Source organism: Seriola aureovittata, chromosome 4, assembly GCF_021018895.1.
Source record: "Seriola aureovittata isolate HTS-2021-v1 ecotype China chromosome 4, ASM2101889v1, whole genome shotgun sequence".
Taxonomy (NCBI): domain Eukaryota; kingdom Metazoa; phylum Chordata; class Actinopteri; order Carangiformes; family Carangidae; genus Seriola; species Seriola aureovittata.
Genome location: NC_079367.1, coordinates 24,400,593 through 24,665,908, shown reverse-complemented (window position 1 = coordinate 24,665,908; position 265,316 = coordinate 24,400,593). Strand labels below are relative to the sequence as shown.

The window sequence follows — 265,316 nt, the reverse complement described above, 5'->3', positions numbered from 1 at the left end:
AGCTATCCGTAGAGTGACGAGTGTTCACTGCCCTCTAGCGGCCACAGTGAGGAACTAAGACATTACTCAAGTAGCGGCCATGCACACGATAATGTACTGACACTTCCGACAAAAACATTCAAAATACGGTTACCAAATTTAAGCAATCGGTTTAAATAGTTTTTTGGTCATTATTTCTGTCCTCTTGTATGCTTTATCAACTGTTTAATATGAATATTAAAATGTTTGTAGAGTTCTTTTTAAAAATAGCTAAGTGTTACTGTACTTGAATTGGAAACTGTTCGGTAGTTTTAATATTTATTTATTCATTTGAAAGTTAAAACTGTCAGTTAAATAAAGGCCCAGAGACGTAAAAACAAAACCCCAAAAAACACATCAAAGAATATAGAGAAGGATTGATAATTGTCAATTAACGTATATCCATGTGGTTATATTACACATTGATTTGTTGAGTGCAGCTGCACGTCTTAAATCCAAAATAACAGTTTTCTCTGGGTGACAGGTCTGGAATAAAACTTTATAGATATGTATTTTGTGCAGTGCAGAATAAAAATGATTAACACAGAAATAATAAAAACATTTTAATCGACGCAGTACCCCGATGCACCTGGCGCACACACCCATACCTATGGCACACGGCTGCATCTGCAAAGATTCTTCTGAGATTTATTGGATTGTTATTTTTTATTCATTGTATGTTGTTGTTTGCATTTTACAATTGTTCTACCTGGAAATGATGCGCAAGTTCTCAGAAACCGGTGTGGCTGGACTTCACAGCAACTGGCATCCCTGTTGAGATTATTGGAGTTGCATATGGACGGTAAGGATTTTTTTATGCCTTACTGTACTATAACGTTTTTAGGACTTTTTATGCCACACTGTACTGTGGGGTATTATGACTTTTAAATGCTTACTATACTATGACATTTTTATGACTTTTTATGCCATACTATGAAGTGACGTTTTTATACCTTACTATAGTATGTTGTATTCCTGATTTTTTTATACCTTACTATGCTATGACTTTATTATGCCTTCCTATACTATGTCGTATTTATGACTTTTTATGGCATATTATACTGTGACGTTTTTATACCTTGCTATACTATGAGGTTTTTTTTAGAGACTTTTTATGCCTTAATGTATTATGTCGTTTTTATGACGTTTTATGCCTTACTATTCTACGACGTCTTTAAATAGTACTATCATATCGGCAAATGTAAAATTGGCAGGGAAGTAGACTGGTTACAAGAACCTCTCATTCCATAGATCGTGGGTTCGGATCCAAGTTGGGGCCTTTTCTGTGTGAAGTTTGCAAGATCTCTCTGTGCCTGCATGGTTACCTTCCAGAAACCCTACCTGTACTATGATGTTATTGGACAATTTTATACCTTACTATACTATGAGGTTTTTATGCCTTACTATACTATGGTTTTTTTTTACATTTTTTGCCTTACGATATTATGATGTTGTTTGACGATTTTATGCCTTGCTATACTACGATGTTTTTTGAAATACTCTGCCTTACTATACTATGATGTTTTTTTGCCTTACTATACTATGACTTTTTATTTGCCTTACTATACTATGAAATTTTTTGACACTGTTTGCCTTACTATACTATGACGTTTTTTGAGGTTTTTATGCCTTACTATACAATGACGTTTTTTGACACCGTTTGCCTTACTATACTATGACTTTTTTGATGGTTTTATGCCTTACTATACTATGATGTTTTTTGACTCCGTTTGCCTTACTATACTATGATGTTTTTTGGCGTTTTTATGTCTTACTATTCTATGACATTTTTTGACATTATTTGCCTTATTATTTGCCCTATGACGTTTTATTTGCCTTACTAAACTATGACGTTTTTTGACATTTTTTACCTCACTATACTATGACGGTTTTTTACATTATTTGCCTTACTATACTATGATGTTTTTTGACGTTTTTATGCGTTACTAAACTATGACTTTTTTTGACACCGTTTGCTTTAGGTTTTAATTCCTTACTTTACAATATATGTGCCTTACTATACTATGACTTTTTTGACATTTATTGCATTACTATACTATGACGTTTTATTTGCCTTACTATATTATGATGTTTTCTGACTTTTTTTATCTCACTAAACTATGATGTTTTTTGACACCGTCTGCCTTACTATGACGTTTTTTGAGGTTTTTATGCGTTACTATACTATTACCTTTTTTGACATTATTTGACTGACATTTTATTTGCCTTACTATACTATGACGTTTTTTGACACCGTTTGACTTACTATACTATGACGTTCTTTGATGATTTTATGCCTTACTATACTATGACGTATTTTGACATTATTTTCCTTACTATACTATGAAGTTTTTTGAGGTTTTTATGCCTTACTATACTATGATGTTTTATGTCTTACTATACTATGATGTTTTTTGATGTTTTTATTCCTTACTATACTATGACGTTTTTTGAGGTTTGTAAGCCTTACTATACTACGATGTTTTTTTTAACACCGTTTGCCTTACTATATTATGATATTTGTTGAGGTTTTTAAGCCTCACTATACTATGACATTTTTTGACATTATTTGCCTTACTATACTATGACGTTTTTTGAGGTTTTTATGCCTTACTATACTATGATGTTTTTTGACATTATTTGCCTTATTATACTATGACGTTTTTTGAGGTTTTTATGCCATACTATACTATGACGTTTTTTGAGGTTTTTATGCCTTACTATACTATGACGTTTTTTGTCATTATTTGACTTACTATACTATGACGTTTTTTGAGATTTTTATGCCTTACTATACTATGACGTTTTTTGACATTATTTGCCTTACTATACTATGATGTTTTTTGACATTATTTGCCTTATTATACTATGACGTTTTTTGAGGTTTTTATGCCTTAATTTAATATGATGTTTTTTGACATTATTTGCCTTACTATACTATGACGTTTTTTGAGGTTTTTATGCCTTACTATACTATGACGTTTTTTGAGGTTTTTATGCCTTACTATACTATGACATTTTTTGTCATTATTTGACTTACTATACTATGACGTTTTTTGAGGTTTTTATGCCTTACTATATTATGACGTTTTTTGTCATTATTTGCCTTACTATACTATGATGTTTTTTGACATTATTTGCCTTACTATACTATGACGTTTTTTGAGGTTTTAATGCCTTAATTTACTATGATGTTTTTTGACATTATTTGCCTTACTATACTATGACGTTTTTTGAGGTTTTTATGCCTTACTATACTATGACGTTTTTTGACATTATTTGGCTTACTATACTATGAAGTTTTTTGACATTATTTGCCTTACTATACTATGACGTTTTTTTAGGTTTTAATGCCTTACTTTACTATGACGTTTTTTGACACTGTTTGCCTTACTATACTATGACGTTTTTTGAGGTTTTTATGCCTTACTATACTATGATGGTTTTTGACATTTATTGCCTTACTTTACTATGATAGTTTATTTGCCTTACTATACTATGAAGTTTTTTGACATTATTTGCCTTACTATACTATGACGTTTTTTGAGGTTTTAATGCCTTACTTTACTATGATGTTTTTTGACATTATTTGCCTTATTATACCATGACGTTTTTTGAGGTTTTAATGCCTTACTATACTATGACGTTTTTTGGCATTATTTGCCTTACTATACTATGACGTTTTTTGAGGTTTTTATGCCTTACTATACTATGACGTTTTTTGAGATTATTTGCCTTACTATACTATGACGTTTTTTGACATTATTTGCCTTACTATACTATGACGTTTTTTGAGGTTTTTATGCCTTACTATACTATGACGTTTTTTGACATTATTTGCCTTATTATACTATGACGTTTTTTGAGGTTTTTATGCCTTACTATACTATGACGTTTTTTGACATTATTTTCCTTACTATACTATGACGTTTTTTGAGGTTTTTATGCCTTACTATACTATGACGTTTTTTGACATTATTTGCCTTACTATACTATGATGTTTTTTGACACTGTTTGCCTTACTATACTATGACGTTTTTTGAGGTTTTTATGCCTTACTATACTATGACGTCTTTTGACATTATTTGCCTTACTATACTATGACGTTTTTTGAGGTTTTTATGCCTTACTATACTATGACGTTTTTTGAGGTTTTAATGCCTTACTTTACTATGATGTTTTTTGACATTATTTGCCTTACTATACTATGACGTTTTTTGAGGTTTTTATGCCTTACTATACTATGACGTTTTTTGACATTATTTGCCTTACTATACTATGACGTTTTTTGAGGTTTTTATGCCTTACTATACTATGACGTTTTTTGACATTATTTTCCTTACTATACTATGACGTTTTTTTTTAGGTTTTTATCCCTTACTATACTATGACGTTTTTTGACATTATTTGCCTTACTATACTATGATGTTTTTTGACACCATTTGCCTTACTATATTATGACGTTTTTTTTTAGGTTTTTATCCCTTACTATACTATGACGTTTTTTGACATTATTTGCCTTACTATACTATGATGTTTTTTGATGTTTTTTGACACCATTTGCCTTACTATATTATGACGTTTTTTTTTAGGTTTTTATCCCTTACTATACTATGACGTTTTTTGACATTATTTGCCTTACTATACTATGACGTTTTTTGAGGTTTTTATGCCTTACTATACTATGACGTTTTTTGACATTATTTGCCTTACTATACTATGACGTTTTTTGAGGTTTTTAAGCCTTACTATACTATGATGTTTTTTTGACACCGTTTGCCTTACTATATTATGCTATTCGTTGAGGTTTTTATGCCTTACTATACTATGACGTTTTTTGACACCGTTTGCCTTACTATACTATGACGTTTTTTGAGGTTTTTATGCCTTACTATACTATGACGTTTTTTGAGATTATTTGCCTTACTATACTATGACGTTTTTTGACATTATTTGCCTTACTATACTATGACGTTTTTTGAGGTTTTTATGCCTTACTATACTATGACGTTTTTTGACATTATTTGCCTTATTACACTATGACGTTTTTTGAGGTTTTTATGCCTTACTATACTATGACGTTTTTTGACATTATTTTCCTTACTATACTATGACGTTTTTTGAGGTTTTTATGCCTTACTATACTATGACGTTTTTTGACATTATTTGCCTTACTATACTATGATGTTTTTTGACACTGTTTGCCTTACTATACTATGACGTTTTTTGAGGTTTTTATGCCTTACTATACTATGACGTTTTTTGACATTATTTGCCTTACTATACTATGACGTTTTTTGAGGTTTTTATGCCTTACTATACTATGACGTTTTTTGACATTATTTTCCTTACTATACTATGACGTTTTTTGAGGTTTTTATGCCTTACTATACTATGACGTTTTTTGACATTATTTGCCTTACTATACTATGACGTTTTTTGACATTATTTTCCTTACTATACTATGACGTTTTTTTAGGTTTTAATGCCTTACTTTACTATGATGTTTTTTGACACTGTTTGCCTTACTATACTATGACGTTTTTTTAGGTTTTTATGCCTTACAATACTATGATGGTTTTTGACATTTATTGCCTTACTTTACTATGATGTTTTTTGACATTATTTGCCTTACTATACTATGACGTTTTTTGACATTATTTGCCTTACTATACTATGACGTTTTTTGACGTTTTTAAGCCTTACTATACTATGACGTTTTTTGAGGTTTTAATGCCTTACTATACTATGACGTTTTTTGACATTATTTGCCTTACTATACTATGACGTTTTTTGAGGTTTTTTGCCTTACTATACTATGACGTTTTTTGACATTATTTGCCTTACTATACTATGACGTTTTTTGAGGTTTTTATGCCTTACTATACTATGACGTTTTTTGACATTATTTGCCTTACTATACTATGACGTTTTTTGAGGTTTTTAAGCCTTACTATACTATGACGTTTTTTGACGTTTTTTGACATTTTTTGCCTTACTATATTATGCTATTCGTTGAGGTTTTTATGCCTTACTATACTATGACGTTTTTTGACACCGTTTGCCTTACTATATTATGCTATTCGTTGAGGTTTTTATGCCTTACTATACTATGACGTTTTTTGACATTATTTGCCTTACTATACTATGACGTTTTTTGAGGTTTTTATGCCTTACTATACTATGACGTTTTTTGACATTATTTGCCTTACTATACTATGACGTTTTTTGAGGTTTTTATGCCTTACTATACTATGACGTTTTTTGACGTTTTTAAGCCTTACTATACTATGACGTTTTTTGAGGTTTTTATGCCTTACTATACTATGACGTTTTTTGACATTATTTGCCTTATTACACTATGACGTTTTTTGAGGTTTTTATGCCTTACTATACTATGACGTTTTTTGACATTATTTTCCTTACTATACTATGACGTTTTTTGAGGTTTTTATGCCTTACTATACTATGACGTTTTTTGACATTATTTGCCTTACTATACTATGATGTTTTTTGACACTGTTTGCCTTACTATACTATGACGTTTTTTGAGGTTTTTATGCCTTACTATACTATGACGTTTTTTGACATTATTTGCCTTACTATACTATGACGTTTTTTGAGGTTTTTATGCCTTACTATACTATGACGTTTTTTGACATTATTTTCCTTACTATACTATGACGTTTTTTGAGGTTTTTATGCCTTACTATACTATGACGTTTTTTGACATTATTTGCCTTACTATACTATGAAGTTTTTTGACATTATTTGCCTTACTATACTATGACGTTTTTTTAGGTTTTAATGCCTTACTTTACTATGAAGTTTTTTGACACTGTTTGCCTTACTATACTATGACGTTTTTTTAGGTTTTAATGCCTTACTATACTATGATGGTTTTTGACATTTATTGCCTTACTTTATTATGATAGTTTATTTGCCTTACTATACTATGACATTTTTTGACATTATTTGCCTTACTATACTATGACGTTTTTTGACGTTTTTAAGCCTTACTATACTATGACGTTTTTTGAGGTTTTAATGCCTTACTTTACTATGATGTTTTTTGACACCATTTGCCTTACTATATTATGACGTTTTTTTAGGTTTTTATGCCTTACTATACTATGACGTTTTTTGACATTATTTGCCTTACTATAATATGACGTTTTTTGAGGTTTTTATGCCTTACTATACTATGACGTTTTTTGACATTATTTTCCTTACTATACTATGACGTTTTTTGAGGTTTTTATGCCTTACTATACTATGACGTTTTTTGACATTATTTGCCTTACTATACTATGACGTTTTTTGACATTATTTGCCTTACTATACTATGATGTTTTTTGACACTGTTTGCCTTACTATACTATGACGTTTTTTTAGGTTTTTATGCCTTACTATACTATGATGGTTTTTGACATTTATTGCCTTACTTTACTATGATAGTTTATTTGCCTTACTATACTATGACTTTTTTTGGTGTTTTTATGCCTTACTACACTACCACTTTTTATGCTTGATTATGCTATGACGTCTTTAAATACTACTATCATTGCAGCAAATATTAAATTGGCAGAGTGGAAGAGTGGTCCGAAGTGATACCTCTCATTGCATAGATTGTGAGTTCGAGTCCGGATTGGGGCCTTCTCTGTGTGTAGTTTATAAGATTTCTCAATGCTGGCATGATTACCCTCTAGAAACCCTACCTATACTATGATGTTATTTGTATACGCAATTTTATGCCTTACTATACAATGATAATTTTTGACATTTTTTGCCTTACTATACTATGACGTTTTTTATGCCTTACTATACTATGATGTTTTTTGATGTTTTTATGCCTTACTATACTATGACGTTTTTTTAGGTTTTTATGCCTTACTATACTGTGACGTTTTTTGAGGTTTTTATGCCTTACTATACTATGACGTTTTTTGACGTTTTTAAGCCTTACTATACTATGACGTTTTTTGAGGTTTTAATGCCTTACTTTACTACGATGTTTTTTGACATTATTTGCCTTACTATACTATGACGTTTTTTGAGGTTTTAATGCCTTACTTTACTATGATGTTTTTTGACACTGTTTGCCTTACTATACTATGACGTTTTTTTAGGTTTTTATGCCTTACTATACTATGATGGTTTTTGACATTTATTGCCTTACTTTACTATGATAGTTTATTTGCCTTACTATACTATGACGTTTTTTGACGTTTTTAAGCCTTACTATACTATGACGTTTTTTGAGGTTTTAATGCCTTACTTTACTATGATGTTTTTTGACACCATTTGCCTTACTATATTATTACGTTTTTTGAGGTTTTTATGCCTTACTATACTATGACGTTTTTTGACGTTTTTAAGCCTTACTTTACTATGATGTTTTTTGAGGTTTTAATGCCTTACTATACTATGATGTTTTATGTCTTACTATACTTTGATGTTTTTTGATGTTTTTATGCCTTACTATACTATGACGTTTTTTGAGGTTTTTAAGCCTTACTATACTATGACGTTTTTTGACATTATTTGCCTTGTTATACTATGACGTTTTTTGAGGTTTTTATGCCTTACTATACTATGACGTTTTTTGAGGTTTTTAAGCTTTACTATACTATGATGTTTTTTGACATTATTTGCCTTACTATACTATGACGTTTTTTGAGGTTTTAATGCCTTACTATACTATGACGTTTTTTTGAGGTTTTAATGCCTTGCTTTACTATGATGTTTTTTGACACTGTTTGCCTTACTATACTATGACGTTTTTTGAGGTTTTTATGCCTTACTATACTATGACGTTTTTGATATTATTTGCCTTACTATACTATGACGTTTTTTGAGGTTTTTATGCCTTACTATACTATGACGTTTTTTGACATTATTTTCCTTACTATACTATGGCATTTTTTGAGATTATTTGCCTTACTATACTATGACGTTTTTTGACGTTTTTAAGCCTTACTTTACTATGATGTTTTTTGACATTATTTGCCTTACTATACTATGACGTTTTTTGAGGTTTTAATGCCTTACTATACTATGATGTTTTATGTCTTACTATACTTTGATGTTTTTTGATGTTTTTATGCCTTACTATACTATGACGTTTTTTGAGGTTTGTAAGCCTTACTATACTATGACGTTTTTTGAGGTTTTTAAGCCTTACTATATTATGACGTTTTTTGACATTATTTGCCTTGTTATACTATGACGTTTTTTGAGGTTTTTATGCCTTACTATACTATGATGTTTTTTGAGGTTTTTAAGCCTTACTATACTATGATGTTTTTTGACATTATTTGCCTTACTATACTATGACGTTTTTTTGAGGTTTTAATGCCTTGCTTTACTATGATGTTTTTTGACACTGTTTGCCTTACTATACTATGGCATTTTTTGAGATTATTTGCCTTACTATACTATGACGTTTTTTGACGTTTTTATGCCTTACTTTACTATGATGTTTTTTGACATTATTTGCCTTACTATACTATGACGTTTTTTGAGGTTTTAATGCCTTACTATACTATGATGATTTATGTCTTACTATACTTTGATGTTTTTTGATGTTTTTATGCCTTACTATACTATGACGTTTTTTGAGGTTTTTAAGCCTCACTATACTATGGAATTATTTGCCTTACTATATTATGATGTTTTTTTTTAGATTTTATGCCTTACTATACTATGACGTTTTTTGAGGTTTTTATGCCTTACTATACTATGATGTTTTTTGAGGTTTTTATGCCTTACTATACTTTGATGTTTTTTGATGTTTTTATGCCTTACTATACTATGACGTTTTTTGAGGTTTGTAAGCCTTACTATATTATGATGTTTTTTTTTAGATTTTATGCCTTACTATACTATGACGTTTTTTGAGGTTTTTATGCCTTACTATACTATGACGTTTTTTGACATTATTTGCCTTACTGTACTATGACGTTTTTTGAGGTTTTTATGCCTTACTATACTATGACGTTTTTTTTATGTTTTTATGCCTTACTATACTATGACGTTTTTTGACATTATTTGCCTTACTATACTATGACGTTTTTTGAGGTTTTTTGCCTTACTATACTATGACGTTTTTTGAGGTTTTTATGCCTTACTATACTATGACGTTTTTTGACATTATTTGCCTTACTATACTATGACGTTTTTTGATGTTTTTATGCCTTACTATACTATGACGTTTTTTGAGGTTTTTATGCCTTACTATACTATGACGTTTTTTGACATTATTTTCCTTACTATACTATGACATTTTTTGAGGTTTTTATGCCTTACTATACTATGACGTTTTTTGACATTATTTTCCTTACTATACTATGACATTTTTTGAGGTTTTTATGCCTTACTATACTATGTTGTTTTTTGACACCGTTTGCCTTACTATACTATGACGTTTTTTGAGGTTTTTACGCCTTACTATACTATGATGTTTTATGTCTTACTATAGTATGATGATTTTTGAGGTTTATATGCCTTACTATACTATGTTGTTTTTTGACACCGTTTGCCTTACTTTAATATGACGTTTTTTGAGGTTTTTAAGCCTTACTATACTATGATGTTTTTTGAAATTATTTGCCTTATTATACTATGAGGTTTTTTGAGGTTTTTATGCCTTACTATACTATGACGTTTTTTGTCATTATTTGACTTACTATATTATGATGTTTTTTGAGGTTTTTACGCCTTACTATATTATGACGTTTTTTGAGGTTTTTAAGCCTTACTATACTATGATGTTTTATGTCTTACTATACTATGATGTTTTTTGATGTTTTTATGCCTTACTATACTATGACGTTTTTTGAGGTTTGTAAGCCTTACTATACTATGATGTTTTTTTGACATTATTTGCCTTACTATACTATGATGTTTTTTGACATTATTTGCCTTACTATACTATGACGCTTTTTGAGGTTTTAATGCCTTACTTTACTATGATGTTTTTTGACACTGTTTGCCTTACTATACTATGACGTTTTTTGAGGTTTTTATGCCTGACTATACTATGTTTTTTTTTGACACCGTTGGCCTTACTATACTATGACGTTTTTTTAGGTTTTTAAGCCTTACTATACTATGATGTTTTATGTCTTACTATACTATGATGTTTTTTGATGTTTTTATGCCTTATTATACTATGACGTTTTTTGAAGTTCTTAAGCCTTACTATACTATGATGTTTTTTTGACACCATTTGCCTTACTATATTATGATATCCGTTGAGGTTTTTAAGCCTCACTATACTATGGAATTATTTGCCTTACTATATTATGACGTTTTTTGAGGTTTTTAAGCCTTACTATACTATGATGTTTTATGTCTTACTATACTATGATGTTTTTTGATGTTTTTATGCCTTACTATACTATGACGTTTTTTGAGGTTTGTAAGCCTTACTATACTATGATGTTCTTTTGACATTATTTGCCTTACTATACTATGATGTTTTTTGACATTATTTGCCTTACTATACTATGACGTTTTTTGAGGTTTTAATGCCTTACTTTACTATGATGTTTTTTGACACTGTTTGCCTTACTATACTATGACGTTTTTTGAGGTTTTTATGCCTTACTATACTATGTTGTTTTTTGACACCGTTGGCCTTACTATACTATGACGTTTTTTTAGGTTTTTAAGCCTTACTATACTATGATGTTTTATGTCTTACTATACTATGATGTTTTTTGATGTTTTTATGCCTTATCATACTATGACGTTTTTTGAAGTTCTTAAGCCTTACTATACTATGATGTTTTTTTGACACCATTTGCCTTACTATATTATGATATCCGTTGAGGTTTTTAAGCCTCACTATACTATGGAATTATTTGCCTTACTATACTATGACGCTTTTTGAGGTTTTAATGCCTTACTTTACTATGATGTTTTTTGACACTGTTTGCCTTACTATACTATGACCTTTTTTGAGGTTTTTATGCCTTACTATACTATGACGTTTTTTGACATTATTTTCCTTATTATAATATTACTTTTTTTTTAGGTTTCTATGTCTTACTATACTATGACGTTTTTTGTCATTATTTGACTTACTATACTATGATGTTTTTTGAGGTTTTTATGCCTTACTATACTATGACGTTTTTTGAGGTTTTCAAGCCTTACTATGATGTTTTCATGCCTTACTATGATGTTTTCATGCCTTACTGCATTATTGAAAATTTCTGCCTTACTATAACGTGTTTTTATGCCCTACTATACTACAACGTTTTTTCAAATAATTTGCCTTACTTTACTATGATGTTTTTTTGCCTTACTATACTATAATCCTTTTTGACACCATTTGTCTTACTATACCATGACGTTTTTATGCCTTACTATACTATGACGTTTTTTGAGGTTTTTATATCTTACTAAACTTTGACGTTTTTACACCTTACTATACTATGACGTTGTTTAATATTTTTTGCCTTACTATACTATCACGTTTTATACATGATTATGCTATGATGTCTTTAATGTGTATATCATAGCAGCAAACATTAACTTGTCAGAGTAGTAGGGTGGTTAGTAGTGTTACCTCTCATCAAGGTTGTGGGTTCAAATTCTGGTTGGGTCATTTTCTGTGCAAAGTTTGCATGGTTACCCTTCAGAAACCCTATATGTACTATGACATTACTGGACTTTGATTTTTTTCCATTTTTTGCCTTACTGTACTACTTGTTTTTTTTCACATTTTTTGCCTTACTATACTATGATGTTTTTTCAACATCAAAAAACATCATGGTATAGTAAGGAAAAAAATTGCAAAAAACATCATAGTGCAGTAAGGCAAAAAAACGTCATGGTATAGTAAGGCAAATGGTGTCATAAATCGTCATAGTATAGGAAGGCCAAAAAATGTCACAGTTTGCCTTACTATACCATGATGTTTTTATGCCTTACTATACTATGACTTTTTTTGACAATTTTTGCCTTACAATACTATGTTTTTTTTTACTTTTTTAAGCCTTAATATACTATGACTTTTTTTTTACATTTTTATGCGTTACTATACTATGATGTCTTTTTTGCCTTACTATACTATTTTTTTTTTACATTTTTATGCTTTATAATACTATGACATTTTTGCCTTACTATACTATGTTTTTTGACATCGTTTGCCTTACTATACATGACGTTATTATGCTTTACTATTGTATGAAGTTTTTTTATGTTTTATTTGTCTTACTATATTATTACGTTTTCATGCCTTACTATACTATGATATTTTTTAAAATTTTTTGCCTTACTATACTATGACGTTTTCATCACTTACTATAGTATTACATTTTTTTGCAATACTATACTATGACGTTTTTTGTTTTTATGCCTTATTATAGTATGGGATTTTCATGACTTACTATACTAAAACTTTTTATGCCTTACTATACTATGACTTTTTTATGGAGTGGCATGATGGTGCACTGGTTAGAACTGTTTTCTCACAGTGAGAAGGTTCTGCCTTCGAATCCCGGGCCTGTGGTCATGTATAAGTGTATATACATATAAGTTATGAGCATTCAAATAACATCTTTTAGTATATTCTTCATTTTTTTTAAGTTCAAGTTTAACTTCACTATCATAAGATGAGGGGCTTACTGTAAGGAAGCATCACCTATGTTTGGAATAGAAAAATTATATCATACTACAATAACTGGATTATAGTAAAACAATATAAACCACAGAGGATTATTTCTGTCTTTGCTTTACATTTCAAACCAAAGTATGTAAGAAAAAAAAACAAAAAAACAAAAGCAAGACTTTATTCAAATCAATTTTATTAATTGCATGTATTATAATGTTTCATTACTATCCCAATAATTATTAAATATCACATGAAAAAAAATAATGGTTACATTATTTATATTTCATCAAAAACTACCACAGATCAAAAAGCTTAAACAATAAGTAAGAAAACATTTGTTGTGGCAAGATTCTCTGTGTGCATGGTAGCAAAACTTCTGAAGGTAAATACCATATCATGCTAAATAGTAGATGGAGATTTAGGAACTTAACTTGGATTGCCAAGATGAACTTGAAAGCAACACAGCAATGTTTTCTTTTCACAGTGTGAATTTGGTATTTTATCCTATAGGACAGCACTACAGTTTGAATGAGACAGACCACAATAACAGTGACTGCAACGAAAAGCAGTTTCTTGGACAATATACCAGGAACAAAATATGCTGAGTACTAAGGACAGAACACAAATTCCTTTCACAGTAAATACAATATAAATCAATACAGTATACTTGGATAACAAACATTATGAGTTTATAAAATTCCATTTTATCATTATTTACAAATGTTATCCCTTCCACCTACATACATAACCTTTATAATTTGAGTTTTGGGTCGGTTTTTAGCCATCTGTGACCCAAATTCATGAGTGACTGCCCAGAATCTCGTCCAAATTTATGTCTTTCATCCAGTCATCATTCCCAGAGCCAGACTTGAGCAGAGAGTCTATAAAGTCTGAGTCTGTGTTGATCCCGGGAACTGTGTTGTCTCCCTCGGGCAGGAAGTCAAAGGTCAGGCGGTTGGCTCTGTTATTCTGGTAGCTGCTAGAACTGGGACTGGGCTCAGCAAAGCTGCCCGCTGGTACCCTCTGTTCAGGAGAGGCCTGGTTAAGGTTTCCCACTGCTGATGGAGAGCCCATCATTGGCTGGCTTGGTCTTGGGCCTGTGTCCCTTATCGATGGGTTAAGAGGGAGCATCCCGATGTCTGGTGCTACCTGGTTTGGTGGGCCGATGTGCCTCTGTTGGTACGGGTGGTTTGGCATGTCCAGCTGCGCACCCTGTGACTGCAGTGGGTTTGGTAGCCGCCTAACACCAAGTCCAGTTGTCACTTGCTTGTTGGCTGCGCCCCAGCCCATGTTGACATTTGTCATCAAGCCTCCGAGACCCTGTCCTGGCACCCCTGAGGAATGCAGGTCAGCTGTCGTTCTCGGATGTTGTACACCTGCTACATTGTTCATCCCAAAGGAACCTCCTTGTGTGTTTGGTCCCAGGAATTTAGGTTTATTTTGATTTAGTCCAATTCTATTCTGAGTGTTATGCTGCTGGAACTGGGTGATACAAGGACTCGGATGACAGTCCGCCCCAATACCAAACCGGCGGTCTGATGGTGACGGACTTATCTTTGAACCAGACCCACTTGGGAGGTGACAAGACATGGACTGTAGGTCATTCTCTGGGCCATTGCTGGAAGACTGAGAGGAGTTCTGACCTAAAGAGATACCAAGGGAATATGATTATAATTATGGTTCACTTGTAAGCATTTAAATCATTTCTGTCTTATCACAAATGTACAGTACCTGTGAAAATGTTTCCTTGCTGAAGTCCCACCATACTTCTTGACTGCTTATAATCAGGTGGCGGTCTCGTGAGATGACGACTGAACTGATCATGTGCATTGTCTTTGTCCTTCAAAGGAAAGGCAAAGTTGTGAGTACTAATTATGTGATTAATCATTTGTAACAAACTCTCACAAAGTGAAAACAGTAAAATGTAATTGTAGCTTACTGAATTGTTGATGGTGTGCTGCTGTTGGTTAAGCTGTCTCTGCATGGACTGAGTTTTGGCTGGGCCTTTCTGCTGGCTGTTGGGTGCTGGGGGCCGTGGCTGCGACTGGCCTGACATGACTCCTAAGCTTCCATTAGTGGGCAGCCTTGGACCAGGGGGAACACCCTGAGAAGAAGACACACATGATGGTTTTACATTAGTGTCGGTGGTGGTACTTTTTAATTTTTAAATAAGTCTTTTTACCTCTTGTCTGCTAAGTGCCTGGAGATGGGAGCTAAGTGCTGTGAAAGCTGTTGTCGGAAAACACAGAACCAAAACAGTGCAATAATAACAGTTGACCACTAGAGGGCAAAATTCTACAAGGCATAGATCTGTGTCAAAGATGCTATTCAACCTCCAGAATGTGGTCAAGGCTACTCCCTCTGCAGATGAAAAAGGAAGACTTGGAGAGAGGATTTTTTTTTTTGGAGGGGGGAGTCGAGCCCTCCTCAAGGCCTGCTTCTCCCTTGATAATTGTGTCTAAAGAGAGTGGAAAGAATCCCTGAGACAGCAGGAAATGTGTGCCGATGGGGAGTTAAGCGCCAGCACCATGACTACCTCCATTTAATAAGCTCTCCTTTACTGATCACTGTGTTGTGTTTGGCAAGGCGGCATTCCATCCTCTAGAAACCCATTTGGCTCCTGACACTATCATTCTGATTAAAACGTTGTAGTCGGCAGCACTCAAATGAAATTGAGACATCCAAACTAGCTTTTTATTTGAAATCTTGTCCTGAATGTATGCTTTTGCGAACAAGCTTTCACCATCATAGGTGCTTGAGATGTTATACGTCCTTGTAATTCATATCTTTTTGGCTTTTTTAGGCAGCTGTCCGGGCCATCTAAGCACTCCAAGTAAAACCTGTCTTACTTGTGGACACAAGGACACTCTCACTATGCCCGAGCTTCTACAAAGTGCAAGCATTTGTCATGAAAGAGGTTAATGTGCACCAAATCCAAGTCAACACGCGCTGTGTATACAGTGTCAGTCATTGTGTTGACTTAAAATATTTCCCAGGGTGAAATGGATTAAATCCAACAGTGCATTTAGCAGAAGCTATTACTTAGAGGACAGATTTTTCACAGAGGACGAATCTCTACAGGGTGGTGACTTTGTGGTCCCAAAAGAAAAACAGAAAGAAAAGAGAGGGAAGTTAGTGTGTGTGCGCATATATATGTGTGTGTGTGTGTGTGTGTGTGTGTGTGTGTGTGTGAGTGAGAGAATGATAATGAATGGGGCTGAAATATGGAGAACTAACGAGACCGGATTAGAGAATGAGGGAAGTTGAAACTCATCAGGAGTCACAAGCCATTTCACATGAGCTAATATTCGCCTTCTCTGCCTGAGTTCAACCCACACAGCAAACCAAGCATGGCAATGAGGTTACACAGGGACTAAAACATCAAAACAGCGGTTTCTGTTACTCTAGAAAGCAGAGTCACTGGCTTTGATTCACTGTATCCAGTTAGCAAGACTGTGAGAAACTGTGGCCATCACAGATATTTTCCCCACAGAGGTACCCTGGAGTGGGCTCGTTCCATCTTTATTGTAAGACAAACCCATTGAGGGGTGTTTTAGCATGTACAACTGAGTAATCCTCTCTGTCACCCTGATGTGTCATAAAGCTGTTTTCCATGTTTTTTCCCCCTCTCATTCTTCACAAGCTTGTTGTAAATGAATACCACATGTGGCTCGGGCCTCAGAGAAGGAGCAGAGTGATTTAGTCTCCCATCCTGCGGCAGTGCAGGCAGCTGACAGTGATCCAGGCCCAGCCTTGCCGGCTCTCACACTGCACTTCCTCCAGTCTGGACTCGGGACGCTGTCCCTGGGGAGCGCCTCGGCATCTGGACTTGGCCGCAGCTCCCTTTCCCAGGAAACAAGTACTCCCTTCACAGCACTGCCGGAGTGACCTGGTAGGCTCAACCCCCGTGGCCCAGTTCTTCTCCTAACTGAGGGATGTGGTGCCACAAGAGCATCAACAAAAGTTGAGGAGTCATTATTTACTGCAGGAAAACCTTTATCTTTATTTGCAGTTATAATTTGGGTTTCTGATTTTTTTAGAACAAAGTCTACTTTATTCTTCAGAAGTATAAGCTCTTGTGTAGTGTTTAAATGAAAATCTATATTAGCTGAAGCTAATCACTGAGGTGATGAAATTACTGCTAAATCCCTGTCTTCACTTGTTCTAAAGGTGTCGTCTTAGGCTGAGTCACTCTTGCCAAATGTAAATATAAATGTTTAGATATAATTAAAAAATATGCAAATTCACTACATGGAGACTGAAAGTCAAGTATACAAAAAGTTAAACTGTTTTTGTTTTTTTTACTCTGCTTCATCAGAGTCATTAGATGCTTAAAATTATAGAACTAAATTAAAAAAAAATTAAAAATTAATTGTTTTCTACATTAACTTAAAAGATGTGTGAATAGCTAAAAAAAACAACCTCTGTATTTCCTTGAAGTTGCCCACTCTGGACCTGCATGGATTGCCGTCTATGGCATTTAGTTTCCAGAAAATTCCATACAGATTTTTTATGCTTTCTGCTGAAAATTCAGCAGAAATTAGGAATCAATTTTATTTCAGACATCATAAAAAACATGTCTTTATTTTTCTGATTTTTTTTTTTCGCTTTTTAGCTTAAATGCACAACATAGGCAGGCTACACTACTGATGTGACCAGCAGCACAAAACCATGTCCTTGAAGTAGCACTGCCCACCAACCACAGTAACTCAGGCTCCATAATGCATTAGTGTCCTCTAGTGTACAGTACGCTGCACGAGAATGTAATTCTACTTTTTTTTGTGTGTGTGTGACCTCGCACTTAGAGAATTACAGAGCGGTGCATTTGAATTTTGACACGTTTGACTCTGCAACTGATTATTAAACTTCATGAAGCTTCAAACAAGCACCAAAGCTCGCATCTCTGGCTGTTTTAAAAAGGTCTTCAGCTTCACTCAGTGGGAGGAAGCCCGCTGCTAGTCGCTGGTGTTACACAGGGGATCAGGGAACTCTTTCAGGACCTTTATTTTTCTGGCATTACTAATTCAAGTCACTGTGGGAAGAGACTCCACTCTTTTTCCTCCTCTCTGTGAGCTGTCCCTTCCTCATTAGTTAGACTTTTAACCCTGTCCATGCTGACTACAAAAGGCAAACACCATTATCAGCCTTTTTAAGCACTTGTTCTAAAACTGTAAGGTGGCTTTTATTTCTTCCCTGTAATTCCTACACTATCATAACCCGAGCTTCATGCTTGCATATTTTATTTGCTCAAACTTACAGCACGTTAAAGCACAATGTCCTTGGGAAAGTTATCTCACCAAATCTTTACCCCTTCTGAACTTGAACACAGCTTCATGTCCTCAGCATTTTAAAGACTAGAGGTGACTGAGCTTTTACTTTCAGGAGATCTGGGCTTTGGAAAAGTTTGCTTTTTTAATAATTTATCAAAATCCATTGAAGGCTTTTTCATTATTTGATATTCGGCCTCTCAATACTATTATTTTTAATTATGTACCACATTTTTACTGCTTATAATTTTATAGTTTTTAATGTGCTACATTATGTTTAGACCCACAGAATTATTATTATCATTCATTATCACTAATGCTAATAGTAACACTAATACTAATGCAAATTCTGACATGACCAGTAATTTTACTTAAAAGCTAGCTTAAAAAAAAATGTAAATGTTTATATAAAAAATATTTGAGATGGTGTGAAATGTGGTCATTTGGAGCCCTGAGAAATGTTTGTTCCTGATTTCAGATCATTCACCAATTTTAAAGATTTTTAAAATCTATTTCTGCCTCACACATTAATAGAGAGCTGGTGATCATGACAGTATTTTATTGCGACTTCAAAAGGTGTTTAAAAATGAATGTGCACAACCACATGTTCTGTTTAGAGTGTAAATGGCTCTCTGGCATAGTGGTAAAACTGGTTCTGTTACACCCATGCCCGATGATGTGTTTGTCATCCTATCTTGTTTACTTCCATGTCTGTACAATTCCCTCCCTCTCTCTCCCTCCTCCCACCCTTTCCCAGTCACTCAAGCACTTCCCTTGATCTGTAGAGGTTACGAGTGCTCTCTTGTGCGGCTTGCATTATCATTTCACACAAAGACAGCTACAGATACTGTTAGTGCAAAAATGAAAGAGGGGACGGTCTAAATCTCCCCAATCATAACAAATCAGTGATTCAACCTCCGGCACCAGGCTAAGCAGATTACTGTCATTTTCCACCACTTGTCCCTTGTAGCTAACAACCTCCAATTAGCAAATCCCGCTGTGCATATCTGTGCCCTGACGGGGAGCCACCATGACAAGCAGAGAAATTAGAAGTCCTGCATGTTAATCTACCATGCTCTGGCAATCTGTGTCATCGTCAAAACACTTTCAGGGGAAATACATATTCAACAGCAAAGACACAGACAGCAGCTAGAACAATGACAAGAAAGTCCCAAAACAAACAGCGATGCATTGTTGCTGTTTCAGACAGCAGGTTGGCTGCTGCAAGCAAAGTGAGGAAACCGACTGATGAGGAAGACTAAAGTGAGTGAGTTTGACTGTGCTGTGTATCATGTTACTTTACTTTCAGCAGAGGAAATGACAACTTATGCCATTATCTATTTCCTATATACAGTGCTATAAAAGACACAAGCCAATTATTCACCATCTGCTACAAAATAAAAAATAAAAAAAACATTTGGATAAACTAACAGAAAATGTGCCCTCGGTTTCATACACTGGTTGTAATTATGCATATTTACATTTAAGTCATTGTTATTGCCATTAATTAAAACACATACTTCATAATTTCATGGCGTTAAGTGTGTTGTGTGTATGTTATTACATATGATAGTACAAGCACATGTTTTTGTGTGAATGTATGTATGTGTGTGTGTATATACAGTATATATGTATTTATACATAATTAGCCTATACATACAAAAATATAATTATCTCATGAAGACCCTAGTTGGTTTTTTGGTGTTGTAAGGTGATTTTAATGCTTACAGTGAACTTTGATTCCACACTCCTCTATAGTTGCATGTAAAAGAAAAACAGACCGTGATCAAAATTGCTCAGTCATCAAACTAAGCACAAGGTCATTTTGTTTTAATTTGTAAAAGGTTTGGAGAGTCAAGGTTTTCACCTCATAACATGTGAAAAGATTTTGAGCAGAGCCCTTACCTGTCGCTGTTGTGACAGCTTGAACGGCAGGCCAGCAGGAACAGACTTGGGTTGCAGACAAAGCGCTCCTGACGTGGAGATCTGTTGGTTCTGGAAATGGAGAGCTGAATGCGGCTGATTCTGGCCCGTCGAAGGGGACTGTTGCTGCTGGGCTGAACTCTTGTTCACTGAGCTTGCCATGATAGGCATCGGCTGACTGGCAGAATGGGGCGCTTTGGGGCTGAAGTGCAACGTGGGCTTGGTGCTGAGAACCTTCATGTCCAAATGATGGGAGCCACTGTGGCCGTTTGACTTGAAGAGGCAGTTGTTGATCCCTTTACTCTGGGCGCTGATCCTCTGCTGGCTAAGCGGGGCTGAACTGGAGACCTTGTCCTGGGGGAAGGTGCTGGTGGAGGAGTGGGTGCTCATAGCGGGAGCCCAGCTGGTCAATCCCACAGGTGGTGGTTGGTGGTGGTGATGGAGCAGAGAGCTCGGCTGCTGCTGGTTTGCTGCCATCTGCTTCAGCTGCTCTGCGTGAGATATTTCTGGCCAGCAGGGCATAGCTCTGGGGTGTCCTGCCTGAGTGTTAGCTTTCTGTGACGTGGTGGTAGAAGAGGTGCTGGTCAATGTGAAAGAGGGCCCTGCTGAGGCTGGCCGAAGCTGTGGCGAGCCACCGTGAACCTGGCCAAAATCTGGGGAGTGCTCCGTCTTGATCGGCTTCTCCATCGGGGAACACAGACTCGCAGCTGCGCCTGCTGAGTTTGGCCGACCTAGATCCAAACCGAATGTATCATCCTGCTTCAGTATCTTCTCAAACTCCAGGTCATTCAGTGGGGGCACTGTCTTTGTCAGCTCATCAAACAGATCCTGGAGATCTGGGTCAATCTGACCCCCACCTTCATCTTTAAAGTCAAAAATCATCTCTGTGTTATGCTGGCCACAAGACTGGACCTCCATGGGCTCTTTTTTCATTTCTTTCAGGGTCATGTTGAATATGTCTGACCCCACTCCATGGGGCATCATGTAATTCTTCCGCTGCATGCCCATGCTTGAGGACCCTTGAAGAGAGTGAGACTGGGTGAGGTTATGGTTGCAAGGCCCATGTCCCAGACCACCAGTATCCACACGGACCCTCTTAAAGTCTGATCCAGAGAAACCACAGGAGAGCCCATTCTGCTTTGGTATGTGTCCTGGTGCATGTCCCTCGATCTTCCTTCGCAAAGATCCTTGAAGCTGCAAAAGACAACAGAACTGAATTTTAGAATCAATTATGAAACAGAGAAAAAGCCTTCACCTCACCTTCAGTTCATTAATTTATTGTTTACTGGGTTTAGACAGTCTCATAAGATGTTAATTATTACAAAGCTGTCTTGTGAGCCAATTTAAATCTTGGCGATAGTTCTGGTCTGGATGCATTCAATCCTACATCCAGCTCAAAGTATCACCATGTAAATTGATGAAATTTCACAATTTGCTCCAAGGCCTATAGATTCTGCACCAACTTGTGAATTTAGGAAGATTACCTTTATTAATAGACAGTGTTTTCATTCAGTAGAACAAGTTTTGATTTTACAACAGTGATGATCTCAAATCCTTTATTCTTGTTTAAGGCACCCTGTCACATCAGTTTGAAAAAAGAAACATGCAGATACATTCGGATAAGACAGCTTAAAATATATAATTTCATTTAACCACTTGCAGTGCAATACCGAAATGAAGGAAACGCTGCTGCAGCACTTAGAAAATTGTTTTTATATTATGTAGTTTGAGCGCAGTGGATAGGCTGAGAAGATAGTTAGGAATCTGATACAGTCGACAGACCTCAGAGAGAAGAATAGGGCCTTTGTCTGTTTCCCTCATTTGCATACATTATATTTTCGTCCATTGTGCTTCGTTAGATAGCAGAGTTTCTCCTTTGTGGCTTAGATTCTGCTTAACATGCTGGTGCAGATATCCGACTTCCTTTTGTCCTATCCCCATGTCTTCATTTAAGGTACTAAGCACATAGCCATGACTCACAACTCTAACCACTCAGTATCACCCCATAAAACTGAAGCATTAAAAACCCTAACCAAAAAGCTCATGTTAACACAGCAAAACCTGGATTATTTATATTTTCAGGTATAGCTGTCATTGTCAAGTCAATAAAATAATGCAGTTTCTTTCTTCATGTGAGCTTTTCAGTCAACTCACTGAGAGAGAAATTGTCTATGCAGTGGCAGTCTCAGGCACAGTGTTGTATACACATAAAAATGACTGATTATCTGACCATCTCTTAATGTGGTGCCTGCATGGAAACAAAATGGCTCTGATTATACACCAACCTGATCACAGGAGAGGAGTATCAGTGTGTTGCATATTTCACTGTGGGAACAAATTTGAGTCATTTCCACCTGCTGGCACACATTGCATTAAGATGATTCATAGCCTGAGGGTTTGGAGTGAATCCTGTAGTTCACTACATTTCTACTCTGTTCATGTCTGTATTACTTGTGCTAATGCGCTTAACAATTGTTCAGAGCTATATCCTCACATGTTAATCAAGGCACAAATATCTCCGTGACTCACCAAGCCTGCTATATTCTAGCTAATAAGCGGATGGATGATGATGATTATGTCAATGGTGTTGTGCTAAGAAGGAGAGGGATACTGAAATTATCTATTATGTCCAGATGATTATACTAGTGGGTTTGCATTTAGCTTAGAAAGTACAAGCTGTTATACTTAACAACTAGTGCAGACCGTTTTCCAAAGCATGACTGCAAATAGACAGATTCATTTCCATTCGGTTTATTTTAGCACAGTAGGTAAATCAACTAGCAGACATTTGAAACTTGCATGAGCTCTGTGATAACGACCAGTGTGACAGTAGAAGAAAAACCCACAGACAAAAGGAGAGCTTGGGTACCTGAGACTAATGTCAAAGTAAATTTTGGCCAACAATATGTTGTTACTGTGTAGTATTGCAGCTGTAGGCAGAATACACTTCCAAAACACTGGTTGATGGTACACTTACAGACACCCTGCCATCTGAAACTTAAGTCAGTTGAACAGAAACTACAGAGGAAGAAATCTTTTCCGCTGATGTAATGACTGCCTGGTTGGATGATGCCAAGTTAATACAGAAAATCACAGAGACATACGGTTTTAACTTGGAAATCGTCCATAAGTTCATCTACAGTATGTTTCATTTACCACCCCCCTTTTGCCATCTTCACTGAGATCCAACCTATTAAACGTTGAGCCTCTACAGATACCCTTGGACATCCGTTTTTGTCCAAAAAACAGATTAAAACAGGCCTTCTAGTGTGTGCAGCTCATGCCCACTTTCTCTCTCGATTCAGAGGGCTCTTTCTGGAGAAGACAGACAGGAGTACTCCTCATGGTTCAAGGCACTGTCTGAGAAAACACATCATGAATAATGGAGAGGACTGTGGATGTGTTGCAAAAAGCCACTGTCAGACAGGGTTGCCTCACTACTGCCTCTGTGCCATTTAAAAATGGACTATGTTCAAGAGTAGTTCTTAGTTCATAACTGAAAGCAGAAGCTTCTCAAGACATTTTGCAGTTGAGATTTTGTCAAGGTCAGATCACACGTGCATCCTCATATTATCTTCATTTGCATAAAATAACAAATATCCAAGCGCTTTTTTTTCTTTACATTTCCAACAAATAAAGTATCATCCTGTTCACTCAGCACTCAGAAGTAGTGGCCTCCTAGCTGGCCTGAAATCCTCATGACAGATCTCCAAGTGATCTGAAAATAGATTTTTTGATTAACATTTAATGAGCTTAGAAGCTCTGAATCACTTTGAAAGTGACTCCTGCAGCATGAGAGGCTCAAACATATGTATTATATACCGATCATCTTAGAGATGAAAGCGTAAGTGGAAAATTTAATTCACGCACCGCCAACGTCTATGTTAGTAGTGAGCAGAGTGATCGTTTAGGGATTTTACTAATACAAAACCAAGGCTGACAAAATAATTTGTTTTTACCAGAAGTTCTTACAGCTACAATAAACAAAAAGGACACAATACTCACAATGTTTCAAGGATTTTAACAAGGTGTAACTGTACTTCACTTGACCAACTAGTGGACAAAAATTAGTCTGAAAATTATTAATTATTTTCAATGCTGCTTACTGATGCCCTTTGACTGTGGCAGTGAGGAACCTGACCTTGGCCCCGTCAACAGGGGCTATCTATTCCTGGGAGCTGGGAGGCTGGTAGCTTGTGTGTCATGGAGAGCAGTGTGGTGATGCTGAGCACTGTGGATGGGGCTCCGGGTGAGCCATAACAGGGGCGAAACACCAGGCCTCCTGCTACCATCTGTCAGACCAGTGGCACAGCCCTCAGAGCCATGCGTGCTTCAAGGGTATAGGTTTGAAAGTGTTCGAAGGTTTTGTGCCTGTGCATGTGTTTGAGTATGAAAGCGCGGCTCAACAAAAGCTTGAGCTCGCCAGCCTTTAATCTATTCACCAGAGTCCTGAAACATGTTGCAATCCGCTCCTGCAAGAGTTAGAAACCTTCCTCTCGGCATTTGACATGGAAAAAACAGCCCCAAAATAAAGGAATAAATACGACTATTGTGTTCCTAGGGAGACATAATATTTATGCGGTTCTGCAGGTTACATACTGTTGCAAGAGGGGATTTCAGCACGTTTATTGCCAGATAAGAAACAAGAGCCCTCAGACCAGTGCCAATGATCAGCTGTCATACAAAACTCAGATATCTGCTTGCAGAATGCTGACAAAGTGTGGAGGGCTCAGTTTAATTATAGGGTTTCCACTAGCTGTCTAAAGCAGTAAGCCATGATACTATATCCAGAGAAACTGAATCGAACATCCTGGATAACTTGAAAATGTTAATAATTTAAAGGAAGGTAGGGAAGCTGGGGCTGAGACTGCTGCAATACAGTATGTACATTCACAAGACAATTCATAGTTTCAGTCAAATCAGGTCCAATTCTGCTTTGTCTACACTCTAAACTGTTTTCATTTTTATTCTATGTTATTTTATTTTCGTTACTGAGCCATAGCTTGTTTTCATTTAGCATAGTTAAGGTCACAGCAAGGTGTGCACAATGTTCCAGGCTAAGCATATTGCTCCCAACAGTACTGACAATGCTGACAATTTTGCATGTTTGGTTTGAGTTTAAACAGACTTGTTTTTAAGCCACATATACATTCAATGTAAAGAAAATATGTGCATAGCTTTTAAGAATAAAGGAAATGATGTTACTTTGAGGGCTGAACTGAGGCAGCAACAATCAATTATAACTGAATTTATATCTAAAAAATATGCCACAACAGCATATGTGCTGTGTTTTTTATGACAATCCAGCACTAAATATATACATATCTATTGAAGCAAGGTTTAGAAGAAAAATTAGTCTCTTTTAGCATTATAAAAAAATTAAAAATTCAAGACGTTTTGGTGGCTTACAAAATGATAACATCAGTAGGCTTAATCCTTTTTACATGTAGTAAATTATAACATTATGTCTCAAAATGGAACAACAAAAGAAACATATTTAATCTGTTTCTATAGGGCATGTGCCATAAGGCTGCACAGGGATGTGAGCACAGGTTCATAGTGTACTTTCCTAATCAGGCTGGCGCGTGTTGGGACGAAGCAGCACACTGCAGAGGTGGGCTACTTTCGGCTCATCAGCACTTTGCATCCCCACACTTCCTGACACAGTTGTATTAGATTGAAGCTGCCCTCCAGAGAGCAGGCAGGAGAGAAGGATGAGCAGCAGCAGCAGGAAAAAAAAAAAAAAAGAAAAAAAAAAAAGAGAGGCAGCTTTGTGGCAGCCTCTGGGAAATGGGAAGAGATGATAAGAGCTCCTTTGAAGAGAAATCATCCATTATGTTTACTGAAGGCAGATTTTTTAACAGTTGCTGTAGCTCAGCTCCAACATTCCATAGAGAAACTTGCTATTTTAACAAAAGGCAGCCTGCGCACAAAAAAAATCCTGTCGGAGACATTTCCCATTCAAATATCAGCTCTCCATTACCCAAATGCACAGATTAAAGCCAGTATTCCAATCAGCCCTTGCTTTGGCATGTCCTTTCTCCAGAATCAAACAGATGAGTTTAATATGATATGCCCAAGGCAAGAGGAGGCAGGAGGAAGCTGCTCCAAAAATACGCATGGACCCAAGAAGAAAATATGTGGGGCCCCTTAAAAAAAAAAAAGTAACAAGCAATGCTGGTATCTCTGCAATCACCGGTCACTGCACACCCATTACAATGATGAGAGACCTTAATTGAGGGAGAGTGGACGAGGTATATAAAACTGCTCTTGGATAGTTAGAGTCATTGGTCAAGCTCATTTTTAATACAACTGTATTACATCCCTTTTAATTATCTACAACACTAATTATTCCTGCCCCGGCCAGGTAGTTTGAATGACTTATTGTAGATAATATTGAGTATATTGCCCTGTGAGGTACAAAGAGTTCAAGAGCTGGTTTTCCTGGACCACAGATTCCCAGGATAGCAGGACAACAGTGAAGCGTTGCTAGGAACTGTGTGAGTGTGTGTTTGGTAGGAGGGAGGGGTGGGGGGTGGGGGTGGGGGTGTGTGTGGAGGGGGACTCTGTCAAGGCATCACGGCAGCACCAGCTAGGCCACGCCACTGCAGACGTACCACAGGTCACCAACATCGCAGTGACAAGCTGTCACATCACATCACCCATGGCCATGTGGCTCACAGAGCTCCTGACACTGCTGTCGCCTCTCATCTACATGTCATTCTTTAACCACAGAGACATTTGCTGAGGAGGGCTGAGGGCTCCCCGGACTCAGGATCAAATCCCGTGCCGCACGCACCACTGTGGCTTCCAGAGCGAAAGGGATCCCTTTGATAAATGATTTAAAGCTGGAAACTACAAGTTCGCTGCCCATAACACACTGAAAAATCATTTACAGATTTTAACTGCAACAGCCACTCACCACAGCATCATTTTTCCTATGAGACAACTGCCACCTTTGTCCTCACTTAGTCATTGTAAAAGAGAGAAAGGCTATGGGCAGGAGGAGATCCCACCATTTAACAAGCCCAGAGCTAGTTACAGATAACCATACAGGGTTTTTCTTGTCCACAACATATAGGCTAAGCTGTAGCTCAGAGGGGTTCATTTAGTGGCAACACATTCTCATTGGTCCAACACTCTTAAGCTGTGGAAACACCCTCTATCAGCTATTGCCATTCCACTCCACATCTAAAGTGTTACAAACTGAACACCAAAAATGACAGGACATGATGTATCTACCATGATGACATGTTTCCTTCACTTGGTGTATGTGCACTGCCTGCTTAAGTGTGAGAGGCAGGAGGTAAGAAACAATTTTCAGGCTGGGAAACTGCTTGAGGGTGTGGGAGGGTTAACATAAATCAAGACATTAAAAGGATTCTTACCAGGAAAGTCTCAGGAATAAGAAATGAGCAATCCTTGCAGACACCAGAGGTCACTGTGAGCATGGAAAGATTAGAGAAAAATCCTCAACTTAACAATCCTGGATGCACTTTAATGATTTGTTATTTAGTACATTAGAGAAGGTAAAGCAGGATAATAGCAGCACTGACACCTGGGTCTTAAAGCAGCCTGGAGCTATATGACATTGGTTAACATATCACTAACTCTAGGTTCCATGGATTCTTTTGTTTAACTATCACATTACACAAAAAAGTCATGAATGCAGAGGTGAAACTAAGACACAGAAACGTGGCCACGAGATAGATGAGCCGATAATTTTCACTCCACTGAAAACAAATCCCTTGTTAAACACATCTAAGGCTTTCCAAGGATGTTTGTACCCTTAAAAGGCCATTGCCATACAACCGCAAGTACCTTTTCCCAGCAACTGTCAAACACAAGGCCTGCCTCCGGTCATGCCACAGGAAAAGGCCCATAAGCAGGGAACAAGTTCCCTTCCTGTTTTCAAAGACGATTCCTATGGCATGCAGAGCCGTTTCCTGCTTGCTAGGCTCATTTCACCATCTCAAACATCTGGCTGCTCTTCAGCATGCAGCTGCAGAACGATGAAAGCCAACAGTGCCAGTGCAGAGTTGAGCAAAACAGTCCTGAGCCATTCCAGTCATATCTCTGGCGACTACAAAGAAAGCCATCATTTAGCTTCACTAGCTTATGTAAGGCATCCTGATAGTGTGCATTATTGAGGATCTGCAGTAACTACTGATGAGATAATCTTTTAAATTGTACCATATTTTATACTTAAGACCTGTTTATGTCTTATCATTCATTTGGATTGTGAATTCCTTGATGCTCCCTTTCAAATGTAGAGACTGCATTTCCAAATCAGGAAACAATATTAGTCAATATCTGATAGGATTGCAAAGTACTCTTCAGTAACATTGCTGTGGCGATTTCCCACTGAAACAAGGATCCATTTTATATCCCATGGGAAACCTGGGCTGAGTGGTTAATGCTGTGCTAATGCTGCTTCATTCAGCCAGGTTTTGATAAGCCTCATGCTTTTAGAGAGGGGAAACACATTTAGTGTTTTAAACCGCTTCAATGGAGAAAGCTCGGAAAAATCCACTAGTTGAAAATGGTGTACTTGTTGAGTTCTGTCATCTCTCTCAGCTTTCACTTAAATTACACACATACGCATTAGGACAGGCGAGCAGTCACACTAATCTGCACTCATCCTCTGAAACAATCCTCGGCTAGTTGGGTTTGAAAAGGGACTGCTGCAGCCAGAAAGTAAGAAGAAAAAATAAATGAGTGGGAAGCTTTGTTTGACTCCCACTCCTATCAGTTCTGACATTCCAAATAAGGCCTGTGTGGACCAGCGCGAGCAGAGACGGACACAGAAAACACTGCAGAGCTCTCACCGACTCCAACCAAGGAAAAGTGTGTGTGTGTGTGTGTGTGTGTGTGTGTGTGTGTGTTTGTGTGCGCGTCTGTGTGTGTGTGTGTGGGGGGGGCATTGGGGGATCATGGAACAGAAAATATGTGACCTCTAAAAATTTATCATCGGCCTGACATTTCCCAGAAGGACAAAAACAAAACACCACATGATACTGATATATATCTTAGATATTAGTTAGATATCATCATCCCTGAAAAACAAACAATTCAGGTCAATTCAATTCAAAATTGTTCGCCTTGATTCTGGACAGCTGCGTTCTAAGCTACAACTGGTTTTCACACTGTTGAGACTGGTGAAAAGCCTTTGGTTTGACTTTGCCACAAAAAACATGAAACCCATGGGAATCATCTGGTAGAGCACTAAATTAATAGCTACGCTAGACAATTTTGCACACTGCTGGCTCCAAATGTTGGAAGGAGGCAACCGTCTGATTTGAACCTAGATACCAAGAAATCATGAAACATGCTGCCAGTTTACTGCAGATGTTATATTCATCTTTACAAACCCAGGCCAGTCTGATTAAACCTTTCAAGGGAGCTGAATTTCTCGCAAATGAGAATCCATCTTGCATCTTGCGAGCGGCGGCGGTTCAGACCAATCAGCGTCTTATGAGGGAGGAACTACTGTTAGATACGCGAAGTGACTGTCATTTTCCTTATGAAGACGGTAAGAGTCATCTACTGACATGCTAAGTAACTTTCAGAGCTCCGCAGACTGCGGCTTGTTGTTGTGTTGCGTTTCCTCTTTAGTGCTCTCCTATTACGTCATATGACAGACAGATGGTTCACCCAATCACCTGCCAAGTATTTTTTTGAAAGCGCCTGCCAGTTTCCAATGAATCCTTCCCAGATGGTTCTGTGTAACAAACCATCTGGCATCAGGTTAGTCTGTGATCGTTATATTAAAAAAAACAAAATAACAAAATGGACAAATGAGGGAAAACATTGACCAACACCGAGTTCATGCTTGTTGCTGTTTGAGTTTTTATTTCTCTCTTTATGTTATATTAATCAATATTTTTCATATTAACATTGAATCAGATTATAATAATGTGAAAGCACTTGCCCTTACAGTGTTTCCCATATATACATTTTGCAGCAGCAGACCACAGCTGCAGAGTTATTGCCGCAGCTGCAATATCATGAAGTCGCAATTACACGACTCTGCAGAGGGCTTTTAATTTGAAACGACAGATAAAGTGGAGACATGTGGCAACATCTGGCTGAGGCAAGAGGGTGAGAAAGAGAAATAAGAGGAAAAAAAGAGGAGAAGAGAGAAAAAGGTAGATTTTAACTTGCTATCATTAGGTTAGATTGATTTTTTATTACGTATTGATATTCACTCCAACCACCACCCAGGTACAACAAAACCCTTTATAGTCTGGCTGGTCATCGGGCATACTGAGACATATCCTGGTGGGCTGTCACATCGGTGGGCCAGGAGACCATCAAAAAAACCCATAAAGTTTTTACTGGCCCTGTTGTGTCAGTCTCTCTACCAATACCCAACAATTCAAGTTTTTATTTGTCACTTCCTGTGCACACAGATAGATACCATCTGAACTGCATTTAACATTCTGTGTAGGGGCAACAAGACACTCTTCTCTATGGCTGCCCCATTTTCTAATTTAGGTTAACAAGGGTAGTTTTCATGTAAAACTATCATCTATAATAAAAAATAAGACATTTCATTCCAAGGGTTGCCTAAATTGCCTTCGCATAGAGCCCTGCAGGTACTGAGCTCACAACTGTCTGGGCCAGTGATGGCTCTCACAGTGGCAGGGAGAGTTCAAGGTTGCAGCAGAGCTTATGTCTCTGAGCAAGTCTGTGCATGTTGGCAGCTCTTGTGTGTGTCTAAGTGGGCCTTGTGAACCAACGCTTTAGGTCTTTTTACATGTCGCAGCTGGTGAGAGAGAGAGACACGGTGCGCTCTCAGGTAATCTGTCCAAGTGGAAAAAAACAACTTTCCCATAACGTGATTATTGAAATTCATTCAAAGTTAGGAGAAACACAAAGCAACTGTCATGATCTCAAGCTGATTAAGAGGATTTTTGCTCAATAGACAGATGTGGAAAAAAAAAAAAAAAAAAAAAGGATCTCCCAATCTCATCCCAAAATAGTTCATAGCAGATAAAAGCAGGTCCTCTGTACCTACAGTGGCATCTGGTCAAATAAACATCTAGTCCGTTGCTTGGAAATAGGCTAACTGTTCTTGATAGGGAACATTTTGTTAGCGGTTTAAAGTCCATGTTCCAATTCTACTACCACCAAACATATACCCTATCCTCTTTCCTAAATTATTTATACCTGATTATATTAAATTTAAAAAGGATTATGAAAAATAAAACTCAACTTCTAGTCTACTTCAATTTAGAACAAATTACTAAACTGTCAAGTTCCTTGTATTATGGATGCCTTATATTATACAACCACATGGTAAGTGAAGTCTCAAAATTCAGCAAAGAAAACTGCTCAGATGAGGGACTCACAGCCATGTGGCTATCGTCACAGCATCTGCTGAAGAGGGAAGCGCAGAACCTGGCCAGGCTCCCTCTGCCCATTCTGTAGGAATGGGCTGTGGAACAACAATAACCTAACCAGAAGGAGGCTGTCATATGGCAGATAAACCACCAGATCGCAGTGATAGTAGAAGTCGGAGAAATTGCAGTAGGAATAAAAATACGAGTTAATCAATCTCTTGCTTCCAGTCTAACTCTCCATAAGTTCCCCAGCGAACATAGGGTTGTTACTGGAGGCTGAGCAAAACTGAAAGTTTTCTTCATTAAAAAGTAAATATGTTGGAGAAATGTGAATAGCATTAGGTCTATCTACAAGTCATTCCTCATCTTGCTTGTGACACAATAACAAAAACCTGTGGCAATGCTGCAGTTTAGTTTAAAATGCAGCATTGTGTGAGGTTACCCCCTGTATGCTGTTGGCAGAAATGTCATTCAAACAAAAGCGACATCTACCTTTATTGCCAATGTGATGAGATTCAGGACATCACATTGTACATTATGCTGCTGTCACATTGAATTACACCCTGTTGGGTCAAGGCTGTGTACATGGACATATCTGCATTTCCATCCCAGGATATGATATTTGGTCTGGGTGGAAGAGATTATCCTGCCTGCTTGCGTGGATTTCACAGCTCAACTGGCAAGGCGTCCCTTCACTAGCTAGACAGCTGTTTTTTTCCCCCCTCGCTTTGACTACTTCAGGCAAAACAGATGAGCCTGGTGATTCAAACTCAGCCAAGGCAGCATAATAAAAGGGGAAAATTCCTTCTTACCAAGGAAATTAATTCACTGGGAATGACAATGAGGACAAACGCTGATAGTCAGTATTTTTAATCAGTGCTTAAATTGTTGTTCTGGTATAATGTACTAACTCTTGGAATAAGTATTAGACTAAAAACATTTAAATACCATATGTTCTGTAGGCCAGTGGCCCACTTAATTGACCATTTATGGACCACTTGTTCAATTATGTAAAATAAATGGTTAAAAATCTAAGGTGAACAAATGCAGGTAACTTTTACTGTAACATGGACAAACAGTGTGGAAAGCACACAAACTCAAGCATGTCAGTCAATGGCAACTACCTGTAGTCTGAGATGAGTTCCAAGATGAATTTTAAACTTCTCTGGTTTGTATTTGACGTTTTGATATCCACAAGAACATATATTTTTGGTTTTAAGAACCAAAAACCATCTCAATGTAGTTTTACATCATCTCTCTCAGGCTTCTCTCTGGAGCTCTAGCAACAACTGGTTAATCTGTTGTAAACTGGCTGACTTTTTTCTGAGTGATTAAATAGAAATATAGCAGATTTCAGGTAAACACTCAGAGAAACCAAATCCTGCAAGGTTGGGTGGTTGGTCTGGGTGGGCCGGGCTCGGTGAGTGGCTGAGAGTAGTGGCTGTTTTGTTGTAACATCACAAAGTTACAGGAAGTCCTGACGGCTCGTTTTAAGGCTCAGTTTCTGAATACAGGCCATGTGCATTTCTCCGCTTTGATACTTTCACAGTATGAATATAGAACCTATTCTGCTTTACAATCAAAAATGACATCAAAATCTCTCTTTATACAATATGGAACCTTTAAATTTCAGTAAAAACTAAATAAAATCATATAAATTCACATCAAACTCGGGGCCTACAGTCTCAAATTCATATCTAGTGCTAAAACTGAAGTCCAAGATATCGACAACCAAAATGTATCACAGTATTTGCATGTAACTTTTATTACCGTTTACGGAAAATATCCTACAGTACATGACAGAAACTGTTTCTGCTCTTCAAGGAGATACTGCACCCAACTAGGGTGAAGTGAAGGAGGACATGAAATTAGGGAAGTGTGAGCCTCAATTAATTTATCACATTTGACCATGCCTGTGTGTAGCTGAACCACAGAACACCATGCTGTTAGTTTATGGCATAAAAAAGGCTGGCTTTGTTGCCGGATGTGGGAAAAACATCCAATAGACTCTAAAAAAAGCACAGGAAGGAAACTGGGGGTGGGGTGGCAGTGAGTAGCAATGGGGGTGTGGTGGTGGAGAGTGGGAGTGAGAAAGGAATGTTCTCTTCACTCTCTCTTTCTCCTTCTTGTTATCATGCACACGCACACATAATAACCCCACTTTCTCACTAACAGCTATGAAAAGAATGCAGCATCACGGCTTTTCTCGGTAAGCAGGGCAGCAGGAAAATGAGCCTTTACTTGCTTAATGATTGTTTGCCATCTCAATTAAAAAGAACAAGTCAGCCAAAACAATCAAATTTGAATGAGCCCCCGTTACAGAGACCATTCAAACAATAGCACTGATCACATTTTTTCATTTTACTCCTCTTAGTGAATTCTGTTTAGTACGGTCTTATGAGCTGCATTGGAGAAACTGAGAAAGTGGAAAACCGATGGAGAAGAGCTGAATAATTAATTGATTAATGATCATTGGGTGGTAGCACTTGACCTAACACATGTTTTCCCTCCTCATGCCAGATATAGTCTGATATGACTGTAAGTTTGTTTTAAGGGTCCTCTTCACTAGCACAGGGTTAAATCAGATTGTATTCTGGTGTAGACAACTCGTGCTGGGTGGAAAGGCCAACAAGCGGAAAACACACATGATCTGGTCTTGACATAACTTTGCTACATTTAGACGTGCCATTTTAAATGCATACATATTTACGTTATTTGGATTTACTCCACAAGCCACAGTTAGACATTGTTCCCATGTAGTTCCAGGATTCACCCCCCTTGTTTGCTGAAAGACTCAGTCTCATCTTCTGGGAAGCAACATTTACCACCTGGCTTTACCAGATGGCTTAAACATACTTTGCACTTTTTGAGAGCGGAGAAAAAGAGATAAAAACTTTAAGGGGCACAAACAACAATTTAGGAGAATTAGGAATCCTTTCTATAAAACCATGAGAGTGTGCAAAGACTTCTCAGGAAGAAGGTGAAAATAAAAGGCCCTTATTAAGACAGTAGGTTTCATTTTCACTTACTTTAAGCTGAAAGTGCACTTAATAACCACAGAAACCTCTGTAGCACATTATGCAATCCAGTACAAAAAGTCAAACTGCATCCTCAAAAAAAAAAAACAACTCTGACAAAGTGTCAACAACCATAAAACAAAGCAGAAAAAGAAAGTACTTAGTACTACTATATAGCATGGGTTTCAATTTTTCTGGTTACTCAGTGTACTTACACAAATGGCCCAACAGTTACATATGTTTACACAACTTAAACAATTTGGCTGACAAGGAAAAAAAAAAAGAAAAAAAAAACCTACAGGGAAATATATCCTCCCATCAACCAAACAGGCAAGACTCTGTTCCTGTCTGCTACATGATTTCAGTCAGAGGCTCCATATTCCTGCTCATTACCTCTTCATGTAATCCCGTCATGGTAGGGAAACAGATTTCTCTCACTTGTCACGCAAACAAGCAGAAACAGCATGTACGATGTAAAACATGATGCATGTTTAATTATTATTATTATTATTATCAGCTGTTTGTGGACATCTCCCTTTTCTGAACTTTTTGTGATAAACAAAGTTGCAGCATGTGAATGTTTTTAAGAGAAATTTCGCCTCATTTCAATAAGAGGAACTGCTGTTGTTGGCCAAGCAAAAACCAGCCTTTAACTAGACATTTTTGGTAACATCAACAAAAGGTTATTACTTTTAACTGGAGCACTGGTATATTTGAAATCAAAATCATTTGATAATAATTGATTAAACCAGTTTCCAATGTATGCCATACTCGGTACAAGCTGAAATTAGTCTAAAATAGCCACCAAGCCATGCAGCACCTCTGTCACTGTTGGCCTGCTTCCTGTAAAAAGCAGATTGTAGATGATTCGACAGGGCGGATAGAGACCAGAGATCCTCCCCTGGTTTCACCTCCTGTGTGTGCTGTCGATGCAACAGCAGTGTCTGTGTGCCTCTAGGCAAGGTGGAGAGAGAGCAGGCGCCAGAGCATAGCTCAGCACCGTGACACCTCACCACAGCAGAGCACTAACACAAACATTCCAGCTGCCACTTCTCAACCTTATTGGCAGAGCTGAGGCAAGAAACAAGACCATCTATGTTCCTACTGTAGACCTGAATCTTAGGCTCTGGACAGGCTGGTCTAGCAGTCTGAAACATATGAGTTAGGATTTGACAGTTGAGAAATTCTGAAGGCAGAAACAGCACCAGTATCTATATTTTCTAATGAAGCAGCTGCAAACCAGCCAAATATTGTTTTTGATATTTAGCTACTTCAAATCTGACCATGATGTCCATGACCAAAAATGACAAGGATTTAGAGGGTTTGATTTAAACCCGTCTCATGTTCAGTTCACTTGTTTTTCTTGTCCAGCTATGTTATTACATTTCCAGATAAATCCATCTTCACTGCCAACTGTCCAAAACTATGAAGAAAGATCCAAGTTGTACTAAACCAGATTCATCCTTTAAGGTCTCCAGTGAAATCCAAACTGATTCTATTGTTTAAATCAGCTGGTAGCCCCATTAGACAGGGCGAGGGACTACTGACTTCTATGAAATTCTGCCACACTGCACATGAATGATTTAACTAGTCAGCTGTCTAATATGAAAAATAAAAACATTCAAGCTATATCTAATTGCTGTGGTCAGGCCTGTTTCCGTAAAGTTGACAACACTGGAAGGATCTGATGATATTTCCTGAAATACCAACATTGGCTCAGGGTGTTGGTTTAACTCTAATTCAGATGCTCATCTTATCAATGGGGCAGAATTCACCTTGTGTGCTTTGCCAGATATTGTTATTGTCACTGGTGAGACAGAGAGAAGGATATGCTTATTTCTTCTTCTTCAAAAAAGAAAGGAAAAAAAAAAAAAGGAAGATGAAGAAAAGGAGATGTCAAGGACTAGAGACAGAAAGAAAAAAAAAATAGTAATGTAAACTTGTGCTGAATTTGCTATTAGTTCCTGACATTCATTTCTAAAACAATGTCAGCAACATTTCAGAAATGCAAACACTGTCTATATCAAGCAGGCTTGTGACTTTCACCTTTCATATATTTCACATCTATTATATTCCCGAAGGACAACTGTAGCAAAGAACAGAACATTAGAACGATGCAAATGGGGTTGAACTATGACTTAGACCCCAGAGCACAGGAGCGGGAGGGAGAGAGAGGACAGGAGAAGAAAAAGTGAATGCTTGTGCCTCTTTTCAGCACTCCGCAACTTTGGAGCCTGGGAACTTCAGCAGCTTGGCCGGGCTCTGAGAAATATCCTGAGCTGTAATGTAAACATGTCTGAACTCTGATCTAGCATGGCCCTACCACCCCCCCACCCACCCCCTTCCCTCCCGGTTTAACCCAGCATTCTGTTCAAGGGGTTTGCCAGTGACATCAGGAGCCCACTTTCTCATTTCCTGAGCGGGGTAATGACCCTGGGGAGAATGGGCTGTTTGAAGTCCTGCAAATAAAGCTGCTTTGCTATGAACCCAATTGTTCCTCAGCAGAGGAGCGAGATGGCTGATTTAATTCATGGTTTGAATGGTTTTGTCTGATAAATAGATCTTGTTGTGGACTTATAAAGACTTATGAGGCTGAAGTAAAGAATTTCGGCAAAAGGTGAGGACCGAGACATTGTGTGAACACGGTAACAGATAAGTGGACATCCACACCCAGTTCTCCAGTGGCAACTGTGATAATCTGATCTGTTTACAACATCAGCTACACAAGTCCAGGAAACTCTGACATATCAGGTGGCTGATAGTCAGATAACTGTGGGAGCAGTTATAGATAAGCTGCTGTTTATCTCGGCACACAACTGCTCTAATTTGGCTCGAAAACAAACCCTCACCGTTGTCAAGTTGGTGCACAATATGAAACAATCCCAAACCAAACCACATCAATAACACAGAGTTAAAACAATGTCTATTTTCTAGGCCTTGTCCTCTTGTAAACAAGGCAACAAAGTGCTGCTACTTGTATTATGTTTTGTTTTGCATGCAATTTGTCCCCTCAATATACCTTCCATGCACGGCACATAAAATACACCTGAACATGTTTGTTCCCACAGGGTTCCAGTTTCAGCGCTGGGTAGCAAAGCACTTGTGGAAAGACACTCCAAGGCACTACTCTCCCCCTCCCCCTCCCCTCCCCTTCTGTCTTTTTCCCTCACACACAATCCTGCCCTCTCTTCAATTAAGTCAAGCAGGAAAAACCTGACAAACCTCAAAGAGCTCTCTCAGCAGAAGAAATCGCATCAGGCATGAACGGATACCTCTACTAGGCCCCTCTGAAGATAGAGATGTACACAGACATGGTCCTCTCCTTTTCCTTTTTTCACATATATTTGAATGTCTAAATTCAAGATGATGACAAGCCATGAAATAACATGTTTCCTCAGTCAAATGGGTTTAATAAATACAATGAACACTAATGCAGGCTTATTAGTCCTCCTAAAATTCCCCATTGACAGCAGTGGCACAGATGATATTTTTTGTGTCCTTAGGTCCACATAATGCTTGAAAATTCAAACAAAGTGCTGGCAACAACGGGAAGCATGCTGAAAGCACAAATCAACAACAAAGGGATACAGTGGGGACTCTCTAATCCAAACCCCTTGGGAATGGAGGTATTTCAACCGAGTGAAATGTTCACTTGGATGAAACACTGAATACTGGGGTAATTCATATTCAAAACATGAAACAAGTATCTACGCATATTCACAAGAGTCTACTGCAGAATCTAATTTCCAGTTGGAGGACGAACAAGGAAATTTAGAACAATTGAGCACCATTTTTGGATTTCTTTTTTAAATTTAATTTTAGGTGAACTGATCAGATTACAGGTTAGAGTTTTAGATAAAAAATAATGTCGTAGACAAAACCAAGGCCACAACTAATTGACTGCAAAATGTCAGAAAAAACAAAACAATCATGCTTATCACAGTTTCCCAGACCACATGGTATTCAAATAACAATAACATTAAATAGAGAAAAGCAGCAAATTCTCACCCTAGAGAAGATGACACCAACACATTAGGCATTTTTGCTTGATATGTGGCTTCAAACAATTAGCAAAATCGGCCTTTGATTGATTTTCTGATCAACTACATTTCAGCCTTAGACATATCACATCATAATTGTTTTTTCTTATCATGTGAGAAGAAACAAACAGATATACACGACCTGCAAATTATTAGCACACTGAGTATAAATGATCAGATTGGACACACAGAAACAACAAAGCCCGGCACCACCGGGGAAGAGGTGTTGCAAGGTTGATGTTGATCATGTATTCTCTACAATATTAGCATGGTATCTGAAGGTAAAGGCTCTGCCAGAGAAAGCATGCAGGCCACAGCCAAGGACAGCAACCAGACATCTACAGAGGAAAGGCTTTTTAACCCAGTGCGGGCAGCGGTTCCAGCACAACTACAGGTTAAATTTACCCTGAAGCCCACGCTGTTGTATATCTCACACGGCAGCTGAGCAGACCCGGCCCACCTGGACTGTGAGAGGCCTGTGTTCCTCTGAGCATGTATCCACTTATATTGTATCATCCCTTGAAGACTGAGGATGAGATGGGTCTACTACATGATTTCAGCAGCACTCTTCAAAGACAGATACAGCCTTCCCATAGGCTGCTGAATAAAACATGAGGCGTGTGCAGCAGGGTGGGATGTGTGTGTGTGTGTGTGTGTGTGTGTGTGTGTGTGTGTGTGTGTGTGTGTGTGTGTGTGTGTGTGTCTGATGGGTGGTTCAGTGTGTTGGAGTGGGGGAGTGGGAAGAAGGAGGGGAGATGAGGGGGGTTCTTAAAACACCACTACTGTATAACAGATGATCCATGAATGCCTTTGATTTGACACACGTCCTCACTGCCCTGCTGCGTGTCTGGAAACTTCCGTCGTCCTTGAGTCATATGTTCTTCTTTGTTTTTTCTTATTTTACTTGTTTGTTTGTTTTTTTTTTTTGTTGTTGGTTTTTTCTGTGTGTTTTTGGAACTTGTTAACAAAATCTAAATTAGTCCAGAAAAGAATGAAAGTGTCCTCGTTTCAGGAGAAGGCAAATACAAATCTTGCCAGGTACAGAGATGTCCCAGATTCACAGAGCACTATTTCCAACACGCTGCTGCATGGCACCACATTTGCTGAGCCTTGTCTTTTTTTTTCATTTTTTTTTTTTTTTTAAAGAAATTATACTGGATTTCCTTTTTCCCCTCCACCGACATAACATTGGACTTATCAAAATGGTGACTGTTAGTTTTATTAGCTACCTTCCAAAGGTGTCAGATTATAGTGTAAAACCAGCACGACTGGACATCTCAACAAAGGAAATGAATATGATCCAACTCTTTCCACCTCTCAGATTTTCCATAAGCAAATTTTAAAGCCTTAAAAATAGAAAAAAAAAGCAAATACATGGCCTTGATAGATGATAACAGAGTTCACACAAAAGGGAGTATGAAAAGAACACTACTTGAGCCAAACAGGGAAGTTTTTATGAATTACTATTAAATGCTCATCTGTAATCCCACCTGCTTTGCTGCCAATACACCTGTGTCACATTTTTATTGACATTTTTACTATTCTCCTTCACTGACTGATAGAACCTACTCATGGAAGCTCATGTAAACTCAGCAAAAGCTCATGGAAGCTTTTACTGTAAATCTGTTGGCCTTAACAGCCAGTGTCTCATAGGTCTTTTCTGGGAAAAATCCACTGGTGCACAGGAAGTGATGCATATTTTCTGGCATTAACAACATTGTTTAGAGCCGGGTAGTCAGTGGAGCAGCCAGCATGGTTGGACTGACAAAGAAAAGAGAGCCACGAAGAAAAAAAAAAAATCCACAGATACTTGATCTCCTTGAGGTGGAGAGAAGCAGCACTACAGCAACTGCTTAGGTCTAAAGACATCCTCAAAATCAAAAAGCAGAATCTCTTGGACCACACACACACACACACACACACACACACACACACACACACTCTCTCTCTCTCTCTCTCCTTTGACATACTCGGACCTCATCATACTATAACTAATGATTTGTTGGAGAGCCTGACTTTTAATATCATGACATTGGATGAATTTAAAACAGTTTACAAGTCTGAAAATACAGTCTATATAATAACATCTTTAGTAAATGTTGTCATTAACTGAAAGGGATTGAAAAATAAAGCTCCTCTGAGAAATACCAGTCATCAGTGAACTTTTGATAAAAAAATTTGGCGTCTGGGTTGGCTACCAGAAGAAAAGCTTGTTGGAGCTTGTACCCTGCTCTCCCTTGAGGACATAGCAATCATGATCACAAAATTTATGTGTAGCTAAGCTGTTTAGAACACATGTACGCTGATGTTATCATAAAACTATGTTTACTGGGGAATAGAGACATTCATTTCATGCACGATTTAGCCAGAAGATGATACAGTAGCTATTAACGAAGTCAGAATCAACATACTGTCCAAACAAATGTCCTACAGAGGCAGTAATTTCCTGGAAACTGACAAGCCACAGCATTAGCTTTGTGTGTGTGATATTAACCTACCATTTCCCTCTTCCTTATAGACAAGCTGTGCTTACGTAGATCTAGTTGGTGCTCAAAATTTATGAACTGGCCATGGATATGACTGTTGAATGTCCAGAACATAATGTCACGTAGCCCCAACCTTTACGGCGCAAGTCAGTAAATCTGGCTGATGTGTATCAGAAAAAAAGCCAGCGAAATGCAACAGAGACCCCTTTCTGTTTATGTGGTGTCAATCAGAGGACACAACACAGAAATGTATACATGGAGAAGTCATAATATCCACTTTAGAAACATAAGCATGTTACTGCCAGAAATTAATCAGGAAGTATTTGAATAAATGAGTATAAAAAGAACTTTTCAATTCGAAAACATCATTAAACTTCAATCATTCTCCATAACATATTTTACTCTGGTGCCTGTGGGTATCATTTTGTTAAATAAAAGCTATGAATAGGTCAATAAATATTTAAATCTGTCAAGCTAACAAGTTTATAACAGTTGTATAAAGTAGCATTATATTCTCAGCCACTTATTGTGGTGCACTGTGGTTACTGTCAATAAACACCCCTCTGAGTTAATAGTTTTTTTTAAACTATCACAATAACTAAACATTAGCTGAAAACAGAACACTATCAAATGTTTTACATTCTAAATGTAATAAAATAAAAACATTTAATAATAGAGGAGATTTTGAACACATATTCAACACCAGAAGATGCACTATACATTAACAGAATTGGATTGTGGCTGTGTTTAAACCATATCTTGGAATGATGACTAATCCCAAATAGAAGAAGGAGATTAACAGATGGCTTTACTACAGTATATGGAGGCCCATTTTAATGTCTTTTAATCAGAGCACTATGAGATGCTCAACTCATCTCACAGCTAAGGTCCACACAATGAGACAAGCTTAATCACATCAGGCTTTACAGTGTAGCCACGCTGTCAATAAACAGCACCCGCAGCAATTCCATTCCTCGCTAAAGGGGACTTAATGTAATTCAGCATTCACATCAACTGACAGCCAGCTATCCTGAAAAGAAAAACTTCAGCCTTCCCATGACAACATGGAAGTGATCTGTGGGCTGAACATGGATCCTTTTTGCATCCACAGGGTTGGGTAAAGCTGTGGGCTTCACCGTGGGTGGCCCCCATGGACCTGGGCTAATTGTTTCACATCACAGCCGAGCCAGGCTGAAATCAGACCACCGGCAGCTCTGATTCAGGCGGTTCAACAGCCAAACAGGGTATGCCAGGAAACACTTACACTGCACACACCCCGCCCCGCACTCACACACATGCACACACTCTTCATCCATCATACATGACCACAAGAGAGCACAAGGAATTTATTTTTCTCCATGCTATTTGAGTAGGCTGTCAATCCACTGGTCAGCTGGAAGTTGCAGTTACCTCAGTGATGGTGAATTAAGGAGGTCAGCACTCGTGTCATGTCGGTTCAACAAAGTGAAATATAAAAGATGTCAAACATTTTGCATTTGAGCTTTCATGTGTGTGACAACTTTTTTTATAGTATATAAATATAAACTTTTAATCCTGCAATGCAGCGATTCCCAGCCTTTTGGCTCTCGACCCCAATAACTTCCAAGGAAAAAAAAAAAAGGCTAAATTAGAGCAAAGTCTGAAAAAATAAACCAAATTTTTTGTAGCAGAATGTTTTTTCTTTTTCTTTTTTGCTTTCCTCTTAATCATCTTGCAACAACTCAGATTTATCTTGTGACCTTGTGTGGGGGGTCCTGACCCCAAGTTGGGGACATGTTATGTGTCATCAAAAGTGCAACCGAGATGCCAATTTTTTTATTATTTGCCCAAGATGCTACAATAGTGTCAGATTAAGATGTGAAGCTTAAGAGTATCTTGGCACTGTGCCTTTATTGGGAGGTTTTACAGTAGAGAGTGACAGGAAACATAGGGAGAGAGAGGAGGATGACAAAGTTCTTAGGACGGCGTCGAACTGGGGACGTTGCAGCTGCGCAGTTTGAGTTTCAGAGCACTACGATGACAAAAACTAAAACTAAAAAGAGCTGCTGCCATGTTGATGGCACACAGAGTCACGAGTGGGAAAACATAACAAGCAAACACAACAGAATACAGAGCACATGCTGCTCTAGGCCTATAGTTCCCAGATCTGTCACTACAACAAGACTGGGAAATAACAAAATCCTCCCAGTGCACACAGGACTGTTAATCACCAGGCATCCCTCGCCTACTGCTTTTTCAAGGCCTGTTTGACTTTAAGTAAACACGTGCAGGAAATGTATTCAGTGGCTCTAAACATTTATATGGGGGCCTTGTGCTTCAAACAGCTTCATGGCCAGCACATCTTTCAAGAAGGTGCTTAGTGAGCCATTTGTTAAACGCATGATAATAGGGCATGACAATGCATGACATGCTACATGCAGCAAGGCTATATCAGGCTTATGTTTGTTAAGCTTTTATTTTCTGTACTCACTATCTGTATCGTTGATCGACGATGTAATATGGTTGCTGGCTCCTGATCTGATGAAACTGAATGTCTGTACATTGTAATACAGGGCTAATGTTTTGTAAGCTCTACTCTGTGACCTATTTCTGTGATGAATGCATTTTCCGATACAGGTATGAAGAGAAAGATTGAAAAACTGGTTGTGAATAAACATAATCTAAAATATGAATATCCGAAAGCTTTCGATGAGTTCATGCTAGCATTAAGGAAAATCACTTTATGAGTGGTTGGATAAGTAAGCTCTCATCTCTTCTTCTTTCCCATTTCTCCAATTTCATCTAAGAGAATATCCTTTGTTAATCTGGTCTCAATGAGCACCGTTGTTAAGTGCTGCTCACTCCGCGCTCCCAGCCGGTCATAATCCATTGTGTTGTTTGCCCCTCACTTGGTGTACATTTCCATCGCAAATTCCAATGTGAACAGTCAATAACATGCACAGATGTGGCCATTGTAGAAGCCTTACTTTTTAATTCAAAAGAATGTAGTATGGTGAATTACAGCTGCACCCCAGGAAATATTTGAAACAAAAGTTTAACTGTCTTTAGAGCCAGAAATGATACAAAAATATATCTTTTAAATATTTGCTTGCAAGAGTTTTTCCACACTTTACACATTTTGAATAAATTCAAGAAAGAACTCTCTGCAGCACAAATGCTGGATACATGCCATATAAATGCACTAAAGGGGATTTCTGCAATTTCTGCTGTTCTGCTTCAACCAATCATCGTGAGCTGCAAAGAACATATTAACCTCAGGGTTGATATAAACATGTACGCCAGGACTTCATTTCCTCCACACCATCTTGCTGCACTCATCAGTTTTGTGTAGAACACTCTACTCCAGAGTCAACATCAGTTGAAAATGAAACAGTACATGATAATGATGTTCCCTGACCTCTTTTAGACAGTCAGTCTAATCCATTGTGTTGTTGAGTCTTGCCTCCCATCATGTTCCACAGCTGTACTGTACCTAACAGCATGAAAACTAAATATGTTAAAAGCTAGAAAGCTAAGTGCACTTTAAGTTAGCGCTATATGGAAAATGTACTTTTCTTGTACGCTAATGTCTTGATTAATGAGCCAATACAGTTGCTTGACATGTAGTAGGCCTATCCTGTGCCCGATTCCTATAATGACAATAAATGAACTGACAATCATCACTGCCCTTTTATGGCTATACTGGAAAAAAATATTACATTGTTTATTTTTCCATCCAGCATCTCAAGCAAATCTAGTGCAGGAACATCTGCAAGTTTTCACCCTTTTGACATCATATTGAAACACTGCTTGGGAAATAATTCATAGCCTAGCTGCCGAACTCCCTCATGCCCAATGAAAGAAAACAACAAAATAAATCTGACATCTCACTGGCTGTGCCCTTACCAGATGCGATACAGGAAGTCAGTCCTATCAGCACCAGCAGGCACACAGAAAGCCCTGCTGCGTTTCACAGTAAAGTTTCCCTATACCCTGCGTTCTTTGTGAGGCTCTGCTGTTGAAGGAGAGCATGCAAACTACATGATCCTTTATTCTCAATGTAGCTTACTTCACTCTGAGGATTGAATTACAGGATCTCTCAGAGATAAAAAAAAAACCAAAAAGCCCTCATGTTAAAAACGCTTTGAGAAACACTTTTCAATGACACGCAGCATCCTCTTGATATTTTGCTGATTAATGTCACGAATAAAGGAAGCTGAATTATTTGTACTGCAAAATGTGGTAACAGTGCATAATAAATGGGTTAAACAAGCCACAGAATGTGTTGCATCAATCTGTTTGGATCAGTCGCACAGTAGAAGTTGTTGACACGGTTTGCAGTAAATGTAAAACATCGCCATGACCCATTGACCCCAAAACCATTTCCTCTAAATGAATTGCTTTGCAAACAAGCTTTGTGATCCTGCATCATCCCATCTATTTCAAGGCTCCCTTTAATCAGCAAAATCAGGAACCTAGCGTTTATTACTGTTGTTTTAAAACATTCCCTGCATGTGGTGCCATTTGGTCTGGGTTTGGTTATGTCCAGTAAGGCTGGACAAGGCCTCAACTGTTTGTTCATCAAGTCACAGCAGAGTGATGTTGGAGTAGTATGTGTAGAGACATTAATTGATAGATTATCACTGAAGTAACTGCAGCTGTCAGCTGAGCAGCAGATTGACACATCCAAGTACCATGCAGAAAAAAAAAAATGCTTGTAATCTCTCCTGGTCTGAGTTTTGTTCTCATCATCACCACAACTTTTGCCATAATTACTGGTGACAATACTGATTATTCATCATCATCACCAAATGACCCCAACCACAGAACAAAACTCACCGCTATACGTGTGGAAAGCTTCTGCTCGCCCTCCGAGCCCTTCTGCTCCCCGTTGGACCTGCTGTACTCTGGAGGTTGCTGGTTCGATCCACCACGACTGCCCTTTGCCTTTCGGTTCCCAGGCCCTTGGTGGACAATGTTGAGCAGGTGAAGCGTACTCTCGTGCTCCCGGTCAGAGCTCTCGGCCTGACCCCTCTGGTAGCGGTTCTCGCAGGTGGAGTGGTGCCTCCTGCACAGCTCTATGCGGGCGCGCAAACGCTCCACTATGGCGTTGTGCAGCTGTGGCACCGCTGAGCCTCTGGAGGTGGCCACCACCGGCCCGTTCCCGACCCCACCGGGCATAGCTCCTAAACCGACACCCAACATGGGTACGAATGCCCCTGGAGCAGACTGAGGTGTCGCTTCTCCCATGCCCGCAGGTCCCTGACAAGTTTATAGAGACTGAGGTCCACTGAGCTTTTAATGGACCACAGCACGGGCATGGAAGAAAACAATAGGTATGGACTCGGCTATGATCCCATGTGGAAAAGAGAAATAGCCTACTAGACTGTACGAACAAACTCACAAGAGAGAAAGACGATGTAGCCTATGGTATTTGTTGACAGATACTTTGCACAACGATCTCGTCAAACTGAGAAATGTTATAACGATGTTCAAGATTAAAAAAAAAACACTTGCCTGTAAAGTGAGATACGGTCAGTATAAACTCATCCTATGTTCCACAGGGGCATTGAAAAGTCCCAATGTTACAGAATTTTATTAGTGGTTTCTTCCTCAAGGGTCGCACTGTGTCAGCTTATAATTAAAACTGAAATGATTTACCAACATGAAAGGCTCATGGATTCACAGCTGGGATGAATCCGCTCTTGCTTAACGACTCGACCTCTGCTCACAGATAAATTAGCTACATTCACTATGAATCCCTCACTTCAGTTTCACCGATGGGTAGCCTATATCGATGGCACATAATCAGCTTACTTTATCTCTAATGTGCCACACTTATTAAACAGAAAAAAAAAGAAAACAGTACGGCTGCCAACAATCAATTCAAAGTAAGCGACTGGTCGCCAAAATAGGAGAACCTACAAACACACGAAACCCACTAAACTTCAAGACTCACGGCATTTTTGTTAGGAAATTAGTCCTTTCTCTCTCTGTCTTTCTCTTTCCATCCGGATAAGAGGGATCTGGTTGCAAATTACAAGTCAAAAACCACGCAGTCGAAACGCGAGGAGCCGTTGCATAAACCGATTGAGATCCGTCTCAAATAGTCCATTGACAATCGTTTGTCCGTGTGGTGCACCGAAGCAATAGCGGAGCCACTATACACAGAACCTCATTGTATGAACATTCCTCTTTTGACATGACACACTCGCATGAATGTGGCTGGGTCCAAATGCACACTCTAGTGGAGTGAGGGGTGAACTGTCCTGCCAGGCCTGGACCGTGACAGGAGAGGGGAAAGATTTCACTAATGTTTTTAAATGTGACACTGATGTTTGCATTAGTGTCATATTTATTGGGAGTAGCTGATGAAGTGTAGTGGCAGATATAGTAACAGCCTGTGGTCAAACATCTTGTGATGGTGTTTGAGATCTCTTAATAAAACTCACTGACGGTGGTGTTAGAAATCTCTGTGGTGTATCAATTACTACTAAATGTTTCAGATGTTCTATACTCTACTACAAGGTGTCTGACAGTAATATCACAGCAATTAAATACAATATAACTGAACAAGTTCAATTACTCACACCTAAAGGCCTATAAAATATTTTTTTTATATTATATAAATATATTTTGCTTGTAGTAAAGTATTAACTTGTAAGACTTCACAACTCGACCTATAGGCCTATATCACATCTTCACGCAAAGGAATAAACAATAAAACTGCAAATATAATAATGCCAAGTTGCAATGAGTTTGCATGTCAGTTAACCTCCACTGGCCCTCTGGTCGGCAAAATCAAATTACACATATTAATCCACTGAGCACTCACTCAGGTATTTACAATGAAAGAACAAATATAATTCATACTTACACATTCATGATCGCACACAACTTCCTATACAGCCAGAAAGATTACTTTTATCCCAATCATTGCCCACTCATCGCCCTCTCTGGAGTGGACAAGCAGACAAATCTAAGCAAGCCACTAAATGAATTAAACACTTAAAGCAGCTGATTGGCTGCTGACTTGATCCTATACATACTGTCCAACTGAGGTCTCATTTTGTGGGAACTGAGAGAGGCTGCTGTGCATGAAATCTATATGAACTTCAAACCTTCACAACTCTCTTTAAATGTCTGGCTAATACAGAAGCTGACTGCCTACTTAATGTACACATCAACGCTGTGAGGGACCGAGCTGGAAGGCATAAGGAGTCACAGGTGTATTTTGAAAAAACAAGGGTTTTATTTTACCCAAATGAGACAAATTATTTTACAAAAACAGCAAAACGCCCTGGGCCCCTAAAAGAGGTCAAATTAACAGAACTAAACACAGGCTGCGAGAGCAAAGTTACAACAAACCAACTTATCTAACAGAACTTAACTGACCTAACAGACAAAGAACAAAAGGAAACATATATACTGGTTGATCAGACCAGCTGTACACACAAAGGGGGTAACATAAACACTAACACCTTCACTAACAAATAAACAAAACACTACAGTTAGTCTGTAGACTGAAATACATTTCCTATAGATTCTAAAAAAGAAAAATATCCTAATGCCAAACTTAAATCTAAAGAATTGACAATAATCAATCTAAATAACCCCAGTCCCCCCGTGATGTGGCAGGCACTTGGTTCAGTCTTAATGAGCACTTCCTCTACTTAAGACTCCTGCTTCCTGAGGCCCGACCTGGCCAGATGACCCCAGCAGCAGAGGAAAGGGAAAACCCCAGCACCGCTAAAACAGAATTAGAACAACTTAAGAGAAGTTTACATAAATAAACATACATGTTACATATAAAAAAGTTAACTAAATGTGTGTGCTAAAAATAGAACTCATGCCTTTCTAACAAATACTAAATAAACAATAGGTATGTTGTATGAAGTAAAGAACTATGTTTCATCATTTATGTGTTTGTGTATGTGCAGTAGGGGTATAAACAGACAATAGAGTCTAAAATAAAAAAAAAGGCATCGGTGCATGGGGGTTACCGACACTTGCTGCTGTGTGGCTGCAGTTATTTCCACCACAAACACCTTAAAATGTGAGAAAAGTCTAGGCTACGAAGAACCTTGCAAATTAAAACAAGGGTAAAGTGAATTCAGTTGGTTTTGCTTCTTTTCTCAAGTTGATTCAGTGTAACAGACACACTTTGACTCATTCACCACTTGATAATTTAAGTTTAGGGTCGTAGGTGGCTGCAAACTTCATCGTCAGAGTAGATGAAGACTTGCACTAGATGCCAGTGCACTAAAAGGTTTAGGCTACAACCACAGACAGGCAAACACACTGACACAGAAACAGGACGCATGTTTTTGTAAAGTAGAAGGAAACTGAAGAACTCGGAGGAAAACCACAAAAACATAAGAACATGTCCACACTGAAAAAAGCCCACAGAGAAATCAGTCCTCTGGGACACTGACTTGCCTCGCTGGCTTTTTAATAATGATAATGATGATAATGATGATAATAATGATAACAATAGAGTCATTGAGGGTTCAGCATCCTGCCCTAGGCTGCTTTGACATGGGAAGAAAGATTGGCTATTGTCATCACAAACTTGTTGACTCTGCAGTTATAACACAATCTCTTACCACACTCAGACCACCTTCTGACCTGGAAATGGGACCTAGACCCACCTGTCGGACATCAGAATCATTAGCATGGCCTTCTTGGTTACTATTAGTCTGTCGGACATGAGTTTATCATTACCACGAACACATGGGGATGACAACAGATTATTTAAATTCATAATTTACAGCAATACCCCTGTAGAACACTCTGCTGGTAGATAACTGAATAAAAATGTATGTTTTAGTCCTTTAAACTACAAGTTCAATAATAATTTGGCAGCAGAAATCACATCATGCTTTATGGGTTCATGAAGTCCAGTGGGGATTTAACTACAAAAATTATAGTAAGGCATGACAGCACAAGATATTACTGCTTTTGTCAGTAAAATAAAATAAGACCCTCTACAATGTAGAAATGCATGTTATAAATAAATGAAGAATTTTGCTGAATTTCATCAGAGCCAGTGGATCTTAAATTGTCATACAGAGAAATACAGACGAACTTGTGTAACATTTGCAAATGCTTGCAGCCATACAAATACATTTCTGGATGGACGTCCCCGTGCATCATTTTAATGAGTTAATATTGTGAAGAAACAGATTTTTTTCCCCCTGCTATTCATACCAGGAGCAGCCCAGTACATGTGTGGTCAATAATGGCCAGTGTCTGACTAGACAGTAGTATCAGTATCACTGTCATCTGTAAGAAAGGAGGTTCATTCTGCAAGAGATGAGTAATGAATTATTTTTCTTCATTGCACATTTTATTTCCTACCTTCTTCTCTTAGTCAGTAAGTCAACTAATATGTCCTTAAGGTTTTGATTTGACTAAGAAATGTTTAGACGATTAGTCATTTTTACTCTTAACAGAAAATTATGTACTAGTCATTGGTCATTGCTGGAAAATGATAATAATACCTTGAAGCACAATTGATTTAATAGGTAGACTAGTGGAGAAACAAATCCTTACTTTTACTTGTATTTCAGTAAAAAACAACATTATTAATGTGCAATTTCCAGCAATAAAATTTTTATGGTTTTGGAATGAAAGGAATCTTCAGTGTACAGGCATGAAAAGTGGCTAATGTATATTGCAGTATATATCCAGCTTTCAAAAACCCATGTGTGGAATACTTGACTAAAGTAACAGTAGCTTGTCATCTCATAAACACCAACGGATGCAGCTGCTGTCCTACTCAACAGGGGGCAGCAGACATCAAACTTCTACATGTTACAGCACCAATTGAAAATCTGCGGGGGAGAGATGAGTCGAGGTACCATTGCTGTCAAAAAAAAAAAAAAAAAGGATTTAAAGAGGAACTTTCACATCAAACTTTCACTTCTTGATTTATTCTATGTCCACAGTTTAAGTCTACCATAATACAGGAATAACAAAATCTTGTATTCTTGTGAATCCCAAGTTAACTGTACCACATTACCATCACACTGGCATTATTTGTCATATTGCTTCACAAAATCAAGACAGTTTGCATACATCAGTGTTAGTAGAGAGACGGTTTCCTTGTTTGGTTGTTGTTTTTTTCCTTTTTACAACTATCAACTCCAAAACACACAATAAATTAATAAATTAAAACACGAGCAATCTGCAAATGCTTTACAGTAGTAGCAATAAAAGTGGTTAAAAAATGAATTCTCTACTAGTACAGTACGTCAACCCAGTGACAGTCTGACAGTAGATCTGAGCAGTGTTTTCAGTGTCGCCCAGTCAGGCTGTCATTTAACATACTACAATTCACAATCTACCACAACACATACACAGCTCTCTGCTTACAACGGGTCTCTCTAGATAATAAATTACACATCCATTTCACTTCAGAGACTGACAGGGAGACAGGCTTTTCTTCAGTCTTTTCTTTCCTCTTTTCGCTCATTCTGAATCACAGTTGGCCCAGGAAGGGCTTTGCAAGTGCAACTCAAACTGCCAGCCTCCCCATTTCATGTATAGATCATAAAAATGGGAATTTAAAAAGGAATAAAATACACGTCGTAACAAACTTAGCTTAATGTAGCCTGACCCCGTTCTTCTTGAGTATCACTTGCTTACACGAATCAGTAAAAAATAATGATAAAAAGAATACAAAAAGCAGTAAAAATGGTAGAAAAACATTAGGAAGTAAATCTTAATGAATTAATCATTAATACCATCTAGCACTGTATGGCCACACTATTCATATTAGGTTCAAACAGGGATTCACCCTTCAGTGGTTCCAGCCCACAGTGAAATACTGGACTTAAGTTGAGAAACTGATCATTCAGTTGTCCTAAATACAATATGGCTCTTCCTTGAATAATATGGTAAATAATTAAATTTCTTCAAGGCAAAAATTTACAGTCTAAACTGAAATGAAAACATAAGGCAAATTAAACAAATAGAAGAGTTTATGAAATTAAGAAAACATTCTTTGCTCAACTATTTTTAAGTGACTACGATCACTGGCAAATCTTCATTGTGGCAGGTTATCTTTGCAAGAATAGCACAACATTACATTACTGTGGTGCACTTTTTGTCTCAGACAAGTGCATCAAACAGTCGACAAGATGTGCCGCAAATATGTCATTCTATTAATAATTTACATAGAGGAAACAATTACTCTTCAGAGACGTAGCTGTAGTGTGTGGCGTATCAAAGACCTCAGACATAAACCAGTGAATGGCAGAATTCTGGAAAACATAAATATGCTATTCTCCTTCTACTTAGCTTGTATTTATGGTCTTGGGAAAGAGAGAGAGAGAGAGAGAGAGAGAGAGAGAGAGAGAGAGAGAGAGGGAGAGAGAGAGGGTATCTGAACTGCTTTATTTTTACTTCCTCCGACTCAGTAATTTTCTTGGTCAGTGCACATTTAAAATGAAATGTATTAGAATATTACCTGAAGTGAATTAGCCACTGAAGTCAAACCTACAAAGACACAAGATACGTCTTCATGTTCGTCTTGTTTTCTTCATTCTGTACATTTGGACGTTACAGACTTTTTGTACCTGCATTGAAATAATTGGCCTGCCATCCAGCCTGACAGCTTTTTAAATATGGTTTGGGCTCATACTTAATTGAAACTGAGGCAACAGTCATGCACAGTTATCATTAGGGATTCTGACACAGGCCTTTGTATCGCTGTATCCCCCCCCCCCCCCCCTTACCAGACATGCACTGCTAAGCTGAAATGATTGCCTGCAGTGAAAATAATCTCCTTGCTGCTTCTGCAAGACTCAGCACAAATGATAGATTGAAGTGAAAAGAGAGAGTCTGCCTGCATGCCAAAATTGGAGTGCATCTTGGCATTCCTGAGACCACTAAGCATACTCTTACAGTATATTAAAATGGTTATCGACCAGTTAGCCTCTGCTACTGTGTTAAATGGCAGCAATTGGGTAAATTATCTACTTGATGCAAAAAAAAAAAAAAAGAAATGATAGACTGTTGCAGAGGAGGTGGGCGGGACAGCTTTGATGAAATACTTGCAATTTCTAAAGGATGGATTGATAAGTAAGGATGATATTTTTCATACACATTATCAATTGTCCATACACTGTTATAACAGTCTGCATGAAGAGCTTTGGCAGGGCGCTTCACCTATATAGCCTGATATCCTGCATGTTAGCAGTGCACTGCAGTAGTAATCATCACAGAGAACAGGCATAGGATAGGTTATGGCTTTTTGTCCAAACATTTCAGTCTTAAACAAGCCCAACCAGTATTCATAGTAATGATAGGAGCATGACACTGGAGATGCTTGACTTAAGATTGGAATCTTGTTTTGTTTTGTTTTTTTGTCTTTTTTTTTTTTTGTACAAGGTCAGTGTCAGGACTTGACCCCTTTGGCAGGTTCAGTAGACTGCCGCACATCGGTCCACTCCTGCATGGTGCTTTGCAGTGCTTGGGTCTTCTCCTTGTCGACTTGCACATAGTCCACCTTCTCATCAGAGGTCACAGAGGATGTAGAGGGCTGTGGAATGATAAATAAGGCAGGAGTGAGATTTTGGCCTGAGTCGTGGACTGAACTGTGGTAGAAATAAGAACAAATGTTGTCAAAGAGGCTATTTGTAAGTTTTCTCTGTCGTCAAACACGGTTTCTTGCCAGGAGCGGCTGGTGGTGATTGTTGCTTGACAAAAGCTCTGGTCATTGTTGTCTTTATAATACAAGTGGTTATAATAAGCCCTCTGAGCAGTGCTACATCTTCAGGGCAGATTGGAGGTGCTGAGTGAGTCACTATTGGGAAGGGACAAGATTGGCTGAGGCTAGCTGGTTAGTGCGCTTCAGTTCAGGAGAAGAAAAGAAGTGATAGAGATAAGATTTAAAATTGTAATTGCTTTCCACTGCTGGAGACAGCTCTTGGTGAGTAAAGGAATGAAGTCTGATGCTGAACTCGCACATTTCTTCTAGACTGGTAAGTAAACAGCTGTTAATGCTAATGCTGGCTGTCTAGCAATAACACAACTTACAAAATAGCTCCTTTAAGTCTACAAAATCGTTTTGTTTACTTTTCTGTGTGGGCTGGGCGACCCAGGCTGGAAATCCAGTGCTAGGTAGTCCACGTTGCCACACTTCCTTGGGGCCGGGCTGCTGGTGCCACTCACGGCAGGAGAGGTAGACGCTGGGTTCTGCTAATGGGGACAGGAGGGAGGTGTTACTCACACAGGGTGCAGTGAGTTAGTGTAGCATGCAAACAAGTGGATCATTAAAACAAAGAACACAATGTGCTCTCCTGATCTCCCCTCCAGCTATTGGGACTTACCATAGCCACATAATTCTCCTCACTGTCTGCAGAGTCGGTGCTGGTGATGCTTTGTGTAGAGATGGGTCGACAATGCTGGGAGGACATGGAGTTCATAGCAGGCCTGAAGCACAGCAGACAAGACTCAGAGTGTTTCTACCTTCTGACCTCAGGCAGAAACAAAATACAGCACCAGTCTGTACCATCAAATTGTGTGTGTGTGTGTGTGTGTGTGTGTGTGTGTGTTTGTGTGTGTGTGTGTATGTGAGAAAGAGTGGCCTTGGGTAACCTAGCTTGAATGACTGATATGAGACTCACATGGGCCGTATCCAGGACATGGTGACCGGGCTCTTAAATGGCAGCTCATCAATGATCCCATTGTTCTTCAAATCAAGAGGTGTTGGCTTCGCTGAGGAAAACAAGAGCAGAGACTGTCAACAAAAATCATTGTCTTTGTAATACAATTAACAATGCAGACTTTAGAGCAGATTCAAAGCCAAAAACAGTGATTAAGAAAATTAAAATCCACGCTATTAAATCTGTGAAAACTTTGCTGCCAAAAACTCACATTTCCTGTTAGGTTTGAGGTTGCGGTTGATGGGTGGTGGTGTAACATCACTGAGACGACTGGGCCTGTGACACAGGGAGGCGCTGCTCCCCTTACGGGCAGGTAATGTTGCAGAGAATCCTGGGAAATCAAAGTGATGTGGCCCAGGGCTCATAGGAATGTAGATATTCTTAGGACTGTCAGCCTGGGCAGCGCTGAGTGGCGAGGAGCCAGGATTCATGGGCACATAGTTGTCATCTGAGTTGCCGCTGTCTGAGCGAGTCAGAGGGGCTTTCGTTCTCTGGTGTTAAAAGACACAGAGGACACATGACTCTCTCAAACTCTCTGGGCTCGATCTTACAGGAAAAGTGCAGCACTCGACTGGAGCAGATAAAGTAGAAAAATGCATTTTTTCTCTGTGCAGTTTACGTTTTGGCACTGACAGCGTCTATCTGAGGAGGGAGTGCGGTAAAAGGGAGACTTTGACTCACCAGGTAGGAGCTGAACCCATCATTGACAGACTCCACGGACTGGCCTGAGCTGTTGAAATGGATGGGACGGTGATGGCTGTTAGTTTCAAAGGAGGAGCCTGTGGAGAGACGCAGGGAGAGAAATCAATATTTACCACTGCCATAAAGTCTAAAAGGAAAAAAACTTCTCCTCAAGTGAAACAGTGCGATGCCAAGCCTACATGAGTCAGATATTGTACAGCAATCACTGCAATAGAGGCAGATTTAGACAAAAATGTTTGACATTTCAAGGCGTAAACTCGTGTTTCTAATGAAACAAACAGAACAAGAGTGACATTTAATTAAATGCTTCGCTGGGTTATAATTGGTCTTTTCAGCACAGGTGTGTGAACAGCCTGTAGCCTCACTAACAAGGGTCGCGGGTCAATTCTTGCCTCTGGCTATGCGAGGCCTGAGCATGGACTTTGCAAAGCAGAGAACATAGCATACTAAGAGGCTATGCATTGTGTCTGCAAGCGCTTTTTTTTTTATTGCTCATCAGCCTGGAACGAAACATTCTGGAGTAGGCTGTATGGCTTGAATTTCATTAGCGTCTCAACAGAACAGTGTCTGCTAGACTGGCCCCTTTGTCTCTGCTCAGCTGCTAGAGTTAAATCAGTAAAATGAGAGATAGAGGAAGAGTGGAAGAGCGAGAGTAAGAGGGGGAGGAAAAGGAAGCGCAAAGTCACTGCAATACCACAAGAGGATGGACTGATCAAGTCAGACTTGCATTTGAAAACAGGAAACAGGTGAAATGTGTGATTTCAAAAGATCTGTGTGAGTCAACTGTGGTCGTGTTTAAAGAAACAAGCGGCATTCAGAAGGAACTTATTAGGAAAGCAGTTAGAGCGCTAACTGTAGTCAGTGTACCTCTGTGCAGCCTGATGTTCTCAACAGCCGGCAGAGTATTCCTGCGTGGGATAACCGACACTGCAGACGTCACCTCTCCGTTCTGGCTTCCTACTGATTGGGGACTCCCCCACTGCCCCTCTGACCCCTGGCTAGGTTTAGGGGGCCTGGGAGGGGGAGCACAGGAGGACTCGGAGCTGGAGGGTGTCAAGGCATTGTGATTCTTATCAAATGTCCGGGGGATCTGGTAGAAGGAGCCAGGTGGCGTTGGAAGATCATAATTGTCAGGTGGACGCTCGTTGCTGTGCATGGTGGCGAGGGCATTGCAGGGAGTTTTGAAGGTGTAAACCTCCTCACTCTCCAGCTCAGGCTCCCCTAAACCACTGTGAGCCGGTGCCTCAGAGCTGTAACCGCGTGGAAGCACATAACAGGCCTCCTGGGATGAGTCATCATTCACTGGTAACTGGTGTTTTCCTGGTTTGGGCAGGCTGTAGAAGCCATGCAACTGAGCACCCATGCCATTTAGGCAGTGGGAAAAGCCATGGGACAGTTTCTGCACGGCAGAGTCGCTCCCCATAAACAGATTGCTTCGTGTGGCCTGGGAGAAACTGGCACTCCTGCAACATGGAGAAAGACATTAACATATTAAGTCTTTATTGTGCCCACTTTCCACAGTACATAAATGCTCCCTGTCTCACACCTCATCTCAAGCAATGGCAAAAAAAAAGGTTGAAAATCATCTTGTACAGTTGCATTTAATGCAATTTCAGCATAACTACCAAAGCAGCCACGAGATGGCACTGTAGCACTTCGGAGGAAACTTTACCCCTATAGGTCTCAGCATACAGTACATTTAAAAAACAGCACACCTCTGCATCACTGCTTGAGCACATCTGTGCAGCTACAGCATAAACATTCATTTTCAGTATTTCTATCATTTCCTTGAAAAGCTGATTTGTTTACATGTTTTCAGCATGTTGACAGGGAGAGGACATCCATGTTAAGAGGGAGAATGCTATGACTTTCCCACAGTTTGTCAGCCTCGGTTAGGCACCCTAGGGACATGCCTCATTTATTCTGGCTCCTTTGTAGGGCTTGACCTTGAGTGCCAACTACAGCAACCGTACAGCTTAGACATTTCTAGCCAGTTTGCTGAGCAATGGCCCATCTTAGTTGGCCCATGCAAAGATAAGATATCATCAATGAGTCATTTCTTATTGCCTATGCTAATGTCTCTTGAGATTTTATGCACATGTGTTAGCTACACTGCAGGCTTCTGATGGTTATGTTCAATCTTGATTTTAATTGTAACAATTTTAAAAGAATAATGCATCAAAGTAATACAATTAATATTGACATAGCATTTTGCTCTCTCTCATACATTCTTCTTTTTCTGTCTCCTCAGGATTTCCAATCATCAATCAATAATTCTTTTTTTCATCATTTGGCCTTCCATCACTGTGACTGAATGGGGGCTTTTTACATAGATTAATTCATACCATTGGTCATCAGACCAATTTTATTCTGACGTGAATCATACCCCGTCAGCAGATGGCTGTCTTAATTAGCAGGACCCACGGAGCAGAAGCTAGAGAGGGAGTGACAGAAATATCTGCATAAAGCTGATGAGATGGACTGCGAGGTTTGATTTCCTGGGTTTCAAAGGGGTCCAACACAGCAGATTTATGTGCAAATTGTGTGGCTGAGAGGGCAATTCTATCCTGGGTGAGTCAAAACCCATAGGAGTGATGAATTGCAGCCTCAACCTCATTGATCATCTACTGTGCCGGCTATCTACTGAATGGCATCATTATTAAAGCAGCCTTTTGATTCTTGGGAGTGGGCATTATGGCAACAGGAGGTGAGGTGAATGCTAATGGAAAACTCAGGAGTGCATTTAATGTAAACACTTGGTCCCTTTGTTCCCCCCGCTCAGCATATAGCCAAGATAGGCGTGCATGTCCGTGTACATGTACATACAGTTACTCAACAAGGATCCACGCTTTCTGACTTGGGGTTTTAGTGTTTTAAATGACTGATTGATGTTTGATGATTCTAGTCTGCTTTATGGTAAAATTGGATTTACAGCATTTTAACATTAATTTGATGAAATACCTATTTAATACACTGTATTAACCATGTGACCATCTTATCTTTGAATAAATATCACTCATCCACACTCAACCCCTACAGTACTTTTTTATTTTAAATAATAATAATAATTTTATTTTGTTTATGGATTTTATCAGGGTTCTGCCACACACATAGAAATGTACACACACGCACACACACTCACACACACACACACACACGCAGCAATTAGATCATTTTCCCCCTGTAACAGTAGTTCTAATCCTTAGGGGCTTCTAAGCTGAGGAAGCGCCATAAACCTGTATGTTGACCTGCATTAACGGATAACAGGAAACTGACACAGGACGCCCGAGGGTCGTGACCTTTACCGTGCACTCTCTGTCTTCCTGCTCATGCACTGGTGGAGGAGGAGGTAGTCCTGGGGCGCACTGTTGGACAAGGAACTGTGGTGTGTATGGCGCACAGGCACATCAAAGGTGAAGAGCACTGGCTGGCTGGAGTGGATGGGGGCAGAGGACTTGCGTTCTCCAGTCAGAGGGGCCATGGAGCTGGTGACATCTGCGCCACCAGAACGGGGCATATGGTGCAACCTTCCATCTGCAGACAGGAGAAATTGGAGTTATTGATTGTTTAACCCACAAAAGTTTTTTTTTTTTTTTTTCTACAAAACCCAGCTTGTCTTGAGAATGTAAAAGCAGTTCTCTGCAGACTGGACATGCTGTACAATCTTATGCTGCAGAAAGTAACAATCAGTCAAGTAATCATCCTTAAACATTTTCCATTTGTTGTCACAATCCTTGAAGTCAAAAGGCAGTGTGTAATTCATTTGAGGGGTTTAAGCCTTTGCATGACCTTGCCTTGCATGGAGTTTTGTATTCAGGAGCTTTCAGTCTGCTCTCTAATCAATAGAGAAGAGGGATCTGTCTCCAGGGAGGAGAGAAAACATTATCCTTCTGCTTTTTTGGGCTGCAGGGAGTGAGTGGTTCAAAAGCACATGATCCAACTTATCCTTTCTGACCAGGGTCACTGTGCTTTCCTTTGATTTTATTGAGCTGACCACTGTTTTGCACAGCGGGACTCTGAGAACAACATGGTCTTACAGTCTTATTGTTTTTGTGTGACATCCCTAATATCTACATTGAAAGACTACAGAAGAAAAAGAAAATCTAAGATGGGGATACTGCAAATAGACTGGGCAGGAGGCCAAAATGAGGAGGCGCATACTGAGCTGTAGGAGTAGAGAGTGGGCGGCCCACTGATCCATCGACCCATGGTGCTGTGTGCAACACTAGCTGATGGGAGAGAGGAAAAAAACTCATCTTCTGCTGAATCTAATCCCTCTCTTTCACTGTACAGTAAGTGCAAGGTTTTACATGAGCATATTATAGATTCAATGCAGCCCCAAATGATTATTCTTTTATCAGTTAATCTATCAATTATTTCTCTGTTTAAGCTACATGATGTCAAAACATGTGAAAAATGCTCAGCACAAAGAGATTAAGGTGATACATAGAAAACAGTGTGACAAACAGACCCAAAGATACTTACAAGGACATAACACTGAGGAAAACAGCAAATGTTCTCATTTTAGAGGCTAATGCCAGTGAATGTTTGGAATTTCCGCTGGATAAATGAGACCTAAATACTAAATTGATTATCAAAATTGGTAATTTTCTGCCAATCAGCAACTTCAGCTCTAATTTAAATCATATCTGAAAAATAACCTCCCACTTTTCACTTTTTACTAGCTGATGCACATGAATTTCCCTTATCCCACTTCTTCCTCCTCCTTAATCAGATCGTCACAAAGCATGCCATGGGTCAAACAGTCTTTTAAGAGGAGGACAATGTTGTGTGAGTCATGATGTGAGCTGACCATACAGAGGGACCACAGCCACTGAGAAAAACAAAAAAACACACACAGGCGTGGTGTGTGAGCATTTGTGTATGCATGTGGAGTGGTTGGAGGGCGGGGGATATTCTGGAGCCCTGTTAGCTAAATGAGGTCACATCCATGCCTGGGGGAGAAAGGCCTCTGCTGTGGGGTCTCCAGGCCAGTGGACATCAGTGAGATGCCCAGGCCCACAGCCACACAGGCAGGGACTCCCCCCCCAATGATCCTCAATTACACCATTGTTCTGAGTGATCCCACTCTCTATAGGCTGTTTAGGCATCATCTCCTTTCTCCACAAAAAGCTTTGTAAAAGCTTTCATCCAGTGCGGTGAGTACTAGGCCCACTAACATGGGTGGATATATTGATTTATTGTAGAAAGTCAGTTCCTCTGCCCTGCCAGAGTGGAGAGCTGCATGGAAAAACACAAGCAGGCCTGATGACTTCAAAAATTCTAAAGAAAAATATAATCTTATTAATTTTCATTGTGTGTGTCTGTGTGTTCACTAGAGAATTTTTTTTTTTTTTTTTTTCTGTGTGCCCTAAATAATTTTTGATTAACTGCCACACATGACATGTCAGAATCAGAACGAGATGAAAGACGACCGGTCCGGTCTGCTGATGGAGTAGCCTACATGGCTCATCACTGACACTAATGGGTCTGATGATGTATGTTACCGCTGGGAAGCAATTCCATCAAGTCAGTAGAACCACAACACAGAAACAGAGAAAAGAGCAGAAAATAAAAACACGGCAACTTTCCCCCTAGGTGCCTCCAGTAATATTCCCTCCACTGGCTAATGTACTGTGACACTCAATGTAAGGTGGTAAAATGTTTACTAACCAAAGTGAGAAGTGATTTATTATACTACATCTTACAAAGAAAAAGTAATAAAACTGAGAGGGACTGGCACAAGTAAAATAAAGGCCGATTATAGTTTGTTTGAGTTACAAGCTTGATGTCATTACCAGAAACAGCTTTTCCTACAACCAACCCGAAAGCTTGACATCAAAAAAGGCACTTGAAAGAGACAAAGAGTTCTTCCCACGACATTCCTCAGCTGGAAACAAACATCAGACCAGCAATGCATTAAAAGACCCTTTTGGTCAGTGAGCGACATATGGCTATTCTGGGTCAAAGACCTCCTAAGTTCATGAGCAATCTTCCAATTATATTCTATAATACATCACCTACTGTCTCATCTGCTCTGTGACCATAATCTAATAGAGGCTGGCTGCTGGTCTCAGGGGGCCAAAATTAGAACCCTGCTGGATCACTAAGCACAAGAACGTCTTTGTAGGGTGCTCATTTCCTCTCAGTCTGGCCAGAATTAGACGAGGACATATGATAATCTAATCTGAAATGAGATATAAAAATAGAAAATACCGCTGACCTATTGAATTGAGAGGATGGTGTGATGGAAGCATGAAGGAAGAGGAGTCATCTGAATTTTCTCAATACAGCAATTGCATGCTTTTCATCAGGATTGCAATCATTCCTTAAATACTCCATAAAAGATAATCATCTAAGGTGCATGCTGTCGACCTGCCTCCAATTTGAGTGCTAGAAAAAGTGCAATTTCCTTAAGAGATTGTACTCTTATGAATCCTCTGGGCTGAGACGGCGGCAATCACATCTGCAAATTAACCTCAGATATGTCAAGGGTCTGCAGCGTGGCCTGATGGTGGATGAGGTCATCTTGTGACACAAAGGTCACACATAGGTTTGAGCCCGGCAACCTATGCACAGCAACGAGTCCTGTCAAAGTGCCCTTGAAAAAGGCATCTACCTGTGTATGTCAGCGCTGATTCCAAGTATATGCATAAATTATATGTTTTCCTGGCTGGATCTGCTGGACTAGTGGCTCTTTAAAGCAACACCGTGTCCCAGGAGGCCACATAGTGGAGTCCATTTGCATGTGTGGTTAGAGGGGGTTGGGAGCTTTCAATGAGACTGACATAACCGGATAAAAGAGATGCTAGATGAAGCAGAGATGGGTTAGGTGGGCACTGAGGAGAGCCTTTAGCTCTGAAGGAGCATGGCGCTTCACAGGGAGAGGGAAAATGGCATCCTCGCTCTCCTGGTTAGTCTGAAGTGAACAAAGTGACATGGCTGTTTCATCCTCCCCTGGAAACAGCTCAGAAGAGTATTAAGCAGAGCAGACGCACAGGAGCATTCCCTGATCACATTATTCTCCTGTGCCTGCTCGCTCTACTGCATCATGTGAGCACCACCCATCGACCACATTGCGACATCAATTTGCCTCAAAACACTGAACTGATCAATCATCCAAAAGGCTCAGGGCTCGTCAGGGCCAGTGAATTACGGAGTTCGGCCAAATCTAAAACAGCAGCTCATTTTCAACGTTCTGACCTCATGTGCGCAAGGTGATGGGTGGATAAATACTGTAGCTGTGAAACAGTGGGAAGGACAAGAGATGGAGATGAAAAGTTGAGACAATTTGTGGCGTAGGTTGAGGATACTGAGATCGTTTCCATGGCATTCTGTCATGGGAAAAATGCAAGACTCACCTGGAAATGGCTGTGAAGCTGCCTGCAGCCAACCAAACCAAAAATAAAAGGATAATTTGCTCTGACAATAAGGTGCATTACAGGATGGGAAAAAAGCTTGTTCTGGAAACGCAGAAGTCACGATGAATGGAGAATGTGATACTTGTGTTTGCTCTACAATACACAGTGTAGTAATTCCCTCAGGATACTCCTCACAATAATTCCAATAAACTTAAGTGTGTTTCTTAAGGGTGAATACATTTGATTCTGGGCTGGATCTATTCCTGTGATTGCATTTATATGCAGCCTGGTCATCTGTTAACAGTGCTGGCTAAGCCACAGTTCAGCTGGCCTACAGGAAAACTTTGATCAGACCCAGGCTATCATTTTGGGAAGAGAAAAATCTCCATTGTGGTCATTTTGCATTTTAGTTTGATAGGTCTATGTAAATGTTGGGCTGAATCAAAAATTGGAAACAAACTGAACAAAAATGGAGAAAGTTCAGTTATTATCACTTTGTGTTGTACACTGTCCATCAAATGTCTGCTGGTAAATAATTTACAACACAGATCCAGTGATTCCAGTGATATTAAGTACTCCAATGAAGGCCTTTTTGGCAGATTGGAGTAAGAATCTTAAACCACTAAGATTGTAATTTTCTGTAATATTCTGTCAAGCTTTTCAAGGATGCACTGTAGAGATGCAGCCACGCTATAGATCCATAACCAGCTGCCCATGTTAAAGTCTTTGCATCTTAACGGTTACATAGATTATCTGTGCGCTCCTGTATGAAAGGAGGCAACTCTGCAGTTAAACTTTTATCTGTGCTAACGCTACGCTACCAATTACAGTGAATGTATTATAGCGTGACAGAAAGGGGGGGGGGGGCTATAGCTGCATGACAAGCAGCAGATCACACTCCAAATTGCTGATTACAAAATGAAGACAGGTATAAGCATCTACAGACAGCAGCTGAATGGCATATAAACATTTGGTCAAAGGAAAAGTTCCACTCCAAAATAGTCCATTTGCAGTTCTCATGTAACTGCAGGTTGGATGAAAGCCTCCATTTAGAGCGATTAGCTTTCCCACAGGCCGTTACTAAACCTATCATTTGAAGAATTGGGCTGACGCCAATGTAAAATGAAAAATTACTACACATACAACCAGAATTTATAAACCCAAATCCACAAGGATTATTACCCAGATAGATAGCAGAGACCAGAGAGTCGAGGATGAACAAGGACTGAGGGAAAAGAAAATGTAGAAAAACAGTTATTCTTGTACTAGGAAACGTGTATGTAGCATAAAAATAACTAAAAACACAGACTGAACTGCAATTTCGAGTTTCATTAGAAGACACTTTGATTTTACAGCATGCTTTTACTCACAAAAACATGGACTTTTTTTTTTTTTTTTTTTTTTTTTTTAAAAAAGGTTGGTTTCATAACATTGCGCAACTGCCTGAATGTTTTTGGTTTGTTGCATTCAGTGAAGTTCTTGTCTTGTCAAGGAAGGTTTATGTGTTGCCAGTACCAGTCACTTTTTAACTGACATTTCTCAGGCACAGCCACTGCTGAAGAGAAAAACAAACACTGACCACAGCTTTACTATCTTTCAAGCAGGTTCCTCTTTAATCATTGTCGGTAAGTCTAGACTGACACTGAGTAAAAATCTTTCCCTCTCTTTTGTAAGCAGGGGCAAATAGGGAAGTTTTTAGTAGATCACATTTTTTCCTCAACAGAAACGTTTTTATTATGTTGGAAACTGGCCACTGCAGTGAGATGGCGAGGCCGCGATCATCATGGAGCTGGTTACGTTCACGAAGACACATTTTTAAGCCACGCCGAGATCTGCAGCTGTAGTCAACAAGCCATCAATCTGGCTTCACAACTGGCTTTAATATGAACCCCCTGAGACAGATTTTGTTTGAATAAATGTAATCTCTTTTCAATGCCTCTGTGAGAAAAACTACTGAAACTGCTACTGGAAATGCTGACTTAGCAGTTATTCTTTTTTCCATTCCTCACCATCTTAAGTGCAACAGTTAAATTGAAAAATACTTTTTTTTTTTTCCAAAGGGACAGGCAGGGAAACAGAGAGAATGAAGAGGAGGGAAACAAAACAGAGTGGAAGCTGTCCAGCAAAAGATGGAACAAAAAGGCAAAAAAAAAGAGAAAAAAAGAAAAGAGGACTGCTGACAAGTAAAAACCTCATCCCTTCGTTGTGATTATCCTCGTCTCTGAGTTCAAACAGCCGGGAGAGAGCAGAACAAAGCCCATGATTGACGAGATGATGTTCCATTCATTAGATTGTGCTCGGGGGTGGGTCTCCCTGGGTGCAGACACACGCCACACACCCAGCCATCAGTATCTGATAACAACAGCGCTATCACCCACCAGCAGATTGTGAGAACTAGAAAAACATGTAAGCCAGTGCATACATGTGTAAGGCAATCAGATGTGCTATACTAATCCCCACTGCTCTTGAAACGTCTTGCTTTTGGTTGTCAGCATTGGTTCCAAATTTAGGTGAGTGACAAGCACAGCTGCACTCGCATAAGGAGTTAAAGAGATTTTTTTTTTAAAACAAAAAGTGAGACAAAAAGTGCATCACTGAACACTTTGCACTTCCTCAAACATCTCCATTCTGTCGGGGTTAACTTATTTTTACAGACGGAAATCTCAGCCCTCTGCTTTGATGATTTTGATGATGGGTGTGTGCACAGTGCACAAGTCTCTGGTTTCCAGCAATCCTTCAGATGCTGCCAGTGGTATAATGGGATGCACAGCAGTGGTAGGAACAGCAAACCATCCTCAGACAGCTCTGTGGCAGCAGAAACCTGACCTTCCAGTGCCATGGAGCCTCATTATTTCAACAAAAATCAATGCAGACAAAGGGCACTTTGGGAGGGGGAAAGGCAGACATGCATGTGCAGGGAGAGTAAGAAGCCAAAGGAGAGCTGATGTGTTTGTATTTATATAGCACATATGTATGTATGCGTATATTTTAAATGCATATATATCCAAAATTATTACACCAGTGGTGTGTTTTTTTAATTTCTTAATTTTAATAAAAAGGATTGGTATAAAACCAATTTTTTTGGAAATACTTCAAACGTAAGCACATAAAACGAAGTATCTGCATAACCACAAAAGCATGATCAAACATCTGAGAAATAAAACAATTTAAAATTAAATATCCAAACTTAAATATTAAAGCAGCATTTTAGGACACAAAATGATGAATACAAAAAAGAATTTGTACAAATATCACACACATTGATCTAAGAACTGGCAACAAAATGCATGCGTGAGGGAGTATGTGTGTGAGAAAGAGAAAGAGAAACAAATTGAGACATGGTGAAAGACAGAATGAGAGAGAAAGAGTGAGAGTTGCTTTCGGGAGTTGTGTAACAGTGAACTGTCATGTGCTGCCCTGTCTTTCCTCACAGTTCCCACAGGCAGCTCACCACTGGTGGCAGAGGCCAGATCTGACTTAACATAAGGTAACTTGAGATCAAGATGCTGACATACGTGACGCTGCTAAATATCTCAACAAAACCCTCTCAGAGAAACAAACACTTCGGCACTCCTTTTTCTATTGTGTAGCTAAGCCAAGTTAATGACGCTCATAATAATTTCAGACTTCCCATTGCAACTGCAGCTATATATGAACAACAAATATGACACGGTGTACAGTAGCCTATGTAACTGCATGGCTGCAGAGTGCTGCATGAATCTCAGACCACCAGGCTGATGTGTCTTGAGTATGGTTCACGCCTCCCGTCTGGCTTCAGCATTTATACACCTTATCATTGACAGGTGCTTTCTGCCAGCACGATTGGGCAACAGTACTTTTCAAATGTGCTAAGAATTTCCACATGGCCAGACTGTGTTGTTGAAAATGGAATTTGTTGCCACGTGATTCCCGTAACCAGGAAGCTTTCTTTTTTTTTTCCTCAAAAATAAACACTGCTTTGATAGATTCCTTTTTGGACAGCACCACTCACAACTAGTGCTGAGGAGTAGCGCTTAGTTACTTGATTATTTGATCATTTTAATATCCAGGACAAACTACCTACATCTTTCCTTGACTATAATGACTGATGGATTACTTCTGTTGGTACCTGGTTAGCTGTACTTTGTAGTGTAATACTTAGTACGGTGAGGGTTTAGATAGAGGCTACCATATGTGGTAGAGAGTGTAAAACCCTTTGGAGTTGCATAAATAAAAAACAGACTTTACGACAGCTATTTTGCATTATCGTAAAACAGGTAGCTTCAGATAAGCAGTCTGGGTAGTTTTCCAGTTGTGTTAAAATCACTAGCTAGATCTACACTAGGGCCAGTGTTGATGAAAACAGTTTCGAGGAGGTGAGTATTTATTTCCACCGGCACACTGACAACAACTTGATACTACACAAGGGAGCAGGCAGGACTTATTCAGAGGAAGATGAGATCTGCATTTAAGTCAACAGCTTATTCCATGGAAAAGCCTCTCATCCAATGTTGTTTTTTTACAAGGAGGGTAACATGTTGTGTAGACTGATCTTGAGATGTGTGTTTGTTTGTGAGTGTGTGTGGGTGTGGCAGTTAAAGATAGACAGAGAGAGAGAGAGACAGAGAGAGAGAGAGAGAGAGACAGAGAGAGAGAGAGAAGAAAATGGAAAGGACACCAGGAGGAAGAAGCACATCTTTGTAGCACTGCAGTCCACAAGTGAACAGACACACTCAGCTGGTGGGTCTATCATTGCAGAGCAGCAGTGGGTCAGCTCTGAATGGTCTTATTAACCACCTCGAGATCTATGGCTCCTTCTCTCAATAAATTTCTCTGCCTTTCCGCACACTATAAGACGTCGATAATGATGTAATAGGGAACCAGTGGTAAATTGAGCAGCTTTTCCCTGGAGCAACAGATATATGAAAGAATAACATCTACAATTGTTTCTACTGGATGTTTAGTTCACAATTCAAACATTCACACATGGAAAATTTGAGACTACTACTTAAGCGCTTGAGAATATTGAGTGATGAAAGATCAGGGGAGCTTTACATCTTCTATTTTTTTTTTTTAAGTAGTATGAGTTCAATAGAAATTTTCCCAAAAAACGCTTTCACGCCTGTCCAGAGCATTGAAACACTTGAAGGAGGAGTTAGTTTTGGTTTATAATGATAATCACTATCAGTCAGTGTTTCTCTGAAAATTACAGCCCTCTGGCACAAATAACGCCGGGAATGATTTTACATGAAAGAAGCAGCAAGTGGTTTTTCTGAGAATACGCTGGCACAGAGAGGGACGCTAACAATTTGTAACCTTCATTTACTAACACCCCCACTTCCCTGTTTTCACAGTTCCTGATAAAGTTTCTCAGAACCAGTGACTTCACATTTCACTGAAAAAAGATGAGAAACTGCTGTGATGATGTTTACACTTAAGGGAGCACAATCACTAATGCAGCTGTCATGACATAAACCCTCTGACTCCTCCAGTGCTCTCTCCCAGCCACACCCTGCTGGCTACTGCAGTTGATACAGTTTGAGATTCCTGACAGGACCTCGCTAATTACTGAACTTGGGACCAGGGGGATCCCCTCATGATGTGAACATTATTACACTCTCCACAGCTGTTTTTTTTTTTTTTTTGATTCCACACCTGGACATATTGCATGTTACAGATGATCAACCATGTGCACAAAGATTAACGTCCACCAGCTGCCAGATGGCGGGAAAAACAACAGCATGAGTGCAATCTGGATGGGCCGGAGTAAGAATATGAGAGGATCTTTTTCACCAACTTTGGTGGAACATACACTTTACTGGATATATGTGGTCAATTTCTCATTTATGGCAGAGAGAGACATTGATGCAACTGCTCAACCCTCATATATCATGACCTAAAATAACCCACACTATAAAAAGACCTTACTCACTGCTTTGAAGGAGAAGGGTTAAGAGGTGTCTTTCATTTTGAGTCCTCATTTTGTAGTAGCAGCTTTTTCTTTTTTTAACCGAAACAGATCATAGTTTCGGTGACTCAGGGAAATCTCTGAGTTGAAGGTGAAAAGACAGCTCTTTTCTGCTCCGCACAAAACAGGTTTTACACATGAATATTACTGCATAAAAACGCTATGATTAGCATGTCTTGTCTGATCTGGCACTTCTATCCGACTTGTCTTATGGTGCCACTAGTGGATTCATTTTTTTTTTCATTTTTTTTTTCATCTCTGGTAGCCCCAGAGGGAAACAAGCCAGTCTCATCCACAAAAGCTCTCGAACAGAAGCTGTGGCAAAAACACAAAGCTGAGCCTCTGTATTTGCTACTAACTCATAAAATGGCCAATATCCAGAATAAGAATCTCCATCACCGTGAATACAAGGCAGAGGCAGAGATGAGACCCTTCTTTAACAAAACAAACGAAGAGAAAAATCAATAGCACTCTCAGACACTGTGCCCATTTATTTGGCAGGGATGTTCCTATTCCACTCTCTCAAATAACAAAGACGGAAAAAAACACGATCTCCAGTGAGATCATGTGGCAAGACCTCTGCCGCTGAATTTTCATGAAAACTAAGATGCAAGCTGTTCCAAATAACAGTGGGAGACAAATAAAAGGCAAGTGTTACTGTGTTTTGTTTTGTACAGCATGCACAGCCTCGAAGATCAAAACACATTTGTATTAATTCAGTAAAGATACAGCATGTATGTATGTATATACTGTACATATTTCATTGTTTGTTTAGACCGTAAAATGTCAGAAAAATAGGGCAAAATGTGCATCACTCATTCTGAAAGCAAAAAGGCGATATCTTCAAATTGCTTGTTTTCTCTGTTAAACGACTTCTCTGATTTGTCAATTTTTGCTTGATTAAATACTTTGAATAATAAATAGATTATCACAATTTAATATAATATTATAAATAATAATATAATTTTCTGTTTATTGACTAATAATTTCAGTACTTCTTAATACTAGAAGTGTGATTCTCTTCTCATGTGCCAATTAACTGCTTGAAATTTTTAATTTAAGATAATAGTGAGAGCAGAGCAAATGCAATTTCTTTGCTAAATTGTAGGAAAAGATGGATAAAAACAAAAAAAATTCCCATTAGGTCACCTCAGCTCATTTGATATGTTTTTATGAGTTTTTGCCATTTATATATTGACACTTTGGCCCGATTAACAAATTACAAAACTACTAACGTGGGTAAATGTAGAAACGGAGATGGGGCAGAGATAAACAGAAACAGTGACAGTGAGTGTGATAGAGCAGCGAGAACAGGTCAAGGTTTCCTACCGTGGTTGTCATCTGACTGGTTGAATCCACACAGCTGGCAGATTGAGCGGACCCACTTGTTCATCTCTTCCTCGGTCTCAGCTACAAGATAAAAGGTGCGGTCAGAGGTCTTGATGTCAAACACAAAACTGTCCTGGAACTCCTTCCTCTTAAAGGTCAGGCCAGCGTCCACCTGCTCACAGCAGTGCAGGTCGATGACCCGGATGGGTTTCTTGGAGTGGTCGTTCTTGTAGTACTCAAGAACGTCAGGGTCTCCGCTCATGCGGCCGCTGCGAAGTATAAACCAGCGTTTCTTCCATGCCTGGGAAATGAGATGGAGAGGTAAGAAGATGACCACAGTACACCAAAAGAAAGTCCTCACCCTGAGAGCCAGTACACCCAAATCATGAGTGTGTTGATAGAGAATTCTAACCTTGTTTTTGAAATTTTAAATACATTTCTACCTATGCTTACATTTTAAATAATCAACTATTCAGTCTGATTTCTTACTGTGAGCAATGCAGAATGTTGCCGTGGCAACACAGTCAGCAGCTGGACCTCAGTTGTGGTGTTAACTGTTGATCCAACACACCTCAAAGAAACTAAAGTCTGCAAACTTGAGCAGGTTAGTGCGCTTTAGTACACATGCGGTTGTGTGTGGTTTCTGTGCGTGTTGAAGTCTGTGGGGGGGATGGCAGCAGGTGTTTACTCCCTCCACACGCATTTCCTGTGCTGATATCCCTCCATGAGCTCAGAGAGAAGCAAAGCTCCTCTGTGTCAACTTCATTACAAGACTCCAAGCTCCTCCCACTCCCACAACTGGTGAGTGACACAGGTTTGGTCCAACCAAAGTGTTCCTACATCTGCATCTGAGTGTGTCACTGGAGCTGGAGTTTCCTCTGAGAGTGTAAATAAACATCCCTTGTCATAGCTGCATGAAAGGCAGCAGAAGAATATGCTCCAACAATGCACGCAGTTATGATGCAAGACGGGGAAACATACAGAGTAACATGTTGATTTCACACCAATAGCACCTCTGTTGTATTTGTCAACTGGAAAAGCACAAAGGAAGAACAGTGGCCTTGATTGCAACAACTCCATACGTTTTCCCAGTGGCTGTCTTAAAGGGACTCTGTGTTCTCTGTGCTCAGAGACAAAAGAGGAAGATAGACCAGGAAGGGAAAGGGGGAGTAAGGGGGGGGGGGGGGGGGGCTTTTGGACATCTGCCAGTGATGCACTTCCGCCAGGCAATGTCTCTCACATGCAGGCTGCTGACACACAGGATCCTGCAGGCCCCCCTCTCTCTCCACTAACACAGACACTGTGAGGCTAACCGCCCCCCCCCCCCAACCTTTACAGATGCACAAACATATATGCTTCTCAGAGATGTATTCTGTTTTTGTCAGAGAGGTACTCCTAATGCCCTCTGGAAATATGCATGCTGAATTTTCCTATGAGCTATTAAAGGTTAAATTAATGGTTGCTGAACCATTTTGGTTTCAGCATTATGTGCATTGTGCATTCAGGCTATCTGACACATTGTCATCACACAGTCCTCTTTAATGTTGCACCTGCGCTTTTCCTACTATGACGAGTCAAAATGTCTGCTGTGAAAAAGGCCTCTCCAGAGCTTTTCTGACATTACACAAATCTCTAATATGCATTCTGCTCAGTGGTGTTTCTGCATCAATTAAATCAATCAGAGTGTGTGGTGCTGCAGGATGCCACTCTTCTTTTAGCCATGCTGGTTTTCACTGCTAATGCTAACTACAGGGAATCTCCTGAGAAAAATCCCTTATACTTTAATTGTGTTTAAATCTACGAATACAGGTTTTCCTGAATCTGGAGATGTACAGCCCTGCAGGACCTTTCCAGAAAAATGTAATCATTTCTTCATACATTAGTGGAGACTGTTTTTATTTGAGGTGAGGCAACCTGCCTCTGCTATCATACACTGTGGTAAATCCTCAGATGTGTCAAATGAAAAAACTTGGACCTGGGAACAGGTTGAAAAACTATTGGCGAACTATTTGTTAATGATTTATTGCTAAAATAAGGAATTCATTAACATGGTTCTGCAACTAGTGATTAAAATAGCAACTTGACATCATCAAAATGTCTTGTTAGGTCAAACTAACTGTACAAAAAACACAAAAAATAAAATATTCAATTAACAGTCGGAACAGTTTTGGCGTTTTGCATTATAATTTACAGAACACTATTTCTTTAAATATCTCACCAACCATATTATTTTGAAGAAGGTAATATGTTACATACAGTATGTTGAATGTAACATAATGATTCATTCACTAGATTTTGAGATTGTATCTATTGTTCCTTACGTAAAATGGTGAAGTATCATTTGACATGTTATCAGTTCTGTTTGTATTTTCCTCTGAGATGCCAACACAGCTACGAAGAGGCAGCGACATGTTTTCGTTTTTCCAGGAAGTGCAGATTTTGATCTTATCTTCTGCGTGTAGCCGAGGTGTTGTTGAGGTGCTGGGGTATAAGACTTTTTCATTTCATTCTCTGTCAGACTGATACACTGATAAAAGCTAGAGGCAGTGCGGCCTTAATGGTGTTGATAGTGGAGCCTCGCTCCTGTGAGCATCTTACCACTAACTCCAGTCTCAAGAGGCAGAAAAAAAAAAGGCAAGAAAAATAATAGGTTTAATCTGCACTATGATGAGTTCTGCAGGCGTGTGAAAACTATGTATGAGGTCATTTCTCAGTTTGGGAGGTTGTTATGAATGTTCACTAATGCAGATTACGCTGGTAAAGGGTGTGGGAAAACTAGACTTACTCAAGTTTCCATCTAAAAGGATTCAAGTGGACTGTGAACCTCCTTATTTCATAAAAACACAGTCATCACACTACTCCATAGAAACAGACACATAACACATCATACATTTTTTTTTTCTTTTTCCATGTCCACAAAGCTCTTTGGTTTAGTGCCATTACACCATTCAGAGAGAATTGCTATAACTCTTACAAACCCCATTTAAATATTATTGCCTTTTCTGGAAAGAGAGAGCATCAGTTAATTGAGACTTGGAGCACTGCCCAGTTTCAAGAGGTCAGTGTGACCCAGCTGGGTTATTCCTGGCATCCTTCAGCTGCGGCCAGCATATTAACCCAGGACAGCAACAGCTCTCAACCACGGAGGAAAGACAACTCATTTAGGAGGCCTTATCGTGCTAAAAATAGAATGAGTATTTCCACAGGAAAAGCAGTTGCTGCCTAATTCAAGAACAAAAATCATTTACAGCTTGGTTTCCCTCCGTCACACTTTCTGACAACCTCCTCACTGAAATCTCGCATGGAAAGTGAAGGAAAGTGCGTTCAGTTTCAAATCAGCTTTTTCAACAACACAACTGGCAGTGCGGCTTTTACCCTCTCTCGCTCTCATGCACTCTTTCAAATTTGAGCAAACTTCCCCGGCAAAGTAAATCATGGGGGAGGAGGACACAACAAAATGAACTAACCCACCCACCGCCTGTCCTACAGAGCATGTCTAAGCCCATCGATCACTGTCCAGGCGCTGGGAAGTGAGGGCTGAGGCTGTAAAACTAGGCTGAACTCTCCCAGCTCTCCAACTTTCCCCTCCCCCTCATGGCTTTGGTTTAAGCTACATCACTGTTCAAAAAAAAAAAAAAAAGAAAGAAAAAAAGAAAAGGGAGGGGGGGGCTCAGCCTAGACACACTGCCCTTGTTAACAACTGGACTGGACAGTCCACTGGACCACTGAGAGGGTCGTGAGCCAGGACGCTAGTCACACCCTCAAATAACACGATATCAAAGAGTTACGTTATTGTGGGGGGAAAATACTGCAAACCGCACGGGACGCAATGTTACCCTGATGTACTGGCATTTGTTCATCATGTTCTGCAGTCAATGTGCCTTCTTTCCACAGACAAGATCAAAGTCAAATAAAGGTCAAATCTAAGCAGAAAAAAGAGCAACATAACCGCACAAAGCACAAAACTATGCAGCCGCTGGAGAAGACAGTGAAGAAGACTTCCTAAGATTTCAGTTCTCAACTCATGTGAAGGTCTCAACTCTAGGCTGTAAAACAACAAAAAGGAATCGCCCGCCACCGCTTGAAGCTCTCCGAGATTCAGGGCAGCCACCCGTAGCTATGAACGCACATCGTATATCCCTTCAGTCTTATTCAATCATCCCATAAAAGCTCGATCTTACCTTGTTCCAACACATTTGTCCTGTGCTGATGGCAGCCAGCTACAGATGCAGAGAGAGTAGAGTGGGCTACAAAGGATAACACGACCGCATCTATTTTTGATGACTGGGAAGGAAAACATCTAATAACAATCTGCAAATAACAATCTTTTGAGCAAGTTTGCTTCTAAAAATGGGATCAAAACTAGTTTGTCTTGCCAATTCCTTTTGTTTCTTTGCATGTTGATAAGTACGCATGCTTTGCTCTATTTCTGGCAGTCGGCAAAACAATGATACTGTGGGAAAACAAACAATTTAATACAAAAGGTCTCGGTTCACAGAAATAAGTGGGATACAACCGTCTGGTATGTGCTGATAGTCCTCCACAGCTTTAAACCGCATTTTAGAAGATACACAGCAACAGCTGATAAGTCACACCAATCACTTACTGTATTTGCACGAGTCTAACACAACACTGTAAAAACAAGCCCTGTCTCACGTCTTTGAACCCAACTCATCACTGTGCTCTCCCACGAACCGGCTAATGAACTTTGAGATGGTTGCGGCCTAAACAATTATCCAAGGTGTGCCTTTTAAAGCAATAGAGCAATACATAGTGTGTGTGTATGTGTATGTGTGTGTGCGCAGTAGAAGGCTGTGTCAACAAACTTGCTGATAAGCATCAGTCAACATGTTTTTAAATGTGCATGAGCAAACATCCAAACTAAACACGTATGTTATCCAAGTTAAAAGGCTAGAATAGTCTTGTTTACCTCTTCTCCTATTAGAGCAGGGGAAGAGGAGACAGCAGGTTGTTGTCTTCTCTGCTTTACCTGCTGCTGCAGGACACACACACACACACACACACTGCACTACACTACACAGCTGCACAAACACCAGCACTGTGGGACAGCGGGCGAGCCGTGTGACCACCTCGATTGTGTACATTTTCTCATCTATGAGCAGCTTTTGTAAAGGTCGTGTGTTGTGGCAGAGCAATTTACCTCTCGCGACTCTGAAAGCTTGGCTGCAGTCGAACTGGACGCCTCAGGCAGCATGTCTCCGGTTTAATCTGAGCGACGGCACATCCGCGCTCGTGCTCTCACACACACACACCGACACTGTGATGAGACGGCATGAAAATTGCACTGGCGCTCGGCCATTACTGCTTAATTACAGTAAAAGGTGAGTTGAGAGTGATCCCATCAGTGTTCTGAGGGACGGGACTGAGCATGCAGAGAATTAAGAGGTAGGAGAAGTGGTCGGGCATTTCTTTAGTATCAAATTTCAGCCATTAAGGCCTCACCGCAGCCCGAGTTCAATGTGAACCTTCACACATCTGGAATCTCTATGTAAAATTGAAATATTTTAATCATTTATTTTATTTTGTAGGCAAAGGTCTTGTGAAGCTGCTTGTGTTATGAGCGATTCCAGAAGCAAAAACAACTGCTCATATGTTAGCATGACACATACTTTCGTTTCACTCACCCTGAATGCTCACTGGCTCTGAATAAGGACTAAAATAAAGCAGTCATCCCACATCTATTCTATGTGGGTGCTGTTTCCTAGCTTCTCAAAGTTATAGTGAAGAACAAAAGAGGAATATTCAGCACATCGGTGATTTCACGTATTGTCCCTTTCTTGTGGCTGAATGAGGCTTGAATTTCATCTTTCCGGAAAACTCCTCTCAACAAAAAAACATCAGTGAGGACCACTTTGCGATGCATGAATTAACAAGGTGGGACTGTTAATATAATGGCCACGATTGTATGAGTGAATGACTAAACACTGATTCTGGTTAATGTGCTGAGAAGGGACAAAGCTGGACGGACAATGACGACAGAAGCCTGATTATCTAGTCCTAATCAATAGCGGGTCACACGTCAGCCCACATTCCAGGAACAGATGGGAGTTTTAGCAACTGAGGGAATGCAGTCCAGTTACATTTGAGGAATATCGCCTGCACACACACACACACAAAAAAAAAAACACCTTTCAAATTTGTATTTTAATATTTTAGCTTTCATATTTTGAAGTGGTAATATTCTCCCTGAAAAATCATGAACAGAGCATGAAGAAAATGAAGATGCTTAACCCCTCATGCTCGACAGTCCACTGAAAATATGTTTGTCTTCTCCTCCGTCGTGTAGCTGTATGGGGTGTCATGTATCTGTATTTACCTATGTGACGCCGGTTTATGTAACAGTAAGCTTGAATAAACCGCAAATGGACGTGAGAGAGCGTGAGGAAGTTCCTTGAATATCCTACAGTTTACACAGAGTTCCACATCTCGGCTCTGAGCGAGATGTTAAGCAGACAGCTCTTCCAGACTAAGTTTATAATGCACGTTTCTGGAGCCTTTCCAATAAATTCAGGTCACAAACAAAACAGGAGTCCAACAGTGTGCCAACAATGTGGGGCCCATTTTTTTTTTTGCATTTTCAGCAGCTCCAGCCCATTATCTGTCTCAAGTGGTGAGGAGATCCAGATGCTCCTGGGTCGGACACGGCTCCGTCCCAACCGCGTACCCAGAGACGTAAACACGAAAAGATGTAAAACAGAGTTGCTGATAGTTTAAAACTATGTTTAAGTCCAACGGATGCATTAGAGCAGCGTCGCAATTTAAATGAAACTGCTCAGGTTTCCCAATAGTCAAAACACTGACCTTGAAAGGCCGGCAGCTGCAAGACATAACACATGCAGATAAGACCCAAACAGGCCCATAAATTCTTGTGTGTTAATAAAAAAGGTGGGAGGTTAGCCACGGAGCGCCAAGACAGACACGGTCCTCTGAAGGGTAGGAACACTTAACTCCTGATGTTTCCCTCATGTGGAACTGCCAAGTTCACATTCTCCTTTCAAACAAGACGCCAGCCTTGAAACCCTTTTAGTGCACGTACTGCAGAGCAGAATATGAATAGAGTCCACATGCAATGCCATCATGTGACTGTGATGGAGAGCTCCATTCTACAGGTGTGATGATGATAAAAAGGGATGCTGCATTTGGTACCCAGAGTCCTCATTCACTCACTTCACTGGGGCCAATGATCTGCGAAATCAGCAGCACATCCTATGAAAAACAACCTCTCAAAAGCTCTCGGTAAATATAATCAGCGTCAATTTGCAGTAGAACACTTCCATCATTAGGAAAATAAGTAATCTCTTGCCATGTCTCCGTATCAGCAAAAGGCCGGGCTTATTTAGAGTGAGCCCGCCCTGACAGTTTGACTAACGGGGAGCATTATCTTTAATCAGAACTCTTTGTGTCACTTCCCCTGCCTCAGCCATCTGCTGCAGCTCATACACGTCTGTAGGGGGGGCGTGCCGTGAGCCTCTCCTGGTCTCTCTCTGATTCATACGAAGGTGGGTTAGATGCAAAACGACAGATAAAACACAACAATAAAACGGTGGGGGACCAAATAGTAAAAACATTTACATTCAGGGCGGGAAATCTGACCTAGGCACCTTAATCTGCTGCACCATCACTCCAGCTCAAACGTCACAACGCCTTCGAGGCTACTCTCCTCACCCACCATTAAAGTCACCCACTGATGTTGCTTACGGGATATTGCATGTATGACATTGGTTCATATACACTGAAAATATATCATGTGGCTGGAGCACACCAGCACATACAGTCCCACACAGTCATTTTCATTAGTATTAGCATTTTTTTAAATGGTTCATTTTAATCAATCATTGATTACAAAAAAGAATATATTCAATGATCAATCATTTATTTAATTAACATTTTAATTAACATTTAATTAACATTTTAGGTTCAATATGCTGTCCTTTAATGATGAACACAAATATATTGTTTTTAAAGGCATTCAAATTTGACTTTTGTTTGTTCAGTCTTTATCATAATCAACCTCACAATTTCTTTGTCTTCTGCCTTAATGTACCAGGTGAGCTACGAGGGCGCCCGAATTATAATAATTATTACGAAAAGAGTAGAGAATGAGAGTGACAGTGACAGTCAGGGGAGAGAGAGAGAGAGAGAGAGAGAGGGGATGACATGCAGTAAAGGGTCCAGGCTGCTGCAATAAGGACTCTGGGGTACTGACAACCTTAAATTTAGGACAGAACAGTTTAAAAAATGTTAAAGCAGAAGTGATTTGTGAGATTGATTATGATATTGTCTTTTACAAAAGCATTTCTAAAATATGATCCATTTAGTCATCATTTAAATAGACATTAATGAAGTACAACTTATAAATGGCACATTTAATGAACATTTTGTCTTTTTTTTTTTTTTTTACAATTAAAATGATCACTCTTTAAATTACTGTCTAAGGCAACTTGCAATAAATTTATTAGAATTAATCACTGAAATATATTATAAAAATTCGGTCACACTTTATTTTGATAGTCCACCTACATAGAGTCTACAGAATATTCAACTGACAATTAGTGAATCATTTTAATGGTTAGGATGAAGTTGAGTGTAACAGCTAAATTGTTGAATCTCAACTAATAACCTAGTGTAATGTAAAACTCTCTGCAGGCGGACTATTCAAATGTGTTGCTAATAATTCAAGTAGGATGCTGCAGACTCCATAACTGCTCTAATCTTTATGAATTATCGGCTGAGCTAATATTGTTGCTGTGTTTTTGGCCATGTTGCACCATTCAGAAATTTCCTTCCTTTTTGTAACTTCACAAAAAAAAGAAGAAAAAGCTCTCACAATGTTCCCTGATGCAGTTTTCGTTTACACACATGACAGCATGGTAACTGGTGAAACCATTTTGATGCTAAACATAAGACATTCACTCTGTCGAGTTTGCAATAATAACACTGGAGTCAATGCTGCCTGTATGGAAGTCACAAATCACAAGTCGTATCGCAAGTCATGTGAAGCACCTTCTTCTCCTGAGTCACTTGCCATGTTGTCAGTGTTTCAACAAACACACGTCACTGCCTCCAGAGGAACTTCAGGTTTTCTGCAATATGTAGGAACTGAATGAATAAAATCCAAACTACTGAGACTTTTTGCTGAGACAAGTCATAATAGATGTGTTAAAATGATAACACAACACCTCTGGCATATCCGACCTTTTACCATCTGTATTTTGGGGGTTGTGAGCCTCCAACATGCCTATCAATGGGTACATTATGTCACCTGAAATCCTTGGAGTCACATGTCAGTAATCAGCATCGCCATCTGCTAATCTTTGATGTCATCGTACTATTTTGTCTCCGTGTATTCTAGTAAAGTCTGTATTTGCACACCGGCTGCATTACTCAGAGTTTATTCTTATCTGAGCTTCAGTTGTAACAAATTTCGGTTCCTACAGCTGAAGCGCAGTGACTCATTACTGTCTGGATTCTCAGAAGAAACAAATCACTGATCTCACCAGTGCTGATATGTAGCAGAGGGAGAGGTTAACAATCCAAAATTATATTCTAATTATTGACATTCACTCTCATCGGCTTGGCTACATGTATGGCGGTTTTATGAAAAAACGGACTTAAATATAACACTTGTTTTTTCCACTGCATCACTGCTTCTGATATCTAATGATATCTTTTGCTGCTATATAGCCCTAGGAAACGTATGTGTTTTGTAGCTGTTTTCAGTTTGACTTCTATAACCACCTCTACCACGACCTCAGGCAGGAGGCACTTTGTTTACACGTTTCCAACTCCTACAAACTATCACACCAGGGCAAAGTATTTCAAATGTAACGGAAAGAAAAACACATCTTATCAGCTTAATTCTAGCATAGTCACAGCTGTTAAGTGTTGCATTTATATATCAAATCAAGTCAAGTCAAATCCTATTTTATATTTAATGATGCACCTGCCACAGTATCCTTAGCTGGTTCAAACAAAGTGACTGTCCACTCCCAATTCACAAGAACAATGTGTGTCAGGCTCATGAGCAAGTTTCAATGCAAAGACGATTTTTCGGACACATTTTCAAGGGATGCGCACTAACAAAACTTTGGCTGATATGCAAAAGTGCATGCTCATTTTGGCCGGTACCATTCCACTGCAAATCTGCCATTCATGTCACGTTTTCCACCGTGTGCATCACCTGCGAATCGTCTGGTCTGTTTTTTTCTGAGGCTCATAGGTCCCTGAAAGCTTCCCTGGATTAGTCTGACTGTCACACTAATGTCACAATAAAATAAAATAAAATAAAAAGAGTCTTTATAATAATTAAAAGAGAAAATCTGTTCCCCTCAATTATCACAAAATAGTTCTGGATTGCAAAATAAATTCTATGTGAACTTTAATTGAAAAGGCAAATTATTTTCTCAGTTAAACGGGACCATTAGTAATGAATCAGATTTTTAAGCCTCATACATACAAACTGATAAATTGCGCACAAATTTATTTATTTTTTACATTCCCATTTTTTCCTTTTAATGGATTTATGTATCCTAACCATGTTTGTACTGTTGTCATTTCTATTTTTTTTTTTTTAGCTCTTACGTACAATACATTATAACTGTTACACAGATTATTTTCACAAACAATCCCTCTACAAACAGGCAAGTCCACATCTTTGTGAGGGGTAATCACAACCCTAATATGTAAAACACTATTTATGACACAGCAAGGCTAATTTTCATTTTTTATTTTGGTCCTGCTTAAAAAAACATTAACATGCTGCCAGAAGAAAATGTCCACCACCTAATGTTCTGCCTGCGAGGACACGTACAAACATCACTGCTTACAAATACGCTGTACTGAGGGAATAGCACATTCTCCTTTCAACATATTTACAATTATGTTATGGTTATAGCATTTGCAGATGGAGCTTAGTGTTGTTGTAATCAGCTGTGTTTCATTTACGAGTTAAAAGTAGGTTTATCTTGATTTTACTTCTAGTCTATGTGAGCTATAAAAAATGCATTTAGGAAAAAAATAATGAACATTTCATATGCTTTAATGGCCACCGTGATGATCTACAAAGGATTTAAGATGCCCTGCATATTTGTTTGATGTTATGTGTTACATAATACAGAAAATAATAAACAGGCTTGTGACTAGAAGGTTACCAGTGTGACTTTTTGGAAATGTGTCTGTTAAAGAGTAACAGTCTCCACTCCCTCACCATCTACTGTCACGGTGCATCTAAGCTGGACCCGGTCAAACAGAGGTGCTCTGGGGGCGTCAGAAAATGCCTGGAAGCTCTCAGGTGTCAGTAGCTGTTTTCAGTGAGTCGGTCAAAAAGAGCAAGTGTGCTCAGTCAACAACCACATAAATGCCAAAAAGGACAATTTGATGGTTGTCAATGACCTTTCCAGGTCCCACACAAGACAGAGAACTAAACCGGCACAGGCAGTCAACTAACTAATAATACTTCAATGCCTTTTTGCGTCATTCTCAGTTTTACGTCTTCGTATGCTGCCAAGCAGGAAGCCAAAAGGCATTTCTTCTGAGTCACGTCACGACTGCAAAGCCCATTTTCTTCAGAAGGCCAATCTAATGACAGTCATATGACATGTAAGCTTCAGCTAGCGGCATGATTCCTGTATATGACTTGGATCTAATCAGCAGTGCAGAAACTAGATTTCTCTTCCCGTAGAAGAAAAAAGAAAACATTATCCTTCAGCGTAACAATACTACACTACTACATTACAACACAATACTACATTTAGTTGGTTAGGCTTTTGATTAAGTAGAAGCACACACTTGGGTGGAGATGAAACAAACCATATACTGTATCTCTGATCTGTGGCCATTTTACTCTGCTGTTATAGTCAGACTAGCATCAAACTACAGCTTGTAGATGCCATATCAACTTTTTGTTTATCGTCTCACAAGTCCAATGTTTTCCAGAACTGTAATCATTTATGACGTCTGGATCAGCTAAAATAAAAATGGATTAATCCCAAAAGTTGTTGAGATCAGCTGTTTATGATCCATGTTGCTGTAGTCTGACTCATTTCTATTTTAAGCACTATTAAATGAAACCATCAGCCCTGTGATAGTGAGAGCTCAGCAAATAAGTACAGACATTCACAGTGCTGGTCCAAATCACAAGAGACTAGAATTAGTGCCTCGTGGCTGTATGTCTTCTGCCAACCAGACAATTTTTGGAGTTTACGTCCATGTCTGACCAGACCCACATAATATGTGTAGTAAAGACTTTGAAGGAATTTAATTAAAGGGATTAAGCAGTTTTTTTTGTTTTGTTTTTTTGGCAAAATTGAAGTTATAACATTGAGAGAAACAAAAAACAGAGTCAAATTCCTTGTGTGTGTTGACATGCTTGGCCAATGAAGCGGAGTCTGATAGAACACAATCCTTCAAATATGGATGTTTCTGCAAAGAAGCTACAAATTCTAAAACATAGATGCTTCACACACATCTTCAACCCGGTAGCACAGAAGATCTACACGATCACCACAGTTTCAAGCTGAGTATCCAAAATTACTGTCACCAGTTTAGTAACCAACCAAATGCGGAATACGGTCACAATCTCTCCCTCTGTTCCTGAGTTACAGCATTGAAATGTTGCCAGAAAAGTATTTTTTGCAGAACTTAATGTCATAATTTCCTCCTATCAGACATTTGAGTAAATTCTCTCATATTTAGCATTTTAATTCTTGAGTTATGGCCAAAAACATGTTTTGTGAGGGCAAAGTGACCTTGACCTTTGACCACCAAAATCCAATCATTTCATGTTTTAGTCCAAGTGAACGTCTGTGCCATTATTTGAAGAAATCCCCTCGAGGCGTTTCTGAGATATTGCATTCACAAGAATGAGATGGATAGACAGAAGGATGGACGGAGAACCTGAAAGCATAATGCCTCCAGCCATGGCTGTCGCTGCCGCAGAGGCACAACAAAAAAAATCTGTGGGATCTAATTTTCTTTCTGAATGGCACTATTTTAAGATCAGCTGATAGAGCCTTGATATGGAAATACATTTATATACTCACAGACCAATTGAATTTATTTCCCTGTCATGGGACCTCTGTCATAACACTTCCTGTAGGTACCATCCAAAGGAAGTCTGGCATCTGCTATTGGTGCAATAATTAAGTTTTGGACAGAAAACACACAGGCTACACCAGAGTTCATGGCACAGGACAGGATATTATGACAGAGGTTCAAACATGGCCGCCATGCAGTTTTACAATTAATCTGTAAAAGAAAGGATGTGGTTGGGGAACAAAAAGTTGAGAAAGTATAATGTTGTGACACTTGTGACTTTTATGAATTAATTTCCTATGAATGTTAAGACTGTCAATGCATATGAAAACAACAGCATACTAAGTTTAAAATCTACATAAATGTATCAAAAACTCTGATTAGAGATTAATATTCTGTTTCCATCTCAAATGTGAGAATACACTGGTTTAGGTTTTATACTGCTAACTGCACAGAACAAGCAATTTGAGGTCACCAAACTATAAAAGGCATTTTATACTTTTTTTCTGACATGTTTTACACTAAAGAATAATCAATTAATCAGGCTAAAAGAGATTTTTAACCTTTGCTGATTAAATAAAGTTAAATTAATCCAAAGATTAACCAGTGAAAATGATCATAGGTTGCTTTCTTGCGTCAATAACAAGGATCCCTTTAAGTGAACGTATCATATGATAATAAACTAATCTGACTTTGATACTGCAGTCACATAAACACCCCAGTTTTGTAGCTTGTGGGGAAAGGCCCATATGAGGGCCCACAGATAAAGTGGAACAAGGAAAATGTCTGTTTGAGCGCCGGGTGTCTGTCAAAGCAGGAACTGGGAGGCGTTCTCAGTTGACCTCTGAGGGCAAGGACTTCCCAAAGCCCCTCTGCAAAACAACAGTAGACCCGGCAGCTGACAGTGGGACGCAGGCTGCTGCTGCTGCTGCTCTGCTATGCCTGCCTTGAAAACTCACTCACTCCCCCCACCTCTCTTCCTCTCTGTCTCCTCTTGTGTACCATCCACGAGGGCAAGATGGTAAAGCCCCCTTTGAAAACCGGCAGTGGGAGAAAGCAGAAGCAGCAGCAGCAGAAGCAGCAGCGATCACCTCGCCGATATGATCTGTCTGGAATGTGGCAAAGCTTTACTGTATGTGAACAGACACGTTTGTGATGTCAGATACAACAACGGACAGGTGGGAGGGTTTAGCCAACAGTAGCTTGATCCCGACCTGAGAACAGGAATTAAATTGTTTACAGTATGACACGTCGCATGTATGATTCATATTGTGCATGCAAAGTAAGGTTCATGATTCATTTAGATGACTTGTTAAGCATACGTCAACATATGTCCACATTTGAGGGAACACGGAGGTGTACCCGTCACCTCTTCCTCACCAACTTTTTCCTATAACTTTATAAATGACCTTTTCTATCTATTACTACTTCCTTTGTCTACCACAAGTCAAGGAAGATTAACTACTGTCAACAACATTTTTTAACAGCACATTGACTTGACAGGTGATAGGTCGTTGGCTAAGCAGCAGCTACAAATAAAAGATGGTTTGCGGGTTAATGTAGCAGACATGATGAAGCATACTGTCTGACCACTGACTGATGAGTAAAATAACCTTAGCAGAACTATGCAAGAGGCACTGGGTAAGTGCTGGATTACTCAGTTGTTTTCATGTTCCTTCTGCTTATTCTGGACATTGTTCAAAAAAAGCAACCGAGGCCACTCCCACCTACCCTTAAAACACTGCCCACCTCTGGAGCCTCGATCAGCCCCCCGAGAAGAGATAAACTCCGACCAAGTGATTCATTTAGCAGCTCTCAGACAAAAGTGTGTGACTGTTTTCCTTGGGGGGAGATGCAGCGTGGGTAAAAAAAAAAAGTGATATATTTAATGCTGCTATCACATGTTTTTTGGGGGAGGGGCACAGAAAGTTTATGTCCATCATGTGTTTGAGCAGCAAGCAGCTGTTGCAGGAGAAGTGAGTCACTGCTACATTTGTAAACAGTTAGAATACATTTAACCAAGACTAGTCATGCTTGTTACGGAGCTTAGGCATGTTGTCTCCTGTTGTCACCACCAGTTGCATCCAGGCTTCAACTGCCACAAGTGTTTTGCTCCCTGACTTTGCATATCATTTGCATGCCAGAACTGCGGTGGTAGTACCAGTTTTACTCTCACCTAACCCTGCACTAGATTGTACGCTGCATTTAACACAATAAGCTGTGTCACATTTTCGGAAACTGTGTCTGTGGAGGGTTGGAGGAGACTTTTTTTTTTTTTTAATATAATGACCAATCATTTCACTAACTACTGATTTACTGGCTCAAGAAGGACTTCATGGTAGAAAGGGGTGGAATATTGACGGGGAATGTGTTGTTAAGGATTAAAACAGCCTTTCATTGTTGCAAATAATCTCCTAAAGGAGGCACAACAGTGAAAACTGTTGTAGCATTTCAGTTAGCACGTCTGTTAGAGCTCCAAAACAATACATTCCTCACACCTCCTCAGCTCATTCCAATACAATGACCAATCAAACTTGCTACCATGAGAAACACAGCACACCTTCAGGCTGGAATGTCAGAGAGTATGTGAGAATAGTATCTGAAAATATCCCTCTTCATTAGGACGTCAACGATGTCAGATGACAGCATATCTGGTGCGTAAATGGCCCCGATTGTCCCCAGCCTGACTTTAAGTGGAAGGAATTTCAGATGGACAGATTATCGCATTCACAAGTCTGCCTGTTCTGGACACTCCATCTCATGACACTGTTTTCTGGCTGAGGCTGAGTGTGTGCGCAGTTGTTTATAGGTTATTGCTCAGGGTGAGAAGCAGGGTGAGAAGGGCTGAGAGGGTGCTCCCTGCTCTCTTGCCTGAGGAAGGCCATTATGTTCGGTCCATTATGCCTTGTGAGGATTTTTTCTCTTGTTTATACAGTACTGCTATGAACAAAGCAAGTTTTTTCCTCTGTACCATTGCAGCTGCTGTTCCATACTGACCATGGTGGTCTCTATGTAAACATTAGCCAGCTTTAAGTGGAAGACAATGAGGAAATGACAGGACAAAAGGGGATGGGGTGGGGGGTGGTGGTGGTGGTTGGGGGGGGGGGGGGTGTACATTTGAAGACATTCAAGGATGGATTTCCAGATGAAACAGAGGGATGACATCATGGCAAAGTCAGCTAGTAGGAACATGGAGAGGCCTGGTAATGCAACACCATACATAAACAGTGGACAGCTGTATTTACAGGAGATTGTCTCATGGTTCTATCTGCCTCCATAAATCCTATTATCTGATTTGCCTCCATTCCCCTGCCCAGCACCCAGCAAGAGACTATAGCAGCTTTGGCTTATACAGCCTTATCGAGCCACTCAAGTGCTGTGCAGTTATCACTATTGTTGTGACACTGGTCAGCTTGGCCAACATAAAAACTGGTCCCATCAATGCTTGATTAGACATTACCTCATCATGATCGGATAAAGCAAAATGGCAGTTTGTGTGTGTCTGAGAGCTATTTAGCCAAAATTACAGACAGCTGTCGGGTATTACACAGGCTTACCTCTGTGTTGTCATGGGACCCCACAGTGTGTGCCCCCCTCCCATGTTTTCCTTTTCAAAACGTACATTTCTAGATTGACAAAAGGATTGACACAGTATTTCAGACTCAATAATAATCTGTGGTGCCTCCTGTGGGTCATTAAACAGAGGAGAGGTCCAGATGGCAGTTGGATGCACCTGCTACAACTGGCCTTTAAATATCTGACTTTCACACTCACTTATTTGAGATGCAGATGAATAAACCACAAAGAGCAGCAACTTGACAGAAGAGGAGAGCAGAGAAATTCGGTTTGTCCTGCACCGGTCAAACTCACAGAGAAACAAAGCGAAAGTGTAATCCACTTACATATCTCCTCAGTTTCTTCTCCGGCGGTGACTTTCTCAGCCAGCCTTGGAAGATGATTTCACCGCCGCTCATGTTTGTCACTGTCTGCTGTTTCCTCTTGCTCTACAACTACCGTCTGTCACTAGTACATGTCGGCTCCTGAAGGCTTGCCTGTTCAAAGTGCTGTCGGCGTTTGGCTCCCACTGGTGCAGTCTGCTCCCCCCATTTGATAAAAATTAGAGTAGTGCTAGTCGGAGATGTTGGCCGTCGCCCCTGGTGGTACAGGACGCAAAACCAGTTAGTGTGGGAGGGAGGGAAAAAAGGCGCAACTCGGCTCTTGGGGAATTACGCACGGCCAGCTGACGAGAAGCCGCGGGTAAAAACTCAACTGATGCAGGGTGAGGAAGTATCATAGGGTGTCTGCAGTTTGTTTTCCCAACTCATACCACGCCCACCGAGCAGAAAGAGGGATGGGCTGCGCTGGGATGAAACAGGATGGGAGAGCTGCTGCCACAAAGTAGCTCCAAGATCCCCAAAGAGTTTAAATAATGGAGGAACCGACCTGGATATATCATTTGTCTAATTTAACATAAAATAGTTGTTGATTAAAACAATCCTGTTTCATGTCATATACCGTAAAGTATGTGATTTCAAATTAAAATCAAACACGTGTTGTAAGCCTTACCAAATATAATAATATAATCAATTATAACTAACAGGGCAGATTTCTTTAAGATATTTCCTGTTGTTTGAAAAAGAATATTAAATTAATAAGAGTCAACAGCTGCTGTTATGAACTGAGTCAAATTTTCCCAGTCGGATGAAATGGGGAAAAAGCACCATCTTGTGGAAACTTGACTTGAAAGTTGCTCTGAAAAACCAACATTGTTTTAAATATGGACGTTGAAGAGGTTAGAGAGACATAACATGATGTAACTGAACACTTCCCTAAGAAGCCTCAAAAAATAAACAGTCTATGAATGAAATTTTCTATCATAGTGATCATGTCGTAGTAGGAAGGTCATGAATAACTGCACAAGGCTTATAATTAAATTTTGACAAAGAAAATGTATAATTTCAAATAACAACGATCATTGTTTTCATGTTACAGGTGCAAATAAATTTTAATGATATTTACACACCAATAAACCAACAAAAATTTACAACAATGTTGAAATTATTTGATGTGTGCCAGACAGAAAAAACAGACATCACTGGCTTAATAAATATTACTATGCTTGAACCGTGTTTTATAGAAGACAAGAATGGGAAAATCTAGGGAAAGGAGTAACATCTTTTATGTTGTCAATGCCCAGAATGCATTGCAAAAATCGCTCAAATCCCAGTCCAAAGCCACCATGAGGGACTGAGCCAAAACGTCTCAAATCCAGATACCTGTAAATAAATAAAAAATATCATTAGTACCCTGTCAGTATGTTAAGATTTTTCCTTTAAAATGTTGTTACTGTAAATGTGATTTTTTTTTTTTACCAGCTGTATGTCTCTTCTAATCCAACCCTGGAAAAATATAACACTTAACGTTAGTGCCTTTTATCAAAAACATAAACTCAAGACCTACAATAAATCCTCTCTAGCATCATTTTCATGTTTTAAAGAACAAAACTAACTTTTTTTTGCAGATTTTCTCTTCTGAACTGAGATAAATTCACCAGCACACTGGGCCGTCAGTCAGTTTTATCCACCACAGATTTGCCAACTGTTCCTTCTTGTCTAAAACTATGTACAACTGTCAGTAAAATCTGTGGTCACATCTTATTTACAATGTACAACTGAGACTTCACTGGTCAGCCCTCAGGACGCAGGTACAGGTCCCTGAGGTGCAGAGGGGCTAGTTTTAGGAAAAGCCAGGTACCCACAGCCCCTTTAGGCCTAAACATGATGGCTCGCTGAGCATCTGGTCCTTATGCTGTTCTCCCGTCAGTGTCATGGGCTCTGTGTCCTATTCTCATGTTGTTTTACCTGTTGCTGTTACACGCTGTTGTGTCGTATTTATGTATTTCTGACAGTCGCAGTTGTGTGCTAATTGTTGTACAGTGCTGTGGAAAAGAATTCCCCCCTCAGGGACAATAAAGTCTAACTAACTACAATATATTCATTATGTTAATTGTTCAATTATGTTCTTTTATATAAATATATAAATATGAATGTATTACAATATAAAAATCAAACGTATCCTGCACTTTTCCAAACACTGAATATGTGTAGTGAGTCAGGGGGCTTAAAAACCTGCTAACCCATCAGAAGAACTTACGGAAAAGATGTTGGGTGTGTTGTGGAAGGTTGTATAAAAAAAAAACACTTTGTCAACCAGCCACAGCAACACTTGTAAAATGCAGCAGCCACACCAGAGTGACACTACAGGGATTATTCTTGATCTCAATTAATTTAAAGCAACTAAGCAGACACTGACAACCGACTTCTAAATATATTAGCATGGGCCTGAAGTTCTTACTCTTCCAGGCGAGCTCGCAGCAGATCCAGCCTCTCCTCTCTCAGCGAGCCCCCACAGAGCTCTCCAACTCCTGGCACAAGAAGGTCCACTGCAGCTGCCTGCAAACAAACGACAGTCAGCTATCATATGCAAATCACTGCAATAACCCAACTGACAGTACAAGGAAACAACTGTGGTTAAATTATTGATTGACTCTGCGTTTTCCATCTTACTGTATGCTTAGGATGGTCCTGGTTGTCTCTTGCATAAAAAGGCTTAAGATCATAAGGATAATCAGTGACAAACACTGGAATGTTGCCACAATGTTTCACCAGGTACTTCTCATGTTCTGTCTGAAGGTCACAACCCCACTGTAGAAAAGAAGAGCTAAGGTCAACGAGGAGCTCTGAGTGTTAAGTTGCAAACATACGGTAGAGGTAGATATCAAGTCTGCTATTTCAAGGAGAAAATAAAATCAGCGCCACTTACATCTGTTGGGAAGGTAAATTTCTGAGAGCTGCGGTTTAGGATGTCTATAGCCTCACTGTAGGTAATCCTAAAAGTAGATCGAGACAGTGTCATTTGTTCAGAGCCTACAACATTTGACATTTTTATTTTTATATGCCACGTTTAGAAAACGAGAGACTCACACAGGGAATCTCCTCTTCATCATAGCATCTACAGTGTCCTTAGAGTATAAGGATGCAATAGGAAAAGAAATGTAAGTTGAGATAATGATGGAGTCAGATGAAGTTGTGGCTGGTTGGTATATAAGTGTCCTTCAGGACTCACCCTGTGTCCAGGAGTCACATGCTTGTGAAACAAAGCCACATCCTCCGCACAGTGAGCCAAGACATGCTCTGTGGCTGATCTGAACATGTCCTCCATGACCTAAGGAGTGGGCCCAGTTTAATAATTAAAGCGCTCCTGACCAACTGTGCACAAGGGCAACTTTAAAAGTCACATCAGGTAAGTGTAAATTTGTTCTTATATAGCATGCTAAAATGAATAGAACACTTTCAGAAATAGAAATCGATCTATTGTATGCACAGAAATATGCTGAGGGAAAAGCAGTAATATGTTAGCTAAAGTGCTGCATGGATCTATACCATAGAGCATTACTGTATTTGAGGACAATGACATGGTGTACCTTGGTGAGATCCTCCAAGGACTGTGTGAAGGAGACCTCGGCCTCCACCATGTAAAACTCAGCCAGATGGCGTCTGCTTTGGGAGTTCTCCGCACGAAATGTTGGCCCAAATGTGTAGACTCTAGAGAAAGCCCTGCAAGAGCATGAGTGACAAGGCATAATTAGAAATGCACTTCAGTGTATGTGCATGTGTCTCTCAGGCGGAACATACAAGAAGGATATGGGAATTTTAAAATTGTCACGAGAAAAGAACTATTCATATACTTTATCTCACCCTGACATCACTTCCAAATGAAGCTGACCGGACACAGTCAGGAAGGCTGGGACGGAGAAAAAGTTCTCACCCTCTTCATGCTCCGGGCCTGATGGCTGTGGTAAAGAACAATATCATTAATCCATAATTCATAATCAGAGCTTTGACTGACAATCACACACTGGAGTTGACACCACATACCGCACAGATCATCAACACATACACCTCAACTTTGATAACATTTGTAAACACATCTTTAGATACTTACCTCGACCTGAAAGAGCTCCCCCGCACCTTCACAGTCATTTGAGGTGATGATTGGAGTGTGAATCTGCACGAAGCCATTTTCCTGGAAAAATAAAAGAATAAACAAACAAATAAATAAATACATACAAAAGGCCTTACTCTGCATTCTGTGAGTGACTCCTCCACTGTTGTTCTCACCTTGAAATACGAGTGAATCGCTGTAGTGGCCTCACTTCGTACTCTCAACAGGGAACTAAAGGCATTTGTTCTACACCTGAGATGAGGAAACTGGCGAATGTACTCGAGGCCGTGTCTCTCTTTGATTTTAAAGGGAAAATCCTAAAAGGCAAAGCGACAATATTAAATGAGATTTCTGATATAACGATCACATAAAAAGTTATAACAGGGATGAGGTGTAATTTAATGCTTTTGTTTGAGACAACAATTGTCCTTACCACAGGGTTACATTCTCCGACTACATGGATTTGGTCTGCTTCCAGTTCAACTGTCTGTTTTTGGTTTGGACTTTTCTTAAGAATACCCGTGACTTCAACAGCACTACCAAAGGTGAGCAACCTTAATATGAAGAGAAAGAGTTAAAGATAGTCAGAGTATTTTATATATGTGCACCCCTCATACTTAAAAAAACAAGAACACTTACGGATCACACAGCTCTGAACCAGCGACAATCTGCAGTGACTGCAAAGAGCTCCCGTCATTCACATGGAGGAAGAGATTTGCCTTCTGAGGTCTGACAGAGCGAACCCATCCCTACATCAGTCAGACAAATCAAACTGCACTTAGTTGTTCCATCCAAAGACACAGAGATATTTTCTATCTGCTTGCATGTAATGTTCATAAACCAAGATGTTGGTAATTTAAGAATTTCACTCCTCGTTCTTTCTCAATAAAATGTCAGCTACATGCAGAAATTTGGTCACCACTGGGAAGATTACATATTTTATAGATTTTTGGAGTGAAAAAAAAAAAAGTAAATACGACGCCTGCAGCAAACAGACATTCAAAATGAGCCTTCAAATGCTGAGTGCAATCTTGAGCACAAATTTGGCCGGTGCTTATTAAGTTAGCACTTAGTCTCTTATGGCAGATATCAAAGCTTGCAAATGTTTTTGTGAGAGTCTTTCTATTCTTGATTTAGGAATTTTCACCCATTCTTTCTTCGGATCACTTTAAGTTCTGGGATATTTTAGGCCGTCTTGCACACACAGCATGTTTAAGATCTACCTGCAGATTTTCAGCGATGTGCACATGAGGGGGAATGTGAGACTGTTCCAAAAGCTTCAGCGTGTGATTCTTGAAGTAGTTGATGATGGACTCTGAGGTCTGCTTTGGGTCATTGTCCTGCTGAAGGAGCCAGCCTCTTTCTACACTGACTGACTTTATAATTAGTGAAATCCATTCTTCCCTCTATCTGTCAAGTGTTTTCTGTTTGTGAAGTTCATGAAAAAGTAACAGCGCATTAACACTTGAAGAAAGGCTAATTTTAAATGTTTGTTACAGTGGTTGTATTTACTTCTTTTGGATGCCCAAACGTTTGCATGGCTCTGCACACGGTGGTATCAGTATACAGTTACATTTGAAATCATTTGGAAAGTGTGAAGCATTAAGCATAGCATTGTCAAACAGGATAGCTAGCTCTCATATAAAGTATATGTGCAGGGTATAGTCCTTGTACAGTTCATGACTGGTTTAGGGTTAGGATTCTTATGATACTATAAGATGAGAGGAATTATTTTTTGCTCAAGGTAGTAGGCTGATTCTCAAAACTTAAATGTGGTAACGTTACGCTAAAATAGGCAGCATGTTACTGCAGCTATAGCACAAATGACGAGTGAACATTAAAAGATAAAAGTGGGGGTTGACGTTACCTGCACTTTAACATTTGTTCCCAACTCAGCACTTGAAAGAGCTTCAGATACTCTTAGCTTCGTTGGTGTCTTCTTACAATACTGTCGAATACTTGACAATATTCCCCGACAGACTGAAGCGGTTGGTGCAACAGAAAACGTTTTAGCTGCAGCCTGAAACATAGTGACAAACGCTGCTGCTTCCGACACAAAAAACACTAAAAGCACAACATGCTGCGACAACCCGAAGACCCTAAAAACAACACACGTTATAGTATTTTCAAGATGAATATAATTTTCCTCCTTCCTGACTTTCACGTTGTATCACTTCTCTAACAGTAACACTTCCTGTTTGGGTCTTTCACCATTCGCCCAATTCAGTCACATGGATTTCAATGAACCAATCAGATTTCGGCTTCTTACAGCAGTCTTTTTCATGATCCAGGGATATGTAGTTATTTTTTTAAAGAGCTTGAATACCACTTTAGACAGAGGTCTGAAGTTTTGATGCCACAATTTCTATTGCACTTATCACTTATTTTATGAATATACTATAAATATTTCTATTTTGTAATATTAAGTGTAGGCTAGAAAATATCTAAATGTGAGAACTGTCAAGAGTAGTATACAAATGTGATCATTTAAATCTGTTTGAGAGGAGAAAAAGAGAGAATTTGTGGGTTTTAAGAACTTTAGTCAGCTCTGATTCAACCATACATAAATAAATACAGAAAAAATACTTAAAACTAAAACTAAATTAAATATTTAAAACGCTGTTCTCTGCTCTGTAAAAAGCATCCAATATTTTAATGTTCACATAGTCACTGCCTATATCAACAGCGAGTATGTAGGGAATTAGTGGTAAGGCAAGCATTGTGTCTTGGTGTAAAAATGTAACAAATTTTCTAATGCATGCTAAATCCTCTCTTCGGGTCCACTGAGCAGAATATTTCATACAAAAGGCCATAGACAAGTTCATCTCTGCATACAGGGAGAAATGTTAAATATATTTCCAACACATGTTGAGTGATTCAGTAGTGTAATGAAGCAAGCAGAACAGCTATCACGACCACATGGAAATCTTCTTTAATCTTGCATGAGGTATCTGCCGTCAGCGTGGGGTCCATTTGCGCACAAACCTTGTTAATTCAATACCCACAACGACACTTGGTCTATTTCCACCATTTGCTGCTGGAGTAAATCAGATCATGCCAGCAATGTAATAAGATGCCATAGACAATTATTCACCTGGTCCCGCCTGTCAGCTTTGGAGCCCCTGGTCTGGCTCTGGCAGCAAACACAGAGCTGGGTGTCTCCACCTCCGGCTGCTTATGACACATCATCATTAAAGCCAACATGATGCATTTGAAAAGTCAGCAGGGTCATTGATATTAATTATCTCCAGCATGGTGGGAGCAATTATGCACATGTTCTCATCTTAATGGGGAGCAGAACGACTCTATTTTCTGATTCATTGACAAAGAGTGTAAAATATAATGTGAAATTTTGCAAAGGTCATGTATGTCTCTATGTTTCAATGTCTTTAGAGCAAAGTTGAAACATGGTGACAATCAGACCTAATGAAGCCACCAATCATGAGAAAGTTAACTTTAATTTGCTGCTGGGAGACAAACACTGATTTTACAACCAAAAATAAATGAATAAACAAAAAAAAAAATCCCTTCCAGGAATCGTATCAAAATAAATTGTATTTATTATTACAGCAATAAACTGCTGAAATCTGCTTCCCCTTCATCAGTTTCATCATGTGCAATATCTTCCTCTACCACAGGGTAGTGCTGTAGCTCCATGACACTTTCCACTCACCTTCCCCCACCGACTGGAGGTTTACCCCCAGTAGCCTCCAGTATGTTATTAATTTGCCGCTCCGGGGTCTGCTGAAATGGAAACAAGCTGGCATTGCCATGTTCTCTCTGCAGCTCTATCAACAATCATGCAAACGGACGAACGGCTGGCTCTCACTGGCAGCACAGCGCAACTGTGAATTCACGTTGCATCCAGAAGATGTTTTCTACGCGTCAATCGGGGGAATAGGAGAGGTTACAGAAACCGCATTGTTTAGTTATAACTTGAGTTGTAATAAAAAATTATTATCAGGCTTGACACATCCCGTGACAACACGCACGTGGGAGAGATGCGTCGCATGAAGGCTATTTATATTTCTACAGACACATCATCCCACACAAACCACAAGGCAATGTATGCAATGTAACAAGGTGAAAACGGTCTACTCTGCTGTCTGTAGCTGTAAAACTCTTACACACCCCAAGGTAAAACACCCTGGAGTAAAACGTTACCCTCCTGTTTAGACTCCACATGTAATAAATCAAGAGGAGTCAGATCATGGTATTCCTAATGGGAGGTACACAGCGCTCTGTTCTCTACAGGTGGAGGAGTTGTTTGGCAGTGGCCTGACAACCTTATTTGGGCTTAACAACTTGTTAGAATCAATACGCGATTAGTCAGCAAAACAACGGATTTTGCTGTAAAAGCTCGGATCTCAGGAGGATCACTGAACTTAGAGGGCAAGTGCATCCACTGCTCTCAGCTGTCTGCCCAATGACTGCAGCACCGAACCGCATCGACAGCACCCCACCCCACCGCACCCCACCAAGTTCACCAGCCTTCATCAGCCCCTCCAAATATTCTGCATTCTCAAATGGACGGCTGCATCGATTTTATGTAACATGGCTCGTTAAGTGCTGATTAGACCATTATAGTGATGTGATTTCAGGGAATGGGTTTGGGTGACACTCGGCCAAACACAAATCAAAAGGAACTAACAACCCTCAGTGAAAAAGATTTGGGCTGTTGCTCTGCCTCACCCACAACTCTCAAGTTACTACCAGAATACTGCGTGTGGATTCGGTTTATATCCGATGGAGAGAGTCTGCACTTCAGAGGAAAGATCCATTAACTGTGAGGGAATGATGATGTTCTGAGTAATCACTTTAGTCTATTTATAAAATCAAATGAGTTTGTTTATGCTAGTTTTGAAATGATTATTTGATTATAGTCAATCAACAGAAAATTTTATAGTTTTAATTTGAAAAAATAAAGACATGAAAAAACTACTGGTGTTTCTCAAATGTGAGGATTTCTTGCTTTCTCTGTATTATATTAATTTTGGGTTATATTTTGGTCTTTGGTGAGCGAGCTGGTGAGACAAAACAAAGAGCAATTTTCACTCTTTTAAAGCATTTTAGAGGCTCAATCCATCCTTTCATTTTAAAGCTAATTTAACAACAATGAAAATAATGATAAGCTGCTTTCCTAATTTGTGCTGTGAAAGTTGCAGAGCATCTGCTGAAAGCCATGCGAAGAGAACCCTGATGTCAAAATGTAAAATGAGGACAGCTTGACATCAGCTTTGACTTTCCCTCTCCTAGACAGACGAGAATAAATTAAACATATTTAAGAGAAGGTAATGGCGTTGTCCCCTTGAGGCTGTCTCCTTGGGGTACAGCTATACTGTAATTATCATATGCTTATCATTAGCCTTTTTTTTTTATTCAGCATCTTTTTACTCTGTGTGTACTGACTGAGGTGGATTGTACCGTGCTGCATGTTTTTCCTCACAAGCCACTTTAAACCTTTCATCACCTTGTTGTGATGGACAAAAAAGTTTTTCAGATCCGTATTTTAAATATCAATTGCTACCACTTTTATGTAATTTAGCTTGTGGATAAAGTTCCTCAAAGCGATCCTGCTGTTCTGTAGCATTTTGAAAAGAAAAAGGAAAAAAAATAAAAAGCCTTTTGCATTTCTGAAATTGCTGTTCCAGAATCTGAGTCAAACCTGGCAAATTCCTGTGGAGCTGAGCTGGAATCAACTCTCTGCACTCAAACCTCCATATAATTGACTCACTGGCTGAAGGTTGGTGAAGAAGAATAACATAGTTAAATCTCTGATTACACTATTGTTCTCAACAGCAATGTGTGTCACATTGCTGTTTCTTTTTGTGTGACTTCCAGTAATGCTTTTTATGAGATATTGTTGTCCCGACTCTGTGGAACTATCGAATCAGTAGCTACCCTATATTCATGTACGGTATGTATATTTTGGGAAGCAACAATCCTGCAGTAGTTAGGGTGGTGATTACTGTGCATCAGGTTAAAATATGTTTTGATTTTACTCATCACAACCTAAGATCCAAACATAGAAGACTGACAGATTTTGGGTATTTTCAGCTTTGCAATGAAAGGAAGTTCTCCTGATGTGCCGGAGGTGAAGGGCAAAGTCGTGCCATTAGGAACAGTAACAACATCACAGCTTCAACCTTTAAAAAAAAAAAAAAAAAAACAGTTTAGCACTTGAACTTTATCTTTTCTTTCACTGAAGGTAGTCAAAGACAAGACTCTTCTGAGATGGTTAAGAATAGATGATGAGAAATAGAAAAGCAGAGAGTTAATGTCAAAATATTGTATCTCATCACACGGTGTTATTCTCATCCGCGCACACACCGGCCACAGTCAAATGGAACGATTCATTCTCATCCACACTTAACAGCAGCATCGCCTCTCGGTGCCCGCTGTAGGAGGGGGCCCAGGCTCTTTGATTTAACTTCCAATAAGGATATATCTCCCTTATCCTCGTTTACAAGATCATTTGCACAAATGATCCCTAATGTTAAATCTCAATTGTGATGCAGGATTTCTAGTTTTATCCAGGTCACCCCGGATACAACTGGACTTTATTGTCTCACCTTGTAAAGGGTAAACAGCATGTGGGGATACTTACAGTACTTACCCAGCATTTGTTGCATATTTGTCTGACTACATTTTGCCATAATGAAATATTAAAATCAAACTAACTCTGTATTGAAAACACCTTGAAGTCTAAGAATTTTTTTTTTTATCTCATCCTTTTTCAGTCGGGGTCTAAAAATAAAATGAAAAAAAAAAAAGAAGAAAAAATCAGTACACTGGATAATTTTCTCATCAAACTTTGCTCATGTCGTATATTTTCAGGGAGGTTTTGAAAAGGAAATGCCTGCTGTGGGATTTTTTATGGGCTTTAGCACCACCTGAAGATTGTACAAGTCCTCTGGACATTTTTAGATGCCGAACATTGCTGCAGCCTGCTGTGAGGGTTCAGAGTTTATTTTATCTGTACCGCATACTGTACATGACTTATTACCTCCTCCAGAAAGGTTATGTTTTTGAATGTATCCATCCATCCATCTCAGGATGTTTGCTTGTCTGTCTGTCTCTTCGTCTGTGGTAGTAAAGTGTAGCCTATTTGTAAAAGTAGTGGCCAAACTGGAAAGACATTTTTTCGTGTGCTTTTATTATTCCAAGAAAAAGAAACTTATGTTGGTAGCCTCGTGACCAACTATTTCACAATCTGTACTATACAGCTGTCTGACATTAACAGCTAATTTTTCAGCCTTTCGGCCAAATGATGCTCTGCACTGAGAGCCTTCCAGTTCAGCAAGCGTTTGTTTAGAGGGGAAGACACAATATCCTATTTGAAGAATGCCATTAAAATGATGAACAATTCACTGACAGCAAACTACAAATGAGCAGTGAGAGCTGTTCTGTTCTATTTGTGTGGGAGCATTCCTCCACAGCCCTATCATTAATGTGTCCTTCCCCTGCTGATTTATTTCATTTACCTCCCCTGTTGATGCAGGAATGATCTGATGATACAGTAAGTGAATGATAACTGGTTTCATCCCTGATGGGGAAGCGTTACTGCGGTAGAACAAAAAAATAACTTATTATCCTTGACACACGATGCGGTTTTAATTGGGGGAACTTCAGCTGGTCCAGTTTGACATCGACTCTTCTGTAGGCAAGAATATCCGAGACATGTACTGTACATTTAATCAGAAAGGTCAGAGTGTTGAAGTAACTGGTGTGACACCCCTGGGGCAGGTACATGTCTTTTTCAAGGGCAGTTTGAAGAGTTAGATAATGTTCTACTGAGTTATAACACATCCATCTGTCCTTGCTGTGTCCTCCTGTCCTGCTCTGAAGATATCTGAAATGATTATATATTTTATTAGATCACATTAGAAAGAAGTCTCCTCTTCCTTTGCTTTCTTACTAAGGCAACAATCCCCCTCAGCAGAGGTTAGAAACTGCTGCCTCAGCAGACGTCCCACCATAAATCTATGACTAATTACTTTAGTTTATCAAGACGTACTGTACCAACTACCCTCCAATTAGCCAAACAATGAATGGTAATGTCTTGGTTGTCCATGTGGGCTTTTAAGTTGCTCTCACTCACTGTGTCAAACTGGAGATGTGAGTATTCAACCAAATTATTTTCTATTTTTCAGTGTATTTATGAAAACAAAGCCTGGGCGCATATGTTGTTATGTTAATCATAGAACAATTAAGACCTGCATGAACTATCCCTCAAAATTAAGGGGCTGTCTCTTCACACCCACACAACAGAGGAGGTGTGAATTTTGTGAAAGTAATAACAACACTAAAGCACACAGAAAAGAGACTATAAAAAAAACAAAACAAAACAAAAACCATTACATACAACATATCATTAAATGTAATGTTCAGGGATTTAATCATTTTAATGATTTGGTTCAGACCTAAATTTTTTTTTTTTTTTGGAGGGGGGGGGGTGTATCATTATCCATCTTCAGCTAATTAAGCTAGCCTTACTTTTTCCACAGGTATGATTGGTGGATCGTGATTGGACCAAAATATCGTGGTATAGCAACATGAGATTGCAAACATTTGTTTCACAGTTTCAGTCTCTGTGTCAAAAATCATTACACCGATTTTGTTGTGTTTTTTTTTTACAGCAAAATGCTATCCTCGAGCTGCATCTGATTGATTTATGCAGCCAGTTCCCATTCAAGCACCGTTGTTGTACAGCAACACAGAGACTGAAATATCAAAACAACAAAACACATGCAGTATAACGTGGGAGCTGGCACTGTAGCTGCACTGCTAACGAAACATTATGTCATGATGAAAAGAGCCGGCATCTTGTGTGTTCAACATACATTGTTTTGTGGTTGATCTCTTTCTAGGGCAAATTATATGAAATGCCCACTTTTTGTTTATCTATCCATGTGTTTCTCACTATATTTGCCTTTTTTTCCCGTCAGATTGTTAATATTCATAATTAAGGGGAAACAAAAAGCCGAAGCAGCTGTGGTAGCAGCTTACTCTTGAAAGTTGTTGTCTTCTTAAGGATTTCTTATGCAGATTTGATTGTTTCTGACAGAGTCCCCTTGTCCCAATAAAATCTGTTTTTGCTGCACTGGGACATCACTCATCAAAGTGAGAGCTGTTATGGATTTTCTGTTTTATGGCTTAAATGGAGACAGAAATCAGTGGTATTGCACAGCAGCGTCTTAGAAAGGTAAATAATGTTTTTCATGTCTAAAAGTGGAGTATAGTAGCCACAGCGAGGCTGGCGTTAGAGCTGAGGAGTGTACAGTAGAATTATAATCTAATTCTGCTCCACTGCATGCACATGTACTGGTCCGAGGTTTCTTGCCAATAAACAATGAATTTGCACATGTAGAACAACAGTGTAGAAAAACTCCACATAAGCCAGGAGGGATCATAGAAATCTGAGTCATCCAATAAAAAGGATTTTTGTATGTGTGTGTGTCTTTGTCTTCCTGTTTCAAATCTGAACGATGTTCAGCCTGTCACACAACAGCAGCATTCAAGCTTTTCTAAAGAAGATCTTTCAAATAGGAAGTGACTATGGAAACCTGAGGTTAAAAACATTTTTCTCCTGACAGCAATAATCACTGTGTTTTCATGCTTTGCCTGCAGTGTAGTGGTGTGTGTCAGGGAGTGTGTGCCTGCCTGCGGAAGAGGTGTTGGATGGGAGGTCAGCGATTTTATCAGTTCTACATTTAAAGAAAATTTGGTTAGGAAAAAATATGAAAGTGAAAAGGTGCTAAAAAATTCTCCACAACTTGAAAGCGTTTGGACTGGCAGGCTTATTTGTATGGGTAAATGAAATGAGAGGCCAGGCGTGTCGCAACCCAAATGCACAATGTGGAAATAAATTCCCCAAGGCTGATCTACATAATAGTATTCGTAATGGGCCCAAAGGTTCTGTAACCAAAATAATTCTGTCAGACTGACTACAGGCTTTGTGTTTCAAACTGCAAACACACAGCAGCAGATTCAAAAGAGGACAAAGGAAACAAAAGTCTCTGCTCGTCTTCTGTGCTCTTTATAAGAGAAGCATCATTCCCACTTAATCACATGGATTTCTATTTTCTAGGTATAAATGTAGAACAGTACCAACAACAGAGCATTTATCTAATCACCACCTCTGCTATTTACACATTTCTTGAGCTCAAAGAACTCAGAAGTACGTTTCCAAATGCAGGTCTATATGTATGGTCTAATATTTGTTTCATTCTTTCAAACTGACTGAATTTGATTTTGAGTTAGTACAACGTGTCCTTGGATGGTTGCACTGCAGGCCGTGTACAGTAGTTCACAACAGTGCTCAGGTTCATGACAAAGCAATTGTTGTCTGGCACTGGATAGACTATTTCTATGGAGTGCCAATGGCAATAAGAATATGCCTGTGGCCATAAGCACTTTGGGGATTTTGCCCTACCCCAATGGGGGCGGGGGGACTTCCTTTTTCTTTCCTCCTACATATTGTCTCTATCACACGGCTAAGGAAGGAATGGCATAAATTGCACATCCATAGTTTCGGTTATAAAGACAGGAAATGCAACAGATTCATGAAGTTCATAACGAAGTGAAGTTCAGTTAGGGTTATAGATTTTTTTATTTTGTCTGTGCACTTTGCTGAGTGTCACACATCCAGAACTTCCAACAGTGCAGCAGCTGAGTCAGGCTAGTGCAAAACGATCTCAGCTATTCCTTCACCAGAGGTTTGTGACTGATTGTCAGATCAGTTGTAGCCTTAAAGGCTTTAATCGCCTCAGCTGAACAACACATGAGACTCATTCTAACTAACAACACACCTTCCACAGTCTATAGGCAGGTATCAAAGGCTTTAAGCATGGGAGGTTTTGAACAACCAAACAACAATTTAACCTTTTGACCTAAAGAAAGCTGTCTAATTTAAAGAACACACAACCTTTCTACTGCTTTATGCATCTTTAATAAGGCCTGCTGCTAAATACTTTGCAGCATCTCAAGCCTATTAAATATGCATATGCTTTGTTTCAACCCTGACAACAGAGTATCTCCACTGAGGACGAACCCACCTTTATGGGTCAACTTTGCCTCCATCTATGATTAACGTTCTCTCTTTCTCACTTTTTGTTTTTCTTAATTGAAACTTTTTTTTTTTTTCAAAATGAATCTTTCCATGTCTTTGCTATTTATTACTGCTGCTGTGCGAGACAGTGAAGACAGCTGCTGACTGACCATGAGTGGTGCTCATGTCATAGACAGAAATCAATAACACCTATTTTTTCAGGAACATGAAGTGCTACATGATAAGCTGTCCTAAGACATTAAGCATTAACTAACCTTTCAGTCAACCTGAATGTTCGCAGACTCTTGGTTTAAATGGGTACTGATCCTTCGCTGTGAACAGATTTGACCTTAGGCATAATTAGGCTAATAAAAGCATTAGATATGCTGTCAATATGATTTGCATAATGTGCAAAGGCAGTTTCATTCCTGAATGCAAACAGTGTCCAAGTGACTTAAAAATGCTGCAGTGACATTTCTCTGGGTCCTTTGTTCACACCTGTCAGGGGAAATGTGATGGAAGACGGCAGCTGCAGCTGCGGCTTCTGCCTCCAGTGAGTCCACCAACATCACCAAGACCCTGCTGGACTCCGATACTCATCAACTGCACACACACACGCGCGCACAGTATGAATTTCGGAAAAAAGAAAGAAAAGAATTTCACCTTGTGCTGACAGGATTAATTTCTTACTGTGTCAATTCCAACATAATCCATAGAGATCAGAGTGAGAATCGAAAGTGAATTGTCATTTCTCAGTTACACAAGCTGAGGTAACCAAGGAGAAAATAATGAAAAACACACAACTGAGATGCATTCACATGAAAAGGCTTTTCAAAGACATGCAAATCAATTTCCTCACAATATCTATTTTTGTAATACTTCTAAAAAAGAGGTGAAAAACAAAACAAATCATGACCTCGTAGTTATCATCTTGCAGCTGCAGCGAATCTCGCCTCCAATAAGGAACTACAGGCTGTGAATTTGTGAGGCCAGCTTTGATGTGGCTCCACTTCACAGATTATTGATTATCTTGCTGATGTGTATCTCAGTGAAAATTACTTCAACACTGAAAGCCATGTAATGAGTCACTCTCACACTAGCACAGAGGTCAAAACTGTCAGGTTGTGTTGCTCTACAATGGGGGGAGAACGGGCTCTCTCACAGGGCTCTTAAGTCTCATTTTTGGAAAATAATGCCTCTCATATTACGAGCATGCAGCATTGTAATGCTTAAGGTGCTAGTAGTGCACATTTTCCATTTTCCCCTTGCAGGCCACTTCTGTGAGACGCAACACTGGCCTTTGTATGACCCATAGAAATATGACATTTGAAAACCATCACCTCTGTTTTATTTCTGAGGCTTTCACTTTACTGAGTGCCTCTGTTGCCGGTGTGTTTTGTCACCGTAGTGGGCATCCAAATGAGACCCAAACCTTGAGGAAAATTCAGCCTCACTTCTCTATGGCCAGTTGGTTTACCATTCCTTGCCCCATTAGCTTTTATGATTGGTCCACCATTTGCATAACTGGTAGAGAGGGGAATGTGGACTTGAATGATTAAAGACAGAATATGAGGCTGTCCTATCCATTCAGGCATATGGTGTTATCAGGCTACACAGCAGATGTGGACCATCATACCAACCAGTTACTGGTTTTTCGCTGTTGGGAAAACTTGAACAAGTGTAGCCGGTCTGCTTGGAGTTCTTAAAAACGGCAAAATTGTGGTGCAAGGTGGTGCCGCTTGTCAACAACATAGCTGATCTTCAGGGGGAAAAATCGCACCTGACTGTCATGTAATTACAGTACCTGAGATTGACAGTCAGAGGAAAACGAGAGACAGCAGGTGTTTCATTTTAGTGGTTATTTTCGGACTACGTACAGGATTCATTGGGGGAATGGATGGCTGGCCCTCAGCAGGGATCAACCTTTTGCTGATTTTCACAGCAAATACCTTTGCCAGTGTTTATCCAACACTCGGGCTCAGAATGTTCAAATTATCAGTTAGAGGAAACAGATGGAGTGTGAAAGCAATGTGAAGATATCTCTTCTCATCAGTCTCAGCACAGGTAATGGGAAATAGTTCATGCATGGTTTTTTTATAGAAAGGTCTTACCTTCCGTAGTAGTTGTGAAATTCACCACCAAAGCAGGATTTTCTTCTTTCCCTCTCACAAAAATATCTGGAAGGGGTTACTCAAATTTGAATGAAATGGTAGGTGTTAAGTGAATATGGGATCAAACTCAGAGTTCAGCTGCATGCAACACAAATGGTGTAGCTGTCAAAGAGTTCTGTCTCTGATTGAACTCTGAAACCAATTCCTGCAGACCCAGCTGACTGGAAACAGAAGAAAACAAACACACACAAGAGCAACAGAGTTGAAAATAATATTTCTATTAAAGGCACTATATGTAAGCTTTCTCTGCCGCCGAATGTGGTCTCTTGCCTGGAGCGGGTTGTGGTGATGGTCCTTTGCAAAGAACTTCAACCATCGTTGTGTTTAGAGGTTATAAAACGCCCTCTGAGCACTACTTCCTCAGGGCAGACGGGACGCTACAGTGACTCGCTATCCGAAAGTGACGAGACAGGCGGGCTGGGCCAAGACAAGCTGGTTAGCGTGCTAACTTCAGTAGAAGAAAAGAAGTGATAAAAAAAACAGAAGCAAAGAGTAAACCTTAGCGTTGCTTTCCACCACTGGAGACAGCTCTTGGTGAGTAGCTAGCATTGACTATGTAGCAATGTACCCATTTGAAAACAGGTCTTTGTGTCTTATATTAGTTGAAATAGGATCAAAAGATCACTTGTTATCTGTAGACTTCATGATTTGTTGCTTTAATCGATTAAAAGTGCAATTAGACAGATTTTCACTGCCCCAGGGCACAAATGACGGGCACATTTGTGAGGTTATAATACGGTCATTCATCAATACCAGTGATTCAGCCATTACTTTCAACACTTTGTGGCGCATACTGTTTTCTTCATCCTCTGCTCACATCTTCAGCCTCTCAGCGACGGAGCGTGGTGCTACATGTAACCTATCATCATCACAGGACATGTTTGTTCTGAAGGCAAAAAAGAAAAATACTGCAGTATTATACATTATGATTATAGTGTTTACCCAAGAATAATGAGTCATTTGAGTTCCATGAATTTGGTAACTTATTTGTGTCTTGCAAACATTTGGCTTCATTAATTATTTTAACGGGTGTCAACGCTGCATTGTTCCCAAAATAGGGCAAAAGTTTTACAGAATGTTTGTTATCAATCACATATAAAGTTTAAAATTCCCTCTTTCATCGTCAGAGTGCACTGTGGAGACTTTTTCTCTGCAACAGAAGTTGAGGTGAAATTATTATTATGATTCTACTGAAAGGCTACAGTCCTCAAGGCTAAAGGACATTTTTCCTCTCTGCAGCAGAATTCATCCTGCACAGACTCTCTGCTAGCAGGACTTTCTGTTCTCCTGCAAAGAAATCCTCTTTATCGGAGGCATGTGGGGCTCCGGGGCTCAGGCTGTCTCAGGGAAGATGAGAGCCACAGATTTGAAATTTACTTTGCAAAAAACTTGTGTAGTCAAAGTAGCTAGAGCAAACATTCTGGTGTGATCATTTCCTGTGACGCTCATCCGTCATGCAGAGAGCTCAGTGGTTTCCTCAGCTCACATTAATGCAAAGTGGAGAAGAACAAATGAGAGAGTGCGGTCTGCTTAGGTAAAGCAGGCCATCGTGCTTTTCTTCTGGGCACCGAGCTCAGCTCTGCCTGCAGTGAGTGTAAATGTTCCAGGCTCCCTTGCTGCCACCACATACTGGCAGTAACTCCCGCGCCACCCTGCCTGCTAACAGGATTAGCCCCTGAGCTCCACTTGTTTCAACAAAGTTATCAAGTTTAAAAACACAGTCTCCTGGTGGCTTTTGTAACATCAAAGGATTGTTCTTCAACTTTGACAGTTTAATTAATAGTCAAGTTTTGCAGTGTCCCTTGAGGCGTGCTTATCTTGTGAAAGTTGTTTACTATTTTTATTAATAGTCTGTATTTTATGTGCTCTGATCGACCACATGTTCACTCCATTTGAGAATCTAATAGATTAAAGATCTAAACAGGTGGCAGCGCATGTTTAACTTAATAAAGGCACATGGCGCAATATTACATTATCATATTGCATCAAATTAGCCACATTAAAATCTCATGAAATGTGACGTAGGGTGAGAATTAATGTGTATAACATAATGTACATGCAGATGAACAGGAAATATGTTCGTATTTAATAAGCAGTGTAATATAGATGTTAAAATCTGCACCATCAGTGTGGTAGTAAAGTGAATATAAGAGAATATACAGCATCTGAGGACATGTCTCATTTCAGTCTGAGATGCAGCGACTGATATTTTTGTGTTTCATAGAATATACAGTATATAAAACAAAACACGATATTAAACACAAAATATTCCCTTTATTTTTTTTCTACCTTAAGACTACACAGGGTCACCGATGTAGCTCTAAGAGGTATCTACATTTGCATTTTATTTACAGCTTACTTTGATGTCTTCATATTTACATAGTCAAAGAGAAGCGCTAAAAACACAGTGTTGAGAACAAACCCAAACTCAAAATGAGTCCAAAACTTTAGAAAAAGATACAGTCTTATGACGCAACAGTTCTCAGTGCAATATTCCACAATGCAAATATCCTTCATTCATATTATGCTGAACATACATATTTTTTTTTGGAAACAAAACATCATCACTGAATCAACCAACAGCAGAGAGAAAAAAAAAAAAATAACCGTGTACTGTTTGCTTTAACGTTTGTACAGATTGAGACACTCAATCATGCTCCCACCACCCCTACACACACAAACAAGTTCATATGTCTGATGGAAAAACGATAAGGTCGAGAGTGTGCAGTGGCTTGGCATAGTTCAAAAAGTACCAGAAGTCAAATCAGTGTCACAATTTCCAAAATAGTCTTGACTCCTCTTGAATTTTCACATAATGATGTTTTTGAATGAGCAGATTTAAATTGTCCATTGCAGTCTCAGCTTATGGGGCGGGGCAAAAGGGTGGGGGACGTGGCTATATCGGAGCTAGAATGTGTCCACGGGGGTTTTTTCCAAGGTTGGCGTGTATAGACGACCTTTAGTCTGTAAACAGGAACTAGTACATCTGCAGGTCTAATGCATTTCAGCCAGCCATGGGACCAAGTGGAACCCTATTCTGGAGTATGAAAGCACTTTCGATGCTGACCTGCAGGCAGCCCTTAGGGCAAAGGCAATTTGTATCTTTCATGTCACCCACAACACAACGCGAAGCCTATCTACCTCAGGAGCCAATATGTTAATGTAGTATATATCACTGATGAGATTGGTTTCTTTAGCCATCTTTGTAGTCTCACTTATTAAAAATATTTTAATCCCAAACTTGATCAGACTGGACAATGTGGTGAGGAATACTGACTTAAGCTCGATGATAAAGAAACACTGCCTTTCATATGCAATTGAGATCAGTAAAATGTGGTCTGATAAAAAACACAGTAACTGATGTAACTAAACCACCTTTCATAATTTATTCCATGTGTTGAAACACCCTTAAGTATTGTTCAAGTACAACAATTAACAATAAAAGGGACAATAGTTCACATTTTTTTTAAATTCACATTTGTTATACTGTTAATTCATATAGCTATTTATAAAACAAAACTAAAATGTAATTCAAAAACCATTCCTGTAAAATACCTTTTGTTGTTTAATACACACATTAATTCCACAGTATTTTTGTTGGCTCCTCACTATTTTCATAATTGAGTTGTTTGACCACAGTCAAATGAAAAGGACCATTTATTCTATGTTTTAATTTTCTTCCTAGGATAAAAAAACAATCCAGTTAAAAAGAAAATGCACACAAAATAAAAAAAAGTGACCTCATATCCCTTTGTTGGCTTTACCATACAGTATAAGCATGATTAAGCAGTTTTCCTAATTTTGTAGTTCATATAAAGAAGGCCATCAACATGCACTGTCAGGGTGCACTGAAGCCTTCCAAGCTAAGACCACAGATGAGTATCAAGCCTCCTGTTAAAAAATTACAAGACATCAAACAAATGAAGGTGCCCTGACAAGTACAGCTAGTGTTTTGATGAAGGGCTCTACCGCCAACAGAAATCTCTCTCATTATTTATGGATGACTGGGGCTATGAGGGTTTCAAGTATAAAAAAGAAGTGATTAAAAGAGAAGGAATCTCCTTGGCTGAGGCGCAGAAAAGGCAGAATGGAGCAAGCTTGTGAATAACAATCTGCAAGTCTGGCAGCAGAGTGAGCCACTGAACATAATGCATTACCAATACTCCTCTTGGATTCCTTTGAACAGAATCACCAACAGGGACGAGGAAATGGAGTCACAAAAATAAGTCACAGACATCGCAAATTTTCATCCTCTAGCAGCCGCACTTGAAGGGCAAAGACTGTTAAAGAATCTTCAAAAGGAGAAGGGCACTCTTCTATTAATACAGTGCAACTGATTGCAACCATGTTTTTTCTTCTTTACAGTATATTAAAAACCAAGTTGAGCACAGTCAAAAAAAAAAAAGAAAGAAAAAAAGTGGTCATGTACACAACTGTCTTTGGCAAGAAGTCCCATGTCCTACATCTGAGTCTGTCACTGCAGAGCCTCGTGTTCATGTCACCTTCGGCCCATTTCGCTCTGTCTCATGAAATGAATGTTGTTGACACTGTCTGCCAGCTCAGGGTATTGGTCAACTGAAACCACGTAGTATCCGTCGTAGCCCTGCACCTTCCCCGAGCCCAGGAGTTGTTGTTTCTCTCCCTCAGTCCAGGTTCGCGAGCCCTCCTCTCCATCCCTCAGTCTCTGGCGCTCCCGGGCCCAGGCCTGTGCGACGGCTCTCTGTCGGGCCAGCTCCAATACGCGAGCTTTCTCCTCGTCCACACTGCTGCCGTAACGTGTATTCAGACACAGGGCGCCGTACTGTAGCTGAATGTCAGTAATGCGCCTAGTCCTGCCATTGAGAACTGTGTTGACCTGAGACACCGTCACATTGACACCAGTCTCTAAGGTGCGCCGCCCCACTGTCATGCCAATGAGGGCCAGGTCTCCCTCCACTGAGCCCAGTTTGACAAAGTAGTGGGTGTCTATTCCTGCGATAGTGAAGTGGAGGTCTTCAAGGTAGAACGCGTCGTTCAGAACTGCAGCCATGCGACGCCCGTCCTCGTTGGCTAAACTGATGATGTCAGTGCTGATGCGACCGTCCCGGATGGCAAACTTCACCCCCTTCCCGAAGATGGAGCCACCAGAAGCAAAGATTTTCTTGCTCTCGCTTTGAGGACATCCGGCACTTTTGGCTCTGTAGATCTGGCCAAAGCGCTCCAGCTTCACGAAGGCCTTCAGCTGCCTCTGAACTTCACACTGAACACCCAGCAAAGACTGCAAAACAAAGACAATACTGTTTAGTCACACAGCCCACTCAGCATCTACACACACACACACACACACAGTAAAACATCTTCCGTTTGTTCTCTGAGCAAGAAATGAATTTACACAATATTACCTCTGTTGCTTGTTTGAAGACATTCTTCTAGATATTTACCAAATATTCACTTCTGATTGCCTCACAGCTTTGTTATTACCTCTAGCCTCATCCTGCTCTGAATGGGGACTAAGCAGGAGTGTCTGCTTTAAGATGCTCCTGTTTTCTTTTTTTCTTTTTAAATGAGATTCCCACTGCTTCATTTAACACTTCAAACGTTTGCAATGCTGAGCCATTCGTTTTGTATGACTGAATGAGAACGATTTAACACCTTTTATCGAAAGTGTATTAATGTGACGGAAATCACAATAAATAAAACTCACACCCACATACAGTATGTATATAAATATGTCTATGTATGTGCATATAGTCATACACATGTATATAAATAATGATGTCATTACATTCATTATCAATGGCAAACTACAAATTCTCGATGCTTTGAAGCGGTGAACGTATCACGCAGTCAAGGTAGGGGCAGAGGTGTTTCTCAGCAAATGCAAATCTCTCTGATCATTTGTGACAGCCATGATATTTTGAAAAAGGGTGAAATTACTGTCTTCTGACAGCCATGCTGTGCTAAATATGAAACAGGAATCTGTTGGTAACTAGTGTATATATCTCATTCCTTAAGGGACCAAAGCTTTGTATAGATACCATTCCCCTCAGCAAAAATTAATACTTTGTCCTAATAGTACTTGACAAGAGTACTCCTCAGGAAGAAAGAGAGATGTTAAAATGAAGAAAGTGAGATGAAATGGAGGCTGGCCAACACACAGTGAGACAGTTGCCTGAGCAGATCTGAGCAGCGACAAAAAGGCCCCTTAAACACTGCGCCTTCTTGCCATCGCCAAAGATAAGAGGCCATGAGCATCCTGAGGAGTTTTTGTCAACCAGTCACAATCAAAGTCTTCCTGACAGTTTCTTATTCTGTCTCTCTGTGCCTCCATTGGCACAGAGGCTACAGGCTGGGGGACGGGGTGGGGTTGAGGAGCGTGGAGTGGTGACCAGCATATCTGCCCACTCTTTGATGTGACACGGCATCAGATCCCGCATGAAGGAGGAAACATATGACAGGGAGGGGGCAGCTGTGCTGTCGGGCCCCTCAGGAGCGATGGCCTGGGGGGACACTTCACACCATGCCACTCCATGTTTGTTTACCGTGCCAACAGTGTGACCCGGTCAGCTGTCCCAGGGGCGCTCAGAGGAAAGGGGGCAATGTCCTCCACTTTACTGAAACAGCCTCCTGGGACACTCCCAGAGAAGCATCATTCACATAGCATGGGGTGGAATCAGCCTCCAGCACAACCCAGAATGAGAGATCAAGCCTTGTGCAGCACAAGCCTCATCTGTCTGGCCCCTCACGGCATTTTTCAATCTGGGTGCGGATTCAGCAGCATGGCGAAATTGGGGCTTAAATGAAAAGAGATAGAAAGGCAGGCGTACTTTTCTCCCATATAAAATAAAATTAAATAAAGTGCCAAGTGCACAGGATATATACCATGTGTAGTTTTAAAGCTATATTTATGCTTCAAAGAACCTCACATTTAATTAGGTTGGCCTGACCATCTGCAGTGAGGATAAACATGGCATTAACCAGCTCAGAACACCATTCCTGAAACAGGAACTCCAGATAAGAATATCATGCCTTGGCTCGTACGTGGGGTAAAGATTAATTATCTCAATCTATCCTTACATATCATTTACAGTAGGCTACATACTCCAGAGGCGCGCTGAAGGAGGAGCTCCCTTACAAACATGGGCAAAAACCTTCAAATCTAGGCTAACTTTGCTATTTAAAGCCTCCATTACAGGGTTTTTAGAGATATCACAGTCCATCATGGATATTATTGAACATACACTTCAAAGGCCGGGTGTGCAGATGAAAAAAATAGCTTTCAATGATATTATTACTCTAATGGATCTACCTCTATTTAGTGTTTCTGAGTGAAGCAAACATTAACAAGCTGAATATAGATTCATATATGACTCATTTATTTTAGCATAACAGAGTCTTTTTCTAAGAAACTCAATGTATACAACCTGATGTCTTGTTTTGCTGTGGTGAAAGACTTTTAAATTAAAAACATCATATGGAGAGTGATTTCCTTAGCAATTAAACTTATCATGTAGTTTTGAAAAAAAGATGTTGATAAATAATTTTTCATTTGAAAAGTGTTGATTAAATAGCGACGTCTGAGGTGACCGCTGATGTAGTCAGAATTGAAACTGCATGTCTGGAAAAAAAGAGCGATGCATTTATTCTTTCTAATCTACGACACTATTCCATCATATCTGCTCTCAAATATTTGAAATGGAAATTGCTGGGATGTCTTTGGATTAAATTAGATATTTTTTCTGTTGCAGCTCCTTTGTAGATTGGTACCTAGGGTGAGTTCAGAGATTCTCTGTGGAGTGTCCGGCACAAGCAGCGTGCATGAGTCAGACCCTGGGGGCTTTGATAGTAACCCTCCCAAAGCGGTCAATGCCACAAGAGGCAAGATTTCTACTATCATGGTTTTACACTTCACGCAGTGTATGGTGAGGAAATTCTGAAATTAAGGGCGCAACATGTGAAACATTAGGTACACATTATATATAGTTTGAATTTTATTTTAAATGTTTTAAATCCTCAAGTGTTAAAAGATGAAACTCCTCTTCATAGTATTGCAGGAGTGCCTCTTTCTCTGTTTAATATGCCCGGTTGGTCAGCCTGCCTATTATGGTTGGTTGGTCAGATCAGAGATCACAGATTGAGATAACCTTGTATTGTATCATCCCAGAAGCTTTTAGGGTTACAAATAGATGAGAACAGTTTTTTTTTTTAAAACAACAAATACCCACTGTGTTAAGGTGGCAGCCGAAGTGTCACTCAACATGAATCTGACCTCCTGATGGGTGGCATTCACTAGTCTAGCTGTAACCGAACCCAAGACAACAACAGAGGCCTGTTCAATAATTCAGGTGAGTTGGAGGTAACTTAAAAGGGCTGATAAACGTGGGAATCAGAGCATGTCTACTACTTCTCAGACCTTGGCTAACGGTGTAAGACTGAGATGAAATCAATGGCCAGTGGTGGAGGGAATGGAGAGTGAATTTCCCTAATGGCAGGACAATTACAAGAGCTGTTTAGCCTGAAACCCATTGGGTTGAGGACGAGGGGCAGGGACCTGGCTCACTGGGCCGTGTTTTTGGCCTGATAGTTGGCAGCTCCTCTGGGAGTCTGGCTACATAGAGCATGTCTATTTGCTAATGATGTTGGAGAGGAGGAGGGCAGAGGTGGAAGAAGGTGATCTGTGTTGAGGTGAAAAGTGGGATAGGTGAGAGCGACAGGTTTACCTTTGTGCTGTCCCACTCCTGTGTCTTGATCTGTGTGCTGACTAACTCGTAGGACGGCTCCATGGTCTCCGTGCTGGGCTTTCGGTAGCCGGGGATGACGTTGTAGAGCTGGAAGCCGAAGGTCACCAACCAGCTGTTCACATCTGCAGAGAGGGGGATCAAAACAGTGAGGTACATACACTGTTGTTTTAACAGACAAAATCCATTTCTGGTTTTAGAGGATGAAGAACACCAACACATTTGTTCAGTTCTAACAGTTGAGATTCTGCAGTCGAGTGGCTGGCTCCTTGAAATACTCCTCACTTGGTCTGAGCTCTTGATTTGTTTGTGAAAGTGGACAAGCTATAATAAACACTCAAGATGGTGTCAATGATTCATGTCCACTCCTGCAGGTGCCACACTAATGACACACAGCTGTGGCCCAGAACCGCCAAGTGACATCTGAGAGTGTCTGCTGTGCTGATAATTACATACTGTAACTTCATGTCATTTCAAAGCTGCCGAGACTTCAACACCAGATACTCTGAGGAAGCAGGTTTTTCTGCAGTAACTTTTTTTTTTTTTCATAATGAGATGATAAAAAAAAAGAGGTTTAGTGACATGTCTGGGATCAAAATCCATGACATCTTGGTTAATCTAACAGCAGCCACCAGTGCTGTGGTTGTGGTTGTGGTAGCAGGTGCTGCTGCCATTCCCTGTGATAAGTCGTCATTAATTCACAGAGAAGGCTACAGACATGACTGCAAGCAAAGCCTGTTAAATCTCAGCCATTTGTTTCTTGCCCCTTTCAATGTGTTTGTTATGGACAGCAGAAACATTGCTGTGACACTTGGGGGGCAAGTTTGTCACAGACTGGCACTGCCACATTGTCGCACTTGACAAAGCTTTTTTAAATAAGAATTTGTTTGAGGACAATGAAAGGACCCTGGTAATTTAGTGAAAGGAATGGAAATGTCAGCGCCATCAATCACAATCGAGGTAGACCCACTACAGTATATCTAACAGTCTGCTTAGCATTCTAATGAAAGTCAGCTCCTAATGGTGGACTGTGAAGCTGAATGCCTTTCTGTTTGGCAGACGGCTAAATGGCTTTGTTGATCGGAGACCAGTGGAGGGATCGACTGCACCTACACAAAAAGTGACGATTTTTCCTCTTAGTATTGTCTACAGGTAAATGAATGAAGGATATCAGCTAAAATTGTCTTATTTTACAGCCAACATGAGCTATATTGAGCAAATAGGATTCAGAATGAATACAGAGAATTATATCTTCCAGTTGTGAATGAGATCTGGCCGAGGCTATTTGGTTTAACCACAGAGAATTCAGTGAATATCCTTAACAATGCTGTTTAACTTCCAGCCAGAGAGGTTGATACAACTGGCCCTGGCTAAGGTTTCTATTGTGCTCTCCTTCTCCACTGGGGTGCTTTCACTGCCATTTACCCCCTCCCTACCACAAAGCAACACAGAACGATGTGATATTTCTGGGAAGGAACCTGAGTGTTCAGCAACAGAGGGGGCTTTGCTGTACAGCATTGTTCCTTTTGAGCACTTTCAAAACGATAGCCACTGAGCACACGCACAAGCACATATGTATGCATGCCTGCAACATGCATGCACACGCGCACACACACACACACACACAAACACACATAATAGAGTAGAAAAACAAGCTCAACATCCCAGTGAGGAAGCTCTTAAAAACCTCTCTAGCACACTGCATTTCAATTTAATTTTGGCAGAGCCTGTTCTTCCATTTGTGGCTTGTTGTTTAGAATAAGAACACATCAAATTCGACATAAAAAGCTGAAATAAGCATAGTTTGCTGAACTGCAAGCAATAGCAGCTTCACATGCCCCCCCCCCAGCATGTAATTTTAGCAGCATAAAAAAATGATATGCATTATTGATTGCTCCAGTGAGCCTCCCTTAACATCTGTCGACTGCTATTTATATACATACATTTACTTACCCATAAACAGTTCAAATAATTGTATTATTTCAGGGCTGCATCCAGCTTTCTTTGATTTATAGTTGTGATGAACATATCACCGAAAATGTTGCCTGGGTATCACACAGACACTGCCTAAACGCTTGAAATGTAGCCTTGACAAGTTTGCAGCTTGCTGCTTTGCAGAGGCTGGCAGCTGTGGTTTGAGAGATTTCTATGAATGTTTTGATACTTGCTAAGACATTTATTTTTTTCCCCCCATGACTCTGGATTGCCACTGGAATCCAGCGTAACTACTCTGAAAGCAAGCTCTGCAAAAGAGGTGGATTTAACTGGAGTAAAAAAAAAAAAAAATCTCATCACTGTGAAACATGATGTGAACTTACCAGTCATGTAGCACTTTATCTCCTCATTGTTGCTGAGAGGATTGTTATTCTTGAACATGTACAAGTTGAATGGCACAATGTGGTTGCTGTTGAGACGTTTCCAGATGTCATGGTCAGGTGTTGTCCAGCGGCCGGCGAGGACATCATAGTCTCGTCTACCCATGTGTACCAGTCTACTGAGCGGCTCATACAGGCCTCCCTGGTAGCCAATTATGAGCTGGAAGCTGGGGTTAGTGTCGAGATAAACCTCTCCAAAGGCTGTATGGAGGACCTGCTTGATCATGAGGCCCGAGCCGCTGAACACAGCCAGAGGGGTTCCTATGTTATCACAGGCCACATAAAACTCATCCCCGCTACTTAGCTCCATGGCAAACAGGTGTCCCTGCAGGTCATAGTAGAGCGATGTGATCTCGGAGCTGGAGTGGTTGTACATATGAGTGACCCGAGTGGGGCTGGATAAATCAGCATAGAAGAACTGCAGGTGGTGGCCCATGCTGCTTCTGCTCGACACCCTCCTGCCCAAACCATCGTAACGGTACTTGATGCTCCACCCGCTCACTTTGTTGTACACCTTGACCAGCAGGCTGGCTGAGTTGTACTCAAAGTATTCGTTCCCTCGCTGCTTTAGGAAACCGTCCTCATCCATCCTGTACTGGACATCTCCCAAGCGGGTTATGCGGTCTCTGATATCATAGCGCAGTGGTGTGAGGCGTGCACTGTTGCCAGGGCTGAGGAGGTGCAAGTTGCCATTCAGGTCATAACTGTACCTCCACAGAGGCTTGTCATTGATGGAGACTACCTGGAGTTGACCGTCTGCATCGTACTCATATGTGTACCGTGTGGTGTTGGCATAAGGCCCGACTTTTAGCTCCTTCGCCACCACTCGCCCCATGTTGTCATATTGCACCATCATCCAGTACATGAGGGAGCGAAAGATCTCATATTGTACCTCCTTCACCCGGCCATAAGCATCGAAGTGCTTGGTGTGGGTCATCACCGCTGTGGTGATAATTTGATTTATGTCGTAATAGATCACTCCAAATTTGCCAAACTGCTCTGTTTTACCGGACACGTCATCATAGCGATACAAGTCAATTGGCAGTGGGGTTTCATTGATGACAGCCTGCATGCTAGTGACACGGAAACTGTTGTCGTAGACGTAGTCGAATCTGGCGTTGACCATGCCCTCTTCACTGAATCTGAAAATCTGCCTGTCAATCAGTGGGCCGATCTGACGGTAACGGATGGTGCAGGTGAAGCCCTCACTCTGCAGGTTGACCGTTTTCAGCATGCCCGCCACCTCGTCATAGGAGAAACCGATGCGCGTGGTGTCATAGAGGATTTCTAGCAGCTTGGAAAGCTTGCCATATTTGTAGATGACCCTGCGCCCTGTGCCCAGGTAGGTGGTCTGAAGTAACTGATCGTCCTCACTGTAGTCCTGGAGCACTGAGGCGTTACCTTCAGGGGGCCGGTAGGTGTTTCTGTAGTAGCCAATGGAGCGGGAGGTCTCTAGGGTCTGTCGTGCCACGTTGGGCATGGTCACAGAGGAGAGGCGGTCATTTTTGTCAAATTCAAAGATATACTGCCTCTGGCTATACAGCAGTAGAACCATGGACTGTAAAGAGAAGAGGAAACAAATACTCTTTGAGTCATTTCAATGCAGTGTAAGATTCTTTGATAAATTATCTGATCTCTAAACAAACAGTATTACAAAATACAAAACATGATTAGAACTAAAATAGGATATGATTTAAAAAATGAATTATCATTAATTATGTGTGGTGCTGGTATTTACAATTACATAAACATTTAAAAATACAAAAGTATATATTCTATAATATAAATTATATAAAACAAAAAAAATAGTTGATTGATCAATTAATCCTTTGGTGTTGTTTCCTGAACACACTGCAGTCTCACTAAGTGTGGGTTGTGAATGTATGAGACACTCGGCTGGTAAACCACAAAAGGATGAGCCAAATGTCAAAAGCAATAACACATTCACATTCATGCAAGTCTGAGTCAGACCAAATCTAATTTCCATCTTGAAAGTGGAGTATTCCTCTGACATTAAGATTTCCTTAAGAGATGATTTCACAAACATGCTGCTTCTTGTTTCTTATTTGTGGGATCTTTTGATTCAAACAGTGTAAGAGACATGCATTTTTCACAACTCTGCAAATGAAAAAATTTCTATTTGCGCCCGTCTTGGACCAATAAATGATGTGTTTAAATCATTTCCAAGGCTGTCACAACGCGGCGGCCAGTATCTCAGCACTTATAGGCTGCTAAAAAAAACTGACTATAGACTATTAACAAGCTGCCATTTTCATATTACATGTCTAAGGTGGAGAATCACAGCTCTTCACCTTTCCCCCCAACAATCTTACCTTCAATTAGTGAGCAGAAAGTGACATTTCACTCTGTTCCTCTCATCAGAGCTTTTTCAGGTTGAACTTTGCTGTCAGACTATGGTAACAGAGTATAACGTCTGCGGTGCACCAGACAGGTTTTAATTACATTTCTGCTGATATCTGTGCTAGAGCCTGATAATGCAGCACAAACACTGCTGGGGTATTACAAGTCAACTTTTAACTCCAGTTTAAAGACTCTTGTCAAGGGTCTTACACAAACACACCTCCACAATTTATCTGTGCAACATGTCCCTGCCATTTTATATTCCATTTTGAATATTTAAACCATTTAATCATTATTATAGCAACAGTTCGTACCTTCTCAAGGTATGTGTAGCTCCAAGATTTACCATCAGCAAATATCTGGGAGGTGATTCTGCCATTCTGGTCATACTCCATGCGTACGGACATGGTACCTCTTTGGATACCTGCCACATGGCCCCCAGAGGAGTAGGTGACATTGACTCCATTCAGACGACTGCTTGGCGCCCACAGAGTGGGTCGTCCAGCGTGGTCGTAGTGGATCCGTAACGTAAACTTCCTGTGGTCATCGTAGACCTTTTCTGTTCTGGTGATTCGATCAAAGTCCAATGACAGCAAGTTCCTGTTATGAACCTACAAGAGAGGAGGCAGGGAGTTAGAAACATTTAATTTGACCACAGCAGGTCCACCAAGAGGGAATAAACATGTTTGGACGCTTGAAATGACTGAGAGGAATCGGTGCATTGCTCTTCCGAGGTGGGACCTTAGGAGGAGAGCTTTAATCACAAAGTGATTATACAGCAGAGGAGCTGTATCTCAGGGCTGCAGGAGCCATTGAAGTGATGAAATTATAAGAATTACCATATTTCTTTGTTTGTGTAAAAATTCAGCAGTCTTAGAGGGAGTATGCCTATTCATGCATGAAACATTAGAGCCACATTGATCATTAAATTCATTTTCATTGCTTACTGAAAAAGAATTACCAGGCACAGATGACTCATTTTATTTAGCCATTTCCGTAAATTGGAAAAGAGGAGAAAAAAATCAATACTTCTCCTTTGTTACTCAGAACATTGTTTAAATGACACTTCACATTGCTTGCCTCTTTTGAATGTATGAGACTGCACACAGTGACCCTTGGCTTCACTGTGACCACAGCAGAATGACACTGCTCTGAACAGTATAATTTTCACGGCCCTGTCCAGGTCAGCACAGAGACCAACCCTCTGCCTTGCTTTACTTAGGAGACAGCTCCTGTTTCTCAGTCAGCAGAAGCCAGAGAAGAAAAATAAATCAAATCAAGAGGAGAAAAGGAACTTAGGTTGCAGGTCAGAGAAAATCTCCATACAATGCATTACCTTTAACACCATCTGGTAGATTTTTGGAAAATCTGGTCTCTTAAAACTACCCCTCTGATTCTGTATTATATTATCATGTTCATGTTTCTCTTCAGGTGTGCCACTGTTTGGATTGGTAAAAATACTTGGCAAGGCTTAAAAACATCTTAAAGCTGCCTCTGGCTCCCTTCCAGACACATGCCACAGAGCAGGTCACAGGGGGCCTGCTGGGAAGCCACACTTTTTCAATTTCACATTGAGGAAAGCATGCTTAGGTCTCTCATCTGTGAAGGCACAATTACACCAGAGGCAATTAAGGTCACTGATACCTAATTGAGAGGATTACTTTACACTAAAAGCAACAGATTCGGGAGGAGAACAATTCCATGATGGTTTGGGGAAGCGCAAGCAATCTGAGCCCCAAGACTGGTGTGGGGGCTTGGGTGGGGTGGGCTGACTGGCTGGCTCCTCCAGTGGATTCAATGGATCTAGGAATAAGAACAGGCGGCCAACACTCGGTATCCTCTGTTTTACCTTCACTTACAGTAATAACAAGTGTCAGACTGTACAGACAAAAGTGAAATTACTGCACTTTTTTAGACAGTCATGTCTTAAACTATCAAGATTCTTAAATATAAGTGACTGGATATCAAAGACTAAGACCCCTTCCTGCTCTGGCATTTCTTCAAGCACTGGACAGTGTGTCAGACTCTTTCATAGGCAGCACAGGCCTGCCGCCTGTCCAAAAAGATTGTGTTGAGATTGCTTCCAAAAGAAAATAAGGTGTAAGAGAGAGAGAAAGCTCGTCATGCCGGGATCTGGTTCGCCAAAGACTCAACAGGGTGGAAAAAAACTCTTACAGCAGTGTTCCAAAGATCCCATGAGAATGGAAACCCACTCAAGAGGAATTATTTTAAATTGGACATCGCCTCTAAAAGGAACTTCTCAAAGAAAGTAGACATGTTGAAAAAGAAGAGAGACTATTGTGGTACATTAGATCAACACAGTTACTTTTTGGACTGTCCTCAGCATAACATATTACAGCAACATCTGATCTCTCAATCAGTATCAATGACTTTTGAGTCAAGTGACAATCTCAGTCTGTCATTTCGCAAGTGAAAACAACTTTCATCAGTTCTCATGATTAATTCAACAACTACTGTTTTCTTCAATAACATCAGTTATATGTTTATTCTCACATGAATCTCTCAGTGCAATCAAAGAAAAGAAATCCTTTCGTTTTATTTGTTCCAGACGCATAGCACTTTCGAACAAAAAGCCCAACATTATAAAACACTATGATTATCCTAAAATGCTAGAACAGCGATATCAGCTTTGTCTGGTTGGCTGAAGATTCTTGTTACTATACATCTACAATCTACTCCAAGGACGGCTTGTTTCAATGGAAAGAAACAGAGTTGTTGTGACTCAGCAACATAAATCACCAACATTGTGGGTGGCAGGGAGGGGCAAGCCGGAGTAGCACATGTCACCGTGAAAGGGGCAAACTGAGGACCGCCAGTAGCCTGTTTACCCTTAGGACATGAAAAGCAGAACACAACGTGCACATGTAGATCCATAATATGACAAAGTTTACAGTCAGAACAAACTCGCACACAGACAGTAACAAAGCAAAAATACTTTTCTTTTTAATCTCATTCTTAGCAGAACAAGGATCTGTGAAGTCAGAGACACACATGCATCTCTCTGTTCTGGATTTGAGACCCCCCCCCCACACACACACACACCCCTACCCCTTGTGCACTGCCACACTCACCCAGCCACCCACGTAATATCACTTGACATGCCACTCAAGGTCGCTCAATGATTCCAGCTCTGTTCATCCCCTCTGTTCTTGCCATTAGGCTGCTCCCATTTCCTATCTCACCCCTGGGGCCATTGTCTGTAACATACATTAGAAGCTTTCACTTCCAAAGGGACGGCAGGGGCCATTAAATGAACAGCCAATGACAGACAAAGTGGCACCTCCCCATTAGCTGTGTCACCTCCCTGAGAATGTGGAAGACAACTTAACCAAAAGATGTTATTTGCCTTATACAGCCAAGAAAACCAATACAAGCCAATCAATCAGGATACATTTTTTACTGGTGCTCCATGTGTTAATAGTTATTTTCAGTGGGTCATTCTAGATGCTTTTATGTTCAAACATTGGTTGTTAATCCCATTATGAAAAGGGACCTGTTGATATGCTGTGTGCAACTGTGTAGACCACTGAGGCCATTTACCCAGTCACATATTTCTCCGAATTTTAACTGCAACAATTTCACAGACTTCTCTTATCAAAGTAGAAGAAGTACACACAAGACTGAGTCAAATTTATTCAGTCTGCATAAGTCACATGCAGACCAAAAGCAGCCTTGTATTAAAAGTCCCATATTCTGCACTTTTCCTGTGTTTTATTTGAAGCATTGATCCATGCGAAGATATATGTGTGGTTTTAAGTGCCAAAAACCATCTCTATGTAGTTTTACATCTCCTCTCTCAGGTGCTCTAGCAACAAAAGTTCGGCAAGCCAATCAGAAGAGAGGAGCTTTTTCTGAGCAGAGAAACCACTCCTGCAAGGCTGGATGGTGGGTTATGGTGGGCCAAGCTTGGGGCATGGCTAAGAGTGGTGACTGCCTCGTTGTGACCTCGCAAAGTTACAGAAGTCCTGACGGCTCGTTTTAAGGCTCAGTTTGTGAATACAGGCTGTGTGTATTTCCTGTGGACAGAACACTTTGATACTTTCACAGTATTAATATAGAACCTAGACCTGATCTATAATCAAAAAAGACATATGGGACCTTTAAAAATACAAGGGGCTGCAATGGTGTGGGGACGCTAGGTGAAAAGATCTCATATGATACAGGGAGTTTAGTTTGAGTAACACCTGTGTGAGTCTGAAGGACAACTAAATCCCAAAACATTGCACAGGAATTCAAAAAAATGAGGCAAGACTTTTCATCTTTGCAAAGTTATTACAGTGCCCATATATTTCTGGTCTGTGTCAATGATTGCAAGATAAACGATAGCATTACACCATTCATGTTACAAGGTATTCCGCGAGGAATGTGTTCATGTGAGTTAGTGTCCAGCAAAGTGCATTGTAGGATGATATTGCATTGCATTGCGTTGCAGTCATGTTCAGGAGGTAGCTGGAATTCAATGCCACTTTGAGCGAGATAGAAATTTTCCCTTTCACTCGCATCCATTCTTAAGCCGTCACCTTGCGATCCTTTTAAAGTGTGTACAAGCACAAGCCACTTTTAGCGAGGCGGCATGCTTACCCTTAATCTGCGTCCATAAACAGTGACCTGGCCACGAGCCTGCTCCTTCCTCTGCCTCCACTCCACCAGGTTAAGGCCATTATCGATGGCCAGGGTCACGTTCCTCTTGCTGACTGTGGGGTTGACTGTGCCGGCCAGCAGGTGGGGCTCGGTGTGCAGGGATACCTCCATACCATTGGCCAACACCAGCCGCAGCGAGCCGTCAAGACCAATGAAATAGCTGTTGCGAACTTGATCTGAGGATGCAGAGTGAGCATAGGGGAAAACGATTATGATTAGGATTAGGAGGAAAAAAACAATCAGAGCTTCTTGTAGCTGATGTAAGAGGACTAAATCTAATATTCATCTCAGTGAGACACAAACCTAATGACCTAAAATGGCTGCTCAGCAAAAAGAAAGCCTTTAACAGCAGTATTTAACTGAACCTCTGCAATAATGTTGGGTCTGTGACAACAAAGATCAATAGAGAGAGGTTTCACAGCGCCAGTAAAGTAAAGTTTTACAGCTGTTGCAGCAGCCTGGAGGATATGGAGGAATGAAAACTATCAAAGATTCTAGCTTGCCTGTGGCCACAGAGAAGGCAGGGTGTAACACTAATGCACACACATCCACACATTTATACATACGCGCGCACACACACACACAAAATCACAAGGGATAAATCTGAGTCTGTTACTGTCCCTAGGTGACGACAGCCTGTGTTCTTGCTCCAGACCAGTGACTAATGTTTCCACTGAGCATCTCATGTACATTCATCAGAGAATGCCTCCTCCTTGCCTCCTGTCACTAGACTGACAGGGACCAGGATGAATATTATTCTCATTAAGAACAAAGGAAAATTAATGGCTTGTCAAACACTACATTAATTAGTTGACTTCATTTAACAGCAAAAAAAAAAACAAAACAAAAAAACATACACTTTAATTTCCTTGTGTTGACATGTCCGGTTAAAGTGGCTGTGACAATTTTGCACAGAGAACAACAATAAGCATCATGTGATGAGATGGAGTTTTGCATGTTCTTCTTTTGCGCAGAGCGCCACAGGATATGTTGTGTTGCTGAGACAAGAGAAATGGGAAGAGGAGGCAGGGCTGACCTTGCACTGGCCCTTACCTCTCTCCATCATACAGACACTTCAGGAGATGACCAAAGGGCCTCTGGGGCAAACCCTACCTATAGGAGGCCTCTGAGACCAGATGAAGCTGGAGATATTGCTGAGCTGGGAGGTTCATGCTAATGCATGCATACGGGTGGGATCTGCCCTACACAAACATTTAAGAGGGCTCATTTAAGGCTCATCATTTTCAGTTATTAGACACAAATAAGATCTATTGAGTAAGTTAGTAACTACTCTACATAGTGGCTAATATTCACTGTACCAAGAGGCTAAGTGTTATTTTTATTTCACGCTTTAATTTATATCTCTATTTTAATTTCAGCTCCCTACTATACATAGGATATTTAAGTTTGACAACCGTATGTTTGATACTTTTATATTTGACATATTTTACCACTTGAGGAGTCTATAACCGATTGGTGTTGAAACTACAATTTTGAAGACAATTACACTGAAGCTTCCTTCAATCTGTTTGCAATTTGACATCCTTGAGGTGTGTTGAAGCTCGCCAAGAAGAGGACAAACACAGAACCATATGACCAGAAAAGAATCCTGAAGGCCGTGCATTCATGTGTTATGTGATCACCCAGTTGCAAGCTTACAAAGCAGACAGTGGTGAATTAATTAACAGCAGAGTTCCTGGCGCCGCTGTCCTCACAAGCAGATGTCTAAGACAAGGTCACAATACGGAGGTGACCAGTCCTTTGTGCAACAGTGAGAAACCAGAGATCGCCATCGTCTGTTTTAGACACAGTTTTTAGTAAGTCAAGCCAAAGGGTGGAGGACACGCTCAAATTTAAATCAAATGTTAGCAGGTGAAAGGATGTGGGTGGGACAGTCTTTTAAAAACTGAATTAGGTCCAGAAAGTTCAAAGCTATCAACAGGCGATCAATGAAGCAGTTGGTCAGGCACAAGACGGGAAATCAGAATGTCTAAATATGTGGCTAAAAAGCCACAATATCACTCCTCCCTCTGCCTGCACATCTCACTGAATTTCCTAAACCTGGAGGATCTTGTAGGGGCCACCAGCACTGTGTTTTATGACTTGTTTTTATGACAGAAAATCAATTCCATTTCCATTCTGGTAAATGGGAGTTGCACTAAACAATTTTAATAAAAAACAGAGGAGCAACAAATATTACTGTGAGTAAGCTCTGTACCTGTGAGGCATTACATCTTCATTTAAGGTTAGTTCACTCAAATAATAGAAAAAAAAAAAAAAAGTAAAATTCTCAAACAACAACTCGATATAGCCATGCATGTAGTTTTGGTTTTATTTACCCAGGTTTTGAGACATCTGTGTCCAGCGTCTGCCTGAAAAATTCAATTTGGAAAAGTCAACAGCTATGTAACAGTCCAGAAACAATGTCCTGGTAATTCCAGGCTTCACTATCACTTCACTAACAGCTTTTATTGGAACTACCTGCTGAATAGTTCCAGTTCAAACTGTTGGTTAGCCCAGATGGCGGCAGCCCACAATACTCCTTAAGGCTAAGCCCAACGAGACTTTGCCAGAAGGTGCTTGCCTCCTGTTCCAGGCATCCTAAAGTAACAGTCCACAGAGTTTTCCAAATCGCTTACTGTCTAGTCCCTTATCTAACACTAGTTGTCCTGAGACATCCTACACAGAGCTATTGATCCTTTACAACACAGCTTTCAAGGATCAGAGGGACACACAAACCTCCCTGCCACGACACGGTGGGGATTCTAATCTTGTTTAACTTTCACTTGTGTGTGAAGTGTGCAAAGGTATCTTTTTCATGCTATACACAGTACCTGATCATACCTTAATAGATAAATACCAGAATAAAAAGGTTTTGTTGTTGAAGCAAAGGACAAGCTTCTCTGTCATCTGTCAGATCCGGATCATTATCTGGATCTGCACCAAACTTCACAAACTAATAGATGCCCACATCATAAATATGTCTGTTTTTTTAACATCAAGATCCATACATTATTTCCTGAGAAACTGACGAAAATGTTGAAAAATGCTCCATCTCACAATGTTAAGGAGAGTGATAAAAAAATAAATAAAAAAATAAAAAAAAACCTTTAACTGAAACTGCACTAAAATTTTATGATTTCTTTCCCCGGCCCGTGTTCCATCCCTCCACCAAGTTTGGTGCAAATCGGTTCACTACTTTCTGCATAATCCTGCTGACAAACAAACAAGCAAACCAACAAACAAGCAGACACCGGTGAAAACATAACCTCCTTGGCTGAGGTAAAAATCCCCAGCTCCACTTATGAGCTGCAGTAAAAGACACTCACCCTGCATGAGTGTGTAGAAGGTGCCAGAGGCTGACAGGTTGGTGGTGACGGTGATATCCTCTTTGTTGGAGCCCTCTGTCTGGATGCGGACTGAGCTGTCGGCGTCTGTACGGTAGCTGCTCACTCGGCCCGTGGGGTAAGTGATGTTAGTCAGACGCCCGTAGCTGTCATACCTACAATGAAATACAATGATGTGAGCCAAAGAAGGCAAAAGGGGGGCATGTCATCTGAAAGTGTGTATAAAGAGTAACTATAGCAGAATTATAAACAGTGCTGTGGCGTGAAAAGAAATTACTGAGTGTTGGTGTGTCAATTCATAAGGAAGCAATCATAATCATGAATGCAGGTCAGGTACGCATAAATTCATGTAGGTACATAAATGTGACTAATGAGCTGCTCTGTCATCTCAGATTTACGGTGATTATGAGTTGCTATCTAGGATAAACTGATCCTGTAGTAATCACAGTAGGAATTAGGAGTTTTTTTTTGTGGAGTGTGATATTTCCCTCTTGGTGTCACAAATTGTGGAAATGTGTCAACACTGGCAGTAAACACAGCAACAAATCCATCCATATTTCCAGCCCGAGGTAATAAAACTCAAAACTATCTGCTTTAATCACTGAAGCGCAATCGGCACAACTTCTAAAAAGTGTGCGATGCCTGCCTCGGTTCACTTTTCATGAATAGTTTGGATACTTTAATATCAGTGCTCCTCAGTTTGTGAATAACTTTCAAAGGAGTGAAGCATGCAATAGAAAAAACACACACACAAAAAAAAAACACAACAACTGACAAAGAAAAACTCCCACGGCCAAGACGAGAAAGCATACACCTTTTCAAATTTGGAAAACTGCTTATTAGCTTAAAAGATTAGTGATATCACCTAATCTCATTATACAGTCTATGAAATTTGAGCAGTGAGGTGCGACTCCTTCAAGAGATGCAGCACCCCCCTAGCCTACAAATCAGTCAGTTCATCACACACAGGAACATGAGTGGCCAGATTGTTTCATTTCGCTCAGAGAGCACATCAGCATAGAACAATTTGAAATCTTTCAGATTGCCAGTGTTCCAGAATGGGACTGAGTGAACGGTACATTATTTAGAATGAGGACTTTTATCTGCGCACTGAATACAGATTGCAAAGCCCTCTTCGATGTTGCTGCCTGCCATAATAAAGCCTCTAATAAATGAGATGGCGGGTGCTGGTTTACGGATATTTCCTCAGCGTTGCCATCTCAAATATCCAATATGGAAAGGAAGAGTGAGAGAGGAATCATCTCCCAGAGATAAATGTTATCTGATCTCAGCTGTAGGGGCTGAGATTCATGGATGCGTTTCAACCCAGGTCCTCCACTTCAGGAAATACTAACTAGCAGAGTAATTTATATCTGAAGCGCTTGATTTCTTTTGATACTGCTTATATTTTATCAGCGAGTCATTCTCCCTGTGTTCATCATGCAATCAAAGTTTTTGCAGTGAAAGCACTACAACTGTTCAGTTCATTTGACGTAGGGACAGAGTTCCTGTCCCTGTTTGCCTTCACCTCTGCACAAAAGACTGAGTCCACAAGACAGAAATCTCATTCTAGAGCAATGCTGCATGCCCCAGCTTGATCACTGACCCAAACCCTCTCTGTCTCAATTAGGGCCTTGAGCTACAGCCATTCCTCGGGCTTCACCGCTGAGCTCTAATGGCTCTGGCCTGCTTCAACTCAGCTGCCTATTAGCTTGCTTTCTCTGGACAAGAGGGGCATGCGGGGGGCAGGCTTCTCAGCAGAAGGAGAGGACTGCTTTCCCCCTGGATGGTCACAAGTCCATTCAGATCGCATCACCTCTGTGTCACATGCTAGCTCTATGACCTTTCACGCTGGGGCCAAACAATGGGCCGAACACTTCGTATCAGCCCCCTCCAGCATACCTAACCTCTGTTTTATTCAGTTATTCTCATATTTTCACTTCCTCTTGCTGCATGTGAATTTCAGGACACATATGACTGATGACTGTGGAGAAAATAACAAAGGCAACAGCTATGTGACTGTGTCATTTTCATTAACTGTTGTTTTACATGATTTAGCTGTTATTATTGATGTACTTAATCAACTAAAGATCATTTGCTTGAACCCGGGAGCTAAAGCACATTTGTTGCTGCCCTGTTAATTGGAGCCTACGAGAACAATTAGGTATCCTTCAGATGAACTGATAGATTTACAGTAACCCTTAAGTATAAGCACTTATCCTTACAACAAAAACATTAGGAGGTCAACAGAGCATCTGCGCATACAGTAAATGTCAGAGCAGATGAGGTCGCCAAGTAAAGAAAGACAGTGTAGCAGATGTCCTTTGTGTTGTGTTTTGTCCTGTGTGTTGTGTTGTTGTTTCTGCATTTATCCTAAATTAATTTGGATCTGCTGGCTACAGGACTTAAGTGTACAGTAATTAATATGGATAAAATGTTTAGCAGTGCACTTTGTTGAGCAGAGATAAATGGAGGTTCCTTTTCGAATCTGATGATGGCAAATTATGGTTTTGACCCTCAGGTGGTGGAGTGACCTTCAAAGCTAATTATTAAAGGAAAAAAACAACCACTGTATTGGTCTAAATGAAACATGGATGATCTCACTTGCTTGTAAGAACATATGAGGTCATTTTTTTGTGAAATTGGATCATTTTAATAATAATGACAAAGATCATGATAAGTTTTCTTCATTTTATGCACAACATATTTCTTATATAATAGCTAATTATATTATTATAATTATATGAATACCTTACATAATACCTAATTATGTTATAAAAAAGGAGTATTTTGCACTCTCCTCTTAAAAAGGAAATGAACAGGTGATGCCTCCACATCCTACTTTTACATTTCTTTATTGTTGTGTTGCTGGTATTTAACAATGTCATCTTATTTTGCCTCAATAAATGCAGATACTGTCTGTACTAGAGGCTTAAACACTATGTTGACACTTTTATCCAAAGCGCTTTACAATTTGCATCTTGTTCACTCACACACCGATGGCAGTGAGCTTTTGGGAGCAATTTGGGGTTCAGTGTCTTCCCCAAGGACACTTTGACACGTGGACAAGAGGAACTGTAGATTGCACCACCGACCCTGTGATTAGTGGAATACCTGCTATCCCTACTTAGCCAAAGCTAAACAATGATTCAATTCTAGAATAATAAGTGTACACACCACCGTATCCCTGTTTTCCTATTTCCAACTCTGTGATTAAATGATACATGTGTACTTCAAACATCCTGAAAATGCTTATCTTCTTGAACTTGTCTTCCGTGTTATAGTATCGGTGAGATGTGTGAGAAATTTTGGAACATCTTGAACATCCATTGTTTGCGTTTCATCTCACAAAGGTAGCTGCTCGTGTCACTGGTGCTATACTATCTCTCTCTTTTCTTTACATAATACGTAAGAATATTCTCAGACCTGATAAGAACAGCAGCCATTTTACAGAAAGTCAAAGAGAAATAATTCAGAATTCAAACCACCCACTGGATTTGTTTAAGCCGTAGGCAATTCACTCTACCTTGAGAAATGCCTATGCATGGCTGCATTAGTGCCATTTTCGCTGCATCGTTTTTTCAGTACAACCGTCTCAGATGACAACCAAATCAAACACAGGTGATAAATGTCTACTCAGATTAAACACAGCGTCTGATTATGTGTCAGAGTGTTATATTCCTCCAGCGAGGTGTAACAGATGTCTGACCAGCCAATCTGCTTAATCACACTTTTTGGATTGACATTCAGTTAGCACAGTATCCCTTGGTACAGTATATTAAACTGAGGGACAGATTGCACCATTGAAGTCACAAGAACATGAAATCCTGAGCTCAAATGCTGCAGCATGTGGGAGTGTTTTCAACTATTCCCTCACAATGTGCGGTTTGCCTCAATCAATTACTACCTCTGGCTAATCTATTATGCTTGTACTGCCTGGTCTCGCTGCAGGCCTCCTGGTAAAATGTGCCTGCCAGCAGATATATGTTGTTCCTGTACCCTACGTCTCTAAACAAGCGATGGTCTGCAGTCTGTCACTGCAAGCAAGGGTGGAGATGAGTAACATATCGTGCAGTAATCCTATTTGGTATGATAACAGCAAATAGGATTACACCCATACTTCCACAGGTCTTGTATTCTGAGTGACATAGACATCCAGGCATAAGAAGGTAGTTCATGTGCCAATAAACTCAGATGTCAAAGAACTCTTCAAGTCTAAACATTCACTCACTAAAGCATCTTAGCATTTAGTGCTACCACAGATACAGTGCTCCCAGTTCAGATAAGCCCAGGAATGACTTTGTACAAACTTTATTTTGGATTTAAGAGATTTAACAGATCTATTTAGTTGCTCTCTGAGGTAAAGCCCTAATCTATAATCAGCTCAACAAGGATCCAGACTCTGATTATAGGGATTATAAAGGTGTTTTGCAAATGTTTCTTTAAATTACTTACTCAAAGAAGGTTGTCCATCCATTTTCATTCGTCTTAGTTGCTAGAAGTCCTGAGCTTCCATGATAGGTCATTACAGCGAGTTCTTGACCCTGGGCAGCGACAGTTTTAAGGGCATTGTTGGTGCCAATGGTGAACCAGAAGGTCTGTCCATCGGGGACCATAAGCCACAGAGGCATTCCTGTCGTGTCTCGTCGGATGATCACTGTGTTCTTGTTCTTATCAGTAATGCTGCTCAGATCCCCTGCTCCTGTGTAGGTCAGATTGTAGAGGTGGTCTCCTGTAGTCAGGCTTTGCGTGAAAATGTGGCTGCCATTTGAGTCAAACAGATAGAGTTCATCGTTAATGGGAGAGGACACCTCATACATGCTAAGGGGATTCAGATAGGGCTTGTTTTTTCGCACATAACGGATACGAATGTTGCCCAGATCTGCAACGTAAAGCTCTCCATCTGGACACACTGCCAGGGAGGAGGGTGCATTGAGCTTAGCATCCTTGGCATAGCCTTCATCTCCAGAGTAACAATCACAGTTAGCTTCATTCTTACAGTCGCAGCCACTCGGTGCCCCTGCAACCAGGGAAATCTCTCCATTGGTGGACACCTGTCGTACTCTGTTTATTTTCTTTTCATCTGACTCTGCAATGTACAGAATGCCATTGTGGGACACAGCCAGGGCGTTGGCTGACTCCAGGGTGGCGTGGATGGCCACCTTACTCATGAGGAAATGATCAATCCCAGGCACTTGGCAGTGCATGGGTCGGCCTGCTACAATACGGACTTGATGGTTTTCTGAGATCTGGAGTACCACGTTGTTGTCCAAGACATATAGCGAGTTGTCCATGGGACTCACTGCCAGGTCTGTGGGCCACTCAAGACGTACCTAAGAGGGAAAAACACACCAAAAAATATCAGCTTCAGGTCACAAGACAGACCATGCTCTTATTGATCCACACATTTTTCACTTTATCAGAGGGAAACAGTCCCTCAAAGGAAGAATCATTGAAAACTGCTCACAAAAAAGATAGGCTGCTGTGAAAAAGGTAGGCTATCTCATAGTGTGCGTTTGGAGCAAAAACATTTTTTTGAAACGATTTATTATCTGATAAGGAGGAAAATAACAGCTGGCGTGCTGTTAAAGGGGGAAACACAAAAACATGAAATTTGAGATCAAAGATGATACGAGTAGCGGTGAGGAAGGACAGAACGAGGGAAGATCATTCAAATGATCAGATTAACTGAAAAAGCATTGCTACTCCAATTGATCATGAGCACACTGGACACCTAAGGACTGGGCTTCTGCATCATTCACCTCTACTGAGCCAGTGTTTTTCCTTGCTTTAGGTTATTAATTTTCTAGTGACAAGAGATTGCATGAGTCCTTGAAAAGAAACTGGAGCACACTTACCAAATGAAAGTGTAGCCTGCCTCTGGCCTCCCAAATTATGACTTATTGTTCTGCTAACAATGTATCAGGCTTTTAACAAATTGGAATGATTGGATTCATCCAATTTACTGGTCTCCCTCTCACTTATGATCCCAGGGGGATCTTTAGGAACATAATATGAAGTGCCATATTTCAATAGATGCCTTGGAGCACCAACAAAGGAGGCTGATTAAAACCTGGACTAACATACATAGACAGGTTCAGATTTTAGGCAACTTATTAGATGAGAGTTGTTTTGAATACTTTGTCCTACATCTAGGAAATGCAAAGGTGAATGAATTTATGTAGCTTGTTACAATGGTTGAGTAATTTGTCATAATGACCTGGAAAGGAAAATTACACATTCTCTTCACTAGAACTGACAAGAAATCTCCTGAGCAACAGGACATGTGGACTTTAACATTAAATAACCTTGACCAGCACATCATACTCATAATTATGTGTATTGGAAACAAAATGTACACTTCAGGCAAACCAAGTGAGTGGACAGCTAAAAGATATGTATCATATTGAGTGTACTGAGTGAGTATGCATTACAAAATGCGGATAACATTGCTATTTAGCCACGAAGTTGGCGCCCGCCTATAAATCCACCAACACTGTTCAATAAAAACGCAGGTTTCTGACTTGTGAATTCAAAAACTTGAGGGTTAAAATCAGGGAAATGGTTTCTGCGGCTTAAAGTGGAAAAAAAGCCATGGTTGACTCATCACTTTTAACTTCGTTTGACATGCTACTCTGCATCACAAAGGACAAAACATGGGGGTCCTGACACACAAAAAACGACACACGATAGAGCACAGAGTAGCAAGTTGCTAACAGCTAACATCCAGCCATGTTGGGCCTTTTTATTTACCTGCTGTGTTCACATATTCTTAATTTTATACAAATGAATGCTCAAACAATCATTCATCTAAAACTGACAGGGGATTCTATGGAGATGATTACTTGACTGTTTCTACGCTCGGCATTGATGGTGTTCTTGAATCCCTGGAACTCTATACAAGCAAAAGAATTTGTCCACCTTTGATTGAAAAACAGACATGAGCATCACACACAGCTCGCATCCCATAAACCTCCCATCATCCCATCATCCCCCACAAAACGGAGGAGGTTTATATAATACTACATATCTTTGGCCACATACAACAAACAGGGGACTGGCAGTGGATACATGTCATCTCTCAGTGAGCAGAAAATGCATTTACTTGGGAAATGAAGGGGAGACTTTCAATTCCTTAAAACCTATTTCTTGTCAACACTGGTGGTTAAATATTTCATGAGCCAGAGTGTGGAGTGGCTCGGGGGAGCTGCCTGTAAGGAGGTTTTCACGCCACTCTGACTGATGAGGGGATATTTCCCGAGCTGCTGTCCCATATGCTGTAACCCGATCATACCCTCCCCTTTATACAATGGGGCAGCTGTCAGTAGTGCCTGGCTGACACAGCCGCCACCAGCAAAAAAAAAAAAAACCAAAATGCGCTCATCAGCCGAGAGAGTGAGCCATGGATTTGCGACAATGCAACAACTATTTTTAAATGTATTTGAACTTGTATTAGAACTATAATGACATTTTCCATTAGCAATCTCTTCACTCAGACCAGCATGATGCCCGTCTGAAGAAGAGTAATGTGTCATTATTTGAAGTCCCTCTCATATTTGAATTGAATGTCACAGTCAGAGCCTTGATAAAGCTTTCTGAAGCTGCTAACATCCTTGAAATATGTTCAAGTGATCTTGTTTTAAGAAATGGTTTCCCTCTATTTGAGTTTGAACTCACCAGGGGATACAGAGAAGATTTTCAAGACTTGAAACAGAAAATGCAAAAAAATTTTGAAAAAGCAAGGCCTTGGTATAAACAAATTAAAAGATTCTTGAATCAGGTCAAACTCTTGTCCTCTTGAATGATAATAAAAAAGTTTTTAAAAAAAGAAGAAGAAAGGTTAGAGATGCACATTGAATTAAGAGTGAGTTTTGCTGCAGTGTGGTTCCTGCACAGATGGCATGGCACGATAACAATGACCTCATCAGAGGTGAGAGAGAAAATTGATGTTATTTTTTTTTTTGCCTTAGCCAGCTGAGGTACCACAAAAGTAATGGCCAATGTGACGAGCCTTGTTCAGAGAAACTCTGGGCCTAAGTGAAGGGTTGGGGAGTGTTTGAAGTAGGAATCTACAGACAGATGGCAAATTAAAGAAAAAAACTGAATAAATAAGTGAAGAAACATAACAAATGCAGCTGCTTCCACACAGGTGCCCTGCATGGTACAATTAATCAATTAACATCAAATTAAGCTCTGTGACATGTATAAACATGCTGAACAGGCTCAGTTGATTCTCATTGTGTGTCGAGATGACAAGAGGAAAAGATCTAAGTGACTTTGAAAGAGGGTTCATTGTTGGGGCACCAATGCAGGAGCTTCAGTCATAAAGAAGCTCAACTGGCTGGAGTCCGATAGAGACAGTAACTAAAGTGACACCTGCATTTAGATCTATGAGAAAGACGTCAGTAAATATGGTCGAAACTGGTGGTTGCCAGCACATTTCATGAACGTGATGCACGTGCATTAGTGCAATATGTGAAGAAAAACAAAAGAGAAACTCTTCCTCAGGTGACTGAGAATGTCAGTGCAGGACATGATCAACTGTTTGAGCAAGAACAGTCTGTCAACAGTTACATAGAGAGGGATATTATAGCAAGGCTGCATTACAGAGATTACAAAGATGAATGTGCATTTGAGATTTTAGTGGTGCAAAAACTACAGCTACTAGTCTACAGAGATGTGGATGTGAAGATGAGTCATCCTTCACCATATTCTTGACAGGTGGGCAAGTGCATGTGCGGCATGACAGGCCTGAATACTTGACCCCCACAGTGAGGTGATCCGGTGGCTCTGTTATTCTGTGGGGGCCATTTCTCTGGCACGGTTTGGGTCCGCTTGTCCCCTTAGAGAGAAAGGTCACTGCAAATCAATAGAAAGTTGTTCTGAGTGATCACCTTTATCCTATGATGAAATATTTCAGTCTGGATGGGAGTGGTCTCTTCCAGGATGACAATGCCCCCATCCATAGGGCACGAGGGGTCACTGTATGGTTAAGTTCATACAGTGGGCCTAAGTGGCCCAAATCTGACCCACCCCCATGTGACCCAGATCTGAGTGTTTAATGACAGTGTGAGCAGCACTAATCACATGAAATCTGATCTTTTCAAATCAGATTTGGGCCACTTCTATGTGTGGTTCTAAATCAGATACAGATCTGATTTGTTGAAATGTGACCTCAGTCTGAACAGCCATGTGACCTGTATCGGAAATTCAATGCAACTTTTACGTCAGAACAGGTTTGACAGCTTGCAGGCCAGCACGTGACATTATATACAGATGCACACAGTGACTGACGGGCTTGAAATTGGAGAAGAGTAAGCAAATAAGGCGAAATGAGCGACACCGCAGAAAAAGCAGAACGCAGCTTAGAGGACGAAGATATTGTAGTCAAGAGAGGCCACTCAACTTCAGTAGTTTGGAGATATTTTGGCTATTTACAGTCAAAAAACAGAGCAATTTGCACTGGAAACTGTGCCAGAGACACATTCCATCAAAGACAGGTAACACCACAAACCTGTTTCATCACCTGAAACAATATCACCTGTTAGAACACACAGAAAGTAAGAAATGACAGGCCAAAACGAGTGTTAGTGGACCCAGGCCAGTGCCCAGTGCAAATATTCTGTGTCTATTTTTTAGTAGCAGTCTGATCATGTTACATGTGTATCACACTGCATAACTTAATTTTCTATTCACTTTCTTGAGTAAAAAGGACTGAAAAGGACTTTGTTTTTAATCATGCATATTTTATGATATTTTTGAATGTTTGTACCTCAGAGTTTCTTAATGTTCTGCTGCTTGATAAGTTTTTGTCATGTTCTGACTATATATATATATATATATATATATATATTATATATATATATATATATATATATAGCGAAAAAATCAACCTTTAAACCTGAAAGAAATAACGATGTGGCATTTTATGGTGATAAATATATATATATCGACTGACCGCAAATTTTTATTGTGAGATACAGTTTTGGGCCATATCGCCCAGCCATACATTCACGTCACGATCTCACCACTCCTGGCTTCAACTCCGCACATCCACACACACCTCTGTACCGAAGTAGCAGCCATTGCTCCACAAAAAGCCATAATTACACTATAAATTCTCCTTCTCTTCATTCTTCTATTACTCATCATCTGTTCCCACATTCGACTTTCACCTGCTTCCACTGTACAATAACTTAAAAATGAAACCGTAAACGCTCATATCTGTGGCATCCATGTTTGTTATTCCCGAGTTCTTCTCCTTGTTTACTTCCCTACACAGAGTGCTGCGTGTGACGTCTTGTTGTTCTTCTGCACATGCAAGTTACATCAGGGCCATGACCAGTTCACACTGGAGTCTAATATTGGCCAAAGTTTAACCTCCTAGGACCTGGCGTCCACATATGTGGACCTCACATTTTGGGTTCTCTAGACCACAATACTAACTTTTTCTCAACAAGGGCCTGGTGACCACATATGAGGATATTATACTGCCACTCAGTAATCGAAATTTAAAACTAATGTCCTCATATGTGGACATCATTTTTCTCAGGTCCCAATCAGCCTATATAGCAAAGAATAGAGCTTGGGTCTTAGGAGGTTAAAAGATAAAAATTGGATCTATAAAGAAATCCAAAATTGAGCACTAAGGAACATAGTCAAAGTTTCAATATAAAAATGATGTAAATCATATGCTATGGCCTTTGCAATCACCACATTTCAACCCAATTGAACATCTATGGGAGATTTGGGACCAACATGTTAGTGCTCTCCACCATCATCATCGAAACAACAAATGAGGGAATATCTTTTGGCAGAATGGTGTTCATCCCTCCAGAGACTTGTAGAATCAATGCCAAGGGGCATTAAAGCTGTTCTGGCGGCTTGTGGTGGTCAAACACTTTACTAAGACACTTTATGTTGGGCTTTCCTTTAATTTGTCACCCGCCTGTATGTGCCCTGGATGAATTTTTAATGGATGCTTTTTACTGTCTGAGTGTCTCTGGCAGTGCTTGTGCGATTTGTCATCGTTGTGGGGCTGCAGACAGTCTCCCCGTGTCTGCTCTGCTGTGGAACTGGGATGGCGAGCATCTATAGGCGCTTGTGTTTGTGTGGGTGGGTGAAGGAGCAGCAAGCAGGGATTGTGAGACCCCCCCACCCCCCGCCCTCGGGACTGGAAATGGGCAGCTGGAGGCTTTGCTCCCTCCACTGAATACATTATTTCACTCACACAGAAAGCCTCTCTCCACTGCCTTCTGAGGCCCCTCAGGACCTGTTTGATAATTGTATTCAATAACATACACGATGGGGGAAAGAAACACACTAGTGCATGTACATGGAGCAGAGCTTAGACATCAATCAAATCTTATCATTCAAGCCCTGGAATGCTCTTTTCATGGGGGTCAAACTAAAACAATTATAGATCTTGTAGACAACACACACACTACATAAGTGTAGTTTTAGGTTTAGTTTTAAGTTTAGTTGTTTTAGAAATTACTGCTTTGTCAAGAATGGAAAAACAACCCCTACCTATTTAGGCTGAAAATTATAATATGAGGAAAACACAGCCATACAACAGCAGCTGGAGTATGCAAAAGTCTGTCTTGTCACCTCCAAAAAGGGGGGGTGGGGGGAGGGGTCACTGAGCTAGAGAGTGATGTGACCTCAGTGTAGTGTCCTTGCCTGGGGGATGTGTTCTGTCTGGTACATATGAGTGCATATGTGTGTGTGTGAGTGAGTACATGGCTTTGCGTGCATCAGTGAATATGTGTGTGTGAATCGAGAGAGAGTGAGGTTATAGGTCATCCTCGTCATCCCCCTACAGCTATAGGTCACCAGCCCTCTGCATTTGGGGATGTGTTGCCACTTGACACAGACATGGAAACTCCTCAGACTGCACTGCCACCTCTGGCTTCAGATCGGCTCTATACTCAGGTGCTGCTTTGTTTATTCCAGTTCCTCTGGGTTCCTCCAGTTTGGACCGAGTCCAATTAACTGCTCATTTTCATTTCTTTATTTGTATTTGCGTGTTAACCATAAGATGTAATAAGTAATTTAGCAGCCTGGCACAGCTGTGTTTGGAGCTGCTTCCCTGAATTCATAAACTCGCAAACCAATGAAATCCATCTCAATGAATCCAGGCCATCCTTAATTTAATGAATTCAACATTCCTCCTGTCTGTTCAGAGGTGCAGATTTAGCAAAAATTAGGCGCAACATGTTAAAATTCAAATTTATTCTACGTGCAGTAAACATATTATTCAAATATACCACATGCGGCCTCTTAGTTAACTGCACACTAAAACTTCCTATCTTGTCCTTCTTATTTATCTTTTTTAAATTACATGGACTCTTTGTTGTATTTTGTATTGTATGCACAGTATTTTCATTTTTTAAGGTACTCTACTGTCAGAGTGTATTTTTATGTTTTTTTGCTGCCTTACTGCAAATGGAATTTCCTCTTATGGGATAAAAAACGATCTGAAATAACGTTAACTATTTCAGTCATCAGGCTTTATCATTCATAACAGATCACAGGTGCAAAAACTTTACTGACATGGGCTTAGGTGAACACAGGGAAACAGGATTTAGTCTGAAACTGGCAGTGGAATCCCAACAGAGTGCTAAATGCCTTTCAGCTCTAACTGTGTCCCTTAGTATCCTTTGCAAGTGCTGTGACTCTAAAATGTGGCATCATGAAACCAATAAACAAATGGGCATCAAAACCAAACTAGACGACTACTGGACCAACAGCGTTGAGCTACAGAAACAAAAGCATGGAGATGTAAGCATCCTGGAGTCACGGTCAGTCAAGGAGACTGGTGAAGGTCGAGAGACAGGAAAGCACACGCCGGTCTGAGAGGTACCTGAGAGATGTCCATCACAGCATCGCAGCTGAGAGGTCGGGCAGAGGTCAGGTCATTGAAGCCCAGAAGAGTTGAGATGATACCATTCTGATCAATCCTGCGAATCATGGTCCCATCCACAAAGAAGATTACACCGTACTTATCCACCGTAATGCCTGCAGATAAAATATCCATCAGTTGTTTTGTCCGTCTGTGACTTAATGTGAGGACAGAGCACCACTAAATGACAATTTAGGGCTATGTTCTACAATAGAAATGAAAGACTAATCATGGCAATGAAAACTAATGCTACAATTGATTTGTTTGATCAATAACAGAGAACAATAGAAACATCAAAATAGATGAATAGTACTGTTGGCATTGATTCAATTACAACTAAAATTCCATCAATGCCATCTCTTTTCCTTTTGTTCTCTCAGCCTCCAGCAACAATGAAGCCGAGGATACTAACCTTGGCTATGCACATCTCCATTTTTTTTTTTATTACATCAGGGTCTGACAAACAAATATTTAATCACAGCAGTTAGAGCAAAATCCTTTATTCTGAACGCAAACTTGGACTATACATATTGCACATTTCAGAGGGACTTGAGCGTTATTTCAGGACATATGAATCACAACTTCATCCCTGTGGAGGACAACAAGTAAGCATGTCATCTAATGACTAATTCATAATCCAAACATGGGAACAAGAAGAAAAAGAAATACACATGGAGAGGCATGCTTTAAAAAATAAATTCAGTTTTAAAATAACTGAAGCTTGTGAGCTACATGTACATAGTTAGTGATGGGGAGAAATGAAGAGAAGTGAGTGCGTGAAAGCTGAAGAACATATTGATCTGGCCTCTGGGACCACTGTCTTCAACAATGCAGCAATCTAGTCTACTTGAAAAGGAAAGAGAAAAAAAAAGAAGACCCCAACTGACTTGACACACTACACGCTACATTGATTATAATAAAATCCATTCATTACCTCTGGGGTTAGTGAGAGTGGCCTCAACAGCCTTTCCTCCATCCCCACAGCGAGTGTCGTCGTATGGGAGACACTGGTCACCGGTGCCTGCCACCAGCTCCAGGTTTTTGGCCACATCTTTCACAACATTCAGGGATTTCACCTTGAACACTTTCCTGCTGCTGGTGTCCGAAAGGTACACAGCACCGTTCACTGGACTGGTGGCCAGGTAGTATTTATGAGCGGGGCTGTTGCTGAGAGAAGGGAAAAGAGAGGAAGACGCCCAGGTCAATAAAAGCTGGGAGGGCTACAGTGCTTTCAATAAGAAACATTGTGTAATACAATTAAAATGGATTCAAAAGCCATTTAGCGAGTCAATTGGGCACAATTACAGTTTAAACCATGGACATGGAAAAAGAAAAATAGAATGAGATTAAACATGACAAAATGGTGAAGCTTAGGACTCATCTACAATACAGTCAGCTTAGTTAAAAGTCCCTGTTGTCAAAAGAGAGCGGATACTCCACTTGTCTGAATATATGGGTAGACATATGTGAAAGTACTGTAAATGTATAAATACAGATTTCGACCTTCGTTCATATTATTGAAAAGAAAAAAAAAAAACCCAGTACAGATGAAGGGGATGTATATTTAGTTAGACAAAGAGAAATGAGGGTCTAGTGGGATTCAGTCATTGGGGTACATTGGATCCTTTGACACAGATCCTAATTACTACCCCATCCCAGACCCAAGAAATATCTGTGATGTCATCTGAGAACAACAATATGAAACCACAGTTTCTATATAGTAGCTGCAGCCTGGTTATTGCCAGAAGTACAAAAAAGTATGTTTTCCGTTTCCCTTGGGACTTCTTTTAGAGAAACACAAATGTACTGCAATCCAAACACATTATGCATCCATCAGCCAGAGATTCCAGCACAGAAAAATATCCCATTAAACTCCCAACCCAGTCAACAAAGTAATCCTTCACATCCACAGGAGGTTGCCCAAACCGACAGACTGACAAAAGAACCAAATATAGCCAATCCTGCTGTGGCGGGATGCATGCAATCTACGGGTATACTCCAGTCAGGATATGTGTCAGAAAACAGAGAAAACAAAGATAACTGTAGGCAAATCCATAGTAGTACAAACGAAGTGACAGAGAGGATTACTTCCAATAAAAATCTCTGCTTGCTACTAATAAACACATGAGCGTCTGCTGAAAAATCAAAGCATGACAAGCCCAATGGCACTATACACTGAGATACTAGAGATTCTAGGCATGACTGATCTTATTTGATTTTACAAGCTTGTCAATGCTCCTGTAAATACACTACATGGCACAAAAGGTACATGGATTACAGTTCATTTTTCTAGAGGTGTCACTCACATGAAAAACAGCTGACTGATCCCTTTAATCTTCATATACATCGGGGCCCGTCATCACAAAGCATCTAAAGTCTAAAAGTAGCTCCTAACTTGCCGATTTAGGAGGAACTCCTAAAAATAATGGGCGTTTCAGTCCTAACTTTAGGATTTTTTCTTGTTTACTAAGAGCTATTCAAAAAGGCACTTAGCGCTAAAAGTAGCACCTAAATCTGGGAGAAGTTAGAAGTAGTGGAGAGGACTCCTAACTCACTAAGACCAAATCACAAAGAATCGTAAAAGGACCGCTGTCATTCCACTTCGCAGTGTTCTGGAAACCTTGCACGATGCTGAATTACTTAAAAGATATGACTCAATCACGAGGGAATAATGATCGCTGTGGAGTTTGTGAGGGATGTAATAACATCTCCAACTGAAACAACCTGATCAGTGGGGAAATTAAGCGTTTGGCAACGCTGTGCTAGTTGGCAACAGAGAAAAGCCGATATATCCACCAAACAATAAATGCGCTCTGACATCATTGGACAATTCATATGATTTCTTTTAGATGTTCAACAACTACAGAGAAATAAAGCAGCTTCATGGCAATTGCAAATCTACCCGGAGTGGTCGGTGCCAGAGATGGAACGCATGTAAAAATTATTGCACCATTGCAAGATGAGGAGGTATTTATAAACAGGAAAAAAAAATCACACCATCAACACACAGGTTGTATTTGATGCTACCTATACAGTTGTGGACATTGTTGTACAGTGTCCAGGTACTACACACGAGTCATATGGATCTGAATGGAGAGTGACCTGAGGCAGCTGTTTGAAAGGATCATGTTCCAGCTGGATGTCACCTGGTGGGGGACAGGGGAAATCTTCTCACACTTCAACCCACAGCTGGGACCACAGCTACATTACAACAGGTACAGCTACAACAGACGGTGGCTATTAGGCTGCCAGTTAGGTTTGGTTAGGTAGTCTAGGATAGGTTAGGTTTTTTTTATTTTCCCATTGAGAGAATTGATCGACTTTTTTATATTAAAATTAAATTCTCTGGTCATACAGATGCATTTTGGAGAATTAACTACTTTTGTAGCAGCACCTAATCTGTTATTATTTAATTTGTATTAGTTTATTTTTCTTTTTTTTTTTTATTATTATTACTGCGAGATGTTGCGCATGCGTTTTCACCGGCACAGACGGTCATTCATTAACCAATTGCTGTGGTTCCTGCAAGGCAGCTCGTCCATGAATTGACGTCAGCCATAGCAACGGAGTCGCACTCTTAGCTTAGGAGTTTTCGCTTCTCCTTACTAAAAGTTGGTCTCAGCAGCTTTGTGAATAGGACTTAGGAGAAAACTTTTAGTCAAAAACTTTCAGCCTGACTTAGGAGTACTCTTAGTGGTAAGATAAAATGCTTTGTGAATACAGGCCCAGTTGATTAATTGATTATCAGAAAATGCATGAACAACAATTTGACTAATCTATGAAATCAATAAATAATTTCAACATATCAAGCTAAAAAGCTAAAAGATAAAATATTTGCCGGTTTCTTTTTTCAAATGAAACAATGTGCTGCTTTTCCCAACTGTAAATTTAATTGATTGATTGTAAATTGAGCATCTTTGGGTTTATGACTATTGGTCAGACAAAACAAGGAATTAGTGACCTGTTTAGCAATGTGAAAGTAATGTAAAGATGACCAGAGTTATCAGGGCAAGATACAACACAGTTCTGCCAGACCTGATAAGCATTATGCAGAAACCTGTCAGCAGGACGTCATTCAAACTGGATTAAGACAGAATTTCAACTATAACCTTGAGGGTTTTTTTTCAGGCTTATGGTCGGAGTGACGGTGCCAAAGCTTATATTTTTATAATACAAGATCACAAGACCAGTGGGTCTGTGGAATTGTCAACTCCAGTACATAATTTTAAATGACAATTGACCTTCAGTGAATCAGTGATGACAGCACACGGCAGCAAACCTCAGGCGCACATGTCACAATCAGCCCAGAGACCAAGTTGACTGATATGTTGGTTTATAGTATATTCCAGGTACTTGTGGCTGGCTTCGAAAAACGACTGCTGTCTTAGAGTAGGTCAGTAGCAAGTCTCAATAACTGGATTCTGCTTTGTATTCTATCTGCCATGTGCAATCAGCTGATACCTTATCAGCTCCAGGTTGCATGTAGAACAGTTCTGGACCCCCATAGTGTTTGAAACTATAAGGCGTTATTCCCTGACCTTCAGCTATGGCCATATCCTCCATCTACAGTATATTCACTGACAACATCTAGTTTGTGGAGGATAATTGGATTTTGCTGCATGCTGGCGTGGCAATGGAGGGAGTGTGGTTGGAGTGGATGGGGACATCCTTAGTAGGGGGTCAATGAACATCGCCGTGAGATCACCCACCACCCAGTCCTATTGCTAGCTCACACACGAACTGGAGCAGCCACCCGTTTTATACAGACACATGCTGTGTTTTCCTGGATAAATCTCCTTTTTAATATGCAAATGCGTTTGGAGTACTGAGGCCCGAAGAGATGGAGCTCTGACGTTTCTCTAGTCTTGCTCTAGCAAACAGAGTGCCTGTGTGTGTGTATGGGATGCACAAGTTAGAGTATATGAGAGTACTGAACAAAGACATTCGAGATGTAAAGACTGAGAGCAGATAGTTAAAGAGACAGAAAAAGCAATAGAGAGCTTCTGAGTCTTTTGTTAATGTGGCCATTCTTGAGAATAGAGGCCAGTGACCAGCATCACTAGGCTTTTCATCTTCAGTTGGACTACATGTTCCCCTGCTGAAGTCATGACCCTCTGATAGAAAATCAATCAGTAGCCCTTTCCCTGAGACATGGTATCTAAAGACAGCAGACAGAGATTCCCCTCACTACCTCCTGCCATGGAAAATTAGGTCCCTGTATCGTAAGCCACCGATAAAATCTACACTGAGTTGCCATTTCAGGAGGGTCACCTAGCTCCGTACATAAAGCCTTTATGACACTTCATCATATTCAGTTTCTCTGTTGACACCATCAGGAAGGTGTTGATTTTATTCTGTGACAAACCATTACTATTTAGGTCACCTTTTACTTTTCAATAGAGGTTAGTTCAAAAGCAGCAGAAACTACAGTCTCCCGATGGCTGTAGAATGACTTTAACATTTTTCTGATGCTTTTCAAAAAAGGTTGGATGTTTGGTTGTGTTGGATTGGAACAGATGCAGCAAGGTGTACCTAATAAACTGGCAATGAAACTTTACTGAGCCTTTACTGAGACAACAATTATCTACATTCTCTCTTTGCAATCGCAGATACAGATGCAAACACACTGCGGTGGACAAGGCAAGATCTACGTAAAACTCTGTCTTAATAAACCACTAAATCTACAGCTTTAAGAAAAGATGAAAACCGAGTCAGTATTTTCAGATAGGATCTTGTAGCTGCTCACAAGCGCGTGTCTGAAACGGGCTCAAAAGGTCGTTTCGATATCAAGTCTGTGGACTGTACCATTTCTTTTATTAATTTAGGCAAATGCTGTGCAGCTTACCTATGCCTGAAGTCTTTGTTTCTGTCAGTGTGACAAAAGCAGCAGAAAATGAGAGAGGAAGAGAAAGGAGAGGAAATGTTAGTTGTTAGTGAGTAGAATAATTAATGAAATAAAAAAAGAGAATCATGACAAAACATTAGTTTTCTTATCTACTCAAAGCTTTCTTTGCTGACACCGACAAAGAAATTAATCTTCTCCAGGAATGTCTTCTGTTAAGACCCAATTACATCCTCTTCAGCTTCTATCAGGGCCAAACTCCAGCTGATACAGGTGGATGAGAGGGGCAAGACCATCAATCCTGGGCCTTTAGGGCATTTCTGTCTATCTCAATCGACCTCTGTGGTTTATGACCTGTGCGCAAGCCCATCTGAGCTCATGGTTCTGAGTGAATGTTAGTAAGCTGCTACTCCTCCGTTACCTGAGCTCCAGGACGCTGGTGACATTCCCTGTGGTGAAAATCCTCCTCACATAGTTGAAGTCCCCCACATACAGACTTCCATCTGAGCCACAAGCCAGAGCCACGGGCGCCAGCAGCTTGTTTCCATCAGCTAGGCCATTGCAGCTGGGGCAGGAGATGCTTCGCCTGCGCCCGTTCCCCATCACACTGCCGATTACAGGAGGCTGCTGGGAGATGAAGACGTTCTCCCCATTCCCCATGTGAAGAATACCTGATGAGGGCACAGGAAAGAAACAAGTAACACCTGCAGCCCGTTTAGGTTGAGCAGTTTGGAGACTATGGGCTCTATTTTCCTAAAATTGGATGCAAGCAAAAATCCATTTGCAGACTTGGCTTTGCTAACTGGTTATGGCAAATTTTTTGCAATTTTGGTAAGAGGTGGACTTGAACAACAGGCAGTTTTATAATCATCATTGAAAGCAGCAGAGTGTTTCCTAATAAGTTGGGAAATAAATCCAGGCCAGCTTCCCACAGGAAAAAAAAAAAAAAAAAACTTCTTAGAGAGGTATAATTATACAGCAACCCAATAATGAATATACAGCATCCAAAACATGTTACCAAAGGAAGATTTCTCGTTTCAAGATGTATTTACATTTTCAGAGGCACTAAAATTCCTGTCCATGTGTATTGATGTGCAAAAACCTATTTTCCCAATTAGTTTACAAATATTACATTCATGTTAGTTAATACACAACTACAGAAATATAAAATGTTTTAACATTTTTAGTAACTGTTGAAAGTGCATTTTACCACAGTGATTACAAAGGTTGCACCCAATTAGTCACATTTAGTTTTGCTTACATGCATTTATTAATTCCACTTCTGCAAATTGTTTACACAATTTACATTACTGCATGAGCTACTAGCTCCACATTTATCCTGTTTACACAACAGAAATTCTTTTTAGATTATACAGAAGAAACACTGTTTAGAGTTTTACTTAAATGAAAAATGTTGCCTAATTTCCAAAGCAGCTCAAGACACATCCTGATTCTGCCATCTACACTTCCAGAAATTTGCAAATCAATTTGGAATCTGTAGAGAACAGATTTGCAGTCTGGTGTGTAGAGATGCACAGAGGGCTTTGTGAATAAAATGGGATGATTACTGCATGTTGCCCTGTTTCTGCTGGATGGGTAACAATGCTCTCACGCTGAAAGTCCCTGGCTCCTAGTGATTGCTTAATGCAGTTTAAAATGTATATTAGATGACAAATTTAAAAGGAAGTGCAAGTCAATACACAGATAAGAATCTGATCTGATTTTGAACAGGTGTGTGTGCACCTCTGCCGTGTTTGAGAGGTGTATCTAGTGGATGGAAACACAGGAAAATATCACATCAAAATGGAGACCAGAAAGCCCTTGGCACAAGTGGAATCTCTTGGAGATAGAAAATTGCCACACAGGCATAATCACAAAAAATTGACTTGCCCCAATTACAAATGGCATCATGCCTGCCTTTCTACCTCCACGGGCTTTGTGCATGAACAAAAATAGAGCAGCATGAGTACAGTTCATGTGCAGGCATTCAGGTATGCACCCACACACACACACACACACACACACACACACACACACACACACACACACACACACACACACACACACACACACACACACACACACACACACATACTGTTTCCATTAGTATTGCCAATCTATGCTTGGAAAATGTTCAGATATGTAAATGTAAAGATGTTCCTGCTGCCCAATCAATGTAATCATATTTGAAATTCAGCATCTGCATGTCTGCGGTACTTTTTCTGCCTCTAATGGTACTTTGTGACCTGAGTTCTCTGAGCAGCACGGCATTTGGTCTATCAGAAAAGATCAGCCAAGCATCCCCTTCCTGGGACATGATTTAATCTTAGGGACTGCTGCTGCTGGGAGTAGCAGACTGATAGCAATTAAATTAGGGATGATTCTAAAAATGCTGGGCATGAACAAGACATGGATGCGCCAAAAGGGGGATGGGGTGGAGGAGCTAGCAGTGGAGGTGATGTGCGGGCAAGTAGCAGACTCTCTCCCTCCCCCGGACAGCACATTCAGACTCAGCAGGTTTAGTGTGACAGATCAAAGTGCCACCTTCCTGAGCATTTTTCATATAAATATGCCTCATCTCCTCTGATGAGCCCTTCCAGATACAAACAGACTTTGAAACCGAGCTAGTGACAGGTGCTGCCCAAAGTTTCTCTCTCTTCATTCCTCCTCCCGCCTTTCAGGAGTAATTTGCTGGCAATAAGAAAATTGACCCCCCCTCACCTAAAAATGGACAGCAGTAATAAAAAAAAAAAAGAAAAAGAAAAGTCACATCTATCTCAGGCTACACGACACTGGTGTATTGAAAAAGCCTCAAAAGGCTACAAACAGGGAGGACAATTCAATGTTACACTAAAAGCATCATTTAAGGCTCTGGGTGGACATGGTGGTACTTATCTGCATTCTTGGGCACATTCTGAATGATGTGTATAAAATGCAGTAAGGAGCAGCAAACTTAAGGCTTGTACCACAAAAATCTTAACAAACCACAAAGGCTGTTATTGAATCCTTATGAGATTTAATTTTATAAAGCTCGTTAAATGAGATGTTTGTTTCCAACATAAATTAATTTAAGAGTCTTTACATTTGTAATTTTCCTGATATTAATATAAAATAGTGATCTGCATTATGCTGACACAAATTCTTAGAAAATTCCAACAGGTACAACTGCACTGTAACGCAAATGTATTTAGCTCACTGTGCTAAATTAAAAATTCGACAATGGAATAAATAGTGAGTTAAAATAAAGATTTCTTGCACCATAAAATCACCTTAAAGTAGGTGTTTTAATGCATGAATGAATTGGCTGAGAATAGGAATTTAAAAAGGAATAAGAAGCTGACTCACCACTCTGGATATTTAAAGCATGGTGCTTGTCTATAGTCCATCCTCCCAGTTTGGAGGCTGTGGTTTCGTAGCCCTGTAGAACAGCAGTCCTCTTCTCCCATAGAATAAGGTCTGGACATGACTCATACTCAAAACCCACAGATACTAGGAAAAGAAGAAAAGATAAGGCAAGCATCAGTGAACCAAATATGTTTTCGATAAAAGAGGCAAAAATATGCATTATATGTAATATATACTTCCTCACTTACCAAACGCTTCAGATAAGCCATAGACCTTCTGGCTGTAGACGTCAGCCTTGTCCCACACAAAGTCATACAAGAGGTTGGGAGCTGCAGGAAACCACTTTCTGAACAGTCTGCCTTCCACAGCCACCATGAGGTGAACCTTCATCAAGTTGAAAGGGATTGTGGAGTGGGTGAGGGTCACCCTCAGTATTGACTTGTAACCTGGGGTCCTGCTGCTTAAATATGCGAGTTTCATCTCTGTCCCTGGTATAGGTACTTCTTCCTGCAGAGACTATGGACAAAAAACAAAGCTTATCAATGACAGGAAGAAAACATAAATCTTACAGATGGCTGATGGGAATTGTAAATGCTAAACTGATTAGAACTTATTTTCCTCAGGGTTTATGGTACGATTAATAACATGCTGCTGTATGTTGTTTTTTTTTTTTCATGCAGATAATCAATTTGTCAATTTTTCAGTGGCCACTACAACCTATTTTTCATAGCCTTGTCCCCAACCAAATATATGGTCCCAAGGGAAGATTAGAAACATCAATTAGAGGACAATTATACTCATTCATTAGACAGAAACCGATGAAGGATTTGTTCATTATGTACTCCAGTGAGTATTTTTCATAACTGATTTAATAATAGCAGGTCCTTCATGAGGACAATAGCCTTCCCTGCAATCCATATGACAACGGCATCACAAGAGTGCCCTTGGGCTCGGTGCTCGAACGGTACGATAATACGGAAGTAAGTTCACTAAAAGACACCGTTAAAGCCTGAGGAAATTGACCAGCTGAGGTCAAACCTGTAACCTCTTGATGATACAACAGTAGGTCAGCACTCAGACATTGTACAGTGTTCGCTTTTAAGATCATGCATGTACAGCACAGGTTTGTTTGACCAACTCCTCTCTGCACTAATTAAGTCATCTCTCGTCACCTGTCTGCAGAGTACAGAACAAAATGAAAATTAAAACAACTACCTAAAGCAACCGTGCTCCGAGTACATGTCACTTATGATCTGTTTCTTCTTAAATGCTCACACAGTGTAGCTACGCCTGCTTAACTGGTCAGAATTCCCTTTTACATGGACAAATGTAATTTGGATGATGTTCCAGTATAGTGCGATTAAAGCTCAAGGAATAGCAAAGGCAAGGCTGCTATAAATAGCCTGCACTGCATACTAAATTCACTGATATGCCATAAATCTTGTGAAGCAAACTGGGAGACAAAGTAATTAGAGAAGGGCACAGAGACGTCTGCTAGACATACAGTTGCCACACATTCAGCTGTACACTCAAGCCCATACAAGTATGTGCTTGTACCAACAAGACACATACACATATAGACAGATATCAAACTATATACACTCATGAAATATAGAAGCAAATCCTTTCCAGTGGTACTTGTATGCTTAACCTGGGAGCTTACAACCCAGGAGAAATTAAAAATGTCAAGGCTGTTTTTCGCGTGCGAGGTAATCATCATCACTCTGCAGTGAGACAGTACAATGCACATTGTAAATCGCCCAAGATCCAGAGACCAATTACACTAGGGAGATAAAATCACAGGACTGCCCTGAGCCAGAGTTACTATTACACTTGTACTTGATGAATAGTCTTCATAGCCTCTCCCAGATGTGTGGCATGAATCATTTGGAGGAGAGACCCGTGTAGTTCACACCCCGCCGGGCAGAGAGGAAGGTGAGCGGCGGAGAATCACCTGGATTTCGGGTACGACGGTCCCCCTTTCAGAGCAGGAGCCAGCAAATGCGGTGAGCGGAGCTGGGGACACCAGAGGGCTGGGCCTGGTAAAGCTGCTGAGGTCACAGCTAGGGATGTCATTCTCCTCATGCCGCATGACGATGGTATCCATGACAAAGAAGCGTCCCCATGGCAACCAGAGAGTGTGTTCCTGGGTGATGAATGGAGCGCGCTCAAAGTGCAGGGCTATGGCTATGCCCCCATTGGTCACCAAGTCAAAACTGGAACACAGACATACACAATGTCATAGAGGATGAATGTTGCCTCACACACAGTGACGAGGAAATATATATATATATATATATATATATATTTCACTGCAATTCATGTAATCTGTTGTGTGCTGAGGATTAAACCATGCTACAATTTTTTATGTGAATATAATGAATATTTTCTAATTAAGTGTTGTTATAACAGATCAAACAGTAATAAATTCTTTTTAATTTGTTTTAGTAAATGAAAGCTAAGAGATGATGCTGTTTCATTATTTAGCATTATCTTTCAGGCACACACAGGCTGAAAATCCAATAGGATGCTTGATCACAATCTTAGAAGCACATCTATTAATTAATGTCATAATCTGTAGATTTCATTTGAAGAAAATAGCAGATGCACACTTTGAGTTCAGACATGAATGCTACACCCCTGTGTGTGTGTGTGTGTGTGTGTGTGTGTGTGTGTGTGTGTGTGTAATGCACTGATGCTGTGCTCACATTTATATGTTAGAGACAGAGATTTGTGCTGCAGGATGGAGGCAGCCGCCACTTCTCTATCGATCCCTTAGACGAAGGCTGTCCACTCTAACATCAGTCTAAAAGCCCTGCAATGCAATCCCGTCTAGTGTTGCATTAAAGGGCCTCTGCTTCTGGACTAACCTGAGTGGGTCTCAGTAAACAGGCTGAGCTCTGGCGATTTCCTCACCTCTAACTGCTGCATGGTGACAACAGCATGCCTGCACCTGCACTGGACTTCTGCAGCTCTTGTCACGTTTCTCTAAAAGCCAATTAGCACCTGTTCACCTGCAGGCTCCTGGGACAAGGCGTCATCGTCACACAGGAAGCATCTTTTCCAAATTACAGGTAAAGAAGCAGGTGAAAATAGTGGCCTCTAAACTAGGTAACCTCCCTCTTGGTTTAAGCTCCTATATAAAGAATCTGCTTGGTCTAACTTTCCTTGTGGGTGAACATCTGATTGGCTGTGGCGATAAACAAAGGTTTGTTCTGCCCTTGGAGTTTTGCCCTTGGCTGGGTGTGAGTAAAGTGAGTTTGTCCAGCAGTACGGAGGCTGCAGAGCTGATGGCGGCTGTGATAGTGCTAACCTTGTGCTGCCGTGATCCGTCACTAGCAGTGCAGCTGTAGCCGGTCAGTCTGCATGACACCTGGCTGGCTCGGGCTATGCATGCTCAAAACACTTCTGGACAGATACCCATGGGCAGCGTGGCCAATCGATGATGGGATTCGCTGGCTGTTATCAGTCATGACAACAGCCTTAAGCCATGTGACAAAACTTATTAAGCTACCTACAACAGCCTTACTTGCTTGTGCCCTCAGGGAATGCATCAAGCTCAAAGAGTTAACCCTGCCAATGAACTTGGACCGCCTCATACAAATTATACACAATCATTTCTCAGCCAATGTATATTTATAATGGTAGCTGCTTGAGGTTAAAGTGAATCATGTACACAGCTAAAGTTAGTAAGAATGAGTAAGTAAGTAGTAAGGGCTGTATGCTGTAGATAAAAGGTGTGGTGGGCATTTCATGTATGATTGAAATGGATGAACACTAGCACAAAAAGTACAAAGATAAAACCATGAATAATAATTTTCAAAAGTAATAAGTGCATGTGAAATGTGGCCATTATGCAGTGCAATTTTGGGTTATTAGGATAGCTCTTTTAAAAAACTGCCAAGTCATCAAGTGTATACTGGATTTCCCATGTACATTGCGGCTCCTATAGAGGTCCTCCAAGCACCTCATAATGTAATAAGCTGGAATACATGTCAGCATTTACTCATTATTGGAGAAAAGCATAAAAGGGAATGGGTTTGTCTCAATGCTCAGCCAGTCAGAAAATGGCTACACAGCTGTAAAGAAACTAAACTAACCTCTTTTGTTTAGGCTAGAAAACTTTTCAAGATAGTGGAAAAGGTAATTTAAAAAACTAAGCCCTTAGACAATAAAGAACACATCATAAAAATGAGTTGAGACAGCTTTCCTATTTCTAAGTGGCTGAACAGGTGCATTTCTGATTTCACGCTGCACTGAGCGTGTTTACAGTGATTGCAGGGGAGTTGCAGGAGACTGGGCATGTTTACAGGGGAACCTGGGAGATGGAGTAGTGTTTACACATATGCTGGAAGGGAGAAAAGAGTATAGAGCTTTGGAAAGGAAAAAAACGGAATGATGCATAAGAAAAATGGGACATGCATAAATGGGAAAAGGATAGAGATGAAGAAAGCCAGTGCAGTGGAACGGACATGAGACCTGGGCTCAAGAAAAAGCACAGGAAATAAGTAAAAGAGTAGTGCCCAGAAAGGAAAGGCTTAAGGGCAGTGGGAGATTAGAAGAGGAAGGGCATAAAGGGATGGAGAGCAGATGAAATAAGTGAAAGAAGATGAAGATGATGAGGTGGAGATGAGAGATTTTTTTGGTGGAACTAGGAAGAAGAAGAGACTGACAAGAAGATGGAAGGAATGAGCAGAAGCAAGAACGATCATGATCAAACTGGCGGCAAAAATGTGGGCCTTTAGAGTGTCAGTGCCTGATAAAAGTGTCAGGAGGAAGTGGGGCTTGGAGAGCAAACACCAATTCACGCTGTCCTGTGATAGAGGGGCTTGGTTTGCCACAAAGCCGTACTAAAACTGACTACTATGAGAGATACAGGGGGATTGGAGGTTGAGAGTGTGTACTGTATGTGTGTGCAATATGATCCAAAAAGTGTATTCAGAAAAGAACAGAAGCTATGGAGACAATATTACCCAAAGTTTTTCTCTCAGGTGTTTCTCTTTGATTCCGAGAAACATGGCGAAACCAGTCTGAAGTTTTTGTCTGCATTTCTCTGAGAAACTCTCCTGGTGCCAAAGCAGCTGGCACATAGTGGCTCAAAGAAAGCCACACGGGGAGCTCAGACTTTTTCCCACTTGTTTTTTTTTTTAGAACACTTCACCACAACAATTTATCTCTCTCCAGAAGGCCTCTATTGGTATTGTAATGAATCAACAAGCAGCTAGATGATGGGTTTATTGACATGGTTTCCAATTTCTTGCAGAGGCAGAAGATACAAAATTGTCTGCAGAAGATGATGTTAATGATTTATTTCAATCAGTGCATTATTATGTAATTTTAAAACAACTAAAATAATAATTAAGGGTCAGGATTATTTTTTTACCCATGACATCAAACCAGTACAATATCATTTAGCTACAACACGAGAGGAGAAAAAGGCAAAACAAATTTATTGCACGTCTGTGGCCTAAACTTAAATGTCTCACTTAATTCCCTAAATCCTCCATTGTCAAATAAATACTGTCCATCTGCACTATGTTTCATAGCCCCAGTGAGCTGCTTTGAATTGGCATATTTTATTCTTTCCCCTCCCCTGCTGCTACTGAAGCATAACTTATGAGTGTACCAGAAGGGCTTTGTTTGATTTCTTTGGGAATTGAGCCGAGAACGCCGAAATTGGACCAAATGAAAGCACAAAGCAGATCAATGGAAGCACAGTTTGCAGTGGCAACTGTGTTTTTTTCCTGCCATCATTAGAATTCAGCACAGCTAAACAACAGTATTTGACAATAATATAAATATCATTGTCACATCTTGGTACCGCATATTTAGGTAGCAGTTAGAGGCATTTGCATTCCTTGTTTCTGTGCCTGTGTGAGTGTATGTGTGTTTGGTATGAAGCAGAGGGCTCTTACCTTCCATCCTGCCTGGTGATTGTATAACCATAGGAGGGGTTGCTGATGAAACTGATGTTGACTCCAACCAGCGGTGTTCCATCCGAGGTCACTACTTGTCCACGAATGACACAAGCATGACTGTATGGGAGAGAGATGGACCAACACAGTTACAATGATGGAGTAGACCGAATTTATTAGATACATACGTAGTTACACCAGTACAAATAAAAACAAGCCAAAAACACTAGTCCTGCAATAAATCCTGTCAATTAGAGGCAGTATTGCATCACACTGCATTGTTGTGTATTGCTCTGTTTCTAATGTAGTCTGCCCACTTCACACATGCAAAATGGGGATATAAACACTAATCTAACATTACCAGGAAGACAAAAAGAATACCACAGAGATGAATCAACACCTCTCTGACTTCACGTCAACACAACTAAAGATTTCAAGCTTGACAAAGCAAGATAGGACTGGACTGTTTGTGTGTAGTTATTGGTAATCTAATATACACAGCAACAATATAAATAACAAGCATAGCATCTTTTCCTTGCAGCAACTTAAATTAACCAAGAACAGACAAGTGGAAATAACGTTACAGTAAGTAAATATGGTAAATATAGTTGTTATCAAAAGGAAATACTGTACATAATAAAAGCAAATAGCCAAAACTGAAACAGAACAAACTAACACCTTCTGGCTTGTCTCTAAGGGTTTTTCTATCCAGAATGGCAGGATAATGAGATAAGGAAGCTTTACTTTGCCTCTGCTCTAATTAAAAAAAGAGGATTTATCTTTTCCATTATGGAATGCAAGAGAGGGAAATAATAGGACTGCAGATTGCGAGACCTGCTTGGCTGGTTATCAAGACCTCAACAGATTTCCAGACTGACATCGAGTCTCCAGAAGCTGCATAAATTAGATCTGATCATCAGTCCCCACCAATCAATAGTGGGAAGTCATCCAAATTCAACTTCTAATCTTACTGAACTGATGAGTTCAGACCTTGCTGTATCACATCTCCCTTGTTGAGTTCTGCCCTCATCATTAGCGAGGTCCAACTCATGGTCAGCTGTTGTTTCTGTAGTCGTTTGCAAAAATCGGTCCCCTAACAAATGCCTTACTGCCACGTCTTCATTAGACCATGGCTATTTTTAATACATTTGGGTCTTAAACACTGCCACGTACTGGAAACAATTAACACTAGCGTGTTAGTAGCTGCCCTCAACATGTCCTTACCAGAGGCAAGATCATTCACCCCACACTATCCTGGTCCCCAGGAACCCAGTTTTATGTTAATTAGGCCGGGTCTCCTTCAGAAGACCTTGGCTGTCCACCACTACACTGTAAACAAGCAAGGATATACTGCTCTAAATCCTTAGTCTCATTCCCAAAGATCTATCAAGATGCATTCACATAGAGTTACTACTAAAGTTAACACAGCACTGGCCTGGCTGTCTACGATTAATCATTCATGCCGGCAGTTTATTTTAGAGTCTTGTTTGAAGAAGCAATCATCCACATTTTCTTCAGATGGAGGTGTGAAAGTGGAACTATCTCCTTCCTGCCTCTGTGAACCACATGGGGAGATGATTCCTCGCTGTCAAGACAAATGATTTAAATATTGACATCAAATACAACAGAGAGAAAGAGCAGCGGAGGAATCATGAAGCATTCGCTGCAGAAACTTCCCCTCTGTAGGAGATTTCACTCGTCCAGGAGGATTCACAGAGTCGAAAGGGACTTCACAATATCTCCAGCCTCGAGTTTATCATACATCATGTAAACAGAGGGCAAAGTGAGGACATATTGTGTAAAGTAAACAGGTGAGGCCCCCGGACTCAGCAGGAAAACATCTCTGGTTTAGGTTCTTTTAAGAGGGAGTATTATGGATAACAAGACTTAGTGTCAAGTCTTGGTGGATTTTGCCAAAGATTTTTGCCGCACATGAAGCAGATGAAGTTGTATCATTCAGACAAGCAACAAACTCTCCATCTGACATCAGAACTGGGAAAAAAAATCTATATCAAAAGTGGGGTGTGAATCAAGGTTGCTGTTAGATGATTTTTGGATATAGTATGTTGAGAGAAGTGGAGGACCAGTAATACCAAAAAAAAAAATCCCCTTTTATACTAATTTACCACAAACTGCCTGTTTCAACAGAGCTGGGCATGCGTCGCTCTGAAGAACAAATGACTGCTAATGAAACTGAACAAAAAAAAGGTCACACACACATATAGACATACAGCAGTCACACAAAATAAATTCGTCCCAAAATTGGAAAATAGCCCCCTTTACCGACATGTAATTGTGAGGAAACTAGACCGCTCAGTGGTTTTTCAGACAAAATAAAAAATGGATGCCAGACTTAAGTATAGAGAACTTTCAACGAGCAAGGCTAATAAATGGTACCATCAGCACAGAAGCAACAAAAACATCATTACCCACGCAAATGACTTGATTATAGGGTAAACCCTGCTGCAAATATAAGCATGTCTCTGCGGCCCCCTATTTCCCTGTCTGTATGTTACCCTGCACACTGTGGAGAGTAAAATGAGGAGACATCAAGGTAAATTTTTAGCTCTCCAAAGATATAATGCTGATAAAAGGTATAGTGCACAGTGAGAAAAAAACAAACAAGAGATTTTCTGACATTAATGGCCTAATGCTAATAAAAGTTATAAATCAAATAATAAAAGCACAGGCCTGTAAATGAATCGAATGGCTTCTGCCTTGCTATTATAAGCCAGCTATCAATCTTTGCCCGAATTGTTCCATGGACAAAGTCCCTGTTTACTATTCTGGTCAGCATCCATTGCCGGGCCTTGGCAGTCTCTTGTATTATGTGTCATGGTAGAGAGTCGAGACATTTTATGCAGTGGCAGATGCTTTATTCAGTGGCACCTTTGCAGCTTTTTTGTGGTGGGAAACATCAGAAATAGCACTCCAACATGTCTACTAGCATGAGGAAGTGGTTAGTGAATCAATAAAGAGATGATCAGGTGACCAGGGCGGGCATATCAGGAAGATGCTAAGTCCGTGCCTGTAAGGCTCATCTGAAGCCTAGAGCCCCCTGTCATAACCGCTCATATCTGTCAGTGGGTGGGGAATGAATACCAAGCATGAATAATAGATTAACACTGATATTTTTAGGTGAGTCAAGGCCTCCAATCTCTTGCAGCTCATCTCGGGATTCTTGATTTTACTTATTTATGGCTGCATCTTCTTGTGAGAGAGACAAGAGTATTACTCAACCCTGTACGCCTCTTCCTCTGTCCAGTGAAGAACTGCAAAATGTTGAGTGGTTCTTGAAAGCCAGAAAAATGTCAATGAGGGAAAATGTCACAAAGTGTGTTACAAGTGCTTTTCTCAAGTATTGGCTGACATGACCACTAAAAGTTCAAAAAGAGGTGGGGTTTGAATTCAATGGAAGTTGATTTATTGATTTTTTTCTTTTCTTTTCTAACTGAAAGCTGAGTGACTACTGACATCTGATCACATACAGGTGAATAACTAAGGCTTAAAAGGCATGCTGAACATGCACAGTGCAGAGATGAAAACATGTTTTACTGCAAACAATGAACTATGGTAGACAGCAACCAGGTTAGTAAACAACACGCATTTGCACATCTCAACAACCACCAGCCAATACTAAGATGTGTTGTGTTGCAAATCATACTAAAAAGGAAATGATCCTGCTGCAGCAGGGACACTTTTGAAATTGATTTTCCCTTCAAGTTCAAAGCAACAGAACTGCTGGACTAAAAATAGTGATGTCTGAAACCACAACCTTCTGCCATCATCTTGAAAAAATAATGGTAAAAAAAAAAAGCCTTAGATAGCAACTCCATGCTGTGAAGTTTATCTTGATTTGCCTGCCAATTTTGACACCATTGTATAAAATTTTATCACCAGAAGATAAAAAAAAAATTTTATTCACTATGTTGTTTTGTTTGTTTCACAGTAGTACAATAAGCCAAGATGAGAGAGATCCATAAGCAAGTGGGATGCAAATAAGGTGACACAGCCTCACAAGCGATTAAAGATGAAAAGAGAAGGAGACAAAGGCAAAGACAGGCAGGGGAGTCTTATGGGACATTGACAGCCATCCTGCCTGATATGAAAGCATCTCAGATTCCATAGCTGAGGTGTCGTGAGCTCTACCTCTGGGAGTGGGCCTCAGATGGATTACAGTAAGAGTAATCACAATACATGAATATGAGATGCCTTTCTTGCCAGGGAATGCTCTTTGCCACATTGTATGTTTGTCCATCATCATCTGTCCATCATCCTCCTAGCTGTGCTTCCACCAGTCACTGCCCATTTCAGCCTCCCTCACACAGACAGGTCTGGGTTATAAAAGCAAACATTTTACATTCACTAAGATCTGACAATAACCATCACATTGTGATTGCACTGGCTTACATAAATAATGAAAGCCACTGATTGATTTGTTCTTGCACCTGAAAAGTCATTACTTGTGTGAGGTTAGCTATAATGCATATTCAAACTGGATCACTGTTAAATCTAATGGAAATTAGCAGAACTGCATAACTGTGTATACAATCAAAGTCAAGCATCCTGAGCAGCTGAATTAAAATGTGAAACATATTAAATCCAGCAATTACTAATTTAACTGACTCAACTGAAGTATGATATCACAAGAAACTGAGGCATGAAAGACCAATGATGATGTAGAAAAAAAGAGAATTCAATCTAATAATGATGTCAAAAATCCCTTCCCAGGAAAATAATAGCTTTCGTCTGGTTACAGAATGTCACACTGGGTGGTGTCTGGTGGGAGTTTTGCACAAGTCACTCACTTGCCATCGAAGGGGTTGGCTCCAGGGATGATGTGGGTGCTGTCCCTGCCCACAAGGAAGCGTACCCGGTCATAGAAAGTCTGCAGGTTGGTCTGCGCAGAGGACATCTGTGTCTCCTGGATGATGTCCAGAGGGTCCGGGGAGCCCACACACAGAGAGGTGGTGTGACAGGCTGCCTGCAGACAGCAGTCTGGATCCATGCAGTCCACCAGGCCATCTGACGAGGTCAAACAAGTCACACACACTCATTAAACAACTACCTGGACAAACACCTGGCAAAAGAAACTGAGCATATACAGTATATGTGAGTCACTGGGGCATTATTCACTTTGACTGCTGTTTTACTACATGACTGGAGTCATGTCATGTGCATCTCATCCTGGAGAACATTCAAACACCTCCAGCAATGCTGGTGGTTCTCTTTCTGTAATCTAGATGAAATAATAAAAGACAGAGAGAGCTGCTGTGCAATGCACTTTACTTTGCTGAAGTGGGTCATCGGACTCCCTACCCTTTGCTTTCAGGGGCCTATCTGGCCAGATGGGTGATAAAAATAAACCCTGCTGTCAGGAATCAGTCAAATTCCCAGCAGCACCCAGTCTTTGCCACTGCCCTGTGGTCCCTGCACAGTGATGGGGAGACAAACAGCCCCTGCATAAATAAGGGATGCTAGTGCATAGCTCAAGCCCAGAATGAGGTCTGGAAGAAAGGAAGTCACGTCTCCCACTTGGCCTTAAGAGTGGTGCAGCCCCCTGGCTGGCTCTGTGTGTGTGCCTGGCTCTGCTTGGGGCTAGTTAGAGGGCAGAGCAGGGACTTCCTCCTGGGGCCAGCGCATGCTTGGGGCTTTAGGCTAGCTAGTCTGCTTTTTAATAAAAAAAACCTGTTGTCCAGGTGACTGACTGGAAGCCCTTCCACATCCTCACCTGCATAAGAGTACAACTTAGCCTGCAAAGCATTAGGCAGGTACAGTATACTCTCAAGCACAAAGGTGGTTAATTCTATAGTGAAATTATGTCTACTTAAGAGTCCCTGTTGATGCTTTGCCAGTGTCAGAAGGTATTGTTGTGTGTTCTTTGTGATTTTACCTCCATCGTTGTCCTTGACATCACTGCAGGCAGTTTCCATAGAGGTGTCACAGCCAGTGCCCCTCCAGCCCAGCTGGCACACACAGTACCAGCCATTGTTACCCAGAGTGCACCTACCATTTCCATTGCACAAACCAGGACAGCCCTCTGTGTAACAAAAAAGGACAAACACAGAGGTCGGCACGAAATATCAAATAAAGTAGCTTTAATGGGGAACAGATGAATACTGTATATTGCTTGTGAACAAAACTCCACAATAAAACAATGACAACAATGAGGCTTGTTGATGACAATGGATTGTTGTTAATATTTCTCTGGTGGCAATAGACTAAAGTCATTTCAAGATTTTAAATGGGTGAGAGTGGCTATAATGGCCCTCAGCTGAAGTTGATTAATATGATACACCTTTTGTGAAGCTTCTAATATCCCTTTGCAGTAAAATCAGATAAGAGGGATCTTCTAAATCAATATTCACTCATTACTACAGTGGATTGGCCTTCTGTATCTATGCTTCTGCAGCTGGGTAATGAGAGCAGTGGTGTACATGCTGGCAGTCTTGCACATAATTGGATCCGTTTTTATGTGATTTTCGAATGTGACCATCATTACGATTACAGCATCACTGCTGCTGTCGCCTGCAAAAAAGAATGAGCTGCATCACAACTGCATTAGTTATCGAAAACAGATCTATATCAGTGCTTGCTCTCTTTTTTTTGTAAGTTGTCTCCAGACTCTTCTTAGAAATCAATAAGATTATCCCTTCAGGGAAAGTGTGTGTTCTGTCATTAACAGAAGCAGAATGCAAAATAAAATAGTAGGAAGTGGATAAAGCTGAGCTCGATGGCATTATGGAGGGGAGGGCTTTGCTTGCTCTAACTGTGTTCCCGGGCATGTGACCCCCAGGGGAGCTAAAAGCAGGCTGGAAAAGAACGACGGGTGAGGCATTCCTGTGTTTCACTCTGGATAGGCCCTCACAACGGCATAGATCAGGGGATTATCTCGCCCATTTTTCTGGGGCTGTTTGGAATTTATCTGGTACCTTATGATTCCTATCCCCTCGCTGAAGCTGAGGCAGAGGGAAACATCTCAAGATATCAAACGCATTAGTCTCTTCACAGTTTGTGTTGTTAACAAGCTGTCTTGATAGAGAGAATGCTAAGCTGACCCATTTTATCAACTAGCGAGACCGGGGCGGCTGTCTCTGTGCTCTTACATCACACAGGGAGAATGAGAGAGCAAGGAAGGAGAAAGGGCGACAGGTGAGGTGAATGGGAGACATTTTTTAAAGGGAGAAAGATCAGCTGAAGGTTAGACACAGCGATAAGTAAGAAACAGAGATAAGTATTTAGGAAGATAAAGGTAGAAGCAGCACCAGGGATGAGTATTGTAGATCACAGGGTTAGCTGAGTAATGCATCAGCTGCATTTTGGTTGTGGCAATACAGAGTAAGAGAAGATAATGACATGAGTTATTATACAACCGTGATTCAATGAACAATCCACATTTATACATATTATTGCACATTTATGCCTTAATTATGGTGATTTAAAAAAAAAAAAACAAAAGCCCCAAAAGCAAAACTAAATAAGAGTTTATCTGACAAATCACTTTCTGATCCTCTATCTGTCTAATACAGACAGACACTTTATAATATTCATATTGTTATAGAAGTTTCTTACCAAAATATAATGAAGCTTTTAGCTATGTTGACTGTCCCCTCAAGAACAAATTATAATTATACACATGGCAAGAGCAACCTGGAATTGTGTTTTCTCAATTGCAGCCTTTCATTTGTACTTTACACACACACACACACACACACACACAACACACACACACACACTCAGGAGTAGAAACATGGGTTTTTCGTTTAACTGTGTCTGTGTCAATAGGTAAATAAGAAAAGAAAGCCATCGGCACACAGACTATTCGATAATGGGGATTAAATTGCAGAGCATTAAAAATTTTAAGAAAAATAAATAATCCCATCTCTATTTTCTCCTTATTTCCCTGAAGAAATGGACTCGCTGTTGAAGGCCAGTACCATTAGAAAGTGTCCTGCCTCCTGAACATGTTCGGGCATTAGTCGTCCTTTTATTGAGCAAATGGACAAAACAACTCTGGGTAGGCCAGTGGAGACAGATGATTAGCAAGCTCTGAATGTTTATTACAAGGATAAATAAAGATCCGCTCTCTGTTGGCACCAGTTCAACTTAATTGGCAGTGCTTTCAGAGAGGAGCCCCTGCTGAGCTCTGCCCAAGTCTGCCTGTAACAGCTCCAAACGTGAGGGTGCAAGTGTTCGAAGGACTCCTCTGGCAGCCGCCGTCATGCCAGGTGGTCCATTACCAAGGACACAGTGAGAGTGAAAGAGGGTACTGGAGGCAGAGAGGTAGTGTTGCTGCAGAGCCTCCACCCCCTGCTTGCCCTGCACCAACCAGACCATGAACTCTTTTAATTAGATAGGATGCGGCCTCAGCACCTATCAGGCCCTGCTCACAGCTGCACATTCATCCATAATGCATGGCGCAGGTTATGAAGCCCCTTTCCCAACATCCCACTATTGAGAAAGCGAGGCTGCACACAGACCACAAATTCAACACGTAAAGGAAGGAGCACAACTTGACTCACCAGGTGCGAAAGTGCTAAGTGGAGATTACTGTGTGACAATATGGCAAAAAGTTGATGGGAGGTGGAGATCTTTAGAATGACTTGTTTGGGGCAACAAGAGGTGCATAGTGTTTGCATATGTCAATGTGGGGGGAAGAGCATGGTGTGTGTGCATGATTTGTTAATGCTGGCTGGAGTTACAATGGGAGGAGGGCAAAATAGAAGGAAGGAGGAATGCCATACCTTTCACTACCTTATCCAGATAGTGAGCTTGGGAGATAAAAGACAGGACATATAAGGGAGGTTTGAACAGTGCCACTTCCATGACAAGACAGCAAGGCAAGGTGTTAGTTTACATTACAAAAGGTAAATAAATAAAAAAAAAAAAGGAATAGTGCAGTCATGAAGCGAAATCATGCATTACAAGCAACACAACAACTACAATCGAACACAGAGGGAGAGGGATGGAGACGGAAAGAAGACACGGAGGGGAGGAGGGTGAGGGATTGGAGGGGGGGTGGAACACAGAGAAAAAGAATGAGAGAGAGACATAAAGAAAGAGTGAGAGAGAGAGAGAGTAAAAAAGTGATATGTTTAGAAAGAACATTTCAATCCGTCCCCATTTATCAACTGCCAGGATCGGCAGAATATCTCAGGGGAGTATGTCAAAAGCAACGTGATTGATGCACATATTACCACCCTTAAATCTCTCAAGCAATATCAAATAGGAGGTCAGGATGTCCAACGAAAAAGCGCTTTTAATCTTGGAACACCTCTATGGACGATGAGGTCACCAGAGGCTTTGGCAATGGCGGGGCCATATCGGACCTCCCGTGCTCCACAGCATGGGGCTTGAGGCCAACGCAGAGCTTTCAATAATGAAAATTGATTTAAATTGAGATCTTTGGCTTCTTAATGGATGACACTGAGGAATATTCTTGTCGAGGGAGTGGGGATCTCAATATGGCACTTATAAAAGGCCCATCAATAATGTAAGGCCAGCATATAAAACATTAACAGACTGAGTCAAGGCTCTGCACTCAGGCAGCTCTGCTTCAAGCTATGCATGAGAATACTGTGAGAAAAATTATCTTTATCTATTTGAATATGTAACAAAGCTCTAACCTTTAGGGCATTCTCAATCTCTCTATTGACTCCAATGTGTGGAGGTTGCAAATTTCTGTTCACTGAAATGCTGTGGCAGCGGGGGGAAGAGACGGCCATTGTGTTCCCACTTCCTCTGTGATGCTTGTTGACTATTTGGATCGTAGCATGACGATGAATGAGTTACCATGTTAGGCTGCAACTCTCAACGAAGCAGTGGTGGATCTATTACTTGTACATGTTTACAAGTAAAATAGTATTAACACAACGCTTGTCGATATGAAGCTCTTTTTTAAACATATATTATTTTGGGTAAATTAAGCTATAAGAATGCATCAAATTTTATATGATGCCACATTCTTTGTGTGTAAAATATTATTCAGTAACCTGAACTACAATGTTGGAGTAAATGTGGAGTAAAAATATTTCCCTCTGAAATATACAGGAACACAAACACAACGAAACAAATGTATTGGGAATATTCAAATAAAACAGCAATATCTCAGAATTGATGAAGAGAAGAGAAGAACATTGAGGAGAGGAGAAGAAACACAGGAACAGAATGGTAAAGTTGCAATCTTGCAGAGCAGGCATTGCATAGCATGTCCTCTGGATGGTCCCTAATGATGTTCAGAGGAGGTTTGACAGACCAGACACTCAAACATCATGAAGCCAACTACATTAAAAGACTCATCTTAATGAGCTCATGTTACACTTTAACAATGATACTGTCAAACCTCAGAACATCCATCACCATAACTCAAAAATATCTTCATGCTGTCCTTTTGGCAGTGGGCATTTCAAACAGAGGAGATAGGTCAAAAACATGGAGGCCAACTTTTACATATTATTACAGCTTGGCTGCATCTGCTGTTGCTAGTATTTACATATCAGCACAATCTCTAATTCCTTAGGACAAACAAATACTCGTAATAGGAATATCACCCAATAAATGGTGATGCGTACACATTGCAAGTTAAATTGGCTCGTTCTGTCTCTTAACTATTCTCTTTGTGAAGGGTTTTTTTTTTTTTTTATAAAAAGAGCCAACATGATCAACCCATGAGCCACTGCTGGCATACTCTGCTAAACACACAGTACTGAACAACTTTACTCTCTGGCAACACATTGGAAACTCAGTCAGAACTTTAGGTTTAAGCAAGTCGATGTTTTCAAGAAAGCTCTTGACATTCAGTCAAGGTCTTGAAAACGTAACTTCTGCCAGCGTCTACAGAAGAACAATTGTTAGTATAAATAAAGAGCTAAACGTGGTGGTTGACCTGCCCACAATGACTCACATGTAAGCATTTGAAATTAATAGTAAATGGAAAGGGGGCAAAGAAAGAGATGAGGAAAAGGGTGAGTAAAATGAAAGGACACCTTAGCACATTCCCACATTAAAATGCATGAAGGCAAGCCTCAGATCCTTGAGTAAACCTGTTCATGCTTTACCGAGTTGCACAAATTCAATTAAGCATGCTTTTCCCTCTCTTCTCCAACTGGACCCTTCCCCTCACACCCAGCGCCTCATACACACACAGGCAGGCAGACAGCCTACGCTTTTGTTTGCCCCAACCCCCCCCCCCCCCCCCAATCACACAGACATACACACACAGTCCCCACCCTGAAACCAAAACCTTTTCCCATCCTACCAATAGTGCAGTGTTCTCCGTTCCAACCAGGACTGCATTCACATTTCCCGTCCTTGCAAGTGCCATGTTCGTTGCAGCGAGGGTGACACGCCCTCTGGTCACACCCAGTGCCCATCCAGCCGTCGTCACAGCGACAGGTGCCCGATACACAAATGCCATGGCCACCACAGTCCGCTGCACAAATCTCTGTGGGAGACAGGGACACAGAAAAAAGACAAAAAAGAGAGTGGGGGAAGACAGACGGAAAGGAAGGAGGGGGTAGAAGTGGAATGGAAAGGGAAGACAAGGCGGTGACGGGACAAGGCAACAAGGGTGAAGAAAAGACAAATCCAGGAGTTATTGTCAAGGGAAGGCGGCCACGCTTCACTACCTTGTCTGATGGCAGCTGAAAAGAAATTCCTGCACCTCATAAGGGGGAATCCTTTTTGACAATACAAATCTAATAAGTCCATTACAAAGAAAAGACATGGATTGCGGCGGCCTTAGCAGACTTATTCTTCTCCTTGCCTCCTCTCTTTGTAAATTCACCTCTTTCTGTTAGAAAGGAGGTGAAGAGGAAAAAATACACAGCTGGAACTTCTTGTAAGAACAGCAACAATATCATCTCCACCATTTTGATTAAACAGTACATTTTTATTTCCTTTTGTCGTACGTTTAGTGTTCATAGCTTTGCCGCGTGCTTTACTGTGGGCTACAGGCGGGAGGTAAGGCTCAGCAGAATGATTCGAGGCATGAGATGTCAATATGCTGTTTTTTTTTAATTCTACCTAAGTGCAGTGTGCCAGAGGAAGAAGTACATTCATGGAATGAAGGAGCATGAGAGACACAGTAAAGCTTGGCTGGTGCTATTGTGTGGCAGCTGAAAGACCTCCCTGACAGGCTGTGATAGAGCCTGGGACATTACCCACGTCTCATGAACTCGGGGGAGAGTATGACAAGACCAAGGCTCAAAGAAATTAAACACTGACAGATTACTTATGAATCTCATTGAAATGTTAACCTCTTTATTAACCATTCTGTTATAAAAGAGGCTTAGCGGTATGGGCAACGAGGAACAATAGCGATGTATTCCTAGCTTATTAGCCAAGCCAATTCAAATATGACCACAGGGGACCAAACTGGAGGTAAAATCTTTTAATAAGTCAATTACTGCCTTTACAGTGCCTATTTTGTCATTGCTACAAATTAAATTTGAGGGGTATTTTCACCCACAAACCATAACACGACATTACCAGCTTAAAAAGCTTTTTAAAAATCACTCTCCCCTGCTAATTACAGCTCAGCACTTTGTTAAACTATGCAAATGCTAATTTTACATCTGACTTTTGATTTAGAGGTACAGTATGCTAGCAGCATTTGAATCAGTACCCCTCATGACTGCTCAAACACACACACAAACCTGTACCTCTGTCTTTCTGAGGACACTCCTTGACATAATGCATTCCCTAGCCCCTTACCCCCCCCCCTTTCTTTTATTGCATTTTAGAACGCTTGTTCCTAACCCTAACTAAGCCCCCACCTCGACCGTTTTAACCCAACCTAACCTAAACCTGAGCCCTAAAAACACATCTTCACCCTGAGTTATGTTTGCATCAGTTAAGCTGGTTTCCTTGTTAGGACATTGCCTGGACACCCTAACCCTGACCAACTCATGCCTAATCCTAACTTAACCTAAACTCAATTCACACCTTACTCCTAACTTCAACCAGGACCTCCTGACATTTTGCCTCAGTAGGACCAGGCTTTGGTCCCTATGAGGACTACTGGTCTGGACAAGGTCAGTGTTTATACTGGAAAAGGTCCCACAGAGGAAACAAAAACGTGTACACAAAGTAGTTTTCAGTTACAGAGGTCTGTTCATCAATCATTTTCTAATAACTATTCATTGCGGAACTATGCGTTCTACATCCTCTATTAACACTGTTAAATAGGAGGTGTTAATGAACATAATAAACATCTTGAGTGAGCTCATTAACACGTATGTTGAAATAAAATGTAAAAACTGACCCTTTTAGTTCTTTTCTCAGAATTATTGGAACACATACTGGTCGGAGAAAACGGACTCAAACTGACTGTGAGACAACTGTTCACTTGGAACAAAGGAGAAACCTTTAACGTGATAAAGATGCAATTACAGCCTGCAGGCAAACCCTCATTATCCGTGGCCAGAGGAGTCCACAGTGAGAAATACCCCCATCCCCATGATGGCCGTTACCATTTGCACTAAAGGATTGTGTAAACAAACTTTCCTTTGGGTGAGAGAATAGCAAAAATGGCATAAAAACACACATATTAAAGGACATAAAACCTCAGGCATTGTTTTATGGCTGGTAACAGCATTACAACCAACTGTGCACGCCCAGGTTGTACAGTTCCAAAGCCACATGAGAAAATGAGTTTGTGACTTAAAAGTATTGGGTAGGGGGGATTAAAGAATCTTGAAAGATATATTGAAAGCTTTCCATCTTTTTCTTGCCCCAGTCTCCAAGGTTATAGGCTACTAGCTGTACTACTGCACCACTGAGCTTAGTGTTGTATTAGACCACAGAAAGCTCTACAATGAACAGGATAAAGGAGGATAAAGAGCAAACTCATCATCATTTACAGAGCTCTTTCTTTGCGAGGCAGACTCAGACTAACTGCCCATTTCCCTCAAAATCCCTGGGATTACCTAATAGGTCATTGTGTCTGCCTGGAATATAAAGGGATTCGTGGATCCGAGTTACTGCCGGACTAAAACTCTCATTTCAGAAATATTCTGCGAGAATACAAATGATGTTGTTTAAAAGAAAGCAGCTGCAGGCTGCAACTGTATCAGCCTCTACAAAAACAGAGCTGATGCACTGATTATCAACACATCAGAGGCCTGTTGAACCAGAGCTATCTGAAGCTTTAATCTGCAAGAGAATAACCATAAAACATAAAAACAGTGTCAGATGAGCTTTTATACATGTGGAAAGTTTTGAAATTCCTCAACTGCCTTTACAGTAAAAAGAACCCACTTTTTTCTCTGGAACTTTTGCATGTGCCAACACTGCAAGTCAGTAATGTTAGATACCTGTATTTGACAGCTCTTTAACAATCTACCACAGAGTTCACTGAGGTTTTTCAGTAAAATACTTCTTTGGTAAATGTGAGCAGACAGTCTGCTGTCAGAGCTGAAGCTAAATTTTGAAGAACTTTTTTTTCATCCTTAGAGACTCGAGAAGGTATATTCTAGCTGTGAAACTGTAACTCACATTCAGCCTGTTCTTGACTACCAAGAGAGAACATTCCCCATGGACAAAATGAACACAATGGGAACAATCCTCCGGAGCAGAAAAAGTTATCATCAGCTGTGAGCCTTGTGCCAACATGAAGAAAATCCAGAACTCAAGAAAGAGCATTAAGTTGCATTAGATCACGCCTCTGACAATATCCCTGCCATGCATTCCCCTCCTTTCTGTGGGTGCCAACAAAGCATGTGCAGATTGAGGATGAAACCATTCGTAAAAGAAATACATTTACAGCAAAATCAACCGGAGTTTGATTGCTAGCTGTGGACCTCCAACTGATCAATGATGTGAATAATTGAGGCTTTTATGTGAACCATTTTCTTTTAGCATCATCAGAAATGTTTACTTCTGAGAGGAGCCTTGCAATTACCAAAGCTATACTGAATCAAGCAGTGAAATAAACTCTGACAAAAAGGCAAGGATGTTATCAGGAAGGACTGATGGCAGATTCAAGGTTATTACATGCTATTGCCAGTTGTGAGGTATTAAACTAAAGTTGCAAAATACTAAAGGGTAAGAAATTATACTAGATTCTGTAAAATATTCACAGATTGTGATGGCTATAAGACAGGAGTTGAGGAGTGATAAAAAAGAGAGATTACATAACTGAGAAATATCGCTAAAGCTGAGGAACACAGCTATTATAAAACTGTGAAATCTTCAACTTCTGTATTATACCACAGTTTCTTTATTTCTTTACTGACTCACTTCATAGTGAAACTATCTTTTGTTTACTATACAATGGTCTATAATCATCCATCTTTAAGAAGTTGATACTTTCATAAGCACGTAAGATGATAGCCCAAATGTTGTTTCCACACCGCAACAAACAAACAAACAAACAAAAAAAACATATTCCAGTCTAACTTAATTTAACCTATGCAATATTTTCTGTGAATGCACTCATGTTTTTCTACTTGGTAATTACAGCTAAATCAGCACCAGCCAGTGAGAAGGAACTGTGCCAATGTTTTCTCTCATTTGAGGGAAGTACTCACCTGTAGAGCAGTCATGGCCTGTCCAGTTGGGATCACAGCTGCAGGTTCCGGTGTCTGCCAGGAAAGCTCCGTGTCCAGAGCACTGGTCCATGCAGGAGGCCCTGGGGCTCTCACATCCTGGCCCTCCCCACCCCACAAAGCAGTGGCACTCTCCCTGGACACATACCCCTCGCCCCGAGCATGTTGGGTCTAGGCAGTCCACTGAAAAGGGGTCCAAAGAGACAATGTTAGACACACCAGTCACCTGCTGTTACGCTTTTTCAGAGGCAACCTGTTGTCTCTATTTGAGCCTCAGTAATGGGACAAAGGCAGTGGGCAGTGCAACTGGTTTAGCACATGTATATATAAAGTACAGCTGGGGTACAAAGATCATGATGATGATGATGATAAGAGGAAGCCGACTTTCTCTCAAACTGGAGACAAATTAAAAAGCTTTCTTCACACTGGGGCTTATGGCACAGACCCATCAGACCCATCATCTGATACTGAACATTCCTCCCAAAGAGGGAAGGCACCATAGTAGGAGCATGTTTATATAAAATGGAAGCCATGAAGATGAGTAGTTCATAACTGAGAATAAGCACCCCACCCCCCACGCCCAATCACTTTAACAGATTGTGAAGGAGAAAAAGGGGTGAACTAAAGAAAAGCCTGGGGCAGGTGCATGCTTGACTAGCTTACAGACAATTTGAAGATCACTGTGACTGAGGAACTCTTGCGCTGTATCAGTGTACACTGTGTAAGTTCAATTTGTATGCAAATATTAAATGAATGATTGTTTTTATAGTATCTCTTCCCTTGACATGCCGTCCAATGAGTGCCCACTTTGTATAGCGCAATCACAATAATGACATTGTTTCTACCAGACAATATCTGCATGGTACACACAGATGGCAAATGGGCGCGAAGCAGGAGCAATGTCTAGCCACTGAGAGCAGCAGGCCGCGCCATGGCAGCTCCCCTTTACCATGACATAAATGGATATAAAGGCCGTTATAGTAAGACAAACAGGATCTCTTGCCTCTTAGCAGATGGTTTGGGCACAAGGCACAAAGATCAGAGGCTAACTGACAAGCAACTCTCTCCTGGCAATTAATCATTGTGGCTGAAGGTCGCACGGAAGAAAGGTAAAAATGTTAAAGGGCCGTCGTCCACATTCCCCTCTATTCCTTATGGCTAACACTCCACCCAAAATAGAATTGGGGCCTATGGATGTCACAAACCCCCATTTATCAAACTCCCAGGCTCCATTTTTCATCTTGAAATGAGAGCCTTCAAGAGCTGACAAACACAATGGCTCCTTCAATCTTATCTGGTCAAGCCTTATCCAGTATCATGAATGTGGAGTTCCTAATGGATTAACATCAGACTTGGTGTCTGAATTTCAAACTATGAATGGATAGTTTTGACTAAAGTAATGCCTTTTATCCATGATTTATACAGGAAAAGTCACCTAGGATGCATATTTTTAAGTGTTATGGCTATGATGCTCTTCATGGCGGATGTCCTGTCTTTACTGCCATACAGACTGTTAAATAAGCCATACCAACTTAATAGCCATTTCCATTATGAGTATCCTTTTAAAATGTCAAGTGCTAACGAGCTAAGATGGTGGTTAGAGCAGCCATACAAAGCAGAATTTTTATAAGTTTGGGATACATTACCATGACTTATCAAAACAATTACCTTCTTCACAGTTTTCCCCTTTGTAGCCCGGGTTGCAGATGCAGGTTCCCACGATACATGTCCCATGGCTGCTGCATGTGATGTCAATGCACTGGTTGGTGGGAACGTCACATTCAGCGCCCTTCCAGCCACTGTGACACATGCAGCGACCTTTAAGGTATTGACCATTCCCACTGCACAGCACCGGACAGGCAGCTTTGAAAAGAGCACAGAGCATACATCCATTTGAATGGACCCCTCCAACCATAGCTTCAAAGAATAGCGAGTGTGAGCTAAAGCCTCAATCTGGCAATGAGCCTCTGACCAGAATGATTAAAGGTTTCCTTTCCGGTGTACGACATGCAGCACAACTTATCATTTCACTTTGGCATCCAGTGAAAATGTAACCTAAATTCTAACAAACGCAAACTAAAAATATCTAATCTCTTCACAATCGCTGTTGAAAAAAATAAATGAAATTTAAAAAAAGTTGAACGAAAAGTGTAAAATATGGTGCTGATCAACACATGGATAACAGATGGCAGTATGTGTCAAGATATAACCAAAACAAACACACTAATATCATTTTAACACATTGCCTTAACTTGTTTTTTTGATTTATTTTTAATTTGCCAAAAAAATAAATACAGCCTTGATTTCAATAATCAAAGGAATGAGTCATTACCAGTCCTTCAATCTAAAGCTCTTCTTCTCTATACATTTATTCAAGTGTTCATTTATATGTAACATAATACTCCATTAGGAGCTATAGAGGTAAAAAAAATGAATCATCTGGAGCAGCAAGGCCAGATTTAATAAGAAGGTTCTGAAGAACAATTAAAAATAATTGTAAGATTAAAATTCCTTTGTTCTGGTCACGCAGTGAATTAAATTTGGTTAGCACTCTAAAACGTTATGTATCTGAATGATGGAGATCAATAAAGTCATTATGACAGAAGGATTGACTCACCTCTCCCACAGTCGGGTCCTTTGAATCCTAAAAAGCAGTGGCATGTTCCAGCAACACAGTCACCGTTCCCAAAGCAGTTACTGGGACAGTCATCAATAGATTCTGCAAGAGGGTAATCAAGAGCGTTTCTGAGTAATGTGGTTTGAAAAACAATTTTTCCTCCCACTCGTTTTCTCCGGGTTGATTATTATTCCTTTGCTAATGACAGTGATAAGCACAGGCTCCAATCCTGTCAACATTTCTATTTCACTGGAAAACATTTTGAGTGGTACTAATGTTTGGGAGAATTCACTAAAAGAGTAAACAAGTTCTGATCATCTGGGCTTCTACCAAAAATGACAAAGCAAATAAATTCTTTCTGAATGCACTGCATGTGATATCACACATCATTCAACAAACCTAACTTGACGCTTTTATGGCACACTGCAACCTGGTGATTCAAAGCGTCAGCAACACTGGAACCTGCATTTCCCCACCGCCATGGGTAATGTTACTGTATCATATTTTCTTCTATGGTCTGCTTTTCAGTCTTCTATTTGTATTCGCAGAAGCAATGAGCAGGCCAGCCATACTACTTTATGTAACTGATTTGTCTATTCATCACTAGGCTACAAGTTGAATTACCTGTGGATATATATATATATATATATATATATATATATATATATATATGTAGTGTGCTATTCAATCACAGACCCCCATGTCATTGAAAAAGAAAAGACGTGGATCTATTGTGTTCTTAACCATTCAACCACTCAAATAAAACCTTAAAAGGTCTGATGTAGAAATTATTTTTTGCCATGAAAACATCATATTTAGAGTGCTTTGGGATTGCGTTCAGATCCCTATTTTTTATGGTTCCCAAAATATCACCAATGTTTTTCCCCTTTTTCTAAAATCCATAAAGAGAAGCCACATTTTCAATGGAAGTTATGCTGTATTTGACATAACAATGTTTACATCTTGTACACGCATTAATTGTGATTTACCTGGACTCTCCAATTGATTGTGTGCTTTATTACTTAATCTTTCTTTGCTTCCTCAAAATTGAGGGCATTTTTGTGTGATACAAACAATAAGCAGAACATGCATAACGTTCTCCATCATTTCCTCCATTGATCCATCTGAATGAATCTGGTAAAACAATAATTTCTACCACCATGTTCTGACACTTGCTTTTAAATAAGAGTGACCAGTGATGTCTGAGGAGCTCGACAGCAGCAGAATTCTGAAACATGACGCTCACTGAATTAAGCCTGAAATGGTGCTGAAAAATATTCAGTCTTGTCCATTGCCTTCAGGCAGCAGACGCTCTGAGGCAAAACCTACTGAACAAAGAATCTCTTGTGCTCCGCAAAAGGCTAGAAATGTGAGCCATGGATTCAGCTTCCCTTTACTCTGGAGAGTCAATCATCACTGAGGATGCAACGCAAGACAGTGAGAACAGACAGAGAGAGGAGAAAGAGATAGAGGCAGACCAGAGGTACAGTGAAAAGGGAGAGGCAGTTAGCAGAGAAATGCTGCTGATGTTTTCTCTGCTGCAGGCTTGCCTTTGCCATGTTGGGTTAGTGAAGGGATGCAGGGGAGACTATCCTCCGGCGTGGTGGAGGCAAATCAGCATTTTGGTGGGGTTTTGATGGCTTCCAACAACAACAGTTAACTACAGTGGGAGGCCTGGGCTTTTTCGCTTGGAGCTAGGGAAACCAGCAGTATGTGTGTAGGTGGGGTAGTGGGTAACGGTTGGGAAAATTAGGTGTGGTGTGTGTGCATACACTTGCCATTAGAAATTCCTCCCAGTAGTACAATTATGCAGGAGAGATTCTTGGTGTGAATCTTGCAGCCATGCACATAGGGACGAGAAACCTAAGTGGGGTTGTAATTTAATGTTCGCCTAGCAAGGCACTGAGAGGTCTGACTTAAACTGCATTCCTCTGACATATTAAGCAGGCAGTCATTCGACATTAATGTGCCTCTAATTAAGGTTATCTCATCTTTATCTATCATGGGTATTTCTTTGGTGAACAACAAACTGAACATGTTTAATTGAGTAATCATGAACTGCAGTGCTCCCATTTTGAATGCTGACGCAGTTTAGCAGACTACGCACTCCCCATGTCTATTGCCTGTGTTTCCTCTGAGAGCATGAAGGGGAGGCCATGAATATCTCTTAGCCACACACTCGACATAGGCCAACGCATAAATCATGGATTCAAGCAGAGCTTCATTGAAATTCATTACCCTTCATATCAGGGGAGCTAACTATTGTGCGAGTCTCTCCAGTCGGTGAGGACAGAGTAGCGTGCAGTAGGCAGGTTTAATCAGCGCCTTGCCATGCTCTCAGAGGATGCTCAGCACCTTTGAATGATGGGCGGTTGTGTACAGAGAGTGACTCTGCTATAGAGTGAGACAGGATATAGAGTAAGACATTGGTGCTGGGTCTTTGCTTCCCTTTGCTTTCCTCCCCTGTACAGGCAGCCATGTCTGGGTTGAAGCATGTCTGGCACCAGGCAGCAGGGACAAATGGCTTCATGCTCCAGAGGGCTGTGATACAAAACATTCAGGAGGACACATTTCACATTGCCATGGAGCCCCAGCCAAGTAATGAGGAGTAACCCAGATTAAAGACAGGGACGCTCTATCCCCCAGATGTATTATGGCATGGGTATGTGCAACGAGCAAACATTTCATTTAATACATGTGAAGAGCACAAGGTGCCTCGCTGGCGGTAAAATCAGACATTTTTTTTCCCACCAACACTGTCAGAGGCACTAAAACAATTTTTACTGTTAGTGTCTTATAAACAATGCTGCTTGTGTCTCTCAGTGCGCCTGTTCTGGATATTGTTCACATATATTTCTATACCTGGGCTATTCTATTTGAAGGTCAACTCCATCCCTCCACGGCTCAATACAATTCAGGCAGTTGGTGAGATTCAATTTCTGCTGAAGGGCACTTAACCGGTGACCCATTTTAGAAAGGGCCCCTCTGCCTCCCTCTGAGCTCCTGTGGGCAGATCGGCTCCGATACAAATGAACAGAGGCAGAATTCTAGCTCTGACTAACTCTGCCCCACCCCATCCTATCCTTATTCCCATCCCCATCCGCTGCACAGAATACCTTATGTAGTTGTGTTTTCTCTGATGCAAACCACAGGACGCCTCCATGCACACCAAGTCAAAAAGAAATAAGTTAACATGCTGCCCTGACTCCCCCTGCTTGTGTCATATCATATATTAAGTATTGAATTACAGCTGTTGTTGGCGCAGCAGGGGGGGGCATGGTGCATCTCTTGCCTGTCTCCGCTTGGTGTTACATTGGTGTTGAGGACAGCTTCTCATCGATCTGCTGCCTGGCACAGCCCCTGTCACAGATGGACTCTGGCCCAGGAGCTTTTAATTAAAGAGCATGTGAGAACAGCTCCCAGCTGCCATCCCTGTGAAAGTCGACACCTCGGGCCCTCTCACACCTTGCTTGATACAGCAGTGCTAATCAAAGGCGCTTTAGGGAGAACAAAGAGGAGCGTACAAAACGAAATCACCTTCACAAAGAAAGACGTATGTCGGAAACACAGCCGTGTGCCACACAGAGATAGTCAGAGGAGAGAAATATCTCCACACTTTGATATATGGAAAGTAGATGGAAATTGGAGCAAATCGTGATCAAAAATGGCACTAGCAGGAGGGTACAATCATACTTTGAATTGTATGCAAATGGTTCCCAGAAGCTGGACCCCTGATTCGCTCGGAACACTCAGGCTAATGAGGATATTATGATCTCTCAATGCCCTACTCAGGGGCATGGCAGGATAGCACTGATGTCCTGATTTTTGTAATATTCAACTTCACCTTGATTAACCTGCACTTTCCTTGGCTATTGAAATCTGCCAAAAACTATCTCTGACTCATGCCCCGAGTCTGGGCTGTTTGCTGTGGAGTGCTGCTGGTTGGTATTATAGGGATTATATGGATTGCTATTACAGGTTTCAGCAGCAGGTCATGCCCAGGGCGCTCACCTATGGCGGTAGTGAGGAAGGAGACAGTTTCAGTTTCTTTTCCGTCGTTGTAGATGGCCAGGTGCCAGATGCCCGAGTCCATGTACTGGATAAAGCCTGTGTCGTGGGTGGTGATGGGCACCAGGCTCCGCTGCATAGCCACAGGCCCCTCCAGACCGTGGATGTCCTGGGCTAGAAGCCGCCGCCCATCCAAAAGCTCCACAAAGTCAAACTGAAGACAGACGCACAGAAAGTGAGAAAGACTGATGGATGGACCGCAGACACACCATTAGAGTGACATGTGAGACTTGAGTGCTTTCAGCCCTCTTTATAGTGGAGCATCATTTGGTCTGCATGAATAACTCATCATTCCAGAGGAGCTTGAGTAAGTCTCGGCACATCGTGGTTGGATAGGCTGTGATAATTTCATAGTCCACATATTTTATATGAAAGCCTGTTTAAAACTATTAAAGTGAAAAGGGAACCTGGGGTAAAAAAAAAAATTTAAAGTTACTGTTTACCAAATAACATCTGCAAACGATTTGCTTCATATCAGTAGTGACTCAATGAATACCAATAAGGCAGCATTTCATTTTCATCTACATAAGGAAGGGAATCTTGACTCATCTGCCACTCTATGTGTAATCCGTCACAGAGCGAAAACTCCACTCTAGATTATTTTCTTTGAAGTAAAAATAGAGGGAAGAGACAAACATGATCTTTTGACCGAGAAATAAATCACACTGGGCATTAATGCAAACAAAAATCATGCTATAAACAATTTGTTGAACTACAGTTACATTTACAGAAGAAATCTAAACTCTGTGAACCAAGCAGCAGGATATGATTAATCACATGATATATCTGATTCTGTGCTGCACATAGATGGGAAATTAGTGTAAAGAAAAATCTCCCCTCTCGATCCCTGAGCCCTGTATTTTTGTGTGATTCATTGATGATATTGAACCTGAAAGAAATTTGCCATAAATCCTTTCTGCAACAAAGAAAGTGATTCATAATACAATAGAGAGATTTATGAATTGGTTTATATTCATGACACGTTTCTACATGGTTAGATAGATTTTTTTTTTAAACAGTATCCCAATTTATATTCTGTGGCAGAGGAAGAATGGGAAAAAGAGGCTGAATCCTTAGACTACACAGACATGATTATAAATCGTTTCACACAGAATCACATTTACAATTTACTATTGTCTTTCACAAACAAAACATAATGATTTCTTACAGAAAACATTGAAATACGCCAACTTAAAGCCTCCAAAGCATTTAGATTTCACACTCTCCTTTGACACAAGTAATAAGTGCAACAGAACAAAATAGTTATACTGTGGTAAGAAATGAATGAGTGTCCGTAACAAGTATTTCCCACCTGTGTGTGTGATGGAGGTAGGCCTCTCCTTCCATAGATTCCCACTAAGGCATCTTTGCTCAGGGACACATTAAACTTCAGGTACATGGGATGATCAATGAACACCTGGGACCTCCAGAAGATACCAGGAGGAATCTGCTGCGCGACCTTGCGCCCCACGTCAATCTCGCCCATATCTATATAGCTGTCATCTGGGAACAAGCTGTCCAATTTGCCTGCATTGCACACACAAAGTAAATCGGTCATAGAGATCACACCATTAATCCAGCATGTGGAGGGCAGAGTGAGTCTGTCTGCTGAAGCATGATAGTCTGACCATATCACAGATATTCAATCACATCGCTGACAGCCAGAGAGAAAAAAATATAATGGATGACCCCTCTGACCACTGCCAGCAATTCCAGAAACAATTCTTGAAGAGGGGAGAGTACAAAAGTAAGAATGATCTGGACATCAGTCTGTAGTTATGTCCTGAAGTGTTTAGTGCCAATTCTTCTGAAATCCCCCCCAAAAAAAAAAAAAAAAGTCAAGCTCAAAATTAAATGATAAAATATGTTTAGATATTATATCAAAACACTGACATCCCACAATCCATCTATGCTTATTGTGTTAATGTGGCTTGCTCAAACAAGGTGCATGTGTTGTTTTTTTATGATCTGTCTGAACACATTTCATAAATCCTGTTGATCAAGGTAAATAAAAATATGATTTAAAAGACTAAACATATGGTGTGGAAACGGTACCAAAAATACTTGAAAATACAAGTGCTTCTGTACTGCGATGAAATACAGTTATAATTAAAGTAAAAGTAATAAAAGTGAAAATTGTAATTATAGTAGAGAGGGATCTCTAATGCTTGTACCCGCTCAGGTACTCGCACATTCTCTGCCAAAAAATTGCCCATATGCTCCATAATACAACTTATATTGGACTCCGTGGAAATGGCAACATCTGTTTGCCCATGTAGATGAGCTAATTTCAGCAGCGATGTCTACTAAAGCAGACGCCCATACAAACTACCCCCAGGACTTGGTGGCAGACACGGCTTTAGGTTACACGTGGCACGGCAGATGGCAGCCTTCTCAAAAGTCCATCAGTAGCAATGGGTTTTATCAGAGCAGACAGAACACACTCTCCTCTCCCAGATCTGGGCTTTACATAATGCTACAGCACACAGGCTCGTTTTCCACATGTTGGGGTGTGTGTGTATTTATGCAGCACATTAATGGTGTACTCATCAGGCTGTTTAAATAAATCATAAGCCGAGGCCGGTGATAATGGGCCTCATGGTTAAATAAATGGTTGTTGTTCTGCAAGCTAAACTACGACATAATGCTTTGATGGAAAGACAAGACTCAGAGAGACAGAACTACGCTGAATTTCTAACCTGTACACATCTGCATCACCTTGATAAAACATCAGATGAAAGCACTGCAGAACGAGACTTATTTAGAAAACTATGACTATTGATTTCCTATCAGCAGCGGCTGCCATGCAGGGTCTAAGCTCAGCTGTCGTCATGCTTGTTGTTAGCTAAACACACCTTCTTCAATGTGGTAAATGACAAAGACAATTCCTAGATTCATCTATATGGTAATGACCCCATCTTCTACCTATTGTCGTCTGCCAGTGGCAAATCACATGGTTAAATCTGGGCCCATTTGTTCGAGGAATGGAACAGAGCAAACTTTCCTCGAGTCGAGCAGTTGGTACCGTGGGGTGAGCACATGCTTTCTTTGGCTGCCAGGAAAGGCAGCCCAGGCTAGGAGATGAAAGGATCACATCCGTTCTGAAGGGGACAGAGTGGCTAATCCCCCTCCAGCCCCTGGATACTCAGTCCCTTAAGCTGTCCCATTTTCTCCCTCCAGGAACAAATAACACTTTCCCACTTACAACAACTTTCATAGGATTACAAAGCAGATCTCTTTGCATACCATGGAGACGAATGAACACAATGTGAAACTGCGTGACAAAATAATAACAAACTTGCTTGAGCTTCAAAATGTCATCTGTAAACTTTAAGATTAGAAAAAAAAAAAAAACTTTTTTTCCTTGAGCAGTGTTTTCTGATGTGTATGCAACAGTGTACTACTTTACGCAAATCACCCTGAAAACAAAAATTAACTGCATTTAGTTTGGTATATTTTAGTATTATTTGGGAAAAACAGATTACTTGTATTTAATAAAATAGATTATCCTTAAATTACAAAAGAAACAAAAGAAAAAATTGCACTTACTTTCATCTTTTCCCTTGCGGTCAGGTATTTCCAAGCCTGTGTTGCCAAGTGGTGGCAAGCTCAGGTCAGTGGGAAAAGGCAGGCCACTTGTATTGTCCTCTGACAGCTGGTACATCTGTCTCTGCATGGGCTGCAGGTGCCAGTTTAATCCAAAAAGGTGCATGACTGAAATATTAAAAACAAGACAACATCAGAATTATTTTTTATATAGGTAACTTTTAATGCATTTTATCTCAGCAAATAATTAGCCTCTATAAATTAAATACAAAGTAACACCCTAAACTTTTTTTTTTTTTTTCCTTAGGGATAATTATCCAAAGGTGACAGCTGTGACATGGGGAACAGAGAGTAAATTGTAAAGAACAAAGAACAATACGTGGTTTAATGGTTAATGGCATTTTCTTCTAAAGTGCTGAGCAGTACGATCAGAAGATGAATGCTATCCTGACCCCTCGGGACAACATCTGTCTCCCCACACCAGCATTGGCATGAACCATCCCCAGTGCCCTGTCATTTTTCCAATCCCAGTGCCTTTCACTTCCCCTACTAAACTAAACTAAACTAGGGGACAAAAGGAAAAAAAAGACAAAAAAAAAAAAACACATCAGCAGGAAGACACCAGGGGTGTTTCAGTGTGAACACAGTGGATGAAGCATGCTGATATTTTACAAGGTCGACAAAAGAAATGTCCTCTGGAACAATGGCAGTAGAGTGCAGGACAGAGGAGGAGGGGCTGACCATGACAGATCACCAATAAGAGAATGGACAAGACCAGCTTAGCAAGGCAAAAGCCACCTTGGAAGTCAACAGTCAGCAGAAAAGGCCCAGAACTCAATATAGCTATTTCATTGGTTTGTTGGTTCTGTTCAGCTCCTCAAGTACACAACCATGCAATTCAATTATAAAGAGTGAAATTATCTTATGGTTTTACAACGTAGCTTGGACTAAGACCTATCCAGTCCTCTCAGTGTTGTTTTCTTCAAGTGCGTTTTCATTCTTTTTCTTCTCCTTCATAAGAGCATCAACTTACTCATGTCTCCAGCAAGTCTTTCAGTGACTGTTCAAACAGTAAGAATGACTCAATCATTACAGGCACTTAGAGATTAAACGTCTTACTATAATACAATTATACAAACATGATCTATAACAACGGAGGCTGATTGTACAGACACTTTAGACGTTGTTGTTGCATATATGTATGTGATTCATGTACGTAAACTGAGCCTATTAACAAGTGAACAAAAGCAAAAGTCAAATGTCCTCATGTTGTTGGGCAGAATTTTGTTAAGCAGTCATCCCACAAGGCTAGAGAGGGTGGTAAGAACACACTGACCATGAGTTCTTAAAATCAAGTTCACCAACAATATAACAAACTCTCAGTGAATCATCTTATCTCAGTCAGGACCTGCTCCATCTCCTGCAGTTTCATGTCTGCGAAGGATAGCTTTTTTTTCTTCCTTCAGTGTGGCAGCAGACTAGGACTCTACAAGGTGGTGCTCTTTCAAACATTTCCTACAGACTTCAGTTTGAAGTAAAGTTTAAGATTTAAATAAAACAAACCTGTATTATTTTTTGTTAGATGTCATCATAAATTATAAGTAATTTTTTTTAGCATATGTTGCTTACGAATTGTAGGGCAACTTCTTCATGGAAACACTTGAATAGATGGAGGTGAAAATGGGTTCTCTGTGAATCTTTCAGCAATGTGCAGCGGAAACAGATGCTACTCAGACCAAGGACAGCAAATCTCAGAGGGAAAAAAAGGTCTGGAGGGCACTGATTGATTTGCAGGCTTTAATATTGCGTCAGACCAATGCCTGGCTCCTACATTTAGATCTCTATAAGAGATGGGCCAAATCTTAAGAGGTCGCTCTTAATAAATCTGTTATATGTGTATGATATGTTCAAAGAATACTTAATAATATAATACCTAATATTTTCATGATGCACGCTAGATAAACATAAATGGTGATATGGTTTTGTGATTAAGTAGCAACTATTGTGGTTATCAGCAGAAAATGCAACACAACATTCCCTAAGATGATGAAAGTTCAACCGCAATACCAGCATCTGTTCTGTGTCTGTCCAGTGCCTCTGGAAGTGACTATGTCAGTGGAGGACAACCAGTGAAGAGACAGATGGCTTTGTTTGCCATTTCGTAAGCTCCAGAAAAACATTCCTTTTGATTTGTAGCTCTACATCGACTGGCGAAATGGAAAAAGAGTTAGTGTATGTCGCTGGCAGAACCATTGCAAAGTCACCATGCACGGTGTCGTTCCAAGTGTCCTCGTAATCATGTCTTTGTGAGCCTCGCTCTTCATCCCATCCGTCCCTGAGGCCTCTAATGGAAAATGGTTGAAGAGGCCCCCCCCCCCCCCCCCCTCCCATTCTTAAAGATTTACTTCAGCGCCTTCTTGGTATCTATGATATGCAGAGCATTGGACCAGAGCCAGTGAACAGCCTCCTGATTTTGTTTTGCTCACTTTTCAAACTTTGCAAACACTGTGCAATGACACTCAGAAGGCTGCTGCAATTGGCTGCGAAATGAAGACAGGTTGTAGGAATAACAAGGTACTTCTAATGAGATGGCCACTGGCAGAGACATCACTGCCCTGTCAAGAGTACTGCTCTTCGTAGCATCGCCCATTTTGTCCTGAGCACATGTTGTGCCCTCCTTTCGCTTATCTCTTGGCAGGAAGTTGGGTCACGCCATGTGCCAATTAGGGAACAGAGGTACTGTAGTAGAAGACTTCTCAGCCAATCTGAGGAAGTCAGCGCTTATTGCTGTGGGTCATCTGCCAGCATTCCTGTGCTTCTATCCTCTGATCTGAAGAGCACTTTCTAACTAGTGCACACTTCAAGGGAAGCTATGATGAGTAGAACCTTTTTTCTTATCTTAGTGGTCAAAATCATCAAATACTGTGAGTGTCTAAAAAAAGCAAACTATCAGGAGGTATTTCAAAAAAAAAAAAGACAGCACAGAACAGTCTCATAAGCCTTGGTGTGAATTTTTTTTTAACCATATGGCTAATTAATCTATTTAAAAAACAATACAAAAATAAAAAAGTAAATGATCCTAAATAAATTGCCAGTCTATGGTTTAATTCACCAATTTCTGCATTATCATATTGTGATGATATTCATTTGAACACTAAAGATAAAGCCACATTTCTGCCTAGAGCCACATCGTTCATCCCTGACATGTTGTATTTATTCAAAACAAAGCACTGTAAAAGGCTGAATTAAATATATCACTGAATGATACGAAATGTGAGATTCAGATGTCAACATTTAGAACTGTAGACTTGTCAGTGTATCGCCACGATCTTTAGCAATCACCATGTCTGGGTTTGAGCTATAGTATTTTCTTCCTTCAGAACAGTAGAAGTCTGGTGGAAATTAATTTTTGCAACATCCAGACTGGGAAGAATTTAATTAAAAAAATTAGAAAATTCTATGTAAAAAAGATAGAAGTTTAACCAGTTAATAGCTCTCATTTAATTTATGCTTCAGCTGAAATATTCATTTTTTGTGTATAAACAAACAAGCTTTTCATTCTTGTCATCACTGTGTCTGTAATTTGGGTGGTATGATGCATCCGAGAGTACTTCTTTCCCTGAAGTGAGGACTGGCTGATTAAAAAAATACTAATAACAATAATAATAATAATAATAAAAAGAAATGATCAAACAAAATTGAAAGGCATATAGGTGAGCATGTAATAGAATGGCATGTTTTTAATTTGCCTGTGTAGCTTGAGAATCACTTCAGTGCAGCCTGAAGATCAGTGCCACCAGAGTGAGATTTGTGATAAGGTGATAAGTGGATGTTTGTTTCAACTGATGTTTGCCAGTTACATAAAGGTACATGTTGTTTTGCATCCATACAGAACATACAACGTTATGTTGGCACATTTGTAAGACAAACAGTTGTTCTGACAGAAATATTAGCCTGCGAAAATATTATTGTAACCTAGCAGAACTAGCTATGGGTATGTAGCCTGAATGTAGCGTTTGCAATAAACACTGAGAACTGTATTGTGGGATTTAATTGAATAAAAATGGGAGATGGGAGAACAAAGGCTTCCTTGTTAGCAATAAAAAGAAGTACCTGCATGAACAGATTAAGTTTTTTTTTTTTTTTTTTTTTTACTTTAATGATTGTTGGTCTTTAGATAGTAAAATATAAGACTGATTTAGCATTCATAATAAAAGCAGTGGAATATTTCTCTAAAACTTCCATGAGCATTTTTTTTCATTTAGAGTAAACACCAGTGTCGATGTCACACAGGGATAATGAAAAGTCAAATCAAACAAAACAATATTATTTTTAAGAGCTTAAAGACGGACAAAGAGACAAAATCTGTATTGCAGGGCGGCTTTCCTCTCTGATCATGCAGTGAAAAATTTTCTGGGGCCCAACATCTTTGTCCTTGGCTAGATACTCAGGGTGAATGGTAGTGAACACAGGAGGATACTGATGACCTTAAAACATATGACAAATGTGGTAATGAACGAGCGACCATGGAGAAAATGGTGCCATCTTTAACCCCCCGACCTTTTTGGATCTGAAAATGTGTTGATTTACAAAGCTGCGACAAAATAAAAACATGCTACAAGTCAAAACATCTGTCATGAGGCATAATTGGGTTCATTAGACATCTCACCCAGAGTTCCCAATTACAGGCCTCAATAATTAATTGCACTTCAAATTAAATGTATTTTCTCATCAGCCTTTAATTAAATATGGCCCTCCTTCTTGATTGGAAATTCCGATCTTAGGATGAGGCTTGGTCTCCAACATGTTTACTTGTGGTGCATCGGGAGATGGTCTGAGTTTTGCAGAGTATAATTACACAGCCTGATTAAGCACTATCAGGCTGATGGTGCTCTCTGGCTTTTGGCCAGGTCACAAGCAGTAAACAGGAGACACATACTGTATCTCTACTTCTACGGTCAAACCCCACGGCTGATGCCAAAAACAAGCCAAAGCAGAACTTGCTCACACCCACTATCATTGATTTAAAATTGCTGGATACGTAGATAATCGAGTGCCATTCTGAATTTCAAATGAAACCATTTAAAAGGCTCTGGTGACAAAAAAAAAAAAAAAAAGAATAATCAGATTTTAGTTCGTTTTGCCTCAAGGAGAAGCAGAAACGATAGCTTCCCTGATTGTATAATACATATCTATAACAAACGTCCTCAATGAAGAATTCATTTATCTCACTGATGAAGGCCATACAGAAGGATCTGGCTGTTCTTTCATTGACTTCATACAAATGAACTGCAATGTTCTCAACATCCCTCTATCTGAGAAACTATTTCTTTTTCTGTGTGAGACTGAATTCAAAAGTGAACCCATTTATATGTTAAACAGGTATCCACAGCCAATCAGATGTATATTATATGGTAAAATATATTAAATAGAAGTGTGTATCAACTTCTTTGTTACAATGGACCAGCTGGAACTTTTATTACTTGAATAAAAATGATACTGCTAGCTTTTCAAGCACATCACCACATCCTTGGAACTGTCTGCCAACTGAGGCAACAGAGATATTCAACAATTTAAATCCAGAGCTTAAACCACTCATACCTGTTTGACATTACATTTTGAGGAGCTTTACCCGTCTTCTCTCCCCTCACAGCACTGCAGTAACCCTGTGTCCCATGTGTCATCCCTCCCATCTATTCTGGTCTTGCTCATCATATCTTCATCCCCAACCTTAGCCAGTTTCACTGCACTACTTCAATCAACGTGGTTTCTTTAAGTCACCCAAACCTGTTAGTATGTGACCTTAACTGCCCAGAAACCAACCTCAGCAGCCACACTATTAAATTACTGTTGATGCAGCACTCCCTTGTATCTCCTTTAGGTTCAAAATAATAACAACAAATATTTCCCATTTAACAATAGTGACTCAACCTCTATCCAGTTAAAATGCTGGGAACACCAGTTTCAAACACCAGGTTTTGGGAAGATTTGTTATGAAGAACAGGCCAGACAGACAATCTATATAAAATCCATGTAAGAACACAGAGTTGGTTTACTATCTGACCTATGGTGAATATGAAGTAACAACATCATTGCAATTACTTGAAGAATCCACTTACATGTTCTTTTAAATTCTATTTTCAGTGGCTTCATCAACTGCTTTCTCTGACCATTTACTAACATGTTGTGTCAACAGTCTTGTATAAACCAGTCTCTCATTTATAATACACAGAATAAATAAGAGACACTATTATCAGGTAGGAATATCATTCCCTTTGAGAATGAAATCATTCAGAAAGCGCAGTTCTGATTTAATAGAATGATTCAGATATCATAGCTGATAGTCCTTACCCAGCTGAGACCTGGGTATCTGCAATCAAATGAGATGAATACTTGAAATGTGCAGTCTTCTCTTGTGATGTCTTTTTAATTCCTTCCCTATCTGACCTATTCACAACTGGATCGCCCATCTGTGCAGATTCAGTCGACCTAATCTATGAATGATAATGTTATTTTGGACAAGGAGGCCGAGGAGTCAATCTGTGAGACCCTATATAACTGTGCTTATATAGAGAGAGCAGAGCAGATTCAACACTACTGAAACAGATGACAGAGGGAACACAATAGAGGACGGACTCATCCCGTGTCTGCAGTTAAGTGAGGGGTGAGGGGTGAGGGGTGAGGCTGGAGGCGGATAGGTAGAGGTGCCCATTCTGGTGTGTGGGAGCATCAGAGGTGACTCACCAATAAAGTAGGCCAACAGGAACAGCAGTGTTACTGAGATGAGAATGGCACTGAGAGCAGCACACTTCCAGTTGCAGTGCTTATAGGGTTTCTTCAGGCTGAAGGCAGGGCGGGAGAAGGTGTTTCGAGGCAGAGGGCGTGGCGGAGGCGAGTACACCGTGCTGGAGGTCAAAGGGTATCCTGGTGATGTTGTGCAATACATTGGTGATGTTCCACCTGGTTTGAACAGGAAGTGCCTGGGAAAAAAAAAAACACATTTTCTTCTTAGTCTTAACAGAAGAACCCATTTCTCAGGGATCACAATATTGTAGATTACTGTCTATCCGAGTGCAGTCCCTTCAACTGGTAGATTAGCAAGAACAATTAGACACTAGATTTTGCCCAGTCGATACTGTGAATCAATATTAAATCTAATTTATAGGACCAGTGACCGCAGCTGGCTCTTGTTTATGTATTCACACCAGCCCAGTGAAGAGTGACTCCCCGTGACTATGTGTCAAGGCTGTTCAGGGGAGAGTTACAGTATATGAGGCTGCAGTATGGAGTTGAGCAGATTTATCTGTCCTTGAAGAACATGGCTGGCTATCTCAGAAAACATGTGTAGAGCTGCATGTCCAAGTGCATATGATCAGCCCATCAGAGAGTCGGTGGCAGCGGCTCTGTTGTCAAGGCCGTTCCACTGACAAGTTTACAAGAAGCTCTCGAGCGACAGTGACATGAACTTGATTGAATGTCACATTACAATGTATGATGTGGAAAGTCACCGACACCATATTTTATTTATAAATATCAGGACAAATCGCTGACATATCCTATTCTAGTGACAAGAGATAACATGGGCAAGTGTGTTTCATAAAGCGGTCGTGTTTAACATTAATCAAAAACAACAGAATCCAACAATGTGACTTAATGCAAATTGTTAGTTGTATTAAACGGGGGATGAAACAAACAGGGCAAAGATTCTCGCACTGCGGGAGACATACACTGATGATTGACAGCATTTCAAAACAGAGGATGTTTGATGGGAAAATAGCGCAGGCATCACAATTGTTTTCATGGCAAAGCAGATTGTGACAGTAGTGCGAGCCAGAAAGCAAACATGCAACATACCCGTCGTTGTACGAGGCATCATGGCGTGCTGATGCCAGAATGTCCATCTCAATGAGGTTGTCCTGTAAAGTCTCTAGGAATGTCTGCTTTGCTATGTTTCTACACACAGGTGGAAAGATGGATATGAAGCTGGTGTGAGATGTGCGTGCAAGGAAAACACAGATATGCCAATACAATACGTGATCACCAAGCAACAACAACTGACAAATGGAGATCAAGACGGACAGCGTGGGGGGAAAAAGAAACCAAGGCCCTTATGGAACTACTTCTACAAAGGTGTGAGACAAATAACATCTAGCTCTCTTATTCCCCTCATTTGGGCACTGCCATACCTTGTTTTGTACGAGCCCTGCCCTTCTCTGCAAGCGTCTTGCTCCTCTCTGATAAACATTAGAGTATTCTGGCTCCTTTAAGGGTTGTGATTGGAAGAAAACAATGCATCACTTACAAATGAGAAGCTTAAGGTATCTAACACTTAGTTCAGACAAAAACACTTTTAATATCTCAATTTCATTTTTTAATCAAAAAACGAACTTGTCACCAAAACTTTCATAGTTTTCACACTGGATAGTAACTTTTAGTACAGCTGCTTTTCATCGAACGGTTGCAACACTCCAAAAAACACATTTTCAGTTCAATTCTAAAGTTTCTAAAGGCACATGTCTCATTTCTCTCATAATGCACTCCTCCCTGTGAGAGCTCTGGTTCCATAAGGAAATACTGCAGCAATGCAATGGAGAAAAATGAACTGTCCACATGCAATGGGCAGGCTGAACATGTTCAGTGTTACAAGAGAAAAGCCTTGTTTTTGATCCCTGCCCCTCTGAGGCCAGTAGTGAAGTCTATTGATGGTCTCTCAAACTTGTGTTCTGGAGAAGAACGCAACTTTTAATGAATAGAGAGAGAGAGAGAGAGAGAGGGAGAGGGAGGGGGAGGGAGAGGCAGAGACAGAGAGAGAGGAAGAGAGAGAGAGAGAGATAGAGAGAGAGAGAGAGAGAGAAAGAGAGAGAGACGCCTGGCTGAAACTCTAAAGAAAGTGGTGAGGCTGGATAGGGCCAGCCAACTACTGGCATCTCTCCAGTGGCAGAGCAGAATAAGACCTACCAGTGCAGAATTTATCAGGGCCATTAAATTTCACAAAAGTGACGAGGGAGGGCCATTGAAATACTATTAACTAAGTAAAAGTGACATTTAATATTTCAGGGTCCATGTGGATGTTACTAATGGTTTCGATTTCATTATTGGAACTTTAGTGGTTGATCTTTTTTCAAGGCGACAGGTCATAGAGAATACATATGTGGCTTTAGCAGAACTATTGCCTGTTGCAGATCCACTCCCCTCACCATCTGTTTTCTGCTCCACGGGGAATACCTGTGCAGGATTAACTTTAGAGCTGGATGATGCATAATCAGTCATTATAGCACTAACTGTCCTTCTACCAGCTGAAATTGATGCTCATTTTCCTGTTGACTGAACCGTCGCACAAAAAAACTGCAGGAAGAGACAGTGAGTCTGTTCACGGACGGTTGTTTAGCCATGCCAAATAAACTATTAGCTATTCTGCTGTCAACAGCAACTTCATTTCTGGCAGAATGTTTAATATACACACTATAGGCCATTGGTGCCCAAAGAGGGTGCCGCAGCAGCATGGGGTGCCTTGAGGATGGCCCAAGGGTACTATAAGGTTTATCATATCACTGTTTTTTGTTATGTTTTCAAACAACACAACAGAAGAAGAAAGAACTAAATATCAAAATCACCGTAGGAAAAACAGGTCAGGAGTTTTTCAGGATCTCAGCAGTCAGAATAATAGCAGCTATCAGAGCAAGCGGTGGAAAGATTTGACACGGTAAACAGCGCTCAAAGAAATGCTGATACACCTCAGCCCTCAACACAGTCTGAGACAATTGAATCTGAGCTGACTAGCAAAACTAACGTCAGGCTGAACGCTACCTGGCTAACAGCTTACCAGACACTTTTTGGATGCTTGTGGATATCCATCACTGTGCGACAGCACATTCACTGAGGTATTGCACGTTCCTAGCATCATATATGACAAGAGACTGCTTGTCAGTGTTCAGAGCTGCAGGTTATATTCTCTCTCTTCTCAGATCAGAGAATGTGAGCAACAGCAGGCCCATCATAATGCCTACAACCTCTTCTGGTTTTATTTGTTTGTTGTTTGTTTGTCTTAAGTATAAGCGTATTTTAATTCATTCTGAAGAAAATGAAAGAAACACAATATCTAAAAGTGTTAAAACCAACTGGAGTCTGTGTACATATACTGTATGAATTTCATATTGGGTGTTGGGTGGCCTGAGGTGGCATGACAAAAAGGGTGGTCTTAAAAAAGTCTGAGAACCAGTGCTACAGACTGTGGTCTACAGTTTTTAGATCTTAATAGTGATCATCTAAATAATGAGAAATATCTTCCTTTATTCATAATACGTTCCTTCAAAACCAAGGTTCCACAACAGCTTTCTATTTAAATTTGTTCAGCAGGCGACCCGGTCACACTGAGAAGTGAGGTTTTGTTTGGGGAATTTTTCTCATGCGAGCAGAGTAATGTGATGTGATCATTAGGAGGGTTGAGATGATTCTGCTTTGCTATTCTTGATTTCATACCGCCTTGCAATAAGACCAGCCAAAGAAATACCAACAGATATTCCCTTTGTTACAATAACACTTGACAGATCTACTTCACACAAGGGCCTCCTATTGAGAAATGTGCTAGAGAACTGAATACTGATTAATATGAAATAAATAAAACTCTGGGCTGAAGTGGAGGAGCTATGAAGACTGCTCACGGGAGCCTGAATGTAATTTTGCAAGAACTGTTTCACATCCAACATGATTATAATTACTCTGCTATTTAAACTCAATAGCTTGCACAGTTTGGATTGCTAACATTAGACGAAGACCCAAAAGCAGCACTTTTCTCTTGTCTGCCACAAAATCATGTTCATCACAAATGTAGGCCTTTGCCCCTAGCAGGATATTTTCCATTTTATTGCTTTGCTCCTTGTTAGCACAGTGGTAATTTAACACGCAGCAGACAGCATGAAAAACTGCGTTCAATGACACCAGGTCAAGCTCAGTCTTACAGATGCCAACATCTCTGTACATATGTCAGGGAGACAAGTGACACGGTACCTTGTTTCCAGGGGGATGTTGCTGTTTAGGAGCCAGTTGTCCTGCGCGCTGCCGGAGTCTTGACCATTGGCCGGACCCTCGGGAGGAATGGAGCTGTCTGTGGGCGCGGGACTTGGGTTGCTCCGTGGCGTGTAGTTGCCCCTGTTCAAGGAGTTAATGGAGGCCGCATGGTGCTGAGGATTGGGCGAGTGGGAGTGGGAGAGTGGTAGAGGAGGTGTCCGCAGCCGAGAGTGGTTTTGAAAGGCTCCGTCTGAAAACAGAAGAGGAGAGAAATGAAAATTGTTGCAGACATGACAAGAAACTAACAAACAATTGTGCCCATTTACTGAGCGTGTTTAAAGGCCCTTTTGAATCTTGGTTATCTTTGGAGGCACCATCAAACACACCCCCAAATTCACAGCTTGTTCACCAGCACATGTTTCAAAAGAACTACATTCTGATTGATTCTGAATGTATGTGTGTATGTGTTAGCAGGTTACGGAAGAATACACTGATTATTTAGTGCCTCATGGTGTTATTTTAACTCCCCGAGCCTCAATGTTCTGACTGATAAATAATTAGCTGTGGTTTCACCGGCAGCACATAAATTCACACCAAAAGACTCTTCTGACTGAAGAGCTACAAAGCCCTTACATGAACCACTCTTTAAAAAAAGTCCTCCTTCTGCTCATTATTTCTCCCTACTGGTCTCAATCAGAGTGCTCTCTGCCTCCCACAGAGACCTGTGACAGTTTACTCAGACCAGATACAGGCTCCTGTGTAAACAGACAAGCAGTCCTCTTCTTGAAACTGACCAGCTCTTCAGGCTTCAGGTTTGGACATTTATTTAGCCAGGGACGGTTGTTTGAGTCTGTGTAGCATGTCTCACTCTGCCTTGTGCACCTTTTTCTCTTTCACCACAGCCACTGAAGCAAACTGAAGATCAGAAACAGAAACCAACAAGTAACAACGTTACCTACCTCTTTTGCCATTATCAGCTGCACCTTTTTACCAGATCGGCAGATATGTACTAGACAAACCTGCGCTTTGTTTCATATTAAGGTACATTTGCCGCATCCGTTATCACTTTTCGTCATAGGATTTGAAACTATTAGATATGAAGCCTGGAAGAACAGACTGTACCCAGATCTGATACTCTGTGCACTTCAAAAGATAGAAGACCAGTGTCCTTGTGCACTCTGTATCCATTTATTTCCACATCTGCTAAGCCATTCATCAATCAATGAACTCCTGGCTTTACACAGAGTGAAAGAGTGGCTTTTCTTTATAGCAGTAAGCCTCCTTTATTTCACAGATCTCCACAACACTAAATTGCCAATTCACAGCAGAAATAGGGGAATATAGACACACAGAAGGCTTATTTTGTATAATCACCCCCTTCATTAAAGCAATACCTACTCATGCCAGTCAAGAAGCTTAAGAGACATTTCAGATTTTTTAGGGGTCAGAAACATGAAGCTGCCATATCAACATGCGTCAATCAAGGCAGATAAATTAACCGTTGAGGCGCAAAACCGGTTGTGCTGAGAACAAAAGTAGCATTAAGTTTCAGTGCTTGAGGCATTTTAAGGAAAATTGAAAGAAAGCCCATTGTGTTCACAGATAATGTGCTAACGAGGAGCTCGGCGAGGAAAAACAAGAGAAAAATATAGTGTGGTGCATTTAATCCCCAAACAACCATTTAACTCTCTTCCTGTAAGCCTTTCAACATACATGTGCGTCACAGGAATCTTGGGAGTTTTACACATATGCCCGTGCTTCAACTCATTTCTATTTATATTCTATACATTCCATTCGCCAGCAGCTAAAAAGCAGACCACACTAAGGCCCTGTTCAGACCTGGCATTAACATGCAGCTCAGGTGATCTGATCACAAGTGGACCCGTGTGAACGCACCCAAGAAGCAGCGAGGATGCATTTGAGATCCGAACACTCAGAACACATTTGCGTGTGGTGTGGGCCACATGTGGCCACGTTCTTTTAGGAGTGTGAGCGCAAATGTGTCCTGGCCCCCATTGATGGACTGTCTACTCAACTGACGTCCTGTGCCACAGTCTAATGGCTAAAACCTTATTTCACTGTAGAGCTGTGCGCAGTGCATTGATTCGCTCGACCCCTCCTTGCCCTGCTCTCTCTCACACACACACACACACACACACAAACATGTCCGTCTGTCACAGTCAGACTGACTAAAAACAACAACACATTTGTTCTTTGTAAACAGAAATGACGCACAGTGGGGTCCAAAGGTCTGAGACCACTTTCCCACTCGGGAATACGCGTTTATTTGCATATAGAGCGGCGAAGTGAGATCAGATCACAAGTGGTCACTGGAGATGCATGTGCAGGCGCATTCTAATGCCAGATGTGAACTGATGTGCTTGTAGCTGTCCACTTGTGACCGGATCAGCCGAGACACATGTTAATGCCAGGTCTGAACAGGACCTAGATTTCGCCCTCAGACCTGATTCTGAACCTGGCTCACTACCACATAGTCCACATATTTTATAGCATCAACCACTGACAGAAATGGTTTCATTTCTTTTCATTTTGGAGAGAGAGTGCTGTATCATGCATCTGCTGCACTGACAGATGGCTCCATACTGAGCACACTTTTGCACAATGCTGCCCTTGTAATTAGCTGAGACACTGAGAGAGAGGCACACCACAGTCCTGATGAACAATAGACTGGTGTGTGGTAAAACCACGCGGTTGTTGATGACCTCCCTCCTGCACAGTAATGTACCTGATCCCTAAAGCCATTAATAAGGTTATGCTAATTCGATACAGGGACAGCAGACATATGCAGAGAAATATATCACAGGGACAAATGCATCACTGCTTTGGGAAGTATTTACTGCTTGGTAAACAAATACTTTACTTCCTATGACGATCTAGTAAATCTAGACAAGTAATTTGTTTTTTTGTTTTTTTTAACACAGAACCATACTAACAATACATCTGAAGAGTGTACTATGGCCTCAAAAATCACCAGAGGAATGGATCAAAATACATCAATGCACAGTAAGACTACATTGCATTTCTGCAAGTCCACTATATGTGCTAGCATTACACTGTTAAGCATTCTTGTTATTTTGTCAACTCCCAGCATTGAAAAGCACCACAGACAAAGATATAACATTTGTGAATGAATACACCGTGTCTATTTGGAAAGGACATGTTAGTATTTTTGTAATTTGAGATCAGATATTCAGATATATTTAAATTTAATTTGAGAAATTATCAAAGATTTTGTATTAATTCTAAATTAAACCAAATCATTAATGTGGACAAAAGTTTGTATTATATAGTGAAAAATATGAACACTAAATCTTGGTGGGGGATTTTGTTTTAGACTCCTCCTTGGTTATTTTCTGCTCTGCAGATTTACTTAGTTCTAACATTACAGTCATAAATATCAGATTATAATATAAATCATATTTAAATCAAGTTTCCCAATGCACAAGGATTAAGTTAAGTTTTAATACTGTATGTAGTACTCTGCAGGAGGTTAAAATGTTTGTCAGTAACCATGCAGTAATATAAAGTATTTAAAATAATGTCATACTGTTCCCTCCAAATGCTTTTACACTCTGCACAGAGCTGTTGATAAAACGACTCCACTTCACTTGTCTTATTATTTGCACATAAGCCATAACCATAATAATACATAGTAGAAGATGTCCTACAGAAAAAAGAACTAGCTGAGCACTGCATCATGATTTGAATTCACTGGCTGACTGTATGCGTGCTAGCCCTTGTCCAACCAATAACCCTCCAACAGCCATGTAACTAGTCATGGTTATTTTTTGTGGAGATAAACAGAGATAAACAGAGAGATGAGAAACAAGTGTGTTTATGAGACAAAAGAACAGGGCAACACGACCCCCACAGACTGTGGTGATTCAGCAACAATTATTCACTACTATCCAAAGGACAGAAAAAAATAAATGGTTTTCTATTGACCTGCTTTGCACAATGAAATTGGCAAGAAAAGGAGATTAATTTGTTATCAGAGAGACAGAGAAGGGGGCTTTGCTACAATAGCCAAACTTTCACATGGCATTCAACGTAGAAGCCTGAAGATATCCATTCAGTCTCGGAATGTGTGTTTTCATTTTTCTTTCTAACAGATGTATGCACTGGCTCAGACCTCCTGATGCTATTCTAGACAAGTAATTAAGGCAAATCCACTTCATTAGCTGGGACCTCACCCTCCACCCTGAGAGATAACAGGAATGTCTGTCTAATGGTAAGATGTTATAATTGTGCCAACTTGTGAGGTATCAAAGAACTACACAATAAAATTAAAACTAAGGGTAACTTTCCAGAGTGTCCATGAAAAAAACTAAAACTAAACGGAACATTTTTAACACCTTAAAATAGATGAAAAACTAGATAATGGAACATGGTTACAGTTTTTGACTGAGGATTTGTAACCCAGGATTGTAAAAAGTCAATGTTAATTCTGTGAGATTTTTGAGCATGTTAACGACTCATGAACTGACCTGAAGAAACCTGGTCCATGTATCTCATGATTGTGAATTACTCTTCATATTTCAGTGCTGATCTGCATCTAGATGTAGAGTAAAATTTTCAAAATCTATTGCATTATAAAAATAACAAACCTAGGGGATTGTGCAGCCTTAGCAGACTGTATGTGCTCTCTGAGTGCTTTCTATTTTTAAAAAGATCATGTTGAATTTATTAAATGCATTTATTATACACAGACTTCAGTGTAGATTGTTGGGGATTGAGTTCTAGCCAAAGGTGATACAAATCCCATGAAATACACAATTCAAAATGTCAAAAATATTATAATTAATCTTATTCACCTCAGGGACTGTCATACTTCTCTTACTGGTAAAGGTTTGTAGTACTCAAGTTGAACAATAGCCAATAACTATTCCAACTAAAAATGAACTATGTACAGCAATGAAAACTTAAGTATGTTAAAGCTTTTACATCAGAGTAACTTTTCTTGTCTCATTGAATTCATTGAACATCAAGTGTCTGAGTTACAAAACCAGAAAACTACTTATCTTGCTGAAGAGATGAGTTAGGGGAAGAAGAAAAAAAAAAAAAAAAAAAAAAGAAGCCTCCCCCGGTTTCTTGGACTACATAAAATAGCACACTCAAATTGACTTGTCAGTAATGATGCCACTCTACACCTGAGGAGAACTCCAGCAAATCTCACCCTCCACATCACCTGGCGTCCCACCTGACTGAACTCAGCGACAGTAGTCATGGAAACAGTTCAGTAAACTGCAGTGAAGCAGTAAATCTATATGTAAAGGATCAGACTTTATTTCACCGCATACATATTTCATAGGATACTTAGCAACCAGATAGTAGCAACTGTAAATATGCAGCTTAAGTTTTTACAGTAGGAGCAGTCAATGTAATCTCATTCAAATAAGATGCATACAGTGCTACTGTATGTGCTGTTCCAATGGTAAACTTACTTATTTCATACTTATTTGTAAACCACAGAAGTGGTAAATTTGCCGTAGCTCTCCAACTATTACTGTCAAATTTGAACTGTGAATAAATGTATCAAGTTTGACATTTAAAACCTTCAAAATACTTACACAGGTTGATATCTGCCCATACAGAAAAATATGACACGTGTCCCTATATCAAGAGTGATGCTGTAATATTTGCATGTCACCTACTGTATAAGAGGATATATTATTATCTATATATACATCCTCTGGATATATGAAGATATACGTTTATACAATGGGATAATTTATTTATATTTATTAAAAAATTCTATAATTCATTTTATATGGTATAACATGTTGCAAGCATATATGTTAATATATACTGAATTTATATACAGTATATGTGTGTATATATATATATATATATATATATATATATATATATACACACACATACATACATACATGTGCTTATAAATGTTTTTCTTATTAATTTAAAACATTTATATCTCTCCATTCTGGCACAGTGGTCTCAGACCTTTGGACCCTGTCTTATATAAGTATTAACATTATATTGAGAGGCTATGGGATGGATATATATTATACATGATACATATATATTTAATATAAGCATTCATACATAAACATAAATATTTGTATGGGCTAGACATATGTGTCATTATATGAAATTGATCCAACTTCTAATAGGTTTTCTATATAATTTTTTTATATGTTTTTATTTTATATGTACATATAGTGTATGTAATATATGGAAACTGAATATATGTACATATATTACACTCTATACATGAAAAAATATTTTGGTGGTATAATCTTTTGCCACATTTGATAACATAAAGAGGAACTGGGTTCTGACTTAATTTGCCTCCCTGTGCTGTATCCAGGGAGGAGGTCTATGTCTGAACAAGGACAGCGGATAAAATCACAGAGGACTGATGGTCACACCTGATGAAATAAAGTGATATGACATGCCCCGGACACCCGATCAACGCACTGAGGTGTGAGCCATTCAATACAGAATTAATCAAAAGCTATCCAGCACCCAGATAAATCATTAAATCTTGCTTACTGCTACAGCCCCTATGGCTAATCATAGGAGCAAAATTTCCAGTTGAGTACCATTTGTCTATAAAAATACAAATAGAATTTGTCATGAAGGCAGTGAAGCTGCACTCTCTCCTGGCTCCCTGAAGCTGGTTCTCTCCGTCGGCCCTGCTGTTTCCAACACCATTAGAAATGTCTGAAGGGAAGAGCCATGCGGGAATACTAGCTGTCTTTCCTGTACTCATTTGAGAGGTAACAGGTACCACAAACAACACATGGTGGATATAACGCTCAGCTGTCCTCTGGTTCTCTCCATGGGACTAAGGTGAAAAAGATTTTCTGGAATCCGAATATAAGTTCAGCTTCATTACTAACTGGAGGAGGGAAAAAATCTGCTATTGTATAACATCCTGCCACCAGCTTTCACTGAGGTCAAGTAAACTCAATTATACACAAAACGAAACAAAAAAAAGAAGAAAAAAAAGGAGTATTTTAAAAAATAAGCAAGTTATATAAAAATTTTTTTTTTTTTTTAATCACAAACTAAGGTTTACTACAGTTTGCAATCTAATCCATTAGGACCAGTCCTGGCATATGCTTCTCTCTCCCTTTCTGAGATCAAATGGATTTTCTGTCAGTTTTTGAGCTGCCTTAGCAAGAACAAGAGACAAGTGGTTATGTATGCTCTGTTCTGTATGTCACTCTGCTGCATATCCATCAAGAGGTTGAGGATTTTGTTAGAGGGCACAGATGGTCTGCAATTATCATGGAATGAAAGTAATGCATCTCAATTTATGTCAATGAAAAGAAGATATGTAGGTATGCAAAATGCATTATCCATGGTCTCTGTGCGCTGACGAACAGCAAGTTGAATGGAACTGGACAAATTGTCTGTTGGCTCCAGTTCATTGATAACTCAACATCAACATCAAGAGAAACAAATTCCTTTTGATATGTCAACTCAAAACTGAAATCTCACATATTCAGAAAACAAGGACATTGTATGCGAGCGCCATGTGCTACTCATTAAATTATTATTTAGCCTCAGATAGTTTAATTCCTCATGGTGTCTGTGGCTAAATTACTTTCTGGTGTGACCTCTTTTAACCAGATTTCCCCCCCGTCCTTGCAGACACAGGGGGATGATTAAGCAGTTCAAATGAAGACTTATTTGAATTCACGCACAGCCACGTCCCCATGCCTTCTAGCCGGCTCAACATTCCTGCTTGGTCAGCTGTGAGGTCGTGGTGTGTTGGCTCTTTTCACCAGGGAGCCCGGCTGCACTGAAAGCCAACACTGGCCGACCCCATGCTGTTTTGCATTAAGAGATGCTAATGCTGGGAGGTTGCAGTGTCTCAGATCTTTCGGCTCAGCGTGGCAGCGGGCTCCCACTGGCAGCCTCCCCAGGAAGAAGCCCCTGAGAGAAAGCCGAGGGCCACACTGAAACACATGCTTCACAAAAGGACTGCAGGCTTCGACGAGCAGCCTCGTCAGCCACAGAGACCCTGGCTCAGTGTTCTTCCAAATGAAAACAGGATCCCGAAAAAAAATAAACACTGCAGCCTTGGAGGCTACTAATGTGAATAACGACATGCTGCTGAAAGCGTTTACTTATGCAAAATCCAGCAGAACATTTTAAGTCCTGTATGTGGGCTCAAAGATGACCTTGAGCAAATGTAATCCCAAGTGATAAAAAGCCACCTGTTTTCCAGTGCAACAGATACACTGTGAGCCAATTATTTTGGGCATACACCTTTTTCCTGTGGTTATTTACTGACAATACAAAAGTAAGCATTTCCTGCACCGTGTCAACTGAATATTTCTTCAATAACTGACCCGCATGTCAAAGAGATCTGATTTGATATTCCAGTCATTTTTGCCATGTTGGCTTTTAAATTACTTTTTTTTTTTTGCTCATGTAATTCCCACTGAATACCTGAGATGCATAGTTAATTCAAGATTCCTTTTTCTTTTTTTCCAACTAGAACTCCGACATCTGCATCAAACAGAAAACATTCAAATTCCTGTTCCACGTATTTGATTAGACAATTCAGGACAGTTGCTTTAATCATGTTAGATACCCAGCTGTGTGTCCATTACCATGTTCTGTATGCCAAATCTACACCACAACCTATCTGGCTCACTCTAGTTCTGTCACCTTGAAAAGATTAAGTTTATGTAGCTGAAGGGAAAAGTGTCACGACACATTGGACAAGTATTAATGAAGTCACTTCTTTCCCTGAAATGGTGAAACCAGCCTGGGTTGACAGAGTCATTTAGTTACATATATTATTTGCCACAAAAGCTTTGGGGTCTGGAGGTAATTTACATAGAGAGGCATCAGATATCACTGTCTCCTTAGTGAAAATCTACACACAAAATTGAGCAAAGCAAATACTAAAAATACAAAACAGTATCCAACTTAAATGAGGATTAGTCATGCAAATTGTCTTTTTTTTTACTGAACCAACTGTGCTAGAAATCACATTTTCATTAAATTCAAGTGGCTGCTTCAAAGAACAGCCAATGGGAATACAATGTGTTGCTCACTGGAGTGAAAGAGTAAAAATAAATTTCAACCAAAAAAAAAAAAAAAAAAAAAGGGAAAAATATGCAGATTTGAATAAACAAAATCTACAAGCTTATAAAGTTTTTGGATGTGATGTGGAAAATGCATGAGAAGGCATGGAGCAAGCTCACATGGCTCAGTAGGTGGTTTAAGTGAACAAAAAATGGAGGCTTTTTTTTTTTCTTTTCTCTCACTGATTGTAACTGGCTCCTCTGTCAAAGATTTTTTGAAACCACACAATGAAGAATGTCAAAGAAGAGCCTCAAAGAAAAGCGTATTATGCATAATTTACTATTTATTTATATGAAACGCCAGCAAGGTGACAGGCCCTCAGAGTGGACAAGAGCATTGATAGAAAGAATTCTGGTTTGATATTTTTCGAGATATTAAAGTGGAAAAAGGCTTTGCGCCCACTAGCAGGAGGCACACAGGAACATGCTGTACTTTGCAAATTAAAAGGAGCCTTACAAAGCCTGAGGATGACTAAGGTAGAGCCGGGGATATTCCTCCTCCCACCCCTCACTGACAGCCCGAGGCCAACCTAAACGCTGTACCTATGCAAATCAGTGTCATTGTTATGAGACAAATCTGCCGCGGTAAAGGCCAGTCCCTCCACCCATGTCCCCTGAAGTCATGTCACTGTTGGGTGACCAGCTTGTTGCTACTGTGGAATTGGGGGTGGGGGTATTTGCTACTGGATTAATAACTCATTCTCCAGGCTTTCTGAGCAGGCAGCTGGGGCACTTCGGAGTTTGATGTACTTCAACCCTTTGGGTAGTTAACTTGTAAGCTCGATCAATTATTTAGATCATTTTATTTTGTTTTGTGTTTTGCAGTGCCACTGGGAGAAGCGAGTAGCTGCCATAGACGAAAGACATCCACATTCAAATATCAGAGAACACCTTATTCAGCATGCAAATTGATGAGTTATGGGAGACACGCGGCATAAATCGCTGACTTTGAATGACAACGTTTTATATTTTCATGTAGATGGATCATAAACAAGAATATATAAAATGTACTACAAGTCCAAATGTGACCATGCGGCCATAATAATAAATCTGCTTTCCTGAGGTTACCTTGAGGAAATACTTGAAATGATCTTATCGTCCATGCATTTTTCATACGCCATGCACTGAGTGTTTGCGGTGTTATAAACAAAGTATATTGAATTAGTGAGCTTCAAGGCTGAGCCAGTAATGAATCCACAAGAGTCTATGAATCTATAACAATCGGTCATACAGCAACAGACAAATAATATAATATCAGCTCAACAACACAGTTTCACCCCATAGACCGGGCAAACGATATATTGTCTGCCACACACAATTCATTAGTGCCCACAGTGACATGTCAAATAAAAACTTCATAATAATTAAATGAATAAGTTAACTGCTGATACAATGTGTGACTTCTACCTAGTAAATCTACTGTACATGTTTTTGCAGTGAGTGAATTTTTGTCAACTGTCAACACCGTGTTTCCACTGCGAGAGCAAATGTCATTCTGTCTGTCTGAATGAATGTTAAGCCAACAGCAGGAGACACTGAGTGTTTCAAGAGCAATGAATAGCTGACATTTATTAATGAGAAACCACATATGGATTTTTCAAACCTAATCTAACTCGAGAGGTGTTGTCTGCGTTTGAGCTGTACTCAAAATACAGAACTACAGTATGTCTTTCATGGGCTAACACTGTTTTTAATATAAGTTCAAAGGAGTCTGGGACTGCGTTGCACCTGGTATGAAGTAGCTGTCTTTATTTTTGCTTGTTTCCTATCCAAGTTGCAGAGGATGAATACAGGCTGCTGTTTCTGAAAACTCTACAGAGGGAATGTGGATGGTTACTCCCACCAGCATACAATGAAACTGAAGAGAAATATCTGTGACAAATATCTCCTGCTGAACCAAAATTGTCCATCTCTTTGAGCGAAGCTCTGAACTTTGCAGACCATGCTTCAGAGAGTTATGTGCATTTCCTGAGGCTACGTATCGACTCAGAGTTTCTACTCTCTCTCATGGTGCTGAGAAAAAAAAAAAGGGACATATTCTTGCCCATAGCCATCTGCATGACCTATAACACAACATGTCCAGGAGCAGGGGAAGGCTAACCTCTAGAAAGCAACAGTAGTTTGAAAACCAACTCACCATCAGCAGTTGCAGTGGCAGGAGCATACAGGTTCCCTGAGCCAGTTTTAACTAAGAATGAATTGGGGCCAAACTCATCCTCAGAGTCAGAGTCCTGGGCTGGCTGAGCCGCACAGTTACCTAGCAACCTTCCCTGGCTCTCATTGGCTGCAATGGAAGGGGGAGGGTATGGGAGCTGCTCAACAGGGGAGGAGGAGGCGGATGAACAATGCAGCGGAGGACCTGTGGACCACAAACAGAGACAACACATGGGGGGGAAATGAAACACACCCAAACACAGGCAACATCACATAGGAGCAGAACACACACACACACACACACACACACACACACACACACACACACACACACACACACATATGCAAGACTTAATTCTGACACTTCAAAAACAAACAGGGACACATCTGCCTTTGTCTCCGCCACCTCACCCCAGCTGGGAAGAACAATACAAACAAGTGAAATGACTTTGAGACAGAATAGAAAAGGCAAAAGCCTGGCACTGGTTTAGAGAAATATAAACAACAAAACACCCTTTAGGGATTTTAAACGCTAAAAAGGAGAATAATTCCAGGTTAATATGCTCAAATCTTAATAAAAAACTGATTAGTTTGCGTGTATGCTTCCACAAGACATACCATGTATGCAGCAGAGGAGCACATGAAGTCAATATATAGTCAAATATAATTAAAAATTTTAACTCTAAGTTCTAAAAATTCTTTTGAAACAACACCATGTCACACAACTGCACAGCACAAACTACAAAAATTACACGAGCAGATTCAACATTTGTGTGTTGTGCAGTAGGCATACGAATATGTTCCTAAATATGGCGGAGTTGTTAATACCCTGTGGAAACACATATAACCCCCCCGTCAGCCAAGAAATGAATCCAACCTGAACCAATCCTTCCTATTTCTTCTGTACTCTGTGTCCATCTCAGCTTTCCTACTCGTCAGTAATATAAAATACCACCATGATCAGACTGGCCACTCACCTTCACAGCAGAATCTGAATAATTTACAGGTGTGATTGTTCGTAGCTTTTTGTTATAAACCAATGTGTTACCCCAATTCTTACACACTAGTTTCATACAAGTTTCTTCTTTCAAGGCTTATTGGCTCCAGTCGCCACGCTGTCATGGTATCTCCACAGAGATGCTATTAAGGTATGATTAACTTTTGATGCAGCCCTGCGCCACGCTGAAAATGTCGTACTTCAGTAACATGACTGCAGCGAACAAAGCCATCAGATTAGAGCGCTCCCCCCTCTTCCCATCACTCCATTTGGTCTGGATGTTGAAATTCCTGCTGACTGGACTGTCATCCATCAGGAGAGATAAATTTCTCCTCGCTCTGTAATGATCCCTGAAGAGTATTAAAGTACGACTCACTGACTCGCATCTAATTAGGAAACAATTAGTGATATTAACATATCAGCCACGGCCCTACACAAGCAGCAAATGTCCACTGCCCCAGAGAGTCACAGTTTGTGCTTTATATACTGTATACTTCACACCACACACTTCATTTCTCTCTCAACCCTCTAATGCTGGTGCAGTAATGGGTGCAGAGGCACAGTCGTCATGCTGTGGGTTAATGACTGTGACACTGTTGTGCTTGAATATACAGCAATGTACAGTCGGGAGAGGAGCTGTTGACAACAGCATCATAACACTCATTCCCACAATCCCTCAGATACATCTATAACATTACATTTAGCGTGTGTCACAACAACAACAACAGGCTCAACCAAGTACCACTCATTGAGCTGGTATCTGCTGCGATAAAAGACCAGAGACAAGACTGGAAATCAAGACATGAAAGACAAAACTGAGCCGCACCAGGTACTTAACTGATAGTTACAGCTTTTTTTTTGTCAAAGAGAGAATTCATCAATGAGACAGGAAAAGATTAAAGTCCTCTAAAATTGGTCAAAGTCATAACCTCAGTGAGGTCAAGGTAGTCATGCTCAGCCGCCATTAGTGTCTTGCACAAAGGTTTTACTGTCTCACTGTGTTTAATTAATACTGGCTTGTGCAGTTCATGCCAAAGCCACATGCACAGAGAGTCACAGACAGGGCTTCTGCAGGCAAGAAGCCACAGCCTGAGATGGCCACAAGTTTCTCTGGCTGCCAGAGTTGATTGACTTTGCCTTCACTCACTATATTACTGCAGCAAAAGGGGACCTTTACTTAGGAGCCCCAAGACCATCCGTTACTGCTTTAGCTCCTGACAGCTTCAGGAAGCGCCAGTGACTTTGGCCTAACTGCAAATGTAGGCCACCAGTCACTGCACTGAAGGTCTTAATCAGCTCATTAGCAATCAAATTAAAAGGACAGACAAAAATTGTTGTCCATGTCCCAAAAGAAAATGCTCCATGTATGTCCTGTAATAAATTTGGGAAAATAAATGATGTTCTTATGAACTTACTATAGGTGTATTCAATTCAATTCTTTAAATTAAGATTAAATTATCATAAATTATTACATTCTGCACATTATTAAATTAGATTAATTTGGATAATAGTAAACATTTATGTAAAAAAAATGTACATGAAAGCTCTAGTTCAAAGAATGACGTGTATTTTCAAGGGAAAAACGATAACAGTATGTGGTTATTATGAGACAAAAGATGAAGAACAACAGAAACGTGAATGTGGGGGGACAGCTTTGCAGCAATATTTTTTTTCCATAGCCCTTCGACTTACAATACTAAGAAGGTAGGTGTTCTGTATTCAAAACTTTGCAAGGACATTAAAGTTGACGCGAATGCAATGCCTGCTGCAGAGATAGAAAATGTGATTATTTGGTTGCAGGGTAATTTCTCCTCCTATGGGACCACTCTGATATTTTTAGCTATAACAGTGACTGCAAACCAGATTAAATATAATGACCTAAAAGTAGTGGCAGGCAATATGCAAAATATACAGTGGGGTCCAAGTCTGAGACCACTTTCCTATTCTGGGAATATACTGTATACTTAATAATGGTATATAATGTATATATAATTTTCTATCACAAAACAGTATATTGTGATGTACTAATGTTTTTAGAAATTCAATTAGGATGAAATTTATAGATAATTTAACCAGATATGAAAGTCTTGTTTTACACACATGCAAAAATCCTGCAAATTCAATATTACCATAAAACCGTCCTGTTTATTGACTGACAAGAAAATCTATACTGGTTCACAAATCTTTAATGTCCCATGTAATATGTGTGATATCATCCAACACTAAGATGAAGCTGTATCAGAGACTGTTTCCATCAGTTTCTGGGAGAAAGGCTAAATCACTGAAGAGGCCATATTTGAAAACATTGAATTTTGGCAAACTCTCAGCCAGCAGAAGCACGAGTAGAAAACATTTTTTTGCCTTTAAAGCACAGTCTTACTGCAGGTCTACAGCATGCCTTACAACTGCCTAAAGCTGCTATATCACGCATCTGTAACACTTAATGCTAATCCTAAAGCTTCATAATAAAATTAGGGCAGCAACTAACAGTTATTGCTAGTATAGATAATCTGTTGTTTTTCCAATTAATCATTTAATTTCTAATAAATGGCAAATAGTAGTGAAAAATCCTAATTTCACAGAGTCTAAGGTGACAAAGGTATGAGGTCTTAATTTCAAAACCAAAATACATACATTTTGCAATAAGAGAAAAAACAGAAAAAGGTGCATCTTCATGTTTAAAAAGCTGAAGCCAGGATTATTAGTGATGCTAACCATTCATACACTTTCAAAATTGCTTCTGTAATTCATTTTCTGTCAATCAACTACTTGCCTCAGCACTAAGACAACCAATAAATAATTACAAACTTGAGAAAGATTTAAGGATGCACCTTGTGCTCCAAAGACATTTGACAACCTCTGTGTATTATCTTAATGGGATTAATGCGTTGCCTGCGTGTGCCTCTGCTTGTGTATATGTGGGCGTCTAACGAGTGGAGGCAGAGTGAGTTCGGCACAGTGGTTTAAGATGTACACACCCACGGTAACTGCAGTCATTAATGTAGTGGCTGTAATGCAGAATCATGCATTGGAAACTATGAGCCTCATCACACCGATCAAGTTTGTGCATGAGAGAGAGGCAGAATTAGTCATTATCACTGTGTGAACGTACACATAAAAATGTGCGTTTAAATGTATTTGAGGAGGCTTCTCTGGCTAAGGGAGTGAAAATTAAATCAGGTAAATAGAGAATATAATTTAGAGGGAGGATGTTATCAAGTGAGAGGAAAATCGAGTAAGAGGAGACAATATCTCTCATCTGGAGAGTCCTGATTTTTAATCTCTCTCTCTTTCTCCATCTCTAAACTTAGCTAATCTTTCTCATTTTGCCTCTAACTACTATAAATTCTGAGGCTAAACAGAGAAATTCAGATATATCCGAGGAAATAAAAAGTCATCATTCTTCAAATGACAACGGGGTAACCATGACTACCATAGTTAAATGTGCTGCACAATCATCAACACCGAACAAGGTGAAGCAGACGTGCGGCTCCATGGCGACAGCAGGAATTATCTGTTTGCTCAAGGACTACAGCTGCAGGGCAGCATCTATAAAAAAAACAAAAAAACAACGCGGTGTATTTGAAAAATGAACGGTGAAGAAAAAACACAAACATCTCGGCGCCTGTCCTGAAACATCACCTGATGCCGTGCGGCATACAAAGCATACAGGACACAGAGGAATGACTCAGAGTCTCAGCGGGGACTGAGTGTCATCATCACACTGTTACTCGCTAGGATTAATGTAGTCACGATGACAGCACTGTTGTTCAATGCTAATGCTAAATTCTTAACATCTTAATATTTTAAAGTGACGCCATGTAGCTCGTTACCAAACTGACTTGGATAGTTGCGTAATAGTGCTCATAGAGGGGTGTGTGAAAGGTTGGCAGTTTGTCTTTGGAGGATCAGTTAAGTGTTGCATAATTTGCTCCTGGCACCAATTTTGTCATCGAATGGAGGAGGAGTGGGATCCACTCCAAGATGTGAAGGCATGTTTAAAGCTTTTGTCATATTTTCAGCTGTTTGTTGAATTTTATCCTGACTGCTAATGCCACCATCGAGGCCCAGACTGTGAATATTCAGATCCTTCCTGTTCCTGTGACTGTTTCTTGCTGTATTTGCATGTGGTGGTCACAGTGAAATCTATAGCTATTCTCATGTGGGCGCATGGTACATGGCACAAATTGATATTTCCTTAGGTGGAGTGGGTTTTGTTCCTGTGCCTGTGCCTTCTTGGCATTACGCAGTGAACATCGCCGCTTCCCTCGTGACACTCCCCTTAGTGTCACTGGCAAACAGCAGAGCGGCGCATTGTGTGAAAATACAACACATTTTGCGCCCTCCACAGCCCGCCGGCTCACACCAAGTCAACCGCTCACTATGGTCGCATGCGAGTTCTGCGCTTTTGGCGTCGCTAATCGGCGGAGGCTCACCTTTTTCAACTCTCTCCAAAATCACACAGTGCTGTTTTATGTTTGTCTTGCTTGTCTGCTTCACTTTTATTATACATTCTTCAATCAGCAGCCATCTAATTGCACAGTTTATTTATTTATTTTTTATTCTGATTATGGGAGCGATGCCAGGAAGGCACGCTTAAGATGAATGTCTGATTCTAACAAGCATCTGTCAGCCACAACAGCTTTCATGTATGAAGGCCTTTCCTTTCAGCAGATTAACTCTCTTTAGAATCGTCTGAAGGTGGCAGCTATGTGTTTCTTCTTCAGTTTCTAATTTGAGTGGCACACGTTGTCAAAGTGCGATTATGCACACCAGATCTACTGGTGACCTTGATTAAATCTTGCACCAGAGACGCACAAACGTCTGAGTTCTTGTGCACATTAAACTGCTCAGGTATATTTCAGAGCCGTAAACTGTGTCACAGTTTATGGAATAAAAAAATCCCCTGGAGTGTTGGAGACGGCGGCATCCTCAGGACCTTGTTATAAATGTATATCTATTGTTAATGCTACTCCTACATGCAATCCTTAACTCAGTGTCTAGGTGAGACAAAATGTAGGCAGGGTAGGCAATCATAATGATTCATGAGTAGGGTGTCCTCTGCAGTTCGAGGTGAAAATGAACCATGAGCTTTCTGGTTGTTTAGACTACAACATTAAGTTATATTAACTAATCTATACAGTAGTGCGAGTGTTGCTACGAAGGATTAAGGATGTATTGCAAGTCTGTTCGAAGGGAAAAAGAAAACAGTTGGTTTTATGAAGAGGCTTATTATGCCAAACCGAACACAAATAATGGTCTATTAATTGAGTTACATTTGCCTACAAGGTACTTTGCCGACAAGGTACCTTAATTGGATAGTTAATAGCTTTTAAATAGCCTGAACATCATCAATTCCCTTTTCAGCATTCTAACTCCGTCCCCCTAATGATGTCCTGTTGCTTAGCTCTAGCGGCCATGTTTACAGTGTACAACAAAAATGTTCACTAGTCAGGATCAAGTTGTCCTGGAAATGTCATGCAATACAAAGGCTTTAGAGCTGCTAAACCCATGAAAGGAGGTTTGATGCCCTTTTTGATTTTTTTCTAACTGACTGGCAGTATTTGAGCTCTGCCATGACTGATTAAATGTGCCCTCTTGCCTACAATATCACTGCTCTTGGTTTGGATTGAACTTCAAAGACTGTGGAAAGGCAGTGTTAGTCCTGCCTTTGTGTCACTGACAGTCTTAGAAATTCAACGTCTTTGTGACTGAAGGAAATAAAGCCGTATGGAGTGTTTTCGCAGTGTGACATGAAAGACAGGGTGAACACTGGCTAGCAGGCCGACACACTGGCAGGGGTTGGGTGACATGACTGTAGACAGTATACTGACAAATTAGAAATCTGTCAAACATCAGAGATTTTGCTGTAATATTTTTTTCTGTGCTAGGACACAAACCAATAAGAGGGGATGTTCTTTGGCAACATTGGATTTACAGGATATCTAGTACCTTGAGTTTTCAGTTCTTTAATTCACAGGTTCCCATCTAGTTACTTCATCTATAAATCATTTTCCAGCGGTAAGGTAAATTTAAATTTATTCTGACAGGCTGATTTGTTTTGATTTGTTTTGGGCAGTGAGTCAGGACAGAAGGAACTTCATTTGTATTCGCCAGATTTACTGAAAACTATTCATCACTGTTAATATTCTACTAACAACTCAGCAAAAACAAAGATATTACAGCTGATCAATGATAAATGATGTTAACAATTCTGCCAAGACTGCTGCACCCATACAGCAGCACTCTAAGGCTGATTGTCTCCTCACAGTTAAAATATAGGTTCTGTACTATATCGGTGCAAATATATTTTGAAACTCTATTTTCCCTGTGAATGTGACTAAAGGCAGACGTTTCACACTCTTTGCAGAACATTACTTGTGCAATTATGAGCAATAAAGGCAATGGACTTCACAATAAAGTAATGTTCATATTAAAAATAAAATGTATCCTAAATATGTGTGTCTTATTCCATCTTCATGAGATGGACTGGACTGGATTCATGTTTATCAGACAAAGTAGCAGCAGTCGAAACTCGAGTAATCATGATGCGGCACGAACTGAGATGAATCTATAACAGAATATATAAAGAGAATTTATAAAATGAAATCAAGTTTTTTATTTACTTCTATGTTTTGGGACCACACTGATGTGCTTGGGAGTTATCGGTGTATTTGGTAATAATTACACGTATCAGACCTCTCCAGGCAATACAAACATGATGGCATAATTCTGGTTTTTGTAATATTAGGATTCCCAAATTGACATAATTGTTTTCTATTGCACAGCTGCAAGCCATAACTAGCCTTTTATGAAATTAATACTTGATAGGTGATCTCATCTCATTAAATAAAAAACAAAACAAAACAGAAAATAAATGAGACAGTGTTCAGCTCAGAGGGACAGTTTTGAAAAAGTCATAAGCCTAATGCAGCAAATGTGATAAGCTGCATTACAAACGTTCGTTATGTGTCATCTTTAGGAAATGTTGAGTTAAATCAAGCTATTAGTTGATTTTACATCAGCTACGCAAGGATATTCTTAACATGTGCTGCAGGATTACAAGAATGTCTTCAGCTCATATGGTGCAATTTTAGTCAATTTGTCAAGCAAACTGCAAATATACAGGACACAAAACATAGTCCAACACCCTTCCCTGAAACTACACGATGAAAAACACAAATAGACAGACATGCAGAGGAAGTGGGAAATGAGCTTTTATGAACCAACATTGGAAAAATGATAAAAAGATTTCTCTGACAGTGCTGTTTACCTGTTAGGAATCAATATCATAATAACAGAGAGTGAACATATTAGATGATGAGGGTGAAAACAAATTGTAAACACCCATAAATGCTTTTTTTTTTTTTGACCATTACTGAGAAAATGGAAATTATATTTGCGTGTAATAAAAAAAGCATTACCACACAAGGAACAATTCCATTCAAGGCTGACCCACAACCTTTCTATCAGCACTTTAAACCCAGCATCCATTACTTACAACTACTGTGCGCTCTTAAAGAGACCATGAATGCCAAATTATAAATGGGCGGCTATTATGAGTCCAGAGAACTCTCTTGCCACTTCTACAGATACTGTGGTGCCTGCACAACAGTTTGGACACTGGAAATTGCCAGATATGGGTGATTTAGATCAAATTAGCAGCTGTCACGATTTCCATAAGCCATGGGTCCCAGACATCTACCTCACTCCCCTTTAAATTACACCATTAGAGGGATGTAACCACTCAGTGCTAATCTATTCATCTTCATGGTGGAGGAGGGAAATATCCAACTAAGATTAAAAAAAAAAAAAAAAAGCAGCAGAAGCACACAAACCTCAGCACACAGCAGAATACTGATGCCAGTGGCTTTCCAGAGTATCACCTAGGAAGATGAAAAGCAGGCCAGAGTGGTGGAGTCTAGAGATGTCTTCTCTGGGTTATTATAAGCACAGACTCCTACCCAAGTCATCCTCTTCTCACATCCCTGCCTGGCTTCTGCCACTCTCATCCATTGAGTCCACTATATTTCCCCGCGCTGGAGAGACAGTGTGCCCTGCAATCCAGCCGATAGGACACCATCTGTTTCAACTTCTCCGTGACAAACACATCGAAATCAGCCTGGAAATGTGGAATTGAAATGCAAAACAAAGCGAATGGTAATTTCTTCTGTTTGAGGAGAAACCTTACCACTGCTTGCTGCACTGGCAAGTGTTACTCAAAAGCAGTGTTCAGTGGACACCTATAATAACTGGAGAACACAATGTGCTGGCCCAGCTGAACCATGTCAGGACAGTTTAGCTGATGCACTGCAATGAAGACAAGTTTTCAAATTGCTCTTTTAGGACTGAGTAATCACTAATTGAACCATTTTCAAGACTCCTTAGTCGAAGGAAGCCCAAGCCCAAAAGTTTTTTTTTTTGCTCTTTTACTTCACTAGTCTTTTGAATCAATGTTAGTTCTGACGCGGTCTGACATTGCTAAATCCCTCCATGCAGCCCCATTCAAGCATCCCTGGGGCTTTCTTTGTTCTAGGATAAAAGGTAAAGGTTCCAATCTCCTCACCTCTAGCTGTTAAGAACATCCTGCAGGCATGCGATGGCTGTTTTTAAGGATCTCCTGGTCAACACGAGCGCTTGTATCTAACATGGTGACAGAATATCTTCTCTAACAGCACAGAAAAAAGTGGCGTAAAAACAGGCTTATAAATGCATCCACACCCATCCGGCGAGTCCTCTGCAGAGGATTCCAGACTTCAAATTCGTGCACATGGTAATCTGCTTTAAATGGATGTTTCTGGGCCTCTATCATAGCTCCATCATCAACTGAGCCGACTTAAACTATGGCTGAAAAAACAATGCTAATAGTGGATAATTATCAGCTTTTACTCCGTCTGCAGTGGCTGCTCTATTCCCTCTCCCATCACACACAGAGGCTGGTGAATAAACACAATGGCATGAATAAATAATGACCCCACAATCCTCTTAAGGTCCCCGAATAGTGGGGGGAAAAAAGACAAAAGTTTACTTTTGGTGTTTGAGAGCAAGCGGAGCCTGAAATTGTAAGCGACTCATTAGGGCTACATGTGGCTTGCCTGGGGCCCTGCTGAACAAAGATGGCACCATCCCCATCCTGCCATTCCTCCGCGCATTTTAGGCCTGGCCTAATAAAATTCTAAAGTATACCCTTAAGTAAAAGCTACATTCCCAATAAAAGACAGTAAAGAGCTAAAGCACAGCCTCAAAAAAAAAAAAAAAAAAACTGAAAACCTTCACATCTTCAAAACTTTCTTCAGGAATCAAAGTTTTATAAGGTTGAGTGTGGGAATTGCAGGGACCACCTTTTGTGCAGATTTGCTCTGTCATGTATAAACATCATAGATTAATATGTATGTTTTCATGCTAAAGGAGCACACCTCTGTCAGAACACTATTTCTTCCTCTCATCATGCTCTCCAGATAGCATACATAAAAGCCCAGTGTTTTTCATTTCAGACACTTTGTCAGTGTTAAAGAATTGATTTGTGTGTGCCTCCCAGCTCCCACTGAGTGCATGACAGTTCAAAAGGCTATCTAAAATACATGCTGTCAAGAGGCTTGTATTTCTGAGTGCTTATATAATTCATACCATGATAAAAACTTGTGCCACAGAGAGTTTGTAACATGGCAAATAAGGTTTGTTTGTAATAGAAATAGTTGCAAAGATTACTAAGTGTAATACAGGGTTGGCTTTGAATTAATCAGCATTTTGTAACCGTCCAAATGCATCTCTAAATTGTCTCCCATGAAATGAATCCCAAGTATGCATTCAACACAGTGGTAATGGCGAGAATGCAATAATAAAAGAGAACATATGCAGACAGAAGGCACCTTTTCCAGAGCGTAATTGTAGAGGCTTTGGCCAGAACGAGGTAAGCCAATTTCAATTCCAAATTTCCACCGAGGCGATGAATAGAAATGAAGTTGCCTGGGGTAGATGGGAGTCCTAGCAACTGGAGATGAGGAAACAACATGAGCACCAGAATGATCCTTTAATACTCTGTCAAACCACTAGTAAAACAGAATGTGAAACTCAAATACAATTTTCATTGCTGAATACTGAACGTTACTCTTTCACATGCTAATTTGAATAATGGTAATTGTAGTCAGGAGGACCAGCATCCTGCAATTTGCTGTTTTTATGGTCACATGTTTATGAAGCCTGGAAACTTACACTCCTGTGAACAGAATACAGTAACTGTATAATGTCTGAGCTGTGTAAAACAACAAATCTCTCTTACCTCAGTCAATCATGTTTATCAATGTGTGTTGACATTTTTTTCTTTTTTTTTTTATATAAATTGTTTTGTACTCTGTATGCCCTGAGTTGATCTGCGGGATCAGGGATGGGGCCAATCAATTATTTATTGATCCTCCACAGCTATATAAAGCCATATCCATTTTCAATCCCTTGCTTATTGCACTCAGGCTATAGGCTGTATCATTACCTGTTGTTCATTATGTCATTATATTTCAGAATGAAATGTATCTTTGTCGAATGCATTTTTCATGAACAGTTAAAATTGATAATAGGCTGAGTATTAGAGATTAATCATAGTGATTAAAGGTATCCTGTGATGAAATATATATTCTCTGACACTGCTTCTAGACGTGAACAGTTTAAGCAAGAAAGAAGGGTGCATTTTTTTGTCCCATATGATCCTTTTTCACATTTAGTTTTAGTGTCAGCTTTTTGCATTTAATGTCTGTTTTTCTGTTCATGTTTTGCACTCATAAATGCAACATGTAATACCTCTGCCGTATTGTCCCGTGCACACAGAGAGCCCATGCAACAGTCAACAACCCTGACCGCACCATCCTGCACAAATATCTTCCATGAAAAAATGCTGCATCTTCTCTGTCTTTCAAGCAATATTGACATGACATGACAAGATGCAATCCATTACAAGGGTGGCAACTGAATACGATTACAAAACAATTAAACAACAATTAAACTTTGACCCACGATCGAAAGTACCATTCAGTGATGTACTCCTGCCTATAGCCTCTTGCTAGGTGAAACATACTGAGGTTATTTCTTAAAACTTCCACAAAGACAAAAAATTAAAATGCTCCCAGACGTCATGGGGAGTCATTAGGATCAACACATTTTTTTTATGTTATTTAACAACATAAACAAGGTCAGCACTTGGCCTTACAATATTCATATCTCAGCCATGCACCAGTCTTATTCTGTAGGACCATACAACAAATGTATGGTTTTTGATGTAACTGTTTATGAGGCAGCTGAGTGACAGAAGTCAATTCATTTCCTAGTTCCTGAATGAAGTTGTTCCAACTTGACATTTTGGAAACAACTGCCTCAGGTTGTCATCCATTCCTAAGGTCAGTGATGTTTGTCTTTCCTGGACTACATTTCCCTTTGCCACTAAATGCAAAGCTAAAACTGTTACACACCCAACCTACTCTAAACCACTATTAGTGCTCAGCTAGTAATAAGTCAGCTTAAATTGTCTCGATAGCCCAAAGTGCTTCTATGCCAAAATGTGGTAATTCAGAGAGTGTAAGCATTGAGGTTTGAAGACTGAGAGAATGCAGCTCTGGTGTGACCTGCTGCAGAAGCTGGCAATTTATATAGCTGAGATAAGACTAATGTTTCCAGTGTGACAGCAGTACTTTAAGGGAACCTCTAAAGGCACAGGGAAAAAAAAAAATCTAAAGCCTATGTCCTGTGCTTTTTTCTTCAACATGCACAGGCTGTGAAATTTCACTGTGCCTGGCTACTTTCACTGGGAGAGAAATAATCCAGGAAGAACCTGAGCTGTCCAGCACAACAAGGTTTTGGAATTGCAGGGTCTTTCTGTGCGTGAAAATCCTGTGTGCGCACTACCCCTGTATTTAAGCGTGCTAATCTCATTCTGACTCATGTAAAACTGACAAACTCTGAGAACAAAAGCAGGAGTGTTGCAAATCACTAACCATACAGTTATGCTCACAGATGATCGTCTGATTTATCATGCAGATTCTACATCGTTCGAAACTACTGCTTTCAAGGTGAAAAAAAAAAACAAAAAAAACCAGAAGCAGAAATGTGGTACAGCTACTATGATAGATACCTGTCATCTGCCTCCTCTGAAACGTTACCATTTCACTGTGCTGTGTTTTCATACTCAAAGGGGCTCTGATGTTAGATACTTGTTATGTTGTAGTTTTCAGTTTTAAATATTCTAACATAACATAACATATTAAGATAATGTGATCACAAGCAAGATAAAAAAAAAAACTGATTTTGTATCTAATGTGCATTTATGTATGTTCTAACCTTAAAACAACTACTAGCCTATTATGCAGTTTTGGATGATGAAGCAACAGACCAAAGTCTAATTATTCACATTGCCAAAGCTGGTGTTTACAGATGAAGCTTTTGTAGGTCAACCAAGTCTAAAAGTTCTGTATCTGCATTTGCATCAGAGACTTACACATATCACAGGTGACCTCTAATGAGAAAAATCCCAGCACCGTAGTTTAATTATTTTTATGTCATGCTAAGGCAACAGCACGTTATGATTTCTGCCTCTTCGGCCTAAACAGCATCCGCTAATTGCTTTCACTACAGATAACTGTTCGTTTGGAGCTGCCTGGATTTTTTTTTTTTTTTTGTATAAAATGTTACCAGCCAAAATATCAAAATATAAGATGTGTGAAAATTATTCCATTTACCAAAAACAACACTTCATAATTATGAGCAGAGAGATGCTCATACACCAAAAGTTTGTTGAGAATTTTAATCATATTGTTGTAGAGGGTCTGTAAAATTACATTTCTCCAATTTTATAACAAAATCAACTAAGACACTGCATTTAATGAAGACTTGTTCAACTTGGTCAATACCTGATTTGTTTAATAAAGCTGGGATATATCTGCCGATACAGATGCAGAATATTAAATCAGTGCACTGCTACTTGTATCCCATTTCAAACAGTGGACGTATTCCCTGAAACTAACATAAATATAACATGAGCACAGATAATTGACTGTATGTTAAATGGATATTGCTAAGAGAGGGACAGAAGTTGTGAGGCTGGGTTAGAATGATTCTCCATGGAGGAGGGCTCATCCTGCTCCATGTTGTGCTTTGAGCTGTAGTGAGGCCCCTGAGCCTTGGTGGTAAGATGGGCCCTGATGTGCTGTTGGTTTAGACTGTCAGAGGCACTGGCAGGGAGCGCGTATGCAACTCCACAGATAACAGCCCAAAACTGTCCACAAGGGCTTCTAAAACCCAGCAAATTAGCCTGCAAATGAGCCAGAGAATATCTCTACTAATCCATGATCTGAGCAGAGACTCTGCCAAAAAAGTAAACAAATAAATAACTTCACAAGAAATACTGGGGGTGGAAATAACCACGGCTGTGAGCTGGGAAGCCACTGGTGATTTCTTTGAAGCATCATTTCGCCTGATATTCTGCTGCTGCGCTGCCTGCGACTGTTTCAGAACAAGCTTCCATGTTGTGCTCAATGTGGCTGCAGTGAAATTACAGATTCCACTATTACAGCAAACAATGTCCCCTACAGCAAATGATCACAGTCTCTGTGTCTCTGTCACAGATGCCAAAAGGTAATGATGCATCAAGATACCACTGTTTTACAAAAGTGATTATGTTTGTCTCTAAAAAAAACTGATAATTACCAATCCTAATAGTGCACATGGTATAATTGTTTTTTGTGGTTCTTAATAAAAACAATCCTGCATATATGTCACTTAATTTATACCTCAGCAGAATACAAACGATGTCTCAGAAAAAGAGGCAGTCTCTATAAATAGCTCTTACTGTTTTACTTTTCTTTGATCTTGATTCTTTGAACCAGCTTGTGATTTGTTTGAACCACTGCCATGTAATTTTGGATATGCGAGTCATTTCTTATAGACAGCAAGACTTTGAATTAAATACAGCTGGCTATGTCAACATTTAGGAAAAAGCCAGTTCAAGAAAAGTAGTTTGATAAAAGCTTTTTAACGCCACATTAACGAGTAATGCTATTTATCTTTCTGTAATTTCTGTTGTCACATAAACACATGTGAGCATTTTGTTTTGCAATCTGTTTTGGAATTGGAGCTTTTCATGTTTATTGTCAGTTTTGCTCCATGCAAAATGTACAGTAATACACAAGCAGTTTAAGGATTATGTTACAGGAAGTACTGACATTATATATGGCTGATTTTACAGAGTATTATGTAGCACACGTAGAATTAAAATCAAGAACTGTGATCAACATTAAAACCAGGTAAATTAAAAATTAAAAAAAAAAAAAAATCATTCTGTATAGTCCGTTAAAACATTCAAAGTAAAGCAGCTCAGTCAAAATATGTGATTTAATTTGAGATTGACTAAATGTCAATGTGGCCCTGGAACGCACAGATTTTTCCATGCCATATTATACTGTTATACTATTTCATATGCAAAAACACAGACATCACATAAAGCAGTTTTATGTTAAGCACTAAACACTGCTGTATAAAAACAATACAGACTAAAACAAGGAAAGCTTTATTGACCTTATTAAAATCACCACTACAATAAAAAACAGCAATAAAATGCTGATTCTTTTGGGTCAATATCATTTAAAACTAAAACCAAGCAGACCCAATAACAATATTACTCTCATGTATGAGAATAGATTTTTCTGTCCATATATTCATGTAAAAAATGTCCTCATTTGATCTGCATGAGTCTTGTCTGGTGTGTGTGTGTGTGTGTGTGTGTGTGTGCGTGTGTGTGTATGTGGGGCGGGGGGTTCATAATAAGAAACCCCATCTCTGTGGTCCTACCACGCTGCTGTAAAACATACTCCAGTGAATCCAGCCCTGTAACACAGGATCCGTCTTGTCTAATTGGAACTCTGATTTCACTTCACCCCACAGGTTCCTAATATTGTGGCGAAGCTCCGGGGGGAATCAGTTCAAAGATAAAAACACATCTTAAATGTGAAGTGTTGCATCAAAGAAATTTGCTTATTCACCTCAGGACGGCGTGGCAATCAGCGCTGGTATTTCAGCGTGCGCCGTCTATGAGGGACAAGATTAAGGTGTGTGGGTTTTGCATCAAAGTGTAAAAGTGCTGCTTGTTCTGTGGTTACTTTTAGAAAACTGTCATAACGCACAGGGAACATTTGCAACGCGATTCCTTATGTTCATTCGTCTGTCTGAACTCATCTGTAGCGCAGTGAATAGTGGTCAGAGAAATATTAACAAGAATCTGGGCAGTTGTTTCTGTGACTTTTGCAAAATGTGTTTTTTTTACTTTTCCTGGGTCAATCTGAAAACAGTTACATTGACCAATCTCAAACTCAGTTGGGTGTTTTTCTATGCAAAGGAAATGTGGCTTGGGCCAAGAATAACATGAGTGAACAGAACGGAACAAAGGTTCTTTCAATGCTTCACTATCAACACTGGTTAGGGGACAGGCGGATGTACTCCCCGCTCAGGTTCAAATCTGCGAGAGCTTTGCTGTTCAAAGCCCCTCAGCCTTTCGGGGCTGTGACATGTTTCTACGAAGAACACCTGTCCCTCATAGACAGTCATGCTATGTTCAAAGATTTAGTAACTGAGCACTGCCCTGAAGCTCTTAACCTCAATCTTTCAACAGTTCAAAGTTTCTTCTGAGTCTTGAACCCTCCAACAAGCATCTGATATAGGAGGCAAGGGAATAAATCATCATCACTGTGGAGTATGCACTTACTGCAAGAGTTGCTGTTTCTTAGTTTGTTTTATAACTCAGTTAAGAGAAATAATAGTCATTATTATTATATTACATGTTTTTAGTTCTAGGAGTATTAGCAGTGCTATAGAAGCTGTAACTCAGATTCAATGAGACGGAAGTAAGTGCAGAAGTTGTTTTATTTGTTTTAGTAGGAGTATTGCTATAATTCATAGCATTATTAGTAATTTAAGGATTTGTGTGCAAAGCAGATCAGCTTCATTAATATAACACAACCTAACTAGCAGTAAGGCATTTTATATCTCAACATGAAAATCAGCAACAACGAAGGCAGAAAAAAAAAAAAACCTTATCTCGACAGCTGTAAACAAATCAGTATATAAATGCAGAAAATGGGCCGTGCATGGTAAATCCACATGAAAAGACCGGCCATTTTTCATCCGACAACTCAACATCAATAAATACTGCTCTTACAGCAGCTAAAAGCACGATCACATCAGCACATTAGCCAATATGTGCTTTGAAGGTAAAAATGCTGAATGATGACTGGTGTTTAATCATGCAGAACAAAAAACAGAATTGAATTAAGAAACTCGACCGTCATTCATCTTCCAAGCCCCGTTTTTTTTTTTTTTTTTTTCCTTTTCCTTTTGCTCACTACTTCAAATCATTACTCACTGGAGTAACCTGAGAAGTGTGTTGTTCCCATACTTGCTTGGTGTGATAGAGACGTGGCTATGTGAAATGAAAAAAAAAAAAAAGTATGGACACACAGAATACTTTAAACTTCTCATGATGTCTGCTGCAGACTTACATATATTTTTGATGATGATTATATTATGTTCTCTACAAACTTCTTCAGTTCAGAATTTCCAAGATCAAATTGGTCCTATTCTCGATATAAAACTTGACATTGTCATTTGTATGTTCATTACATCCAGTCTACTTTAATGGTATTCCCTTTACATGATCATAAACCCTTTCTTCAGCTTATGAAACGTGCAGCAGCCAGAAATTAAAAACAAGAATACATCGCACCAATCCTTGTACGAATCTCCTGGATACCAGCAGGAATTTCTGATTCAGGCTTAAGAAATTATTAAACACTTTTAAAGCGTAAATGGATCTGGGTCCATCAGTCAATACTTGCCCCCCTGCCTGCTGTGCAAATTCACTTCTGTTGTGATGGTTGCAAAGGTGACATCTGCCATCAGCACTGCTAGTTTTGTGTTACTGGCTTATTACTATTGTAATAATAACATGGTTATTAGTGGAAGTAGAAGTAGTGGTAGTGTCTCAACTAAAGTGTGTATGATGATTCTGTTGGTGCTAAAACACAGCCAACAGTCAAGGCTGTGCTCTAATGAAACTTAAATGAATCAGAGTTTATTTAATGAATTCAGAAGTGTCTGGAGATCTCAACAGAAATCTCCAGTAGTTGCTTGTGTGTGGCAGAAAATCAAATTGCAGCTGAAAGGTTGTGGAGGGACTTTCACAAAAAGATTTCAGTGGAGTTCCTAGAGGCGCTGCCCTGAAGCGATGCCTACAGCTACCAGGATTTGAGTAATGAGCAATAATAAAAAATAATCTAACTCCAAAAACTAAATATCATACAGATGAGTCCCTCACTGTATAATTCATTCATTAGCAAAGTATAATCCATAGTAAAAACAACAATATTTAACACACACACACACACACACACACACACATACACATATACATCCTTGATCAATATAGAAATAGATCTCCCAAGGGGATGGAATAAAGAAGCAAAGTCAGTACAAAACTAACCGCCCACTGGAACAAATTACATTTTGTCCGTAGAAATATACCACTGTCAGTCACACAAGCTTTTTTCTACCAACAGGAACTGTGTAGGCCTTAGCCGCATTATTTTCCTCCACAGGTTATGGAACATATGAACAACAGTCTCTCAGCGGGCTTTTGTGGCTATCTCCACTGCCAGTTCTCATGGTTACAGAAATGTAATAGTCTAGCCATGACAGTGGGGGAAAGCTGGGATTAGAGCACACATCTGGATAAGCTGTAATGGGCCAAAACTCAAGAACAGCAGCCCTCTTCCAAACAAAGCAGGTCAGGCTGGCCTCCTTGCTGCTCAGCCTCTGGAAGATGTGCAGTGACTCAGCAGTCACCGGCTGCTGGAAAGTGTCCTCAAGGGGCTCCCTACGGGCCAGAGGCAGCATGGGTAGCATGCACACACATACATACCTGTGCACGCTGCATGAATGCACTCACAAATCCGCACACATAAGCACATACCAACCCTCCAATACATGTTGACACAACACACACATTGACAGTCCGAGCTGGACATAATTACTTATTCAGTGCTCAAGCACAAAAGGCCAATGACTGGAAGTGATCAGTCTATAGTGACACAACTTATGTTTTCAGTTACTTCCAATCGTCTTCCGATCATGTATTAGGTTACAACGTCAGTCAAGTTAAGACCTAATATTATCATCACATCACAACTGAAATGAATCTCAGCAGAGAATACCATTACCAGCAAGAGTTTTTTTTTTTTTTTTTTTTTATTCACAGCACATAAGAGATGCCTTGGAATCATTTTAACATCAAAAAAATTGTTCCAAAATCACGATCGCTTATTTGCATGCATTAAAACCAGGGTCAAGTAAGTCACATGTGATGAGGGGGAGAACTGCCCGGCGGCTTGAATACATTAAAGCAAAGTAAATGGTTTGTTGATTTAAAGAGATTAAAGCACACACAAGCAGGTCTGCTCGATGGATTTTAATTAACTTGCCATATATAAATTGTATGTTATCAGGCATTACTGAATTAAATGCTGAATACAAGTGCTCTTTCTGCTTCGGTGAGTGGAATAAAAAGCTACTTAGAATCTCGATTGGGTTTCACAGATGCAGCATGATGCTGCAGCTACGGGTACACTGAATACGTTCCAGCGTACCAACCCCTGAACAGCCATCCAAGGAGATTCTCTTTAATTATGTACAATACAGCCAAATTCAAGTCCCCTGGCATCTCAGATGATCAAGCAGAGGGATGCCACGTTCTCTCCCTGAGTCATTCGGGCAAATGGATTCCACTTCCAAGAGTCATTTCTGTCAGTTATAATAAGAAGCTAATACATAATGTGACACACTCTGAAATGCAAAACTATTCACAAGGTTCTCTGCAAGGCTGTGCAGGGGCAATTAGAATTTTGCCGCTAGGCCCTTGATGAGTTCCTCTATTTCTGAAGTATAATGTATGCATAATGTGAAACAGAACTTAAATTTTACTACAGAGCACCTCAGTGTCCAAAAAAAAGGGAAAAGAATCCAGTTTGGCAGAAACTCAGGTAAACAAATGCAGAGGGGAGTAGGCATCATGGACACAAAATGGCTATGTGAGTAAAGGAACCATGTCTGCCAGGCGCTGCCTCCAAACTGCACTGAATTTACTGAATATTTACTCCAAGAGCGTGGATACTATACACTATCCACGCAATTAATAAGATAATACTGAGTTTACTGACACATAAGCACTGGGGGGACTGAGTCGAGTATCCAAATGGCATTTCTGCCTCCAAACAGAATTCTGTAATAACATGACCTTATAGTACATTAATCTAAAATTTGAGAGAGGGTATCTTCAGCAGAGCTGCTATTATGTTCTGGCATTTTCTGGCACTTGAAATGGCTCATAGTTACATATTTCCTGAACTCGAGTAACCTTCTGAACAAGCACACAGGCTCATCAGGCCCTTGGGGGCAAATTAGAAACACCAAGCCACAGAAAGATGAATTCAATACGTAAGGCTTCCCACTTCCTGGCAGTGATGTCACCAAGAAGAACTTGCCAGACCCTTTCCTATCATAGTCCACACATACATAATAATTCACACACTGCAACAGAAAAGAACAAAATGATCCAGCATTGATTAACAGCAGAGGTAATGAGATGCCAAAATTCTGGTTGTACTGTGCTGGGGCACCGGTAATTGTCTTTTCTTAAGGAGGTCAAATCCTCAATATGTCGATTTTAAGCCAAATCCAGAAATAATGCAAATAGATATGAACAAAGGTTAATAAATCCGTCAACTTCAATTTAGTCAGGCTGAAATAGATCCAGAGGGTCAAAATGTATCCAGTCATTTACAAGGACGCAGAAACTGATGCAAACTTATCTTGTGGTTGTATGGACGCCAGTTGAGCATTGTCAAAAACAAAACAAATCCAAATCAGCATGATCATCCCTCAGTCTTAGACTGTAACATGCAGAACAGTGTACCCTGTGTTTTTTTGTTGAAATGTAGCATGTTATTCTGCCTCAGTGTATAGAAACATGTTAAAAAAATAAAATAAATAAAAATCTGTTCCAACACCAAAGTCAAATCCACGTGGAAAAAGACGCAATGTAATGTGCCTGATGAGGACAGACAGAGAGAAGTAACAGAGAAAAGTGACCTACCGTTTTCTGTGTTCTCGTGTTCAGTGTCAGTGAGAGTTAGATTGGAGTTGGCCCTGCTGGAGAGGCACGAGCTGCGGCCCGACTTGGTGTTGCTGCGGCCCCATAATCTGACCGCGTGCTCTGGCGACATGATGCCGTCCGTCTCTGTGTCTGCATCTGAGCCCACACTGACTGAGTAGTCGCGGTGTGGCATCCCAAGGTCCGTCCTGTACGTGGCTACGTGGGATGGGAGGGCCTCTCCAAAGCCAAGGTCTCGAAGGGAAAAGTCAGCCCCTACAGCAAGCCAATAAATACAAAACTCTGGTAAATAAATGTGCCACTAACTGCATCACTTAACATAATGAACTGCACTCATCACAGAAAAAGATGACAGGATTATCCTGGCCTTGAGAGTTGCAGTAAAATCAGTTAAAAGTATCAGTTAAAGTTTCAAAGTTTCAATTTTCTCTCTCTACCATATTCACTCCCTGTCTACCATATACTGCATATATGTATATATCTATATGTATATAGGTTCTTCTTTATTTTGACCATTTTCTACATTGTAGAACAATACTAAAGACATCAGAACTCTGAAATAACACATATGGAATTATGTAGTAAACAAAAAAGTGGCTGTGCTGTTGACGCTGTTGGCAATTTATTCAAAATTGAAGGCACACTTAACCAGCATCACTACCGCAGCATTCTGCAGCGACATGCCATCCCATCTGGTTTGCACTTAGTGGGGCCATCATTTGTTTTGACAATGACCCAAAACACACCTCCAGGCTACGTGGGGCCTATTTAACCAATGAGGAGAGTCGAAGACTGCCGCATTAGATGACCTGACCTCCACAATCACCCGACCTAAACCCAACTGAGATGGTTCGGGATGAGTTGGACCGCAGAGTGAAATAAAAACAGCAAACAAGTGCACAATACATAAGGGAATTCCTTCAAGATTGTTTGTTAACCATTCAAGGTGACTGGTTGAGAGATGAGGTGTCATCAAAGCAAAGGGTGGCTACTTTGAAGAGACTAAGATCTAAAACATTTTGCTTTGTTTACACTTTTTTGGTTTACTACATAATTCCATCTGTTATTTCATAGTTTTTATACCTTCAGCAACATTCTACAATGTAGAAAATAATAAGAAATAAAAAGAAACCAGAGAATTAGAAGGGGTGTCCAATCTTTTGACTGGTACTGTATACTGCCACCACATCTAGTTTGGTTTTTGATGATCTATAATATATTTGAAAGAGCAGGTGAAAGTATGCATGTCTCCCATGCAGTTTTTAACACTGGCGTGGTAAATTCAATCCCTAGGCACCTCTGTTAATAGTTAAACTATGCAGTGACCTCTACAGCGACTGAATGCAAATTACCAAGAGAGTCCTCATTAAAAAGCACTGATGCATATATTGAGACCAGGCCGTAACGTGCCCTTAAACTAATAACTGGCATTTTCATGTCATTGTGCATTGCTAATATACTTATAGGTGATGTCAAAATGTCTCTAATATTGACACAGCTAAGCCTAACCTTGCCGGCCGAACTCATCCACTTCGTGATGAACCATTTCTTTAACACGGCTCCCGTAGGCCATCCTTGAGTCATGATCGAAGGCCTTGAGTGTTTCACTGGAGCTGTAGGACTTGGTGTTGGGTTTGCCATCCTCACTGTCAGCTGAGGAGCTGGTATAACGGCGCTCTGTGTCCTGCCGGGCGGTGAGTGAGCGGTAAGGTCTGCGTTCCTTCACTTCCATGGCTTCCTCCACACTATTTTCAACATCAAATGTGAGTTACTCTGTCAGTTTAGTTTGAGTGATTCTGTAGAAGAAAAACACAGACAAAAAGCAAAGATACTTGATGTATGAAAAGATGCCATGACAACAGTGTTGATTTTTTTATACAGAATCCTTTTTTTAATAAATCAGTTGTTTTCCCTTTATTTAGCACCAAAACCAAATGTCGAAAATATGACTAAGCAACTGTCATTTCAGGAGGTATAATGCTAGTTCATGTTAAAAACATTGATCATTTAAATGTAGAACTCTCTCACACACACACACACACACACACACACACACACACCCAGACACACACACACGCACACTTAACCGAGAAACTGTGACAATAAATAAAATGCATGTTCCCAGGCAGCAGTGTATGCATGGCTCAGCACACACAGGGAGAGCATGAAGAACCGCAAGGATTAGATTTAATACAATATGGCACAACAAATCTTGCACCTATAAAGTTTACGGTGCAAGTCTCCCACAAATATTCCATTTTATGTGCCGTATAGAAATGATGCCGGGCCTCCAGCATCTGTAAAAGTGGCAGGTGTCCTTCCATGAATTGTGTTGTTTATAAGTTACAAATCATCACCAGTTGAAAACTGAAGAGCCAAACAAATCGAGGACTACACTGAACCAGCAGAGATGATTAAAATCTGAAACATAAAACTACAACTGTCAAATAGCACGCAGAGTGTACGATCAATAGAGGGGGGGGAATTTAACAGTGTGCGTTTCTTGCCTTGAAGAACACAGTATTGAATCATAGAGAAACATGCTTTAAAATCATTTCAATATATTCAAACATAATTATTTTTGCTTTAGCTAAATATATTTTTTCTCAAAAAAAAAAAAAACATCTTGGTGCAACAGGATATAAATGAGATAAATTAGTGGAATATGATTTGCCTTGCACACAGCTCATTTTAAGTGACCACATGGTTTAAAAGGTATTGAGTTGGATTAACAGATGTCAATGTGGATATAAACTTGATTAAAGGCTTGGTCACTGTTTATTTTGAAGCTCAATTACTGAACATAGTGAATTAGTGAGCCAGATATTGCAGCAATACTGTGCATTTTCCAGGTTCTTCCAAATGCAATTGACACCATGACATATCATGAGCTATAAACCTTATCATACATGCTGCAGGTTTCTTCTTGCTCCCACACTTGCAAGTCAGTGGATATGAGAACACAGCTCTTTGAAAAAGAGGTAAAAAACTTCTCCTGGCGAATCTGGGAGTTTTTACTGACAATATGTCTGTGCTGTTCAGACAAGGATTTTTCCACAAGATAAGCTCTTTATGAATACTGTATGAGATCTGTGCCGGACACAACAGTAAACAATACTCCCCAGTGAACTATATTTGCCCCTGCTTCAAAAAAAAAAACTTTTTATTTAAGACACCATTGTTGGGTTTGGGGGTTTCTTTTTGTATGTATTGACAGCTGAAAAGATCCTGGTGATTAATGACTTGGGGCCTCAATACCAGGACCTCCACCACATGGGTGGGGGGAAATGCTCCCACTCTGCAGCCGCAAGAGCACTTCAGCTGCTCCCAAGATTTCAGATGCAGCTTGTATGGGTTGCTAATTTTTACCTTTTGCTCGAGATCCTTCATGCTATGCAAATGTGAGAGAGTGGAGAACAAGCGGCTTTCTAAAGTTTCAAGAATGTTCTGTAAAGTGCATTGTTTTTGTTTCCAAAGAGCTGGGCTCAGTGCTTTGGCCATCACTCTTCTGCACCGCCCTTCCTCCTCTTTATTAATCGACTAGTATGCAATGAGATGTACCTCTGAGGCCATGGGAAACCCAGAGGAGTTTTTCAAAGAAGCAACAGGCCCTACACAATGACAGATGATATGGGATGCAAATGTAGGTTCTGGAAACGTATCTACCTTGAGTCTAGCCGTCAAGATTTTCATACAAAACATACTGTAAAACTAAATAGCATTGTTCTGCATAAATTGGCTACATCTGGCATTATCATGGTGTTTCAGCGCCAGAGAGCAGAACTGTTGTTCTTGTTCTAAGTCATCTGTCTAAGTCTAAATCCTGGGACAAGGAGCCAAAACAAAGAAAATGCCACCGTTGTATTATTTTAATGTACTGGTACGTGAAGATAATAAATAGAAGGGTTCATATAACCAAGATGTCTCAACACATCTAGCTAAGAAACAATGACGGGACTATTTTTAAAGTGTTATCATCATCTCATGGTAAGACATCAGGGACAGGAAAAAAGTAACTTGAAACACTGAAAGAGAAGGTTAATGAGGGCGCGTTCACAAAGACAGTCAGTTGGAAAAGTTATTTACAAAGACCAGTGAAAAATGACTGCCATGGAGTGAAATCTCTGAAATGAAGATAACAATCGCGTGCCTTTATTTCAAAGACAATGTTCCTCTGAAGCCTGAGCTGCAGAGCCTGAGCAGTGCCAAAAAGAAGCTAACTGCGTATCTATGCAATGATCCAAAATCAATTGAGGTCTCTGTGGATAGACAAAAGAAATGATGGATGGTCTGTTTTCCCCTTTAAAACAATTGCAGACTCTACATTTTTGAATTGCATTGTCTACAACTGGCCAGGGTAGAGTTGGGTTTGTCTCTGGGTGTAAAGCAAATGTATAGCAGCTGTAAGCAGAGCAATAATGTGGTTCTGCAGAGAAAGTGTTGCAGGGAGCAATGAACCGTGTCAATTGAAGTCATCAGATACGATGATGTTGCATAAGGTCCTTGTTGTGTGTTGAAATGTGTAAGTGGAGGTTGTGGCCACAGAGTCAAACATTATAAATTACGTGATCGGCAAAAAGACGTACTTTTTCTAAAGAGCTCAGTAACCCTGGAAACACAGCTGATGCGAGAAACATTTGAACAGTGATTGTCACCTGAGAGAAGTGGGCCATGGCAGAAGTTATCATCTGACCTGTACGTCAAGGTTTCTGTGGCGTATCCACCAACATGTTGTGAATGGGTTATCACAGATACATTCATGACCATCTGAACTGCACCAGAAAAAGTTAAATGAAAAACGGTCTCAATTAAACACTTCAGGAAAACTGATGTGAATTACATACAGAATACCATAAAATGTTTGAGTCAAATCACCAGTATAGGCATATCCTGTCTGGAATTGACGACTCATTTTTCATGCTGTGTGTATGATTTGCCTCCCTGTGATCAAAGATTAAAACCAGTTTATTAACCCAGACGGAAAGTAAAGCTTGTGCTGCTACTGTGGCAAAACCTAAAGCGCTGTCAGTGGCAAAAAGAAAGTAACCACGTCAGCCATCAACCAAGCACACACGTAAGTACAGTTTGGATACAACCAAAAATTTTTCAACACAGAGAGTGGCTAGCTATGTCACTGTGTTTAAGGGTTGCGGTTTTTTTTCAACACACCCATTATTTCCTTATATTTTACTGTCATTACAATTAAAACTGTGGTAGAAGAAAAAAAAAAACACAATTTGAAAATATAGCTGCTCTCCTGCAGCTATTAGCCTTTGGTTACAGTTAGTTGAAAGCTAAACTATTAGCAACATTAAACATAGCCATTCCTTGCCTGCTTTCATGTTAAATCTGCCAACACAACCAACCACTACAACACATCTATATATTACAGGAAAATGAAGTTTGTAGTCTGTTACCTCCTGGAGAAGTACAACAAGTTCTGTCCATCTCTGAATTGCTTCACCATTATTGACACATTTCCATCCAAAGGGACGTGCACACACATCTGAAATTGTAGAGCAGCCAATAGGAACGCTCTCTCTCTCTCTCTGCAAACACCCGTGATTGGCCCCACCACATGGTAGATTTTGTAAGGTATGAAAACACAGGCAAGAGGAGGTGCAGACGTCTAGTTTGCTCCCAAACCACTTGAATTACAATATGCTGAAAGATGATTGTGGAATTCCTGCCCATTGATGAAAGTAACTCCCTACCCCAACTTTAAGTGATAAAAAGTGTTTAAGATTTTAAGTTTAAGATGAACAAGGTGCAACGAGGAATTATTTTCATTATCAATCAATATAAGTTAGTTTTGTCAGAAAATAGTGAAAATGACCCATCACAAAATTGCTTGTTTTTTTTAGACCAACAATCCAAAGCCAAAAGAAATTCAATGAGTTTTGAGTTCTATTATTTATACTTCTTGTAGAAATGAATTGCGGTTCTTAGTATTAAGTCCATCATTATCTCTGCCCAAAAATGGGGACTATGTTAAGTTTTGTTGAGTTTCTTTCTGAATGTGTTCAATGAATTCTGGATAATCGGGACGTCTTAAATCCCCCAAACCAAGGAATGCTAAAGAAGACAACTCTAAAGCCGTAAAAATCTGAATAGGCTGAAAACTTTGGAGCTGCGGAGGAGTTCCTCGATGCGATTGTCGCCTCTTACGCCGCACAAAATCTGTCAAACCAACCCATAAAACAAACCACCCACAGTGTGAACGGCGGGTTACAGAAGCCCCCGTTGAAACACTCGTTGAGGTTTTCGCCGGGCAGGTCGTTGTGACCATTGCTCCAGTGTCAGGAGTTAGTTAAATATGGGATCTAAATAGGTGGGAGGTGTTTGGGGTACAATATAAATGCAAATGGCTCTGTACTATCCATCAAACAATTAGCAGTGTGCTGAGAATTGCTATTCAGTAGTGCTGCATATAAATCTAACCTTCTCTGTGCGCAAAGCCCTGTTTTCCATGATAATTAACCGCTTGCTGCTCTTTACATGTCATAGATTTTTCCATGCACAATCCAGGCCTAAATGTTAACTATCATTCTTCGGCAACACAGAAAACAGTGTAACACACAAGTGTACAATGTTCAGCAAATCCTTTGGAGTATACATAAGATGCATAAGATGATTACAGATTACTCTGTGAAATCACTTAATTACTATTGATCACTAACATTGAGACATAATGTGCTATTGATTAGTGATGACATTTTTTAGACAAATGATTGCTGATATACAATACATGAGCTACTTATTCATCTGGAGGACTCAGGGAGACCAAAGCTACATTTTGTTGTAATATTACTGTCAACTTTATTCAAATCACAACTTATAATTGAAACAAAAAATTATAAATATTATTGTAAACACATTATAACACGGAGTAACATATAATGTCAAATATTTTACAACATTTAAAATGTAGTTTTGGCTTATTTCTGTTTTGTTTTTTTATTATTATCTAACCTAGTCACGTAATCAAAGGATTAGTGTCAGTTAGCTCACAACACTACAGACAAACATCTACACACCCAAGAAGCCTGTAGAGCAGTATTGAGGAAATTTGGGCAGATATCAAGAACATTGTCTACATGGTCCATTGAGTGCAAGAGGAACTCCATACAGGCACCACTTACTTCTTTTCTGGAAATCTTTCACATGCTTAGGCTCTATAGAAAAGCCTCCTTGGTCAACAGAAAGGTGTGTTTTCAATAGAGGAAAAGAAGACTTGGGTAGATGGGGTGGGGGGCCTGAATGGCTTGCCAAAAAGGACTGAATTCGGTAGCACTAATGCAGGCTGAGGAGGGGAGGGGGCACGGTGGTGGGGCATCTCAGCAGCTGCCTCCTTCTGGGATCAAAAGCAAGCCCCACTAGCGCATAAAACAGAATGCGTAAAAGCCTTAACATAAACAAAAGTAGCCTGGGACCGCTGGTGCAGCACACTCCCTGCTACTAATCACTCTAAGCAATTCAAGGTTTAGCCCTGACAGAGGGAGCAGGCAATGGAATAATTCGTTTAAACTGGCCTGGTAAATAACAGGGGGAAGCAGTCTATTTATTCACTTTCTGCCTTGATATATGCCCCTGACCCTTGTTAAATACAGCAAAAGGTTAGGACTATGTCAGGCTGAAATTTCCACTTCTCTGTTATCAATATTGCTGCTAAACCATAATAAATTATATTATATGTATACAAGTAAAGTATAACTAGTAAAATATATATATATATATATACACACACACACACATACATACATACATACACACACACACACACACACACACACACACACACACACACACACACACACACACACACACACACACACACACACACACACACACACACACACACACACACACACACAGGAATGATCCCAAGTTATAAATTCTAAATTTAATGGAAATAAATAATCTGGACTCATAAAGTTAACTGACACAACAAAATAAATGAAGTTCATGCAGGTTTTAAACAGGACCTCTCCACTATAGTAGGTTGAAGTGCTTCTGTTTCTAAGCATGGCTGGTGAGTGCAGAGGTCACTGTGGCAGTGACCTGCCTCTCATTAGGCTACAATTAATACTCATTATACTGCAAAGGCTAGAGCTACATTAATAGTTTGGCCTGCAGTGAAACCAAACCTAATACCAGCTAAGCAATTATCAGCTAAACCTGCTACTGTCAAACTTACTGTTACAAATATTTGCAGTTTGCAGCTGTAGCACCAGGAAGGTCTATGGGACCAAAATGCTGCAAATAATTGATGGAGTGAACAAGAATATTTTAAGTGCTGTTCAAATGCCTCAAGGGTTGGTTTGGTGGGGAAAAAAAACAAAGACAAAAAAAAACAAAAAAAAAAACATTTTCTTAATGCATGGAATTTGTATGAGTTTCATATGCAACGTTCTGAGATATCTGCCTTCGAGATTTCAGCTACTGCCCCTCAGTACAATGGAGGTGAACTGAATCTTGTTTCTGGTGCTCACAGCGTTGAAAATTACATTAAAAAAAATGAACAGCAACATCTTTCCAGAGGCAATGTCTCATATAATCTGAATAATTGACAGACCCACCCAGGTCCACAGGTCTGCCAACAAAAATCCACTTACCTCCATTGTATTTGGGATGGAGGCAGAAATCATATATCTCAGAGTCTTCAGCAAGTAACAACAAAACTACCTGTATTGATATCACTGCTAAAAGGACAAGTCAAACATTATCATGAGCCAGTGCCATGAAAGCACATAGACTTTCACATACACCATGTTGACCTCCGCTCCATCATCAGCTCGTTTGACTCAGTCTCTTCTAACAGTGGCTGGATGATACACTGCTCTAGCGAATAGCAATACATTTAAGACATCTTTCAGGTGATGTTAGCTGCTGTATTATAGGTCCTCTGCTATTGGGCAACCGTGGCTTATTACATTTCTAAATATATGTCTTATGATTTTAGCAGTTAATATTTTCTGGACTGCTTTAGCTGAGAGTTCATAATTTTTCTCTCATTTTGCTTTGGCTTCTTGCTTCATCACTGATAAATCAGAGATATTTTGCCATTGTACTGTGGATCAACTCAGGAATTCAACTTGAGCACTTTTCAATGGTCAGATAACCAGCACCATCTTGTTGTAAAGCAACCCGATTTGCTTACTTGTGCCTTCAAATTATAGTTGCAGTAGTAGCTATCACAAGGTTAACATTTTTCTGTTCTTATGAAAAACTGACCTGTTGGCAGGTTAGTGCTTGAGCTGTGTGAGTGGGGGGCTTTACTTTGTGTCATTGTTTCTGAATGGATCTAAACCCACCCATGAAAACTTAATGACAGCTCAAACTGTGCTTCCTCGATTTTTGAAACACATTGTATTTTAATGTAATGTTGCCACTTCCTTTACTTTTCTGGTGCTTAACATGATATACCAATGGCTTTATCAAATGTTCTTGGCTTGGTCTCATTATAAAATAACTGGCTGTACTGTACATATGTGTTTTGCATTAGCCTCTGAATTCTTTATACAATTGACGTTGCCGCTTTCCACATCGGAAAATGAGGTGAAAGCCAATGTTTACTGTTTTTTTTTGCTTTTGCACTTTGTTAGTTTTCCATTCAACCCAGAGAGAGTAGGCTGCCTAGATAATTTAAAAAAGACTCTCAAGTGTAATAAAGGTAGAGATATTAAAGCAGGTGACTTCCATGATATTGACACTGTATTCAAATAGTTAAATTAAATATTTGCAGTTATTTGGAAATCCCAATATTTACAAAATGAGTCACTGATGTTATCACACCTTAATGCCACTAATGATCCTGCAGCTACTGGATCCAAACATAGTCCATGGAAAAAATTTAGCGGTGTAACACAATGATGCAAGTGTAAATTACACTCATTTTGCTAAAAAATGTATTTATTTGCTCATGAAACATTCAACAAACAGGGATGTGTTCAAAGAAAGACAGAAATAAATCACAGACTAATCCAAACAGATATGGCGTCATTCACTGTCACCCACACAAGATTACACAGACACACTTTCAGTAAAGACGAGGAAGAAAAAACTAAAACAGCTTCACCAAATCAAACAGATACAGAAAATCCAGATTGTGTCCACACTCAGCCGAGGCACATTTCAGTTGACTCATGGCGTCAGACTTTGACTCAAGTGACCACTTGTGTTTGGATTTCACTTCCCTTCCCAATATGCAAATAGCCATGTGAATCACTTTCATTTCTGTAGGCCAGAAATAACTGAAGAGAGAAGAAGTCTGTATTGACAGTACACAACATACAGCACGTCGTCACATGCTAATTCCTCTCATAAGCGGCTCCAGTATGTTGGATATGATTGTGTCTACAAATCCTTGTAGGTGCAGTCCCTTCCTGTATTTAGAGCTGTCCCCATGTCTACATCATTTCAGCTAATACATCACTCCATGGATCCTACCATCAGGCTCCTCAGTGGAAACCTCCTCATTCTGCTTCTTTTCCTGGGTGACATGTTACGAGGACGGGGCCAGTAAATGGCCACTGCCTTGCTCTTAAGGAGCAGCCCTGAGTGGGGGAACTGCCCTCAAAGAGACTATGAGATAGTGCAGTCGTCCTTCTGGATACCACTTATTATCCACTCACAATTGGGGTCCTGAGATTTCCTCAAGATAACTCGTGTAGGCCCAGAGTAAGGAAGTGCACTGAAAAAAATGACAGACTTTGTAAGTTACTCCAATCACTGAACAACACTGATGTCAGCTGGAGTTCCTACCTCAGGAGAAAACCCAGTCATTTCCTTTGAACTTCCTCTATATCTCTATCTCTCTCATATATATATATATTGTAGATTTTGCTGGCAATCCTGTGTAAAATATCACATCATCATATAAAATATCCTGGCTGTTCATCCATGTCACATTGTGTGAACTGATTTAAGATGCAGTCAGCACGCTACGATGATTTGTATCCAGTATACACAAACAAATGAATACACCATGATCAACCCCACACACCCTCCCACGATCAAAGCAAACTACCCAATAGTGGGAAGTGCTCGTTTCAAGTAAAAGCATAAATCAATCAAATAAACTGGAGTGAGTGAATGAATCGGCTAACATGGCAGCCCTGAGAAGATATGAACATGAGAACCCTGCGATAACCTGACGCACAACAAGCACAACTGTTTTCTTAGAGACAATAAAACCAGCTGCTGTTCAATATAAACAATAAAAAAATTCAGCATACACAGCAAAGCTAGACAGAGGGTTCCTGCATGGTAATGATCTTACTCTAAGTGCCTAACTGAGTCATCTCTGTGAGCCCTGCTTTGACAACCACACACCTCCCACATCTCCCATCTCAGCAGCCTCTGGGTGGGGCTAATCACTCTGTAGTTTCATCATCGACTGGATGACAGCTCCGGCTGTAAAGATGCTATATCTAGAGGGCGTGGCTGCTGCAGTGGCCTACTGTACACACACACACACACAGTGCTTGGTTTCTAGAGCTGAAAACAGAGCATCACAACATAGATGAAAAAAAAAAAAAAAAAAAGGCATGTTCTGTAATAGAGCAAGAAGAGTGACATGTATTTTGCCACCATGTCTTACAGGGCGGACAGGAATCCTGAGAGAATCTTTGCTGGGGCAGTGAGAGTTGGTGTTTTCTGATTTGCCCCTAACTGATTATGACATGAAATGGCCGACGGGTAGCTTGGCAGTGCTGTGTTGACCTGCACAACCTCCTTCCTCTGCCTCTAAGGTACCAGAGGTCTGCACTCTCTGATCCCAACGGCTGAACACTAGACAGTGCTGAGGCTCGCAAAAAAAACTCCTTATGCACAAACGCCTGTGCAATTTCTTTTTTTGGCTCATCATTACCATCAGTCTTTAATGCAGCTTTAATTCCCCATGAAAGCCCCGTCTTATATGTTATTAAAACAACCAAAGAGAAGTATGGTCTCTTTTTTTCCTGTATCTTGATTGTTGATGCATAAGGGGGAAATGCCCTTTCATCTATCAGGGCAGGGCACTGCATCCTCCTATATATAAATTTAATTCTCCAAGTAAATTAGGATTGATCACCACAGCTCTAGGCCACAATCAGCATCCATGATCTAATCAGGGCCCGGCCCTAGACAGAAAAGGATACTTCCATAAATAAAAGCCATATGAGAGCCAGCAAGTGCTCATAACACTGGGGGGGGAAATTTGATTACCCTCTCCCTCTCCACAGGTGTGCTTTTAGCCACCTACCTTCAAAGACTGTCAGTCTGCTATAATGCCACACTATGCGCGCCCTCACCGTTGTTTTCCTGCACTAAGGGTTTTACATCATACTTGCATCAGCGGATGTGAGCACCGCATGCCGGAGCCACTGCTAAGCAGGCGATGCCCATGGAAGCCTGGCTGAGGATGATCCCAGTGAGACAGGATCTGTCAGGAGCTCCTCTCCCAGCGACACCCAGGGTAATAAATTACCCAGAATTAACACGTCATCCTGCGCTCCACACAGCAGCCGCACTCCACTCACGCCATGCTGCTTAATGGAGCTATTAACCAAATGGATACAGGGGTAAATTGCTTTCAGAGGAGAAATTCTTGTTTGGTATATGCTAACAACATAGGCTGAGAGAAATGTGCTCATCCATTTGATATTACATTATTGCAAAATTACAAAAGCAGCTCGTAGGTTTCCATGCAGGACTTTAAGACAGAATGTACATTTGTGTTTATGAAATCCAACATTGTTTAGTGCAAGAACATTTTGATTCATGGGGATTTTGTGTCCGCTTTCTTGGAGCAGTTATGATGTCCTGTGCTTCAGACGGACAAAATCAGTGCAAACAGAAAAGCAGGATGAAAGGACAGCATGCTCAGGAGCCACCCGCAACGCTCAACGTGTCACCTCTTTGGGAATTCCTCTGAGACATGTCTCTACGGTCATTAAAAGCGTACGCTCCTGTTGATGCCCGTCACTGATAGCAGGGGATATTTAGTAGAGGATTCAAAATGCCAGTTGTTCAGCCTGTATCTCCCTGGCATCTCTGGCACCCACTATGATATGCTGACAGGGTGGTACACAGCACCAGGCAATTTTTGACCAGTGCTCACTCATCACAAAAGGTAAATACAGATAAGAGAGGGGCTCATAGAGTCTCTCATTTCTTTTGGACTGAGCTGACATGTTTTGACTGTGTCTCAGATGATAGACACTTTTAAAATTAACACTCATCCTTTGCAAAAATAAAAAATAATAACTGTATACCATGTGTGATTATATATCAGGTTGAAAATGCTTATTTGTGGTATGAACTCCACTGCCAATATTCCCCTCTGCTTTATCTCCCTGCTGTTAGGATATGGGCATAGTTTCTTCCCCCTAAGCTTCATCTTTCCTTTTCTCCATTTTTTTTTTCTACTTTTTGCATATTTTTCCTGCATCAAGAAGAAACTAAACCTCTGAAGCCACAATGACATTTTTATAAGTGAGAAAGTATGAAAACCTGAAAAGCATAAAACTATGAAATCTGAATGATAAAACCTTTTACTGAAAAGTTATGCATAATATTGGTAGTTTCTGCAATGTAAAAATTCAAATTTCTGACACTGCTTGGTGCACAAAGTGGAAGAGATCAATCACCTGTCAGCCAGGGCTGCTGTAACATTCTGTGCAGTTTAGTGTCTTCTGCTTGTTGAGTGTCTGAATTCTAGAAATTTAAAATCCACCTTGTAAATTCCTCATAAAGGTTTACTATAGTACTTTTTATTCATTTGTGTAGGTACTTTATATATATATATATATATATATATATATATATAAATAAAAACTAATTACCCAGTCCTTGCTTTTCTTTGCTCTGGCCTGTTCTTTGACTCTACCTCCCATGAGGTTTAAGATAAAAACGAGACTGATCAGTCAGGTAACAAAACTAGAGAAGAAGGAATGATGAAATCGGGACGGGAAAACGAATGGGTAATTAAAACAAGACGTACAAGCAGTACGTCAGTGTCAGTTTCTCACCACAGCATTGCCTTTGTTTTTTCTTACCTTGTTCCTTTTTCATAATCTGTTTTCGAAATGCCTCTGTGTTCCAGGCTGTATGACATTACACGACATTTTTTTTTAACAAGGTTCTAACAGAGATGCACTTTTCTTCAACCATTTCTCAAGAATAAATCCCCAACACACTGAAAGGTCACAACAACAGATGGCAATTAGGAAATAATGCTCCCAATCACATACACATTAGCAAGAGATGAAATTTGCTGGATGGAAGTATGTCTCTTAAAATGCTGCAGACCTCAGCCCAGCTTGTAAGGAATCCAACCATTGCTGAAAAAAAGACTACCACTCAGACCACATCCAATTTGTGAGGAGTTAAGTGGCAGGGAACGGACATTAAAATTGACTTTTTTTTTTTTTTTTTTTTTTTTAAAGTGTAATAAATGCAGACTTAATGTAGCCTGGGAGGGCAATTCAAAAATTGAGTAGCCAGGACAAGAACATTTTAAATTCATGTCAGAGCAGTGGTCAACTTTGCCACAGTCCTAAAACACAGGTACCGGGTTTACATGTAGAAGTCCAATAAATGAAGAAAAAAAACAAAAAAAAAAAATCAAGTCAGAATAAATAACAATCTAGTACCAATTACACGATGTTCATATAATTTCTTCCATGAAATATATTGCATTCAATCAGTAAGAAACCTTCTCAAATTCAGTCCAAATCAGACCTTATGTTACGTGTTGAAACTGTGATCTGGAAAACCAAATGTAGTGCAACTTGTAAACTGGAAAAGATCATGTCTGCTTCACAAGCTGTCAATGAAAGACAGAAAAGCTGAACATCACATTAGCAATTAACTCCAAATCTACCAATATCTACCAGTGCTTTAGAGGACATCAACTGTATTTATCTTCGGTGTCTTATGTCCTATCTTTCTCGCAGCACACTGATGACGGAAAGCATGTAGTTGCGTGTAGTGTAGAAAGTCAGGAGCATCAAGGTTCAAAAGAGGGAAGACCTGCTGAAGTGCGCTCATTGTCTCCTGTTTAAGTGGGGTCAAGAAAGACCATGTGGAGTCATGAGTATGAAGCCTCACCAAAAAAAAAAAAAAAAACACCCACTCTTAATCCGCCATACCATGCAGCTTCTCTACGGCACAAAGACAAGCTTTATCCCCCTGCACTTAAGATGCTCTCTCCTGAAACCCTCTTCTGAGGTGGACTTGCTTAAAGTTTAATGGGAAAGCTCATACACAACAGAAGACCTGGTAAGAAAACCTAAACTCTAACCATCACTCTGGATCCGACACAGTGCGTTAGGGTGTACTACTACATGAGACAGAAAGATCTGGAGGCAAAGGAAGAAGTGAATAAAAATACTGCACAAATAACACTTAATTGAGGTCAATGTGATTGAACGCTGCAAGGCTAGGATGGCTTTAGCATAGGTTCCAGATGGCAGGCTGTTATTTCACTGTGCCCTGCTAATACTGCAGGATTCGATGCTGGTAACCTGAGTGTCCCTTGGGCCCCCTGGCTCCTCCACTGCACTGAAATCAGGGCCAAGCTCCCTCCGCTGCTACTCTGCAGGTTTACTCAACTTTGAAAGGGGGGGGGGTTGTTTGGATATGGTAGTGGAGGAGGGGTGGGTGTGTGTATGTGTGTGGAGGTGGGGGTTGTGCAGCAGTGCTGGAACAAAGCATGTTAACACCATCTCTGTGTTTAACAAGTTTGGAAACAAGCAGGGGTTTCCTTCAAATCCTCATTGGAGGGTGTTTCACCACTCCTTGACAGCAGGAGAAAATCCCGGCATTTACGCTCGTCTCTCTCTCCCCAGTGCTGTCTCGCGGTAAATTGACTGAAACGCTTGCATTCTGTCATCTGAAAGATATGGTACGAGTCGATATCTTGCTAATTCCTCAAAAAAAAAATTAGGAAGGAACACAAAGATCAATAATGCTCCCTTGAAAACGCCTTTCCAACATTCCAGTCATGCAGAGAGTTTTCATGAGAGCTCAACTATATTTCAGAGCCGAGGCCACCACTGAGAACTCAGCTAAGGTTAGTTCTGGGTCTGGTCTTGGAGGATATCTTAGACGAATCGCTCAGCTGGTTGGACTGACTGTGTTGTTTTCTTAAAAATTAGCCAACCAATTGAATTACACTCTGATTTACATTTAAAATGTAAACCTTTCTCTCTTACTTCCTATGAAAACATGCAAGCACAGGCTACAGCCCACTGTGGTTTGAAATTGTAGAAATGTAAAGACGTAATACTTAATAAAAAGTTACAGCTGGACAGAACTTCCAACTGGCACTGCCTCAAATAAAAAAAAGCATAAGACAAATAATAAAAAAAAAAAAAGAGCTGTGCAGCAAAACACCTTTAGACAAACTTACTTGCATTATGTATCTGTATGAATTTAGTCTATAGCTGTTTTCACAACAGACTAGTGGCCTATTATGTTCCAAATTCTCTTAATTGTGAATCAGCCACCAAACCTCTCTTTACTTAAATGCATTCATACTGAATAAGTTTTCAATTTTCAAGATTACCAATTTTAGAGGCAACAAGAATGAAAGTAACAGGATCCAAACTATGTACGAGAAAAAGAGAAAAATCAACAAAATTATCCGCCTCAAGTTTTATGTATAATAGAGAGGAAAGGAATGAGTATGAGTACTTTCAGTTCTGCAGAAAAAGATGTATTTCAATGACACAGGGTTTCGCCTTTTCTAGATAATCTTTATGTTACTCAGGACTGTTGTACCAGTCGTTTCTGCCAACTTAATTAAGCTGAATATTGTTAATGATCTTTTACTTTGCTGGTTCATTTGCTCTTCGACCTTCAACACATGAAAACAGTGAAAGTTATGTTAATCAATCCAGATTTTATGGATTGGTAAATTATTAATTGGATTCAATTTCCTTCTAGATCAATAACCTGTTTGAATGGGACTGTACGCAAATAAAGGGCGTACACACCGCAGCTACTCAAGAAATAAGACAGATGCTTCCTACTACTTCCTAACTTCTGCATAAATAAATTACTTCTAAAAATGAATTGTGATAGGCTCTTTCTATGCAATTCTCTATATACTGTAGCTGCGTTGGTGTAAGTTTATATCTTCACTATGAAGCTCGGTGCATTGCTCTAATTCTGAAGTGCATGTACTTTATAAACAATATTTGTGTTTGCTTGTGGGTGTTAAGCGAAGATACATCTTCGAATGTTCAGACATACAGTTTATTATATTATAGTCAATACAGATTTGACATTTTTCTGAACGTCTGTTCCTACAAAATGGTTTGTTGCCTCTTTGTTACACCTAATAAAACTATAATACCTCTTCTTTAGAGCCACACACTTCAGAACCAGCTGCAGGTGATCCAGATTTCTTTTACTGAGGCATTTCCAGGGCAAAGTAGAAAAATGAGAAACCAATTTCAATATATATATATATATATATATATTTTTTTGTTTTTTTTGAGGAGAGCTATTTGAAACATGCTTTCAGCAGTTTTGTTAATTTATAATGTATAATATTTTACCATTAAGAAACAGATGAGCAGTCTCTGTGAGATGACTTATTTGATTTTATATGCAAGAGATTTTTATAGTCTCTTTCTCATTAAAGCCACTTCTTTTAGAAGCAGTAGCGGCCTATGAGGAGCAGATCAGACCAGACCTTGCTGGCAGAAACAGGCCAGATCACTATCTAAAACCTAACTTGTCCCTTTTCGTTCTTAAGTTTCCATCTCCTTTGTTTCCTTTTACCTTATACACTTTTGTTTCGTTTTCACCTTAATGGTTTCTGTGGCTCATCGCTCTACAGAGGCGTGTGCACTGTAAGACAAAGTGTCAGTGTCTTCACATGCCTCTTTTCATGCCTGAGCTGCTTAGTGAACATTGAAAGCCAATTAAGTGATTCATCTAAGATGTCCCACAACTATTTATATAAGAATACATTTAGTTGACATCAGCCCTCATCATAACTAATCAGATTATGTTCTTATTAAGGACGAAAACCCGGCTGTAGACCAGTATCACTGACGTTGGACTTTTTTCCTCTTGAAAAAGAAAAACTATTTTGCAATGCACCTTTTTTTCAGGGTAGTTGATAGTACTGAGAACTTTCATAGACTGTTCTCAACCCGCAGAGCAACAGCAGTCCTTGAAATGACATTAACAAATACAAATAAATCACTAAAACAGAAGTTATGAGCTTTTCAGCTGACAGCAATAAATAATCCCTGAGATGGGTCAAGCTATGTTCTACACCACAGCAGTTTCCTTTACTATGATATTCTTCTAACTCAGCACAACAGCAGCCTTCCCAGTCATGATCTAAATCACATAAGCTCTTTCATTGTTTCTGCTTGTTTTCAGGCGCATACAAAAAAACATTTCAGGCACATCCAGAGCTCCACTTACAGCTATGAAGGAGCTGGCCTGGAATACTGAGAGCTTGGAAAAAAAAAATACAGGTAACTAATGGCTTTGAGTCATGCCAGCACTGTAAGAGTCTGCACAGAAGCTGATGGTTTTCATACCTTGTGCTTCTCCACGCCGCTCTTTTTCACTTCACACTTTTTATTAGCATAGATTTCAGCACCAGAATCTTCAGCATGGCCTCGATATAGTGTTTTGACCATGTACTCATAAGAAATTACCTGTCTTATCTGGTCTTTATTGTTTCTGGGAGTGTGCCACATTTCTAAATCTTCTAGAATATTCTGACCTTTGATTATTGCAATTGAGAAAATTGTGCAATCACTCAACCGAAACAATTAATATAGTGATTGACAGAGAAATTATACATTAAAATGTAAGATAGATAATGTAAGATGTAAGATATTTAAATATAACTATAGGGACATAACATGCATTAAATGCATGATTGGTTGATCTGTAAGACATTATATCATTTGATACCTGTTTTACATTTAAAGTGAAAAGACTACTGGTTTGCATTGATAATCCATGTCCATACATCAGAGCCATTATTCTGATGGAAACAGAAAGAGCACTTTTTCGCAGGGATAGCAAATTTGCCATGCCACTGGCCCAGTTGGACCATGCACAAAAACGAATAACTTCCATGTTTGCTTCTAAATACTGTGCAATCAAAACGGAGCAACAATAACCCAGGAAAAACAGGAGGAATGCAGAATCTGTTAGAAAATAAGACCAAAAAGCAAAAAAACGTTTACACCAAGTTGTTCATTTTACACAACACTGCATTGAACAATGAGAAGCTGAGCAATAGAGACATGAGGCAGTGTGTGGGTGGCACAGTGGGCAAGAGGGAAAGACAGAGATGTGTCAGAGCTCCTTTCCTCTTGATTAAAACGGTTCATTCTTTCATATACTCCAAAATTAAGGGGCAAAAATGGAGGAACCAGTCAGTTGATTCACTTTCCTGACCTTATTTTCAAGCTTAACAGTCTTTTTGAGGGAGCAGCATGAATTGCTGGCTAATGTTTACACTTCTACCTGCAATGTGACATTTTGACAACATACTTCTAAGATCAGCTTCTATTGGACGTGTTTTTGAAGCAAACAGCTTTTGAAGCCTGTTGTTCTGCTGGGAAACAAGCAGCAGCTGAATATGACGTGACTTGAACTATACGTTTAGTATAAAATGATGCAAACATTGGAGTCAACAGAGATCAAGAGGCTTCATCATATAGTATCCAACCTGTTATACATGAGTATATATGAATAAGTGAATCACCAGTGAATCACACAATCAGCAGGTAGGTAACTAAACACAGATATAAGCTGAAATAATTGATTTTGTATGTTATTAGGACTAAACTGCAGCGTGACGTAAATAAAAAAATTGTACATCAATAAACCACACACAGCTCACTCATGTTTACCACTCTCCTGGTGTGCAATCTCTCTTTACCACAGTAAGAGGGGGCTGGGGTGTCTTTTATATTGCAGTGCCACTTTATGATTTAGGCTGATAGGTTGCATGTATTTTTACATAAAAATACTTTTGCAGCTTTGAAGCAGATGCTCTGAGCTGGAAAAAAAAAAAGTCTATAAGGGCACTTGGGAAGTCAGTGGGTTTGAAGTGCATTGAGCAATTCTGTTGATCTACACTGTTAATGCATGCGTGCAGTCGCAAACCCATTACTTATTCAGCAGTGCACATGTACTACATATCAAACGGCAACAAAATACTTGAACCTGCGCGTAGGATATCTGAAAATGCACGCTCGCTGTGAAATTAAGAATATGCTCTCTGATCCAAGAATGCATTATTGTGTAAAAGGTCACACGCCTATGCAGAGGACCATCAAACGGTTTCTGTGCTCAGTAACTTCCTTCAGCAGCAATGCTTAGCTTATTAGTGTTTTCTGCCCAAAGGTCATTCAATTAATCAAAACATTCAAAATACTGTGTACATTTTTTTTTTTTTTTTTAACAATTTGGAACATCACTTATCAAAAAAGTGTGGAGTGAAGATTTTTCAACCTGGCAGCACAGACAATCTGCACAATCATCACAGTTTTAAGGTGGGCACCCAAGAGTAGTGTCACCAAATCGGTATCCCACCACATGTGAAATATGGCCACAATCTCCCCTTCTGTTCCTGAGTTAAACTGTTGGATAATGGCCAGTAAAGAGTTTTCACTTTTTCATTATGATGTCACAGTGAAACTGACCTTTGACCTTTAGGTTCTAAATCGTCATCACTGCATCAGAGATATATCTGTATAAAGGTTTGTCAAATTTAGCTCATGAGTTCTTGAGTTATGGCCAAAAACACATTTTATGAGGTCACAGCAACCTTGACATTTGGCCTTTGTCCACTAAATTGTAATCAATTCATCCTTGAGTCCAAATAACTGTTTGTGCCAAATTTGAAGAAATTCTCTCAAGGTGTTCCTGAGATATCACGCTCATGAAAATGGGATGGGCGGATGGATGGAGGGGCGGATGGACGGCTGGCGCTGGCACAGAAGCAGAAAAATGATGCCAGATTACATGTGAGATTCTCAAACAGCTGATGTCCACTGATGCCAAACACTTCCACTGATTAAGAAACATTAAAGGATTTACATACATTTTTAAAGACCATCTTAAAACAATACTCTAATCCACTTCAATCCACTCTGGAAATTATCAGCTGCAAACTTGCATCAAGAAGAAACATCCCCCTATTATTGTCCTCTATGGATTGAAACGTGTACTTCTGCTGCGCCTCTGACCACACCCATCATTGCTAGTGGGTGTGGTCTGTTTCTTTTCCAACCACACGAAGCTGTAATGTGAAGTACTGTAGGGTGTGGGCAGGATTATTAGGACTACAAGCCGAAGTGTAGTCAAAACATCTACCGTCACCAGAATTCAGCTTACCACAGCTGCTGTTATTCACGAAGGAGAAATCTAGAAAACTTCTACTTCTTTTGAAGCAGTGCACTCTCTGATGCTGGTTACTTGCACTAGTTTTAAGGTGTCATGCTACAGTAAAAATAAAGTATGAATAAATTCAGATCTATGCCAAGCTTTTGGGTCAACCAACCAACTTTTGCCCTAATATCAAAGAAAAAACTAAGTAGCATGGAAGCAGTTGGTCCAGGCTTTTATTCCACTGGCACATAAAACTATCTATCACCTCATGCACTGTAACACCCGGGAGCTCAGTGACACACAACACACTGTAAAATAATTTCAGCACTGACAACAGAGGGAAATGTTTGCATCTCCCAAAATCATGTTGTTTATGTTTTTCTAACTGAATTGTTACTACATTTCATACTATACTATTTTTCTACTAATACTTACATTAAGGCTGATGAAAATGTCACAGTACCAGAAGAATTACGTGTCCTCTATAAAAGAGCTCAAGTTGAAATAAGTAATATGCCAGACCTCAGAGCTTTCCCCAACTTACGCATTTAGACATATTCACAGAAAAAAAAAAAAAATGAGGGAAAAAACATTGATTGTCAGTAACAGTGTTTTCATTTAGTTTCAAACACACACACACACACACACACACAGAAAAATGCTGGTTAAGACCCGTAGGCCTGTTTGAATTGCCTCCTGCTTCAGCTCTGTCATGTCTTAGTTAAGGCGCTGAGGTACAAATTAGACACAAGCAGTTTATAAGCTGCCCTTTCTCTGTCTCCCGGTCTCGCTCTTCATCGCTTATTTTTACTCAGTTGCACAAACACACACATACACACACACACACACACACAGACAGACACACCCCCCCAGACCAACACACACACACAAAAGCACTGTTATGTGCGAGCCTTGCACCGAGACTGTTGTTGTGAACAGCTGGTTGTATTTCAAAATATGCATCTGTGCCGTTTGAACAGAACTGAAGAGACCTGGTGTATTTTTATCCAGGGATTTGACTGCTATTCAGTAAATGAGATTGACTTTGTTTTTAGATAACTAAGGAACAATTGTATCTGGGTAATTTAGCACAGCAGCAGCAACAGTGTTAGCTGCTAATAGCTGTTTGTTAGTATTTGACAAGAAAAACTAATTAACATGTTTAAAAAAAAAAAAAAAAAAAAAAAGAAAAGCTTTTTTTTTTTTTGGTTGGTGTTGTTTTTCTTATTCCTGCAGCTACAAGAGTTGACATCACACACATTTTTTCCAGTAAAGTTGCAATTAAATATGATAGCAAAACAATCTTTCAGTTGCCTCATTAGCAATTATAAATTTCAGGTTCCAGTATGTTCCGCGTAAGAGGCGAGTCACTAACTTTTCACTGCCTGTTGCCTCCCGCTATTGCTCAATACATGTACAACCCACATCACAACTTGGCAGCTGAAGAAAAGTGACAGATGATATACAACTGTAATGTTGTTTTTCTACTAGCGGGATATCGCACACTTCCAACACCGGACCGACCTCTATTTGCACTGCATCCTCGCAGCAGGGGATGACCACACTGACGCACAACAGAACAGTCCTGCTTGGGAGAGGGGGCCAAGCCATGACGGGTTCCCACCTTCAACTGAAATATAAAGACGTCATGGGGAATTGGTTGGCACTGCTCTCAAATGACTCGATATATTTAGATTTCAGTAGTATCTTGTTTCTATTTTTTTTTTTTTTTTGCAATTGAGAGTATAATGTGGGACTAAATGTTTGTTTTACTCATACATTTCCAGTTCTAAAATTCTTCAAACAGATACTAGCATCACTGCTATTTGAGATGTCATGAAATGTTCTGTATGTGTGAATGCTTCAAAATAAAAGCCCTCCCCCAGAGCACCACTCCAAAGCTTTTATTTTGAAGCTTTTACAGGAAATGTTGACTTCCCAAGATTGACTGACTGTTGAGTTCTTGTTTATTAGAAACATCTATAATTGGGTATGTTGGCACTTTCTCATTGGTGGATGAATCTAAACATTACAAAGTATGAATGATAAACACAATGCAGCTACAACTGCAGCAGTTCCAGCAAGAAGCACAGGGACATTTCGTAGTTTGGCTCTCCATCACATCACCAAAGTAAGCACTTTCCTGCCCTTTTTTTTTTTTTTTTTAAATGTTTTGTGTTTTTTTGGAAACAATAGCAGTGCTGTTTCCGCACTGAAATCATGGCTGCTCATATCCTGACACAGTACAGGAGTACAGTGCAATGCATATCGACCATTAATTAGAGGATCCACAATCATTTTAGAGGGGAGACTGGGTACAATAGTGCTTCATGTTCAATGTGGAAATGTTTTGATGCTTGAATGCTATGAAAAGAAAACATCAACATCTCCATATTGACTTGCTCTGTGCAATATATGTGAGGATCAAACATTGTATTAAATGTTGCTATAAGGGACACACAAGCCTTTCTTTTCAATATAAAAGACAGTTTGGGCGCATGGAACATTTAGATGCACTCTACCCCTCTATTTCTGTTTGGTATGTACTGTATAGCACATTTGCTTGCCACCATCCACAAAACAATCACAAATAGTTGCTCTGGTCAAGTTTTACCGCTCACTAGGCCATCTTGACGACTGTTTATATAAACTGTATTACAGTATTTTAATATGCTACATTTTTGACAGAGATGTCTGTATGAAAAATGGCTCATTTAAGAAATGACTTATTCCCAACAAAGCCAACCTATTGACAGAGAGCCATAAAGGCAATTTTCTACTACATCCTTAGCAAATGAATTTCGGAACATGAGTGGAGGAAAAATAAGGCAGCCTTTTTGCCCTTTTTGTGATTTTAATATTAATAAAAATGTATACAGGTAAACTGCCTTACATGTGTAGATCGTTGTTCTTATCTGTTTTCTTTGAACTGAAATGTAGAAACCTAATCTCAGGCCAGTGGGATTAAGGAAAAAAACTCCTAGAACCAAAAAGATTTTTGTCAACTAATTAACACCCTCATCTTGAATCTTAAATAAACCGCTTAACATCAAAGCTGCTCAATTTTCCACCTTACCACACAGGAATTATCTCCTCGCTGGTGTGAAATGCCATTAATACAAATGCTTTGGATACCATAAGCTCAGAGAACAAGGTTTTTGCATAATGGTTGCCATGCTGAAGTCATGTCTGTAAATGTAACTGTTTGATCTTTTGATAAGACTAAATCATGTCCAGATGCAATTTATATTGGTAACACTGGGGGAATAACTAACGAGGCAGTCATAGACCATTAAAGACAATTTCATTTGATTCAGTAACCTTTACGTGAGATAGGAATGTGAAAAGAAATGTGGAAAGAATGTATAGATGATTATTTTACAATACCCTGCAGTTTGGTTTGGCATTGTTAAATTTGCATGAAATTGTTTGGAGTTAGTTGGGCATTAGGGATGAAAAATACTTGGCAGAGGAAACAAACTATGTGTTTATAGAGACGGGCTCTATCTAAAAGCATCTCCAAAGATAAGCTCAAAGTGCAGTGTACTGTAAATCAGATGGTAAACGTTGAGATTGCATCTATGCTGAGGCCTGATGACCCTACAACAACCGACTGGTAAATCAAATTGCTTATTAATTACTAATAAAAAATGGATTTCAGGCAGTGATGAATTGAGAAACCCTAAGTTGATTTGTTTCAGTTTATATCAGCGAAATCTGGCACAAAAGCATGAATACAGGTGATATCTGCACATCCCAGAACAAAGCCAACATTAGTGCTACTGTTGACGCACAACACAAAAGGAACAAACAATAAAAGACAAACAGAGGAACTTCATCTTTCTGTCAAGCCTAATTCCACAATTTTTTTTTTTTTTTTTTTTAAAAACACACTTTTAGCCCAGCTATAGGACACACACTGAGTACTTAACACCTGGGTCTTTTATACTGAATTGAAGCTTTAGGGTTGTCCCTCACTGTCTGCCAAAGGAGTGGATGTAAATGTAAATGAGTTTGTATTATTTTGATATAACAACCATTAACTTTTGAGAACATAATAAATACATGAGTACACTAAAAATCAATAGTCATCATATGCCCTTTAAGGTATCCTGCCACACAATTTGAAGAAAATGCCACTAAGCCACAATCTTCACGGTGGACTACTTCTTGTGATTACTGATAATACATGCTACTAAGATAGTTTCCTGATTCGGAATCAAGTCCTCTACAACCGCAGGGGATACAGCACACTGTCACATCTAACTACATTGTGCATTGCAAAGGAATGTGAGAAACATGGAACAACCAATACTGTATAGTACAGACCTCCAGAGCTGCATCCAGTGTCTTGCTCACTGGTACTTCAGCAGGCTGGATGTAAAGCTAGCATTGCGGTCTAACTAGAGCCCAAACAAACATCAGAAAAATGTTCCTCAAACTTGCAGGAGGGGCTACGTTTTCATGAAAACCCATTAAGTCTATTTTTCTAACCATCGATATAGTTTTCATGGATGGTTTTGAAATTGTTGTGCTAAGCTCTCACAGAAACAATATCTGCATGTACTGTACTGGAAGAAATACAAAAAAAAACAAAAGAACAAAAAAACAATCTACATCTAATAGCATGCCAAAACGCTGTGCTGCTGCTTAGTCCAGCAGAGCAACATCAGCAGCAGCCAAAACCCTCTATGCCTGTCAACAGCGTTGGTTTCATTAGTCCTCCAGCTAAGCAGACGTGGATAAACTGGTCACTGTGAGATTCAAATAAATTACAATGATCAGAGTGAAGACATATTTGTGAAAACAGGTCAGACATCAGGTTACTTGTCATATTATTAAAACGTGTCTGAAATAAATAAGGCAATTAAAGTATGTAATGACATTAATTATTGTGATTTTATACACAATGGCTCACAGTGGTTATACGTGATTAAATACTGTTCATTTATCTTAATGTTCTATGAACTTCATATGGCAAACTACTGTATGAGTAATCAGATTATGTCAACTATGTAATTTGTGAGGAATTAAATTTAGAAAATATTCTCTGTCCTGCTGCCAGGAATACATACATACACTCTTGAATGAACCAGCATAACCTTGTTGCGTGTGTGATTTCACATTTCTTTAGAGAGGTCTCCAAATGTGTCCAAAATTGATCAACCAGGTTACGTTTTAGCCACTTCCTGTTGCGTGGCGACTTCAGAATAAATAAATAACCAAAACAAAACATAAAACCCACCGAGGGGTAGTGTTTGTCGTGTCACGATTTTGTAAGGCAGAGGTCAGCAGATTCAGCTTCCGTTCAGTGATGGCATTTCATATTTGAAAAATGAGGCCTGTCACTAAATGTCATCTTCCCACCTCTTTGTCATCTCATCACTCTTTTCACAACCTGTCACATTGATGCCCAGTCTGTGACATGAGCAAACTGTTAGCTTCCACCCAGGCAGGCTAGTGGGCTTTATTAATATTTATAGAATAACAGCTTAAGGCCAGCCCCCTTGAGAGCTATCACTCCACTTTGCTGCCTAACACTACAAAATATATTGACAACTGCTTTTCAGCACTCCCCTGCCCCTGAAAACCTCCCTATGCAGGTGTGCAGCAGTTTTCAAACATACGCCAGTTCTCTGCAGGAACAAAGAAAAAGACTTTTACTCCCATTTGATTTAATAACTTGCACGACTGGGAAAGCTGATGTCATTTTTAAAAGACTTGAAAAGGAAATTTAAAAAGGATCTGGGACTGAGAATTTCTGTTATTGAATAAAAAAAAATCAGGCACAATCATGATGTCATGTCATGAATGTCACCCTGGTGTCTGGCTGGATGAAAAAAACCAGGCCCTGTTGGCAGCACTCTGATGTCTCAGAGTACAGCCAGCTAGTTTGATCCAGTTTTCAGTCAAAAGTTTGGCCCAAGACCTTTACTGTACAGAAAGAAACTTCTCATGTCACTCGTCCCCCGTCAAACATAAACGGTTGTAAAGCCGACTCTTGACGTGAAGTGACATGCACATGGACATAATCAGAGGGGGATAGTTTCCTTCCTGAGATGGTATCTGATTGCTTGGATTACTGAGACACACAGACTACAGACCGCAAAATTATTTCATCACTCTTTTGGCTAAATAAATGTTTCCAGAGCCATCCTGATGGCTATAGGCAGACTATACTATCCCATAATGTCATGGTTATTCTAGCATGTCCACCAAGAACACTTTGGTTGTCAATTCAACTTTTTAGCCTGGCTGGTTTTAAAAGTATCACACAGTTTAAACATTTCTCACTGGATTTCTGTTTAATCTTGTAAACTCGTAGATACGTTTCTTGTGTTAATTCCTTTAATGTCTAAGGGTTCAGGTAGCAGCAGACAGTAAACCCCTGGTGTTCAAAAAAGGTGTATTTCCTGACTTTGGAGAGGAGCTGCTATTTTATCTCATTGACATCCATGAGCTAAATTAATATACCTTCAAGCTGCACATCCAAATGACGGAAAAAATATCTGTGTAATTGTCTAAGTGGGTAAGAGGGGAAAAAAAAGACCCCCCTCCAAAATTAATCCCTTTTTATCAGGACTAAATGCATATATTTTCTATCCTTTGAAATAGTTCCATAACTCATTAACGTCCATTACAATTTCAGAAGCAAATAAAAATTACTTGTGTGCAATTTGTAAGACAAGGTAATAACAAGTGCTGACAGGAAGCTGGTGCCCACCTTATAAAAAAATAAAAATAACTCTGATGTGAAAATGTTTTAATGTCTTAAGTGGGGGCTTAATCAGTAAGAAGTATGATAAGCTTCTAAATGTCCTGCACCTTCCCTTTAATGTAGCCCTAATTTGTATCCTTTAAAACCCCCTCTGTCACTGCAACCACAGCTTAAACTCACACCAACAAATTAGCATGAGTTCAGACAAGAAGTCAGCACTGAAGTGGCGCACTATCTTAAATCATACAAACAGTCTGTAATACTGCAGGGTAAAATTTTCAGTAGGCCTCCCCCAGTCATGGGGGAAAGCCTCGTTTTTAAGTGCAATCTAGTATCCTTCAGTTTAATTTGTAATGCTCAGAACCATCCATGCTTACGGTTATGGTTATGTATTACAATTGTATGGAAATTGCATGTTATTTATTCATCTATTGTAACCACTGGCACAACCGATAAACGACTTCCAGACTAAAAGTTATATAAGTTATATAAAAGATATATTATTATGTTTTTTAGAACTACATGCAGCCCAACTTCAACCAATCTTTGATTTTTAAATAAAACTACAACAGCCACTACTCGCTCAAAGATGCAAAAAAAAAGAAAAAAAAAAAAAAGCTGATTAAATCCCATGTCCCTGCAAGCTACCAGTACGCACAGTACTGCTGGAAACAAAGAAATGCCACATTCACATCTCCCTATCAGAACTGTAGATATCAATTTTTATGGGCTGCCACCACTCCCTTGAAAAATCCTTACACTTTTTTAGATTGAAATAAGGCCCTGATAGTGCTGTAGACATATCATCATTCAAAATATTACACAGCCATATTGACTGCAGCCTTACAGTATATGTTGCTTTTCCAACTGTAAATCACTAGGGTTTAATTACCTGCAAATTAACTGCCGTTTCACTATCTTGCATAAGATTATCCTGGTCATGATGAAATGCCACTAGGGAGGTTGTTCTGATGGGGAGGTTCGAAGATGCAGAAAATATAAAATACCACTTTGTTAGTCTGATAGCTGCAAGGAATGTGATGCCTGTCAGCTAAAGCACCCTCATAATGTGACCTTCAAACACTGTCTGAACATCTTCTTATTCCTGTCACTTTTTTTCAAATTCAAAATGAGCTGAAGTTCACTCATCAATTTACTAGCTTTTTTTTTTTTAATCTGCTGTCCATAGCTGGAGCAGGCCACAGTATACACGCAACAACATGAGTGGGGCACTTTGCTGCAATGCATTTAACTCTGGCGGTGTAAAACACACTGACCCGACAGTTGGACAGAGTGAGTCTGTGACCAGTAGTTGGGAGCAGTTTCAAATGGTCAGCCTCAATTTCACTCCATCAGTGGAGAGTTTTTAGTGTGTGCTGGGCAATCAAGAACAGATCTGTTAGGTCAGCGATGCCAGATCTGCTCTATTAGAGAAAATTGTTTGATAACACTTACTTTGACCTTTAATTTTTTTTAAGCACATTTTGCTTTTTTGTCCTGTATTTCTTTGTTAATTTGCTGACACAGGTCTCCAATTTATTTGCACATTTGAGAAAAATTTGCAAACACCAAAAAGTGTTATTTTTTATTTATTATGATCTAGTTAGCTTTAGCCACATTGATTCACCTCTGTAGTAGGTGAGCACCTCTTGTGACACCTTTGTTGTGATGCACAGAGACAGCATTGCATAAACAAGACCAATTCACATAGCGTACAGCAAACTTAAGAAACACTAGAATGTTTTTGGGAGTTAATCTACTGACATTAGACGTATGACCTGTGTTTCACAGTGTCTGACACTAGAGTCAAGCTCTGATCATGATTCAGTATCAACTGAGGAAAATAATTCCAGTTAGGAGGTATGCAAAATACACTGATTAAAAAATAATTAATTGGCTTGAATATGACAAAAATGCTGATTGGACCTTATTCATGTTTTAACAGTTATCTTTCCATTTGCAAATAGTAACTTTGGTATTCAAAAAAACAGAGCAGAGTATCTGTGCATTTGTGTAGAAGGGCAACTCATTTTAGGTGAACATCACATTTTGTGCTGTGGTACAGTCAGCAACTGACAAAGATATAACACTGCAATCATTGCTGTGGCTGACTAGTGCTCAGGAAACTACTTGAATGCGCTTGGCTGGGAGAATATTCATCTGAGAATATGGGGATATGCTAAGAGAACAGTGTTTGTACCACTAAGTGCACCTGGTCCCATAAAATGGCCTCGTATTATTACAACCATGCAGGGCAACCATCAGATGTAATGACCCTCCAGAGATGGCTGCCCATCCCATCCCATTACTAGTCTACTACTATGTTTAAAAGTGCGAATGAGACTCTGTCAGTTCTCATGCTGTCGACACATGTTATCCTCCTTTTGTGTTTGAAAAAGAATCAAAGATAATTACACAAACTTGTTTTGGCTGCCAGAATGTAAAAGGGTCTTACCTGCCTAACACCAGCCAGTGCACCGTTTGTATTTTTGCAGCCCTGTTAAAGTACCGGCTTTGTGAATATCAAAGATTAAGCTTTTTCTTTAAGACAGTGGGGAATTCTGGGGTAATTATAAGGCTGTAGAGCATCTACAGCTTCTTTAACCGCTGTTCAATTTTCATTTTAACAACTGACCCTCTTGCCACTCGTATCTGAAGTTCAGCCTCATGTGCTTAAACCTAATTTGCCTTCTTTGGAACTGTGCTAGTTATTTGTGCTTGCCAGTGAGAACTCACATGCTGAAACATCTACATATCTGCCTAAAAGGATACAAATCAGGGCTATTACTTGTCCCCCATCAAAATGCAAAAAATGCTAAGGTCTTGGGTTCATCTAAAAATTCATATTCATAAACCTGAGGGAATGCCCTTTAGCCATCATTTACACACCCTGTTGTCATAATTATGTGCATCAGAATTGGTGATCTTAATGTGCCACCGACAGAAGCAGGGAACAGACCCACAAGTAGCCAGTGGCGAGAAAGAAACTGTCATAACCAATGAAGAAGCTATATTTCTTTAACAACCTGTGAATTTTTTCCTTCACCCTTTATAAATGAAATCAAGTGTTTTGAGAAAAAAACATCCCTTCGCCTGGTGAGAAATTTCATTTCAACAAAAATATACAAAACTGGCTCTTCTGTGTAACATACACGAGCTGTTTGCATTATTAATGTAAGAGATGCAGGATTAATGCTTGAAGTGGGACTTCGAGCAGTGGCCATCACTGTAGATGTGCTCTCACCTCAGCTACACCCCAGCCCACTCAGAGGATGAAGTTTCTGCTCTGAAATATTCTAAAGTGATCTGAAATGATACGGGGAGGCTGGTCGATTTTAAGAAAAACTTGAAAAGGCTAATGCCCTGCTGTAGAACTGGGCAGACAAGAATATATATCAAAGTAGACTATGTAAGGATAATGAGTACCACACCTGCAGATTGTCATTAGCTTCCATAGAAATGAGAGTCATCTGAAAAAACTGCTACATGCGTACTATGAAATGTCGGACACAAAGGGGAGTCTGTTGCTGTGTGCCCAGGAGGAGAAATACTACCCTGTGTCTGGGGGCTCAAGTGCATAATTTCAACCCCAACCTCACTCCTCAAGTACTTTGTTTGAGTGATTCTGACTTTCAGAGCACCAAGCAGGTGTAAGATTCCAGTTCTTTGAAAAATGGATCTGATAGTTTCATAGGAAACAGCTTAAACAGCAATGCTCCAGGATAACACAGAATGTGCAGACACACATAACATACCCACCCAAATGGAATTAATGTTTAATGCTGTTAATAAGGTGGCTTATCCCTCATCAAGATGCACAAAAAAATGGAAAAAAAAAAAGAAAAAAGAATTGGCTTTGTTTGGGGTCTCAGAATACCAAGATGGGAGATCAAATGTTTCTTTGTTCTCTTCATATCTCCTTTCTCCTTTGTGTTTATTTTGGAGCTAACAACACCAAGGCAAAAATGGGCTGGGGACTGCTCTGCATTCTAATGTTCACGCTTTAGTTATTTAAAAAGTCCTTTGCCTTTTAAACGTTTTTTTTTTTTTTTTTTTTTTTTTTTAGATTCACCATCTCACAGCAAACCCATGAAGCTTTCTGAAGGCAGTAAAACACACATATTGCCGCGACCAAACAATGTAATTCTCTTTTTAAACCTAGGTCAGGTTGACAATGGCAACAAAAATAACTTTCACTTCAATTCTCTGCTTGTCCAATTAGAATGATGCAGCACATAAAGCACAAAATAGAGATTTTATATCACCCTCTTCCCCCTCTCTCCCCCCATTTCTCTCCTCTCAACCCAGGCATCCAGGCAGACAGCCGCCCACCCTGAGTCCAGTTCTGTCAGAGATTAAAAGAGTTTCTCATCTTCACTCTCGCCAAGTGCTTGCTCATGGTGGGAACTGTTGAGTTTCTCTTTGTAATAGTGAAAGGTCTTGACCTTACTCTGTGAAATGCCTTGAGATAATGTATGTTATGAGATAATGCTATATATTAGGGCTGCGCAAATAATGGAAAAAGTATTAAAACCAACATTTAGAACCTCTCATGGCTTAATCTTGCTCATGTCGGTCAATTTGGTTTATACTTTCCCCAATGTGTGCGTTTATTAACTGTCCCCTTCAAAAGATATGACCTCGTTTTAAGTCCTGTGCCTCCACCCCGTCCAACTAACCTTAGTCCGCGTTAACTAAAAGCGAAGCTGGCGATATAGATGACACGAGACACTGAGACTCAATCCGAGCAGCTCATACCTACAAAGAATGCTGTGTCCATTGTTTGCGCACAATTTTTGATTAATTGAAGATGACCCTGAGCAAAAGGTAACAAAGGCAACATCACCTATTTGTCTAATCGCTTGGAACACGAGTGCAAAAGTAATCCTTCATTAATCGTGATCGAGGTAAAAGTTTGAAATAATTCGGATATTGATTCTAAGCCATATCTCCCAGTCCTACTATATATCAGATTTATATAAAATTTCATTGAACTGAAATGACATTGAAAATAATGTTGTAAATAGATGCTTTTGATTTCTCCAGTGTCCTCAACTTAGGACACAAAGTCTGGAGCTGTCCAGTCAACAATAGAAAAAATTAGAAGGTTATGCGTGGGGGTGAGAGACACAGAGAGATGGAGAGAGAGAGAGAGGGAGAGAGAGAAAGAGAGAGAGGAAGGGGGGAGGGAGAAGGAATGCAGTGTCCAGCTTTCATGTCCAATAAAGTGGTGTAATTGTGACGGCTACCCATTAGTTCTATGTGTGATAAATCACAAGATGACAGACTGCAGCTTCAACCAAACACAAATGCTCCAGGCAAGAAAATTCACCTCTCCTTTAGCTGCACTCAGTGCTGTTAAGTTGAACAAGCAGGTATGTATAGATCACAGGCTGTACAGATTAACAGAAAAAGGTGATGCATAATTTATATGTCAATATTCAACTGAGAAAAAGATCAATTCAATTTCAAGGTTTTCTGCTGTGCAAAGCAGCTATTTTGCTGATTATTTTCAATGAACATGACTTTTTTTTTTTTTTATTGCCATGCTCTTCCCACTGAGCCACACAAGATCACGGAGAACGTACTCTTCAACATCCAAAGTATACTTCCCTCAAATTCTGCCATTCCCCTCCCTAGATGACCGTACAGTTCTCACAACAATTATTACTTGAAATACACAATATCCCCTTGGAAAACTCCGGAGGGACAGAGGCATTTCATTGTTTCCTCTCTCTCATCGTTCTGCCCCCGTACACTGCCAACGTTAGTTCAAACACAACAATCGTTTATGGAATATAACAAGGTCCAACCACAACTTACATGTCATCTTTTTTTTTTCAGCAATCTGTCCTTTGGAGAATAGCTCTGCGCTCAGTTCACAATGAAACAACAACAAAGGCGAAACGACGAGCAACAGATTTTTCATTTGTGACCACAGAGGGAGGCTTGTTGCCTCTCTTATCATGCAGAGAACTAGTGCTGAGGCTGCTTCTCCGAGCTCATCAGCACGACAAAGACAACTGGGAGAATGCAGCGTTGTTCTACAAAGGTTAACCTCGACGGGACCTAACAACTTCAGACTTCTCATTTGATGCCTCCGCCAAACACTTGCCATGGAGGACAGAGGGCCCCTGGATTTAACCTCTAATATCTGAGGTCACGGATGGTCAATGGTGGCACTTGTGAGCTCTGTTAGATGCAACCCCACCACCACCACCACCACCACCACCACCAACACACACACACACACACACACACACAGTAGTTTCTTAATGGTCTGGGAAAAGTTTGACTACTAATACAGACTGAAATAACCCAGTATCTTTTTTTCTTCAATTTATAATCAATAAGCAAAACATTCACTTGGATCACAATAGAGCAATTTCACTTTTTAATTGTCAAATACTAACCTTGAGCTGAGGGGATAATAAAACTTTCCATTAACTGTCAGTTAATTATGAGAAATTTTGACTTTTTGAGTCTTTTGAGAGAATTTCACTTGGTTTGACACAAAAGTGTAATATTCTCTTCAGCTAGAGTTCTGAACATCTCACTTTAACGTATAACACCTTACACAACTCTCTGTATTCTTTTGTTTATTACTGGATACATACTCGATTAATAATCTAAACAAGTGTGATGTGGCGCGAGCTAAAAATGTGCTACCAGCATAAGTATTACTAAATCTCTACACTCAGAAGTGTGTTTGCGTGTGTGTGTGCGTGTGTGTGTGTGTGTGTGGTAGTCTTACAACTTGCCCAATCAGAGAGCCGAGCTAGTCTAAGCTGTGTGTAGGGCCCCAACAATGACTCCCAGGGGTCCTACTCACACTTTTACTCCTCCAGTCTCAAATGTTTGTGAACTGCAGAACATTCAAATGGAGAGCTCCCTTAATTTGCTTCACTTAATTCAACTGGTTCTATTGTGAACTCATGCGATGATGCACTTTTTAAGGACAAAGTTTTTCAGGACAAAACAGTAAAAAAAATAAAATAAAATAAAAAAAATTCAAATTGTGGTAAATTTAGAATTTGATTTGATATGACTTAAATAATAGAACTATAATAGTTAATGAGTTATTATTTGTTTTGGTGTTGTTAAAACTACAGTATGTTTGGGATTTTTTGTTCGCTTTTTTTTTTGTATTATTAAGTTGTAGCAAAACTATAAGCCACACATTTTTGCCTTAGTCTTACCAAGCCTTGGTCTATTTAAAACAAGACTAGCAGACAAAGCCACAATCCACTGGGCTGGTACTGAAATACACAGTACAACATAGAGAGGCTACTACAAAGTTGAATACGGACTCACCTGTAAAAAGAAAAAGAAAGAAAGAAAGAAAAGAAAAAAGGGGTGGGGTGTTTTAATCCTGACCATAACAAATCTACATTTCCCTTTCTAGGCCTTTCAATTCAAACAAGAGCGTGTATAGTCATGTAACTCGCAGCATATTCAGAGACAGTCATGGTACACAAGGTTACTGCCCGTATTTAGGACTCATACAGCAGGGCACTTAAACCTACCTCTAAATTCAGAAAGCAAGTCTGCCTCCGTCTTCATCCGTTATTTATGTACCTATCTCACATCATTTAGGACGAGCTGCAGCCAGCCCTGCTCCCGAGGCTGCTGGGAAAGCGGCAACAATGGGACTTTTTCATACCTTCCAAGCTATCAAATTCACACGGTGCGATGTTAAGGCGGACCACGAACCCGTTAAGCTGCTAGAAACCGAGGAGCAGGTAGCCTCCCGTGCTGCACCGTTCACGAAGCACCGTTAATCTCTCCCCGTCCGAGGAATAACATGCAGGCGAACGGGCAGATTTATACAAGAGCATAAACAAACGATGCAAATAGTAAGAAAAAAAAAACATTAGAAGAAAAGCATCCGTCTGTAGTGAAACTGATCGCGGCTCCCTACATTAGTTCTCCGTATATGCTCCGCTACTGCATGATGCTTGTGTGCAGCTGCCTGATTTTTCTGCAACACTGGCAAAAAAAAAAAAAAAAAAAATCTCATCTCACTAAAATTAACCTTACCATTCTGAAGAGACATCCAATGTAGCAGGCCGGTCCCGTTGACAATTCACCAATATAGTCTGGGATGCCCCCCAAAAAAAGCCCTTATGCTTCTACTTCGCCTCCTTCCTCTTCTTCCCTCCGTTTCGTTTTGATAGTACCCAGAGCAGCCGAGTGTATTTCCACTGAGCACGACACGGTACGGAGGAAAAAAAAATCCTCCTCCTCCTCCTTCTGCTCTTCCAAGGTGCTGCTGCTGCTGCTGCTGCTGCTGCTCACAACGCTGTCAGAGACGCACACATGGAGGAGAGAGGCAGCCGTCCAAGATGCCCATTAACACGCACAGACCTAATTGAACGCCGCGAAAAAAAATTCCCTCCGGGAGAAGTATTTGAAATAGTCCCCGGACACACAGCGGGAGATAAGGTGACACGCCAGGCGATATGCTGGGGAGTGACAGGCTGCGTGGTCCCTCACGATTTACAGTTACGAGTTTGGAGCAGGGGCGTGCGACTGTGCGTGGTCGCCCCCTTCGGTACTGGGCTATAGTCCCTGCACATATATGCTTAGCTGTTTCAGCCTTTTCTGTCTGTATAGAAAGAAAAAAAAAAAGCCATAATAGTAATAATCCTAGAGCAAATTACGACGCGCAAAGAGTTTACCCTGAAGTTATTGACCTTCAGCACTGTATTTTATATTTCTATTTATGGAAGGCCTTTTACAAATAGATGAACAAACTGGAGGGACAAAATATTTACTAGTGGATGTTTAGTAAATCTCAAGTGTGACTGATGTCCTCCGGATAGGACCCAGTCAATATTATGACTTAGTATAGTTTGTTTTTTTTAAACCAATTATTAGGTAATAATCAGTCAAAATTAGGACTCAAGTGTTGCATACAGTCACTGTGTCCTATCATTAAGCCATAATTGGTCGTATAAAACAATATACTGTCATAGTAGTATGTCTGGTGTCACGCATTCTGTTGTTGTTAATGTGTACAGGGTGTCACATATTAACCCATGCAGGTGCCCATGTGAAAATGACTTTCTGTAATCTGTTTTTGACTTTGTGTTGCATAATATTACTAGTCATTAAGTCATAATAAGTCAAATTCAGGACTTGGTGTTGCATGGTGAAATTGTGTCCTACCATTCAGTCATGATGGGCACTGGGTGCTGTGTATTAACACTGGTAGTGCCAATGTGACTTGACTCTCTGCAATCGAACATATTAATGTAAACCTGTTGCAACTGACTGAAGAGAATTTCTTTCTAAGAAATCAATGAACCATCTTTCCATCAATCAATTCAATCAAAATGATTTAAGAAACACTAAGTCATCATTACAAGATACTACATCATACAGAGTCCTAACTTCTTTTTTTATTTTACATTAAAGACAAAATCATTATTAAAGGTTCTCAACAGAACTGTTTTACACATTCCTGAATTTCCACCAGTTTATCTATTTATTCACCTGGCAGGCATGTGCTTATTTATTTTTTTGTTTATATTGGGATTTCCCTTCTTCAATAATTACACTGAGATTAGCGGAAACGTATAATCAGCTGTAAGTGTTTGACTTGCTTGTGAAGCCTTGATAAATATTTAAGGCGAAACAGCAACATCTCAGTATTAACTGTAACATTTAACCTTTCAATTTCAACAGTGAGGTTTTTAGCCAAACCTTAATGAATACATTTTGGCATTTCGATAGTAAGAGTCTCGCCTACGTCTTAATAAATATTTAAAATGTACCAATATACATCTAAATATTTTAGCATTTGACAACACACCAAAGTGTTTTCTTCAACCTATGCCGAGACCTCTGACACAACGGTTTGGTATGCTAGCAAGGAAAAAGACCATCTGTCTTGTTCCATCTGAAAAACACTTTTGTCTGGCCAGGTTCTGATCCTAAATCCATTGCCATATACTTATCTCCAATTCCTAGTTTCTCCTTGTGGGTTAAAAAGACTGGTCAAGAGTTCCTGGCCCTGGAAGTGTGTTTGGTCACCCAGAGAACAAGAGAGGGGCCATGTGTGGCCTTTAATTCACTGCATTGTCTGCCAAAAGCTAATCTTGGCCAGGCCCAGAGTCTTACTGCTCATGGGCTGTGAATGGATGAGTGAAAAGTTAAATATGCTTTCAAATGTAAAACTGAGGACCGGCCTGGTATTGTGGTCGTGTCATTGGGGGAATGTGAGATTTGCCGTTGACCCAGGCAACAGGAGGAAAGGGGCCAGTTTCAGTTTGAGAACTTGCATTCAGGCTCATGTTTGCAGGTGTTGGGCTGTAATTCACTGGTTATGCACCAATTTTCATGTGGCCCCGTGTGTGAAAAATAAATGGTGCAGGTTGCACCTTGTAGCTCACAATGGTAGTCTGTACTGAACCGTCAACCAGAATTGATGGCATATCGTACATCGAACACCAAACCCACATTTTAAAGCCGAGTTGTGTAATGTGACCTGTACAATCCAGCCAGCAACTTCAATTACACGCCACTGTCTGATCAAAACCTCTTGTGTTTTATGGAACTTTGCTATCCGAGCACAGTCATAAACTATCTCTGGTATCATGTATCCATGACAATGTGAGAGGGGGGGTCGCTAGCAGTGATGAATCCACAGACGATCATCATCTGAACCTGCAGCTCCCTTCCGTTGCACGGAGCTTTAGCTTTCAGCTCATTGTTTAACTGTCCGTACCACAACTGTACTGTTTTGGTTCACTCTCGCAGCATTGTTTTGGCAGTTGTTTTCTGCGCTAAAAGCTCTAAGAAACCCAGTGCACACTCCCTACACAGCACCGACCAGCAGACAGACACAGTTAGCTGTTGAACATAGTGGAGTATTTAGCTGCCAGATATTTCCCTCAGGAGTCAGTTGAGACCAGAAAACAGAGCTAAAAGTGAGTGAATGCATTTCCAGAAACAAGGCTCCAAATGAATGATAATGTAGCTCTGTAACTGCTGGATGTGTAAATAAGCAAGTCTTTGTGCCATATCAACTTAAAATGTGATGATATGGATCTGTTATTGCACGTTTAAAGTAAAATAAGATGCTAAATTAAAGATCTCTGTGGTGAAACTGAGCCTGGGCAAAAGAAAAATAGAATATAATTAAGAATATACTGAATGATCATATGAACTTACAAAAATTACAATAACAAGATGTTACAGCAACACTGTATTTAAGAAGTGTAAAAAATAAGCGCAGTAGAGAGAAGGCACTTAGAGAGCACAAACCTCTGCCAACACTCAACATTATCCCTGTCACTAATTTTTAATTGATTATTTCACCATCCTCTTAGTATCTTGGATTAAGTTGGTATCTCCATTAGTTTCAGTAGTTCATTAGTTACGGCAACAAATCACTCTGTCTGTTGGAAGTCCTACACCTCATCTTTAGATCAGAGGATTTCCTGCTGGCGGTCAGAACTACAGCACCAACAAACAGGTGCAAACACCTGAGGCAGTGGAAACTTAAGACTGAGATGACAAATATGTGTAATATGCCAAGAACATGAAATCAGTACTCTGTGAAATAAGTTTCAAAATTATACAGAAGAGACAACAAGAAGCTATACATCAACCCATGTATTCATATCACAGCTGTACAGCTGTTCTCTTTATCCAAACTCCAGGTGGAGATACAGTACTTATTCAGAGAAGTGACAGTTACATAACGTGCATGTGCATGGTTGTCTGCTCTCATAATCACTGTTATAATTAGAACATGCTGTTTATATGGATGGAAACAGTATGTACACAAAAAAACGTTGAACTGTGTAACTGTAGATCCATAGCTCTTGACTTTGTCACTAGACAGTGGACCTATCAAATATCAGACCCATGACGTTCAAACTCCTGACTGGATTATTTGATCTGTTTTAACAATAAAAAAATAAAAAAACTATTTAAAGCCATATAGCATTCACAGTGTTGTTAATCAATACTACATATAGATATAGATTTCTGTCTGCTGTAAAGAACTTCAGTGAATAATTTAGGTTTTATGAACTTGTGAGATTTGTCTGCAGTCTTCATTGTGTTCTCATAATATCCAAAGAAAAGAAATGTGTTTGCTTTTGAATCAAGGCTTAGCGCTGTGACTCAAATTATATGCCCCATAAAACTCCTAATTAGGGAATGTTTGGTTATGCTGTACTCCCACTCCCTGTCTTTTTTTTCCTTTCACTTTTTTTATTTCTTTGTTAATGAACAAAGGAAATCATTAGAAAACATAAGCATAATGTATGTGGTATGCGCTTCCCTCTTCTTAATATAATGCTGTAAAGCAATGGTGACATTTTGTTGTATAGCATTTTATCTCCCACAGCAGAAATATTTTGGGAGCTGAGTACTTTTAATTCATATCTATAGCTGGATTTAACCTTTTAAAATATAACGACTGTTGACATATAACTGGTTCAGACATGTGCTTATGGCTTCAAAGTGTTTTCCACACAAACGGTATGAATGCAGGTCTTATATTTTTATGCTCAAAAGAATTTGCAAGGGAAAATTCACCTGTGTAACTTTGGCCCAATATCTCTTATACTCAGTCTGGCTTTCAGCTTTTCATATTTAAAGTGTTTACCTTTCAAAGGAGACCAGGGTTATGACTGTAATCAAAACGGTTGAATAACCATTATTTTGGCTATATTATTTTCAGGCTTATGTATACAAATGAAGGTGTCTCGAGACTGTGTAGATTCACTCATTTCATTATTTAATATGCCTGCAGCAAAATATAAACTATATGCAAAAACACAGCAGCCCCGCGCAAAGCTGATGTGGATCTTGTCTCTCTTGATTAAGTAGCAATCGAGCGCAAAGTGTGGCAGCTAACAGACTTCATGTAAACTTGAATGTTAGTTATTCAAATTAGTCAGTGAGGCTTCTTCAGCTTGATGAATAAAGCTCTTGGAAACTTAGAAATCATAGTCAAGTTATGAGTAATGCTCATAACTTGAGCATTAATTAAGCAAACGTGTGTTTTGCTTGCACAAATGAATCAAAATGGTGCAAACTTGAGAGGTACTGTTGACAGAGCATCCCGTACAGCGGCTACGCGTTGTGAACCGCGACAGAACCGAACATGGAGCAAAGAAAGCGTAAAATAAAAAAACGAGAGACGCTCTGCTGCTTGGTAGCAACTAGCCTCAGCTGCGTGCAGGAGGACTTTTTATTAACCACGCCTACTTTACAGGTAGCTCATGTGCATCACAAATTAAATATGCATCACCAGTGACAAACTCTTATCGTCCAAAAACTGAATTAGTTCTGCATAGGCTTCCGCATTCTCTCCTGTGTCTTCAAGCAACTCATCCGCGTCATCGTTGGCGGGCTCTGTTAAAATTGTGTCCTTTAACCATTCCAAACGAAGGTGGCCCAAAAATTTCACCTCCCATATTTCATAATTCTTTTCATCTCCATCAAACAGGAGCCGCAACCAGCCCAAATTGTCTCTGGGTATCTCTGGGTTTCTCTGGGCCCATAACCTGTTGACAGAGCATCCCGT

General features: G+C 40.0%; 4 protein-coding genes across 17 annotated transcripts; all 4 read right to left on the bottom strand.

The window, feature by feature from the left end:
• Positions 1 to 13,817: 13,817 nt before the first annotated feature.
• zmp:0000001236 (mastermind-like protein 2) lies at positions 13,818 to 47,863 on the bottom strand. The gene is made up of 5 exons (XM_056374604.1): positions 46,539 to 47,863; positions 20,815 to 22,026; positions 15,582 to 15,746; positions 15,374 to 15,482; positions 13,818 to 15,285 (listed from the first exon to the last, which is right to left on the bottom strand). Exons 1-5 carry the CDS (start codon positions 46,947 to 46,949, stop codon positions 14,441 to 14,443), a joined length of 2,742 nt encoding a protein of 913 aa, XP_056230579.1. The 5' UTR covers positions 46,950 to 47,863; the 3' UTR covers positions 13,818 to 14,440.
• Positions 47,864 to 51,614: 3,751 nt separating this feature from the next.
• Positions 51,615 to 88,066, bottom strand: gab2 (GRB2-associated binding protein 2). Of its 2 annotated transcripts, none has more exons than XM_056374021.1 (10): positions 87,667 to 88,066; positions 70,712 to 71,012; positions 59,380 to 59,608; positions 56,942 to 57,537; positions 56,054 to 56,151; positions 55,584 to 55,863; positions 55,334 to 55,424; positions 55,037 to 55,139; positions 54,783 to 54,902; positions 51,615 to 54,246 (listed from the first exon to the last, which is right to left on the bottom strand). In XM_056374021.1, exons 1-10 carry the CDS (start codon positions 87,736 to 87,738, stop codon positions 54,103 to 54,105), a joined length of 2,034 nt encoding a protein of 677 aa, XP_056229996.1. In that variant the 5' UTR covers positions 87,739 to 88,066; the 3' UTR covers positions 51,615 to 54,102. The 2 variants fall into 2 exon arrangements, with proteins under 2 accessions (XP_056229996.1, XP_056229995.1); XM_056374020.1 differs by having other exon boundaries at positions 54,783 to 54,905; positions 87,667 to 88,065.
• A 684-nt stretch (positions 88,067 to 88,750) lies between these two features.
• Positions 88,751 to 93,965, bottom strand: nars2 (asparaginyl-tRNA synthetase 2, mitochondrial). Its single transcript, XM_056374022.1, has 14 exons — positions 93,636 to 93,965; positions 92,408 to 92,517; positions 92,202 to 92,322; positions 91,945 to 92,085; positions 91,769 to 91,849; positions 91,522 to 91,616; positions 91,248 to 91,380; positions 90,890 to 90,988; positions 90,748 to 90,785; positions 90,587 to 90,653; positions 90,331 to 90,468; positions 90,119 to 90,216; positions 89,137 to 89,163; positions 88,751 to 89,040 (listed from the first exon to the last, which is right to left on the bottom strand). The coding sequence occupies exons 1-14, from the start codon at positions 93,795 to 93,797 to the stop codon at positions 88,896 to 88,898; spliced, it is 1,455 nt and encodes a 484-aa protein (XP_056229997.1). The 5' UTR covers positions 93,798 to 93,965; the 3' UTR covers positions 88,751 to 88,895.
• Positions 93,966 to 107,243: 13,278 nt separating this feature from the next.
• tenm4 (teneurin transmembrane protein 4) lies at positions 107,244 to 260,242 on the bottom strand. Of its 13 annotated transcripts, XM_056374005.1 has the most exons (33): positions 259,808 to 260,242; positions 225,190 to 225,476; positions 223,663 to 223,935; positions 202,473 to 202,694; positions 191,244 to 191,493; positions 188,423 to 188,497; positions 188,091 to 188,189; positions 186,981 to 187,216; positions 180,240 to 180,404; positions 178,003 to 178,217; positions 176,634 to 176,844; positions 172,623 to 172,724; positions 171,674 to 171,868; positions 169,988 to 170,188; positions 165,715 to 165,900; positions 163,202 to 163,228; positions 160,351 to 160,497; positions 159,266 to 159,482; positions 154,458 to 154,577; positions 150,497 to 150,758; positions 148,791 to 149,058; positions 148,543 to 148,686; positions 145,619 to 145,868; positions 145,201 to 145,221; positions 140,290 to 140,522; positions 139,317 to 139,471; positions 130,907 to 131,784; positions 126,434 to 126,606; positions 123,045 to 123,280; positions 118,757 to 119,053; positions 116,025 to 117,639; positions 113,689 to 113,831; positions 107,244 to 110,246 (listed from the first exon to the last, which is right to left on the bottom strand). In XM_056374005.1, the coding sequence occupies exons 2-33, from the start codon at positions 225,410 to 225,412 to the stop codon at positions 109,488 to 109,490; spliced, it is 8,598 nt and encodes a 2,865-aa protein (XP_056229980.1). In that variant the 5' UTR covers positions 225,413 to 225,476; positions 259,808 to 260,242; the 3' UTR covers positions 107,244 to 109,487. The 13 variants fall into 13 exon arrangements, with proteins under 13 accessions (XP_056229980.1, XP_056229981.1, XP_056229983.1 ...); XM_056374006.1 differs by lacking the exon at positions 145,201 to 145,221; XM_056374008.1 differs by lacking the exon at positions 163,202 to 163,228.
• Positions 260,243 to 265,316: the final 5,074 nt, after the last annotated feature.

Bases quoted from the DNA above. Each gene is read 5' to 3' on its own strand.
- gab2 (XM_056374020.1), bottom strand. From the start codon at position 87,738: ATGAGCGGCGGTGAAATCATCTTCCAAGGCTGGCTGAGAAAGTCACCG. The intron at 57,538-59,379 runs GTAAAGGTCACG...TCCATGTTGCAG, and splicing joins AGGAAGACAGAGAGTGCACG to GAGTGCCAGTTTCTCCCAGG. The intron at 54,906-55,036 runs GTAAGTCCCAAT...TGTCCCCATTAG, and splicing joins AGGAGAATTATGTGGCTATG to CAGAACCCAGCGTCTACCTC.
- tenm4 (XM_056374005.1), bottom strand. From the start codon at position 225,412: ATGGAAGTGAAGGAACGCAGACCTTACCGCTCACTCACCGCCCGGCAG. The intron at 172,725-176,633 runs GTGAGCGCCCTG...ACCCTCTTGCAG, and splicing joins CTTCCTCACTACCGCCATAG to AATCTATTGATGACTGTCCC. The intron at 123,281-126,433 runs GTGAGTGTCTTT...CTGCATCCTCAG, and splicing joins CTTCTACACACTCATGCAGG to ATCAAGTTCGCAACAGCTAT.
- zmp:0000001236 (XM_056374604.1), bottom strand. From the start codon at position 46,949: ATGGGAGAAGCGACACCTCAGTCTGCTCCAGGGGCATTCGTACCCATG. The intron at 15,483-15,581 runs GTAAGCTACAAT...TTTCCTTTGAAG, and splicing joins AGCACACCATCAACAATTCA to GACAAAGACAATGCACATGA. The intron at 15,286-15,373 runs GTACTGTACATT...GTATCTCTTTAG, and splicing joins GCAAGGAAACATTTTCACAG to GTCAGAACTCCTCTCAGTCT.
- nars2 (XM_056374022.1), bottom strand. From the start codon at position 93,797: ATGTTTCAGGCTGCAGCTAAAACGTTTTCTGTTGCACCAACCGCTTCA. The intron at 91,617-91,768 runs GTAAGTATCTAA...TCTTTACCACAG, and splicing joins GGGAGCTCTTTCAGGTCGAG to CCATCAGGCCCGGAGCATGA. The intron at 91,381-91,521 runs GTGAGATAAAGT...ATGCTCTTGCAG, and splicing joins CATTTGGAAGTGATGTCAGG to GGCTTTCTCTAGAGTCTACA.